This window comes from Aquarana catesbeiana, linkage group LG12 (genome assembly GCF_042186555.1).
Source record: "Aquarana catesbeiana isolate 2022-GZ linkage group LG12, ASM4218655v1, whole genome shotgun sequence".
In the NCBI taxonomy this organism is placed as follows: domain Eukaryota; kingdom Metazoa; phylum Chordata; class Amphibia; order Anura; family Ranidae; genus Aquarana; species Aquarana catesbeiana.
In genome coordinates this window covers 82,869,845-83,158,202 of record NC_133335.1, presented here as the reverse complement: position 1 = coordinate 83,158,202, position 288,358 = coordinate 82,869,845, and the positions used below count along the sequence as shown (strand labels likewise).

The following is a 288,358-nucleotide window of genomic DNA, read 5'->3' as shown; positions in this document are numbered from 1 at the left end:
AGCCATAGTCCTGATAGTTTTCACAATATGACCATTTGTTTGCAACTCACACCGTCCATTGACGTTCATTGAAACTACACTCTAGCCCCTTCAAATTTGAAGGGCAATTTCTAAACTGCGACCGTGCCTTCAATTTTAATATTTCAGAGACATACTATATATCAAAATCTAGGTCTGGGTCTTGTGATTCTCACAATATAAAGATCTTCGCTGTAGGATTTATAGTTTTTAAAATACGGCCATTTGAATTACTGCATTGTTACTACATCTATCATGTTCCTGTGTTCTGTGTATTGAGCAGTATTTGTGAAGCATAAACAGGGCATGAGCATTGCTAGGAAACAGTGGTTGTAAACACAAGATGCTGAGACACCCCAAATGCATGTGACTTCATCTGCTAGACTTGATAATGCTTGTAGACTCCTCCCACAGTTTTTACACTACAGAGACAAGTAATATACCGAAACGTGCGGATTGTTCCCGATTGGTGTGCTATTACTTTGTGGAACGTTTCGCCGAATGGTCCACGAAATATCGTTGTTTTTGCGGCGAAATTGGTCCCATAGGAATGAATGGTGAAATGTTCAAAACTAGAGTGGGAGGTGACAAAAGCTGACAACCCCATGATCAGCCAAAACATTATGACCACCCCATAAAAAAAAATATTTTTGAAAAAAAAATCATTTTTGAAAAAAAATAATTCATTTTTGAAAAAAAAAAAAAATACATTTTTTAAAAGAAAAAATCATTTTTGAAAAAAATATCATTTTTGAAAAAAAAATTGTTTTGAAAAAAAAAAATTCATTTTTGAAAAAAAAAATTTCATTTAAAAAAAAAAAAAAAAATCATTTTTGAAAAAAATAATTCATTTTTGAAAAAAAAAAACTTTTGAAAAAAATGTTCAGCTCTTTCAGCTAATGATGGGACTTCAACTTTTTTACTACTATTTATACTTTTTAAAATATTAAGCTTTTTAACACTTTTCACAGTTACTCAAGCCACTCCATCCAGTTATTCCGCCCACTCCAGTTGTAGAGGCAAGAACACTTTTCACAATTTCCCCAGAAATTGTAGCTTTTCTAGTTCTTCTTCTTATTATTATTATTATTATAGCCAAATTTACCACCCTAACTCCTCCCACAGTTTTTACACTACATAGACAAGTAATATACCGAAACGTGCGGATTGTTCCCGAATGGTGTGCTATTATTTTGTGGAACGTTTCGCCGAATGGTTCACGAAATATTGTCATTTTTGCGGCGAAATTGGTCCCATAGGAATGAATGGCGAAACTAGAGTGGGAGGTGACAAAAGCTGAAAAATCAGAACATGATTTCTAAACTGCCACCACTCCCTCATTTTCAAGCTCACCTACACAAATCTTATATCAAAACGTTCAGCTATCCCTGCTGCCACTAAACATGTCCACGTCTAAGCCATAGTCCTGATAGTTTTCACAATATGACCATTTGTTTGCAACTCACACCGTCCATTGACGTTCATTGAAACTACACTCTAGCCCCTTCAAATTTGAAGGGCAATTTCTAAACTGCGACCGTGCCTTCAATTTTAATATTTCAGAGACATACTATATATCAAAATCTAGGTCTGGGTCTTGTGATTCTCACAATATAAAGATCTTCGCTGTAGGATTTATAGTTTTTAAAATACGGCCATTTGAATTACTGCATTGTTACTACATCTATCATGTTCCTGTGTTCTGTGTATTGAGCAGTATTTGTGAAGCATAAACAGGGCATGAGCATTGCTAGGAAACAGTGGTTGTAAACACAAGATGCTGAGACACCCCAAATGCATGTGACTTCATCTGCTAGACTTGATAATGCTTGTAGACTCCTCCCACAGTTTTTACACTACAGAGACAAGTAATATACCGAAACGTGCGGATTGTTCCCGATTGGTGTGCTATTACTTTGTGGAACGTTTCGCCGAATGGTCCACGAAATATCGTTGTTTTTGCGGCGAAATTGGTCCCATAGGAATGAATGGTGAAATGTTCAAAACTAGAGTGGGAGGTGACAAAAGCTGACAACCCCATGATCAGCCAAAACATTATGACCGCCCCATAAAAAAAAATATTTTTGAAAAAAAAATCATTTTTGAAAAAAAATAATTCATTTTTGAAAAAAAAAAAAAATACATTTTTTAAAAGAAAAAATCATTTTTGAAAAAAATATCATTTTTGAAAAAAAAATTGTTTTGAAAAAAAAAAATTCATTTTTGAAAAAAAAAATTTCATTTAAAAAAAAAAAAAAAAATCATTTTTGAAAAAAATAATTCATTTTTGAAAAAAAAAAACTTTTGAAAAAAATGTTCAGCTCTTTCAGCTAATGATGGGACTTCAACTTTTTTACTACTATTTATACTTTTTAAAATATTAAGCTTTTTAACACTTTTCACAGTTACTCAAGCCACTCCATCCAGTTATTCCGCCCACTCCAGTTGTAGAGGCAAGAACACTTTTCACAATTTCCCCAGAAATTGTAGCTTTTCTAGTTCTTCTTCTTCTTATTATTATTATAGCCAAATTTACCACCCTAACTCCTCCCACAGTTTTTACACTACATAGACAAGTAATATACCGAAACGTGCGGATTGTTCCCGAATGGTGTGCTATTATTTTGTGGAACGTTTCGCCGAATGGTTCACGAAATATTGTCATTTTTGCGGCGAAATTGGTCCCATAGGAATGAATGGCGAAACTAGAGTGGGAGGTGACAAAAGCTGAAAAATCAGAACATGATTTCTAAACTGCCGCCACTGCCTCATTTTCAAGCCCACCTACACAAATCTTATATCAAAACGTTCAGCTATCCCTGCTGCCACTAAACATGTCCACGGCTAAGCCATAGTCCTGATAGTTTTCACAATATGACCATTTGTTTGCAACTCACACCGTCCATTGACATTCATTGAAACTACACTCTAGCCCCTTCAAATTTGAAGGGCAATTTCTAAACTGCGACCGTGCCTTCAATTTTAATATTTCAGAGACATACATACCATGTATCAAAATCTAGGTCTGGGTCTTGTGATTCTCACAATATAAAGATCTTCGCTGTAGGATTTATAGTTTTTAAAATACGGCCATTTGAATTACTGCATAGTTACTACATCTATCATGGTCCTGTCTATTGTGTATTGAGCAGTATTTGTGAAGCATAAACAGGGCATGAGCGTTGCTAGGAAACAGTGGTTGTAAACACAAGATGCTGAAACACCCCAAATGCATGTGACTTCATCTGCTAGACTTGATAATGCTTGTAGACTCCTCCCACAGTTTTTACACTACAGAGACAAGTAATATACGGAAATGTGCCGATTGTTCCCGATTGGTGTGCTATTACTTTGTGGAACGTTTCACCGAATGGTCCACAAAATATCGTCGTTATTGCAGCGAAATTGGTCCCATAGGAATGAATGGCGAAATGTTCAATGTCATTTAATTGGTGTGCTATTACCTTGTGGAACGTTTCGCCGAATGGTTCACGAAATTCGTCGATTTTGCGGTGAAATTGGTCCCGTAGGAATGAATGGCGAAATTTTCAAAACTAGAGTGGGAGGTGACAAAAGCTGACAACCCCATGATCAGCCAAAACATTATGACCGCCACATGAAAAAAAAATTATTTTGTGGAACGTTTCACAGAATGGTTCACAAAATATCATCGTTTTTGCGGCAAAATTGGTCCCATAGGAATGAATGGTGAAATGTTAAAAACTAGAGTGGGAGGTGACAAAAGCTGACAACCCCATGATCAGCCAAAACATTTTGACCGCCCCATGAAAAAAAAAATATTTTTGAAAAAAAAAATCATTTTTGAAAAAAAAAATTAATTTTTGAAAAAAAAATCATTTTTGAAAAAAAAATTTATTTTTGAAAAAAAAAATTATTTTTGAAAAAAAAATTAATTTTTGAAAAAAAATAATTCATTTTTGAAAAAAAAAAATCATTTTTGAAAAAAAAATTCATTTTTGAAAAAAAAATTTCATTTAAAAAAAAAATCATTTTTGAAAAAAATATTTCATTGAAAAAAAAAATCATTTTTGAAAAAAAAAATCATTTTTGAAAAAAAAAAATTCATTTTTGAAAAAAAAAAATCATTTTTGAAAAAAAAAATCATTTTTGAAAAAAAAATTTCATTTAAAAAAAAAAATCATTTTTGAAAAAAAAATTTCATTGAAAAAAAAAAATCATTTAGAAAAAAAAAATAATTTTGAAAAAAAAAATTCATTTTTGAAAAAAAAATTCATTTTTGAAGAAAAATAATTCATTTTTGAAAAAAAATAATTCATTTTTGAAAAAAAAAACTTTTGAAAAAAATGTTCAGCTCTTTCAGCTAATGATGGGACTTCAACTTTTTTTCTACTATTTATACTTTTTAAAATATTAAGCTTTTTAACACTTTTCACAGTTACTCCGCCCACTCCAGTTGTAGAGGCAAGAACACTTTTCACAATTTCCCCAGAAATTGTACCTTTTCTAGTTCTTATTAAGTGTTCTTGCATAGCAAGACCACTTACTGTTATCTCACATATATATTATTATTAAGTGTTCTTGCATAGCAAGACCACTTACTGTTATCTCACATATATATTATTAGTGGGAATGCTTTAGCAGTCCCACTATTGTTATTCAATTTTATTTATTTTTAATTTTAATCCGTACGTTTTTTGGTTCTGCGTAACTTCTGCATACTTTCAGCTATTAAAACCATTCAACTATTAAAATGTTCGTCTCTTTTAGCTGAGGTGTGCTCTTTTTCAACTTTTTTTCTACCATTTATACTTTTTAAAATATTAAGCTTTTTAACACTTTTTTTTAACATTGAAGTCAATGGGAGCATGCTTGAAATCCTTAAATTCTTCTTCCGCTCCCAAAAGTTTCAGCTCCTTCATACTTTCACCTAGGGACACCAAACAAACTTTAAAATGTTCACAAAATATTCAGCTATCTGGCTATATCTTTTCAGTTTGATATCTTTTACAGTTTTTGAGAAAAAGCTTTTTGTTTAGAGGTCATTTCAGGAAATTTTAGCCATTAATCAGAGTGTACTGTGTTTGTTTTGTTGCCATGGTTACCAAAACTTCTGTTATACACAGGGGGGGAGGTGGCTGGAGCATCTCAGCTCTGATTACAGAGCCCGGGGGAGGGGACAGACACACCATGTACTGATTTATAATAGAGGAATATGATGGGGCAGTTTTGATGGGGTAACTCTGATGGGGCAGTTTTGATGGTGGCAATATGATGGGGCAGTTTTGATGGGGACAATTTTTATGGAGCAGTTTTAAAGGTGGCAATATGATGGGGCAGTTTTGATGGGGGCAGTTTTGATGGTGGCAATATGATGGGGCAGTTTTAATGGGGACAATTTTGATGGGGCAGTTTTGATGGCAGTATGATGGGGCAGTTTTGATGGCGGTCGTTTTAGCAATTTAGCTATTCAGCAATTATTTTTGAAAAAAAATATATTTTTGAAAAAAAAAAAAATCATTTTTGAAAAAAAAAAAAATATTTTTGAAAAAAAAAAAAAATTTTTGAAAAAAAAAATTATTTTTGAAAAAAAAAATTATTTTTGAAAAAAAAAAATTTTTTGAAAAAAAAATATTTTTGAAAAAAAAAATTATTTTTGAAAAAAAAAATTATTTTTGAAAAAAAAATTACTTTTGAAAAAAAAAATTACTTTTGAAAAAAAAAATTACTTTTAGTTTTGATGGGGCAATTCTGATGGGGCAGTTTTGATGGGGACAATTTTGATGGGGCAATTCTAATGGGGCAGTTTTGATGGCAATATGATGGGGGCAGTTTTGATGGTGGCAATATGATGGGGCAGTTTTGATGATGGTAATATGATGGGGCAATTCTGATGGGGCAGTTTTGATGGTGGCAATATGATGGGGCAGTTTTGATGGGGCAATTCTGATGGTGGCAATATGATGGGACAATTTTGATGGAGCAATTCTGATGGGGCAGTTTTGATGGTGGCAATATGATGGGGCAGTTTTAATGGGGACAATTTTGATGGGGCAGTTTTGATGGGGCAGTTTTGATGGTGGCAATATGATAGGGCAGTTTTAATGGGGACAATTTTGATGGGGCAATTCTGATGGGGCAGTTTTGATGGCAGTATGATGGGGCAGTTTTGATGGCAGTATGATGGGGCAGTTTTGATGGCGGCCATTTTAGCAATTTAGCTATTCAGTATTCCCACGCATTTTCCCCAGGAAATGCATTTTCTAGTTAAGTGTTCTTGCATAGCAAGACCACTTACTGTTATCTCACATATAAATTATTCTTATTATTATAGCCAAATTTACCACCCTAACTCCTCCCACAGTTTTTACACTACATAGACAAGTAATATACCGAAACGTGTGGATTGTTCCCGAATGGTGTGCTATTATTTTGTGGAACGTTTCGCCGAATGGTTCACGAAATATCGTTGTTTTTGCGGCAAAATTGGTCCCATAGGAATGAATGGGGAAACTAGAGTGGGAGGTGACAAAAGCTGAAAAATCAGAACATGATTTCTAAACTGCCGCCACTCCCTCATTTTCAAGCCCACCTACACAAATCTTATATCAAAACGTTCAGCTATCCCTGCTGCCACTAAACATGTCCACGGCTAAGCCATAGTCCTGATAGTTTTCACAATATGACCATTTGTTTGCAACTCACACCGTCTATTGACATTCATTGAAACTACACTCTAGCCCCTTCAAATTTGAAGGTCAATTTCTAAACTGCGACCGTGCCCTCAATTTTAATATTTCAGAGACATACTATGTATCAAAATCTAGGTCTGGGTCTTGTGATTCTCACAATATAAAGATCTTCGCTGTAGGATTTATAGTTTTTAAAATACGGCCATTTGAATTACTGCATAGTAGGGATGAGCCGAACACCCCCCGGTTCGGTTCGCACCAGAACCTGCGCACGGACCGAAAGTTCGCAAGAACGTTAGAACCCCATTGACGTCTATGGGACTCGAACGTTCGAAATCAAAAGTGCTCATTTTAAAGGCTAATTTGCATGGCATTGTCCTAAAAAGGGTTTGGGGACCCGGGTCCTACCCCAGGGGACATGTATCAATGCAAAAAAAACTTTTAAAAACGGCCGTTTTTTCGGGAGCAGTGATTTTAATGATGCTTAAAGTAAAAAAAAAAGTGAAATATTCCTTTAAATATCCTACCTGAGGGGTGTCTATAGTATGCCTGTAAAGTGACACGTGTTTCCCGTGTTTAGAACAGTCCCTGCACCAAATGTCATTTTTAAAGGAAAAAATCTCATTTAAAACTGCTTGCGGGTTTAATGTAATATCGGGTCCTGGCAATATGGATGAAAATCAGTGAGACAAACGGCATGGGTACCCCCCAGTCCATTACCAGGCCCTTTGGGTCTTGTATGGATATTAAGGGGAACCCCGCGCCCAAATTAAAATAAGGAAAGGTGTGGGGCCACCAGGCCCTATATACTCTGAACAGCAGTATACAGGCTGTAGGTTTGTTGTTAAGTAGAATCTCTTTGTAATTTTGAACTGGTACATTTTTAACGTGTTTAGCTCCAGCCAAAAAATCTTTTTTAAGCTTTTTGGAAAACATAGGGAAGGGTTATCACCCCTGTGACATTTGTTTTGCTGTCTTTCCTCCTCTTCAGAAGATTTCACCTCACTTTTTGTCCCAATGGATTGGAAAGCATCAGTGGAAAGGAGAAATGTTTTTCCCATATTAACTCTTACAGGAGAGAATTTCCCTTCCTAGGGGTAGATTTCACTTCCTGTTGTCTCCTTCCATTTGCAAGTAGGAGTCGTTTGTAAGTTAGTTGTTTGAAAGCAGGGTCCTGCCCTATATACTCAGCAGAAATTTGGGCCTTAGGTGTTGCTGTGGCCACAACACTGTAAGCCCTCACAGGGCTCTGCTGTGAAATATTAGATCAAGAATTGTAATTACATGCCCCTGTTGAACAGGAGCTGAAAAATTAGGCCTTAGGCACTGGTGCTGGTGCCACAACACTGCAACCCCTCACAGACACTCTAGTTGGAATGCAGGAACGAGCCCTGCTGCAAAGTATTGCATCAAAAATTGTAATTACACGCCCCTGTTAAACAAGGGCTGAAAAATTGGGCCTTAGGCACTGGTGCTGGTGCCACAACACTGCAACCCCTCACAGACACTCTAGTTGGAATGCAGGAACGAGCCCTGCTGCAAAGTATTACATCAAAAATCGTAATTACACGCCCCTGTTAAACAGGGGCTGAAAAATTGTGCCTTAGGCACTGGTGGTGGCACCCAGAACCAAAAATGTTCTTACAAGCTATCAGCGTGATGATTGAGGAGGAAGAGGATAATTACTCATTGATAGTCACTCAGCATCAGCATAGGCAGTCTTTGAAGGGATCTGAGATTTCAAAAAAAATTATTCGGTTACATCAGCATCAGGTGCTTGGTAGCTGGTGGTGATCCAAGACTCATTCATTTTTATGAAGGTCAGTCGATCGACCGAGTCAGTGGACAGACGCACCCTGTGATCGGTTACCACGCCTCCAGCAGCACTGAATGTGCGTTCCGAAAGAACGCTGGATGCAGGACAGGCCAGTAGCTCAATTGGATACTGTGCAAGATCTGGCCAGTGATCCATCCTCAAGACCCAGTAACCCAGAGGATTTTCGGTGGGAAAGGTGTCCAAGTCTGATCTTGCCCCTAGGTATTCCTGCACCATGTAAAACAGACGCTGGCGATGGTTGCTGGAACCGATCATACCTTGGGGCTGCGGACCAAAAAATTGTCTGAACGCATCGGTCAGACGGCCACCTTCTCCACCGCTCCTTCTTTGACTGACCGAAGCCTCAGCAACACGTTGTCCAGAAACAGGAGTTTGTAACCTCCCAGTCTCTGGGAACGCATTGCACAGACCTTTCTGCAAGGCCTCCCGAAGATGTTTCATCCTCTGCTCCCTCTGCGATGGCAAGATAAGGTCCGCAACCTTACCCTTGTAACGTGGATCAAGGAGGGTTGCCAGCCAGTATTGGTCCTTCTCCTTGATACCACGAATACGAGGATCCTTACGCAGGCTTTGCAGGATCAGGGAGGCCATGCAGCGTAGGTTTGCTGAGGCATTCGGTCCGGAGTCCTCTGGGTCACTAAGGACGACATGGTCCGCAGCCACCTCCTCCCAGCCACGTACAAGTCCATGTGTTTCTTGGGACTGATCCCTTAAAGACCGCTGCTGATGCTGAGTGCCAGGCTCCACCTCCATACTGACACAATCTTCCTCCTCCTCCTCCTCCTCTTCCTCCTCGTCCTCTTCCTGTGTGATCGGCGGGCATGCAGGAACACTGTCTGGATAAAGGGGGCCTTGAGAGCTAAGGAAGTCCTCCTCTTCCTGCCTCTGTTCTGCCTCAAGTGCCCTGTCCATTATTCCACGCAGCGTGTGCTCCAACAGGTGGACAAGGGGGACAGTGTCACTGATGCATGCACTGTCACTGCTCACCATCCTCGTGGCCTCCTCAAATGGTGACAGGACAGTGCATGCATCCCTGATCATGGCCCACTGGCGTGGGGAAAAAAAACCAAGCTCCCCTGACCCTGTCCTGGTGCCATAGTTGCACAGGTACTCATTGATGGCCCTCTGCTGCGTGTGCAGCCGCTGCAGCATGGCCAACGTTGAGTTCCACCTGGTGGGCATGTCACAGATTAGGCGGTTCTTGAGCAGGTTAAACTCCTTTTGGAGGTCCGTCAGCCGAGCACTGGCATTATATGACCGGCGGAAATGCACACAGACTTTCCTGGCCTGCCTCAGGACATCCTGTAAGCCCGGGTACCTGCCCAAGAACCGCTGCACCACCAAGTTAAGGACGTGAGCCAAACAGGGCACATGGGTCATTTGTCCCTGTCGGAGGGCAGAGAGGAGGTTGGTGCCATTGTCGCAAACCACCATTCCTGCCTTAAGTTGGCGTGGCGTCAACCACCTCTGAACCTGCCCCTGCAGAGCTGACAGAACCTCTGCCCCAGTGTGGCTCCTGTCCCCCAAGCACACCAGCTCAAGCACCGCATGGCATCTTTTGGCCTGCGTACTTGCGTAGCCCCTTGAATGACTACGGAGCACCGCTGGTTCCGAGGAAGAGGCCATGGAGGAAGAAGAAGAGGAGGGGGTGGAGGAGAGAGGTGTGTCACAATCATTAGCATTTTGGAGGCGTGGTGGCGGAACAACCTCCAACACTACTGCACCTTGTCCTGCATCCTTCCCAGCTGCCAGCAGAGTCACCCAATGCGCCGTGAAACTTAGGTAACGTCCCTGTCCATGCCTGCTGGACCATGAGTCAGCGGTAATATGCACCTTACCGCTGACCGCCCTGTCCAGCGAGGCATGGACATTGCCTTCCACATGCTGGTAGAGAGCCGGAATTGCCTTCCGTGAGAAAAAGTGGCGTTTGGGTACCTGCCACTGAGGAACCGCACATTCCACAAACTCACGGAAGGGGGCAGAGTCTACCAACTGAAAAGGCAGCAATTGAAGTGCTAGCAATTTTGCCAAGCTAGCATTCAACCGTTGGGCATGTGGATGGCTGGGAGCAAACTTCTTTCGGCGGTGCAGCAGCTGGGGCAGGGAAATTTGCCTGGTACAATCTGACGTCGGTGTACCAAAATCAGATTGCCCACAAGTACGTGGCTGTGACACACCTAATTCTACACCTTCATTCCTCTCAGTACAGGTCTCAGAGAGGACTGAAGGTCTAGTGGGGTTGGAAATCTCAGCTGATGAGGAGCAAGCAGAGGTCCTCTTTGTTCTTTGGTGTGGGTCTTTTAGATACGCTTGCCAACGAACTGCATGGCAGGTCAACATATGTCTGGTCAAGCATGTGGTACCCAAGCGGGAGATGTTTTGGCCACGCGAGATACGCTTGAGACATATGTTGCAAATAGCAGCGGTGCGATCTGATGCACTCGTCTCAAAAAAGGCCCACACCAAAGAACTTTTTGAATAACGCGCAGAGACTGCAGCGCCCTGCACATGTGGAGCTTTGGGGTGTGATGCAGTCAATGTGCTGCCCTTAGGCTGGCCCCTGGAGGGCATCCTGCCTCGTTGGTGATGTGCCGCCTCCTCCTCCTCTCTCCTATCAGGCACCCACGTTGAGTCAGTGACCTCATCATCCCCTCCCTCCTCATCACTGGAGCAAACCTGGCAGTATGCTGCAGCAGGGGGAGCATGACTGCCAGATTGCTGTCCTTCTTGGGCACCCCCTCTGTCCGTGCTCGTGTTACTGCCTTCATCGAGCTCAGTATCATCATCAGAGCCTTCCAAATGCTGGGCATCCTCCTGGAGCATGTACCCAACACTGTGGTCAAACAGTTCGAGGGACTCCTCAGGAGGACATGGTGGGGCTAGGGAAGGAGTCACTGATGACATTGAGCCAAGGGAAGAGGCCGCTGCTTTGCCAGACAAAGTACCCTGGGCATGGGTGAGAGAGGATGAGGAGGATGAGGACGGCTTGGTCATCCACTCGACCAAGTCTTCCGCATGTTGCGGCTCAACATGGCCAGCTGCCGAAAAAAAAAGGCCAAGCGTGTCCCATGGCCACGTGCTGATGAGGATGCACCGTCTCCACGACCAGCACTAGACACAGAGCCTGCTTGCCCTCTCTTATTGGCTTGTGACTGTCTGCCTCTCCTTCTTGGCCTTCCAGACATACTAATGGCCTGTAGCTGCACTAAGCTGGGATATATATATATATATATATATATGTACTGATACTGCAGCTAGAAAAATCAACTGCCTGCCTGTAGTATGAGAACACCACCAACCTTCTACAGGTAGCTTTAGCAGAACACTGTGAGGTGGACGCACCCCACTAACTTGTAGGTTTAGCTGAACACTGTGAGCACGGCGCACCCCACTAACTTGTAGGTTTAGCAGAACACTGTGAGCAGGACGCACTGCACTAACTGTAAATAGTCTAGCTGCCTGACTGTGGTACTAATAGGATCAAAAGAACACCAGCAATTTTCTTTAAAATACTGTAACAAGACAAGCCTGCCTGTCAGTAAGAAGATAACAGGAACGGATCTAGCTGAACACTGTGAGCAGGACGCACCCCACTAGCTTGTAGGTTTAGCTGAACACTGTGAGGTGGACGCACCCCACTAACTTGTAGGTTTAGCTGAACACTGTGAGCAGGACGCACCCCACTAACTTGTAGGTTTAGCAGAACACTGTGAGCAGGACGCACTGCACTAACTGTAAATAGTCTAGCTGCCTGACTGTGGTACTAATAGGATCAAAAGAACACCAGCAATTTTCTTCAGGTAGCTGTATTTACTGTAACAAGACAAGCCTGCCTGTCAATAAGAAGATAACAGGAACGGATCTAGCTGAACACTGTGAGCAGGACGCACCCCACTAGCTTGTAGGTTTAGCTGAACACTGTGAGGTGGACGCACCCCACTAACTTGTAGGTTTAGCTGAACACTGTGAGCAGGACGCACCCCACTAACTTGTAGGTTTAGCAGAACACTGTGAGCAGGACGCACTGCACTAACTGTAAATAGTCTAGCTGCCTGACTGTGGTACTAATAGGATCAAAAGAACACCAGCAATTTTCTTCAGGTAGCTGTATTTACTGTAACAAGACAAGCCTGCCTGTCAATAAGAAGATAACAGGAACGGATCTAGCTGAACACTGTGAGCAGGACGCACCCCACTAGCTTGTAGGTTTAGCTGAACACTGTGAGGTGGACGCACCCCACTAACTTGTAGGTTTAGCTGAACACTGTGAGCAGGACGCACCCCACTAACTTGTAGGTTTAGCAGAACACTGTGAGCAGGACGCACTGCACTAACTGTAAATAGTCTAGCTGCCTGACTGTGGTACTAATAGGATCAAAAGAACACCAGCAATTTTCTTCAGGTAGCTGTATTTACTGTAACAAGACAAGCCTGCCTGTCAGTAAGAAGATAACAGGAACGGATCTAGCTGAACACTGTGAGCAGGACGCACCCCACTAGCTTGTAGGTTTAGCTGAACACTGTGAGGTGGACGCACCCCACTAACTTGTAGGTTTAGCTGAACACTGTGAGCAGGATGCACCCCACTAACTTGTAGGTTTAGCAGAACACTGTGAGCAGGACGCACTGCACTAACTGTAAATAGTCTAGCTGCCTGACTGTGGTACTAATAGGATCAAAAGAACACCAGCAATTTTCTTCAGGTAGCTGTATTTACTGTAACAAGACAAGCCTGCCTGTCAGTAAGAAGATAACAGAAACGGATCTAGCTGAACACTGTGAGCAGGACGTACCCCACTAGCTTGTAGGTTTAGCTGAACACTGTGAGGTGGACGCACCCCACTAACTTGTAGGTTTAGCTGAACACTGTGAGCAGGATGCACCCCACTAACTTGTAGGTTTAGCAGAACACTGTGAGCAGGACGCACTGCACTAACTGTAAATAGTCTAGCTGCCTGACTGTGGTACTAATAGGATCAAAAGAACACCAGCAATTTTCTTCAGGTAGCTGTATTTACTGTAACAAGACAAGCCTGCCTGTCAGTAAGAAGATAACAGAAACGGATCTAGCTGAACACTGTGAGCAGGACGCACCCCACTAGCTTGTAGGTTTAGCTGAACACTGTGAGGTGGACGCACTCCACTAACTTGTAGGTTTAGCTGAACACTGTGAGCAGGACGCACCCCACTAACTTGTAGGTTTAGCAGAACACTGTGAGCAGGACGCACTGCACTAACTGTAAATAGTCTAGCTGCCTGACTGTGGTACTAATAGGATCAAAAGAACACCAGCAATTTTCTTCAGGTAGCTGTATTTACTGTAACAAGACAAGCCTGCCTGTCAGTAAGAAGATAACAGAAACGGATCTAGCTGAACACTGTGAGCAGGACGTACCCCACTAGCTTGTAGGTTTAGCTGAACACTGTGAGGTGGACGCACCCCACTAACTTGTAGGTTTAGGTGAACACTGTGAGCAGGACGCACCCCACTTACTTGTAGGTTTAGCAGAACACTGTGGGCAGGACGCACTGCACTAACTGTAAATAGTCTAGCTGCCTGACTGTGGTACTAATAGGATCAAAAGAACACCAGTAATTTTCTTTAAAATACTGTAACAAGACAAGCCTGCCTGTCAGTAAGAAGATAACAGGAACGGATCTAGCTGAACACTGTGAGCAGGACGCACTGCACTAAATGTAAATAGTCTAGCTGCCTGACTGTGGTACTAATAGGATCAAAAGAACACCAGTAATTTTCTTCAAAATACTGTAACAAGACAAGCCTGCCTGTCAGTAGGAATATAACAGGAACGGATCTAGCTGAACACTGTGAGCAGGACGCACTGCACTAAATGTAAATAGTCTAGAAGATAACAGGAACGGATCTAGCTAAACTGAATACAGTGTATATATATATATATATATATGCAACACCTGGGATGCATATATATACACAATACACTTTAAGTGCAGCTAACTGACTGACTGTCCTGCCTAATCTAGCTAACTCAAATGAAATGACACTGTCTCTCTCTCTCTCTAAGCACACCGGAACACACTGCACAGGGCCGCCGTGCAGGCGGCCTTATATAGTGTGGGGCGTGTACTAAATCCCCTGAGCCATAATTGGCCAAAGCCTCCTTGGCTTTGGCCAATTATGGCTCTCTGTTAAGGCGGCGCTGTGATTGGCCAAGCATGCGGGTCATAGTGCATGCTTGGCCAATCATCAGCAAGCAATGCACTGCAATGCCGCAGTGAATTATGGGCCGTGACGCGCCACACGAATTTGGCGCGAACGGCCCATATCGTTCGCAATTCGGTGAACGATCGAACAGCCGATGTTCGAGTCGAACATGGGTTCGACTCGAACACGAAGCTCATCCCTACTGCATAGTTACTACATCTATCATGGTCCTATGTATTGTGTATTGAGCAGTATTTGTGAAGCATAAACAGGGCATGAGCGTTGCTAGGAAACAGTGGTTGTAAACACAAGATGCTGAGACACCCTAAATGCATGTGACTTCATCTGCTAGACTTTATAATGCTTGTAGACTCCTCCCACAGTTTTTACACTAGAGAGACAAGTAATATACCGAAACGAGCGGATTGTTCCCGATTGGTGTGCTATTACTTTGTGGAACATTTCACCGAATGGTCCACGAAATATCGTCATTTTTGCGGCGAAATTGGTCCCATAGGAATGAATGGCGAAATGTTCAATGTCATTTAATTGGTGTGCTATTACTTTGTGGAACTTTTTTCGCCGAATGGTTCACGAAATATCCACGTTTTTGTGACGAAATTGGTCCCATAGGAATGAATGGCGAAATGTTCAAAACTAGAGTGGGAGGTGACAAAAGCTGATGACCCCAAGATCAGCCAAAACATTATGACCGCCCCATAAAAAAAATATTTTTGAAAAAAAAAAATCATTTTTGAAAAAAAAAACTTTTGAAAAAAAAAATATATTATTAAGAAAAAAAATTATTTTTGAAAAAAAAAATATTTTTGAAAAAATAATAAAAATCATTTTTGAAAAAAAAATCATTTTTGAAAAAAAAATCATTTTAAAAAAAAATTTAAAAAAAAATCATTTAAAAAAATCATTTTTGAAAAAAAATTCATTTTTGAAAAAAAAAAAACATTTTTGAAAAAAAAAATAATTTTTGAAAAAAATGTTCAGCTCTTTCAGCTAATGATGGGACTTCAACTTTTTTACTACTATTTATACTTTTTAAAATATTAAGCTTTTTAACACTTTTCACAGTTACTCAAGCCACTCCACTCCACCCAGTTACTCCGCCCACTCCAGTTGTAGAGGCAAGAACACTTTTCACAATTTCCCCAGAAATTGTAGCTTTTCTAGTTCTTATTATTATTATAGCCAAATTTACCACCCTAACTCCTCCCACAGTTTTTACACTACATAGACAAGTAATATACCGAAACGTGCGGATTGTTCCCGAATGGCGTGCTATTATTTTGTGGAACGTTTCGCCAAATGGTTCACGAAATATCGCTGTTTTTGCGGTGAAATTGGTCCCATAGGAATGAATGGGGAAACTAGAGTGGGAGGTGACAAAAGCTGAAAAATCAGAACATGATTTCTAAACTGCTGCCACTCCCTCATTTTCAAGCCCACCTACACAAATCTTATATCAAAACGTTCAGCTATCCCTGCTGCCACTAAACATGTCCACGTCTAAGCCATAGTCCTGATAGTTTTCACAATATGACCATTTGTTTGCAACTCACACCGTCCATTGACATTCATTGAAACTACACTCTAGCCCCTTCAAATTTGAAAGGCAATATCTAAACTGCGACTGTGCCTTCAATTTTAATATTTCAGAGACATACTATGTATCAAAATCTAGGTCTGGGTCTTGTGATTCTCACAATATAAAGATCTTTGCTGTAGGATTTATAGTTTTTAAAATACGGCCATTTGAATTACTGCATAGTTACTACAGCTATCATGGTCCTGTGTATTGTGTATTGAGCAGTATTTGTGAAGCATAAACAGGACATGAGCGTTGCTAGGAAACAGTGGTTGTAAACACAAGATGCTGAGACCCCCAAATGCATGTGGTCATACCTTCATCTGCTAGACTTGATAATGCTTGTAGACTCCTCCCACAGTTTTTACACTACAGAGGACAAGTAATATACCAAAACATGCGGATTGTTCCCGATTGGTGTGCTATTACTTTGTGGAATGTTTCACCGAATGGTTCACGAAATATCGTAGTTTTTGCGGCGAAATTGGTCCCATAGGAATGAATGGCGAAATGTTCAATGTCATTTAATTGGTGTGCTATTACTTTGTGGAACTTTTTTTGCCGAATGGTTCATGAAATATCGTCGTTTTTGTGGCAATATTGGTCCCATAGGAATGAAAGGCGAAATGTTCAATGTCATTTAATTGGTGTGCTATTACCTTGTGGAACTTTGTGAAAAGCTGAAATATACCAGTGTGAATCCGGAATCAATGTCATTTAATTGGTGTGCTATTACTTTCTGGAACGTTTCGCCGAATGGTTCACGAAATATCGTCGTTTTTGCGACGAAATTGGTCCCATAGGAATGAATGGCAAAATGTTCAAAACTAGAGTGGGAGGTGACAAAAGCTGACAACCCCATGATCAGCCCAAACATTATGACCACCCCATGATCAGAAAAAACATTATGACCGCCCCACAAAAAAAAATATTTTTAATAAAAAAAAATCATTTTTGAAAAAATTAAATAATTTTTGAAAAAAAAAATCATTTTTGAAAAAAAAAATTAATTTTTGAAAAAAAAAATCATTTTTGAAAAAATTAAATAATTTTTGAAAGAAAAAATATTTAAAAAAAAATCATTTTTGAAAAAACTAAATAATTTTTGAAAAAAAAAATTCATTTTTGAAAAAAAAAATTCATTTTTGAAAAAAAAAATTCATTTTTGAAAAAATAAAATAAAATCATTTGTAAAAAAAAATCATTTGTGAAAAAAAAATTATTTTTGAAAAAAAATCATTTGTGAAAAAAAAATCATTTTTGAAAAAAAAATCATTTTTGAAAAAAATAAAATTCATTTTTGAAAAATAAAATCATTTTTGAAAAAAAAAAAAATATTTTTGGAAAAATAAAATAAAATCATTTGTAAAAAAAAATCATTTGTGAAAAAAAATCATTTTTGAAAAAAAATTCATTTTTGAAGAAAAAAAAATATTTTTGAAAAAAAAAATTATTTTTGAAAAAAAATCATTTGTGAAAAAAAAATCATTTTTGAAAAAAATAAAATTCATTTTTGAAAAAAAAAAATTATTTTTGCAAAAAAAAAATCATTTTTGAAAAAAAAAATGTTTATATTTGAAAAAAATAAACAAATTACTTTTGAAAAAAAATATATTTTTGAAAAAAAAATTTCATTTAAAAATAAAATCATTTTTGAAAAAAACAAAATCATTTTTGAAAAAAAATTCATTTTTGAAAAAAAAAAAAACTTTTGAAAAAAATGTTCAGCTCTTTCAGCTAATGATGGCTCTTGAACTTTTTTTACTACTATTTATACTTTTTAAAATATTAAGCTTTTTAACACTTTTCACAGTTACTCAAGCCACTCCACCCAGTTACTCCGCCCACTCCAGTTGTAGAGGGAAGAACACTTTTCACAATTTCCACAGAAATTGTAGCTTTTCTAGTTATTATTAAGTGTTCTTGCATAGCAAGACCACTTACTGTTATCTCACATATATATTATTAAGTGTTCTTGCATAGCAAGACCACTTACTGTTATCTCACATATATATTATTCTTATTATTATAGCCAAATTTACCACCCTAACTCCTCCCACAGTTTTTACACTACATAGACAAGTAATATACCGAAACGTGCGGATTGTTCCCGAATGGTGTGCTATTACTTTGTGGAACGTTTCGCCGAATGGTTCACGAAATATCGTCGTTTTTGCGGTGAAATTGGTCCCATAGGAATGAATGGGGAAACTAGAGTGGGAGATGACAAAACCTGGAAAATCAGAACATGATTTCTAAACTGCCGCCACTCCCTCATTTTCAAGCCCACCTACACAAATCTTATATCAAAACGTTCAGCTATCCCTGCTGCCACTAAACATGTCCACGGCTAAGCCATAGTCCTGATAGTTTTCCCAATATGACCATTTGTTTGCAACTCACGCCGTCCATTGACATTCATTGAAACTACACTCTAGCCCCCTCCAAATTTGAAGGGCAATTTCTAAACTGCGACTGTGCCTTCATTTTTAATATTTCAGAGACATACTATACATCAAAATCTAGGTCTGGGTCTTGTGATTCTCACAATATAAAGATCTTCGCTGTAGGATGTATAGTTTTTAAAATACGGCCATTTGTTTAGAGGTCATTTCAGGAAATTTTAGCCATTAATCAGAGTGTACTGTTAGTGTTTGTTTTGTTGCCATGGTTACCAAAGCTTCTGTTATACACAGGGGGAGGTGGCTGGAGCATCTCAGCTGATTACAGAGCCCGGGGGAGGGGACAGACACACCATGTACTGATTTATAATAGAGGAATATGATGGGGCAGTTTTGATGGGGTAATTCTGATGGGGCAGTTTTGATGAAGCAGTATTTGGGAAGCATAAACAGGGCATGAGCGTTGCTAGGAAACAGTGGTTGTAAACACAAGATGCTGAGACACTCCAAATGCATGTGACTTCATCTGCTAGACTTGATAATGCTTGTAGACTCCTCCCACAGTTTTCACACTACAGAGACAAATAATATACCGAAACGAGCGGATTGTTCCTGATTGGTGTGTTATTACTTTGTGGAATGTTTTGCCGAATGGTCCACGAAATGACGTTTTTGCGGCGAAATTGGTCCCATAGGAATGAATGGCGAAATGTTCAAAACTAGAGTGGGAAGTGACAAAAGCTGACAACCCCATGATCAGCCAAAACATTATGACCACCCCATGATCAGCCAAAACATTATGACCGCCCCATGTAAAAAAAAAAAAATATTTTTGAAAAAAAAAAAAAATTTTTGAAAAAAGTAAAAAAATAATTTTTGAAAAAAAAAAATCATTTTTGAAAAAAAAAAAAAATATTTTTGAAAAAAAAAATATTTTTGAAAAAAAAAAAATTATTTTTGAAAAAAAAAATATTTTTGAAAAAAAAATTTCTTTTAAAAAAAAATTATTTTTGAAAAAAAAATATATTTGAAAAAAAAAATATTTTTGAAAAAAAAAATTATTTTTGAAAAAAAAATTACTTTAAAAAAAATAATAATTTCGAAAAAAAAATTATTTTTGAAATAAAAAAATTCATTTTTGAAAAAAAAAATTACCTTTGAAAAAAAAAATTACTTTTGAAAAAAAAAATCATTTTTGAAGAAAAAAAAAATCATTTTTGATTAAAAAAAATTCATTTTTGAAAAAAAAAATTACTTTTGAAAAAAATGTTCAGCTCTTTCAGCGAATGATGGAACTTTTTTACTACTATTTATACTTTTTAAAATATTAAGATTTTTAACACTTTTCACAGTTACTCAAGCCACTCCACCCCACCCAGTTACTCCGCCCACTCCAGTTGTAGAGGCAAGAACACTTTCACAATTTCCCCAGAAATTGTACCTTTTCTAGTTATTCTTATTATTATTATAGCCAAATTTACCACCCTAACTCCTCCCACAATTTTTACACTACATAGACAAGTAATATACTGAAACGTGCGGATTGTTCCCGAATGGTGTGCTATTACTTTGTGGAACGTTTCGCCGAATGGTTCACGAAATATCGTCGTTTTTGCGGCGACATTGGTCCCATAGGAATGAATGGGGAAACTAGAGTGGGAAGTGACAAAAGCTGAAAAATCAGAACATAATTTCTAAACTGCCGCCACTCCCTCATTTTCAAGCCCACCTACACAAATCTTATATCAAAACGTTCAGCTATCCCTGCTGCCACTAAACATGTCCACGGCTAAGCCATAGTCCTGATAGTTTTCACAATATGACCATTTGTTTGCAACTCACACCGTCCATTGACATTCATTGAAACTACACTCTAGCCCCTTCAAATTTGAAGGGCAATTTCTAAACTGCGATTATGCCTTCAATTTTAATATTTCAGAGACATACTATGTATCAAAATCTAGGTCTGGGTCTTGTGATTCTCACAATATAAAGATCTTCGCTGTAGGATTTATAGTTTTTAAAATACGGCCATTTGAATTACTGCATAGTTACTACATCTATCATGGTCCTGTCTATTGTGTGTTGAGCAGTATTTGTGAAGCATAAACAGGGCATGAGCATTGCTAGGAAACAGTCGTTGTAAACACAAGATGCTGAGACACCCCAAATGCATGTGACTTCATCTGCTAGACTTGATAATGCTTGTAGACTCCTCCCACAGTTTTTACACTACAGAGACAAGTAATATACCGAAACGTGCGGATTGTTCCCGATTGCTGTGCTATTACTTTGTGGAACGTTTCGCCGAATGGTCCACGAAATATCGTCGTTATTGCAGCGAAATTGGTCCCATAGGGATGAATGGTGAAATGTTCAATGTCATTTAATTGGTGTGCTATTACCTTGTGGAACTTTGTGAAAAGCTGAAATATACCAGTGTGAATCCGGCCTCAATGTAATTTAATTGGTGTGCTATTACTTTGTGGAACGTTTTGCCGAATGGTTCACGAAATTCGTCGTTTTTGCGGTGAAATTGGTCCCATAGGAATGAATGGCGAAATGTCCAAAACTAGAGTGGGAGGTGACAAAAGCTGACAACTCCATGATCAGCCAAAACATTATGACCGCCCCATGAAAAAAAAAATATTTTGTGGAACGTTTCACAGAATGGTTCACAAAATATCGTTGTTTTTGCGGCGAAATTGGTCCCATAGGAATGAATGGGGAAATGTTAAAAACTAGAGTGGGAGGTGACAAAAGCTGACAATCCCATGATCAGCCAAAACATTATGACCGCCCCATGAAAAAAAAAATATTTTTGAAAAAAAAAAATCATTTTTGAAAAAAAAATCATTGTTGAAAAAAAAATAATTTTTGAAAAAAAAAATTATTTTTGAAAAAAATAATTCATTTTTGAAAAAAAAAATTCATTTTTGAAAAAAAAAAATCATTTTTGAAAAAAAATTTCATTTAAAAAAAAAATCATTTTTGAAAAAAAAATTTCATTGAAAAAAAAAATCATTTTTGAAAAAAAAAAATTAATTTTTGAAAAAAAAAAATTAATTTTTGAAAAAAAAAATTTATTTTTGAAAAAAAAAATCATTTTTGAAAAAAAAAATGTCATTGAAAAAAAAATCATTTTTGAAAAAAAAATCATTTTTGAAAAAAAAAATCATTTTTGAAAAGAAAAAATTCATTTTTGAAAAAAAAAATTAATTAATTTTTGAAAAAAATAATTAATTTTTGAAGAAAAATAATTCATTTTTGAAAAAAAAAACTTTTGAAAAAAATGTTCAGCTCTTTCAGCTAATGATGGGACTTCAACTTTTTTTCTACTATTTATACTTTTTAAAATATTAAGCTTTTTAACACTTTTTACAGTTACTCCGCCCACTCCAGTTGTAGAGGCAAGAACACTTTTCACAATTTCCCCAGAAATTGTACCTTTTCTAGTTCTTATTAAGTGTTCTTGCATAGTAAGACCACTTACTGTTTTCTCACATATATATTATTATTAAGTGTTCTTGCATAGCAAGACCACTTATTGTTATCTCACATATATATTATTCTTATTATTATAGCCAAATTTACCACCCTAACTGCTCCCACAGTTTTTACACTACATAGACAAGTAATATACCGAAACGTGCGGATTGTTCCCGAATGGTGTGCTATTACTTTGTGGAACGTTTCGCCAAATGGTTCACGAAATATCGTCGTTTTTGCTGCGAAATTGGTCCCATAGGAATGAATGGGGAAACTAGAGTGGGAGATGACAAAAGCTGGAAAATCAGAACATGATTTCTAAACTGCCGCCACTCCCTCATTTTCAAGCCCACCTACACAAATCTTATATCAAAACGTTCAGCTATCCCTGCTGCCACTAAACATGTCCACGGCTAAGCCATAGTCCTGATAGTTTTCACAATATGACCATTTGTTTGCAACTCACGCCGTCCATTGACATTCATTGAAACTACACTCTAGCCCCCTCCAAATTTGAAGGGCAATATCTAAACTGCGACCGTGCCTTCAATTTTAATATTTCAGAGACATACTATGTATCAAAATCTAGGTCTGGGTCTTGTGATTCTCACAATATAAAGATCTTCGCTGTAGGATGTATAGTTTTTAAAATACGGCCATTTGTTTAGAGGTCATTTCAGGAAATTTTAGCCATTAATCAGAGTGTACTGTTAGTGTTTATTTTGTTGCCATGGTTACCAAAGCTTCTGTTATACACAGGGGGGAAGGTGGTTGGAGCATCTCAGCTCTGATTACAGAGCCCGGGGGAGGGGACAGACACACCATGTACTGATTTATAATAGAGGAATATGATGGGGCAGTTTTGATGGGGCAATTCTGATGGGGCAGTTTTGATGAAGCAGTATTTGGGAAGCATAAACAGGGCATGAGCGTTGATAGGAAACAGTGGTTGTAAACACAAGATGCTGAGACACTCCAAATGCATGTGACTTCATCTGCTAGACTTGATAATGCTTGTAGACTCCTCCCACAGTTTTCACACTACAGAGACAAATAATATACCGAAACGAGCGGATTGTTCCCGATTGGTGTGTTATTACTTTGTGGAATGTTTTGCCGAATGGTCCACGAAATGACGTTTTTGCGGCGAAATTGGTCCCATAGGAATGAATGGCGAAATGTTCAAAACTAGAGTGGGAAGTGACAAAAGCTGACAACCCCATGATCAGCCAAAACATTATGACCACCCCATGATCAGCCAAAACATTATGACCGCCCCATGTAAAAAAAAATATATTTTTGAAAAAAAAAAAATTTTTTTGAAAAAAGTAAAAAAATAATTTTTGAAAAAAAAAAAATCATTTTTGAAAAAAAAAAAAATATTTTTGAAAAAAAAAATATTTTTTTAAAAAAAAAAATTATTTTTGAAAAAAAAAAAATTATTTTTTAAAAAAAAAAATTATTGTTGAAAAAAAAAATTCTTTTGAAAAAAAAAATTTCTTTTAAAAAAAAAATAATTTTTGAAAAAAAAATATATTTGAAAAAAAAAATTATTTTTGAAATAAAAAAATTCATTTTTGAAAAAAAAAATTACCTTTGAAAAAAAAAATTACTTTTGAAAAAAAAAATCATTTTTGAAGAAAAAAAAATCATTTTTGATTAAAAAAAATTCATTTTTGAAAAAAAAAATTACTTTTGAAAAAAATGTTCAGCTCTTTCAGCGAATGATGGAACTTTTTTACTACTATTTATACTTTTTAAAATATTAAGCTTTTTAACACTTTTCACAGTTACTCAAGCCACTCCACCCCACCCAGTTACTCCGCCCACTCCAGTTGTAGAGGCAAGAACACTTTCACAATTTCCCCAGAAATTGTACCTTTTCTAGTTCTTATTCTTATTCTTATTATAGCCAAATTTACCACCCTAACTCCTCCCACAGTTTTTACACTACATAGACAAGTAATATACCGAAACGTGTGGATTGTTCCCGAATGGTGTGCTATTATTTTGTGGAACGTTTCACCAAATGGTTCACGAAATATCGTCATTTTTGCGGCGAAATTGGTCCCATAGGAATGAATGGGGAAACGAGAATAGGAGGTGACAAAAGCTGAAAAATCAGAACATGATTTCTAAACTGCCACCACTCCCTCATTTTCAAGCCCACCTACACAAATCTTATATCAAAACGTTCAGCTATCCCTGCTGCCACTAAACATGTCCACGGCTAAGCCATAGTCCTGATAGTTTTCACAATATGACCATTTGTTTGCAACTCACGCCGTCCATTGACATTCATTGAAACTACACTCTAGCCCCTTCAAATTTGAAGGGCAATTTCTAAACTGCGACCGTGCCTCCATTTTTAATATTTCAGAGACATACTATACATCAAAATCTAGGTCTGGGTCTTGTGATTCTCACAATATAAAGATCTTCGCTGTAGGATTCATAGTTTTTAAAATACGGCCATTTGAATTACTGCATAGTTACTACATCTATCATGGTCCTGTGTACTGTGTATGGAGCAGTATTTGTGAAGCATAAACAGGGCATGAGCGTTGCTAGGAAACAGTAGTTGTAAACACAAGATGCTGAGACACCCCAAATGCATGTGACTTTATCGGCTAGACTTGATAATGCTTGTAGACTCCTCCCACAGTTTTTACACTACAGAGACAAGTAATATACCGAAACGTGCAGATTGTTCCTGATTGGTGTGCTATTACTTTGTGGAACTTTTTTCGCTGAATGGTTCACGAAATATCGTCGTTTTTGCGGCAATATTGGTCCCAGAGGAATGAATGGTGAAATGTTCAATGTCATTTAATTGATGTGCTATTACCCTGTGGAACTTTGTGAAAAGCTGAAATATACCAGTATGAATCCGGAATCAATGTCATTTAATTGGTGTGCTATTACTTTCTGGAACGTTTCGCCGAATGGTTCACGAAATATCGTCGTTTTTGCGACAAAATTGGTCCCATAGGAATGAATGGCGAAATGTTCAAAACTAGAGTGGGAGGTGACAAAAGCTGACAACCCCATGATCAGCCAAAACATTATGACCGCCCCATAAAAAAAAAATATTTTTCAAAAAAAAAATCATTTTTGAAAAAAAATAATTCATTTTTGAAAAAAAAAATACATTTTTTAAAAGAAAAAATTATTTTTGAAAAAAAAAAATCATTTTTGAAAAAAAAAATCATTTTTGAAGAAAAAAATTCATTTTTGAAAAAAAAATTCATTTAAAAAAAAAAATCATTTTTGAAAAAAAATAATTCATTTTTGAAGAAAAAAACTTTTGAAAAAAATGTTCAGCTCTTTCAGCTAATGATGGGACTTCAACTTTTTTACTACTATTTATACTTTTTAAAATATTAAGCTTTTTAACACTTTTCACAGTTACTCAAGCCACTCCATCCAGTTATTCCGCCCACTCCAGTTGTAGAGGCAAGAACACTTTTCACAATTTCCCCAGAAATTGTAGCTTTTCTAGTTCTTATTCTTATTATTAAGTGTTCTTGCATAGCAAGACCACTTACTGTTATCTCACATATATATTATTATTAAGTGTTCTTGCATAGCAAGACCACTTACTGTTATCTCACATATATATTATTATTCTTATTAAGTGTTCTTGCATAGCAAGACCACTTACTGTTATCTCACATATATATTATTCTTATTAAGTGTTCTCGCATAGCAAGACCACTTACTGTTATCTCACATATATATTATTAAGTGTTCTTGCATAGCAAGACCACTTATTGTTATCTCACATATATATTATTCTTATTATTATAGCCAAATTTACCACCCTAACTGCTCCCACAGTTTTTACACTACATAGACAAGTAATATACCGAAACGTGCGGATTGTTCCCGAATGGTGTGCTATTACTTTGTGGAACGTTTCGCCAAATGGTTCACGAAATATCGTCGTTTTTGCTGCGAAATTGGTCCCATAGGAATGAATGGGGAAACTAGAGTGGGAGATGACAAAAGCTGGAAAATCAGAACATGATTTCTAAACTGCCGCCACTCCCTCATTTTCAAGCCCACCTACACAAATCTTATATCAAAACGTTCAGCTATCCCTGCTGCCACTAAACATGTCCACGGCTAAGCCATAGTCCTGATAGTTTTCACAATATGACCATTTGTTTGCAACTCACGCCGTCCATTGACATTCATTGAAACTACACTCTAGCCCCCTCCAAATTTGAAGGGCAATTTCTAAACTGCGACTGTGCCTTCATTTTTAATATTTCAGAGACATACTATACATCAAAATCTAGGTCTGGGTCTTGTGATTCTCACAATATAAAGATCTTCGCTGTAGGATGTATAGTTTTTAAAATACGGCCATTTGTTTAGAGGTCATTTCAGGAAATTTTAGCCATTAATCAGAGTGTACTGTTAGTGTTTGTTTTGTTGCCATGGTTACCAAAGCTTCTGTTATACACAGGGGGGGAGGTGGCTGGAGCATCTCAGCTGATTACAGAGCCCGGGGGAGGGGACAGACACACCATGTACTGATTTATAATAGAGGAATATGATGGGGCAGTTTTGATGGGGTAATTCTGATGGGGCAGTTTTGATGAAGCAGTATTTGGGAAGCATAAACAGGGCATGAGCGTTGCTAGGAAACAGTGGTTGTAAACACAAGATGCTGAGACACCCCAAATGCATGTGACTTCATCTGCTAGACTTGATAATGCTTGTAGACTCCTCCCACAGTTTTTACACTACAGAGACAAATAATATACCGAAACGAGCGGATTGTTCCCGATTGGTGTGTTATTACTTTGTGGAATGTTTTGCCGAATGGTCCACGAAATGACGTTTTTGCGGCGAAATTGGTCCCATAGGAATGAATGGCGAAATGTTCAAAACTAGAGTGGGAGGTGACAAAAGCTGACAACCCCATGATCAGCCAAAACATTATGACCACCCCATGATCAGCCAAAACATTATGACTGCCCCATGTAAAAAAAAAAATATTTTTGAAAAAAGTAAAAAAATAATATTTTTGAAAAAAAAAAATCATTTTTGAAAAAAAAAAAAATAATATTTTTGAAAAAAAAAATATTTTTGAAAAAAAAAAATTATTTTTGAAAAAAAAAAATATTTTTGAAAAAAAAATTTCTTTTAAAAAAAAAAATTATTTTTGAAATAAAAAAATTCATTTTTGAAAAAAAAAATTACCTTTGAAAAAAAAATTACTTTTGAAAAAAAAAATCATTTTTGAAGAAAAAAAAATCATTTTTGATTAAAAAAAAATCATTTTTGAAAAAAAAAATTACTTTTGAAAAAAATGTTCAGCTCTTTCAGCGAATGATGGAACTTTTTTACTACTATTTATACTTTTTAAAATATTAAGCTTTTTAACACTTTTCACAGTTACTCAAGCCACTCCACCCCACCCAGTTACTCCGCCCACTCCAGTTGTAGAGGCAAGAACACTTTTACAATTTCCCCAGAAATTGTACCTTTTCTAGTTCTTCTTCTTATTATTATTATAGCCAAATTTACCACCCTAACTCCTCCCACAGTTTTTACACTACATAGACAAGTAATATACCGAAACGTGCGGATTGTTCCCGAATGGTGTGCTATTATTTTGTGGAACGTTTCGCCAAATGGTTCACGAAATATCGTCGTTTTTGCGGCAAAATTGGTCCCATAGGAATGAATGGGGAAACTAGAGTGGGAGGTGACAAAAGCTGAAAAATCAGTACATGATTTCTAAACTGCTGCCACTCCCTCATTTTCAAGCCCACCTACACAAATCTTATAACAAAACGTTCAGCTATCCCTGCTGCCACTAAACATGTCCACGGCTAAGCCATAGTCCTGATAGTTTTCACAATATGACCATTTGTTTGCAACTCACGCCGTCCATTGACATTCATTGAAACTACACTCTAGCCCCATCAAATTTGAAGGGCAATGTCTAAACTGCGACTGTGCCTCCATTTTTAATATTTCAGAGACATACTATACATCAAAATCTAGGTCTGGGTCTTGTGATTCTCACAATATAAAGATCTTCGCTGTAGGATTTATAGTTTTTGGGAAAAAGCTTTTTGTTTAGAGGTCATTTCAGGAAATTTTCGCCATTAATCAGAGTGTACTGTGTTTGTTTTGTTGCCATGGTTACCAAAGCTTCTGTTATACACAGGGGGGGACGTGGCTGGAGCATCTCAGCTCTGATTACAGAGCCTGGGGGAGGGGACAGACACACCATGTACTGATTTATAATAGAGGAATATGATGGGGCAGTTTTGATGGGGTAATTCTGATGGGGCAGTTTTGATGAAGTAGTATTTGGGAAGCATAAACAGGGCATGAGCGTTGCTAGGAAACAGTGGTTGTAAACACAAGATGCTGAGACACCCCAAATGCTGACTTCATCTGCTAGACTTGATAATGCTTGTAGACTCCTCCCACAGTTTTTACACTACAGAGACAAGTAATATACCGAAACGTGCGGATTGTTCCCGATTGGTGTGCTATTACTTTGTGGAACATTTCACCGAATGGTTCACGAAATATCGTAGTTTTTGCGGCGAAATTGGTCCCATAGGAATGAATGGCGAAATGTTCAATGTCATTTAATTGGTGTGCTATTACCTTGTGGAACTTTGTGAAAAGCTGAAATATACCAGTGTGAATCCGGCCTTAATGTCATTTAATTGGTGTGCTATTACTTTGTTGAACGTTTCGCCGAATGGTTCACGAAATATCGTCGTTTTTGCGGTGAAATTGGTCCCTTAGGAATGAATGGCGAAATGTTCAAAACTAGAGTGGGAGGTGACGAAAACTGACAACCCCATGATCAGCCAAAACATTATGACCGCCCCATGAAAAAAAATATTTTTGAAAAAAAAAAATAATTTTTGAAAAAAAAAAATAATTTTTGAAAAAAAAAATAATTTTTGAAAAAAAAAATAATTTTTGAAAAAAAAAAATTTCATTTTTGAAAAAAAATCATTTTTGAAAAAAAAATATTTTTGAAAAAAAAAATATTTTTGAAAAAAAAAATATTTTTGAAAAAAAAAATAATTTTTGAAAAAAAAAAATTTCATTTTTGAAAAAAAATCATTTTTGAAAAAAAAATATTTTTGAAAAAAAAAATATTTTTGAAAAAAAAAATATTTTTGAAAAAAAATAATTCATTTTTGAAAAAAAATAATTCATTTTTGAAAAAAAACGTTTTTGAAAAAAAAATATTTTTTTGAAAAAAAAAATTTTCAAAAAAAAAAAATCATTTTTGAAAAAAAAATTCATTTTTGAAAAAAAAAATATTTTAAAAAAAAATGTCATTTAAAAAAAAATCATTTTTGAAAAAAAATAATTCATTTTTGAAAAAAAAAAACTTTTGAAAAAAATGTTCAGCTCTTTCAGCTAATGATGGGACTTCAACTTTTTTACTACTATTTATACTTTTAAAATATTAAGCTTTTTAACACTTTTCACAGTTACTCAAGCCACTCCATCCAGTTACTCCGCCCACTCCAGTTGTAGAGGCAAGAACACTTTTCACAATTTCCCCAGAAATTGTAGCTTTTCTAGTTCTTATTAAGTGTTCTTGCATAGCAAGACCACTTACTGTTATCTCACATATATATTATTATTATAGCCAAATTTACCACCCTAACTCCTCCCACAGTTTTTACACTACATAGACAAGTAATATACCGAAACGTGCGGATTGTTCCCGAATGGTGTGCTATTACTTTGTGGAATGTTTCGCCGAATGGTTCACGAAATATCGTCATTTTTGTGGCGAAATTGGTCCCATAGGAATGAATGGGGAAACTAGAGTGGGAGATGACAAAAGCTGGAAAATCAGAACATGATTTCTAAACTGCCGCCACTCCCTCATTTTCAAGCCCACCTACACAAATCTTATATCAAAACGTTCAGCTATCCCTGCTGCCACTAAACATGTCCACAGCTAAGCCATAGTCCTGATAGTTTTCACAATATGACCATTTGTTTGCAACTCACACCGTCCATTGACATTCATTGAAACTACACTCTAGCCCCTTCAAATTTGAAGGGCAATTTCTAAACTGCGACTGTGCCTCCATTTTTAATATTTCAGAGACATACTATACATCAAAATCTAGGTCTGGGTCTTGTGATTCTCACAATATAAAGATCTTCACTGTAGGATGTATAGTTTTTAAAATACGGCCATTTGTTTAGAGGTCATTTCAGGAAATTTTAGCCATTAATCAGAGTGTACTGTTAGTGTTTGTTTTGTTGCCATGGTTACCAAAGCTTCTGTTATACACAGGGGGGAGGTGGCTGGAGCATCTCAGCTCTGATTACAGAGCCCGGGGGAGGGGACAGACACACCATGTACTGATTTATAATAGAGGAATATGATGGGGCAGTTTTGATGAAGTAGTATTTGGGAAGCATAAACAGGGCATGAGCGTTGCTAGGAAACAGTGGTTGTAAACACAAGATGCTGAGACACCCCAAATGCATGTGACTTCATCTGCTAGACTTGATAATGCTTGTAGACTCCTCCCACTGTTTTTACACTACAGAGAAAAGTAATATACTGAAACGAGCGGATTGTTCCCGATTGGTGTGTTATTACTTTGTGGAATATTTCGCCGAATGGTCCACGAAATATCGTAGTTTTTTGCGGCAATATTGGTCCCATAGAAATGAATTGCGAAATGTTCATGTCATTTAATTGGTGTCCTATTACCTTGTGGAACTTTGTGAAAAGCTGAAAAATACCAGTGTGAATCCGGCCTCAATGTCATTTAATTGGTGTGCTATTACTTTGTGGAACGTTTCGCCGAATGGTTCACGAAATATCGTCGTTTTTGCGGTGAAATTGGTCCCATAGGAATGAATGGTGAAATGTTCAAAACTAGAGCGGGAGGTGACAAAAGCTGACACCCCCATGATCAGCTGAAACATTATGACCGCCCCATGAAAAAAAAATATATATATATATTTTTGAAAAAAAATATATATTTTTGAAAAAAAAAATTATTTTTGAAAAAAAAAAATAATTTTTGAAAAAAAAAATATATTTTTGAAAAAAAAAATTATTTTTGAAAAAAAAAAAAAATATTTTTTTGAGAAAAAAAATTACTTTAAAAAAAAATCATTTTTGAAAAAAAAAAAAATTTTTGAAGAAAAAAAAATCATTTTTGAATAAAAAAAATTCATTTTTGAAAAAAATAATTCTTTTTTGAAAAAAAAAATTACTTTTGAAAAAAATGTTCAGCTCTTTTTAGCTAATGATGGAACTTTTTTACTACTATTTATACTTTTTAAAATATTAAGCTTTTTAACACTTTTCACAGTTACTCAAGCCACTCCACCCCACCCAGTTACTCCGCCCACTCCAGTTGTAGAGGCAAGAACACTTTTCACAATTTCCCCAGAAATTGTAGCTTTTCTGGTTATTATTATTATTATAGCCAAATTTACCACCCTAACTCGTCCCACAGTTTTTACACTACATAGACAAGTAATATACCGAAACGTGCGGATTGTTCCCGAATGGTGTGCTATTATTTTGTGGAACGTTTCGCTGAATGGTTCACGAAATATCATTGTTTTTGCGGCGAAATTGGTCCCATAGGAATGAATGGGGAAACTAGAGTGGGAGGTGACAAAAGCTGAAAAATCAGAACATGATTTCTAAACTGCCACCACTCCCTCATTTTCAAGCCCACCTACACAAATCTTATATCAAAACGTTCAGCTATCCCTGCTGCCACTAAACATGTCCACGGCTAAGCCATAGTCCTGATAGTTTTCACAATATGACCATTTGTTTGCAACTCACACCGTCCATTGACATTCATTGAAACTACACTCTAGCCCCTTCAAATTTGAAGGGCAATTTCTAAACTGCGACCGTGCCTTCAATTTTAATATTTCAGAGACATACTATGTATCAAAATCTAGGTCTGGGTCTTGTGATTCTCACAATATAAAGATCTTCACTGTAGGATGTATAGTTTTTAAAATACGGCCATTTGTTTAGAGGTCATTTCAGGAAATTTTAGCCATTAATCAGAGTGTACGGTGCTTGTTTTGTTGCCATGGTTACCAAATCTTCTGTTATACACAGGGGGGGAGGTGGCTGGAGCATCTCAGCTCTGATTACAGAGCCCGGGGGAGGGGACAGACACACCATGTACTGATTTATAATAGAGGAATATGATGGGGCAGTTTTGATGGGGTAATTCTGATGGGGCAGTTTTGATGAAGTAGTATTTGGGAAGCATAAACAGGGCATGAGCGTTGCTAGGAAACAGTGGTTGTAAACACAAGATGCTGAGACACCCCAAATGCATGTGACTTCATCTGCTAGACTTGATAATGCTTGTAGACTCCTCCCACAGTTTTTACACTACAGAGACAAGTAATATACCGAAACGAGCGGATTGTTCCCGATTGGTGTGTTATTACTTTGTGGAACGTTTCGCCGAATGGTCCACGAAATGTCATTTTTGGGGCGAAATTGGTCCCATAGGAATGAATGGCGAAATGTTCAAAACTAGAGTGGGAGGTGAGAAAAGCTGACAACCCCATGATCAGCCAAAACATTATGACCACCCCATGATCAGCCAAAACATTATGACCGCCCCATGTAAAAAAAAAAATATTTTTGAAAAAAAAAAATCATTTTTGAAAAAAAAAAATCATTTTTGAAAAAAAATATATATTTTTGAAAAAAAAAAAATATTTTTGAAAAAAAAAAAAATATTTTTGAAAAAAGAAAAATTATTTTTGAAAAAAAAAATCTTTTTTGAAAAAAAATTCCTAATTTTTGAAAAAAAAATCATAATTTTTGAAACAAAAAATCATAATTTTTGAAAAAAATTTTCAGCTCTTTCAGCTAATGATGAGACTTCAACTTTTTTACTACTATTTATACTTTTTAAAATATTAAGCTTTTTAACACTTTTCACAGTTACTCCAGCCACTCCAGTCACACAACAGTTACTCAAGCCACTCCACCCAGTTACTCCGCCCACTCCAGTTATAGAGGCAAGAACACTTTTCACAATTTCCCCAGAAATTGTAGCTTTTCTAGTTATTATTATTATTATAGCCAAATTTACCACCCTAACTCCTCCCACAGTTTTTACACTACATTGACAAGTAATATACCAAAACGTGCGGATTGTTCCCGAATGGTGTGCTATTATTTTGTGGAACTTTTCGCCGAATGGTTCACGAATAGGGATGAGCTTCGAGTTCGAGTCGAACTCATGTTCGACTCGAACATTGGCTGTTCGCAAGTCCGCTGAACAGCGAACAATTTGGGGTGTTCGCGGCAAATTCGAATGCCGCGGAACACCCTTTAAAAGTCTATGGGAGAAATCAAAAGTGCTAATTTTAAAGGCTAATATGCAAGTTATTGTCATAAAAAGTGTTTGGGGACCTGGGTCCTGCCCCAGGGGACATGGATCAATGCAAAAAAAAGTTTTAAAAACGGACGTTTTTTCAGGAGCAGTGATTTTAATAATGCTTAAAGTCAAACAATAAAAGTGTAATATCCCTTTAAATTTTGTACCTGGGTGGTGTCTATAGTATGCCTGTAAAGGGGCGCATGTTTCCTGTGTTTAGAATAGTCTGACAGCAAAATGACATTTTGAAGGAAAAAACTCATTTAAAACTACCCGCGGCTATTGCATTGCCGACAATACACATAGAAGTTCATTGATAAAAACGGCATGGGAATTCCCCAAAGGGGAAACCCGAACCAAAATTAAAAAAAAAAAATGACGTGGGAGTCCCCCTAAATTCCATACCAGGCCCTTCAGGTCTGATATGGATATTAAGGGGAACCCCGGCCAAAATTAAAAAAAAAAAAATGACGTGGGGTTCCCCCTAAATTCCATACCAGACCCTTCAGGTCTGGTATGGATTTTAAGGGGAACCCCGCACCAAAAAAAAAAAAAAAACGGCGTGGGGTCCCCCCAAAAATCCATACCAGACCCTTATCCGAGCACGCAACCTGGCAGGCCGCAGGAAAAGAGGGGGGGACGAGAGTGCGGCCCCCCCTCCCTCCTGAACCGTACCAGGCCACATGCCCTCAACATTGGGAGGGTGCTTTGGGGTAGCCCCCCAAAACACCTTGTCACCATGTTGATGAGGACAAGGGCCTCATCCCCACAACCCTGGCCGGTGGTTGTGGGGGTCTGCGGGCGGGGGGCTTATCGGAATCTGGAAGCCCCCTTTAACAAGGGGACCCCCAGATCCCGGCCCCCCCTGTGTGAAATGGTAAGGGGGTTCTTACCCCTACCATTTCACTAAAAAACTGTCAAAAATGTTAAAAATGACAAGAGACAGTTTTTGACAATTCCTTTATTTAAATGCTTCTTCTTTCTTCTATCTTCCTTCATCTTCTGGTTCTTCTGGCTCTTCTGGTTCTTCCTCCGGCGTTCTCGTCCAGCATCTCCTCCGCAGCGTCTTCTATCTTCTTCTCCTCGGGCCGCTCCGCACCCATGGCATTGGGGGGAGGCTCCCACTCTTCTCTTCTTCTTTTCTTCTCTTCTTCTCTTCTTCTCTTCTTCTCTTCTTCATTTTCTTCTCCGGGCCGCTCCGCTATCCATGCTGGCATGGAGGGAGGCTCCCGCTGTGTGACGGCGCTCCTCATCTGACAGTTCTTAAATGACGGGAGGCGGGGCCACCCGGTGACCCCGCCCCCCTCTGACGCACGGTGACTTGACGGGACTTCCCTGTGACGTCACGGGGAATGCCACAGGGAAGTCCCGTCATGTCCCGTGCGTCAGAGGGGGGTGGGGTCACCAGGTGGCCCCGCCCCCTTTATTTAAGAACTGTCAGACGAGGAGCGCCGTCACACAGCGGGAGCCTCCCTCCATGCCAGCATGGATTGCGGAGCGGCCCGGAGAAGAAAATGAAGAAGAGAAGAAGAGAAGAAAAGAAGAAGAGAAGAGCGGGAGCCTCCCCCCCATGCCATGGGTGCGGAGCGGCCCGAGGAGAAGAAGATAGAAGATGCCGCGGAGGAGATGCTGGACGAGAACGCCGGAGGAAGAACCAGAAGAGCCAGAAGAACCAGAAGATGAAGGAAGATAGAAGAAAGAAGAAGCATTTAAATAAAGGAATTGTCAAAAACTGTCTCTTGTCATTTTTAACATTTTTGACAGTTTTTTAGTGAAATGGTAGGGGTAAGTACCCCCTTACCATTTCACACAGGGGGGGGCCAGGATCTGGGGGTCACCTTGTTAAAGGGGGCTTCCAGATTCCGATAAGCCCCCCGCCCGCAGACCCCCACAACCACCGGCCAGGGTTGTGGGGATGAGGCCCTTGTCCTCATCAACATGGGGACAAGGTGTTTTGGGGGCTACCCCAAAGCACCCTCCCAATGTTGAGGGCATGTGGCCTGGTACGGTTCAGGAGGGAGGGGGGGCCGCACTCTCGTCCCTCCCTCTTTTCCTGCGGCCTGCCAGGTTGCGTGCTCGGATAAGGGTCTGGTATGGATTTTTGGGGGGACCCCACGCCGTTTTTTTTTTTTTTTTTGGTGCGGGGTTCCCCTTAAAATCCATACCAGACCTGAAGGGTCTGATATGGAATTTAGGGGGAACCCCACGTCATTTTTTTTTTTTAATTTTGGCCGGGGTTCCCCTTAATATCCATACCAGACCTGAAGGGCCTGGTATGGAATTTAGGGGGACTCCCACGTCATTTTTTTTTTTTAATTTAGGTTCGGGGTTCCCCTTTGGGGAATTCCCATGCCGTTTTTATCAATGAACTTCTATGTGTATTGTCGGCAATGCAATAGCCGCGGGTAGTTTTAAATGAGTTTTTTCCTTCAAAATGTCATTTTGCTGTCAGACTGTTCTAAACACAGAAAACATGCGCCCCTTTACAGGCATACTATAGACACCCCCCAGGTACGAAATTTAAAGGGATATTACACTTTTATTGTTTGACTTTAAGCATTATTAAAATCACTGCTCCTGAAAAAACGGCCGTTTTTAAAACTTTTTTTTGCATTGATCCATGTCCCCTGGGGCAGGACCCGGGTCCCCAAACACTTTTTATGACAAAAACTTGCATATTAGCCTTTAAAATTAGCACTTTTGATTATTCATGTTCGTGTCCCATAGACTTTAACGGTGTTCGCGTGTTCGAACGAACTTTTTTCCTGTTCGCATGTTCTGGTGCGAACCGAACAGGGGGGTGTTCGGCTCATCCCTATTCACGAAATATCGTCGTTATTGCGGCCAAATAAGTCCCATAGGAATGAATGGGGAAGCTAGAGTGGGAGGTGACAAAAGCTGAAAAATCAGAACATGATTTCTAAACTGCCACCACTCCCTCATTTTCAAGCCCACCTACACAAATCTTATATCAAAATGTTCAGCTATCCCTGCTGCCACTAAACATGTCCACGGCTAAGCCATAGTCCTGATAGTTTTCACAATATGACCATTTGTTTGTAACTCACACCCTCTATTGACATTCATTGAAACTACATTCTAGCCCCTTCAAATTTGAAGGGCAATTTCTAAACTGCGACCGTGCCTCCATTTTTAATATTTCAGAGACATACTATACATCAAAATCTAGGTCTGGGTCTTGTGATTCTCACAATATAAAGATCTTCGCTGTAGGATTTATAGTTTTTAAAATACGGCCATTTGAATTACTGCATAGTTACTACATCTATCATGGTCTTATGTATTGTGTATTAAGCAGTATTTGTGAAGCATAAACAGGGCATGAGCATTGCTAGGAAACAGTGGTTGTAAACACAAGATGCTGAGACCCCCCAAATGCATGTAACTTCATCTGCTAGACTTGATAATGCTTGTAGACTCCTCCCACAGTTTTTACACTACAGAGACAAGTAATATACCGAAACGTGCGGATTGTTCCCGATTGGTGTGCTATTACTTTGAGGAACTTTTTTCGCCGAATGGTTCACAAAATATCGTCGTTTTTGCGGCAATATTGGTCCCATAGGAATGAATGGTGAAATGTTCAATGTCATTTAATTGTTGTGCTATTACCTTGTGGAACTTTGTGAAAAGCTGAAATATACCAGTGTGAATCCGGAATCAATGTCATTTAATTGGTGTGCTGTTACTTTCTGGAACGTTTCGCCGAATGGTTCACGAAATATCGTCGTTTTTGCGACAAACTTGGTCCCATAGGAATGAATGGCGAAATGTTCAAAACTAGAGTGGGAGGTGACAAAAGCTGACAACCCCATGATCAGCCAAAACATTATGACCACCCCATGATCAGAAAAAACATTATGACCTCCCCATAAAAAAAAATCATTTTTGAAAAAAAAAATTTCATTTTTGAAAAAATAAAATAAAATCATTTTTGAAAAAAAAAATCATTTTTGAAAAAAAAAAAAAAAAATTTTTAAAAGAAAAAATTATTTTTGAAAAAAAAAATCATTTTTGAAAAAAAAACTTTTGAAAAAAATGTTCAGCTCTTTCAGCTAATGATGGGACTTCAACTTTTTTACTACTATTTATACTTTTTAAAATATTAAGCTTTTTAACACTTTTCACAGTTACTCAAGCCACTCCATTCAGTTACTCCGCCCACTCCAGTTGTAGAGGCAAGAACACTTTCACAATTTCCCCAGAAATTGTACCTTTTCTAGCTCTTATTAAGTGTTCTTGCATAGCAAGACCACTTATTGTTATCTCACATATATATTATTCTTATTATTATTATAGCCAAATTTACCACCCTAACTCCTCCCACAGTTTTTACACTACATAGACAAGTAATATACCGAAACGTGCGGATTGTTCCCGAATGGTGTGCTATTACTTTGTGGAACGTTTCGCCAAATGGTTCACGAAATATCGTCATTTTTGCGGCGAAATTGGTCCCATAGGAATGAATTGGGAAACTAGAGTGGGAGATGACAAAAGCTGGAAAAATCAGAACATGATTTCTAAACTGCCGCCACTCACTCATTTTCAAGCCCACCTACACAAATCTTATATCAAAACGTTCAGCTATCCCTGCTGCCACTAAACATGTCCACGGCTAAGCCATAGTCCTGATAGTTTTCACAATATGACCATTTGTTTGCAACTCACGCCGTCCATTGACATTCATTGAAACTACACTCTAGCCCCTTCAAATTTGAAGGGCAATTTCTAAACTGCGACCGTGCCTTCAATTTTAATATTTCAGAGACATACTATGTATCAAAATCTAGGTCTGGGTCTTGTGATTCTCACAATATAAAGATCTTCGCTGTAGGATGTATAGTTTTTAAAATACGGCCATTTGTTTAGAGGTCATTTCAGGAAATTTTAGCCATTAATCAGCGTGTACTGTGTGTTTTGTTGCCATGGTTACCAAAGCTTCTGTTATACACAGGGGGGGAGGTGGCTGGAGCATCTCAGCTCTGATTACAGAGCCCGGGGGAGGGGACAGACACACCATGTACTGATTTATAATAGAGGAATATGATGGGGCAGTTTTGATGGGGTAATTCTGATGAGGCAGTTTTGATGAAGTAGTATTTGGGAAGCATAAACAGGGTATGAGCGTTGCTAGGAAACAGTGGTTGTAAACACAAGATGCTGAGACACCCCAAATGCATGTGACTTCATCTGCTAGACTTGATAATGCTTGTAGACTCCTCCCACAGTTTTTACACTACAGAGACAAGTAATATACCGAAACGAGCGGATTGTTCCCGATTGGTGTGTTATTACTTTGTGGAATGTTTCGCCGAATGGTCCACGAAATGACGTTTTTGCTGCGAAATTGGTCCCATAGGAATGAATGGCGAAATGTTCAAAACTAGAGTTGGAGGTGACAAAAGCTGACAACCCCATGATCAGCCAAAACATTATGACCACCCCATGATCAGCCAAAACATTATGAACGCCCCATGTAAAAAAAAAATATTTTTGAAAAAAAAAAAAAATTTTGAAAAAAAAAAAAATCATTTTTGAAAAAAAAAAATATTTTTGAAAAAAAAATTACTTTTAAAAAAAAAATTATTTTTGAAAAAAAAATTATTTTTGAAAAAAAAAAAAATATTTTTGAAAAAAAAAATTATTTTTGAAAAAAAAAATTATTTTTGAAAAAAAAAATATTTTTGAAAAAAAAAAAATATTTTTGAAAAAAAAAAAATATTTTTGAAAAAAAAAATTACTTTAAAAAAAAAATAATTTCGAAAAAAAAATATTTTTGAAAAAAAAAAAATATTTTTGAAAAAAAAATTACTTAAAAAAAATAATAATTTCGAAAAAAAAATTATTTTTGAGAAAAAAAATTACTTTTAAAAAAAAATCATTTTTGAAAAAAAAAATCATTTTTGAAGAAAAAAAATTCATTTTTGAATAAAAAAAATTCATTTTTGAAAAAAAAAATTCATTTTTGAAAAAAAAAAATTACTTTTGAAAAAAATGTTCAGCTCTTTTTAGCTAATGATGGAACTTTTTTACTACTATTTATACTTTTTAAAATATTAAGCTTTTTAATACTTTTCACAGTTACTCAAGCCACTCCACCCCACCCAGTTACTCCGCCCACTCCAGTTGTAGAGGCAAGAACACTTTTCACAATTTCCCCAGAAATTGTAATTTTTCTAGTTAAGTGTTCTTGCATAGCAAGACCACTTACTGTTATCTCACATATATATTATTCTTATTATTATAGCCAAATTTACCACCCTAACTCCTCCCACAGTTTTTACACTACATAGACAAGTAATATACCGAAACGTGCGGATTGTTCCCGAATGGTGTGCTATTACTTTGTGGAACGTTTCGCCGAATGGTTCACGAAAGATCGTCGTTTTTGCGGCGAAATTGGTCCCATAGGAATGAATGGGGAAACTAGAGTGTGAGATGACAAAAGCTGGAAAATCAGAACATGATTTCTAAACTGCCGCCACTCCCTCATTTTTAAGCCCACCTACACAAATCTTATATCAAAACGTTCAGCTACCCCTGCTGCCACTAAACATGTCCACGGCTAAGCCATAGTCCTGATAGTTTTCACAATATGACCATTTGTTTGCAACTCACGCCGTCCATTGACATTCATTGAAACTACACTCTAGCCCCCTCCAAATTTGAAGGGCAATTTCTAAACTGCGACTGTGCCTTCATTTTTAATATTTCAGAGACATACTATACATCAAAATCTAGGTCTGGGTCTTGTGATTCTCACAATATAAAGATCTCCGCTGTAGGATGTATAGTTTTTAAAATACGGCCATTTGTTTAGAGGTCATTTCAGGAAATTTTAGCCATTAATCAGAGCGTACTGTTAGTGTTTGTTTTGTTGCCATGGTTACCAAAGCTTCTGTTATACACAGGGGGAAGGTGGCTGGAGCATCTCAGCTGATTACAGAGCCCGGGGGAGGGGACAGACACACCATGTACTGATTTATAATAGAGGAATATGATGGGGCAGTTTTGATGGGGTAATTCTGATGGGGCAGTTTTGATGAAGCAGTATTTGGGAAGCATAAACAGGGCATGAGCGTTGCTAGGAAACAGTGGTTGTAAACACAAGATGCTGAGACACTCCAAATGCATGTGACTTCATCTGCTAGACTTGATAATGCTTGTAGACTCCTCCCACAGTTTTCACACTACAGAGACAAATAATATACCGAAACGAGCGGATTGTTCCCGATTGGTGTGTTATTACTTTGTGGAATGTTTTGCCGAATGGTCCACGAAATGACGTTTTTGCGGCGAAATTGGTCCCATAGGAATGAATGGCGAAATGTTCAAAACTAGAGTGGGAAGTGACAAAAGCTGACAACCCCATGATCAGCCAAAACATTATGACCACCCCATGATCAGCCAAAACATTATGACCGCCCCATGTAAAAAAAAAAATATTTTTGAAAAAAAAAAAAAATTTTTGAAAAAAGTAAAAAAATAATTTTTGAAAAAAAAAAAATCATTTTTGAAAAAAAAAAATATATTTTTGAAAAAAAAAATATTTTTGAAAAAAAAAAATTATTTTTGAAAAAAAAAATATTTTTGAAAAAAAAATTTCTTTTAAAAAAAAAATTATTTTTGAAAAAAAAATATATTTGAAAAAAAAAATATTTTTGAAAAAAAAAAATTATTTTTGAAATAAAAAAATTACCTTTGAAAAAAAAAATTACTTTTGAAAAAAAAATCATTTTTGAAGAAAAAAAAATCATTTTTGATTAAAAAAATACTTTTGAAAAAAATGTTCAGCTCTTTCAGCGAATGATGGAACTTTTTTACTACTATTTATACTTTTTAAAATATTAAGCTTTTTAACACTTTTCACAGTTACTCAAGCCACTCCACCCCACCCAGTTACTCCGCCCACTCCAGTTGTAGAGGCAAGAACACTTTCACAATTTCCCCAGAAATTGTAGCTTTTCTAGTTCTTATTATTCTTATTATTATTATAGCCAAATTTACCACCCTAACTCCTCCCACAGTTTTTACACTACATAGACAAGTAATATACCGAAACGTGCGGATTGTTCCCGAATGGTGTGCTATTACTTTGTGGAACGTTTCGCCGAATGGTTCACGAAATATCGTCATTTTTGCGGCGAAATTGGTCCCATAGGAATGAATGGGGAAACTAGAGTGGGAGATGGCAAAAGCTGGAAAATCAGAACATGATTTCTAAACTGCCGCTACTCCCTCATTTTCAAGCCCACCTACACAAATCTTATATCAAAACGTTCAGCTATCCCTGCTGCCACTAAACATGTCCACGGCTAAGCCATAGTCCTGATAGTTTTCACAATATGACCATTTGTTTGTAACTCACGCCGTCTATTGACATTCATTGAAACTACACTCTAGCCCCTTCAAATTTGAAGGGCAATTTCTAAACTGCGACCGTGCCTTCATTTTTAATATTTCAGAGACATACTATGTATCAAAATCTAGGTCTGGGTCTTGTGATTCTCACAATATAAAGATCTTCGCTGTAGGATGTATAGTTTTTAAAATACGGCCATTTGAATTACTGCATAGTTACTACATCTATCATTATCCTGTGTTCTGTGTATTGAGCAGTATTTGTGAAGCATAAACAGGGCATGAGCGTTGCTAGGAAACAGTGGTTGTAAACACAAGATGCTGAGACACCCCAAATGCATGTGACTTCATCTGCTAGACTTGATAATGCTTGTAGACTCCTCCCACTGTTTTTACACCACAGAGACAAGTAATATACCGAAACGTGCGGATTGTTCCCGATTGGTGTGCTATTACTTTGTGGAACGTTTCACCGAATGGTTCACGAAATATCGTAGTTTTTGCGGCGAAATTGGTCCCATAGGAATGAATGGCGAAATGTTCAATGTCATTTAATTGGTGTGCTATTACTTTGTGGAACTTTTTTCGCCGAATGGTTCACGAAATATCGTCGTTTTTGCGGCAATATTGGTCCCATAGGAATGAATGGTGAAATGTTCAATGTCATTTAATTGGTGTGCTATTACCTTGTGGAACTTTGTGAAAAGCTGAAAAATACCAGTGTGAATCCGGAATCAATGTCATTTAATTGGTGTGCTATTACTTTCTGAAACGTTTCGCCGAATGATTCACGAAATAGCGTCGTTTTTGCGACGAAATTGGTCCCATAGGAAAGAATGGCGAAATGTTCAAAACTAGAGTGGGAGGTGACAAAAGCTGACAACCCCATGATCAGCCAAAACATTATGACCGCCCCATAAAAAAAAATATATTTTTGAAAAAAAATTCATTTTTGAAAAAAAAAAAAACAATTTTGAAAAAAAAAATCATTTTTGAAAAAAAAAATTCATTTTTGAAAAATAATAATTCTTTAAAAAAAAAAAAAAATCATTTTTGAAAAACTTTTGAAAAAAATGTTCAGCTCTTTCAGCTAATGATGGGACTTCAACTTTTTTACTACTATTTATACTTTTAAAAATATTAAGCTTTTTAACACTTTTCACAGTTACTCAAGCCACTCCACCCAGTTACTCCGCCTACTCCAGTTGTAGAGGCAAGAACACTTTTCACAATTTCCCCAGAAATTGTACCTTTTCTAGTTATTATTATTATTATTATAGCCAAATTTACCACCCTAACTCGTCCCACAGTTTTTACACTACATAGACAAGTAATATACCGAAACGTGCGGATTGTTCCCGAATGGTGTGCTATTATTTTGTGGAACGTTTCACCTAATGGTTCATGAAATATCGTTGTTTTTGCGGCGAAATTAGTCCCATAGGAATGAATGGGGAAACTAGAGTGGGAGGTGACAAAAGCTGAAAAATCAGAACATGATTTCTAAACTGCCACCACTCCCTCATTTTCAAGCCCACCTACACAAATCTTATATCAAAACGTTCAGCTATCCCTGCTGCTACTAAACATGTCCACGGCTAAGCCATAGTGCTGATAGTTTTCACAATATGACCATTTGTTTGCAACTCACACCGTCCATTGACATTCATTGAAACTACACTCTAGCCCCTTCAAATTTGAAGGGCAATTTCTAAACTGCGACCATGCCTTCAATTTTAATATTTCAGAGACATACTATGTATCAAAATCTAGGTCTGGGTCTTGTGATTCTCACAATATAAAGATCTTCACTGTAGGATGTATAGTTTTTAAAATACGGCCATTTGTTTAGAGGTCATTTCAGGAAATTTTAGCCATTAATCAGAGTGTACGGTGCTTGTTTTGTTGCCATGGTTACCAAAGCTTCTGTTATACACAGGGGGGGAGGTGGCTGGAGCATCTCAGCTCTGATTACAGAGCCCGGGGGAGGGGACAGACACACCATGTACTGATTTATAATAGAGGAATATGATGGGGCAGTTTTGATGGGGTAATTCTGATGGGGCAGTTTTGATGAAGTAGTATTTGGGAAGCATAAACAGGGCATGAGCGTTGCTAGGAAACAGTGGTTGTAAACACAAGATGCTGAGACACCCCAAATGCATGTGACTTCATCTGCTAGACTTGATAATGCTTGTAGACTCCTCCCACAGTTTTTACACTACAGAGACAAGTAATATACCGAAACGAGCGGATTGTTCCCGATTGGTGTGTTATTACTTTGTGGAACGTTTCGCCGAATGGTCCACGAAATGTCATTTTTTGCGGCGAAATTGGTCCCATAGGAATGAATGGCGAAATGTTCAAAACTAGAGTGGGAGGTGAGAAAAGCTGACAACCCCATGATCAGCCAAAACATTATGACCACCCCATGATCAGCCAAAACATTATGACCGCCCCATGTAAAAAAAAAATATTTTTGAAAAAAAAAAATCATTTTTGAAAAAAAAAAATAATTTTTGAAAAAAAAAATATATTTTTGAAAAAAAAAAATATTTTTGAAAAAAAAAAAATATTTTTGAAAAAAAAAAATATATTTTTGAAAAAAAAAAAAATATTTTTGAAAAAAAAAATCTTTTTTGAAAAAGAAATTCCTAATTTTTGAAAAAAAAAATCATAATTTTTGAAAAAAAAATCATAATTTTTGAAAAAAATGTTCAGCTCTTTCAGCTAATGATGAGACTTCAACATTTTTAATACTATTTATACTTTTTAAAATATTAAGCTTTTTAACACTTTTCACAGTTACTCCAGCCACTCCAACCACACAACAGTTACTCAAGCCACTCCACCCAGTTACTCCGCCCACTCCAGTTGTAGAGGCAAGAACACTTTTCACAATTTCCCCAGAAATTGTAGCTTTTCTAGTTAAGTGTTCTTGCATAGCAAGACCACTTACTGTTATCTCACATATATATTATTCTTATTATTATTATTAAGTGTTCTTGCATAGCAAGACCACTTATTGTTATCTCACATATATATTATTAAGTGTTCTTGCATAGCAAGACCACTTACTGTTATCTCACATATATATTATTCTTATTATTATAGCCAAATTTACCACCCTAACTCCTCCCACAGTTTTTACACTACATAGACAAGTAATATACCGAAACGTGCGGATTGTTCCCGAATGGTGTGCTATTACTTTGTGGAACGTTTCGCCGAATGGTTCACGAAATATCGTCGTTTTTGCGGCGAAATTGGTCCCATAGGAATGAATCGGGAAACTAGAGTGGGAGATGACAAAAGCTGGAAAATCAGAACATGATTTCTAAACTGCCGCCACTCCCTCATTTTCAAGCCCACCTACACAAATCTTATATCAAAACGTTCAGCTATCCCTGCTGCCACTAAACATGTCCACGGCTAAGCCATAGTCCTGATAGTTTTCACAATATGACCATTTGTTTGCAACTCACGCCGTCCATTGACATTCATTGAAACTACACTCTAGCCCCCTCCAAATTTGAAGGGCAATTTCTAAACTGCGACTGTGCCTTCATTTTTAATATTTCAGAGACATACTATACATCAAAATCTAGGTCTGGGTCTTGTGATTCTCACAATATAAAGATCTTCGCTGTAGGATGTATAGTTTTTAAAATACGGCCATTTGTTTAGAGGTCATTTCAGGAAATTTTAGCCATTAATCAGAGTGTACTGTTAGTGTTTGTTTTGTTGCCATGGTTACCAAAGCTTCTGTTATACACAGGGGGAAGGTGGCTGGAGCATCTCAGCTGATTACAGAGCCTGGGGAGGGGACAGACACACCATGTACTGATTTATAATAGAGGAATATGATGGGGCAGTTTTGATGGGGTAATTCTGATGGGGCAGTTTTGATGAAGCAGTATTTGGGAAGCATAAACAGGGCATGAGCGTTTCTAGGAAACAGTGGTTGTAAACACAAGATGCTGAGACACTCCAAATGCACGTGACTTCATCTGCTAGACTTGATAATGCTTGTAGACTCCTCCCACAGTTTTCACACTACAGAGACAAATAATATACCGAAACGAGCGGATTGTTCCCGATTGGTGTGCTATTACTTTGTGAAATGTTTTGCTGAATGGTCCACGAAATGACGTTTTTGCGGCGAAATTGGTCCCATAGGAATGAATGGCGAAATGTTCAAAACTAGAGTGGGAGGTGACAAAAGCTGACAACCCCATGATCAGCCAAAACATTATGACCACCCCATGATCAGCCAAAACATTATGACCGCCCCATGTAAAAAAAAAAATATTTTTGAAAAAAAAAAAAAAATTTTTGAAAAAAGTAAAAAAATAATTTTTGAAAAAAAAAATATATATTTTTGAAAAAAAAAATATTTTTGAAAAAAAAAATTATTTTTGAAAAAAAAAATATTTTTGAAAAAAAAATTTCTTTTAAAAAAAAAATTATTTTTGAAAAAAAAATATATTTGAAAAAAAAAATATTTTTGAAAAAAAAAAATTATTTTTGAAAAAAAAATTACTTTAAAAAAAATAATAATTTCGAAAAAAAAATTATTTTTGAAATAAAAAAATTCATTTTTGAAAAAAAAAATTACCTTTGAAAAAAAAAATTACTTTTGAAAAAAAAAATCATTTTTGAAGAAAAAAAAATCATTTTTGATTAAAAAAAATTCATTTTTGAAAAAAAAAATTACTTTTGAAAAAAAATGTTCAGCTCTTTCAGCGAATGATGGAACTTTTTTACTACTATTTATACTTTTTACAATATTAAGCTTTTTAACACTTTTCACAGTTACTCAAGCCACTCCACCCCACCCAGTTACTCCGCCCACTCCAGTTGTAGAGGCAAGAACACTTTCACAATTTCCCCAGAAATTGTACCTTTTCTAGTTCTTATTATTATTATAGCCAAATTTACCACCCTAACTCCTCCCACAGTTTTTACACTACATAGACAAGTAATATACCGAAACGTGCGGATTGTTCCCGAATGGTGTGCTATTACTTTGTGGAACATTTCGCCGAATGGTTCACGAAATATCGTAGTTTTTGCGGCAAAATTGGTCCCATAGGAATGAATGGGGAAACTAGAGTGGGAGGTGACAAAAGCTGAAAAATCAGAACATGATTTCTAAACTGCCGCCACTCCCTCATTTTCAAGCCCACCTACACAAATCTTATATCAAAACGTTCAGCTATCCCTGCTGCCACTAAACATGTCCACGGCTAAGCCATAGTCCTGATAGTTTTCACAATATGACCATTTGTTTGCAACTCACACCCTCCATTGACATTCATTGAAACTACATTCTAGCCCCTTCAAATTTGAAGGTCAATTTCTAAACTGCGACCGTGCCTCCATTTTTAATATTTCAGAGACATACTATACATCAAAATCTAGGTCTGGGTCTTGTGATTCTCACAATATAAAGATCTTCGCTGTAGGATTTATAGTTTTTAAAATACGGCCATTTGAATTACTGCATAGTTACTACATCTATCATGGTCTTATGTATTGTGTATTAAGCAGTATTTGTGAAGCATAAACAGGGCATGAGCGTTGCTAGGAAACAGTGGTTGTAAACACAAGATGCTGAGACCCCCCAAATGCATGTAACTTCATCTGCTAGACTTGATAATGCTTGTAGACTCCTCCCACAGTTTTTACACTACAGAGACAAGTAATATACCGAAACGTGCGGATTGTTCCCGATTGGTGTGCTATTACTTTGAGGAACTTTTTTCGCCGAATGGTTCATGAAATATCGTCGTTTTTGCTGCAATATTGGTCCCATAGGAATGAATGGTGAAATGTTCAATGTCATTTAATTGTTGTGCTATTACCTTGTGGAACTTTGTGAAAAGCTGAAATATACCAGTGTGAATCCGGAATCAATGTCATTTAATTGGTGTGCTGTTACTTTCTGGAACGTTTCGCCGAATGGTTCACGAAATATCGTCGTTTTTGCGACGAACTTGGTCCCATAGGAATGAATGGCGAAATGTTCAAAACTAGAGTGGGAGGTGACAAAAGCTGACAACCCCATGATCAGCCAAAACATTATGACCACCCCATGATCAGAAAAAACATTATGACCTCCCCATAAAAAAAAAAAATCATTTTTGAAAAAAAAAAATCATTTTTGAAAAAAAAAAAATTCATTTTTGAAAAAATAAAATAAAATCATTTTTGAAAAAAAAAATCATTTTTGAAAAAAAAAAAAAAATTTTTTTAAAAGAAAAAAATATTTTTGAAAAAAAAAATCATTTTTGAAAAAAAAATCTTTTTTGAAAAAAAAAACATTTTTGAAAAAAAATAATTCATTTTTGAAAAAAAAACTTTTGAAAAAAATGTTCAGCTCTTTCAGCTAAAGATGGGACTTCAACTTTTTTACTACTATTTATACTTTTTAAAATATTAAGCTTTTTAACACTTTTCACAGTTACTCAAGCCACTCCATCCAGTTACTCCGCCCACTCCAGTTGTAGAGGCAAGAACACTTTCACAATTTCCCCAGAAATTGTACCTTTTCTAGCTCTTATTAAGTGTTCTTGCATAGCAAGACCACTTATTGTTATCTCACATATATATTATTCTTATTATTATTATAGCCAAATTTACCACCCTAACTCCTCCCACAGTTTTTACACTACATAGACAAGTAATATACCAAAACGTGCGGATTGTTCCCGAATGGTGTGCTATTACATTGTGGAACGTTTCGCCGAATGGTTCACGAAATATCGTCATTTTTGCGGTGAAATTGGTCCCATAGGAATGAATGGGGAAACTAGAGTGGGAGATGACAAAAGCTGGAAAATCAGAACATGATTTCTAAACTGCCGCCACTCACTCATTTTCAAGCCCACCTACACAAATCTTATATCAAAACGTTCAGCTATCCCTGCTGCCACTAAACATGTCCACGGCTAAGCCATAGTCCTGATAGTTTTCACAATATGACCATTTGTTTGCAACTCACGCCGTCCTTTGACATTCATTGAAACTACACTCTAGCCCCTTCAAATTTGAAGGGCAATTTCTAAACTGCGACCGTGCCTTCAATTTTAATATTTCAGAGACATACTATGTATCAAAATCTAGGTCTGGGTCTTGTGATTCTCACAATATAAAGATCTTCGCTGTAGGATGTATAGTTTTTAAAATACGGCCATTTGTTTAGAGGTCATTTCAGGAAATTTTAGCCATTAATCAGCGTGTACTGTGTGTGTTTTGTTGCCATGGTTACCAAAGCTTCTGTTATACACAGGGGGGAGGTGGCTGGAGCATCTCAGCTCTGATTACAGAGCCCGGGGGAGGGGACAGACACACCATGTACTGATTTATAATAGAGGAATATGATGGGGCAGTTTTGATGGGGTAATTCTGATGGGGCAGTTTTGATGAAGCAGTATTTGGGAAGCATAAACAGGGCATGAGCGTTGCTAGGAAACAGTGGTTGTAAACACAAGATGCTGAGACACTCCAAATGCATGTGACTTCATCTGCTAGACTTGATAATGCTTGTAGACTCCTCCCACAGTTTTTACACTACAGAGACAAGTAATATACCGAAACGTGCAGATTGTTCCCGATTGGTGTGTTATTACTTTGTGGAATGTTTTGCCGAATGGTCCACGAAATGACGTTTTTGCGGCGAAATTGGTCCCATAGGAATGAATGGCGAAATGTTCAAAACTAGAGTGGGAAGTGACAAAAGCTGACAACCCCATGATCAGCCAAAACATTATGACCACCCCATGATCAGCCAAAACATTATGACCGCCCCATGTAAAAAAAAAATATTTTTGAAAAAAAAAAAAAATTTTTGAAAAAAGTAAAAAAATAATTTTTGAAAAAAAAAATCATTTTTGAAAAAAAAAAAAAATATTTTTGAAAAAAAAATTTCTTTTAAAAAAAAAATTATTTTTGAAAAAAAAATATATTTGAAAAAAAAATATTTTTGAAAAAAAAAAATTATTTTTGAAAAAAAAATTACTTTAAAAAAAATAATAATTTCGAAAAAAAAATTATTTTTGAAATAAAAAAATTCATTTTTGAAAAAAAAAATTACCTTTGAAAAAAAAAATTACTTTTGAAAAAAAAAATCATTTTTGAAGAAAAAAAAATCATTTTTGATTAAAAAAAATTCATTTTTGAAAAAAAAAATTACTTTTGAAAAAAATGTTCAGCTCTTTCAGCGAATGATTTAACTTTTTTACTACTATTTATACTTTTTAAAATATTAAGCTTTTTAACACTTTTCACAGTTACTCAAGCCACTCCACCCCACCCAGTTACTCCGCCCACTCCAGTTGTAGAGGCAAGAACACTTTCACAATTTCCCCAGAAATTGTACCTTTTCTAGTTCTTATTATTATTATAGCCAAATTTACCACCCTAACTCCTCCCACAGTTTTTACACTACATAGACAAGTAATATACCGAAACGTGCGGATTGTTCCCGAATGGTGTGCTATTACTTTGTGGAACGTTTCGCTGAATGGTTCACGAAATATCGTCATTTTTGCGGCGAAATTGGTCCCATAGGAATGAATGGGGAAACTAGAGTGGGAGATGACAAAAGCTGGAAAATCAGAACATGATTTCTAAACTGCCGCCACTCACTCATTTTCAAGCCCACCTACACAAATCTTATATCAAAACGTTCAGCTATCCCTGCTGCCACTAAACATGTCCACGGCTAAGCCATAGTCCTGATAGTTTTCACAATATGACCATTTGTTTGCAACTCATGCCGTCCATTGACATTCATTGAAACTACACTCTAGCCCCTTCAAATTTGAAGGGCAATTTCTAAACTGCGACCGTGCCTTCAATTTTAATATTTCAGAGACATACTATGTATCAAAATCTAGGTCTGGGTCTTGTGATTCTCACAATATAAAGATCTTCGCTGTAGGATGTATAGTTTTTAAAATACGGCTATTTGTTTAGAGGTCATTTCAGGAAATTTTAGCCATTAATCAGCGTGTACTGTGTGTGTTTTGTTGCCATGGTTACCAAAGCTTCTGTTATACACAGGGGGGGAGGTGGCTGGAGCATCTCAGCTCTGATTACAGAGCCCGGGGGAGGGGACAGACACACCATGTACTGATTTATAATAGAGGAATATGATGGGGCAGTTTTGATGGGGTAATTCTGATGGGGCAGTTTTGATGAAGTAGTATTTGGGAAGCATAAACAGGGCATGAGCGTTGCTAGGAAACAGTGGTTGTAAACACAAGATGCTGAGACACCCCAAATGCATGTGACTTCATCTGCTAGACTTGATAATGCTTGTAGACTCCTCCCACAGTTTTTACACTACAGAGACAAGTAATATACCGAAACGAGCGGATTGTTCCCGATTGGTGTGTTATTACTTTGTGGAATGTTTCGCCGAATGGTCCACGAAATGACGTTTTTGCTGCGAAATTGGTCCCATAGGAATGAATGGCGAAATGTTCAAAACTAGAGTGGGAGGTGACAAAAGCTGACAACCCCATGATCAGCCAAAACATTATGACCACCCCATGATCAGCCAAAACATTATGACCGCCCCATGTAAAAAAAAATATATTTTTGAAAAAAAAAATAATTTTTGAAAAAAAAAATAATAATTTTTGAAAAAAAAAAATATTTTTGAAAAAAAAATATATTTTTGAAAAAAAAAAAATATTTTTAAAAAAAAAAATTACTTTAAAAAAAAATAATTTCGAAAAAAAAATTATTTTTGAAAAAAAAAATTATTTTTGAAAAAAAAAAATATATTTTTGAAAAAAAAATTACTTAAAAAACATAATTATTTCGAAAAAAAAAATTATTTTTGAGAAAAAAAATTACTTTTAAAAAAAATAATTTTTGAAAAAAAAAATCATTTTTGAAGAAAAAAAAATCATTTTTGAATAAAAAAAATTACTTTTGAAAAAAATGTTCAGCTCTTTTTAGCTAATGATGGAACTTTTTTACTACTATTTATACTTTTTAAAATATTAAGCTTTTTAACACTTTTCACAGTTACTCAAGCCACTCCACCCCACCCAGTTACTCCGCCCACTCCAGTTGTAGAGGCAAGAACACTTTTCACAATTTCCCCAGAAATTGTAGCTTTTCTAGTTAAGTGTTCTTGCATAGCAAGACCACTTACTGTTATCTCACATATATATTATTCTTATTATTATAGCCAAATTTACCACCCTAACTCCTCCCACAGTTTTTACACTACATAGACAAGTAATATACCGAAACGTGCGGATTGTTCCCGAATGGTGTGCTATTACTTTGTGGAACGTTTCGCCGAATGGTTCACGAAATATGGTCGTTTTTGCGGCGAAATTGGTCCCATAGGAATGAATGGGGAAACTAGAGTGGGAGATGACAAAAGCTGGAAAATCAGAACATGATTTCTAAACTGCCGCCACTCCCTCATTTTCAAGCCCACCTACACAAATCTTATATCAAAACGTTCAGCTATCCCTGCTGCCACTAAACATGTCCACGGCTAAGCCATAGTCCTGATAGTTTTCACAATATGACCATTTGTTTGCAACTCACACCGTCCATTGACATTCATTGAAACTACACTCTAGCCCCCTCCAAATTTGAAGGGCAATTTCTAAACTGCGACTGTGCCTTCATTTTTAATATTTCAGAGACATACTATACATCAAAATCTAGGTCTGGGTCTTGTGATTCTCACAATATAAAGATCTTCGCTGTAGGATGTATAGTTTTTAAAATACGGCCATTTGTTTAGAGGTCATTTTAGGAAATTTTAGCCATTAATCAGAGTGTACTGTTAGTGTTTGTTTTGTTGCCATGGTTACCAAAGCTTCTGTTATACACAGGGGGGGAAGGTGGCTGGAGCATCTCAGCTGATTACAGAGCCCGGGGGAGGGGACAGACACACCATGTACTGATTTATAATAGAGGAATATGATGGGGCAGTTTTGATGGGGTAATTCTGATGGGGCAGTTTTGATGAAGCAGTATTTGAGAAGCATAAACAGGGCATGAGCGTTGCTAGGAAACAGTGGTTGTAAACACAAGATGCTGAGACACCCCAAATGCATGTGACTTCATCTGCTAGACTTGATAATGCTTGTAGACTCCTCCCACAGTTTTTACACTACAGAGACAAATAATATACCGAAACGAGCGGATTGTTCCCGATTGGTGTGTTATTACTTTGTGGAATATTTCGCCGAATGGTCCACGAAATATCGTAGTTTTTTGCGGCAATATTGGTCCCATAGGAATGAATTGCGAAATGTTCAATGTCATTTAATTGGTGTCCTATTACCTTGTGGAACTTTGTGAAAAGCTGAAAAATACCAGTGTGAATCCGGCCTCAATGTCATTTAATTGGTGTGCTATTACTTTGTGGAACGTTTCGCCGAATGGTTCACGAAATATCGTCGTTTTTGCGGTGAAATTGGTCCCATAGGAATGAATGGTGAAAACTAGAGCGGGAGGTGACAAAAGCTGACAACCCCATGATCAGCTGAAACATTATGACCGCCCCATGAAAAAAAAAAATATTTTTGAAAAAATATATATATATATTTTTGAAAAAAAAAAAAATATTTTTGAAAAAAAAAAAATTATTTTTGAAAAAAAAAAATTATTTTTGAAAAAAAATAATTACTTTAAAAAAAAAATAATTTCGAAAAAAAAATTATTTTTGAAAAAAAAAAATTATTTTTGAAAAAAAAATTACTTAAAAAAAAAAATAATTTCGGAAAAAAAAATTATTTTTGAGAAAAAAAATTACTTTTAAAAAAAAATCATTTTTGAAAAAAAAAATCATTTTTGAAGAAAAAAAAATCATTTTTGAAGAAAAAAATCATTTTTGAATAAAAAAAATTAATTTTTGAAAAAAAAAAATTACTTTTGAAAAAAATGTTCAGCTCTTTCAGCTAATGATGGAACTTTTTTACTACTATTTATACTTTTTAAAATATTAAGCTTTTTAACACTTTTCACAGTTACTCAAGCCACTCCACCCCACCCAGTTACTCCGCCCACTCCAGTTGTAGAGGCAAGAACACTTTCACAATTTCCCCAGAAATTGTACCTTTTCTAGTTCTTATTATTATTATAGCCAAATTTACCACCCTAACTCCTCCCACAGTTTTTACACTACATAGACAAGTAATATACCGAAACGTGCGGATTGTTCCCGAATGGTGTGCTATTACTTTGTGGAACGTTTCACCGAATGGTTCACGAAATATCGTCATTTTTGCGGCGAAATTGGTCCCATAGGAATGAATGGGGAAACTAGAGTGGGAGATGACAAAAGCTGGAAAATCAGAACATGATTTCTAAACTGCCGCCACTCACTCATTTTCAAGCCCACCTACACAAATCTTATATCAAAACGTTCAGCTATCCCTGCTGCCACTAAACATGTCCACAGCTAAGCCATAGTCCTGATAGTTTTCACAATATGACCATTTGTTTGCAACTCACGCCGTCCATTGACATTCATTGAAACTACACTCTAGCCCCTTCAAATTTGAAGGGCAATTTCTAAACTGCGACCGTGCCTTCAATTTTAATATTTCAGAGACATACTATGTATCAAAATCTAGGTCTGGGTCTTGTGATTCTCACAATATAAAGATCTTCGCTGTAGGATGTATAGTTTTTAAAATACGGCCATTTGTTTAGAGGTCATTTCAGGAAATTTTAGCCATTAATCAGAGTGTACTGTTAGTGTTTGTTTTGTTGCCATGGTTACCAAAGCTTCTGTTATACACAGGGGGGAGGTGGCTGGAGCATCTCAGCTCTGATTACAGAGCCCGGGGGAGGGGACAGACACACCATGTACTGATTTATAATAGAGGAATATGATGGGGCAGTTTTGATGGGGTAATTCTGATGGGGCAGTTTTGATGAAGTAGTATTTGGGAAGCATAAACAGGGCATGAGCGTTGCTAGGAAACAGTGGTTGTAAACACAAGATGCTGAGACACCCCAAATGCATGTGACTTCATCTGCTAGACTTGATAATGCTAGTAGACTACTCCCACAGTTTTTACACTACAGAGACAAGTAATATACCGAAACGAGCGGATTGTTCCCGATTGGTGTGTTATTACTTTGTGGAACGTTTCGCCGAATGGTCCACGAAATGTCGTTTTTGCGGCAAAATTGGTCCCATAGGAATGAATGGCGAAATGTTCAAAACTAGAGTGGGAGGTGACAAAAGCTGACAACCCCATGATCAGCCAAAACATTATGACCACCCCATGATCAGCCAAAACATTATGACCGCCCCATGTAAAAAAAATATATATTTTTGAAAAAAAAAATAATTAAAAAAAAAAAAAAAAATTTTTGAAAAAAGAAAAATAATTTTTGAAAAAAAAAAATAATAATTTTTGAAAAAAATAAAAATAAAATCATTTTTGGAAAAAAAATATAATATTTTTGAAAAAAAAAATCATTTTTGAAAAAAAAAATCATAATTTTTGAAAAAAAAAATCATAATTTTTGAAAAAAAAATCATAATTTTTGAAAAAAATGTTCAGCTCTTTCAGCTAATGATGAGACTTCAACTTTTTTACTACTATTTATACTTTTTAAACTATTAAGCTTTTTAACACTTTTCACAGTTACTCCAGCCACTCCAACCACACAACAGTTACTCAAGCCACTCCACCCAGTTACTCCGCCCACTCCAGTTGTAGAGGCAAGAACACTTTTCACAATTTCCCCAGAAATTTTACCTTTTCTAGTTAAGTGTTCTTGCATAGCAAGACCACTTACTGTTATCTCACATATATATTATTCTTATTATTATAGCCAAATTTACCACCCTAACTCCTCCCACAGTTTTTACACTACATAGACAAGTAATATACCGAAACGTGCGGATTGTTCCCGAATGGTGTGCTATTACTTTGTGGAACGTTTCGCCAAATGGTTCACGAAATATCGTCGTTTTTGCGGCGAAATTGGTCCCATAGGAATGAATGGGGAAACTAGAGTGGGAGATGACAAAAGCTGGAAAATCAGAACATGATTTCTAAACTGCCGCCACTCCCTCATTTTCAAGCCCACCTACACAAATCTTATATCAAAACGTTCAGCTATCCCTGCTGCCACTAAACATGTCCACGACTAAGCCATAGTCCTGATAGTTTTCACAATATGACCATTTGTTTGCAACTCACGCCGTCCATTGACATTCATTGAAACTACACTCTAGCCCCCTCCAAATTTGAAGGGCAATTTCTAAACTGCGACTGTGCCTTCATTTTTAATATTTCAGAGACATACTATACATCAAAATCTAGGTCTGGGTCTTGTGATTCTCACAATATAAAGATCTTCGCTGTAGGATGTATAGTTTTTAAAATACGGCCATTTGTTTAGAGGTCATTTCAGGAAATTTTAGCCATTAATCAGAGTGTACTGTTAGTGTTTGTTTTGTTGCCATGGTTACCAAAGCTTCTGTTATACACAGGGGGGAAGGTGGCTGGAGCATCTCAGCTGATTACAGAGACTGGGGGAGGGGACAGACACACCATGTACTGATTTATAATAGAGGAATATGATGGGGCAGTTTTGATGGGGTAATTCTGATGGGGCAGTTTTGATGAAGCAGTATTTGGGAAGCATAAACAGGGCATGAGCGTTGCTAGGAAACAGTGGTTGTAAACACAAGATGCTGAGACACCCCAAATGCATGTGACTTCATCTGCTAGACTTGATAATGCTTGTAGACTCCTCCCACAGTTTTCACACTACAGAGACAAATAATATACCGAAACGAGCGGATTGTTCCCGATTGGTGTGTTATTACTTTGTGGAATGTTTTGCCGAATGGTCCACGAAATGATGTTTTTGCGGCGAAATTGGTCCCATAGGAATGAATGGCCAAATGTTCAAAACTAGAGTGGGAAGTGACAAAAGCTGACAACCCCATGATCAGCCAAAACATTATGACCACCCCATGATCAGCCAAAACATTATGACCGCCCCATGTAAAAAAAAAAATATTTTTGAAAAAAAAAAAATATAATTTTTGAAAAAAGTAAAAAAATAATTTTTGAAAAAAAAAAAATTATTTTTGAAAAAAAAAAATATTTTTGAAAAAAAAATTTCTTTTAAAAAAAAAATATATTTGAAAAAAAAAAATATTTTTGAAAAAAAAAAATTATTTTTGAAAAAAAAATTACTTTAAAAAAAATAATAATTTCGAAAAAAAAATTATTTTTGAAATAAAAAAAATTCATTTTGGAAAAAAAAAATTACCTTTGAAAAAAAAATTACTTTTGAAAAAAAAAATCATTTTTGAAGAAAAAAAAATTATTTTTGATTAAAAAAAATCATTTTTGAAAAAAAAAATTACTTTTGAAAAAAATGTTCAGCTCTTTCAGCGAATGATGGAACTTTTTTACTACTATTTATACTTTTTAAAATATTAAGCTTTTTAACACTTTTCACAGTTACTCAAGCCACTCCACCCCACCCAGTTACTCCGCCCACTCCAGTTGTAGAGGCAAGAACACTTTTCACAATTTCCCCAGAAATTGTACCTTTTCTAGTTAAGTGTTCTTGCATAGCAAGACCACTTACTGTTATCTCACATATATATTATTCTTATTATTATAGCCAAATTTACCACCCTAACTCCTCCCACAGTTTTTACACTACATAGACAAGTAATATACCGAAACGTGCGGATTGTTCCCGAATGGTTTGCTATTACTTTGTGGAACGTTTCGCCGAATGGTTCACGAAATATCGTCGTTTTTGCGGCGAAATTGGTCCCATAGGAATGAATGGGGAAACTAGAGTGGGAGATGACAAAAGCTGGAAAATCAGAACATGATTTCTAAACTGCCGCCACTCCCTCATTTTCAAGCCCACCTACACAAATCTTATATCAAAACGTTCAGCTATCCCTGCTGCCACTAAACATGTCCACGGCTAAGCCATAGTCCTGATAGTTTTCACAATATGACCATTTGTTTGCAACTCACACCGTCCATTGAAATTCATTGAAACTACACTCTAGCCCCTTCAAATTTGAAGGGCAATTTCTAAACTGCGACCGTGCCTTCAATTTTAATATTTCAGAGATAGGGATGAGCCGAACACCCCCCTGTTCGGTTCGCACCAGAACATGCGAACAGGAAAAAAATTCGTTCGAACACGCGAACACCGTTAAAGTCTATGGGACACGAACATGAATAATCAAAAGTGCTAATTTTAAAGGCTAATATGCAAGTTATTGTCAATAAAAGTGTTTGGGGACCTGGGTCCTGCCCCAGGGGACATGAATCAATGCAAAAAAAAGTTTTAAAAACGGCCGTTTTTTCAGGAGCAGTGATTTTAATAATGCTTAAAGTCAAACAATAAAAGTGTAATATCCCTTTAAATTTCATACCTGGGGGGTGTCTATAGTATGCCTGTAAAGGGGCGCATGTTTCCCGTGTTTAGAACAGTCTGACAGCAAAATGACATTTTGAAGGAAAAAACACATTTAAAACTACCGCGGCTATTGCATTGCCGACAATACACATAGAAGTTCATTGATAAAAACGGCATGGGAATTCCCCACAGGGAAACCCCGAACCAAAATTAAAAAAAAAAAATGATGTGGGAGTCCCCCTAAATTCCATACAAGGCCCTTCAGGTCTGGTATGGATATTAAGGGGAACCCCAGCCAAAATTTAAAAAAAAAATTGACGTGGGGTTCCCTCTAAATTCCATACCAGACCCTTCAGGTCTGGTATGGATTTTAAGGGGAACCCCGCGCCAAAAAAAAAAAAAAAAAAACGGCGTGGGGTCCCCCTAAAAATCCATACCAGACCCTTATCCGAGCACGCAACCTGGCAGGCCGCAAGAAAAGAGGGGGGGACGAGAGTGCGGCCCCCCCCCTCCTGAACCGTACCAGGCCACATGCCCTCAACATTGGGAGGGTGCTTTGGGGTAGCCCCCCAAAACACCTTGTCCCCATGTTGATGAGGACAAGGGCCTCATCCTCACAACCGTGGCCGGTGGTTGTGGGGGTCTGCGGGCGGGGGGCTTATCGGAATCTGGAAGCCCCCTTTAACAAGGGGACCCCCAGATCCCGGCCCCCCCCCTGTGTGAAATGGTAAGGGGGTACTTACCCCTACCATTTCACTAAAAAACTGTCAAAAATGTTAAAAATGACAAGAGACAGTTTTTGACAATTCCTTTATTTAAATGCTTCTTCTTTCTTCCTTCATCTTCTTCTTCTTCTGGTTCTTCTGGCTCTTCTGGTTCTTCCTCCGGCGTTCTCGTCCAGCATCTTCTCCGCGGCGTCTTCTATCTTCTTCTCCTCGGGCCGCTCCGCACCCATGGCATGAGGGGAGGCTCCCGCTCTTCTCTTCATCTTCTTCTCTTCTTCATCTTCTTCTTCATCTTCTTCTTCATCTTCTTCTTCTCTTCTTCATGTCTTCTCCGGGCCGCTCCGCAGCCATGCTGTGGCATGGAGGGAGGCTCCCGCTGTGTGACGGCGTCTCTTCGTCTGACGGTTCTTAAATAACGGGGGGCGGGGCCATCCGGTGACCCCGCCCCCCTCTGACGCACGGTGACTTGACGGGACTTCCCTGTGACGTCACGGGGAATGCCACAGGGAAGTCCCGTCATGTCACCGTGCGTCAGAGGGGGGCGGGGTCACCGGGTGGCCCCGCCCCCCGTTATTTAAGAACCGTCAGACGAAGAGACGCCGTCACACAGCGGGAGCCTCCCTCCATGCCACAGCATGGCTGCGGAGCGGCCCGGAGAAGACATGAAGAAGAGAAGAAGAAGAAGAAGATGAAGAAGAAGATGAAGAAGAAGATGAAGAAGAGAAGAAGATGAAGAGAAGAGCGGGAGCCTCCCCTCATGCCATGGGTGCGGAGCGGCCCGAGGAGAAGAAGATAGAAGACGCCGCGGAGAAGATGCTGGACGAGAACGCCGGAGGAAGAACCAGAAGAGCCAGAAGAACCAGAAGAAGAAGAAGATGAAGGAAGAAAGAAGAAGCATTTAAATAAAGGAATTGTCAAAAACTGTCTCTTGTCATTTTTAACATTTTTGACAGTTTTTTAGTGAAATGGTAGGGGTAAGTACCCCCTTACCATTTCACACAGGGGGGGGGCCGGGATCTGGGGGTCCCCTTGTTAAAGGGGGCTTCCAGATTCCGATAAGCCCCCCGCCCGCAGACCCCCACAACCACCGGCCACGGTTGTGAGGATGAGGCCCTTGTCCTCATCAACATGGGGACAAGGTGTTTTGGGGGCTACCCCAAAGCACCCTCCCAATGTTGAGGGCATGTGGCCTGGTACGGTTCAGGAGGGGGGGGCCGCACTCTCGTCCCCCCCTCTTTTCCTGCGGCCTGCCAGGTTGCGTGCTCGGATAAGGGTCTGGTATGGATTTTTAGGGGGACCCCACGCCGTTTTTTTTTTTTTTTTTTGGCGCGGGGTTCCCCTTAAAATCCATACCAGACCTGAAGGGTCTGGTATGGAATTTAGGGGGAACCCCACGTCAATTTTTTTTTTAAATTTTGGCTGGGGTTCCCCTTAATATCCATACCAGACCTGAAGGGCCTTGTATGGAATTTAGGGGGACCCCCACATCATTTTTTTTTTTTTTATTTTGGTTCGGGGTTCCCCTGTGGGGAATTCCCATGCCGTTTTTATCAATGAACTTCTATGTGTATTGTCGGCAATGCAATAGCCGCGGGTAGTTTTAAATGAGTTTTTTCCTTCCAAATGTCATTTTGCTGTCAGACTGTTCTAAACACAGGAAACATGCGCCCCTTTACAGGCATACTATAGACACCCCCAGGTACGAAATTTAAAGGGATATTACACTTTTATTGTTTGACTTTAAGCATTAATAAAATCACTGCTCCTGAAAAAACGTCCGTTTTTAAAACTTTTTTTTGCATTGATCCATGTCCCCTGGGGCAGGACCCGGGTCCCCAAACACTTTTATGACAATAACTTGCATATAAGCCTTTAAAATTAGCACTTTTGATTTCTCCCATAGACTTTTAAAGGGTGTTCCGCGGCATTCGAATTTGCCGCGAACACCCCAAATTGTTCGCTGTTCGGTGAACTTGCGAACAGCCAATGTTCGAGTAGAACATGAGTTCGACTCGAACTCGAAGCTCATCCCTATTCAGAGACATACTATGTATCAAAATCTAGGTCTGGGTCTTGTTATTCTCACAATATAAAGATCTTCGCTGTAGGATGTATAGTTTTTAAAATACGGCCATTTGTTTAGAGGTCATTTCAGGAAATTTTAGCCATTAATCAGAGTGTACTGTGTTTGTTTTGTTGCCATGGTTACCAAAGCTTCTGTTATACACAGGGGGGGTGGCTGGAGCATCTCAGCTCTGATTACAGAGCCCGGGGGAGGGGACAGACACACCATGTACTGATTTATAATAGAGGAATATGATGGGGCAGTTTTGATGGGGTAATTCTGATGGGGCAGTTTTGATGAAGTAGTATTTGGGAAGCATAAACAGGGCATGAGCGTTGCTAGGAAACAGTGGTTGTAAACACAAGATGCTGAGACACCCCAAATGCATGTGACTTCATCTGCTAGACTTGATAATGCTTGTAGACTCCTCCCACAGTTTTTACACTACAGAGACAAGTAATATACCAAAACGAGCGGATTGTTCCCGATTGGTGTGTTATTACTTTGTGGAACGTTTCGCCGAATGGTCCACGAAATGTCATTTTTGCGGCAAAATTGGTCCCATAGGAATGAATGGCAAAATGTTCAAAACTAGAGTGGGAGGTGACAAAAGCTGACAACCCCATGATCAGCCAAAACATTATGACCACCCCATGATCAGCCAAAACATTATGACCGCCCCATGTAAAAAAAAAATATTTTTGAAAAAAAAAAATCATTTTTGAAAAAAAAAAATAATTTTTGAAAAAAAAAATATATTTTTGAAAAAAAAAAATATTTTTGAAAAAAAAAAAAATATTTTTGAAAAAAAAAAATATATTTTTGAAAAAAAAAAAAATATTTTTGAAAAAAAAAATCTTTTTTGAAAAAAAAATTCCTAATTTTTGAAAAAAAAAATCATAATTTTTGAAAAAAAAAATCATAATTTTTGAAAAAAATGTTCAGCTCTTTCAGCTAATGATGAGACTTCAACATTTTTAATACTATTTATACTTTTTAAAATATTAAGCTTTTTAACACTTTTCACAGTTACTCCAGCCACTCCAACCACACAACAGTTACTCAAGCCACTCCACCCAGTTACTCCGCCCACTCCAGTTGTAGAGGCAAGAACACTTTTCACAATTTCCCCAGAAATTGTAGCTTTTCTAGTTAAGTGTTCTTGCATAGCAAGACCACTTACTGTTATCTCACATATATATTATTCTTATTATTATTATTAAGTGTTCTTGCATAGCAAGACCACTTATTGTTATCTCACATATATATTATTAAGTGTTCTTGCATAGCAAGACCACTTACTGTTATCTCACATATATATTATTCTTATTATTATAGCCAAATTTACCACCCTAACTCCTCCCACAGTTTTTACACTACATAGACAAGTAATATACCGAAACGTGCGGATTGTTCCCGAATGGTGTGCTATTACTTTGTGGAACGTTTCGCCGAATGGTTCACGAAATATCGTCGTTTTTGCGGCGAAATTGGTCCCATAGGAATGAATCGGGAAACTAGAGTGGGAGATGACAAAAGCTGGAAAATCAGAACATGATTTCTAAACTGCCACCACTCCCTCATTTTCAAGCCCACCTACACAAATCTTATATCAAAACGTTCAGCTATCCCTGCTGCCACTAAACATGTCCACGGCTAAGCCATAGTCCTGATAGTTTTCACAATATGACCATTTGTTTGCAACTCACGCCGTCCATTGACATTCATTGAAACTACACTCTAGCCCCCTCCAAATTTGAAGGGCAATTTCTAAACTGCGACTGTGCCTTCATTTTTAATATTTCAGAGACATACTATACATCAAAATCTAGGTCTGGGTCTTGTGATTCTCACAATATAAAGATCTTCGCTGTAGGATGTATAGTTTTTAAAATACGGCCATTTGTTTAGAGGTCATTTCAGGAAATTTTAGCCATTAATCAGAGTGTACTGTTAGTGTTTGTTTTGTTGCCATGGTTACCAAAGCTTCTGTTATACACAGGGGGAAGGTGGCTGGAGCATCTCAGCTGATTACAGAGCCTGGGGAGGGGACAGACACACCATGTACTGATTTATAATAGAGGAATATGATGGGGCAGTTTTGATGGGGTAATTCTGATGGGGCAGTTTTGATGAAGCAGTATTTGGGAAGCATAAACAGGGCATGAGCGTTGCTAGGAAACAGTGGTTGTAAACACAAGATGCTGAGACACTCCAAATGCACGTGACTTCATCTGCTAGACTTGATAATGCTTGTAGACTCCTCCCACAGTTTTCACACTACAGAGACAAATAATATACCGAAACGAGCGGATTGTTCCCGATTGGTGTGCTATTACTTTGTGAAATGTTTTGCTGAATGGTCCACGAAATGACGTTTTTGCGGCGAAATTGGTCCCATAGGAATGAATGGCGAAATGTTCAAAACTAGAGTGGGAGGTGACAAAAGCTGACAACCCCATGATCAGCCAAAACATTATGACCACCCCATGATCAGCCAAAACATTATGACCGCCCCATGTAAAAAAAAAAAATATTTTTGAAAAAAAAAAAAAATTTTTTGAAAAAAGTAAAAAAATAATTTTTGAAAAAAAAAATATATATTTTTGAAAAAAAAAATATTTTTGAAAAAAAAAATTATTTTTGAAAAAAAAAATATTTTTGAAAAAAAAATTTCTTTTAAAAAAAAAATTATTTTTGAAAAAAAAATATATTTGAAAAAAAAAATATTTTTGAAAAAAAAAAATTATTTTTGAAAAAAAAATTACTTTAAAAAAAATAATAATTTCGAAAAAAAAATTATTTTTGAAATAAAAAAATTCATTTTTGAAAAAAAAAATTACCTTTGAAAAAAAAAATTACTTTTGAAAAAAAAAATCATTTTTGAAGAAAAAAAAATCATTTTTGATTAAAAAAAATTCATTTTTGAAAAAAAAAATTACTTTTGAAAAAAAATGTTCAGCTCTTTCAGCGAATGATGGAACTTTTTTACTACTATTTATACTTTTTACAATATTAAGCTTTTTAACACTTTTCACAGTTACTCAAGCCACTCCACCCCACCCAGTTACTCCGCCCACTCCAGTTGTAGAGGCAAGAACACTTTCACAATTTCCCCAGAAATTGTACCTTTTCTAGTTCTTATTATTATTATAGCCAAATTTACCACCCTAACTCCTCCCACAGTTTTTACACTACATAGACAAGTAATATACCGAAACGTGCGGATTGTTCCCGAATGGTGTGCTATTACTTTGTGGAACATTTCGCCGAATGGTTCACGAAATATCGTAGTTTTTGCGGCAAAATTGGTCCCATAGGAATGAATGGGGAAACTAGAGTGGGAGGTGACAAAAGCTGAAAAATCAGAACATGATTTCTAAACTGCCGCCACTCCCTCATTTTCAAGCCCACCTACACAAATCTTATATCAAAACGTTCAGCTATCCCTGCTGCCACTAAACATGTCCACGGCTAAGCCATAGTCCTGATAGTTTTCACAATATGACCATTTGTTTGCAACTCACACCCTCCATTGACATTCATTGAAACTACATTCTAGCCCCTTCAAATTTGAAGGTCAATTTCTAAACTGCGACCGTGCCTCCATTTTTAATATTTCAGAGACATACTATACATCAAAATCTAGGTCTGGGTCTTGTGATTCTCACAATATAAAGATCTTCGCTGTAGGATTTATAGTTTTTAAAATACGGCCATTTGAATTACTGCATAGTTACTACATCTATCATGGTCTTATGTATTGTGTATTAAGCAGTATTTGTGAAGCATAAACAGGGCATGAGCGTTGCTAGGAAACAGTGGTTGTAAACACAAGATGCTGAGACCCCCCAAATGCATGTAACTTCATCTGCTAGACTTGATAATGCTTGTAGACTCCTCCCACAGTTTTTACACTACAGAGACAAGTAATATACCGAAACGTGCGGATTGTTCCCGATTGGTGTGCTATTACTTTGAGGAACTTTTTTCGCCGAATGGTTCATGAAATATCGTCGTTTTTGCTGCAATATTGGTCCCATAGGAATGAATGGTGAAATGTTCAATGTCATTTAATTGTTGTGCTATTACCTTGTGGAACTTTGTGAAAAGCTGAAATATACCAGTGTGAATCCGGAATCAATGTCATTTAATTGGTGTGCTGTTACTTTCTGGAACGTTTCGCCGAATGGTTCACGAAATATCGTCGTTTTTGCGACGAACTTGGTCCCATAGGAATGAATGGCGAAATGTTCAAAACTAGAGTGGGAGGTGACAAAAGCTGACAACCCCATGATCAGCCAAAACATTATGACCACCCCATGATCAGAAAAAACATTATGACCTCCCCATAAAAAAAAAAAATCATTTTTGAAAAAAAAAAATCATTTTTGAAAAAAAAAAAATTCATTTTTGAAAAAATAAAATAAAATCATTTTTGAAAAAAAAAATCATTTTTGAATAAAAAAAAAAAATTTTTTTAAAAGAAAAAAATATTTTTGAAAAAAAAAATCATTTTTGAAAAAAAAATCTTTTTTGAAAAAAAAAACATTTTTGAAAAAAAATAATTCATTTTTGAAAAAAAAACTTTTGAAAAAAATGTTCAGCTCTTTCAGCTAAAGATGGGACTTCAACTTTTTTACTACTATTTATACTTTTTAAAATATTAAGCTTTTTAACACTTTTCACAGTTACTCAAGCCACTCCATCCAGTTACTCCGCCCACTCCAGTTGTAGAGGCAAGAACACTTTCACAATTTCCCCAGAAATTGTACCTTTTCTAGCTCTTATTAAGTGTTCTTGCATAGCAAGACCACTTATTGTTATCTCACATATATATTATTCTTATTATTATTATAGCCAAATTTACCACCCTAACTCCTCCCACAGTTTTTACACTACATAGACAAGTAATATACCAAAACGTGCGGATTGTTCCCGAATGGTGTGCTATTACATTGTGGAACGTTTCGCCGAATGGTTCACGAAATATCGTCATTTTTGCGGTGAAATTGGTCCCATAGGAATGAATGGGGAAACTAGAGTGGGAGATGACAAAAGCTGGAAAATCAGAACATGATTTCTAAACTGCCGCCACTCACTCATTTTCAAGCCCACCTACACAAATCTTATATCAAAACGTTCAGCTATCCCTGCTGCCACTAAACATGTCCACGGCTAAGCCATAGTCCTGATAGTTTTCACAATATGACCATTTGTTTGCAACTCACGCCGTCCTTTGACATTCATTGAAACTACACTCTAGCCCCTTCAAATTTGAAGGGCAATTTCTAAACTGCGACCGTGCCTTCAATTTTAATATTTCAGAGACATACTATGTATCAAAATCTAGGTCTGGGTCTTGTGATTCTCACAATATAAAGATCTTCGCTGTAGGATGTATAGTTTTTAAAATACGGCCATTTGTTTAGAGGTAATTTCAGGAAATTTTAGCCATTAATCAGCGTGTACTGTGTGTGTTTTGTTGCCATGGTTACCAAAGCTTCTGTTATACACAGGGGGGAGGTGGCTGGAGCATCTCAGCTCTGATTACAGAGCCCGGGGGAGGGGACAGACACACCATGTACTGATTTATAATAGAGGAATATGATGGGGCAGTTTTGATGGGGTAATTCTGATGGGGCAGTTTTGATGAAGCAGTATTTGGGAAGCATAAACAGGGCATGAGCGTTGCTAGGAAACAGTGGTTGTAAACACAAGATGCTGAGACACTCCAAATGCATGTGACTTCATCTGCTAGACTTGATAATGCTTGTAGACTCCTCCCACAGTTTTTACACTACAGAGACAAGTAATATACCGAAACGTGCAGATTGTTCCCGATTGGTGTGTTATTACTTTGTGGAATGTTTTGCCGAATGGTCCACGAAATGACGTTTTTGCGGCGAAATCGGTCCCATAGGAATGAATGGCGAAATGTTCAAAACTAGAGTGGGAAGTGACAAAAGCTGACAACCCCATGATCAGCCAAAACATTATGACCACCCCATGATCAGCCAAAACATTATGACCGCCCCATGTAAAAAAAAAAATATTTTTGAAAAAAAAAAAAAATTTTTGAAAAAAGTAAAAAAATAATTTTTGAAAAAAAAAATCATTTTTGAAAAAAAAAAAAAATATTTTTGAAAAAAAAAAAATTATTTTTGAAAAAAAAAAATATTTTTGAAAAAAAAATTTCTTTTAAAAAAAAAATTATTTTTGAAAAAAAAATATATTTGAAAAAAAAAATATTTTTGAAAAAAAAAAATTATTTTTGAAAAAAAAATTACTTTAAAAAAAATAATAATTTCGAAAAAAAAATTATTTTTGAAATAAAAAAATTCATTTTTGAAAAAAAAAATTACCTTTGAAAAAAAAAATTACTTTTGAAAAAAAAAATCATTTTTGAAGAAAAAAAAATCATTTTTGATTAAAAAAATTCATTTTTGAAAAAAAAAATTACTTTTGAAAAAAATGTTCAGCTCTTTCAGCGAATGATTTACCTTTTTTACTACTATTTATACTTTTTAAAATATTAAGCTTTTTAACACTTTTCACAGTTACTCAAGCCACTCCACCCCACCCAGTTACTCCGCCCACTCCAGTTGTAGAGGCAAGAACACTTTCACAATTTCCCCAGAAATTGTACCTTTTCTAGTTCTTATTATTATTATAGCCAAATTTACCACCCTAACTCCTCCCACAGTTTTTACACTACATAGACAAGTAATATACCGAAACGTGCGGATTGTTCCCGAATGGTGTGCTATTACTTTGTGGAACGTTTCGCCGAATGGTTCACGAAATATCGTCGTTTTTGCGGCGAAATTGGTCCCATAGGAATGAATCGGGAAACTAGAGTGGGAGATGACAAAAGCTGGAAAATCAGAACATGATTTCTAAACTGCCGCCACTCCCTCATTTTCAAGCCCACCTACACAAATCTTATATCAAAACGTTCAGCTATCCCTGCTGCCACTAAACATGTCCACGGCTAAGCCATAGTCCTGATAGTTTTCACAATATGACCATTTGTTTGTAACTCATGCCGTCCATTGACATTCATTGAAACTACACTCTAGCCCCCTCCAAATTTGAAGGGCAATTTCTAAACTGCGACTGTGCCTTCATTTTTAATATTTCAGAGACATACTATACATCAAAATCTAGGTCTGGGTCTTGTGATTCTCACAATATAAAGATCTTCGCTGTAGGATGTATAGTTTTTAAAATACGGCCATTTGTTTAGAGGTCATTTCAGGAAATTTTAGCCATTAATCAGAGTGTACTGTTAGTGTTTGTTTTGTTGCCATGGTTACCAAAGCTTCTGTTATACACAGGGGGGAAGGTGGCTGGAGCATCTCAGCTGATTACAGAGCCTGGGGGAGGGGACAGACACACCATGTACTGATTTATAATAGAGGAATATGATGGGGCAGTTTTGATGGGGTAATTCTGATGGGGCAGTTTTGATGAAGCAGTATTTGGGAAGCATAAACAGGGCATGAGCGTTGCTAGGAAACAGTGGTTGTAAACACAAGATGCTGAGACACTCCAAATGCACGTGACTTCATCTGCTAGACTTGATAATGCTTGTAGACTCCTCCCACAGTTTTCACACTACAGAGACAAATAATATACCGAAACGAGCGGATTGTTCCCGATTGGTGTGCTATTACTTTGTGAAATGTTTTGCTGAATGGTCCACGAAATGACGTTTTTGCGGCGAAATTGGTCCCATAGGAATGAATGGCGAAATGTTCAAAACTAGAGTGGGAGGTGACAAAAGCTGACAACCCCATGATCAGCCAAAACATTATGACCACCCCATGATCAGCCAAAACATTATGACCGCCCCATGTAAAAAAAAATATATTTTTGAAAAAAAAAAAAAATTTTTTGAAAAAAGTAAAAAAATAATTTTTGAAAAAAAATATATATATTTTTGAAAAAAAAAATATTTTTGAAAAAAAAAATTATTTTTGAAAAAAAAAATATTTTTGAAAAAAAAATTTCTTTTAAAAAAAAATTATTTTTGAAAAAAAAATATATTTGAAAAAAAAAATATTTTTGAAAAAAAAAAATTATTTTTGAAAAAAAAATTACTTTAAAAAAAATAATAATTTCGAAAAAAAAATTATTTTTGAAATAAAAAAATTCATTTTTGAAAAAAAAATTACCTTTGAAAAAAAAAATTACTTTTGAAAAAAAAAATCATTTTTGAAGAAAAAAAAATCATTTTTGATTAAAAAAAATTCATTTTTGAAAAAAAAAATTACTTTTGAAAAAAAATGTTCAGCTCTTTCAGCGAATGATGGAACTTTTTTACTACTATTTATACTTTTTAAAATATTAAGCTTTTTAACACTTTTCACAGTTACTCAAGCCACTCCACCCCACCCAGTTACTCCGCCCACTCCAGTTGTAGAGGCAAGAACACTTTCACAATTTCCCCAGAAATTGTACCTTTTCTAGTTCTTATTATTATTATAGCCAAATTTACCACCCTAACTCCTCCCACAGTTTTTACACTACATAGACAAGTAATATACCGAAACGTGCGGATTGTTCCCGAATGGTGTGCTATTACTTTGTGGAACGTTTCGCCGAATGGTTCACGAAATATCGTAGTTTTTGCGGCAAAATTGGTCCCATAGGAATGAATGGGGAAACTAGAGTGGGAGGTGACAAAAGCTGAAAAATCAGAACATGATTTCTAAACTGCCTCCACTCCCTCATTTTCAAGCCCACCTACACAAATCTTATATCAAAATGTTCAGCTATCCCTGCTGCCACTAAACATGTCCACGGCTAAGCCATAGTCCTGATAGTTTTCACAATATGACCATTTGTTTGCAACTCACACCCTCCATTGACATTCATTGAAACTACATTCTAGCCCCTTCAAATTTGAAGGTCAATTTCTAAACTGGGACCGTGCCTCCATTTTTAATATTTCAGAGACATACTATACATCAAAATCTAGGTCTGGGTCTTGTGATTCTCACAATATAAAGATCTTCGCTGTAGGATTTATAGTTTTTAAAATACGGCCATTTGAATTACTGCATAGTTACTACATCTATCATGGTCTTATGTATTGTGTATTAAGCAGTATTTGTGAAGCATAAACAGGGCATGAGCGTTGCTAGGAAACAGTGGTTGTAAACACAAGATGCTGAGACCCCCCAAATGCATGTAACTTCATCTGCTAGACTTGATAATGCTTGTAGACTCCTCCCACAGTTTTTACACTACAGAGACAAGTAATATACCGAAACGTGCGGATTGTTCCCGATTGGTGTGCTATTACTTTGAGGAACTTTTTTCGCCGAATGGTTCATGAAATATCGTCGTTTTTGCGGCAATATTGGTCCCATAGGAATGAATGGTGAAATGTTCAATGTCATTTAATTGTTGTGCTATTACCTTGTGGAACTTTGTGAAAAGCTGAAATATACCAGTGTGAATCCGGAATCAATGTCATTTAATTGGTGTGCTGTTACTTTCTGGAACGTTTCGCCGAATGGTTCACGAAATATCGTCGTTTTTGCGACGAACTTGGTCCCATAGGAATGAATGGCGAAATGTTCAAAACTAGAGTGGGAGGTGACAAAAGCTGACAACCCCATGATCAGCCAAAACATTATGACCACCCCATGATCAGAAAAAACATTATGACCTCCCCATAAAAAAAAAATCATTTTTGAAAAAAAAAAATCATTTTTGAAAAAAAAAAAATTCATTTTTGAAAAAATAAAATAAAATCATTTTTGAAAAAAAAAATCATTTTTGAAAAAAAAAAAAAAAAATTTTTTTAAAGAAAAAAATATTTTTGAAAAAAAAAATCATTTTTGAAAAAAAAATCTTTTTTGAAAAAAAAAAACATTTTTGAAAAAAAATAATTCATTTTTGAAAAAAAAACTTTTGAAAAAAATGTTCAGCTCTTTCAGCTAAAGATGGGACTTCAACTTTTTTACTACTATTTATACTTTTTAAAATATTAAGCTTTTTAACACTTTTCACAGTTACTCAAGCCACTCCATCCAGTTACTCCGCCCACTCCAGTTGTAGAGGCAAGAACACTTTCACAATTTCCCCAGAAATTGTACCTTTTCTAGCTCTTATTAAGTGTTCTTGCATAGCAAGACCACTTATTGTTATCTCACCTATATATTATTCTTATTATTATTATAGCCAAATTTACCACCCTAACTCCTCCCACAGTTTTTACACTACATAGACAAGTAATATACCAAAACGTGCGGATTGTTCCCGAATGGTGTGCTATTACATTGTGGAACGTTTCGCCGAATGGTTCACGAAATATCGCCATTTTTGCGGTGAAATTGGTCCCATAGGAATGAATGGGGAAACTAGAGTGGGAGATGACAAAAGCTGGAAAATCAGAACATGATTTCTAAACTGCCGCCACTCACTCATTTTCAAGCCCACCTACACAAATCTTATATCAAAACGTTCAGCTATCCCTGCTGCCACTAAACATGTCCACGGCTAAGCCATAGTCCTGATAGTTTTCACAATATGACCATTTGTTTGCAACTCACGCCGTCCTTTGACATTCATTGAAACTACACTCTAGCCCCTTCAAATTTGAAGGGCAATTTCTAAACTGCGACCGTGCCTTCAATTTTAATATTTCAGAGACATACTATGTATCAAAATCTAGGTCTGGGTCTTGTGATTCTCACAATATAAAGATCTTCGCTGTAGGATGTATAGTTTTTAAAATACGGCCATTTGTTTAGAGGTCATTTCAGGAAATTTTAGCCATTAATCAGCGTGTACTGTGTGTGTTTTGTTGCCATGGTTACCAAAGCTTCTGTTATACACAGGGGGGAGGTGGCTGGAGCATCTCAGCTCTGATTACAGAGCCCGGGGGAGGGGACAGACACACCATGTACTGATTTATAATAGAGGAATATGATGGGGCAGTTTTGATGGGGTAATTCTGATGGGGCAGTTTTGATGAAGCAGTATTTGGGAAGCATAAACAGGGCATGAGCGTTGCTAGGAAACAGTGGTTGTAAACACAAGATGCTGAGACACTCCAAATGCATGTGACTTCATCTGCTAGACTTGATAATGCTTGTAGACTCCTCCCACAGTTTTTACACTACAGAGACAAGTAATATACCGAAACGTGCAGATTGTTCCCGATTGGTGTGTTATTACTTTGTGGAATGTTTTGCCGAATGGTCCACGAAATGACGTTTTTGCGGCGAAATTGGTCCCATAGGAATGAATGGCGAAATGTTCAAAACTAGAGTGGGAAGTGACAAAAGCTGACAACCCCATGATCAGCCAAAACATTATGACCACCCCATGATCAGCCAAAACATTATGACCGCCCCATGTAAAAAAAAAAATATTTTTGAAAAAAAAAAAAAATTTTTGAAAAAAGTAAAAAAATAATTTTTGAAAAAAAAAATCATTTTTGAAAAAAAAAAAAAATATTTTTGAAAAAAAAATTTCTTTTAAAAAAAAAATTATTTTTGAAAAAAAAATATATTTGAAAAAAAAATATTTTTGAAAAAAAAAAATTATTTTTGAAAAAAAAATTACTTTAAAAAAAATAATAATTTCGAAAAAAAAATTATTTTTGAAATAAAAAAATTCATTTTTGAAAAAAAAAATTACCTTTGAAAAAAAAAATTACTTTTGAAAAAAAAAATCATTTTTGAAGAAAAAAAAATCATTTTTGATTAAAAAAAATTCATTTTTGAAAAAAAAAATTACTTTTGAAAAAAATGTTCAGCTCTTTCAGCGAATGATTTAACTTTTTTACTACTATTTATACTTTTTAAAATATTAAGCTTTTTAACACTTTTCACAGTTACTCAAGCCACTCCACCCCACCCAGTTACTCCGCCCACTCCAGTTGTAGAGGCAAGAACACTTTCACAATTTCCCCAGAAATTGTACCTTTTCTAGTTCTTATTATTATTATAGCCAAATTTACCACCCTAACTCCTCCCACAGTTTTTACACTACATAGACAAGTAATATACCGAAACGTGCGGATTGTTCCCGAATGGTGTGCTATTACTTTGTGGAACGTTTCGCTGAATGGTTCACGAAATATCGTCATTTTTGCGGCGAAATTGGTCCCATAGGAATGAATGGGGAAACTAGAGTGGGAGATGACAAAAGCTGGAAAATCAGAACATGATTTCTAAACTGCCGCCACTCACTCATTTTCAAGCCCACCTACACAAATCTTATATCAAAACGTTCAGCTATCCCTGCTGCCACTAAACATGTCCACGGCTAAGCCATAGTCCTGATAGTTTTCACAATATGACCATTTGTTTGCAACTCATGCCGTCCATTGACATTCATTGAAACTACACTCTAGCCCCTTCAAATTTGAAGGGCAATTTCTAAACTGCGACCGTGCCTTCAATTTTAATATTTCAGAGACATACTATGTATCAAAATCTAGGTCTGGGTCTTGTGATTCTCACAATATAAAGATCTTCGCTGTAGGATGTATAGTTTTTAAAATACGGCCATTTGTTTAGAGGTCATTTCAGGAAATTTTAGCCATTAATCAGCGTGTACTGTGTGTGTTTTGTTGCCATGGTTACCAAAGCTTCTGTTATACACAGGGGGGGAGGTGGCTGGAGCATCTCAGCTCTGATTACAGAGCCCGGGGGAGGGGACAGACACACCATGTACTGATTTATAATAGAGGAATATGATGGGGCAGTTTTGATGGGGTAATTCTGATGGGGCAGTTTTGATGAAGTAGTATTTGGGAAGCATAAACAGGGCATGAGCGTTGCTAGGAAACAGTGGTTGTAAACACAAGATGCTGAGACACCCCAAATGCATGTGACTTCATCTGCTAGACTTGATAATGCTTGTAGACTCCTCCCACAGTTTTTACACTACAGAGACAAGTAATATACCGAAACGAGCGGATTGTTCCCGATTGGTGTGTTATTACTTTGTGGAATGTTTCGCCGAATGGTCCACGAAATGACGTTTTTGCTGCGAAATTGGTCCCATAGGAATGAATGGCGAAATGTTCAAAACTAGAGTGGGAGGTGACAAAAGCTGACAACCCCATGATCAGCCAAAACATTATGACCACCCCATGATCAGCCAAAACATTATGACCGCCCCATGTAAAAAAAAATATATTTTTGAAAAAAAAAATAATTTTTGAAAAAAAAAATAATAATTTTTGAAAAAAAAAAATATTTTTGAAAAAAAAATATATTTTTGAAAAAAAAAAAAATATTTTTAAAAAAAAAAATTACTTAAAAAAAAAATAATTTCGAAAAAAAAATTATTTTTGAAAAAAAAAATTATTTTTGAAAAAAAAAAATATATTTTTGAAAAAAAAATTACTTAAAAAAAATAATTATTTCGAAAAAAAAAATTATTTTTGAGAAAAAAAATTACTTTTAAAAAAAAATAATTTTTGAAAAAAAAAATCATTTTTGAAGAAAAAAAAATCATTTTTGAATAAAAAAAATTACTTTTGAAAAAAATGTTCAGCTCTTTTTAGCTAATGATGGAACTTTTTTACTACTATTTATACTTTTTAAAATATTAAGCTTTTTAACACTTTTCACAGTTACTCAAGCCACTCCACCCCACCCAGTTACTCCACCCACTCCAGTTGTAGAGGCAAGAACACTTTTCACAATTTCCCCAGAAATTGTAGCTTTTCTAGTTAAGTGTTCTTGCATAGCAAGACCACTTACTGTTATCTCACATATATATTATTCTTATTATTATAGCCAAATTTACCACCCTAACTCCTCCCACAGTTTTTACACTACATAGACAAGTAATATACCGAAACGTGCGGATTGTTCCCGAATGGTGTGCTATTACTTTGTGGAACGTTTCGCCGAATGGTTCACGAAATATGGTCGTTTTTGCGGCGAAATTGGTCCCATAGGAATGAATGGGGAAACTAGAGTGGGAGATGACAAAAGCTGGAAAATCAGAACATGATTTCTAAACTGCCGCCACTCCCTCATTTTCAAGCCCACCTACACAAATCTTATATCAAAACGTTCAGCTATCCCTGCTGCCACTAAACATGTCCACGGCTAAGCCATAGTCCTGATAGTTTTCACAATATGACCATTTGTTTGCAACTCACACCGTCCATTGACATTCATTGAAACTACACTCTAGCCCCCTCCAAATTTGAAGGGCAATTTCTAAACTGCGACTGTGCCTTCATTTTTAATATTTCAGAGACATACTATACATCAAAATCTAGGTCTGGGTCTTGTGATTCTCACAATATAAAGATCTTCGCTGTAGGATGTATAGTTTTTAAAATACGGCCATTTGTTTAGAGGTCATTTTAGGAAATTTTAGCCATTAATCAGAGTGTACTGTTAGTGTTTGTTTTGTTGCCATGGTTACCAAAGCTTCTGTTATACACAGGGGGGGAAGGTGGCTGGAGCATCTCAGCTGATTACAGAGCCCGGGGGAGGGGACAGACACACCATGTACTGATTTATAATAGAGGAATATGATGGGGCAGTTTTGATGGGGTAATTCTGATGGGGCAGTTTTGATGAAGCAGTATTTGAGAAGCATAAACAGGGCATGAGCGTTGCTAGGAAACAGTGGTTGTAAACACAAGATGCTGAGACACCCCAAATGCATGTGACTTCATCTGCTAGACTTGATAATGCTTGTAGACTCCTCCCACAGTTTTTACACTACAGAGACAAATAATATACCGAAACGAGCGGATTGTTCCCGATTGGTGTGTTATTACTTTGTGGAATATTTCGCCGAATGGTCCACGAAATATCGTAGTTTTTTGCGGCAATATTGGTCCCATAGGAATGAATTGCGAAATGTTCAATGTCATTTAATTTGTGTCCTATTACCTTGTGGAACTTTGTGAAAAGCTGAAAAATACCAGTGTGAATCCGGCCTCAATGTCATTTAATTGGTGTGCTATTACTTTGTGGAACGTTTCGCCGAATGGTTCACGAAATATCGTCGTTTTTGCGGTGAAATTGGTCCCATAGGAATGAATGGTGAAAACTAGAGCGGGAGGTGACAAAAGCTGACAACCCCATGATCAGCTGAAACATTATGACCGCCCCATGAAAAAAAAAAATATTTTTGAAAAAATATATATATATATTTTTGAAAAAAAAAAAATATTTTTGAAAAAAAAAAAATTATTTTTGAAAAAAAAAAATTATTTTTGAAAAAAAATAATTACTTTAAAAAAAAAATAATTTCGAAAAAAAAATTATTTTTGAAAAAAAAAAATTATTTTTGAAAAAAAAAATTATTTTTGAAAAAAAAAAAAATAATTTTTGGAAAAAAAAAATATATTTTTGAAAAAAAAATTACTTAAAAAAAATAATAATTTCGGAAAAAAAAATTATTTTTGAGAAAAAAAATTACTTTTAAAAAAAAATCATTTTTGAAAAAAAAAATCATTTTTGAAGAAAAAAAAATCATTTTTGAAGAAAAAAATCATTTTTGAATAAAAAAAATTAATTTTTGAAAAAAAAAAATTACTTTTGAAAAAAATGTTCAGCTCTTTCAGCTAATGATGGAACTTTTTTACTACTATTTATACTTTTTAAAATATTAAGCTTTTTAACACTTTTCACAGTTACTCAAGCCACTCCACCCCACCCAGTTACTCCGCCCACTCCAGTTGTAGAGGCAAGAACACTTTCACAATTTCCCCAGAAATTGTACCTTTTCTAGTTCTTATTATTATTATAGCCAAATTTACCACCCTAACTCCTCCCACAGTTTTTACACTACATAGACAAGTAATATACCGAAACGTGCGGATTGTTCCCGAATGGTGTGCTATTACTTTGTGGAACGTTTCACCGAATGGTTCACGAAATATCGTCATTTTTGCGGCGAAATTGGTCCCATAGGAATGAATGGGGAAACTAGAGTGGGAGATGACAAAAGCTGGAAAATCAGAACATGATTTCTAAACTGCCGCCACTCACTCATTTTCAAGCCCACCTACACAAATCTTATATCAAAACGTTCAGCTATCCCTGCTGCCACTAAACATGTCCACGGCTAAGCCATAGTCCTGATAGTTTTCACAATATGACCATTTGTTTGCAACTCACGCCGTCCATTGACATTCATTGAAACTACACTCTAGCCCCTTCAAATTTGAAGGGCAATTTCTAAACTGCGACCGTGCCTTCAATTTTAATATTTCAGAGACATACTATGTATCAAAATCTAGGTCTGGGTCTTGTGATTCTCACAATATAAAGATCTTCGCTGTAGGATGTATAGTTTTTAAAATACGGCCATTTGTTTAGAGGTCATTTCAGGAAATTTTAGCCATTAATCAGAGTGTACTGTTAGTGTTTGTTTTGTTGCCATGGTTACCAAAGCTTCTGTTATACACAGGGGGGAGGTGGCTGGAGCATCTCAGCTCTGATTACAGAGCCCGGGGGAGGGGACAGACACACCATGTACTGATTTATAATAGAGGAATATGATGGGGCAGTTTTGATGGGGTAATTCTGATGGGGCAGTTTTGATGAAGTAGTATTTGGGAAGCATAAACAGGGCATGAGCGTTGCTAGGAAACAGTGGTTGTAAACACAAGATGCTGAGACACCCCAAATGCATGTGACTTCATCTGCTAGACTTGATAATGCTAGTAGACTACTCCCACAGTTTTTACACTACAGAGACAAGTAATATACCGAAACGAGCGGATTGTTCCCGATTGGTGTGTTATTACTTTGTGGAACGTTTCGCCGAATGGTCCACGAAATGTCGTTTTTGCGGCAAAATTGGTCCCATAGGAATGAATGGCGAAATGTTCAAAACTAGAGTGGGAGGTGACAAAAGCTGACAACCCCATGATCAGCCAAAACATTATGACCACCCCATGATCAGCCAAAACATTATGACCGCCCCATGTAAAAAAAATATATATTTTTGAAAAAAAAAATAATTAAAAAAAAAAAAAAAAAATTTTTGAAAAAAGAAAAATAATTTTTGAAAAAAAAAAATAATAATTTTTGAAAAAAATAAAAATAAAATCATTTTTGGAAAAAAAATATAATATTTTTGAAAAAAAAAATCATTTTTGAAAAAAAAAATCATAATTTTTGAAAAAAAAAATCATAATTTTTGAAAAAAAAATCATAATTTTTGAAAAAAATGTTCAGCTCTTTCAGCTAATGATGAGACTTCAACTTTTTTACTACTATTTATACTTTTTAAACTATTAAGCTTTTTAACACTTTTCACAGTTACTCCAGCCACTCCAACCACACAACAGTTACTCAAGCCACTCCACCCAGTTACTCCGCCCACTCCAGTTGTAGAGGCAAGAACACTTTTCACAATTTCCCCAGAAATTTTACCTTTTCTAGTTAAGTGTTCTTGCATAGCAAGACCACTTACTGTTATCTCACATATATATTATTCTTATTATTATAGCCAAATTTACCACCCTAACTCCTCCCACAGTTTTTACACTACATAGACAAGTAATATACCGAAACGTGCGGATTGTTCCCGAATGGTGTGCTATTACTTTGTGGAACGTTTCGCCAAATGGTTCACGAAATATCGTCGTTTTTGCGGCGAAATTGGTCCCATAGGAATGAATGGGGAAACTAGAGTGGGAGATGACAAAAGCTGGAAAATCAGAACATGATTTCTAAACTGCCGCCACTCCCTCATTTTCAAGCCCACCTACACAAATCTTATATCAAAACGTTCAGCTATCCCTGCTGCCACTAAACATGTCCACGACTAAGCCATAGTCCTGATAGTTTTCACAATATGACCATTTGTTTGCAACTCACGCCGTCCATTGACATTCATTGAAACTACACTCTAGCCCCCTCCAAATTTGAAGGGCAATTTCTAAACTGCGACTGTGCCTTCATTTTTAATATTTCAGAGACATACTATACATCAAAATCTAGGTCTGGGTCTTGTGATTCTCACAATATAAAGATCTTCGCTGTAGGATGTATAGTTTTTAAAATACGGCCATTTGTTTAGAGGTCATTTCAGGAAATTTTAGCCATTAATCAGAGTGTACTGTTAGTGTTTGTTTTGTTGCCATGGTTACCAAAGCTTCTGTTATACACAGGGGGGAAGGTGGCTGGAGCATCTCAGCTGATTACAGAGACTGGGGGAGGGGACAGACACACCATGTACTGATTTATAATAGAGGAATATGATGGGGCAGTTTTGATGGGGTAATTCTGATGGGGCAGTTTTGATGAAGCAGTATTTGGGAAGCATAAACAGGGCATGAGCGTTGCTAGGAAACAGTGGTTGTAAACACAAGATGCTGAGACACCCCAAATGCATGTGACTTCATCTGCTAGACTTGATAATGCTTGTAGACTCCTCCCACAGTTTTCACACTACAGAGACAAATAATATACCGAAACGAGCGGATTGTTCCCGATTGGTGTGTTATTACTTTGTGGAATGTTTTGCCGAATGGTCCACGAAATGATGTTTTTGCGGCGAAATTGGTCCCATAGGAATGAATGGCCAAATGTTCAAAACTAGAGTGGGAAGTGACAAAAGCTGACAACCCCATGATCAGCCAAAACATTATGACCACCCCATGATCAGCCAAAACATTATGACCGCCCCATGTAAAAAAAAAAATATTTTTGAAAAAAAAAAAATATAATTTTTGAAAAAAGTAAAAAAATAATTTTTGAAAAAAAAAAAATTATTTTTGAAAAAAAAAAATATTTTTGAAAAAAAAATTTCTTTTAAAAAAAAAATATATTTGAAAAAAAAAAATATTTTTGAAAAAAAAAAATTATTTTTGAAAAAAAAATTACTTTAAAAAAAATAATAATTTCGAAAAAAAAATTATTTTTGAAATAAAAAAAATTCATTTTGGAAAAAAAAAATTACCTTTGAAAAAAAAATTACTTTTGAAAAAAAAAATCATTTTTGAAGAAAAAAAAATTATTTTTGATTAAAAAAAATCATTTTTGAAAAAATAAATTACTTTTGAAAAAAATGTTCAGCTCTTTCAGCGAATGATGGAACTTTTTTACTACTATTTATACTTTTTAAAATATTAAGCTTTTTAACACTTTTCACAGTTACTCAAGCCACTCCACCCCACCCAGTTACTCCGCCCACTCCAGTTGTAGAGGCAAGAACACTTTTCACAATTTCCCCAGAAATTGTACCTTTTCTAGTTAAGTGTTCTTGCATAGCAAGACCACTTACTGTTATCTCACATATATATTATTCTTATTATTATAGCCAAATTTACCACCCTAACTCCTCCCACAGTTTTTACACTACATAGACAAGTAATATACCGAAACGTGCGGATTGTTCCCGAATGGTTTGCTATTACTTTGTGGAACGTTTCGCCGAATGGTTCACGAAATATCGTCGTTTTTGCGGCGAAATTGGTCCCATAGGAATGAATGGGGAAACTAGAGTGGGAGATGACAAAAGCTGGAAAATCAGAACATGATTTCTAAACTGCCGCCACTCCCTCATTTTCAAGCCCACCTACACAAATCTTATATCAAAACGTTCAGCTATCCCTGCTGCCACTAAACATGTCCACGGCTAAGCCATAGTCCTGATAGTTTTCACAATATGACCATTTGTTTGCAACTCACACCGTCCATTGAAATTCATTGAAACTACACTCTAGCCCCTTCAAATTTGAAGGGCAATTTCTAAACTGCGACCGTGCCTTCAATTTTAATATTTCAGAGATAGGGATGAGCCGAACACCCCCCTGTTCGGTTCGCACCAGAACATGCGAACAGGAAAAAAATTCGTTCGAACACGCGAACACCGTTAAAGTCTATGGGACACGAACATGAATAATCAAAAGTGCTAATTTTAAAGGCTAATATGCAAGTTATTGTCAATAAAAGTGTTTGGGGACCTGGGTCCTGCCCCAGGGGACATGAATCAATGCAAAAAAAAGTTTTAAAAACGGCCGTTTTTTCAGGAGCAGTGATTTTAATAATGCTTAAAGTCAAACAATAAAAGTGTAATATCCCTTTAAATTTCATACCTGGGGGGTGTCTATAGTATGCCTGTAAAGGGGCGCATGTTTCCCGTGTTTAGAACAGTCTGACAGCAAAATGACATTTGGAAGGAAAAAACACATTTAAAACTACCGCGGCTATTGCATTGCCGACAATACACATAGAAGTTCATTGATAAAAACGGCATGGGAATTCCCCACAGGGAAACCCCGAACCAAAATTAAAAAAAAAAAATGATGTGGGAGTCCCCCTAAATTCCATACAAGGCCCTTCAGGTCTGGTATGGATATTAAGGGGAACCCCAGCCAAAATTTAAAAAAAAAATTGACGTGGGGTTCCCCCTAAATTCCATACCAGACCCTTCAGGTCTGGTATGGATTTTAAGGGGAACCCCGCGCCAAAAAAAAAAAAAAAAAAAACGGCGTGGGGTCCCCCTAAAAATCCATACCAGACCCTTATCCGAGCACGCAACCTGGCAGGCCGCAAGAAAAGAGGGGGGGACGAGAGTGCGGCCCCCCCCCTCCTGAACCGTACCAGGCCACATGCCCTCAACATTGGGAGGGTGCTTTGGGGTAGCCCCCCAAAACACCTTGTCCCCATGTTGATGAGGACAAGGGCCTCATCCTCACAACCGTGGCCGGTGGTTGTGGGGGTCTGCGGGCGGGGGGCTTATCGGAATCTGGAAGCCCCCTTTAACAAGGGGACCCCCAGATCCCGGCCCCCCCCCTGTGTGAAATGGTAAGGGGGTACTTACCCCTACCATTTCACTAAAAAACTGTCAAAAATGTTAAAAATGACAAGAGACAGTTTTTGACAATTCCTTTATTTAAATGCTTCTTCTTTCTTCCTTCATCTTCTTCTTCTTCTGGTTCTTCTGGCTCTTCTGGTTCTTCCTCCGGCGTTCTCGTCCAGCATCTTCTCCGCGGCGTCTTCTATCTTCTTCTCCTCGGGCCGCTCCGCACCCATGGCATGAGGGGAGGCTCCCGCTCTTCTCTTCATCTTCTTCTCTTCTTCATCTTCTTCTTCATCTTCTTCTTCATCTTCTTCTTCTCTTCTTCATGTCTTCTCCGGGCCGCTCCGCAGCCATGCTGTGGCATGGAGGGAGGCTCCCGCTGTGTGACGGCGTCTCTTCGTCTGACGGTTCTTAAATAACGGGGGGCGGGGCCATCCGGTGACCCCGCCCCCCTCTGACGCACGGTGACTTGACGGGACTTCCCTGTGACGTCACGGGGAATGCCACAGGGAAGTCCCGTCATGTCACCGTGCGTCAGAGGGGGGCGGGGTCACCGGGTGGCCCCGCCCCCCGTTATTTAAGAACCGTCAGACGAAGAGACGCCGTCACACAGCGGGAGCCTCCCTCCATGCCACAGCATGGCTGCGGAGCGGCCCGGAGAAGACATGAAGAAGAGAAGAAGAAGAAGAAGAAGATGAAGAAGAAGATGAAGAAGAAGATGAAGAAGAGAAGAAGATGAAGAGAAGAGCGGGAGCCTCCCCTCATGCCATGGGTGCGGAGCGGCCCGAGGAGAAGAAGATAGAAGACGCCGCGGAGAAGATGCTGGACGAGAACGCCGGAGGAAGAACCAGAAGAGCCAGAAGAACCAGAAGAAGAAGAAGATGAAGGAAGAAAGAAGAAGCATTTAAATAAAGGAATTGTCAAAAACTGTCTCTTGTCATTTTTAACATTTTTGACAGTTTTTTAGTGAAATGGTAGGGGTAAGTACCCCCTTACCATTTCACACAGGGGGGGGGCCGGGATCTGGGGGTCCCCTTGTTAAAGGGGGCTTCCAGATTCCGATAAGCCCCCCGCCCGCAGACCCCCACAACCACCGGCCACGGTTGTGAGGATGAGGCCCTTGTCCTCATCAACATGGGGACAAGGTGTTTTGGGGGCTACCCCAAAGCACCCTCCCAATGTTGAGGGCATGTGGCCTGGTACGGTTCAGGAGGGGGGGGCCGCACTCTCGTCCCCCCCTCTTTTCCTGCGGCCTGCCAGGTTGCGTGCTCGGATAAGGGTCTGGTATGGATTTTTAGGGGGACCCCACGCCGTTTTTTTTTTTTTTTTTTGGCGCGGGGTTCCCCTTAAAATCCATACCAGACCTGAAGGGTCTGGTATGGAATTTAGGGGGAACCCCACGTCAATTTTTTTTTTAAATTTTGGCTGGGGTTCCCCTTAATATCCATACCAGACCTGAAGGGCCTTGTATGGAATTTAGGGGGACCCCCACATCATTTTTTTTTTTTTTTATTTTGGTTCGGGGTTCCCCTGTGGGGAATTCCCATGCCGTTTTTATCAATGAACTTCTATGTGTATTGTCGGCAATGCAATAGCCGCGGGTAGTTTTAAATGAGTTTTTTCCTTCCAAATGTCATTTTGCTGTCAGACTGTTCTAAACACAGGAAACATGCGCCCCTTTACAGGCATACTATAGACACCCCCAGGTACGAAATTTAAAGGGATATTACACTTTTATTGTTTGACTTTAAGCATTAATAAAATCACTGCTCCTGAAAAAACGTCCGTTTTTAAAACTTTTTTTTGCATTGATCCATGTCCCCTGGGGCAGGACCCGGGTCCCCAAACACTTTTATGACAATAACTTGCATATAAGCCTTTAAAATTAGCACTTTTGATTTCTCCCATAGACTTTTAAAGGGTGTTCCGCGGCATTCGAATTTGCCGCGAACACCCCAAATTGTTCGCTGTTCGGTGAACTTGCGAACAGCCAATGTTCGAGTAGAACATGAGTTCGACTCGAACTCGAAGCTCATCCCTATTCAGAGACATACTATGTATCAAAATCTAGGTCTGGGTCTTGTTATTCTCACAATATAAAGATCTTCGCTGTAGGATGTATAGTTTTTAAAATACGGCCATTTGTTTAGAGGTCATTTCAGGAAATTTTAGCCATTAATCAGAGTGTACTGTGTTTGTTTTGTTGCCATGGTTACCAAAGCTTCTGTTATACACAGGGGGGGTGGCTGGAGCATCTCAGCTCTGATTACAGAGCCCGGGGGAGGGGACAGACACACCATGTACTGATTTATAATAGAGGAATATGATGGGGCAGTTTTGATGGGGTAATTCTGATGGGGCAGTTTTGATGAAGTAGTATTTGGGAAGCATAAACAGGGCATGAGCGTTGCTAGGAAACAGTGGTTGTAAACACAAGATGCTGAGACACCCCAAATGCATGTGACTTCATCTGCTAGACTTGATAATGCTTGTAGACTCCTCCCACAGTTTTTACACTACAGAGACAAGTAATATACCAAAACGAGCGGATTGTTCCCGATTGGTGTGTTATTACTTTGTGGAACGTTTCGCCGAATGGTCCACGAAATGTCATTTTTGCGGCAAAATTGGTCCCATAGGAATGAATGGCAAAATGTTCAAAACTAGAGTGGGAGGTGACAAAAGCTGACAACCCCATGATCAGCCAAAACATTATGACCACCCCATGATCAGCCAAAACATTATGACCGCCCCATGTAAAAAAAATATATATTTTTGAAAAAAAAAAATCATTTTTGAAAAAAAAATTATTTTTGAAAAAAAAAAATCTTTTTTGAAAAAAAAATTCAAAATTTTTGGAAAAAAAAATCATAATTTTTGAAAAAAATGTTCAGCTCTTTCAGCTAATGATGAGACTTCAACTTTTTTACTACTATTTATACTTTTTAAAATATTAAGCTTTTTAACACTTTTCACAGTTACTCCAGCCACTCCAACCACACAACAGTTACTCAAGCCACTCCACCCAGTTACTCCGCCCACTCCAGTTGTAGAGGCAAGAACACTTTTCACAATTTCCCCAGAAATTGTAGCTTTTCTAGTTATTATTATAGCCAAATTTACCACCCTAACTCCTCCCACAGTTTTTACACTACATTGACAAGTAATATACCAAAACGTGCGGATTGTTCCCGAATGGTGTGCTATTATTTTGTGGAACTTTTCGCCGAATGGTTCACGAAATATCGTCGTTTTTGCGGCCAAATTAGTCCCATAGGAATGAATGGGGAAGCTAGAGTGGGAGGTGACAAAAGCTGAAAAATCAGAACATGATTTCTAAACTGCCACCACTCCCTCATTTTCAAGCCCACCTACACAAATCTTATATCAAAACGTTCAGCTATCCCTGCTGCCACTAAACATGTCCACGGCTAAGCCATAGTCCTGATAGTTTTCACAATATGACCATTTGTTTGCAACTCACACCCTCCATTGACATTCATTGAAACTACATTCTAGCCCCTTCAAATTTGAAGGGCAATTTCTAAACTGCGACCGTGCCTCCATTTTTAATATTTCAGAGACATACTATACATCAAAATCTAGGTCTGGGTCTTGTGATTCTCACAATATAAAGATCTTCGCTGTAGGATTTATAGTTTTTAAAATACGGCCATTTGAATTACTGCATAGTTACTACATCTATCATGGTCTTATGTATTGTGTATTAAGCAGTATTTGTGAAGCATAAACAGGGCATGAGCGTTGCTAGGAAGCAGTGGTTGTAAACACAAGATGCTGAGACCCCCCAAATGCATGTAACTTCATCTGCTAGACTTGATAATGCTTGTAGACTCCTCCCACAGTTTTTACACTACAGAGACAAGTAATATACCGAAACGTGCGGATTGTTCCCGATTGGTGTGCTATTACTTTGAGGAACTTTTTTCGCCGAATGGTTCACGAAATATCGTCGTTTTTGCGGCAATATTGGTCCCATAGGAATGAATGGTGAAATGTTCAATGTCATTTAATTGTTGTGCTATTACCTTGTGGAACTTTGTGAAAAGCTGAAATATACCAGTGTGAATCCGGAATCAATGTCATTTAATTGGTGTGCTGTTACTTTCTGGAACGTTTCGCCGAATGGTTCACGAAATATCGTCGTTTTTGCGACGAACTTGGTCCCATAGGAATGAATGGCGAAATGTTCAAAACTAGAGTGGGAGGTGACAAAAGCTGACAACCCCATGATCAGCCAAAACATTATGACCACCCCATGATCAGAAAAAACATTATGACCTCCCCATAAAAAAAAATCATTTTTGAAAAAAAAAAATCATTTTTGAAAAAAAAAAAATTCATTTTTGAAAAAATAAAATAAAATCATTTTTGAAAAAAAAAATCATTTTTGAAAAAAAAATAAATAAATTTTTTAAAAGAAAAAATTATTTTTGAAAAAAAAAATCATTTTTGAAAAAAAAATCATTTTTGAAAAAAAAAAACATTTTTGAAAAAAAATAATTCATTTTTGAAAAAAAAACTTTTGAAAAAAATGTTCAGCTCTTTCAGCTAATGATGGGACTTCAACTTTTTTACTACTATTTATACTTTTTAAAATATTAAGCTTTTTAACACTTTTCACAGTTACTCAAGCCACTCCATCCAGTTACTCCGCCCACTCCAGTTGTAGAGGCAAGAACACTTTCACAATTTCCCCAGAAATTTTACCTTTTCTAGCTCTTATTAAGTGTTCTTGCATAGCAAGACCACTTATTGTTATCTCACATATATATTATTAAGTGTTCTTGCATAGCAAGACCACTTACTGTTATCTCACATATATATTATTCTTATTATTATAGCCAAATTTACCACCCTAACTCCTCCCACAGTTTTTACACTACATAGACAAGTAATATACCGAAACGTGCGGATTGTTCCCGAATGGTGTGCTATTACTTTGTGGAACGTTTCGCCGAATGGTTCACGAAATATCGTCGTTTTTGCGGCGAAATTGGTCCCATAGGAATGAATGGGGAAACTAGAGTGGGAGATGACAAAAGCTGGAAAATCAGAACATGATTTCTAAACTGCCGCCACTCCCTCATTTTCAAGCCCACCTACACAAATCTTATATCAAAACGTTCAGCTATCCCTGCTGCCACTAAACATGTCCACGGCTAAGCCATAGTCCTGATAGTTTTCACAATATGACCATTTGTTTGCAACTCACGCCGTCCATTGACATTCATTGAAACTACACTCTAGCCCCCTCCAAATTTGAAGGGCAATATCTAAACTGCGACCGTGCCTTCAATTTTAATATTTCAGAGACATACTATGTATCAAAATCTAGGTCTGGGTCTTGTGATTCTCACAATATAAAGATCTTCGCTGTAGGATGTATAGTTTTTAAAATACGGCCATTTGTTTAGAGGTCATTTCAGGAAATTTTAGCCATTAATCAGAGTGTACTGTTAGTGTTTGTTTTGTTGCCATGGTTACCAAAGCTTCTGTTATACACAGGGGGGAAGGTGGCTGGAGCATCTCAGCTGATTACAGAGCCCGGGGGAGGGGACAGACACACCATGTACTGATTTATAATAGAGGAATATGATGGGGCAGTTTTGATGGGGTAATTCTGATGGGGCAGTTTTGATGAAGCAGTATTTGGGAAGCATAAACAGGGCATGAGCGTTGCTAGGAAACAGTGGTTGTAAACACAAGATGCTGAGACACCCCAAATGCATGTGACTTCATCTGCTAGACTTGATAATGCTTGTAGACTCCTCCCACAGTTTTCACACTACAGAGACAAATAATATACCGAAACGAGCGGATTGTTCCCGATTGGTGTGTTATTACTTTGTGGAATGTTTTGCCGAATGGTCCACGAAATGACGTTTTTGCGGCGAAATTGGTCCCATAGGAATGAATGGCGAAATGTTCAAAACTAGAGTGGGAAGTGACAAAAGCTGACAACCCCATGATCAGCCAAAGCATTATGACCACCCCATGATCAGCCAAAACATTATGACCGCCCCATGTAAAAAAAAAAATATTTTTGAAAAAAAAAAGTAATTTTTGAAAAAAGTAAAAAAATAATTTTTGAAAAAAAAAAAAATCATTTTTGAAAAAAAAAAATATATATTTTTGAAAAAAAAATATTTTTGAAAAAAAAAATTATTTTTGAAAAAAAAAATATTTTTGAAAAAAAAATTACTTTTAAAAAAAAAATTATTTTTGAAAAAAAAATATATTTGAAAAAAAAAATATTTTTGAAAAAAAAATTATTTTTGAAAAAAAAATTATTTTTGAAAAAAAAATTACTTTAAAAAAAATAATTTCGAAAAAAAAATTATTTTTGAAATAAAAAAATTCATTTTTGAAGAAAAAAATTACCTTTGAAAAAAAAAATTACTTTTGAAAAAAAAAATCATTTTTGAAGAAAAAAAAATCATTTTTGATTAAAAAAAATTCATTTTTGAAAAAAAAAATTACTTTTGAAAAAAATGTTCAGCTCTTTCAGCGAATGATGGAACTTTTTTACTACTATTTATACTTTTTAAAATATTAAGCTTTTTAACACTTTTCACAGTTACTCAAGCCACTCCACCCCACCCAGTTACTCCGCCCACTCCAGTTGTAGAGGCAAGAACACTTTCACAATTTCCCCAGAAATTGTACCTTTTCTAGTTCTTATTATTATTATAGTCAAATTTACCACCCTAACTCCTCCCACAGTTTTTACACTACATAGACAAGTAATATACCGAAACGTGCGGATTGTTCCCGAATGGTGTGCTATTACTTTGTGGAACGTTTCGCCGAATGGTTCACGAAATATCGTCATTTTTGCGGCGAAATTGGTCCCATAGGAATGAATGGGGAAACTAGAGTGGGAGATGACAAAAGCTGGAAAATCAGAACATGATTTCTAAACTGCCGCCACTCACTCATTTTCAAGCCCACCTACACAAATCTTATATCAAAACGTTCAGCTATCCATGCTGCCACTAAACATGTCCACGGCTAAGCCATAGTCCTGATAGTTTTCACAATATGACCATTTGTTTGCAACTCACGCTGTCCATTGACATTCATTGAAACTACACTCCAGCCCAGTGGTTCTCAACCTTTCTAGTGCCGTGACCCCTTGATAAAATTTCCCAAGTTGTGGGGACCCCTAACAGTAAAATTATTTTCGTTGGTCGCGTTTGCTGGCACAGTGGCGGCGTTTGCTGGCACAGTGCTGACAATTGATGGGCACAGTGGCTGCACAGTGGGACGTTTGCTGGCACAGTGGCGACAATTGATGGGCACAGTGGCTGCGTTTGACACAGTGGCAACAATTAAAGGGCACAGTGGCTGCGTTTGCTGGCACAGGTGGCGACGTTTGCTGGCACAGTGGCGACAATTTATGGGCACAGTGGTTGCGTTTGGCACAGTGGCAACAATTAAAGGGCACAGTGGCTGCATTTGATGGCACAGTGGCTGCGTTTGATGGCACAGTGGCTGCGTTTGATGGCACAGTGGTGACAATTGACGAGCACAGTGGCTGCATTTGATGGCACAGTGGCGGCGTTTGCTGGCACAGTGGTGACAATTGATGGGCACAATGGCTGCATTTGATGGCACAGTGGCGGTGTTGCTGGCAGTGGTGACAATTGATGGGCACAATGGCTGCATTTGATGGCACAGTGGCGGTGTTGCTGGCAGTGGTGACAATTGATGGGCACAGTGGCTGTGTTTGATGGCACAGTGGCGACAATTGATGGGCACAGTGGCTGCACAGCGGCAACGTTTGCTGGCACAGTGGCGACAATTGATGGGCACAGTGGCTGCGTTTGGCACAGTGGCAACAATTAAAGGGCACAGTTCCTGCGTTTAATGGCACAGTGGCGACAATTGATGAGCACAGTGGCTGCATTTGATGGCACAGTGGCGGCGTTTGCTGGCAGAGTGGCGACAATTGATGGGCCCAGTGGCGACAATTGATGGGCACAGTGGCTGCACAGTGGCGACGTTTGCTGGCACAGTAGCGACAATTGATGGGCACAGTGGCTGCATTTGATGGCACAGTGGCGGCGTTTGCTGGCACAGTGGCGACAATTGATGGGCACAGTGGCGACAATTGATGGGCACAGTGGCTGCGTTTGCTGGCACAGTGGCGACAATTGATGAGTACAGTGGCTGCATTTGATGGCACAGTGGCGGCGTTTGCTGGCACAGTGGCGACAATTGATGGGCACAGTGGCGACAATTGATGGGCACAGTGGCTGCACAGTGGCGATGTTTGCTGGCACAGTGGCGACAATTGATGGCACAGTGGCGACAATGGGCACAGTGGCTGCACAGTGGCGACGTTTTCTGGCACAGTGGCGACAATTGATGGGCACAGTGGCTGTGTTTGGCACAGTGGCAACAATTAAAGGGCACAGTGGCTGCGTTTGATGGCACAGTGGCGACAATTGATGGGCACAGTGGCTGCATTTAAAGGCACAGTTGCAGCGTTTTAATGGGGGTTTTTATTTTCAGATTCTTTCAGTTTGTTTGCGCCCCCACCACTTATTTATATATAAACGTCCCGGTTGGTTCCTCAAAAGTGGTTATTCCGTGCCAGTGCTAGATACACAAAGTGTATAGCACCCACACATGTATCTAGCACTGGCACGGAATAAACACTTTTGAGGAACCAACTGGGACATTATATATATATATATATATATATATATATATATATATATATATATATATATATATATATATATATATTATATATATATATATACATATATACGTTTATATATATATAAATGTTAAGTAACATAATGAAAAAAATGTTATCTTGTCAGCTTCTCCTGTGTGTCTGACTTACCAGATGTCACAGTGATACAGGTGTTCTTCTTCAGGTGTGTCGTTGCCTCCCTCTTGGTACACTCATCCACAGCAAGCGGACTTCGGTGGGTGTAACAAGATGTCCGCTTGCCGACTTCTAAGTCTAAGCATTACTGTGGACGAGAGTACCAAGATGGCGGCGACAGAACGTCACTTCCGTGCAGTCTCTCCTGTGCAGGAAGTGACATCTCGCTGGCCGAGACGGACGGACTCCGGCAGTAACTTCGGGTCCGTCTCGGCCAGCATCTCAGGCAGCATCTCGGCCAGCATCCGCGACCCCCTGGAGAATCGGCAATCGACCCCCCAGGGGGTCGCGACCCCCAGGTTGAGAACCGATGCTCTAGCCCCTTCAAATTTGAAGGGCAATTTCTAAACTGCGACCGTGCCTTCAATTTTAATATTTCAGAGACATACTATGTATCAAAATCTAGGTCTGGGTATTGTGATTCTCACAATATAAAGATCTTCGCTGTAGGATGTATAGTTTTTAAAATACGGCCATTTGTTTAGAGGTCATTTCAGGAAATTTTAGCCATTAATCAGCGTGTACTGTGTGTGTTTTGTTGCCATGGTTACCAAAGCTTCTGTTATACACAGGGGGGGAGGTGGCTGGAGCATCTCAGCTCTGATTACAGAGCCCGGGGGAGGGGACAGACACACCATGTACTGATTTATAATAGAGGAATATGATGGGGCAGTTTTGATGGGGTAATTCTGATGGGGCAGTTTTGATGAAGTAGTATTTGGGAAGCATAAACAGGGCATGAGCGTTGCTAGGAAACAGTGGTTGTAAACACAAGATGCTGAGACACCCCAAATGCATGTGACTTCATCTGCTAGACTTGATAATGCTTGTAGACTCCTCCCACAGTTTTTACACTACAGAGACAAGTAATATACCGAAACGAGCGGATTGTTCCCGATTGGTGTGTTATTACTTTGTGGAATGTTTCGCCGAATGGTCCACGAAATGACGTTTTTGCTGCGAAATTGGTCCCATAGGAATGAATGGCGAAATGTTCAAAACTAGAGTGGGAGGTGACAAAAGCTGACAACCCCATGATCAGCCAAAACATTATGACCACCCCATGATCAGCCAAAACATTATGACCGCCCCATGTAAAAAAAAAAAAATATTTTTGAAAAAAAAAATAATTTTTGAAAAAAAAAAAATCATTTTTGAAAAAAAAAATTATTTTTGAAAAAAAAAAATTATTTTTGAAAAAAAAAATTATTTTTGAAAAAAAAAAATATTTTTGAAAAAAAAAATTACTTTTAAAAAAAAAATTATTTTTGAAAAAAAAAATATATTTGAAAAAAAAAATATTTTTGAAAAAAAAAATTATTTTTGAAAAAAAAATTACTTTAAAAAAAAAATAATTTCGAAAAAAAAATTATTTTTGAAATAAAAAAATTCATTTTTGAAAAAAAATTTACCTTTGAAAAAAAAAATTACTTTTGAAAAAAAAAATCATTTTTGAAGAAAAAAAATTCATTTTTGAAGAAAAAAAAATCATTTTTGAATAAAAAAAATTAATTTTTGAAAAAAAAATTACTTTTGAAAAAAATGTTCAGCTCTTTCAGCGAATGATGGAACTTTTTTACTACTATTTATACTTTTTAAAATATTAAGCTTTTTAACACTTTTCACAGTTACTCAAGCCACTCCACCCCACCCAGTTACTCCGCCCACTCCAGTTGTAGAGGCAAGAACACTTTCACAATTTCCCCAGAAATTGTACCTTTTCTAGTTATTCTTATTATTATAGCCAAATTTACCACCCTAACTCCTCCCACAGTTTTTGCACTACATAGACAAGTAATATACCGAAACGTGCGGATTGTTCCCGAATGGTGTGCTATTATTTTGTGGAACGTTTCGCCGAATGGTTCACGAAATATCGTCGTTTTTGCGGCGAAATTAGTCCCATAGGAATGAATGGGGAAACTAGAGTGGGAGGTGACAAAAGCTGAAAAATCAGAACATGATTTCTAAACTGCCGCCACTCCCTCATTTTCAAGCCCACCTACACAAATCTTATATCAAAACGTTCAGCTATCCCTGCTGCCACTAAACATGTCCACGGCTAAGCCATAGTCCTGACAGTTTTCACAATATGACCATTTGTTTGCAACTCACGCCGTCCATTGACATTAATTGAAACTACACTCTAGCCCCTTCAAATTTGAAGGGCAATTTCTAAACTGCGACCGTGCCTCCATTTTTAATATTTCAGAGACATACTATACATCAAAATCTAGGTCTGGGTCTTGTGATTCTCACAATATAAAGATCTTCGCTGTAGGATTTATAGTTTTTAAAATACGGCCATTTGAATTACTGCATAGTTACTACATCTATCATGGTCCTGTGTACTGTGTATGGAGCAGTATTTGTGAAGCATAAACAGGGCATGAGCGTTGCTAGGAAACAGTGGTTGTAAACACAAGATGCTGAGACACCCTAAATGCATGTGACTTCATCTGCTAGACTTGATAATGCTTGTAGACTCCTCCCACAGTTTTTACACTACAGAGACAAGTAATATACCGAAACGTGCAGATTGTTCCCGATTGGTGTGCTATTACTTTGTGGAACGTTTCACCGAATGGTTCACGAAATATCGTATTTTTTGCGGCAAAATTGGTCCCATAGGAATGAATGGCGAAATGTTCAATGTCATTTAATTGGTGTGCTATTACTTTGTGGAACTTTTTTTGCCGAATGGTTCACGAAATATCGTCGTTTTTGCGGCAATATTGGTCCCATAGGAATGAATGGTGAAATGTTCAATGTCATTTAATTGGTGTGCTATTACCTTGTGGAACTTTGTGAAAAGCTGAAATATACCAGTGTGAATCTGGAATCAATGTCATTTAATTGGTGTGCTATTACTTTCTGGAACGTTTCGCCGAATGGTTCACGAAATATCGTCGTTTTTGCGACGAAATTGGTCCCATAGGAATGAATGGCGAAATGTTCAAAACTAGAGTGGGAGGTTACAAAAGCTGACAACCCCATGATCAGCCAAAACATTATGACCACCCCATAAAAAAAAAATATTTTTGAAAAAAAAAAATCATTTTTGAAAAAAAATAATTCATTTTTGAAAAAAAAAATTCATTTTTGAAAAAAAAAATACATTTTTTAAAAGAAAAAATTATTTTTGAAAAAAAAAATAATTTTTGAAAAAAAAAATCATTTTTGAAAAAAAAAAAATCATTTTTGAAAAAAAAAATTCATTTTTGAAAAAAAAAAAATTCATTAAAAAAAAAAAATCATTTTTGAAAAAAAATAATTCATTTTTGAAAAAAAAAACTTTTGAAAAAAATGTTCAGCTCTTTCAGCTAATGATGGGACTTCAACTTTTTTACTACTATTTATACTTTTTAAAATATTAAGCTTTTTAACACTTTTCACAGTTACTCAAGCCACTCCATCCAGTTATTCCGCCCACTCCAGTTGTAGAGGCAAGAACACTTTTCACAATTTCCCTAGAAATTGTACCTTTTCTAGTTCTTATTATTATTATAGGCAAATTTACCACCCTAACTCCTCCCACAATTTTTACACTACATAGACAAGTAATATACCAAAACGTGCGGATTGTTCCCAAATGGTGTGCTCTTATTTTGTGGAACGTTTCGCCGAATGGTTCACGAAATATCGTCGTTTTTGTGGCGAAATTGGTCCCATAGGAATGAATGGGGAAGCTAGAGTGGGAGGTGACAAAAGCTGAAAAATCAGAACATGATTTCTAAACTGCCGCCACTCCCTCATTTTCAAGCCCACCTACACAAATCTTATATCAAAACGTTCAGCTATCCCTGCTGCCACTAAACATGTCCACGGCTAAGCCATAGTCCTGATAGTTTTCACAATATGACCATTTGTTTGCAACTCACGCCATCCATTGACATTCATTGAAACTACACTCTAGCCCCTTCAAATTTGAAGGGCAATTTCTAAACTGCGACCGTGCCTTCAATTTTAATATTTCAGAGGCATACTATACATCAAAATCTAGGTCTGGGTCTTGTGATTCTCACAATATAAAGATCTTCGCTGTAGGATTTATAGTTTTTAAAATACGGCCATTTGAATTACTGCATAGTTACTACATCTATCATTATCCTGTGTACTGTGTATGGAGCAGTATTTGTGAAGCATAAACAGGACATGAGCGTTGCTAGGAAACAGTGGTTGTAAACACAAGATGCTGAGACACCCCAAATGCATGTGACTTCATCTGCTAGACTTGATAATGCTTGTAGACTCCTCCCACAGTTTTTACACTACAGAGACAAGTAATATACCGAAACGTGCGGATTGTTCCCGATTGGTGTGCTATTACTTTGTGGAACGTTTCGCCGAATGGTCCACGAAATATGGTCGTTATTGCGGCGAAATTCATCCCATAGGAATGAATGGCGAAATGTTCAATGTCATTTAATTGGTGTGCTATTACCTTGTGGAACTTTGTGAAAAGCTGAAAATATACCAGTGTGAATCCGGCCTCAATGTCATTTAATTGGTGTGCTATTACTTTGTGGAACGTTTCGCCGAATGGTTCACGAAATATCGTCGTTTTTGCAGTGAAATTGGTCCCATAGGAATGAATGGTGAAATGTTAAAAACTAGAGTGGGAGGTGACAAAAGCTGACAACCCCATGATCAGCCAAAACATTATGACCGCCCCATGAAAAAAAAAATATTTCTGAAAAAAAAAAATAATTTTTGAAAAAAAAAAAAATTTTTGAAAAAAAATTCATTTTTGAAAAAAAAAAACTTTTGAAAAAAATTTTCAGCTCTTTCAGCTAATGATGGGACTTCAACTTTTTTAATATTATTTATACTTTTTAAAATATTAAGCTTTTTAACATTTTCACAGTTACTCAAGCCACTCCATCCAGTTACTCCGCCCACTCCAGTTGTAGAGGCAAGAACACTTTTCACAATTTCCCCAGAAATTGTAGCTTTTCTAGTTAGTGGGAATGCTTTAGCAGTCCCACTATTGTTATTCGATTTTATTTATTCTTCTTTTTCTTCTTATTCCGTACGTTTTTGGTTCTGCGTAACTTCTGCATACTTTCAGCTATTAAAACCATTCAACTATCAAAATGTTCGTCTCTTTTAGCTGATGTGTGCTCTTTTTCAACTTTTTTTCTACCATTTATACTTTTTAAAATATTAAGCTTTTTATCACTTTTTTTTAACATTGTAGTCTATGGGAGCATGCTTGAAATCCTTAAATTCTTCTTCCGCTCCCAAAAGTTTCAGCTCCTTCATACTTTCACCTATAGACACCAAACAAACTTTAAAATGTTCACAAAATATTCAGCTATCTGGCTATAGCTTTTCAGTTTGATATCTTTTACAGTTTTTGAGAAAAAGCTTTTTGTTTAGAGGTAATTTCAGGAAATTTTAGCCATTAATCAGAGTGTACTGTGTTTGTTTTGTTGCCATGGTTACCAAAGCTTCTGTTATACACAGGGGGGGAAGGTGGCTGGAGCATCTCAGCTCTGATTACAGAGCCCGGGGGAGGGGACAGACACACCATGTACTGATTTATAATAGAGGAATATGATGGGGCAGTTTTGATGGGGTAATTCTGATGGGGCAGTTTTGATGGTGGCAATATGATGGGGCAGTTTTTATGGGGACAATTTTTATGGAGCAGTTTTAAAGGTGGCAATGTGATGGGGCAGTTTTGATGGGGGCAGTTTTGATGGTGGCAATATGATAGGGGCAGTTTTGATGGGGCAATTCTGATGGGGCAGTTTTGATGGTGGCAATATGACGGGGCAGTTTTGATGGGGCAATTCTGATGGGGCAGTTTTGATGGGGCAATTCTGATGGGGCAGTTTTGATGGTGGCAATATGATGGGGCAGTTTTGATTTGGCATTTCTGATGGGGCAGTTTTGATGGGGCAATTCTGATGGGGCAGTTTTGATGGGGGCAATATGATGGGGCATGTATATAATAGTGTTCCGCGCTTAGGACGGGCTTATAACCGAACTGCAGCCCCCCTAAAAGAGAAAGCACCAATGGTGCAATCCAATAATTGTGTAGTCTAAAGAAATAGGGGATTGGCGCTGTTCACTAATAGAGAATGATAATGAATAAATCAATAAACTATATAAACTGCTAACAAAAGGAAAACATAACCCCTCAATGTTGGGTGGATAAAAAGTGTAACAGAATACAAATAATTATTGAAAATTGTGCTAAGAATGGTCAAAGGATGTGCAGAATACCTAAGTTGCAAAAATTGTTATCACAAAATAAAATTGGTAAAATAAAACACCAAGCATTAATAAAGGTGAATGATCAATCAGGTGTATATAAAAAAAAAAAAAAAAATTTGTATGTGTGCAATGAAAGATATGGGTGGGTATACCTAAAAAAGAGGGCAAAACACCGTGTTGCCCACTAAAAATAAATATGTATACTGGTAAAGCTGAATCGTGTTGGAAAATTTATATGTGAAAAAATGTGAAAAAATGTAAGAATATATATAAAAATGTGAAAATATGTATAAAAAGAAAAAACAATCGGCATGTGATGTGCAGACAATCTGAGTGCACAAAAAACAAAAAAGTGAAAAAACCAAAAAGAAAATAAGAGTCCCAGCAACCAGATCAATTATTAAAAAATATATATAGAAAGTCTTTATATCCGTGAATAAAAAACAGTTCTTATGCAGCCAGCTGATATATCTTCAAAGGTTGCGGATAGGTCTATCCCAATAAATATATGTTGTCCCGTGTGGAGTCCCCTCTAGTGCCCCCACTCACCAGAGTGCCCAACCCCTGCAGGGGTAATGAGCATGTAGATGATCAGATGATCCAAGCGGTTGGTGTCCCCTTCACCACCTAATTTCCACCTGTGTCACCCGATCACTTTCAGAAGGCATCCATCCGGAACAATTACCATGTGCAGGGAGAAGAGAAGAGCCTCATAGTGTGATTCCGAATATATATTTATTAAACAGGAGGCCACGCCTTACGCGTTTCGTCATCAAGACGTCATCTGAGGCGCCTCAGATGACGTCTTGATGATGAAACGCGTAAGGCGTGGCCTCCTGTTTAATAAATATATATTCGGAATCACACTATGAGGCTCTTCTCTTCTCCCTGCACATGGTAATTGTTCCGGATGGATGCCTTCTGAAAGTGATCGGGTGACACAGGTGGAAATTAGGTGGTGAAGGGGACACCAACCGCTTGGATCATCTGATCATCTACATGCTCATTACCCCTGCAGGGGTTGGGCACTCTGGTGAGTGGGGGCACTAGAGGGGACTCCACACGGGACAACATATATTTATTGGGATAGACCTATCCGCAACCTTTGAAGATATATCAGCTGGCTGCATAAGAACTGTTTTTTATTCACGGATATAAAGACTTTCTATATATATTTTTTAATAATTGATCTGGTTGCTGGGACTCTTATTTTCTTTTTGGTTTTTTCACTTTTTTGTTTTTTGTGCACTCAGATTGTCTGCACATCACATGCCGATTGTTTTTTCTTTTTATACATATTTTCACATTTTTATATATATTCTTACATTTTTTCACATTTTTTCACATATAAATTTTCCAACACGATTCAGCTTTACCAGTATACATATTTATTTTTAGTGGGCAACACGGTGTTTTGCCCTCTTTTTTAGGTATACCCACCCATATCTTTCATTGCACACATACAAATTTTTTTTTTTTTTTTTTTTTTTTTTTTTTATATACACCTGATTGATCATTCACCTTTATTAATGCTTGGTGTTTTATTTTACCAATTTTATTTTGTGATAACAATTTTTGCAACTTAGGTATTCTGCACATCCTTTGACCATTCTTAGCACAATTTTCAATAATTATTTGTATTCTGTTACACTTTTTATCCACCCAACATTGAGGGGTTATGTTTTCCTTTTGTTAGCAGTTTATATAGTTTATTGATTTATTCATTATCATTCTCTATTAGTGAACAGCGCCAATCCCCTATTTCTTTAGACTACACAATATGATGGGGCAGTTTTGATGGGGAAATTCTGATGGGGCAGTTTTGATGGTGGCAATATGATGGGGCAGTTTTGATGGGGAAAATTTTGATGGGGCAATTCTAATGGGGCAGTTTTGATGGCAATATGATGGGGGCAGTTTTGATGGTGGCAATATGATGGGGCAGTTTTGATGGTGGTAATATGTTGGGGCAATTCTGATGGGGCAATTCTGATGGTGGCAATATGATGGGACAATTTTGATGGAGTAATTCTGATGGGGCAGTTTTGATGGTGGCAATATGATGGGGCAGTTTTAATGGGGACAATTTTGATGGGGCAGTTCTGATGGCAGTATGATGGGGCAGTTTTGATGGCGGCCATTTTAGCAATTTAGCTATTCAGCATTCCCACGCATTTTCCCCAGGAAATGCATTTTCTAGTTATTATTATTATTATAGCCAAATTTACCACCCTAACTCCTCCCACAGTTTTTACACTACATAGACAAGTAATATACCGAAACGTGCGGATTGTTCCCGAATGGTGTGCTATTATTTTGTGGAAAGTTTCGCCAAATGGTTCACGAAATATCGTCATTTTTGCGGCGAAATTGGTCCCATAGGAATGAATGGGGAAACTAGAGTGGGAGGTGACAAAAGCTGAAAAATCAGAACATGATTTCTGCCACCACTCCCTCATTTTCAAGCCTACACAAATCTTATATCAAAACGTTCAACTATCCCTGCTGCCACTAAATATGTCCACGGCTAAGCCATAGTCCTGATAGTTTTCACAATATGACCATTTGTTTGCAACTCACGCCGTCCATTGACATTCATTGAAACTACACTCTAGCCCCTTCAAATTTGAAGGGCAATTTCTAAACTGCGACCGTGCCTTCAATTTTAATATTTCAGAGGCATACTATACATCAAAATCTAGGTCTGGGTCTTGTGATTCTCACAATATAAAGATCTTCGCTGTAGGATTTATAGTTTTTAAAATACGGCCATTTGAATTACTGCATAGTTACTACATCTATCATTATCCTGTGTACTGTGTATGGAGCAGTATTTGTGAAGCATAAACAGGACATGAGCGTTGCTAGGAAACAGTGGTTGTAAACACAAGATGCTGAGACCCCCCAAATGCATGTAACTTCATCTGCTAGACTTGATAATGCTTGTAGACTCCTCCCACAGTTTTTACACTACAGAGACAAGTAATATACCGAAACGTGCGGATTGTTCCCGATTCGTGTGCTATTACTTTGTGGAACGTTTCACCGAATGGTTCACGAAATATCGTATTTTTTGCGGCAAAATTGGTCCCATAGGAATGAATGGCGAAATGTTCAATGTCATTTAATTGGTGTGCTATTACTTTGTGGAACTTTTTTCGCCGAATGGTTCACGAAAGATCGTCGTTTTTGCGGCAATATTGGTCCCATAGGAATGAATGGTGAAATGTTCAATGTCATTTAATTGGTGTGCTATTACCTTGTGGAACTCTGTGAAAAGCTGAAATATACCAGTGTGAATCCGGAATCAATGTCATTTAATTGGTGTGCTATTACTTTGTGGAACGTTTCGCCGAATGGTTCACGAAATTCGTCGTTTTTGCGACGAAATTGGTCCCATAGGAATGAATGGCGAAATGTTCAAAACTAGAGTGGGAGGTGACAAAAGCTGACAACCCCATGATCAGCCAAAACATTATATTTTATTTGAAAAAAAAAAATCATTTTTGAAAAAAAAAAATTCATTTTTGAAAAAAAAAAATATATTTTTTAAAAGAAAAAGTTATTTTTGAAAAAAAAAAGTTATTTTTGAAAAAAAAAAAATCATTTTTGAAAAAAAAAATCATTTTTGAAAAAAAAAAAATCATTTTTGAAAAAAAAAAAATCATTTTTGAAAAAAAAAAATTCATTTAAAAAAAAAATCATTTTTGAAAAAAAAAAATTCATTTTTGAAAAAAAATAATTCATTTTTGAAAAAAAATAATTCATTTTTGAAAAAAAAAACTTTTGAAAAAAATGTTCAGCTCTTTCAGCTAATGATGGGACTTCAACTTTTTTTACTACTATTTATACTTTTTAAAATATTAAGCTTTTTAACACTTTTCAGTTACTCAAGCCACTCCACCCAGTTATTCCGCCCACTCCAGTTGTAGAGGCAAGAACACTTTTCACAATTTCCCCAGAAATTGTAGCTTTTCTAGTTATTAAGTGTTCTTGCATAGCAAGACCACTTACTGTTATCTCACATATATATTATTCTTATTATTATAGCCAAATTTACCACCCTAACTCCTCCCACAGTTTTTACACTACATAGACAAGTAATATACCGAAACGTGCGGATTGTTCCCGAATGGTGTGCTATTACTTTGTGGAACGTTTTGCCGAATGGTTCACGAAATATCGTCGTTTTTGCGGCGAAATTGGTCCCATAGGAATGAATGGGGAAACTAGAGTGGGAGATGACAAAAGCTGGAAAATCAGAACATGATTTCTAAACTGCCGCCACTCCCTCATTTTCAAGCCCACCTACACAAATCTTATATCAAAACGTTCAGCTATCCCTGCTGCCACTAAACATGTCCACGGCTAAGCCATAGTCCTGATAGTTTTCACAATATGACCATTTGTTTGTAACTCACGCCGTCCATTGACATTCATTGAAACTACACTCTAGCCCCCTCCAAATTTGAAGGGCAATTTCTAAACTGCGACCGTGCCTTCATTTTTAATATTTCAGAGACATACTATACATCAAAATCTAGGTCTGGGTCTTGTGATTCTCACAATATAAAGATCTTCGCTGTAGGATGTATAGTTTTTAAAATACGGCCATTTGTTTAGAGGTCATTTCAGGAAATTTTAGCCATTAATCAGAGTGTACTGTTAGTGTTTGTTTTGTTGCCATGGTTACCAAAGCTTCTGTTATACACAGGGGGGGAGGTGGCTGGAGCATCTCAGCTGATTACAGAGCCCGGGGGAGGGGACAGACACACCATGTACTGATTTATAATAGAGGAATATGATGGGGCAGTTTTGATGGGGTAATTCTGATGGGGCAGTTTTGATGGTGGCAATATGATGGGGCAGTTTTGGTGGGGCAATTATGATGGGGCAGTTTTGATGGTGGCAATATGATGGGGCAGTTTTGATAGGAATTGTATTGTGTAGAAATTACATTGTGTTGTGTATTGAGCAGTGCGTGTGAAGCATAAACAGTACATGAGCGTTGCTAGGAAACAGTGGTTGTAAACACAAGATGCTGAAAACCCCCAAATGCATGTGGCCATACCTTCATCTGCGAGGCTTGATAATGCTGATAATTTACCACCCTAACTCCTCCCACAGTTTTTACACATTCACCGAATGGTTCACGGAATATCGTCGTTTTTGCGGCGAAATTGGTCCCATAGGCATGAATGGCGAAATGTTCAATGTCATTTAATTGGTGTCCTATTACCTTGTGGAACTTTGTGAAAATCTGAAAAATACCAGTGTGAATCCGGCCTCAATGTCATTTAATTGGTGTGCTATTACTTTGTGGAACGTTTCGCCGAATGGTTCACGAAATATCGTCGTTTTTGCGGTGAAATTGGTCCCATAAGGAATGAATGGTGAAATGTTCAAAACTAGAGTGGGAGGTGACAAAAGCTGACAACCCCATGATCAGCCGAAACATTATGACCGCCCCATGAAAAAAAAAAATTATTTTTGAAAAAAAAAAAAATTATTTTTGAAAAAAAAAAAATTATTTTTGAAAAAAAAAAATTATTTTTGAAAAAAAAAATATTTTTGAAAAAAAAAATTACTTTTAAAAAAAAAAATATTTTTGAAAAAAAAATTATTTTTGAAAAAAAAAAATTATTTTTGAATAAAAAAAAATCATTTTTGAAAAAAAAAAATTCATTTTTGAAAAAAATGTTCAGCTCTTTCAGCTAATGATGGAACTTTTTTACTACTATTTATACTTTTTAAAATATTAAGCTTTTTAACACTTTTCACAGTTACTCAAGCCACTCCACCCCACCCAGTTACTCCGCCCACTCCAGTTGTAGAGGCAAGAACACTTTCACAATTTCCCCAGAAATTGTAGCTTTTCTAGTTATTATTATTATAGCCAAATTTACCACCCTAACTCCTCCCACAGTTTTTACACTACATAGACAAGTAATATACCGAAACGTGCGGATTGTTCCCGAATGGTGTGCTATTACTTTGTGGAACGTTTCGCCGAATTATTGACGAAATATCGTTGTTTTTGCGGCAAAATTAGTCCCATAGGAATGAATGGCGAAATGCTCAATGTCATTTAATTGGTGTGCTATTACCTTGTGGAACTTTGTGAAAAGCTGAAAAATACCAGTGTGAATCCAGAATCAGTCATTTAATTGGTGTGCTATTACTTTGTGGAATGTTTCACCGAATGGTTCACGAAATATCGTTGTTTTTGCGGCGAAATTGGTCCCATAGGAATCAATGGCGAAATGTTCAAAACTAGAGTGGGAGGTGACAAAAGCTGACAAGCCCATGATCAGCCAAAACATTATGACAACCCCATGATCAGCCAAAACAGAGGCACAGAAATTGTAGCTTTTCTAGTTCTTCTTCTTATTATTATTATAGCCAAATTTACCACCCTAACTCCTCCCACAGTTTTTACACTACATAGACAAGTAATATACTGAAACGTGCGGATTGTTCCCAAATGGTGTGCTATTACTTTGTGGAACGTTTCGCCGAATGGTTCACGAAATATCATTGTTTTTGCGGCAAAATTAGTCCCATAGGAATGAATGGCGAAATGTTCAATGTCATTTAATTGGTGTGCTATTACTTTGTGGAACGTTTCATCGAATGGTTCACGAAATATCGTTGTTTTTGCGGCGAAATTGGTCCCATAGGAATGAATGGCGAAATGTTCAATGTCATTTAATTGGTGTGCTATTACCTTGTGGAACTTTGTGAAAAGCTGAAATATACCAGTGTGAATCCGGCCTCAATGTCATTTAATTGGTGTGCTATTACTTTGTGGAATGTTTCGCCGAATGGTTCATGAAATATCGTCGTTTTTGCGGCGAAATTGGTCCCTTAGGAATGAATAGCAAAATGTTCAATACTAGAGTGGGAGGTGACAAAAGCTGACAACCCCATGATCAGCCAAAACATTATGACCACCACATGATCAGCCAAAACATTATGACCGCGCTAAAAAATATTGAAAACAGTAATGAGATTGTAAAGTCCAATACAAAAAAAGTCCAATGGTGAGAAGTGACGTGAAAACTCCTCAATGTGATAATGTTGAAAAGATGATAATTCAATTAAGACATATCTATGTGGTGAAATGCTTACCAGAACGTAAGCCAAAAACAGACCAGTGGCTTAAACCCAGCCTGGGCCTTTAGAGAGCGATTCCAATGAGACAGGATCAGTCGCACTCGTGTAACATATTCAGGTCCGCATGGGGTTATCCAAAAAATATATGGCTAAAAACATAGCGTAATGCTGATACAATAACAAACACAAAAAGACAAAAAAGGGGTGCAACACTCAACTAACCCAAATCATATGTAATCATAAAAGTATCCTGTGTCCACAGCACACACAGGAGTGTAAAGTGAGTGTCATGCAAACATGCAATAAGGTAGTGCTCTTTGGGTATATAAGTGAACCTCCAAAAGAATCTGCTTACCAGATATCAAGGACAAGTGAGCATACAACTGTCACCCAAAAGGAGGGGCATGGGAAAAATTCCACCAAGTGTAACAGGTCACATAAAGCTGCTTACCAGATGGCAAACTAGTGTGCGCAAACTCCACACAGTTAGGGACTTGACATCATAAGACGTGACAGAGGATCTATCTATATAGTGAACCTCTTAAAATTCCTGCTTACCAGATGGCCAATAAGGTAAAGCACAAGCCTAAATCCTGACGAAAATAGCGTAAACATGTCCTGGCAATCTCATCACGGGCTCAGTGGTGCATATAGTATGAAAAGAACAGCCAATAGTGTGATACCGTATAAACTAAAATTTATTAAACAAATTGCACTTACAATAAAAACGAAGGAATACCTGTTCTTAAAAGAAGGAGCCCCTTTAAAAATAATTTTGGGTTTAGATGGTAAGGCTTCCTTCAGAACCCGGTCGTTGGTAACAATATGCCAGTGTTTGGAAAATAGTTGTTTTATTTCCTTATATTGAAGGGAATAAGTACCGTAGTAATAAAGGGTACTCCTAGATTATTGTCAAAACTTCTTGTCTGAGATTTGTCTCTCAGCAAGAGTTCCCTATCCATCTCTTGTACATCCTTTAGAACAGGTAACAAATTCTCCCTGGTGTACCCTTTTTCAAGGAACCTCTCAGTGAGAACATTGCTCTGTGCTAGGAATTTCTCAGGATTCGAACAATTCCTGTGTACTCTCATGTACTGGCTTTTAGGAATTCCATTAAGCTAGGGTCTGTAATGACAGTTCTCTAATGGGATGTAGGAATTCCTATCACTCTCCTTAAAAAAGGTAGATGTAGACAGAATTACCCCCTCTATAGTCAAGGTAAGATCTAAAAAGTGGATCTGGGTCTGACTCATCTCAAAATTCAGATGGATTCCACGATTGTTTATGTTAAGGGAGGACATAAACTGCTGAAGCTCTGGGCCTTCTCCATCCCATAGGAGGAGGATGTCATCTATGTACCTAGCCCACAGGACAAGATGAGGATTCCGGTTGGCATAGATGACATCCTCCTCCCACTTGGCCATAAAAAGATTGGCCAAGCTGGGGTCATATTTCGCCCCCATAGCAACGCCACGACTTTGGATATAAAATTGATTTGAAAACCAAAAATAATTGTGGGAGGCTGCAAAGACCAACAGCTCCATAATAAAAGAAATTTGACCTGCGGGAAGGCCTGAGTCTCTCACCAAAGCTCCCTCTACTGCTTGCAGACCCATATCATGGGGAATTATGGTATATAGGGAGGTGACATCGGCACTTAACATCCACATACCAGGTCTGATAGCAGTACTAGAAAGGAGATTCAACACATGACGGGTGTCTTTGATGTACGAAGGCATGTTTGGAACCAAGGGCTGGAGGAAAAAATCAATATATCTGCCCACCCGGGATGTGATTGAATCAATGCCACTCACAATAGGGCGTCCCGGGGGGCAGATAGGGTTCTTGTGAATTTTAGGTAAATAATAAATAATTGGGGTTCTGGGGGCCCTGGGAACTAAGAATAAACTCTCTCTCTTGATATCTGGTAAGCAGATTCTTTTGGAGGTTCACTTATATACCCAAAGAGCACTACCTTATTGCATGTTTGCATGACAATCACTTTACACTCCTGTGTGTGCTGTGGACACAGGATACTTTTATGATTACATATGATTTGGGTTAGTTGAGTGTTGCACCCCTTTTTTGTCTTTTTGTGTTTGTTATTGTATCAGTATTACGCTATGTTTTTTGCCATATATTTTTTGGATAACCCCATGCGGACCTGAATATGCTACACGAGTGCGACTGATCCTGTCTCATTGGAATCGCTCTCTAAAGGCCCAGGCTGGGTTTAAGCCACTGGTCTGTTTTTGGCTTACGTTCTGGTAAGCATTTCACCACATAGATATGTCTTAATTGAATTATCATCTTTTCAACATTATCACATTGAGGAGTTTTCACGTCACTTATCACCACTGGACTTTTTTTGTATTGGACTTTACAATCTCATTATTGTTTTCAATATTTTTTAACGTGGTTTTTTTGTTTTTATATTTGTATTGGTGTGCCTCACTTATAACTGCAGCTCTTTGTTTTTAATTTTTATTAATTTTTATTTTTATTTTAGTCTCATTCTCACCATTGTATTCAATTTTTTCTAAGCGCAGTTTTTTATTTTTAAAAACATTATGACCGCCCCATGAAAAAAAAAATATTTTTGAAAAAAAAAAATAATTTTTGAAAAAAAAATTCATTTTTGAAAAAGAAAAAAAAATATTTTTGAAAAAAAAATTCATTTTTGAAAAAAAAAAAAATATTTTTGAAAAAAAAAATAATTTTTGAAAAAAAAATCATTTAAAAAAATCATTTAAAAAAAAAATCATTAAAAAAATGTAAATATTTGAAAAAAAAAATTCATTTTTGAGAAAAAAATAATTTTTGAAAAAAAAAAAAAATTTTTGAAAAAAAAAAAATAATTTTTGAAAAAAAATAATTTTTGAAAAAAATGTTCAGCTCTTTCAGCTAATGATGGGACTTTGTCAACTTTTTTTTACTACTATTTATACTTTTTAAAATATTAAGCTTTTTAACACTTTTCACAGTTACTCCAGCCACTCCAACCACACAACAGTTACTCAAGCCACTCCACCCAGTTACTCCGCCCACTCCAGTTGTAGAGGCAAGAACACTTTTCACAATTTCCCCAGAAATTGTAGCTTTTCTAGTTATTAGTTATCCTGTTCACTATTAGTTCACTCTACGTTGTTAGTAGTGAATGTGTGTGCTAGTGCCATTATTCACTCTTACAGTCAGTGGGGGGTTAGCGCCACTATCCATTCTTACAATTATTGGAGGGTTGGATTCAGACCACATATTTTGCATTAAGGGGCAGCTTGAGTTGTGTCATTTTTTACCATTTAGAGCGCAGTGGTGGTATTACGGGCTTTGGCGGTTTCACCTGTTTACCAACAATTTTTATAAGCACCGTAGTTTGCTGGCATTCCACGGGCAGACACAGTTTTAACGTGATCTATTTACTTGGCGTACCATCATCTTTCACATGATACAAAAAAAAATTGGGCCAACTTTAATGTTTTGTTTTTTTTTAATTCATGAAAGTGTTTTTATTTTTTATCAAAAAATTGCGTTTGGAAAACCGCTGTGCAAATACCGTGTGACATAAAAAAGTGCAACACCCACGATTTTATTTTCTCCTAATTTTCTAGCAAAAAAAAAAAAAAAGTTGATTTTTACATGTAGGAGCGAAGTGTCAGAAATGGCCCTGGTACGAAGGGGGTTAACATTGGAGAGGGAAGGGGGGTGTCAGGCTGTATGGATATGGCAGCCCCCATGATGTAGCTTTCAGTCAGACATCTGTGTACATTGTTTTCTTCCCTCACAGGTGACGCTGTACCTGTGGGTGGCCAGTAGGTGTCGCTGTGTCCGCACACAGGTTGCGGCCTGCTCCATGTCCAGCCGCGGCCTAGCTTGAGCTGAGGAGCCCACGTAGAGCGGCCCGGGGAAATGTGAGAGGTGAGAGCACACGGGGGTCCGGGGAGGCCGCACTGCATGAGGGAAGGGGCGGTGTACACGGTGCGGGGTGTTCGGTTAGGTCATGAAGAGGGAGTAGTCGGTGTGCTCGGAGACTGAGGAGAGGAGTGGGAGGGGGGTTCTTGTTCTGTAGAGTATGGAGGCTGTGCTCCGTCAGTGTACACACACGGCCCTCACTAGAACTCTATGACCTCCTCATACAAGACTCTCCTCATACACGGCTCTCCCATCATCTCAGCCTTAAGAAACTGCCATTCAGGAAAAGGGTTTTCAGAGAAGGCCTCCATCTCCTGTGCCTTCCTCCCCCCCATAATCCTAAATACACCGATCAGCCATAACATTATGACCAGTCACAGGTAAAGTGCAGAACATTGATAGAGTGTAAGCTCCGAGGATCAGGGCCCTCTGATTTCTACTGTATTAAAGTGGATTGGAGTTATGCTGGCTCCCCTCAAGTTGTAAAGCGCTGCATAAACTGTTGGCGCTATATAAATCCTGTAGTATAATAATAATTATAATAATCTCCTTACAATGGCATCTGAAAGTGGGTGAGATACCCTCTCTGGCCACTTTATTAGGTACACCTTGCTAGTACCGGGTTGGACCCCCTTTTTCCTTCAGATCTGCCTTCATTCTTTGTGGCATGATGATAACATCACGCAGCTGCTGCAGATTTGTCGGCTGCACATCCATCATGCGAATCTCCTGTTCCATCACATCCCAAAGGTGCTCTATTGAGATCTGGGGACTGTTGAGGCCATCCGAGTACAGTGATCTCATTGTCATGTTCAAGAAACCAGTGGTGAGATGATTTGAGCTTTGTGACATGGTGCATTATCCTGCTGGAAGGAGCCAACAGAAGATGAGTACACTGTAGTCATAAAGGGATGGACATGGTCATCAACAATACTCATATAGGCCGTGGTGCAGATATACTGCGGCAGAATGTCTCTCCTGGGCTAAATCCCGTATGGGTACGTCATTCACCTTTTTTGGCCACCAGAGGGCGCACTTGCTGCACGGCAGGGGACCGGATGCGCGTGGCCGGCGATCGCCACCGGCCACATGCGATCATGTGCACGAGCGTCAGCACGGAGATTTGTGTGTGTGTAAACGCACAAATCCCTGTGCGGTCAGAGGAGAAGAGCCATGTCGTTTGTTTCTACTAAGTAGGAAAAACGATATGTCTCCTGGTCTCCCCCCCCCCCCCACAGTTAGAACACACATTTAACCCCTTGATCGCCCCCTAGTATTAATCCCTTCCCAGCCAGTGATATTAACACAGTAATCAATGCATTTTTCTAGCACTGATCACTATAAATGTCAGTGGTCCCAAAAATGTGTGAAAAGTGTCTCATCTGTCCGTCGCAATACCGCTAAAAATCGCATTTCACCACCATTACTAGTAAAAAAAGAAAATAATAAAAATGCCAGAAATCTTTCCCATAGTTTGTAGACACTTTCACGCAAACCAATCAATATACGCTTATTGCAATTATTTTATTTATCTATTTCTTTACCAAAAATATGTAGAAGAATATATATAGGCCTAAACTGATGAAGACATTTGTTTTTCAAAAAACATTTTGGGGATATTTATTCTAGCAAAAAGTAAAAAAAAAAAAAATGTTTTTTTTTTCAAAATTGTCGCTCTTTTTTTGTTTATAGCGCAAAAAATAAAAACCCCAGAGGTGATCAAATACCACCAAAAGAAAGCTCTATTTGTGGAAAAAAAAAAGGACGCAAATTTTGTTTGGGTGCAACGTCGCACAACCGCGCAATTGTCAGTTAAACCAACGCAGTGGCAAATTGTAAAAAGTGCTCTGGTCAGGAAGAGGGTAAAATCTTCCGGGGCTGAAGTGGTTAAAGGATGCTCAATTGATACTAAGGGGGCCCAAGGTGTGCCAAGAAAATATCCCCCACACCATTACACCACCACCAGCCTGAACCATTGATACAAGGCAGGATGGATCCATGCTTTCATGTTGTCTACACCAAATTCTGACCCTGCCATCTGAATGTCGCAGCTGAAATTGAGACTCATCAGACCAGGAACGTTCTTCCAATCTTCTATTGTCCAATTCTGGTGAGTCTGTGCAAACTGTAGCCTCAGTTTCCTGTTCTTAGCTGACAGAAGTGGCACCCGGTGTGGTCTTCTGCTGCTGTAGCCCATCTGCTTCAAGGTTCAATGTGTTGTGTGTTCAGAGATGATATTCTGCATACCTTGGGTGTAACAAGTTGTTATTTGAGTTACTGTTGCCTTTCTATCACCTCAAACCAGTCTGCCCATTCTCCTCTGACATCAACAAGGCATTTTCATTCACACAACTGCCGCTCACTGGATATTTTCTCTTTTTTTGACCATTCTCTGTAAACCCTAGAGATGGCTGTGTGTGAAAATCCCAGTAGATCAGTAGTTTTTGAAGTACTCAGATCAGCCCATCTGGCACCAACAACCATGCCACGTTCAAAGTCACTTAAATCCCCTTTCTTCCCCATTCTGATGCTCGGTTTGAACGTCAGCAAGTCGTCTTCACCACGTCTAAATGCATTGAGTTGCTGCCATGTGATTGGCTGATTAGCAATTTGTGTTACCAAGCAATTGAACAGGTGTACCTAATAAAGTGGCTGGTGAGTGTATATTAGGCAGCAAGTAAACATATTGTAAGTAAACATATTGCCCCTGAAGTTAATAGCAGAAAAAATGGGCATGTTTGAGAATCTGAGAGAGTCTGACAAGGACCAAATTGTAATGGCTAGATGAGTGGATCAGAACAACTTGAAACTGCAGCTCTTGTGGGATGTTCCAGGCCTGCGGTGGTCAGGACCTACCAAAAGTGGGCCAAGGAAGGCAAACCAGCCACAAGCTCATTGATAGGGGTGGGGATGGAAAGCTGGCCCTTGTAGTCCAATCCAATAGAACGTTTGTAACTCAAACTGCTGACAAAGTTCATGCTGGTTCTGATAGAAAGATGTCAGAACTAGTGATAACCCTATTTTCAGCAGCCAAAATTTTGATGTATTGACGGTTTGCCAATAGAAAAAAAGTGGCGATAATGGCTGACAATAAATTCATATTCATTTAAATTCATGATATTCAAAAGTCGAATATTATACAATTATATATATTTTTCAAAAACTGTCATTTTCGGTTTTGGCCAAGTGCATCCTGAATTTTTCTTTTTGGCACCAAAATTTTCATTTGGGAGCACAACTAGTCAGAACAGTCTGGTGTATATGGATAACGTTGCATAGTCGCAGCCCGGTCAGGATATCCACGCTGACCCGTGTCCACCGCCTAAAGCTCCTACAATGGATATGTGAGCATCAGAACTGGAGCATGGAGCAATGGAAGAAGGTGGCCTGGTCTGATAAATCATGAATGGTTTGAGGAACACGACAATGAGTTCAAGGTGTTGACTTGGCCTCTAAATTTTCCAGATCTCAATTCAGCATCTGTGGGAAGTGCTGGAAACACAAGTCCAATCCAGGGAGGCTCCACCGTGCAACTTACAGCACCTAATGGATTTGCTATGGACCGCTTGGTGCCAGATACCACAGCATACTTTCAGAGGTCTAGTGGGAGTCTATACCTTGACAGGTTTTAGTGGGTAGTCCTAATGTTATGGCTTGTTCTTACTGCGTTTCTGTACTTCTCTATGCAATTCCAGCAGATTATGGCTGGTGGGAGGGGCCAGGAGGTACATAGCTTTCTGAGCACATCACAGCACCCTGCTTCATTACTCTTCTCAAAAACCCCCAACCTAAGCAGTGGGCTGGCTCTTGGGAGGAGTTATGCAAATATCACAATGCCTTGATGGTTGTCTGTTAAGACTGCCATAAACCATACAATGATTATCAGTGGAGAGTATAGGATGAGAGTGTCTGCTGGCACTGAATTATACCAGGGGGGAGAACTGCAACACTAATGCCCCGTACACACGATCCGAAAATCGTACGAAAAATGCCGCATTCGAAACGATCGTACGATAATCGGATCGTTAGTACAGAGCTTTCGAGAGCCGATCAGGACAGTTCATCCGATATTATTCTATCGGACATGCACGGAAATTTTTTCCGTACGATGCCCGATCGTACGATTTTCGTTTAATCGGTACAGCTATCGTTCGAAAATGCAATACAAATGCATTACAACACATGACATCGTTTCCGAATTTTTATTCTGTCGTACGGGAATTTTCGGGACTTTAGTAAACTCATCAGATTCGATGTGAGATTAGCAGGCAAACAAAAACGGACGATCATTCGTCCGATATTCGGATCGTGTGTATGGGGCTTTAGTGTGGAAGAGTGGGCATTCCTAGGCAGGCTGCATTTCCATGTAAACAGCCACAGGTGATGCTGAGCCTCCATAACTGAAGGAACTGAACTTAATAAATGAGAGGAGTGGGCCAGGGACAGTAAGAGCCCTTTCACACTGGGGCGGTTTGCAGGCGCTATTGCACTAATATTAGCGCCTACAAACCGACCCGAAAGTGCCTCTACTTTCATTCCAGTGTGAAAGCCCCGAGGGCTTTCACACTGGAGCGATGCGCTGGCAGGATGGTAAAAAAAAGTCCTGCCAGCAGCATCTTCATCTTCTTTACTGCTCCTGCCCATTGAAATGAATGGGACGGCGCGGCTATACCGCCGGCAAAGCGCCTCTGCAGAGGCGCTTTGCGGTGGTATTTAACCCTTTCTCAGCCGCTAGCGGGGGGGTAAAACCGCCCCGCTAGCGGCCGCATACCGACGGTGAAACACCGCTAATAATAGCGGCGTTTTAGCGCCGACGCCGCCCGCGCCCCAGTGTGAAAGGGCTCTAAGGCTGGAGTGGAAAGAGCTAAATGATGCTGGATCCTCCAGCTAGGAAATGAAAAGAGCCGTATCTGACTTTCTACAGCTTCTAAGGCACACTGTGAGAAGCTGACTTCGTGCAGTGAAATGTTAGTGCAGGAGAGGCTGAACACCTGTGAAAGGCTGAAGGGGAGGCTGGCGTTCAGTAGAGCTAAGCTCAGGCATCCTCCAAACTCATCTCTAACCCAAAGTCTGAACTCCTCTATTTTTTTATTTTTTTTGTACTCCAGTGAGCCACAGGCCAGGTCATTCCTGGCCCTCCCACCAGCCATGATCTTCCTGCATTACATAGGGAAACACAGAGAGATCATAATAGGAGATATAACATAAGACGTGTAATGAATACAGAAATTATTTTAATGGCCAACCTGCCCCTTTCAATTACTTAATGTGCACCCGTTCCCAGACAGTATTCTCCACAAGCAGAGCTTGTCATTTTACCCATTTAGTTTGTGTGAAAATCCCCCTAATACATCTCCATCAATCAGCCAGTCCTCCCCTAACTCTCCTTCCCCTGTGGGAACACGGCCACATGTGCCCCATACCTGGAGAGACTGGCAGTCAGAGGCAGTAGTGCCTGGGATCTCACATCTACAGCTATGAGGAACAGGCACACTCACATCCCAGGAAGGGGGAGGAGATTTTCTGGAGGAATTCCAGACACGGCTTCATTTTCCCATGTACCGCTCAGGCATAATGGACGCTTCTAAATGTTCCCTATAAGGCCCCTTTCACACAGACTGATCGGGTCCACTTCAAGCAGACCTAATCAGACCATCCATTGCCTTCTATGGAGTGGCGGATGTCCGTGGACATGTGTCCGTTGACACCTGCCGACATCCGAGCCCGCTAAAAACAGACTAATGGGGTCTGTCTGGTTAATCGGATTGGATGACAGTCGGATGGAAACAGACAAGTGTTCCATTTCCATCTGACCGCCCCATAGAGAACAGCGGGCTGTGTCCATTCTGCATAGCGATGTGGACACGGACCTGTCATCCACCTGCTCAGCGGGGATCAGTGGACAGATTCCCTGCTGATCAGGTGGATCTGCTTGCGAACTCTGCCAGTGTGAAAGGGGCCTAACACAGCAAAGCTTTACTTTTTGAGTTCAGGTCCAGTTTAGGACTGTTGTATGATAAAACTTTGGTGATTCGTTGTATGTAGGCGTGGATCTCAGAATGAAAATACACTATATTACCAAAAGTATTGGTCCAAATCATTTGGTGGAGGCGGGATTATGGTGTGGGGTTGTTTTTCAGGGGTTGGGCTTGGCCCCTTAAAAAATCTCCCAACAAAGACCTAAACAGCTATAAGATGGCAGTCCAGCGCAGGGCAGTTCAGGGGACAATAACAACCTTTAAGCAATAGAGTAGGTAGCCTTGTCACATATAAGACACCACTAATAACTAACTCTAGAAGAAACAACATGAAACTGAGGGACTACGGGGCAGCAGGAGCTTTTAAACTCCTTTTTGCTTGTATGTCCTATTAATCACTTCAGCCCCGGAAGGATATACCCCCTTCCTGACCAGGCCATTTTTTGCAATACGGCACTGCGTTACTTTAACAGTTGTGCGACGCTGCACACAAATAAAATGTCCTTTTTTTCCCACACAAATAGAGCTTTCTTTTGGTGGTATTTGATCACCTCTGCATTTTTTTTTTTGCTATAAACAAAAAAAGAATGACAATTTAAAAAAAAAAAAAAAAAAAAAATTCTTACTTTCTGCTATAAAACATACCCAATAAAAAAATTTTTAAAAAATCTAATTTCTTCATCGATTTAGGCCAATTTGTATTCTTCTACATATTTTTGGTAAAAAAAACTAACTGTATGGGGGATGAGCTGCCTGGGACAACACACAGATCCGTTTTCCTGCATAGCACCTCTGTGTCATCCCCTGACAGAACGGAGATCTGCCTTGTTTACTTTGGCAGATCCCCGTTCTGTGTCTGTGGGGAATGATCTGGGCAGCCGGTGGGAATCGAGTCCTCAGGACCCCGCTGATTGGGGGTATAACTTGCGGCAGCTGGTCGGCAAGCGGTTAAAGGAGGTTTAGTGCTGATTTAGTAAAATGTTATGAAAAGTGAACATATCCTTTAAATTATGGCTGATATACAATACCAGTGTAGCAAGACCTCTAATATGATATTGTATTTCTGTTTTTTAGGGACTGTATTTTAATACTGTGGTGACTGGCATCAGGAATATGGGGGAAGAGTACAAAATCCAGGCCTTTGATGCAGACACACAGAATCTCCTCAAGACGGCCTTGAAAGGTAGGGAGGCAAGGATTCCCTGCTATTTAGTAATGTTATCACTAATATCCTCCTACCATGCAATGCTATACTTGTACCTATTGGGATTAATTATTATGACTTTTCAACAGATCCAGCAAGTGTAGATCTGGAGAAGGTGGCCAATGTAATTGTGGAGCAGTCACTGCGAGATGCTACGTTTAGCAAAGAAGCGGGAAAAATGTGTTACACTATTATTCAGGTAATCAGATTTGAAGTCTATTTATTATTAGTATATATATGATAGGAAAATCTGGTTATTACTGTACGGTTTGTATTTGTTTAACCGCTTGCCACCTACCCACAGTAGTTGTACTGTGAGCAGGCGGCAGCTCTAGGCTGGGCGACATACCTGCACATCACGGCCTTTCTTTGGGGTTTGGGGTGCATGCATGTGCACGCCCGAGTTTGGCAATTGAATTCAGCCAAGATTTTGGCTGAAGTCAGCTGATCTGCTGTGGCCAATCACACACAGTGCTCTGTGTTTACAAAAACATAGAACGCTGTACTTTGAACAGTGATCTGGCTGTTTCTTCTCCCTGCAAAGCGGGAAGAAAAAAAAAAACAGACAGATAGTAAAGTAAAAGCAGCACACATTGTTATGCACATAGTTAACTCTTTGATTGCTCCTAGATGTTAATCCATTCCCAGCCAGTATCATTAGTACAATGACATTGTACAGTATAAGCACTGTATTAGTGTCACTACTGATGTCAGTTAGTATACCTCCCAGCCAGCGCCCGCTAACGCCACCTTATCACCGTCCCACCATAAGTCACTGATCACTGCTGTTACCAGTATAGTGTCACAGCTGCGTAAATGCCAGTATATAGACCATAGTTTGCAGACGCCACAATCTTTGCACAAATGAGTGAAACAAATGAAGCTGAAAGACCATCAGATTCACTCCAATGGAAAATGTGCAAACAATCAATCAAAATTGTGCATAATAAAGTTGTGATCACACATATAATATCATCAACCAAGTGAAAATAATAAATCATTAATGTTCAAATGGTAAAAGCCAATATAATTCAAGTCCAAAAAAGGTTCATCCAGTGTGTTCGGATAAGGGAGTGATTATGCCAATAATTGGCTTTTACCATTTGGACATTAATGGTTTATTATTTTCACTTGGTTGATGATATTATGTGTTTGATCACAACTTTATTATGCACAATTTTGATTGATTGTTTGCACATTTTCCATTGGAGTGAATCCGATGGTCTTTCAGCTTCATTTGTATTGTTTGCACTTTATAATAAGGTATTTATTTTAGCAAGCGCGGTTCATCACACACACATTTTCACTCTTGGTTTTTATAACTTTTGGAACGAGCAGCTGAATTTACAATTAACAATTATAATTGTTCCCCCATTACACAATCTTTGCACAAACCAGTAAAAATACACTTATTGGGATATTTTTTTATTTTTTTTTACCGAAGACATGTCGCAGAATAGATTTTGGTCTAAATTTATGAAGAAATTGTATTTTTTTTTTTTATTATTGAATATGTTTTATAACAGAAGTAGAAAATATTGTTTTTGTTTTTTTCTTTTTTCAAAATTTTCAATCTTTTTTTCGTTTATATGTAAAAATAACCCAGAGATGATCAAATACTTCCAAAAGAAAGCTCTATTTGTGTGAAAAAGTGATTTAAATTTAATTTGCGTACAGTGTTGCATGACTGTGCAATTGTCCATTAAAGTAGCGCAGTGCTGAATAGCAAAAAATTCCCTGGTCATAAATTATTTATTGTCAAAGAGGGGCTAATTTATTAGCAATTAATATGTAAATGAAAAGAAACAAATAAGAAAGGGGTCTAAAGGTTGATTACCATTTGCTTTGTGTATACAGGCCTTTTCCCCATTAGGGGGACATAGTAATGTAAAAATGAAAATGTCTAGGGCGAAATATTTTACAAATAATTTTGTCTCTATTTATCTCAAGATAAAAAGTAACAGCGTCCCAGCAAATGATCCACACAACGCATTCCAGATAAAAATTAATCACAAATACATGACCCATGACATCACTCAGCCGGCTAGAAGAAAGATGTTGGAAAAAAGTTTTGGATAGAAAAAAAAGTCAGTGGAGGCAGTGGAATGTCACAAATATGGAGCTAGAGGTTCAATGTAAAGCCCATTGCTATTCTTTCAAAGTCTTTCTGGGCTCTATTAAAAGTAAAATAAATCGCCTTTAATCTGGAGCTGACCTTCTCAGTGCCTCTTCATCTCTACATCTTTTTGTGTTGATTGACAATCGCCAGTAATCATGCAGAGTCAGTGCTCTTCTTTGCTTCTTTTAAGATCGCCCAGACCAAAGAGGAAAAGAACCCGGGTAATAAGTAAGCTTAAAGTGTTACTAAACCCACAACAGTAAAATTAGTCTGTATAATGTATGCAGTAAAGCATTCTTTTTATACTCACTGTGGAACCTAAGTGGTTAATCCTGCACATTGTGTAAAAAGGCTGTTTGATCCTGTCTTCTCTGATCCCCTCCTTCTTCCACTGTCCCCAGTCTATCTCCTGATAGAACAGAACCTTGGGGGCACAGAGGGTCAGGAGTCATGCAACCTTATAGGACAGTCAGAGGAGAATGAAAATCCTCCTACAAGTTTTAACCAGTGCTTGGCCGGACACTGATAGACTTCACAAGACTGCTCTATACTGCTGATGAGAAAAGGTATTTGGCAGTTTATATTTACTAAAATAATTGCATTTCCATGTTCTGTGTACTGTGGGAGACCAGATATAGTGAATGCAGGGTCCTGGGTTTAGTAACACTTGAAATGGCTGCTTCTAGAAAGCCATGTTGCCTGGCTGCTTTTAATCCAAAACAAGTATGCAGCCAGTGAAGTGAGATCTCATCAACATACCAGTTTGGGTGAGAAGCAGAAATTACTGTAACCATTGGATCAGGATTAGAGTCAGGCAGATTTTTAGAAGCAGATGTTGGTTAAGGAATTCCTATATTTCTTTTATATAATTCTCTTATATGATTTAGATTTTGTTGCAGCTGTCACTATCTAAAAAAAAAAAAAAAAACAACTAAATTAAAGCATTAGGGTGTTTTTAATTTGCACATCTTGATTTTTCCTGGTGAAGCTGAAAATTAGGAGACAGAGGGCGGGGCCGACACCTGATTTTCACTAGAATCAGAATCTGCATATTAGAGCGCCATTAGTTTCATGTTTGCATTTTACTTATGCATCTAAAATAGTAGCTTTTAGTTAATAATGTCTTGTTTTAAAGCGGTAGTAAAAAAAAAGGTTGGGGGGGGGGGGGGATTTCCCCCTGCAAGGCAATATTATAATATACAAGTATGCCACACATTATGAAAGACTTACCTTGAAACAAAGCTCTCTTGCGGTGCACTGTCGCCACTTCAGAGGCTTTCATCTTCACCCGGTTTTCCTTCAGGGTCCCCGGGCTGCAGCTGCGTAATATAAAAGTCCAAACTGCGATGGCGTCACTCCCAAGCATGCACGCAAGAGTCAGGCCAGCGACACTGAGCTCTGAAGGAACAGCACAGGGATGCCATTCCTTCAGAGCTCATGCACTGATGACTTACTGGAATATCTCCTAAACGGTGCACGAAGTTTAGACTGACTGGAACTTTGTGTATATCTAAATTGTCATATTAAATTTTTCATGCGTCACAAAACCTTAACCCAATGTTTGTTTTTAAAAAAAAAAAATATTAATCTTAGTATATTTAGTGCATTTGTGTAAGGGCAAAAAGGTTATTCCCAGGCTGACAGATAACACAAAGTCATTAAGATAGAGGTCAGAGGATACCTGCAGCAGGAAACTAGTGTGTACTGCCTGCTAACAGTTGAGGGAGAGCCAGAGCCCTCCAGTGATGATCTCCACCTGCCATGTAGGATATGAGGCATGCACTTAGGTGCATGAACATCTCCTTTATGTCAAGAAGCTAGCAGATTAGCAGAACTGGTTCCTAAGTAATTGCGTTTTAAGAGAGGCTGAAGCTCATGTTCTAGTCCAGGGCAGGAACCAGTCTACCTCCCCCTAATATAGGACTCGCACCACTATGTTGTGAAGGCACGGCAGCACCTAGATGGTGTCCCTAGGATGGGATCCCCCAATGAAAAGAAACCACCTGTTTTGAAAGGTCAGACAATAGCTCAGAGGATAATGGTTCTTCAGTTAGTAAGGAATTAAGTTGATCAACCTAGTCCTCAAAAGACAGACATTTTCCAGTGCTGAAAACTGATGAAATTAAATCCAACCAGATCATGCAGGTGTTAGGCCGTTTGTAAAGATGCTGACTACAGGAATCCACGAAGTTGACTCTCTTCGTTGGAGCTCACCTGAGCATGCCACAATGGGGAAAGCAGTAAAAGTCACTAGGCTGATCTCAGGAGGCAGCGTTCTGAGAAGTTAAAATGTGGCTTAGGTGTCCATTGGTGACCGTGTATAGCTAATGGTAGTAGGAGTCCATTGGTATAGCTAATGGTAGTAGGAGTCCATTGGTATAGCTAATGGTAGTAGGAGTTTTGAAAAGGTGCCCATCGGAGCATTTATTAAGGTAGCGTCCAATCGGCCTACTCAACAGAGTGAGTCTTCAGAGACCAGGCAAGCGCTGACAAGGCGATACCTTGCACATCTAACCAGCAAGGGAGCAACATGTGGAAACGGGTAAGTATTTTTTTATCTGTGTGTGTAGTGATCCTGTTACTGCAAATGACCACCAAGGACAGGATTGATAGTGTGCCATGTCTCTAAAATGTGTATACTTCCGTTACAATTACTTTCTCCTTGTTCTTGATTATACTGATAATATAATGGATAGTAATAAAAATGATATATGATTATTTTAAACCTGTAAATGTAGCTTTGTGCCTTTCCTTCCCTCAGGCAGAGAGCAAACAAACAGGCCGAAGTGTCTTCCGCAGTGCACTCTTAAACAGACTGCAGAGTGAATATCGGAATCGAGAGGAGATGAGAGCCAGGTCCGTGCAAGAGTGGGTGTGCTATGTCAGTTTTATCTGCAATGTCTTTGACTATCTGAGGGTAAGTTTGAAGAGTGTATCTACTGTATAGTTTAGTGGATTTGAATGTTGACCAATTTGGGTTAGAATTGTGTAATTGGACACATATTGCTTACATTTTGATCCAGGGATCTGCATCTTGCATGTTCTAGTACATGTGAACCCCTGCATGTTCCTCTGCACCCTCCTGTATGTTGGTGAAATTCCCATAGGCAGCTATGAGGCGAGTAACTAATTCTAGGCCCATAGACAGGTGGCAGGTGCTGGAGCTTTAAAAAATTGAATCTTCAGATATAGGACATGAAGTTTAATTCATTACATCTTTCTACTCCTGGTTTAGCATCTGTCCTTTTTCACTATATTATTCATTTAATGTCTCTACCTTCTTATTTATTTTTTTTAAATCCCCTTTAACAGGTTCTGCAAACAGTCATCCAAAAAAAAATCTCGCTGTGCCCTGCCTGAGCGTTTTTACCTTCATTTGCACCCAAGGATCAGTATATCCTGGCTCCTCCTTTCTGGAAAATAATGCTGCTCCAGTCTCACTTTAGTGCTGATTACATGACCATATGCTAAGGCATTTTGGTCACACTTCTGCTGAAGGGGAAGAACTCTGCCCCTCCTTCCAGTATTCAATAGGAATACCATGACTTGGAAAAGTAAGGCTGGCCATACATTATGCAGTTTTCTTTTATTCAACCACAGGTTGAAGGAAAGAAAATGCCTGTATTCCTCCATCAATACAGTCAGTGTTAAAGAGGAAATCTCTCCCGCTGTCCTGTTGTATTCTGACAGCAGGAAGTCTTCCCACATATAGAACACAATTATCACTGTTGCCGGCTATAGCCAGTGGTAGTGATCGTACGAAAAAAAAAAAACAACCAACAGGCTGGTTGTACTGAAGTGGCTTCAGTACAACCAGCCTGCCCATAGAGGGATCAAAATCCAGCCAGTTCCTGCTGAACCAGTTGAATTTTGATCTTTCTATGGGCCGGCTTAAAGTCAGTCATGGAATTTGAGCAAAGCACATATATCTGTAGTGTTTACTCATCTCTCTCCAAAGAATGTTAATCTACTGAGCTGGCCAGAACCACCTCTGGAGGGAGTCTATTCCACATTTTCACAGCTCTTACTGTGAAGAAACCTTTCCATATTTGGAGATGAAATCTCTTTTCCTCTAGGCGTAAAGAGTGCCCCCTTGTCCTCTGTGTTGACCGTAAAGTGAATAACTCAACCACAAGTTCACTATATGGACCCCTTATATATTTGTACATGTTGCTCATATCCCCCTTAATCTCCTCTTCTCAGGAGAGAATAAATTCAGTTCCTCTAATCTTTCCTCATAGCTGAGCTCCTCCATGCCTCTTATTAGTTTGGTTGCCCTTCTCTCCACTTTCTCCAGTTCCCCGATATCCTTTTTGAGAACTGGTGCTGAACTGAACTGCATATTCCAGTCTTACTAATGATTTGTAGAGGAGCAAAATGATATCTCTCTGGAATCCATACCGCTCTTAATACAAGAAAGGACTTTGCTCACTTTGGAAACCGCAGCTTTGCATTACATGTTATTATTGAGCTTATGATCCACCAAAACTCCCAGATCCTTCTCCACTACCACTGTTGCTATCCTCAACTCAGCTCTCACACCCTGTGACTGCAGTCTCTCCACCAATCTTCGGTGTTCCTGAAAGATACATTTTTATTTTTTTTATCAGGATCTGTCCTTTTGAAGGGCTGTAGGGAAGAGAAGACTGCAGATAAACAAGTAAAACCTATGTAGGAGTATTTGTTTTGTCTCTGTGTATCATATGAGGGTGTTCACTTCACTGGGTATATGTGAGGGTTTACATCCACTTTAACTATTTCAGCTTATCAGATACTCTTTATTTATCTATCTCAGCTAACAACTTTATGTTGACATTTGATTATTGGTCAGCCTTAACCCTTTCATGCCCAAGTGTCATTGAAGCCTTAGATATCCAGACCAAATTTAGCAACGTAAGTATGCGTTGTTGAACTTGACTATAAATCTCTGATTAATTTGCATACCTAAATCATTTTTACATTTATTTAAGGACATATAAGGATCACACTTGTTAAACTATTTTAAGAGAAATCCTGCTGTTCTTCTATTGCAAATGTATGATTTTTTTTTAATGTATTAGTTTTTTTAAACTGTAGTTGTACCTGACAATTACAGTGTTAAACAGACACACTGTGATCAGAGGCTGCAGTGGCCTCTGCAAACGGAAACCATTTTCTGAAGGGAACATTCAGCTTGCGTGGGGAAGGCTTAAACTATTACTAGGTTTTTACTGCTATCTGTGGCCCTACTGGGAAGATTCTCGCCTCTACTGTTCCTTGCAACCATTGTCATCTAGACAGAAAGTAATTAGATATCCAAAATTTTAGGGTTGTCACCGGTGCAGGTACAGGTGAGGGTTAAATCCTCCAGTGGGGACACCTGTTCCTGAAACAACTCCCTCAGATGGGAATTCCATTAATTTTGGGGAGATTTCCTCTTATTTCCTGATGACACTGGGGCTAAAGGAAGGGGAGACGCAAAAATAGGAATAGAGGGGAAAGTCTTCAAATGGGGAAAATGGTTCCTGTGGCAGCTGTCTGAAGAGAATTTACCTCACTTTGGAGCCATTTCCTCTCACTTCCTCTATAGGACAAGAAATGAAGTGAAATCTTCCCAATCGGACACAAATGGCACAATTAAACTAATAGGGGTTTTAAAGGGGTTGTAAAGATAAAAATTTTTTCACCTTAATGCATTCTATGCATTAAGGTGAAAAAACTTTTGACAGTACCGCCGCCCCCAGCCCCCCCGTTTTACTTACCTGACGCCTCGAATCTTCGCTGCTCGTCCTCATTGCAGCTCAGCCTGCTCGCTGATTGGCTGCAGTGGATGGATTGAAAGCAGCGCAGCCATTGGCTCGCGCTGCTGTCAATCACATCCGATGACGCGGCGCGCCGGGGGGCGGGGCCGAGTGATACAGCGAGCGGCTATAGCCGCCGGCTGTATCACGGGAGCGCGCCCGCAAGCACTCACCACCATGCGAGGGAGCTCGCATTAAGGTGGTAAATGCTTGCGGGGAGGAGCTGAAACAGCCGCCGAGGGACCCCAGAAGACCAGGTTCGGGGCCACTCTGTGCAGAACGAGCTGCACAGTGAAGGTAAGTATGATATGTTTGTTATTTTAAATTAAAAAAAAAATTACCTTTACAACCCCTTTAACAATTCCCTACTCTATACAAAATGGAGAAAAACTAAGTTTTGGCTATAGATATTTTTTCTAAGTTTACAGTAAGCTTGTTTTTTGAATTGGTATTTTGTGTACCACCTGAACGATCAGATGTTAGTTCAGTATTCTAATGTAAAAATGACAAGGACAGGTGCCATGTAGTATTCTGGGTATAGAGGTCTCCTCCATGTTACTGCAGGAGGAATCTTTGTTCAAATTTAATTGAAACCCTAATATCACCTTAGGGAGGAAACTGGTCAATAAGGAAAGCACGTATCAGGCACTTAAATAAAATGCACACTGCTTTAGTTATACCATCTTTATTCCAATGTTTTCTTATTACTAAAAAAAAGTGTGGTATAAAAAAATATTAAAGTTCAAATTACTCATCTGTCTCCCTTTAGGTGAATAATATGCCGATGTTGGCCTTGGTTAATCCTGTGTATGACTGCCTTTTCGAGCTGGCACAGCCTGAGAGTCTGCAGAGAGAGGAAGAGGTACAGAAATAGATTATTTTCCTTCTGCCTGCGGGCTTAAAGGGGGGTTGTAAACCCTCACGGTTTTTCACCCTAATGCATTCTATGCATTAAGGTGAAAAACCTTCTGTAGTGCAGCTGCCCCCCTTTTACTTACCTGAACCTGATCTTTCCAGCGACGAGCCCAGCAGCTCCAGCCGTTGTCTCGGGTCCTCATTGGACAGATTGATAGCAGGAGCCATTGCCTCATAGTGCTGTTAATCAAAGCCAGTGACACGGGGGCGGGGCCGAATCCTGCTGTCTGTGTCAATAGACGCAGCAGCAAGGCTCGGGAGTGCGCCCACACGAGTGCCCCCTTGGAAAGTGGGTCTCCGAGGGGGCACCCTATGCAGGGAGGAGCCAGGAGCGCTGCGGGGGGACCCCAGAAGAGGAGGATCGGGGCCACTCTGTGCAAAACCCTTGCACAGAAGAGGTAAGTATAACATGTTTGTTATTTTTAAAAAAACACAAAGCTTTACAACCCCTTTCACAAAAAAAAAAAATAAAAATCTAAAAGATTCTGCTATCCGTGCAATACAGTGCAGATGGATGAATCTCCCACTGGAGCTATTGTATTTTTACAGTGGGCCCCGCTGGATGTCAGAAATACTCAGCCGATGTAGCCATTCGGCTGATATTTTATCACGGCCACGTGATAGTTTGTTTTTGGGGTAGTATTCAATATGTGCAAAGAGAGATCACACAAACACTTGTAGATATAACATTTAGGCCCCTTTCACACGGGGCGGAATCCATGCAGATACTGTTTCTGCCATGGATCGCTCTATTAAATGGCATGGCGCAGAGGATCAGAATCAGACGCATGCCTGATGGCAGCTCTGAGGTGAGACAGTTATTGTAAGTTTTTGCTGTAGTAGTGTGTATATATAGGACTCAAATGTAGAGAAATGGTCAACCCACCCCTATTGGAGGATGACACATTCCTGAAAGGGGATTAGTGGGCTGGCTTGTCCATATAGTCAGTTTACAATGACATTTCTATAGCATGAAGTCCTCTAGGGCAATGGTCATCAACCCTGTCCTCAGGGCCCACTAACAGGCCAGGTTTGCAAGATAAAGAAAATAAATATACCGTGCTAAGTGCCAAAAATGTTAAATATCACATTTGAAACCGATGCGACTTCGCTAAAAAGTCCCATGCAGATAATTTGTTGCAAACATCAATAACCTTTGAAGCAATAAAAGTTCCAAATCCCAAGTAAAGTGCTCGTACGGATCCGCTCGAAGCGGATATGGATCCGTGCTTGATATGTGTTAACAATATGGTGCCCCCACATAGATGTGAACTCACCCCTCCAAATCGACCAACTATTTCTAGTTTGGTCAAACACGCATGTGGGGGCAGTCCCCGTGGATTTTCTGTGGGCTGATGTGGTTTAAGATAGTTGTTTCCTCATATGAATGGACATAATAAGGAGTGCCTCATTCCTCTATTTGCTAGCGTTGTTTGGGGCAGATGTTCCTCATAAAAATGACAGAAAAAGCCTCAGCAATGTTTAAAACATTTATTCCAGATAAAAAAAAAAGGGATTAGACTCACATGTAAGGGTGCCTAAAAGCCTGGCACCCGGTGTAAACAGCAGGTAAGTTCACAGGAAATCTCCTGGGAATTTCATTCATATGAGGAAACAACTAATCTTAAACCACATCAGCCCACAGAAAATCCACGGGGACTGCCCCACATGTGTGTTTGACCAAACTAGAAATAGTTGGTCCATTTGGAGGGGTGAATTCACATCTATGTGGGGGTACCGTCTTGTGAGCACACATCAAGCACGGATTTGTATCCGCTTTGTAGAGCATGAGCACTTTACTTGGGATTTGGAACTTTTATTGCTTCAAGGTTATTGATGTTTGCAACAAATTACCTGCATGGGACTTTTTAGCGATTTTTTTTTTTTTTTTTTTTTTTTCTCAGTCGCATCGGTTTCAAATGTGATATTTAACATTTTTGGCACTTAGCGCGGTATATTTATTTTCTTTACTAGTATCATTTTGCACTTGCAAAGTTTTATTCACTGCAGCTGTCAATTTTCATGTTACCACTTACTAATATCAATATTTAGATTTCTTTGGCGCTTTGGTTTTTTTCTTCTTACTTCAGGTTTGCAAGATAGCTGAAATAAATCACAGGTGATATAATTTGCTGCTCAGTGATTGCAGTATTCTAGTCTGCATCTCCCCCAAAGTAATACATAAAATCTGGCCTGTTAGTGGGCCCTGAGGCAGGGTAGATGACCACTGATCTAAGGTAACTAGACTTTGGAGGCTTGCTTTCTTAGATATTGTGAGACAATGTGAAATTTCCCCATCAGCTGACCATTTTCCACCTGGCTCTTTCAGTCTTTTCATTTGAAAGATGTCGGACGGGAGGGGCTAACAGGGCCACCCGCAAAGCGGATTTCAGCCAGTTCATCAGGAGATGTCTGAAATTTACACAGCATATGGCCAGCTAACCTAATCTAAGATTGGACCCCTGCCACCATGATGCATACCTACTCATCCTTACGCATAGTGTCAATTCTCTCAACACCCATCCAAAAGGAATGAGCTTCCTTAATACAACGTAGCTCAATGTGTATGCAATATTGAACTGCAGGTGACCACAGAGGTCTGGTGAGGCCTTTAGGCTGGATTTACACCTCCTGTTTCTGTTTGTTGTATCAAATTGAATGGGCTGCCAATGTACAGGAATGCACCAAAAATGGATATGCAGCATTTTTTTCTAATGTAGTGCAACACAACACAACATAAGGTAGTGGTGTGCTGAAATGCATGTACGTTGGAGCTGCATTGCCTCAGTGCTTTGGGGTGTCATTCAGAATGAAAAACTCTGAAATGTGCTACTATACTGTACATAATGTGCTTAGTATAATGCATGCTTTAGTGCAACACATGCTATTGCAAATGTGTGTTTCAGTCCTTAAAGGGGTTGTAAAGGTTTACGTTTTTTTCACCTTAATGCATACTATGTCGGGATCCACCCATCTTTCTAATTGACAAACAGCCCACCTCTCAGCAAGTGGCTGAGAGCTGGAGCCAGCTGTACCCACCCCCTTCCCTGCCCGATGGTCCAGTAGGCGTTAGAGAAGCAGAGCGGTGACTGACAGTCAATGGTCTACATTCTGAGCAGATCAAGAGCTGAGCGATCTGTGATCATGTGACCTCTCAGTTCTCGGTCTTAGAGCCAATGTGGGACAGGTGCAGCATCGTACCGATGCTGCAGCATAGAGGTGAGTATATATGTTTTTTTGTTTTTTTTTTTACAACCCCAAACTTCTCCTTCAAGCTAAGAGGGTAACGTCATGTAATTCCTTATTCATTAAAGCTATCATTTTTTTTTTGTGCCATATAGAAACATTTAACTGTATCTTTTGTGAATTCTCTATTGACAGAACAGTTTCCAGCCTACCTCCGCTGGTAGCCGTTGTTTATTTCTTAAAAAAGATGCTGGGCTGGTTTGTAATAAGCCAGGTAATATTCTACAGTGTTCTGAACATCTAACCTTTGCTTTGATCACAGGTGGACTGTCTAGTTCTGCAGTTGCACCGTGTTGGGGAACAGTTGGATAAGATGAATGCACAGAGAATGGATGAGCTTTTTTCCATCTTAAGGGATAGTTTCCTACTTCAGAACGGACTGGGATCATTGGCTCAGCTTCTCTTGCTTGAGATGATTGAGTATCGGGCAGCCGGCTGGAAAATGACAGATGCTGCACACAAGTATTACTACAGTGAGATGGCCGATTGACGTGGACTTGAAGTTGATTTTAAGAAAAGGACCATTATTTAGGTTAACGTGTTTCCTGCCAGGGGAGCCAGTACACTCTGCAATAATTTTATTCTAGATTAAGCACAAACACTTTCCTGATAGGTGCTCGATCCCTTGCAGTAATGTTTGACTTTAAGGGCTTTATTTACTGGAGAGTGCAAAATCGGGCTCACTTCTGCATCAGCTTCTAACCTCAGCTTGTTCAAATAAGCTTTGGCAATAACACCTGGAAGCTGATTTCTATGCAAAAGTGAGCCTGATTTTGCACTCTCCAGCTTCAGTAAATAAACCCCTAAGGGTCTCTTCACACCTGCTGCTGTGTTACAACGCAGTCACTGGTGTGCCGTGGGATGACTGCAGTGTTGATTGTGGCACACTGCACTGCTCGCTTTTTTTTTTTGGGTAAACTAACTTTATTGAAATGTCACACATGACATTTCATTAAGTTGTATTGGCTGCCGTGAGGTGATCTGAACCAGCCAGGTAGGGGATGAAGCATTTTGCTATAGGACTGTGGTGGGACTGCACTGGAATATCCGCCCAACACAGTCCTACTGCACCTGGTGTCAATCTACTTTAAGGGTTCGTTTACATTAGCAACCACCCTCTGAAAAGTAATTTTACCCTTGACAAGGGGTATCACTTTTGCCATGAAGCAAAGCATCACAGGCGTGGCATGTGTACAGCCCCACCCCTCTGTTGCATTGTGTTAAGGGGGGCAGTAAAACCAGGTATCAACCACCTATTTTCATTTACTCCTCCCCCTCATATGGTCTTAGCTGCTGACTGTGGTGGATTGCTTTGTCTGCAGTGGTTAGCAGGTGATTGGTAGGGGATATGCTGACTGTTTTCCACACTTGTGTGGTGGCAGGTGGTATTGCCTGTCCAACGCAACATACCTTTTTTTTTTTTTACTGCAAAGCAGAGATTCATACTAATATGTATGGTGCTGTCCAGCAAACATTGCTTGGTTTTTAGAGTCATAGTATAATCTACAATGAATAGGTAGGTATGTATGAGTCCAGTTGCATGGCTGCTAATGACCTCTATGGTGTCCACCCCTAATCTATAGTGGAAGTTGGGAGGCAGTCTCTGTGTCTTGCGTCGGGAACCTACATGACACATGAGACCAGATCCCAGTCTCCCAGCTGACACAGAACAGGTCTTCAGTAGCGGTGCAGTTTAAACAGTTCAGCCCAACCTATGCTGGCCAGCCTATTCTAAAAGAAAGACCAGGGTTATAACAGAATTGTTCATTTCTGTACAAGTCATTTTATGAAAATGCAAACAAAACATTTTTGGTGTAAACAAAATGAAATTGTATTTGTGTGGGATAAATCCACATGAAATCTGCCATAAAGCAAAATGCCAGCACAGGAAGCTTCAGCTAGAGGCTGCTATGCTAGGCCCTATAACTTTGGTAGATTGAAGATGATACTATTTAGCTGCATTATGTCCTGTCCTTGGCCCTAGTATGCAGCCCAGAAGTTGGATAATGGTGGCTTTGGTCTGAGGCTTTTCACACAAGTACTTTATTTTGTGGTATGTACTTTTATGTAACTGACTTCTCTGGCAGTAAGGTTGTTTAGTTGTGCATGTTAGCTTGGATTCTTGGATGTACCAAGAAAGAAAACCTATGCTTTGTAAAGGTTTCCTTAAAGTGGTTGTAAACCTCTGAAATGAACAGAGCATATCCCTCTGTAGTGTGCACCAGCCCCAATTCAAAGCACCTAGTGTAATTTCTGTCTGCTCTCTCTTCTCTGTCTGCATAAATCATTTCTGACAGGTTATCTGGACATAGCCTCCCCCAGCACACAGCAGGTGGTTGACAGCCTCAGGTGTGCATGTTTCTCTATGAGAGTGTGTAGAGGGGGGGGGTGTTTCTTTTCCTGATTCTCAGATTATATTCTCCTCTCTATGCAGTGCAGTGTGTGACATCAGATCCCTGCTTGCAGGAGCTAAGAAATGGCCTTTGATCTGTGTGTTTTAGGAGGCTATAGAGGAGAGAGGGCTGCAGCTAAACAGGTACAAATTATGTAGGGTGATTTGTTACATTTCTGTGTATCACCTGAGGCCAGTCACTTTGCTGGGTTAGGCTCCATGCACACTAGTGGATTTTTCTTTAAGCCCCTAGAAGCTGTTCTTAACATTTTTTTTTTCTCTACTCCTTGAAGCTAAATAATGTTATCCTATGTGTTCATGCACAGTTGCACACTACTTTAGGCTATTAGCGTTTTTTGAGCTTCAGTGTTTAGGAGCAGAAAAAGTAGTTTCTTTGAGCATTTTTATAAATGCTTTTTTTTTTTCTTCCTTTTTACTGCAAAAAAGCTAACGCTCTTAAGCGGCTACTAAAAAAAGCTATTACCAGCGTTTTTTCCAGCTTTTTTTTTCTAAGCTAAATATTTGTGTGCATGGAGCCTAAAGCCTCGTACACACAATAGGATTGTTGGCCAACCGAGCGTCTGATTTTTGTCCAAAGGGCGTGTGCCAGGATCTTGTCTTGCATACTAACGGTACACAATTGTCGTGCAATAAACACGAACGTAGTGACGTACTACGAGGAATTTCAGCTCTTGAGCGCCACCCTTTGGGCCCCTTCTGCTAATTTTATGTGGTAGAGCATTGATTCCGATCATGCGTGTTTGTACTTTCGACTTTTGTGTGACGGATTTGTGTACTGATCATACGAAAATCTGATGTCAAACCGCTGTCCACCGAAAATTTACTAGCCTGCCATCCAACATTTGTTGGCTGAAAGTTGGACAACAATTGTCAAAAGGAGCGTACTAACGGTAAGATTTTAGGACAATCCCCTGCCAACAATCGTACCGTGTGTACGAGGCTTAAGGCCCCATACACACTTTTAGATTTTCTGCAGATTTTTGTTTTCAGATTTAACAAAACCATGTAGTGCAAGGGCCTGCCTGATTGCATAGAAATTGAATCTCCTAAGGTTTGACCTAATATTATATGGTTTTGGTAAATGTAAAGACAAAAATCTGCAGAAAATTGTATAGTGTCTATGGGGTCTGAGGTTTTACAACCATTTTAACTGTGTCAAGCTGTGTGTAGCAGGCATATTAAAAGAAGCTTGTGACCTGTCTAAAAATACTAGTTGCCTCGCTGCTTTACTGACCTAATTACTAAAGTAATTAGAGTCACTTACCCAGAACCATTATCGACATTGAGCGTTCTGATTTTGCATGCTGAATAGCAAGAAAGTATGGAAGCCAGAAATGACAACTAGTATTTTCAGCAATTTTGGTGTCTGTGTTTTTGGTAAAGGTTTCCTTTAAGGTGCCTGGGCTTCCTCACTGCTGGTTCTGCAGCAAAACAGCTAGTTCTTCAGGTGCCTCCTATAATGCAAAGCTTGGAGACCGCTGTCACATGTGGGGATGACAGGTGAATATTTTACCTTTCAGGCAAACCAGTGGTGAGGGATTGTTGGCAATGTAAGTAAAGGGAACTTAGAGCCTAGATTGCTGGCTAATGAGATTGACAGGTGGTTTAAAACACCTTGAGGCTGGGTTCACACTAGTGCGTATTGGATGAGGGTTCTCCGCATGACAGGAGATTGTGACCGGCTCTCACAGGCGGATTGCACAGGGGTCCTTTGGCTCTGTTTCAGATTCGAATTCAGGCCTGATTCATTCCTGAAACGCAGAACAGGGACGCACCGGACCCCTGCTGCGAGCCGCATCCAGCATAAGTGTAAACCCAGCTTTATTTACTTTGTATGGTGTGAATTTGCAGCAATAAAGAGATTCTCCAGATGAGCCAGCCCTTCCCCTGAACGTAATGCATTGCTGTGCCGTGAGACAAACTACCTAAGCAATAACAACTTTCTTTTTAGGTGGGTGTATTCAAAGCATTCCAGCAATATTCAATAGAAGTTCATTTTTAAACTGGGTTTTTGAAAACTGCACAAAAATATGTTATCCTTTAAAGAACTTTTTTTTTTTTTAAAGGATAAGTTCACCCTTTAACAAAAACAAAACAAATGCACTTTTTTTTTTTTTTTAAGGTAACAAAAAATTTGCAATTTTGTTATTTTTGTTTCTGGGGCCTCTAAAGCATTGCATGCAGGTCTCCTGCAGATTTGTCTGTCTGTACATCTCATACGGGAAAGCAGATACAATCTGATAGGAAGCGAGAATGAACTACCACAGCTTCCTTGGTAGTTTGTTGAGAACTACAAGCCAACAGCTGCAAAGGCTGCCAGACCTTGTCGTTTTCCATTCACAGAACACTGTAAATGAGTGATGCGGGCGCTTTTTTTTTTTTTTTTTTTTAAATTGTGACAGCTAGCGGGGGGAAGAAGATCCCCCACTAGCTGTCAGATCGCAGAATTAGGGGGGTGGTCCATTCGTAACATGTTACAACCTGACTATGGGTGTAACATGTTACGAAAGGTGAACTTATCCTTTAAGCTAAAGTTTTAATGACCCCCCTCTGTAATTAAAAGTATAAACAAATCAGACCTTAGATCAGGGGTGTCCCAAACTTTCGACCTTCCTGGGTCACATTGGAAGATGAGGAATTGTCTTGGGCTGCACATAAAATACACTAACAATAAGGATACCCGATGAGAGGTTCCTTCTGTGGCTCTCAGCGGGTAGGTGCGGCTGCTGTCCCCGTTTATTATACTGATAGTTCGCCGACAGCCGCCCCTATTCGGTAATCACTGGCTGCCAGTGGCCGCACCTATTCGTGGCTTGCTGCACAAACTGTCATTATAGTGAATGGGGCTGGCAGCCGCACCTACCCACTGAGAGAAGCAGGAGGAACTGCTGCTAAAATTCACATCAACTCTAATCGCCGGGTAGAATGCAGCCCATGTATGTGCTGGGTGGGGAGGGTGCACAGCACCCCCTTAAATACTGCATGGCCAGATTTAGCTTACCTGGCGCACCTGCATTCTCTGCTGTTGGTGCTATTGCAAAAATGGCAACCCTCCAGACTTGGCTTGTCAATGCAGGCTACCTTAGCTTCTAGGTCTCCATAGCATTGCCAGTGTCCCTACAGGCATACATGGGCCAGGCTTGTCTGCATTGGCTGTCATGTCTGCTGTGCTTGCACAGCATCCCTGGGCCGCATGCAGCCTACAGGTTGGAGACCCCTGCCTTAGATGCTGAATAATAGACTGTCACTTGGCCTGCCCACACCCATGCAACTTCTTACATGTATATCTTGGTTGCCTGTGAAGACTTGCCTTGCCATAGAGAATAACAGTTGAGTTTAGAGATTGCTCTTGTAATATGCACTGTTCCCTGTGGGGTGTGCAGGTTGCTTGTATGCACTGATGACTGGGACATGAAATACTGCATGGGAGCAGGCACATGGCTATTTTCAGGCGTAGTTATTACAGACTACACAGGCAGCCAGCACTGTATGTACCAGCTGAATTGTTGCTAGAGTATTCTTACAACCCTGACAAGTAGTAACTATCAGGAAGGGGCATTTGTTCTCTGTCTAGGTCCTGGCTCCTAGGGTTTGAGTGATTTTTTTTATTTTTTATTTTTTTCCCTTTATGGAGGCTAATGAATAAAGTTAAATTTATTGTGAATCATTTAGGCTGGGTTCACATCTATGTGAATTTCCCCCGCATCCAATTTGCATAGCAGGAGAATGTGACCGGCTCTGTATGCAGCTGATTCACATATCTCCAGGGCGGCTGCGGAGCGCACTGCAGAGAAATGCTGTGTGTCTTTAGCTCCGTTTCAGGACCAAATTCAGGCAAAGATTCGGCCCTAAACTGGAGAATGGAGACGTACAGCATTCCTGTGCGATCCGCAGCCGATTCCAGTGTGAACCCAGCCTTAGAGAGGCGTTTGCTCTTGATTGCCATCTGAAGTAGATATACAGGGCTGTTATTTAAGAAAGCAAACATAAGTGACCAATCAAAAAGAATTTTAATTGCACTAAATTAGATAAAATCAGATTGGTTGTACTATTAAATAATCCCCTGGATATCTGGATTTAATACATGATGCATATTTGACATTCATATGGTTTTATAAGCATTTCTTTTCATATTTTACCTTTTTGGAAGTTGTAAACTTTTCTGCAGTACCTTTGTAATTCCAACTGTACAGACAAAGGAGGATGCTTTTATGAATTTTAAATACAGATTTTATGTACACTGTTTTGTTTTCTTGACTTATGTATTAAAAGTTAAACATGACAGCTCAGTAGCCTGAGTGTGAGAACTTCAACTGAAAGGAGGGACCTGGCGGATTACAATGGTGGCCGGAGCCTTTATTTAATGTGTGTTTGTGTGATATATATACACACACACACACACACACTTGTATAAAAAGTTAGCACTGCTCCTACAACTATACATACAATGCATCTGGAAAGTATTCACAGCGCTTCACTTTTTCCACATTTTGTTATGATACAGCCTTATTCCAAAATGGATTAAATTCATTATATTCCTCAAAATTCTAAAAAAGATACCCCCTAATGACAACGTAAAAGAAGAATGAAATATTTGCAAATTTCTAAAAAAAATAAATAAAAATCACATGTATATAAGTATTCACAGCCTTTGCTCAATACTTTGTTGAAGCACCTTTGGCACCACTTACAGCCTCAAGTCTTTTGGAGTATGATGCTACAAGCTTGGCACACCTATTTTTGGGCAGTTTCTTCCATTCTTCTTTGTAGGACCTCTCAAGCTCCATCAGGTTGGATGGGGAGTGTCGATGCACAGCCATTTTCAGATCTCTCCAGAGGTGTTCAATTCTGGGCTCTGGCTGGGCCACTCGAGGACATTCACAGAGTTGTCCTGTAGCCACTCCTTTTGTTATCTTGGCTATGTGCTTAGGGTCATTGTCCTGTTGGGAGATGAACCTTTGCCCCATTTTGAGGTCCAGTGTGCTCTGGAGCAGGTTTTCATCAAGGATGTCTCTGTACATTGCTGTATTCATCTTTCCCTCAATCCTGACTAGTCTCCCAGATCCTGCCACCACCATGCTTCACTGTAGGGATGGTATTGGCCAGGGCCTGGTTTTCTCAAGACATAATGCTTGCCATTCAGGCCAAAGAGTTCAATCTGTTCCATCAGACCAGAGAATTTTGTTTCTCGTGGTCCGAGAGCCTGTCATGTGCCTTTTACTAAGGAGTGGCTTCTGTCTGGCCACTCTACCATACAGGCCTGATTGGTGGAGTGCTGCAGAGATGGTTGTTCTTCTAGAAGGTTCTCCTCTCTTCACAGGTAAACGCTGGAGCTTTGTCAGAGTGACCATCAGGTTCTTGGTCACCTCCCTAAGGCCCTTCTCCCCCAATTGTTCAGTTTGGCCAGGCGGCCTGCTCTAGGAAGAGTCCTGGTGGTTCCAAACTTCCATTTACAGCTAATGGAGGCCACTTTGCTCATTGGGACCTTCAATGCTGCAGACATTTTTCTGTACCCTTCCCCAGATTTGTGCCTTGATACAATCCTGTCTCTGAGGTCTACAGACAATTCCTTTGACCTTATGGCTTGGTTTGTGCTCTGACATGCACTGTTAACAGTGGGACCTTATATAGACAGGTGTGTGCCTTACCAAATCATGTCCAATCAACTGAATTTACCACAGGTGGACTCCAATAAAGTTGTAGAAACATCTCAAGGATGATCAGTGGAAACAGGATGCACCTGACCTCAGTTTTGAGTATCATGGCAAAGTCTGTGAAGACTTACATACACGTGATTTTTTTTTTTTTTAATAAATTTGCAAAAATTTCAAATAAATTTTTCACTTTGTCATTATGGGGTATATTTTGTGGAATTTTCTAGTAGAATAATGAATTTAATCCATTTTGGAATAAGGCTGTAACATAACAAAATGTGGGAAAAGTGAAGCGCTGTGAATACTTTCCAGAGCTGTAAAGCAAGGTGCTAAAATAATTGTTAGCCAACTTACTAGCTCTAGGGGGCCCCAGCCCCTGACATCTTTGAGGGCTGCCCATAATCAGTATATGTAATGTTGACACAAAACCTGGCGTTAGACTAAACTTTTTTAACCTGGGTGCCTTCTGCGAAGGTATCATGTACGCTGAATGAGGGAGAAGAAAAATACTGAAATATCAGTGTGCAAAGATTTTTCTTTTTTTTTTTTATATTTTAGATTAGGGTGCCCTGAGATTGTGCAGCATTTTAAAGGGTGCCTTGACTGGAAAAAGGTTAAGAAACACTGCTTTAGACTAAGCTGGCCCAAATAAACTCTCACTATTTGGTGCACCTGCTGTCAATGCTGCATCAGCTACATACACTATAGCAGGGATATGCAATTAGCGGACCTCCAGCTGTTGCAAAACTACAAGTCCCATCATGCTTGTGGCTGTCAGAGTCTTGCTATGCATCGTGGGACTTGTAGTTCTGCAACAGCTGGAGGTCCGCTAATCGCATATCCCTGCACTATGGGGACTTTCCATCCCCAGAGCAAAACAGAGTTAGTCTGAGTGCTGCTAAGCCATTCACAAAAAGCCTTGTATTTTTCAAATACAAAGCTTCCTCTGAATGAGTTGGACATATGACATCACTTTCTCCACCTCAGCCAAGCAGAGGAAGCCTTGTATTATATTTTTATGCCAAAAGGCTTGCTGTGAATGGCTGAGCAGCACTTAGCCTTAACTATTTTGTTCCAGGAATGGGACAGAAAGTCTCACATCGCTGCCATAAACCAGCTGATGCTACATACAGTTTATACAGCTTGTCCCAAACAAGGAGAGAAGAAATCCATCCAAAACAATGTCAGCCCATGCATAGTTTAACCCAAGGAAAAAAAAAAAAAAAAGATGCCCGGGTACACTGGGCATTAAAGTGACAATAGGGGAAGTTTAATGAAATTGGTGCACTCAGAATCTGGTGCATATAGCCAATCAGCTTCTAACTTTGGCTTGTTCAGTTAAGCTTTGACGATAAAACCTGGAAGCCGATTGGTTTCTGTACAGAGCTGCACCAGATTTTGCATGCTTTGGTTTAGTAATCCAACCTTTCCCAACCCATTCAGTAGAAAGTGTAAAGGGGCCCTCTGGCCAACTAGTACTTTGCCACTCTTCATCATCACAGCTGGAACTTAAATCTTGAGTTTTTGCTAGTGCTGGACAATAGAGCAGTTACTACACTCCCCCCTGTCCACTGACAGTAGCCAGGCCTAGCATTCGACTGTTAAGACATGGGCACTGTTACATGCTCCCCCATACCTGGAAGCACAGGATAATTTTTCTTTTTTTTACATTGGACACAGCATGGATCTTGAATCATTTGGTAATAGCACCACCTTCGGGAGTTGAACACTAGGGGATTTGGCCACTATCAGGGGTCACCCTATAGGCTATGCTTTGTTTTTCTGCCTAGTGTCCTACTTCTGAAGGTGGGGCTACAACCCAACGATTAGCGATCAAGATCTCTGCTGTGTCCTTCGATGGATGCAGAGAAAATGATTTTACGGCAAGTACAAAAAAAAAATCCTATTTTTGTGGCTAAGGCAGCTGAAGTAATCTGCTGGCAAGGCGAGTATCAGAGTTCATAGACAGGCTTTTGCACAGACACTGTCACTTTGCCCTGAATGGAAAAGGTTAAAGTGTCTCTTTCGTAGTACTCCTATATACATCAATCAGCCATTACTTTATGACCACTGACAAGTAAAGTAAATAACATTATCTTGTTTTAATGGCATATCAAAGGGATCAGGTAAACCAAAAAGATGGCGGTGCATTTCTAGGGCTAGGAGAGCCCTAGAAAGACGCCCACCACTGCCTAGGAGCAGCACCTCATACACAGTATGGGCTCTCCCCATGCACAGAAGAGGGAAAAGGAGCCCATCGCCCAGCCACCTCAGGTGTGAAATAGGATGACCGGACCTGTCTGGAGAAAAAAAAAAAAAAAAAGGTAATGGTGGTGCAGAAGTCTGGTCTCTCAGGGTAGCACCTAAGAGCCCCTGGCAATCACAAATACTGACAAGATGTGGGGAGAAGCCTCCTTTTAAAACATTGGTGGCTGTTTCCTGGTGGGGGGGAGCCACTCTTTCAGATGCTGTTCTGAAAGAAGTTTAGGGAAAAATGGGCATCACAGTTTGTTGTGTATGGGGCTGCGGAGCCTCAGACCAGTCAGGGTGCCCATACTGACCCCATGTCCCTCAGAACTGGACTAAGGCACAAAGGAAGAAGGTGGTCTAGTCCGATAAATCACATTTTCTTTTACATCATGTGTGTGTCACTAACCTGCATAAGAGATGGCACAAGCATGAAGTATAAGAAGAAGAGAAGCCAGCAGAGGCAGTATGATGATTTTGACAATATTTGGTTAGGAAACCTTGGGTGCTGCCATTCATGGGGATGTTGCTTGACACAAATCGCCTACCTAAACATTGTTGCTAACAAAGTACACCCCTTCATAGAAACAATATTCCCTGATGGCAGTGGCCTCTTTCAGCAGGATAATGTGCCCTGCCACACTGCAAAAATGGTTCAAGAATGGTTTGAGAACACAACAATGAGTTCAAGGTGTTAACTTGGCCTCCAAATCTCAGTCAAGCATCTGTGGGATGTGCTGGAAAAGCAAATCCAATCCATTGGAGGCCCCACCTTGCAACTTTCAGGACTAAACAATCTCCTACTGGCATCTTAGTGCCAGATACCACAAAATAACTTCAGAAGTATAGTGGCATCCATACTTCAATGGTCAGGGCTGTTTTGACAGCAAAAAGGGGCCGTGGTGAAAAAAGGGGAACAACTTAATATTAGGTGGATGGTCATATTATGGCTGATCTGTGTATTTAGTCATCCAGGACCCTTTTAAATAGCATCTCATTGTAAAAAAATCAATAGTTACACAGAATGCCTAAACAGAATATTTATTCTGCAGAAACAAATACTAGAAAACATATTTACAGTAAGCATCTGCAGGCTGCAAATAACCAGACTCAAGTTTTTTTTGCACCTAGTAAGGTTTTTACCTTGGCTGAAAGGACAGGAAAAACAAAATGGCTAAATTAGAGGAAAAGGCATTGATAAAGTAACTTGCAATTAAAATGGAGCTCAACTCCTACAAAAACGAGGCATCAAAGTGCTGGAGGAGAGCGCTGTGGTGGGTAAGTCTGAAGGTGCAAATATGCTGTACATAGGGGCACGCTGCCAGCATGTAAAAGATGCAATCCTCTGGCCTGATACTGATTCCCTAATTTAGGCACGTTTTTTCCCGCTTCTCGTTCTTGAACAGTCACTGTATATTTGTGTACTGGTAGGGGAGTGCAGCCACTTCTACCACCAGCGGAAGTGAGCATATGCCCTGTTGGACTCGGCCATTTTATGTAGCTCATGTTTTTTCTTGACAATACTTCCTTCCCCACTCGAACTTTGCAGGATTAGATCAGCAAGTTTATCATACATCCGCGTCCGCTTAACCTTCTTCTCCCGGCATGCTGCAATTATCCACTTCATGGCCAAGAAGCGACGTCTATGGTCAGTCAGCGGTGTGGGTACCTGTATCAGAAAGCTCACGTTAAAGTGATACTAAAAACACACTGTTTAATTTACATTGTCCCTTCCATTTCTGTATGTGGATGATGGCACTGTAATTATTTTATTAAAAAAATACCCCATCTAAGTACATTTTTTCCTAATGGATATACAGCTGTCACATGACCCATATCTTTCCCAGCCTGCCTGCAGAGAAACATAAGCAGGAGGAGCTTCTAGTCCTCTGCTACTGATCACATGTTCAAAAGAAACCCCAATAAAACAGCCTTTGGAGAGTAAAAACAAATAATATCAATAAACTTTTAAATAATACAGTATATTTGAAATGAAATCTTTATTATTTTGTGGAAATAACATGGTGTGGGCAGATTTCTGCCAGTCACAGGCTGTCACACCCCTCAAGCCTGTGTCTTAGAATAAGGAGGTAGTAAAGAGGTGGTGGCATAGAGGAGAAGGAGTGGGCTGTCATTTACCACTGTGTATACACCCACACATGTGACTCTAAAGTCACATGGGCTTCTAAGATGTGATAAGGAGCATAGAAACTCACTAAAAACTGAGCATGTGCAGAGCTGCCATCTCAGCTGCAAAATCCCTAAGGCTCCATTCATAACATGGCATTCTGGATCGTGGGCCAATTGCCGGGATTCCAAATCGCCACAAATTAAGGGACGCCCTTGTGATGCCCATTACTTTCAATGGCACCCAAACCGTGGAGTGATTGTCGCCAGATGAATCGCAGGATTCCCACCACCTAAAAAAAGTTCCGAAACTTCTTTTGGGCGACAGGCATCCCGTGATTCTGTTTACGCGATTTGTCAGACGACAATCGCAGCGCGATTTGGGTGCAATTGAAAGTAACAGGGATCACAAGAGTGTCCCGCAATTTGCGGCGATTCTGCCCGCAATACAGAATGCTGTGGTGTGAATGGAGCCCAACTGAATTGGGCACATGAACAGAAGGGGCAGATTAGACAGTAGCAGGATCATCCAGTTTTTTTTAATGACATTTAGTAACACTTATTTGGGGCAAATAAAATGTGTGCGTCATAAGACAGGTGCCAATACCTGATAGGATTTCCCGCCTCTTAAGATGCTTGTGAGGCCAATGATTGGCTGGCAGTTGTCCATCGCTTGATGAAAGATGGTGTAAGGATTGCATTCTATACTTTCCCTCTCATCAGGGGAGGCTTTGTGATATTTCTCCAACTGCGTTCGCTTGATTTTCTCTAAGGTCTAAAAAAAAAAATTAAAAAAATATTCATATACACAACAATGAAGGATTATGTAGCACAAATAAATCTGTTCTACTATTCACTAGGTTGAAGGAGATTGATGCCTAACACTTGAAAGGATGTTTTTGTTTGTTCTAAAATGTTCATTGTGCATTACATGTTTTTAAAAAGGTATGGAGGGACATGTATCAAACAAATGTAGATCAGGCTGTCTGTCAGAGTCTACGCAACAGTTTTTGAGTGGATTTGCAACCCTGCTCCTGTAATGCTGGGCAGTCAAGAAAAAAAACAAACAAAAAAAAAAAAAAACACCACCTCATGGCAGCTCCCCTGTCCTGTTTCCAGGATGCTACAGCTGTTGGACATTTCAGTATCACCCTTCAGCATCACTGGAGCAAGCACTGTTCCCATCCAAAGACAGTGTATTCAGCTCAGTGTCCCCCTGGACAGGGGGAATCAGCTAGGAGTGAGTTTTTTTTTTGTTTTTGTTTTTTTTTTTTTTTTTTTTTTTTTAAAAACAGGCTTCAGGGATTACCAACATGACCTAGAAGTATGCAAGAGAGATTTACAAAATGTCAACTCTTAAGAACATTAGAGGAGGCATTTGTTAATGAAGCTGCCAGATTACCTTTACTTTCACAGCAAGGTAATGCTAAAGTGCCAGTGACTGCTCAGCATGCGCTTGTACTGAGCACCCAAGTGCTTCTGTGTGCGAGGATAACCTCAAGGAATAACGTTTTCTCTCTTTTTTTTCCTCATTGGGGCCGGCGCCTCATTTACTTGCTCAGCAAATGTGCTTCTCCCGAGTGTTAAGAGAGCCCGACAGTCCCCTTTCCTGACAAGCACCCAATTGATGCTCGTCTTACTGCAAGGTCTCTCCCCTCCCTGCTACTCCCCAGGTGTGGTGCTGTAGACTGGCAGGGAGGTGAGTAGGAGATAAATAGCGCAATGTTAAAACATTAAAAGTTTAAGTTGCCATAAAGCCCCTTTCGTTTTTAAATGTCCCAGACATTCCTAGAAAGTACCTCAGATTTAAATACGGTTTTGGTTAAAATAATTTTTTGGGACCCCAATTTAGTTTCTTGGACAAGTAGTTTTTTTAAACAAAATTCCACACCCCAATGTGTTCTGTAAACCATTCACCTCAGGTAAGTAAATTTTTGCCTGGAGTTTTTCTTTACGCATTTCGACTTCATAAAAAGGTAAAACTGCAAACATTTCTTTGGAAATCGAGCAGATATCTGTAAAGTATTTTTCCATTTGTGTAAATCTACAATTGACAAAGTAAACTTACCTTGTTCATAATGGTTCTTGACAGTATCTTGTTGCCACCCTTCATCATCATGCTTGTGAATTTGCTGGAATTATATAGTAGTTAATGAATGGAGTTCCTGGCTTACAATAATAACCACCTTTTATGCAATGTGAATATATATAAAGTCACAAAACAGAATTTGGTAAGGCTGACTGACCCAATGAAAGCAATTATTTTTGTTCCGCAGAGAAAAGGGTTATATCCTCACAGCAGGTTTAATTGATGTTGGTGTCCTGGTGTCACTGGGACAAGATGCAAGAGGGAAATCTATCCAATTGGGGGACACCCACTGCAATAAAAACATGTTTTGTTGCACCCGTGGCCTGGCTACGGGGACATTAGAGTGATTACTGTATATACTCGAGTATAAGTCGATCCGAGCATAAGTCGAGGCCCTAATCTACCACAAAAAAATGGGAAAAACGTATTGACCCGAGAATAAGATGAGGGTGAGAAATGCACAGCTACTGTAAGTGGAAAAGAGGGTCTACAATGCCCATTTGCAGCCTCACTGTTCCCATTTGCATGCCATAGGTTCCCCGAACTTCAAACTCAGTAGTTAAGGGTTCCTAGATGCACCCTAGCTGCAGCCAAAATTTGGGGTCTCTGAACCCAAAGGGTCCCGAAATGACATTGCTGCAGATGGACACAGTTGACCGACTTTGGGGCCCCGTATCTCGGGGCCACTTAGGCTAGGAACCCCAAATTTGGAGTGCAAACCCAGTGGAACTTGCACCATAAAATATCCAAAGCTGGGGTTTCTAGCACTAAGTGGCCCCAAGATACAGGGCCCCAAAAATAGGTTCAGAAAATGTCAAGCACTTTTCTGCAGCAGAGAATGACATTTGAAAAGTGCTTGACATTTTCTGAACCGACTTTGGGGCCCCGTATCTCAGGGCCACTTGGTGCTAGGAACCCCAGCTTTTGGATATGTTGTGGTACCAGTTCCACTGGGTTTACAAAACAAATTTGGGGTTCCTAGCACCAAGTGGCCCTGAGATACGGGGCCCCAAAGTCGGTTCGGAAAATGATTTTTTTTGCTGCAGAAAAGTGCTTGGTTCGAGTATAAGTCGAGGGGGGCACTTTCAGCACAAAAAAATGTGCTGAAAAACTCGAGTATATATGGTACATATTCTTAATAAGCAGTAAAATAGCTTTTGAATTCATGACCAATCTTTGTAGCTGCAGGTACTGTGCAGTATTCATCCTAAAGATCAGAGACTCCAAAATCACTTTTAATCCATTACAACAGCTTACAGCACCTGAAGGCTTCCTCCTATTGACCAAGGTGGAGACACGGGTAGATGATGTCACAAAATCCACCTCAGCCTCTCAGAAGAAGCCTTGTATTTATTGAAGCTGCCCATACTGCTGCCAGAACACAGAGCTGCTTAGTATATATAGCTAAAGCTAAAAAAATGCATACAGGGGCTGCATTACTAAAGAAAGTAGTTTGTTTGGGCCAGGTTCACCCAAAAACACACTTAAGGACCACCCGCCACAGATACACTGCGGCAGGGCTGCTCTATTGCACGAAACGACATACCTGTATGTCGTTTCGTGTAATAGATACTGTGGGGCGGGAGCCGATGCGCAGGTGCGGCGGCGCTCCACAGAGAGGCAGAACGAGGATCTGCCTATATAAACAAGGCAGATCCCCGTTCTGGCAGGGGAGTACATAAAGATTGTTCCTAGTAATCAGGAACAGCGATCTGTGTGTACTCCCTGTCAGTCCACCCCACCCCCCCCACAGTTAGAAAGCACCTCCCTAGGACACACTTAACCCTTTGATTGCCCCTGGTGTTAACCCCTTCCCTGCCAAAAAGGGTCACTTAGGGTCAGATTTGTCTGCCGCAATTAATAAAAAAAAAAAAAGGAAGAAGGGGAAGAGCTGATCGCTGCCATTACCAGTAAAAACAATAGAAAAAATTAAAAGTCCCTAAATCTATCCCCTATTTTGTAGATGCTATAACGTTTGTGCAAGCCAATCAATATACGCTTATTAGGATTTTTTAACCAAAAATACGTAGAATACATATTGGCCTAAACTGATGAAGAAATTGTTTTTTTACATTTTTTTTGGATATTATAGCAAAAAAAAAATTTTTTTTTTTCAAAATTGTCTGTCATTTTTTTCTTTATAGCGCAAAAAATAAAAACTGCAGAGTTGATAAAATGCCACCAAAAGAAAGCTCTATTTGTGGGGGAAAAAAAGGAAATCAATTTTATTTGGGTACAACATCGCACGACCGCGCAATTGTCAGTTAAAGTAAAGCAGTGCTGTATCGCAATATGACCTGGTCATTAAGGGGGTAAAACCTTCCGGTTCTTAAGTGGTTAAGGACAAATATCTGTACAGTGTCTGGAGCTACAGAGATCAGTGACAGTTTGTTTAAGGGCTGGTTCACACCACAAAAACACTCCAGATCCGTTCTGGATGCATTTTCGGCATGTTCCGGTGTGTTTTTGATGCGTTTTTCCACTGTACTGGGGTCTTGTGCATTTTTGATGCGTTCCAGTGCATTCTGAATGTGTTTTTCCGTGTTCCAGTGCAGGAAAAATGCAGCATGTTCTACTTTTTTTTCTGGAACTGGAACGCCCTGAAACTGACTGCACTGGTGTGAACTATGCCATTGGAAACCATATAACCTACTTTGCATGCATTTTTGATGCAGAACAAAAACGCACTGGATTGCATGTGGTATTAACTGGTCCAATCCTTTTACTGCTTTGATCTGCATAATCCAGGTACAGGTTAACTTTACATTTTGTAGTGTTTGGAACATGCTCCCTGTTGTGGTTTAATTTCTGTTAAAATCTAATTCCATGTTTAATGTCTCTTTACTGCACTGCAACAGGTGAGCTTGCTGGGCGAACTATATTACCTACGTATGTGTAGCTATATATGGATTTTGAGGGGGGGACCTCATGCCAATTTTTAGTTTTTTGCTGTGGGGGGGTCATCCTCAAATGTTGGCTCTTTTTTTTTTTTTACATTCTACTGTCAGCTGGGACTTCCACTGACAGCAGATGAGTCACTGGTTAAGGAATACAGCGGGTGCTGGCTGCGTAATAACCCGCTGAAATTTCATACATTCCCTAACTACTTCCGGCCCGTAGGACATCCTTGGGTTGAGCTGGTTACATTGGGATGATGCCTGCACCTACCAGGCATCATCCCGGTATGGAATTTTTCAGCCGGCGGATTCCATTTTGCATAAATAGCCACGCAATCACTTTGTAGAAAATAATAATAAAAAATTTTTTAAAGCACCCCTGTGCTTACGCGCAAACGCATAAGTTACTCCTGCGCACATATGTAAACTGTGATCGCGCAACACTTTTGAGGTATTGTCGTGAACATCAGAGTGAGAGCAATAATTCTAAAAGCAGACCTCCTCTGTAACTCTAAACAGGTAACCTGTAAAAGGCGTTTGAAGCGCGATATGTTAGGCATCTATTTACTCGGTGTAGCATCACCTTTAGGCCCATTTCACATATGCTGTCCGATCAGGTCTGCCTGTCCATTTTTCAGGCAGACCTGATCGGATGCTCCATTCACCTCTATGGAGTGACGGATGCCAGCTGTGACATGTCCACCGACATCTGCCGCTAGTCAATCCGGTCCGCCAAATCCAGACGGATGGAGACCCTATTTTCCATCCGTCTGGTGGATTGGATCGGATGAAAAAAAACGGACAGGCTGATCCATTTTCATTAGATCTCCCATAGGACAGCGGGGCTCTGACAGGTCCATCTCTGCACAGTAAGCAGAGACGCACCTGTCATCCGCCTGCTCAGCGGAGATCAACAGATTGATCCATGCTGAGCAAGCGGAGTCTGTCAAACCAGATGTTCCCTGTGTGAAAGGGGCCTTAACATTATATAAAAATATGTGGGCAAATACTGGGTTTTTTTTTTAATTCATTAAAGTGTATTTTTTTTTTTTTATGCCTTTGAAAAAAAAAAAAAGAATATATATATATATATATATATATATATATATATATATATATATATATATATATATATATATATATATATATATATATATATATATTAAAAAAAAGCCCTGAAACATGCTTGTTTATATACAATTAATACGTTTTTTCCATTGGGTGGCTTTTTTGATCATTTTGAATAGATAAATACCTTACGGTTTCATCATAGAAGAGAGAGCTGGTCAGATTGGGTGGACATGCTTTAATTGGACTGACAGTTTTCAAATTCCATTCTTCCTTTTCTTCTTTACTTAATTCTTCGAAAGGGCGTTGGTACTTCTCCTTATCTGTGACAGGATCTAGGTACGCAGGGCTATATCTACTCCACCGCACAGGAATCAGCCTGTAGAAAGACAGCAGATCACTTTCAGCAATCAAATGCCTCATTCTTTCCAGATACATTATATTTTTTTTAATCTTAAGGCTAGGTTTCCACTAGTGCGTCCCCAAAGTCGTGCGATTTTGCCGCGATTTTTTACCGCGATTTTACCGCGACTTTTTACCGCGATTTGAAGCAATGCCTGTATCTATAGACCTCAAGTCGCATCAAAGTGGGACCAAAGTAGTGCAGGGACTACTTTGAAGTCGCACAGATATGAACGGTACTCATTGGAAATCATGGGAAACAATTTGTCATGCGACTTTTCAGTCCCAAGTCGCATGAAAAGTTGCACTAGTGGAAACAGAGCCTAAAGCTGTATTAAACCCAAAAGCAAGCAATATATTGCACGTTACCAAATCTTAGATATGTTGGCTGCATTCATTTCCTTGTTTGGGCTTTCTTTTATTTTCATCTGTGATCTGCCCAATAAGTCTGAGACAAATCATTGAACACTGACAGGGGTGTTTACAATGATCAGCTTTTATGTAAAACAGTTCTACTTAAAAGAGATAAAAAAACTGTTGATGTAACTGCTTATAAAAGTGTGAGCTGGAGTTTGGCTTCAATTTGTTAGTGTATCTAAATCTGTTACATCTAACACTCCCCTCCCCCCAGACTGACAATGATACTGTCTGCTGTGCCTCCTATGCTCATTTCTCCAGAGTTTGGGCATTCCAATACAGGTGGTGTGTTACAGGCCAGATCACCAGGTGAAAACAGGAGGGGGGGGGGGGGGGGACCTTAAAAAAAAAAAAATGAAGCCACCACATCTAAATGATTGGTAAATTGCAATATATTACATTTCTGTAATAAACACACATACTGTATATGCAGTACATCCCTGAAATACATGCACACTTTCTCATGACCCTCTAAACACCCTGCCAGTACAGAAAAACACCGGTTTATCTGTCAGAAATTCATTCAGCACCTAATGCCGTGTACACACGACCGGACTTTCCGGCAGAAAAGGTCCGACGGTACGAATCCGTCAGACGTTCTGATCGTATGTGGGCTTCATCGGACCTTTTCTGTCGAAAAATCTGATGGACCTTAGAAATAGAGCATGTTTCAAATCTTACCGACGGACTCGATTACTAATCGAAAAAAAAAGTTCGTCTATATGCTAGTCCGACGGACCGAAAACGACGCAAGGGCAGCTATTGAACTTCCTTTTCTAGTCCCATCGTACGTCATCGCATTCGAAACGATCGGACTTTGGTGGGATCGTATGTAGGCAAGTCCGTTTCGTTGGAACTCCGTCGAAAAGTCCTTCGGAGTTCAGTCCGACGAGAAGTCCGCTCGTGTGTACGCGGCATAAGTCCTGTTGAGGGCTGATAATTTACAGCATTTTTGTGGATCCAGTTTTCTTTTGCCAAACTACTAAAAAAGCTCTCCCACTATTAGAGAGACTTATTGGGGGAGATTTACTAAATCTGGTGCAGCTGTGCATAGCATTCAATTAGCTTCGAACTTCAGCTTGTTCAATTAAGCTTTGACAATAAGCCCACACTGATGCCGTGCGAATTGAAAGCGGTACACGGTGTGAATTTGCATTGAGATTTTTTTTTTTTTTTTTTTAACAACACAATGCGAATTCTGCTTAGCATGTGCAGTTTCCATGCGAATGTGTGTGAATTTGTGAAGGGAATAGTTACATCTGATTTTATTTCCTATAAAAATCTAGGCAAAAAAATAAATACAACATTTGCAGTGATGTCAACACTGGACTGCGAATTCAATCTGGTCACAGTAAAAGTCTATGGAGCTGAAATTCACATCGCACAGGACCCTTTTTTGAACCGGATCAAATTTGCACCGCATATATGTGAACAGCCTTCATTGGAAATAATGCTTTTTTGTTTTTAGAGGACATGTAAATCTATGCTTTTTGGATTGCATCTGATCTGCATAGAATTCGCATAAAAGTGTGAACTGGAAGCTGATTGGTTGTTATACACAGTTGCACCAGATTCTACGTGCACCAGTTTTAGTAAGTCTCCCCCATTATTTTGCAGTCCATGACAAGAACCAGGAAGGCCAGTAATGCCGCGTACACACGGTCGGACTTTTCGTCTACAAAAGTCCGACAGCCTGTCCGACATACTTCCGACGTACCTTCGGCGGACTTGCGGCAGACTTTCTTACGAACGGACTTGCCTACACACGACCACACAAAAGTCCGACGGATTCGTATGTGATGACGTACACCGGACTAAAATAAGGAAGTTCATAGCCAGTAGCCAATAGCTGCCCTAGCATGGGTTTTTGTCCGTCGGACTAGCACACAGACGAGCGGATTTCGGGGTCCGTCGTACTTACGACGTAAAGATTTGAAGCATGTTTCAAATCTAAAGTCCGTCGGATTTGAGGCTAAAAAAGTCAGTTGAAAGTCCGGAGAAGCCCACACACGATCGGATTACCAGCCAGCTTTAGTCCGTCAGCGTCCGTTGGACTTTTGTAGACGAAAAGTCCGACCGTGTGTACGCGGCATTAGACTCCTTGAGATAACATAGGAAGTGTGCACAGGGACAGCTCTACATTTCTAACATGATCAGTATTTCTTTCACAGCTAAACAAGTGTGTGTGTGTGTGTGTGTGTGTGTGTGTGTGTGTGTGTGTGTTGTTTAGCCATCAGGCTAGCCAATGTTAGTACTTTATGAACTACTGACGCAGAACAAGCAAGGACAGTAAAAGAACAACTTATTGGCATACTTGTCCTGGACAAGTGCAGTTCTGAAGGATGAAGACAAGTGTGCCAGCCATCAGCTATGCAAGCCGATGTATTTTGTTCATAACAGGTTTGCTTTAACCACTTATGGACCGAGCCTTTTTTTTTTTAGATGTGTTGTTTACAAGTTAATTACAGTTTTTTTTTTATAGAAAATTACTCAGAACCCCCAAACATTACACTTTTTTTTCCCTAACACCCTAGAGAATAAAATGGCGGTCGTTGCAATTCATTCTGTCACACCGTATTTGCGCAGCGGTCTTACAAGTGCACTTTAAAAAAAAAAAAAAAATACATTTTTTTTAATATAAAAAAAAAAGACAAGTTAAAATTGATACCCAACATATCACGCTTCAAAATTGTGCCCACTCGTGGAATGGCGACAAACTTTTACCCTTAAAAACCTCTATAGGCGATGTTTAAAAAAATTCTACAGGTTGCATGTTTTAAGTTACAGAGGAGGTCTAGGGCTAGAATTATTGCTCTCGCTCTACCGATCATGGCGATACCTCACGTGTGGTTTGAACACTGTTTTCATATGCGGGCACTATTCACGTACACGTTCGCTTCTGCACGTGAGCTCAGCAGGACGGGGCGCGTTTAAAAAAAAAAAATGTATTTTTTAATTATTTTACCTTTTATTTTTACACGGTATAAAAAAAAAAAATGTGTCACTTTTATTTCTATTACAAGGAATGTAAACATCCCTTATAATAGAAAAAAAGCATGACAGAACCTCTTACTTATGACATCTGGGGTCAAAAAGACCTCAGATCTCATATTTACACTTGAATGCAATAAAAAAAAAAAATTAAAAAAAAAAATTGTCCTTTATAAAAAAATATTTTAAAAATTGCCCTTTAAGGTCTGTGGGCGGAAGTGATGTTTTGACGACGCTTCCGCCCTGCACTGTTATGGAGACGGGTGGGGGTCATCTTCCCCTCACTTATCTCCAAGCCCAGCCAGGGTGAAGATCCGATTGCCGACGCCGCTGCCGAATGACAGCTACTCAGCATTGGATCCGGAAGACTATGTCTGATTGCCTCCGCCACTGCCAGCGAATCTGCCGCAGAGACCACTCTTTTCGGAAACCAGACCGCCGGCCGAACACGAGAATACCAGGGTTAAGGCAGCTAGCTGCTGCCATAACAACGATATCCCCCTGTCAAAGTAAGGACGTACATTGAAGAGAAGTGGTTGAAGAGACTGTCACTCCTTACCAAAGAAGGCTATACAGCGGGTAAAATAAGTATTGAACACGTCACCACTTTTCTAGATAAATATAATTCTACGTGCCATTGACATGAAATTTTCACCACGTCGGTAACAACCCATGCAATCCATACATACAAAGACACCAAAACAAAAAAGTTCAGAAATAAGTTATTATATGTAATAAAATGGAATGACACAAGGAAAAAGTATTGCACATGCTAACTGAAATGTATTTAATACTTCGTACAAAATCCTTTGTTGGTAATGACAGCTTCAAGACACCTCCTGTATGGAGAAACTAGTCACATGCGTTGCTCAGGAGTGATTTTGGCCCATTCTTCCACATAGTCTTCAAATCTTGAAGGTTCTGTGGGCCTCTTCTATGAACTGATCTTTAGTTCTTTCCATAGATTTGCTATTGGATTCAAGTCAGGTGATTGGCTGGGCCATTCTAGCAGCTTTATTTTCCTTTCTTTCAAACCAATTTAGGGTTTCCTTGGCTTTGTGTTTGGGATAATTGTCTTGCTGAAATGTCCACCCTCGTTTCATCTTCATCATCCTGGTAGATAGCAGCAGATTTTTATCAAGAATGTCTTGGTACATTTTTCCATTCATCATTCCTTCAGGAATATGAAGTTTGCCAGTACTGTATGCTGAAAAACAACCCCACACCATGATGTTCCCACCTTCTAACTTCACTGTTGGTATGGGAGTGTTTTTGGGGTGATGTGCAGTGCCATTTGACCTCCAAACATGGTGTGTATTATTGCAAAGAGTTGAATTTCTCATCTGACCAGACTATATTCCCCAGTATTTCACAGACGTGTCTAAATGTTGTGCAGCAAACTTTAAACGAGCTTCAACATGCTTTTTCTTCAGCAATGGAGCCTTGCATGGTGAGCGTGCATACAGGACATGACAGTTGACTGCATTACTTTTTGTTTTCTTTGAAACAATTGTACCTGCTAAATTCCAGGTCTTTCTGAAGCTCTCCACAAGTGATCCTTGGCTCTTGGATAACTCTTCTGATAATTATTTTCACTCCTCTGTTAGAAATCTTGCAAGGAGCACTTGGTCGTAGTCGGTTTATGATGAAATTATGTTCGTTCACCTTCCCGATTATGGCGCCAACAGTGCTCACTGGAACATTCAGAAGTTTAGAAATCCTTCTGTAACCAATGCCATCAGTATGTTTTGCAACAGTAAGGTTGCAATGGTCTCTAGAGAGCTCTTTACTTTTACCCATCATGAGAGGTTTCTTGTGCGACACCTTGGTAATAAGACACCTTTTTATAGGCCATCAGATGAGACTGAACCAGCTGATATTAAATATTTGCACTAACAAGGGGCAGGATTGCTTTCTAATTACTGATAGATTTCAGATGATGTCTTGGCTTTCCATGCCTTTTTGCACCTCCCTTTCTTCATGTGTCATTACTTTTTCCCCGTGTCATTCCATTTTATTACACATAACTTAATTCTGAACTTATTTGTCTTGGTTTCTTAGTATGTAAAGATTGCATGGGTTGTTACGGACATGTGGTGAACATTTCATGTCAAAAGCACATATAAATAAATTTGCCTCGAAAAAATGGTGACGTGTTCAATACTTGTTTTACCTGCTATATATACACTTACCTGTCCCACTACTTTTCCCCAAATCTTTACTCTCTTGCAGTGTAAACCCGCTGACAGAATCTCCAGCATCTGACACTTGCATTATGTTGGGTGTCCTTGTCCCTCGATGTGCACTTGGTTTATTAGGATGGGCACTGCATCATTCCTGTGTCCCTGGGGCATACTAGCAACTCAATGGATGGAACAACAGAGCTGCAGCAGGTGATACAACAAAAGAATACACTTACAAGCATCAGATGTGGAGGATTCTGTTTGTGCTTTTACTTGAAAAATGACTGCAACACAGACAATAAAACGACTATTTACGAGTTGATCAGGAAAAGCCTAAAACCAGTCAGATTTGTAGTGCTCTCTGGGGTTGATTTACTAAAGGAAAATCCTCTCTGCACTACAAGTGTACTTGCTGATCTGAAATGAGGGGAAGCTCTGCCGATTTTATCATCTAATCATGTACAAGCTAAAATGCTGTTTTTTATTTTCCTTGCATGTCCCCCTCAGATCTACAGCGACTGCAATTTCAGAGCACTAGTAGTGCATAGTGGATTTGCCTTTAGTAAATAACCCCCATTGTGTTATTGTTGCAAGTTTTGCCCCACTTCCTGTCTGTTGAAACCGTGGTCGCTGTGGCAGTAAGAGAAAGGAAAACCTTCCTAACAGAACCCTGGATGTCAGTAAACCAGATGCCCAGAGATTGCCAAGCAAACAGCATATTTCAAAGCTTTTTGCTACCTCCAGCACTGGTCCACTGTGGTGAATACAGGCCTGCCAATGGGCGCACAGACAACATTCCTTGTAATCAATGAGCTGTAGGACAAGTACGTTTTAGCCTTTTCGCTGCCACCGTGTCACATGTTGGCATCACAAACCAGGAGTGTTATATATTAACCACACACAGTATCGAGGAGTGTGTACTTGTTAAGCTGACTGTTCCGTTTTGGTGGAAAGCCCAATCGTCTCCACAGACACTGGAATGTACCACCCCCTCTGCCATATATCTTGGGATCCAATGTCCCACCTGCAGGCCTAGGATGGGCTTGGCGGGTGTTGCTGTGTAAAGTGGAGGGAAATCAGTGAACATCAGAGAATGAACCCAAAAAAGATGCAAAGTCTATCACTTCATTCCATAATTTCCCGGTTGCTGTGGATGGGGATGAAACATGATCTGTGATTGATCAGCTTCACTTGTATCCATAGGAGACCAAGGGGGTCGCTCACTTGGTACTGCTGCCATTCACAGGCATTCTCTCTGATTGGACAGGGTGGAGATTGTGACATCACTGGCCTGCCTCTCCATCTCATTCAGAGAACCCCTTGTATTCACTGAAAAAAAATACAAGGCTTTCCTGTGAATGGCAGCAGTACTGCTCAAGTGACCCTCTGTGGTCAGTATGCAGAAGGACAGCATTGGATCCGGAAGACTGCGGACATCACTTTAGTGGCAGCTTCCTCAGATGGTTCAGGTGTGAGATATGTATACTTATATTGGTCCAAGCTGGGACTATGCAATAAAATTCATACCAGCAATTCAAATTTAAAGTAGAACTAAATGTTCATTTTGGAAAGTGAGGGTTATAAACGCGTCAGCTTTTCTTTTTTCTTTGCCATCTGTGTCCCATTGGGGAGATTTCCCCTTCACTTCCTGTCCCATAGCCAAACAGGAAGTGAGAAGAAGTCACTGCAAAGTGAGGGAACCCCTGGTTGTCACCAGAGCTTGTGTCCCCATTGAAAGATTTCCCCTCTATTTCTGTTCTGCTGACACTAACAACCCAAAATCTTGGCTTTTCTTTCACTTGTAGTAATAACAATAAACAAGACTAATAGAGACTATTCTGCCTCACTTTCATTAGGGGAGTTGTAAAAGCATAAGTTTTTTTTTTTTTTTAATCCTAATGTATTCTATGCATTAGGATAAAAAACCTGTGTGCGGCAGCCACCCTTATACTTACCTGAGCCTAGGGCTGGGAGATTTTCCAAAAAAAAAAAAAAAAAACTGAGATCTTCTTAAAAAAAACTCGATTCACGATTCGAATTTTTTTTCTTTTTTGGACTCCGCGCCGGTCCTGAGGAGCTGCAGGCAGGAGTTTTTAGGCAAGGCCGCGGCTTCGGCCTAGTCCGTGGCGTCCGGCCTCACGGACTAGGCCGAAGCCGCGGCCTCGCCTAAAAACTCCTGCCTGCAGCTCCTCGGGACCGGCGCGGAGTCCAAAAAAAAAGAAAACAATCGATTTGCTTAACCGCTTCAGCTCCGGAAGATTTTACCCCCTTCCTGACCAGAGCACTTTTTGCGATTCAGCACTGCGTCGCTTTAACTGACAATTGCGCAGTCGTGCGACGTGGCTCTCAAACAAAATTGACGTCCTTTTTTTCCCACAAATAGAGATTTCTTTTGGTGGTATTTGATCACCTCTGCGATTTTTATTTTTTGCGCTATAAACAAAATAAAAGCGACAATTTTGAAAAAAACGCATTATTTTTTACATTTTGCTATAATAAATATCCCCCAAAAATATATAAAAAAACTTTTTTTCCTCAGTTTAGGCCGATCGTATTCTTCTACATATTTTTGGTAAAAAAAAAAAAAAAAAAAAATCCCAATAAGCGTTTATTGATTGGTTTGCACAAAAGTTATAGCAATATAACAAAATAGGGGATAGTTTATGGCATTTTTATTAATAATTTTTTTTTTCCTAGTAATGGCGGCAATCAGTGATTTTTATTGTGACTTACGTCGGACATTTTTGACACATTTTTGGGACCATTGTCATTTATACAGCGATCAGTGCGATTAAAAATGCACTGATTACAGTGTAAATGACACTGGCAGTGAAGGGGTTAACCACTAGGGCGCAGGGAGGGGTTAAGTATGTCCTAGGGGAGTGATTCTAACTGTAGGGGGATGGGCTGTGTGTGTCACTACGCTGATCACTGCTCCCGATGACAGGGAGCTGTTATCAGTGACACTTGTCACTAGGCAGAACGGGGAGATGCTGTTTATATTAGCATCTCCCCGTTCGTCCTCTCCGTGAGGTGATCGCGGGTATCCCCGCGGCGATCGAGTCCGCGGGACCCGCGACCCGACTCACGGAGCTCCCGACCGGCGCGCACGCAATGGCACGGCGGGGAATTCAAATGGACGTACCTGTAAGTCCATTTGCCCAGCCGTGCCATTCTGCCGACGTACATCAGCGTGCGCCGGTCGGGAAGTGGTTACATTTTAAAATCGATTTGACCTCTCAACTTGATTCAAGATTTCAATTGATTTTTTCCCCAGCCCTACCTGAGCCCGAACTAGATCCAGAGATTTTGCACGAGTCTCTCTGTCTGGGACTCTCCCTCCTCATTGGCTCCCACTGCTGTCAATCAAAGTCAGTAATCCAATGAGGATAGAGAGGGGCCAAGCCGCGATTCCATGTCTAATCGGACACACACAGCAGCGGCTCAGTTCGGGTGTCCTCATAGCAAGCTGCTTGCTGTAGGGGCACTTGGCAGGAGCCAGGAGTGCTGGCGGGGGACCCGAGAAGAGGAGGAAAATAATAAACACGAGACTTTAGTATCACTATAAAGTGATTGTAAAGGTTTTTTTTTTTTTTTTAAATAACAAACATGCCATGCTTACCTGCTCTGTGCAAGGGTTTTGCACAGAGCGGCCCTGATCCCTTTTTTGTGCTCCTCTTCTCGAGTGCCCCCGTGGAGAGCCACTTTCCATGGGGGAACACTTGCGGGCGCGCTCCTGAGTCCTGCTGCTGCGTCCATTGACACAGACAGCAGGACTTGGCCCCGCCCCCCCAGGTCACTGGATTTGATTGACAGCTGCGGGAGCCGATGGCTTCCGCTGCTACCAATCTATCCAATGAGGGCCCGAGACAGCTGTTGGGCTCAACCCCATCGCTGGAATGATCGGGCTCAGGTAAGAAAGGGGGGGGGGTGTCTGCAGCACAGAAGGTTTTTCACCTTAATGCATAGAATGCAGGATAGTTTACAACTCCTTTAAAGCTCTGTGATTGGTCCCAAAGTCTTCTAGAACCTGTGGAGGGAGGGGGAAGGAGAACTTCCACTTCCGATTGCCTAAGGTGACTGGAACAAAAAAGTGGCAGAATCGGGTACCCGCTCCCCCCCTCCTTCCCAAAAGCTCAGTTTCATCATCAGGAGCCGGGGAGGAGGCCTTAGAGCGTAAGTTCCACTTTTGGGTGGAATTCCACTCTTAAGTTTCCCTGCGTTGTATTGAACTGCATTGGGCAGTTTTTTTTTTTTCATAGTATGCTGACATCTAGTGGCAATTTGGGGGCATTACATCTTGTTTATTAGGCGATTTTGAGATCTTCCTGTCCTCCCCTCCTGTTTAGGTCTAGTTAGTTTAGTCCTAGGCTAGACCCTCCCCACTTCTTCCATGTTCCAATGGTCAGTGTTAGTTATTCAGAGACAGGGCTCAGTCTTCTTACTCTTCAAAAGACTGAAAAACGTTATACTGCAACTCACTGATGTTAAATTAAGTTGGATTCATTTGTTGACTTTTGTGTTTAATTGAGGAGTTAAAGCGTTTGTTACCCCAACACTTCATATTCCTGATATGTGTCTGCTGTACCACGTGCTTGTGTGAAAAAGTATCCTGTTCTCTTTGTATTGCTTCCTTTGTGTGAAACCCCTGGTGTTCCTGCCAGTCCCTCTGCTTTACTATTAAAAACTGACCACACTAAGCAGGGAAGCACAACGTGGTCAGTTTTCTAGCTGTGCTGGGAATTCAGTGTGCTCTCCTACAATGATCAGACTTGTCCTGATACGACCCCCCCCCCGCACAGCCATTCACTGGGAAGCTCAGTGTCCTGCAGCTGCTTCTCCTTCCCCAGCTCTTATGCAGCTGAGAACAGAGGGCATGTGAAATATATATATATTATATATAATAATAAAAAAAAGGATACAATGTTTTTTAATATCTATACACATGTTTTACATTTCATTTCTATTTTAACCACTTCCTGACCAGCCGCCGCTGTTCGTAGGTGTACACCGGCTCTTTAAGTGCGCCCGCAGCGTGTTCCCGGAGCCGATGCACGTGCCCGGCAAGTGCGATGACCGCCAGGCACCCACGATCGCTCGTGACAGAACGAGAACCGGGATATGTGTTCTGTCAGGAGAGAGGAGACAGATCGTTTGTTCTACTAAGTAGGAACAACTGATCTGTGTCCTCCTCTAGTCAGCCACATTCTCCCCCCCCAGTTAGAACACACACTGAGGGAACATGATTAACCCCATTCTCTGCCAGTGACATTTCTACAGCAATCAGTGACTATTTTTAGCACTGATCGCTGTATAAAATGTCACTGGTCCCAAAAAAAAAAAAAGTGTCAAAAGTGTCCGATCTGACCGCCGCAATGTCGCAGCCCCAATAAAAAAAAAAAAAAAAAAAAAAAAAAAAACACAACACACGCAGACCATCATAAAAAAAAATTAAAATTAGCATAAATCTATCCCCTATGTTGTAGACTCTATATAATTTTTGCGCAAACCGATCAATATATACTTATTGTGAATTTTTTTTAACAAAAATATGTAGAAGAATACATATCAGCCTAAACAAAGGAAAAAAATTGTTTTTATTTATTATAGAAAAAAAAAGTACAAAATAGAGGGGGGGGGGGGGGGGGGTTCAAAATTGTCTTTTTTGTTTATAGCGCAAAAAAAGAAAGCTTTATTTGTGGGAAAAATAAGGACGTCAATTTTATTTTGGTACAGCATCACACGACCGCGCAATTGTCAGTTAAAGTAACACGGTGCCGAATCGCAATAAATGGCCTGGTCACTGAGGGGGGCAAATCCGGGGCTGAAGTGGTTAAACTGAATGGTTGTTTTACAAAGTAATCATTTCCAACGATTTTAAGCTGCCTATGGATGGTGTCAAGTCAGCAGGTGAGAATATTGTGTGAGGAGACACGTGATAGAGAATAGAGGGAGAATCTCCCCAATGGGAACACAGAGAGCAATACAACCCTGACAGGGCTTCTCTCTCCTCCATCCAATACTACACACAAGTGTCCCCTCAGCTCCCCCCGTGTCCTCAGGCTGACATTGGGCCATGTCCCCCGTTCTGTAGTACTCAGTCACCCCGGACAGGGCACTTCATATTCTCATTTTCCTCCTCCCGCCATATTACCACACACCCGGGCAGTCCGCTCCTCAGTCTCTGTACGAACAGCCTGCCCCTGGACGCCGCCATCACTCTCCGCTCACTGACCTCTTCACCTCTCGCGAGATCCTCGGAGACCTCTTCCTGATTGGCACTGGCCGTGGGCGGGGCCTCCGCTGGCAACATGGCGGAGAGTGAAGGGGAGAGCCTGGAGTCCTGGCTGAGTGAGTGGGAGTGACACCCGGCGGGTCACCATTGGTCATATGACATCACTGACACCCACCCTTCACCCGCCATTACCTATCATGACACCCGGCACTGTGTACTGTCTGTGTTCATTCATTACATCCACCGGACCCCAGGGGAGGGGTCACTTCACCGTGTCCGCTATATTCACCCACACTGCACCTGGGTTCACATCACCCCACACTCATATTCACACCCCAGAGTGATATTCACCCCCCACATTCACACCAGAGTGATATTCACCCCAGAGTGATATTCACCCCCCACATTCACACCCAGAGTGATATTCACCCCCCACATTCACACCCAGAGTGATATTCACCCCCACATTCACACCCAGAGTGATATTCACCCCCACATTCACCCCAGAGTGATATTCACCCCCCACGTTCACCCCAGAGTGATATTCACCCCCCACATTCACACCCAGAGTGATATTCACCCCCTACATTCACACCCCAGAGTGATGTTCACCTCACATTCACACCCCAAAGTAATATTCACTCCAAAAAGATATTTACCCCCCACATTCACCTCAGAGTGATATTCACCCCCCACATTCACCTCAGAGTGATATTCACCCCCCACAGTCACCCCAGAGTGAAATTCACCCCCCCACATTCACACCTCAGAGTGATATTCACCCCCCACATTCACCCCAAAGTGATAGTCAGCCCAGAGTAATATTCATCCCCTACATTCACCCCAGAGTGATATTCACCCCCCACAGTCACCCCTGAGTAATATTCATCCCCACATTCACCCCAGAGTGATATTAACCTGACATTCACCCCCCACAGTCACTCCAGAGTGATATTCACCCGACATTCACCCCAGAGTGATATTCACTTGACATTCACCCCAAAGTGATATTCACCTGACATACGAGGTGTGATCATTTAAATCCCAGAATGGAGTGTAAAAAAACAAATGTGTGTAGAGGAGGGTTGTGGTGGGGAATGCAGAGTTTTCCTATAACCTCCTGAGAATCTCCAGTGACAATGTTGGTGGTGGTTGTCCCGTCTTCTATGAACCCCAGCATGAGTATACCAGGGATCCCTCTGTCCACATTTGTATCTGTACTTTGTGTTATTATCTTCCCATCCCTCCTTAGATAACACTGGATTTCTTCATGGAAGGTTCCCCATAAACCTGCTATAACAGAGCTAACCTTTCACTCACACTTTTACCAATTTTCACACAAAATGTGATGTTAATCCGCTGCTCCAGGTCCCTGTCACACACATCTTATTTCTTCTACTACTCCATATAGACTGAGCCAACTGGTCTGTGACCCAGGAGGGTGCAGGTTAGAACATGTCAGAACACACTCCAGTGTGATATACACCTGACATACACCCCAGTGTGCTATTCACTCCAGCATGATATTTACCCAACATTCACCCTAGTGTGATATTTACCCAACATTCACCCCTGCGTGATATTTACCCATCATTCACCCCAGCTTGATTTGTACCCAACATTCACCCCAGCGTGATATTTACCCAACATTCACCCCAGCATGATATAGAGCTGCACAATTAATCATCAAGAATCGTTATCGCGATCTTGACTAAAGTGTTTCACAATTCTTTCTATGCAAGGAATTCTCTCTGCTCTTCTGAAGCCACAGCCATCAAAAGAAAGGAAGAGAAAAACTGGGCAGTCTGCCAAGAATCAAAACATTCTTTATCAGTTGAACTTAAGTGTAAACATTGTAACAATTTGTCAATGGAATAGACTGTGTGTGAGTGAAAAAAGTTTAACCACTTAAACGTTAAACCTTTTTCTGACATTTGTTGGTTTCAAGTTAAAATAATTTGTTTTTGCTAGAAAATTACTTAGAGCCCCCAAACATTATATATATTTTTTTAGTAGACACCCTAGAGAATAAAATGGTGGTTGTTGCAATATTTTATGTCACACCATATTTGCGCAGCGGTCTTTCAAATGCAAAAATTACTTTAATGAATTAAAAAAAAAAAACTAACCAGTAAACTTAGCCCATTTTTTTGTATAATGTGAACGATTTTACGTCGCGAGAATCGCAACCTTTTTATGCTAAGCAAAGAAATCTTGATTCTCATTTTGGCCAGAATCGTGCAGCTCTAGCATAATATTTACCCAACATTCACCCCAGCATGATATTTACCCAACATTCATCCCAGTGTGATTTGTACCCAATATTCACCCCAGTGTGATATTTACCCAATATTCACCCCAGCATGATATTTACCCAACATTCACCCCAGCGTGATTTGTACCCAATATTCACTCCAATGTGATATTTACCCAACATTCCCCCTAGTGTGATATTTACCCAACATTCACCCTAGTGTGATATTTACCCAACATTCCCCCTAGTGTGATATTTACCCAACATTCACCCTAGTGTGATATTTACCCAACATTAACCCCAGTGTGATATTTACCCAATATTCACCCCAGTGTGAAATTCCCCTGACATACACCCAATAGTGATAGTCACCCAACATTCACACCTGTGTGATATTCCCTTCATATGGGGCCCCCAGTGTCTCCCTGACATGTATTGCAGTTCCTGATTCCCTCCATACTGCAGTGTCCTCCTCCCCTCATTCAGCCCATTGTCTCATATTGTCTGGCTGTAGACCCCAGTCCTCCGGATACAGACCTGAGTGTTATATCCCCCAGACATAAATCACACTGTCATCTTCCCTTCACATGTACTTCAGTATCAGTTTTCCCCTTCATAACTGCCAATGCCCTGTACTCCTGACATAGAGCCAGTGTCCTGTACTCCTTACATAGAGCCAGTGTCCTGTACTCCTTACATAGAGCCAGTGTCCTGTACTCCTGACATACAGCCAGTGTCCTGTACTCCTGACATAGAGCCAATGTCCTGTACTCCTGACATAGAGCCAATGTCCTGTACTCCTGACATAGAGCCAATGTCCTGTACTCCTGACATAGAGCCAATGTCTTGTACTCCTTACATAGAGCCAGTGTCCTGTACTCCTTACATAGAGCCAGTGTCCTGTACTCCTGACATACAGCCAGTGTCCTGTACTCCTGACATAGAGCCAGTGTCCTGTACTCCTGACATAGAGCCAATGTCCTGTACTCCTGACATAGAGCCAATGTCCTGTACTCCTGACATAGAGCCAGTGTCTTGTACTCCTGACATAGAGCCAGTGTCCTGTACTCCTGACATAGAGCCAGTGTCCTGTACTCCTGACATAGAGCCAATGTCCCATGCTCCTGACATAGAGCCAGTGTCCTGTACTCCTTACCTAGAGCCAGTGTCCTGTACTCCTTACCTAGAGCCAGTGTCCTGTACTCCTTACATAGAGCCAATGTCCTGTACTCCTGACATAGAGCCAGTGTCCTGTACTCCTGACATAGAGCCAGTGTCTTGTACTCCTGACATAGAGCCAGTGTCCTGTACTCCTGACATAGAGCCAGTGTCTTGTACTCCTGACATAGAGCCAGTGTCCTGTACTCCTGACATAGAGCCAGTGTCCTGTACTCCTGACATAGAGCCAGTGTCCTGTACTCCTGACATAGAGCCAGTGTCCCGTGCTCCTGACATAGAGCCAGTGTCCTGTACTCCTGACATAGAGCCAATGTCCCATGCTCCTGACATAGAGCCAGTGTCCTGTACTCCTTACCTAGAGCCAGTGTCCTGTACTCCTGACATAGAAGCCAATGTCCTGTACTCCTGACATAGAGCCAGTGTCCTGTACTCCTGACATAGAGCCAGTGCTCTGTACTCCTGACATAGAGCCAGTGCTCTGTACTCCTGACATAGAGCCAGTGTCCTGTACTCCTGACATACAGCCAGTGTCCCGTGCTCCTGACATACAGCCAGTGTCCCGTGCTCCTGACATACAGCCAGTGTCCCGTGCTCCTGACATACAGCCAGTGTCCCGTGCTCCTGACATACAGCCAGTGTCCTGTACTCCTTACATAGAGCCAGTGTCCTGTACTCCTGACATAGAGCCAGTGTCTTGTACTCCTGACATAGAGCCAGTGTCCTGTACTCCTGACATAGAGCCAGTGTCCTGTACTCCTGACATACAGCCAATGTCCTGTAATCCTGACATACAGCCAGTGCCCTGTACTCCTGACATAGAGCCAGTGCTCTGTACTCTTGACATAGAGCCAGTGCTCTGTACTCCTGACATAGAGCCAGTGCTCTGTACTCCTGACATAGAGCCAGTGCTCTGTACTCCTGACATAGAGCCAATGTCCCATGCTCCTGACATAGAGCCAGTGCCCTGTACTCCTGACATAGAGCCAGTGTCCCGTACTCCTGACATACAGCCAGTGTCCCGTGCTCCTGACATACAGCCAGTGTCCCGTGCTCCTGACATACAGCCAGTGTCCCGTGCTCCTGACATACATTCAGTGTCCCGTGCTCCTGACATACAGCCAGTGTCCCGTGCTCCTGACATAGAGCCAGTGTCCTGTACTCCTTACATAGAGCCAGTGTCCTGTACTCCTGACATAGAGCCAGTGTCTTGTACTCCTGACATAGAGCCAGTGTCCTGTACTCCTGACATAGAGCCAGTGTCCTGTACTCCTGACATAAAGCCAATGTCCTGTACTCCTGACATACAGCCAGTGCCCTGTACTCCTGACATAGAGCCAGTGCTCTGTACTCCTGACATAGAGCCAGTGCTCTGTACTCCTGACATAAAGCCAGTGCTCTGTACTCCTGACATAGAGCCAGTGCTCTGTACTCCTGACATAGAGCCAGTGCTCTGTACTCCTGACATAGAGCCAGTGCTCTGTACTCCTGACATAGAGCCAGTGCTCTGTACTCCTTACATAGAGCCAGTGCTCTGTACTCCTGACATAGAGCCAGTGTCCTGTACTCCTAACATAGAGCCAGTGCTCTGTACTCCTGACATACAGCCAGTGTCCCGTGCTCCTGACATACAGCCAGTGTCCCGTGCTCCTGACATACAGCCAGTGTCCCGTGCTCCTGACATAGAGCCAGTGTCCTGTACTCCTTACATAGAGCCAGTGTCCTGTACTCCTGACATAGAGCCAGTGTCCTGTACTCCTGACATAGAGCCAGTGTCTTGTACTCCTGACATAGAGCCAGTGTCCTGTACTCCTGACATAGAGCCAGTGTCCTGTACTCCTGACATACAGCCAATGTCCTGTACTCCTGACATAGAGCCAGTGCCCTGTACTCCTGACATAGAGCCGGTGTCCTGTACTCCTGACATAGAGCCAATGTCCCGTGCTCCTTACATAGAGCCAGTGTCCTGTACTCCTGACATAGAGTCAGTGTCCTATGCTCCTGACATAGAACCAATATCCCGTGTTCCTGACATAGAGCCAATGTCCTGTACTCCTGACATAGAGCCAATGTCCTGTACTCCTGACATAGAGCCAGTGTCCTGTAATCCTGACGTAGAGCCAATGTCTTGTACTCCTGACATAGAGCCAATGTCCTGTACTCATGACATAGAGCCAGTGTCCTGTACACCTGACATAGAGCCAGTGTCCTGTACTCCTGACATAAAGCCTGTGCTCCTGACACAGAGCCAGTGTCCTGTACTCCTGACATAGAGCCAGTGTCCTGTACTCCTGACATAGAGCCAATGTCCTGTGCTCCTGACATAGAGCCAGTGTTCTGTGCTCCTGACATAGAGCCAGTGTTCTGTGCTCCTGACATAGAGCCAGTGCCCTGTACTCCTGACATAGAGCCAGTGCCCTGTACTCCTGACATAGAGCCAGTGCCCTGTACTCCTGACATACAGCCAGTGACCTGTACTCCTGACATATAGCCAGTGTCCTGTACTCCTGACATAGAGCCAGTGTCCTGTACTTCTGACATACAGCCAGTGTCCTGTACTCCTGGCATACAGCCAATGTCCTGTACTCCTGACAAAGAACCAGTGTCCTGTGCTCCTGACATAGAGCGAATGTCCTGTGCTCCTGACATAGAGCCAGTGTCCTGTGCTCCTGACATAGAACTAGTGTCCTGTGCTCCTGACATAAAGCCAGTGTCCTGTACTCCTGATATAGAGCCAGTGTCTTGTACTCCTGACATAGAGCCAGTGTCTTGTGCTCCTGACATAGAGCCAGTGTCCTGTGCTCTTGACATAGAGCGAATGTCCTGTGCTCTTGACATAAAGCCAGTGTCCTGTACTCCTGACATAGAGCCAATGTCCTGTGCTCCTGACATAGAGCCAGTGTCCCGTGCTCCTGACATAGTACCAATGTCCTGTACTCCTGACATAGAGCCAGTGTCCTGTGCTCCTGATATAGAGCCAGTGTCTTGTGCTCCTGACATAGAGCCAGTGTCCTGTGCTCTTGACATAGAGCGAATGTCCTGTGCTCTTGACATAAAGCCAGTGTCCTTTACTCCTGACATAGAGCCAATGTCCTGTACTCCTGACATAGAACCAGTGTCCTGTAATCCTGACATAGAGCCAGTGTCCTGTAATCCTGACATAGAGCCAGTGTCCTGTACTGATATACAGCCAGTGTCCTGTACACCTGTCATAGAACCAGTGTCCTGTAATCCTGACGTAGAGCCAATGTCCTGTACTCCTGACATAGAGCCAATGTCCTGTACTCCTGACATACAGCCAGTGTCCTGTACTCCTGACATAGAGCCAGTGTCCTGTACTCCTGACATAGAGCCAGTGTCCTATACTTCTGACATAGAGCCAATGTCCTGTACTCTTGACATAGAGCCTGTACTCCTGACATAGAGCCAGTGCCCTGTACTCCTGACATAGAGCCAGTGTCCTGTACTCCTGACATAGAGCCAATGTCCCGTGCTCCTTACATAGAGCCAGTGTCCTGTACTCCTGACATAGAGTCAGTGTCCTATGCTCCTGACATAGAGCCAATATCCCGTGCTCCTGACATAGAACCAATATCCCGTGTTCCTGACATAGAGCCAAAGTCCTGTACTCCTGACATAGAGCCAATGTCCTGTACTCCTGACATAGAGCCAGTGTCCTGTAATCCTGACGTAGAGCCAATGTCTTGTACTCCTGACATAGAGCCAATGTCCTGTACTCATGACATAGAGCCAGTGTCCTGTACACCTGACATAGAGCCAGTGTCCTGTACTCCTGACATAAAGCCTGTGCTCCTGACACAGAGCCAGTGTCCTGTACTCCTGACATAGAGCCAGTGTCCTGTACTCCTGACATAGAGCCAATGTCCTGTGCTCCTGACATAGAGCCAGTGTTCTGTGCTCCTGACATAGAGCCAGTGTTCTGTGCTCCTGACATAGAGCCAGTGTTCTGTGCTCCTGACATAGAGCCAGTGCCCTGTACTACTGACATAGAGCCAGTGCCCTGTACTCCTGACATAGAGCCAGTGCCCTGTACTCCTGACATACAGCCAGTGTCCTGTACTCCTGACATACAGCCAATGTCCTGTACTCCTGACAAAGAACCAGTGTCCTGTGCTCCTGACATAGAGCGAATGTCCTGTGCTCCTGACATAGAGCCAGTGTCCCGTGCTCCTGACATAGAGCGCATGTCCTGTGCTCTTGACATAAAGCCAGTGTCCTGTACTCCTGACATAGAGCCAATGTCCTGTGCTCCTGACATAGAGCCAGTGTCCCGTGCTCCTGACATAGTACCAATGTCCTGTACTCCTGACATAGAGCCAGTGTCCTGTGCTCCTGATATAGAGCCAGTGTCTTGTGCTCCTGACATAGAGCCAGTGTCCTGTGCTCTTGACATAGAGCGAATGTCCTGTGCTCTTGACATAAAGCCAGTGTCCTTTACTCCTGACATAGAGCCATTGTCCTGTACTCCTGACATAGAACCAGTGTCCTGTAATCCTGACATAGAGCCAGTGTCCTGTAATCCTGAGATAGAGCCAGTGTCCTGTACTGATATACAGCCAGTGTCCTGTAATCCTGACGTAGAGCCAATGTCCTGTACTCCTGACATAGAGCCAATGTCCTGTACTCCTGACATACAGCCAGTGTCCTGTACTCCTGACATAGAGCCAGTGTCCTGTACTCCTGACATAGAGCCAGTGTCCTATACTTCTGACATAGAGCCAATGTCCTGTACTCTTGACATAGAGCCTGTACTCCTGACATAGAGCCAATGTCCTGTACTCCTGACATAGAGCCAGTGTCCTGTACACCTGACATAGAGCCAGTGTCCTGTACTCCTGACATAAAGCCTGTGCTCCTGACATAGAGCCAATGTCCTGTGCTTTTGACATAGAACCAATGTCCTGTACTCCTGACATAGAACCAATGTCCTGTGCTCCTGACATAGAACCAATGTCCTGTGCTCCTGACATAGAGCCAGTGTTCTGTGCTCCTGACATAGAGCCAGTGTCCTGTACTCTTGACCTAGAACTGGTGTCCTATACTCCTGACATAGAACTGGTGTACTGTACTCCTGACATAGAACTGGTGTCCTGTACTCCTGACATAGAACCAATGTCCTGTACTCCTGACATAGAGCCAGTGTCCTGTACTCTTGACCTAGAACTGGTGTCCTGTACTCCTGACATAGAGCCTGTGCCCTGTACTCCTGACATAGAACTGGTGTCCTGTACTCCTGACATAGAACTGGTGTACTGTACTCCTGACATAGAACTGGTGTCCTGTACTCCTGACATAGAACCAATGTCCTGTACTCCTGACATAGAGCCAGTGTCCTGTACTCTTGACCTAGAACTGGTGTCCTGTACTCCTGACATAGAGCCAGTGCCCTGTACTCCTGACATAGAACTGGTGTCCTGTACTCCTGACATAGAACTGGTGTCCTGTACTCCTGACATAGAGCCAGTGTCATGTGCTCCTTACATTTATATCAGGGCTGCTGAGCCCTGACACTGTGGTCATAGTACGTGCCACCATCATCTGCAGCCCTGCTCTCTTGTGTCTGTGGCCCCTCTGTCCTCCTCCCCCCTCCCCTCCCTGCCTGTCTGCTCGTACCAGTGCCCTCCCCCCCCCCCCCCCCCCCCCTCATGCTGCTCTCATATCTGCTACTAAATTCTGTGATCCTGTAATAAATACCGTAGCTGCTGACTTTTAATATAAGGACACTTACCTGTCCAGGAATCCCATGATGTCGGCACCCCAAGCCGATTCATCCATCGGCTTCGGGTGCAGGCACTGGCATTGCAAGTAAGGGAAAATGGCGTGAAGCCTGAAGGCTTTACGGACGGTTTCCAACTACGCATGCGCAAGTCGTGCTGCACTTTCTGAATGGTCTCATCGTCTTCTGGGACACACGCAGGTCCCAGAAGGCAGCAGGGGGAAGGAGGAGGGACCTGGAAATGATGCAGATCTCTGTGCGGCAATTTTACCAGAAAGTGGGAGCGGGTATCTGTCAAAACCAGTTACCCGCTCCCCCCCCCCCCAAAAAAAAGTGCCAAATGTGGCAGTGGAGGGGGGGGGATCAAACAAGCGGAGCTTCCCCCAAAACTAGCCCCAGATCGGGTTTAGGTAAAAAAAAAAGGGGGGCCGGTGTCCTGTTGAGAAATGTTCCCCATCGGATAGTGTCCGCCCTGTACTGCGCAGGCGCACAAAGGAGACGCCGAAAGTCTCCGAAGATGAACGCCTGTTCATGAGCTATACACAGCACCTGCACACTTAATACTATATTCTGTCACACACTCACGCACTCTCCTGATGCTCGTACAACTCTGAAAGGAGCGGTGTGCCTACACAATGGCCAGAGCTGGGGCGGTGATAACAGCAGCTAGTTCAAAGTTACAATATATCTTAACCAGCTGATTAAATAGGTCCACCAAACCCACCCATCAACATAGCTAAACTCACCCTTGAGTTGTGTAAACACGTCCCGCAAAGATACGCCCATTTGAGAAATCCACCACCACAAGCATCGGGAACGTGTGACAAAATGTAGTATTAAGTGCGCAGGCGCCGTGTATAGCTCATGAACAGCCCTTCATCTTCAGAGACTTTCGACGTCTCCTTTGTCCTCCATACTGCGGAAGCGCTGCGCCTGCGCAGTACAGGGCGGACACTATCCGATGGGGGGACCTTTCTCGTCAGAACACCGGCATAGAAAGCATTAAGGTGAAAAAGCTTGAGGCTTTAAAATCACTTTAACAACTTGACTTCTGGGCACTTTTACCTCCTACCTGCCCAGGCCAATTTTCACCTTTCAGCGCTGTCGCATTTTGAATGACAATTGCGCATACAACACTGTACCCAAACAATATTTTTATAATATTCAATATAATATAATATATAACACTTGGGTGTCCATTTATGAAATTGTGAACAGCGGTGATCCCGAGGATCGCCACTGATCACAGTCCATAAACGGTTTATGAAACAGAGATAATCGGGGAGAACAAGTTTGAACATGTTCTCCCGCAGATGATCTCCGCACACTGAGAATCCTCATTGACTGACACAGAAACGGCCAGTTTATGAAGGTGCGATCTCAGAATTTTCCCTCCCCGATTCACCAGCTCAGAGGTGGAGAATCGGGGAGAGAAGAGAGAATCCCAGGGGATTTGAGGGGGAAAGAAGAAAATTATTAACTTCCTTCTACCTCGATCAGACCGCCCAAGACAGTAACCATGCTCCCCTGTCATATTTATGTGTATACATATATAATGTGTGTGTATATATGTATAGATAAGGTGTGTGTGTGTGTATATATAATATATATATATATATATATATATATATATATATATATTATGTAGGGGACTCTTTATTTTGTTAGCATTAACCACGCCGTCTGTCCGTGTACTGAGCAGTGATAACTTATCACTGCTTAAGCGCTTGCCGACCAGCCGCCGTCATTATACTGCGGCAGATCGGCATGATCCTGCGAGCCGTCGTAGCTATATGTCGGCTCCTTCAAGCGGGATAGCAGGCGCACGCACACGCGCTACACTGCAGGGGTGCCAATGCTCATGGCCGACGGTCGCGATGACCGCCAGCCACGAGCGATCGCGGGCACGAGAGGCAGAACAGGGATGTGTGTGTGTGTAAACACACACATCTTTGTTCTGTGTGGAGAGACAGATCATGTGTTCCTATTAGCTAGAAACCACATCTGTCATCCCCTCCCCCTACAGTTAGAATACAGTCAGGGAACACCGTTAACCCTTTGATTGCCCCCTAGTGTTAACCCCTTCCCTGCCAGTGACATTTATACAGTAATCAGTGCATTTTTATAGCACTGATCGCTGTATAATTGTCAGTCGTCTCAAAAATGTGTCAAATGTGTCCGCCATAATGTCGCAGTCACGATAAAAAATCGCAGATCGCGGCCATTACTATTAAAAAAAATAAATAAATAAGAATGCCAAAAATCTATCCCCTATTTTGTAGACGCTATAACTTTTGTGCAAACCAATCAATGTACGCTTATTGCGATTTTTATTACCAAAAATATGTAGAAGAATACATATCAGCCTAAACTGAGAAAAAATAGCTTTTTTAAAAAAAATTGGGGATATTTTTTATAGCAAAAAGTACAAAATATTGTGTTTTTTTCAAAATTGTCGCATTTTTTTTGTTTATAGCGCAAAAAATAAAATCCTCAGAGATGATCAAATACCACCAAAAGAAAGTTCTATTTGTGGGGAAAAAAGGACATCAATTTTGTTTGGGTACAGCGTCGCACGACCGCGCAATTGTCAGTTTATGCGACGCAGTCCCGTATCGCAAAAAATGCTCTGGTCATTGAGCAGCCAAATCTTCCGGGGCTGAAGTGGTTAATAAACTGGTACTGTAATCTCGTAAAGTCTTGCGATATTCTAGTATCGGGGCCGTTCTCCACTGTTTGAAGGGTTTGTAGATTGCTTCACTCCTCCAAAGGAGAAGCAATCTACAAAGCTTCATAAACTGGCATCCAGAGGAGAACGATCTCCTCTGTGAATGCAGAATAGAGCAGTGAAATTTTTTCACTGCTTCATAAATGGACACCTTGGTCCCTTTCAATTCTATTGCCCCGTACACACGGTCGGACTTTGTTCGGACATTCCGACAACAAAATCCTAGGTTTTTTCCGACGAATGTTGGCTCAAACTTGTCTTGCATACACACGGTCACACAAAGTTGTCGGAAAATCCGATCGTTCTAAACGCGGTGACGTAAAACACGTACGTCGGGACTATAAACAGGGCAGTGGCCAATAGCTTTCATCTCTTTATTTATTCTGAGCATGCGTGGTACTTTGCCCGTCGGATTTGCGTACACACGATCGGAATTTCCGACAACGGATTTTGTTGTCGGAAAATTTTATATCCTGCTCTCCAACTTTGTGTGTCGGAAAATCCGATGGAAAATGTGTGATGGAGCCTACACACGGTCGGAATTTCCGACAACAAGGTCCTATCACACATTTTCCGTCGGAAAATCCGACCGTGTGTATGGGGCATTAGTCTTAGTTTTTACGCAACAGGATTGGACAGGCTCTTCCCTATCTGTCAACACAACTAGAAAGGAGGTAGATTTGTTATTTACAGGTCTGGTCTCTGACTGCAGGCACCCCTCTGGAGACCAATGCTGTCATTCATGAAAAAAAAAAATCACATAGCCTACAGCTCTTTTTTGTGTTTATCAGCAGCTGCTTTTACACTCTTATGCCCTGTACACACGATAGGATTTTCAGATGGAAAATGTGTGCTAGGACCTTGTTGTCGGAAATTCCGACCGTGTGTAGGCTCCATCACACATTTTCCATAGGAATTTCCGACACACAAAGTTTGAGAGCTTGCTATAAAATTTTCCGACAACAAAATCCGTTGTCAGAATTTCCGATCGTGTGTACACAAATCTGACACACAAAGTGCCACGCATGCTCAGAATAAATTAAGAAACTAAAGCTATTGGCTACTGCCCCGTTTATAGTCCCGTTGTACGTTTTTTACGTCACCACGTTCAGAACGATCGGATTTTCCGACAACTTTGTGTGACCGTGTGTATGCAAGACAAGATCGAGCCAACATCCGTCGGAAAAAATCCATGAATTTTGTTGTCGGAATGTCCAATCAATGTCCGACCGTATGTACAGGGCATTACACCAATGCATCATACAGTAGTGCAGCGCAGTGTGAGCTGTCAGTTTTATGAATGAGCGATCAGCACTGTCAGGCTATGTCATACACTGCACCAGCCTAACATTGACAATCATTCATTAATAATGAAAGCTCACACAGAGCTGCAACACTGTGTGATTCATTGGTTGCGCTGTGTATGTGTAAAAGCAGCTGCGGATAGATACACAGAACCGCAGTTCTGGGTGATCTGTCATTATTGTGAATGAATGGTTAGCACTGCTTGTTCATTCATTAAAGTAAAAGATTCATTAGAGCTGTGGTTTTGTTCCAATGATTATTATGTAATTCAAAGGAAGTATAAGGAATTCAAACATCATTACATATGATAAAGAGCTGCAATTCTGTGTAATGTATCACCTTTACATGCATCAGCAGATACTTTACACAGAGCTTCCCCCCCTAGGAACACCCATAATTTGGACTTAATAGTGGGGTGGAGCTACAGCCAGCATAAAGAAGTGCATTTTGGGGGCAACAGGACACCAATCATAATAGGACCAATTGCTATATCACTTGGTTTCCTAGAGAGTTAAATACAATTTTAAAAACTTTAAGGATAGTTTTTCTAGAACACTAAATACACCATAAAGTAACATATACCGGAATTGTTTTACATGCCACAAAATGTATTTGTAATATACACATCGAGGGGCTGGGATCTGAAGTCTCATCTTGCAGCACTTAGTGAGGAGAGCTCTGAGCCCTGATTGGAGGAAAGCAACAACCCCCCCCCCCCCTTTCACACAGTGCACAGAGAACACATAGAGCTGAGGAGATCAGAGGAAGGTTGTGTACTGGAGCTCTCTTCTCCTCTTCTGTCACCTTTTTACCTCTTGGTGTCAGGAAAACCTGTCAGAAGCGACTCATACAGATAGCAGAGGAGTGGGGCAGCAGAGAGAAATCACACTCAGTGCCCTGGATAGACAAGTACACAGTATAGAAGGATATGCTTTGTTCATATTTCATGTCTGAGGTACTTCTTCTGTGACCCAAGCTATGATATCACATATGATATGCTGTTTTTTAGCATCCAAGAATGGTTCAATAAAATGAAAACTGTATAACACATATACACCATTGCCTTTTTTCTTTTTTTTTTATTGGATAGATTTTACATATGCACATATCAGCCTATCACCAGGCATATACAAATCCACAATCATACAGATGTACAGGTTTTAAACTTTAAAATACCAATACATTAACTACAAAAGATACATGGGGTGAGGGTCAGACAGGAAACACTCAGTAGGGGTATGTTAAGATGGAATGAAATGCCATAAATAAAAGAGAAAGAGTGGAATGGGGGTACCAGGAGGAATGATACGGGTGGTATGGGGTGTGCACCCACATTCTAGTGTACAACAGCCTTATAATACGAGTGTCATACAAATTTATTTGATATGTTTATGGTAGTTGAGATTAGTTAAAATAAATATGTCACAAACCTTGACGTAGAGGATGAAGAAATGCATATGCAAGGTTACCTTCAGTGAAAACCACATCCCAAAGCAAAAGGTAGATCCAGAAATATAGCCACCTAAAACTTTATGCAAATCTCAACTCTGCCTGTAAGGCTAAGGCCACACTGGCTTTAAAGCTCAATTCCAGGGATTTTTTTTTTCTTTGCATAGATACATTGTTCTAGCTTGGATCAATATACAGTTGTGCTCAAAAGTTTGCACACCCTGACAGAAATTGTGAAGATTCTGGCATTGACATTGAAAATATGACTGATCATGCCAAAAAAGGGCTTTTATTTAACGATAGTGATCATATAAAGCCATTTATTATCACATAGTTGTTTGGCTTCCTTTTAAATCATAATGATAACAGAAATCACCCAAATGGCTCTGATCAAAAGTTTACACGCCCTGGAATGTTTGCCCTTGGTACAGACACATAAGGTGACACACACAGGTTAACCACTTGCCGACTGCCCGCTGCCGATTGACGGCGGCAGAATGGCACTCCTGCGCAAATCGCCTTAGCTGTACGGCGGGCGCTTTAAGGAGCATAGGGCATGCGCGTGCCCGCCGTGTGATGTAGGAGCCAGTGCGCGATGGCCGTCGGCTACCTGCGATCACTCCTGAGAAGGAGAGAACGGAGATCTGTCAATGTAAACAGACAGATCTCTGTTCTGTCGGGTGAGGAGAGCGATCTGTTGTTCCTAATGCTTAGGAACAACAATCGGTCTCCTCACCCAGGCAATCCCATCCCCCCCACAATTAGAATCACTCCCTAGGACACACATTTAACCCCTTGATCACCCTCTAGTTTTAACCCCTTCCCTGCCAGTGACGTTTATACAGTAATCCATGGCTATTTATAGCTCTGATCGCTGTATAAATGTCAATGGTCCCAAAATAGTGTGAAAAGTGTCCGATCTGTCCACCTCAATGTCGCAGTCCCAATAAAAATCGCAGATCGCCGCCATTACTAGTAAAAAAAAATAATAAAAATGCCATAAATATGTCCCCTATTTTGTAGATGCTATATCTTTGCGCAAACCAATCAATATATGCTTATTGCGATTTTTTTTTTTTTTTACCAAAAATATGTAGAAGAATACATATTGGCCTCAACTGAGGAAAAAATGTGTTTTTTTTATATATTTTTTGGAGATATTTATTATAGCAAAAAGTAAAAAATATTGCTTTTTTTTCAAAATAGTCTATCTTTTTTGTTTATAGCATAAAAATCACAGAGGTGATCAAATACCACCAAAAGAAAGTTTTATTTGTGGGAAAAAAGGACGTCAATTTTGTTTGGGTATAGCGTCGCACGACCTCGCAATTGTCAGTTAAATCAACATAGTGCCGTATCGCAAAAAATGGCCCGGTCAGGAAGGGGGTAAATTCTTCCGGGGCTGAAGTGGTTAAAATGGCATATAAAGGTTAATTTCCCACATATGTGGCTTTTTAAATTACATTTAGTGTCTGTGTAAAAATAGTCAATAAGTTTGTTAGCTCTCATGTAGATACACTGAGCAGGCTAGATACTAAGCCATGGGGAACAGAAAAGAACTATCAAAAGACCTGCATAACAAGGTAATAGAACTTTATAAAGATGGAAAAGGATATTAAAAGATATCCAAAGCCTTAAATATACCAATTAGTACTGTTCAATCACTTATTAAGAAGTGAAAAATTCAGGGACCTCTTGATACCAAGCCATGGTCAGATAGACCATGAAAGATTGCAGCCACAACTGCCACAGGAATTGTTTGGGATACAAAGAAAAACCCACAGGTAACCTCAGAAGAAATACAGGCTGCTCTGGAAAAAGACGGTGTGGTTGTTTTTAAGGAGCACAATATAACGATGCTTGAACAAAAATGAGCTACATGGCCAATTTGCTAGAAAGAAGTCTTTACTGCGCCAATGCCACAAAAAAGCTTGATGAGGCCTGTCAAGGTGTTGTCAGACATATTTGTCCCTGCTGGTTTCCAATATCACTCTTTCTTTTATTCTTAAACATACTTTAAATAAAAAACAATATAATTAGCCTATCATATCATTTTTCGTTCCACTCTGAAACAACAGATGCTATAGAAAACACTCCAATAGTCCCAGGCTTGTTGCTTAAGAGTAAACCTAGTTTCTGCTCTGTACCTGTTGACTTAAAGTGGTTATAAGTAAACAACAGGCAGGAAATATGAACAAAGCATATCCCTCTATAGTGTGTACTTGTCTCTATGCAGAGCACCAAGTGTCATTTCTGTCTGCTGCTTCATTCCTCTGCTTTTAGCATGAGTCACTTCTGACAAGTTTTTCTGACACCAAGAGAAAAAAGGTGACAGGGTTGGGACCTTCAGTTGATTGACAGCCTCACCTCTGTTCCTGTGTGCTGTGCTGAACCACGGAATTTCGATCCATGTATGGGGGGCTTTATTCCCTTCCACCCCTAATCCCTCTAGGCTGTAAATTTGTACGGGCAGGACTATGCTAGCTATATATTTTTTCCTGATCATCCCTTGAACTACTAAGACAGGTTTGAATTTTATAGGTATCGCTTCCAAGAATGTTTTAGAGACTTGACGTTATTATGTTATCACTGATAATTGCCTCCACTGCAGAATATACCAAAGCCACCTATATCTGTCAGTCACAAGCCATGTTATTTATAGATTTCTGTACAATAGAGAAGAGGTGACATGTAGCTATAGATGGGTTCAGTGATTGATCCAAGGCTGAAGATGACAATACAAATGGGTCTGTAGTAATTTTCTTCTCTTCTTTTTCAGATAAAGCCACAAACCCTTGTAACCGTCAGGAGGATTGGGAATACATTATCAGTTTCTGTGACCAGATAAATAAAGAGCTTGAGGGGTATGTGTGTGAAAATGAGAATGCAGGTTGTGGTGATGATTTTATAATGAAGATACACATCCTGTGTTCTGTATTGGAAGTGATATTAATGTGATAATCTACATAAGAGCAGTGTTGCGGATATTTTTCTTCACAGAACAATCACAGTACTGTTTGTTAATTTGTAATGTCTAGGCATGTAAAATACTTTAGAAATCGTGGGACAGCCTAATGCTGTGTACACACTGTCGGACTTTCCGACGGAAAATGTGCGATCGGAGCTTGTTGTCGGAAATTCCGACCGTGTGTAGGCTCCATTGGACTTTTTCCATCGGAATTTCCGACACAAAAAGTTTTGAGAGCTGGATCTAAACTTTTCCAACAACAAAATGCATTTGCGTAAATTCTGATCGTGTGTAGACATTTCCGACGCACAAAATTCCATGCATGCTTGGAGCCGCACTAATGAACTTCATTTTTCTCGGCTCATCGTACGTGTTGTACGTCACCACGTTCTTGACGATCGGAATTTCCGACAGCATTAGTGTGACCGTGTGTATGCAAGACAAGTTTGAGCCAACATCCGTCGGAAAAAAAACATGGCTTTTGTTGTCGGAATGTCCAATCGTGTGTACGCGGCATAACATTTCAGCAGTGGGGAGTAGATAGTTATCCTTGTTGCAATGTGCAAGGGAAGGTAAATTGTATCTTCATTACATACATGCTTACATGAAAGGAATCTATGACAATACTTTCTAATGTTCCCTTGCTTGTTGTATCATAAGGTTCAAGAAAGGAAGGGTGACCCCTGGAAGTTGCACATCTATGGTGTCCTGCTGCTGAATGGAGTGGCAACCTCAGCCTGGACTCCGACCAGGCCACGCCACTAATGCGTTTCACTCCGCCCCTGGAGCTTAGTCACGGGGACTAATGACTAAGCTCCAGGGGCTGAGTGAAACGCGTTGGCTGCGTGGCCTGGTCGGAGTCCAGGCTGAGGTTGCCACTCCATTCATTGCAGCAGGACACCATAGACGTGCGACTTCCAGGGGTCACCCTTTCTTTCTTGAACGTTTGCAGGAGCCAGTACAGGCTCCATCCCCTGTCAGCACTCTAGTAGCAGCTGCGAATGTCTACATACCCCCTCCCTATCAAACCTGAGCGGCCCACACACTTTTCTCAGGTCATTTGTATCATAATTTGTATTTATTATGCAGGATACGCTACTCTACTCATCCTCTGCACATAAAAGAGTGTCATTAGCATTCCCCACTTGGGCCTTGAATCTCAGACAGTTCCTGCTGAACCAGCCGAGATTCAAATCATTAATGGGCAGGCAGAATGTACCAAGTTGATCGATCGGAGCAGCTTCAGAAAAGGTATGTATAGCGATTTCTTCTTTACAGGGCTAGATAGGTTAGTGTTAGAATGGGGACATGTTGATGGGGACACGAGCCTCTTCCCCTCAATCCTGGCTGGTGGTTGTGGGGGTCTGCAGGTGGGGGGCTTATCACAATCTGGAAGCCCCCTTTAACAAGGGTGTGTGCTTTTGGGCCCCCAAAGCACCCCCCTATGTTAAGAGCATGTGGCCTGGTGAGGTTTGAGGGGGGGAGGGTGCTCCCTTGTCCCCTCCTTTCCTGACCTGCCAGGCTGCATGCTCGGATAAGGGTCTGGTAGGGATTTTATTGTTAAGGGGGGCTTCCAGATTCCGATAAGCCCCCAGCCCACAGACCCCCACAACCACCGCCCAGGGATGAGGCCCTTGTCCAACATGGGGACAAGGTGCTTTAAGTGGGGGGCGCCTAAAAGCACCCACCCCCCATGTTTAGGGCATGTGGCCTGGTATGGCCACATACCAGGCCATCTACTAGTAGCTGTTAGTGGAAAATGAAAAAGGAAAAGACCTCCATTCTGCTAAGGATAGTAAGTGATACTGAGCAGGTGGGATGGCTTATCGCCTCTAGGGGGCAGCCTTCAGTTTTCTAAGTGCCGCATGTTCTTTTCTCCTGTAGATGGAGCTCAAACTCTGGGTTCATCTCAAGCTGTGTGCCTCAATGGACATTAGAAAAACACGGTTTTAAAAACATTGGTAACTCCTATTGTAATCCTTAGTAATCAATCAGAGTTTAGTTCATTGTAATCAAATAATGATGAAAATGATAAAATCTAATTGTTTGCAAGAGGCTACTGTAATTTACACTGCCTTCCTTAATCATGATACTGTTATAATATATTGATGGTTTTTGCTGGATTTGTGACTGGTAGAGTTTTGCTTTTGCATTGACCAGTGTTTCCTATTGCTAGGCCACAGATTGCTGTCAGACTGTTGGCTCACAAAATCCAATCGCCACAAGAATGGGAAGCTATGCAGGCACTCACAGTAAGTCCTGCATTTTGTTGTGTCAGTCAAAAACTGTTAGTGTCCACTGCATGAGGAAATAAAGTTTCACAATTTGTGTTGATAATTGATGGGGGTTTAACATACGGGTGTAAGTACATTGCAAGGATTTAGCTATAGAGAAATCATTTATTTTATTAGGATTAAAGTAAAACTGGCATGTATGAAGGGTTATCTGCTGACCTTCTTGGTAGAAAATGCTAGTTGCTTGCAGTGTTAATTTTGTCGTTGGAAATATTTTTGTCTACTAAATTAACACTATTTTAGTCGACTAAAATACGGCTCAAACAATTTGGATGACTAAATTACGACTAAAACTAAAATGGCACAGTCATTGCGGATTTTGGAGTTGCGGGCTATTTCTTTTGTTGACTACTATATGTCTAAAGCTAAATTGAAATCAGTACATTTTAGTTGACTAAAATCTAATGGGTTTTGTTTAGGGATGCACCGAATGGGTTTTTTGGTACAGGAGATGGTCAGAGACTGCAGACATGGTACAAGAGATGGTCAGAGACTGCAGACATAGTACAGGAGATGGTCAGAGACTGCAGACATGGTACAGGAGATGGTCAGAGACTGCAGACATAGTACAGGAGATGGTCAGAGACTGCAGACATGGTACAGGAGCTGGTCAGAGACTGCAGACATGGTACAGGAGATGATCAGAAACTGCAGACATAGTACAGGAGATGATCAGAGACTGCAGACATAGTACAGGAGATGATGGGAGACTGGGGACATGGTACAGGAGATGGTCAGACTGCAGACATGGTACAGGAGATGGTCAGAGACTGAGAAGATGGTACAGGAGATGGTCAGAGACTGGGGACATGGTACAGGAGATGGTTAGAGACTGGGGACATGGTCAGAGAGTCAGAGACTGCGGATATGATACAAGAGATCAATCCAACCTCACCAGTGCCTGTCAGATGCAGCCATCCAGTGTCCCCGGTAGTGCAGTCTGTGTCCCCAGTAGTGCAGCCTGTGTCCCCAGTAGTGCAGTCTGTGTCCCCAGTAGTGCAGCCTGTGTCCCCAGTAGTGCAGCCAGTGTCCCCAGTAGTGCAGTCAGTGTCCCCATTGCAGCTAGTGTCCCCATTGCAGCCAGTGTCCCCAGTAGTGCAGCCTGTGTCCCCAGTAGTGCAGCCTGTGTCCCCAGTAGTGCAGCCAGTGTCCCCAGTAGTGCAGCCTGTGTCCCCAGTAGTGCAGCCTGTGTCCCCAGTAGTGCAGCCTGTGTCCCCAGTAGTGCAGCCAGTGTCCCCATTGCAGCCAGTGTCCCCAGTAGTGCAGCCAGTGTCCCCATTGCAGCCAGTGTCCCCATTGCAGCCTGTGTCCCCATTGCAGCCAGTGAAGGGAGAGGAGAGTCGCCGCCTGTTTGATTACAGGGCCGGGAACATCACAGCTTTCATTTCAATAGCTGTGTGTTCCCCGCTGCGCGCCGTCACATACAGCCCCTCCCCTTTGTCTGGGTACTTTGATAGACAGATCACCCCTCCCATTGGAACAGGTGATCTGTCTATCAAAGTGCCCAGACAAGGGGGAGGGGCTGTATGTGACAACGCGCAGCGGGGAACACACAGCTATTGAAATGAAAGCTGTGATGTTCCTGGCGCTGTAATCAAACAGGCGGCGGCTCTCCTCTGTTCTATGATAGGAAGCCCCCCTGATAGGCGGCACCAGGGGCGGGGGCGGAGCCCCACCCCATTCGGTATCGGCAAAAATTCTCTTTCGGCTTTTTGCTGAAATTTCGGTGCATCCCTAGTTTTGTTAAATTGTAATGCATTATTTTAAAGAGTATGTAATGAGTTTAGGAATTCTAGAGAAATGCTTAAATAAGGCATTACAATTTAACCTGTTCCCGTCCGACCTACATTGCCAGGAGGCCGCAATAGACGTCCTCCACTTTGCCTGTGCCCTGTGATCACCGAGTCAATGAGACTCGGGTGATCACAGATCGGAGTAAGGATCTCGGCCCCTTACCACGTGATAAGCTGTCAGCCAATGATAGCTGATCATGTGATGTAAACAGAAGATCGGTAAACCGTTTTTTTTTCATCTCACGCTGACAGCCAATCACCAGTTTCTGTGTAAGGGACATTGGTCCCAAAGAGGAAGAGGCACAGCCGCCTCATCTGTGCCCACCAGTGCCGCCTGCCAGTGCCCACACTGTGCATATCAGTGCCCACCAGTGTATATCAGTGCCAACTATCAATGCCCACGAGTGCCACCTATCAATGCCCACCAGTGGTGCCAATCAGTGCCTCATCAATGCTGCCTATCAGTGTCACCTACCAGTGCCCATCACTTGTCCATCACTGCCACCTATCAGTGCCGCCTATTAGTGCCCTTCAGTGATACCTATTAATGCCCTTCAGTGCCGCCCATCAGTGCCACCTCTTAGTGCCCACCAGTGCAGCCTATCAGTGCCCATCAGTGCAGCCTCATCAGCATACATCAATGAAGGAGAAAAATAAACTGTTTGCAAAATTTTATAACAAATATAAAACTGTTTTATATTTTTTTTCAAAATTTTCGGTCTTTTCATTTTTTTAACAAAAAAGAGAAAACCCAGAGGTGATCAAATACCACCAAAAGAAAGCTCTATTTGTGGGAAAAAAATGATAAAAATTTCATTTGGGTACAGTGTAGCATGACCGCGCAATTGTCATTCAAAGTGCGACAGCGCTGAAAGCTGAAAATTGGTCTGGGCAGGAGGGGGGTTTAAGTGCCCAGTAAGCAAGTGGTTAACTAAACCCATTAGAGTTTAGTTGACTAAAATGAACTGGAGATTTTAGTCGACTAAAATACGACTAAAACAATTCAGATGACTTAATGACGACTAAAACTGCATTTTAGTCAAAAGACTAAAACGAAATCGAAATTTGACGTCAAAATTAACACTGGTTGCTTGGCTATTATGCTGTTAGATTTTTTTACTTGCATACTTGTTCCAGGTCACTGACTCTAAGTATTAATGTTAAAGAGGCTTGTCAAAAAGAATTAAAAGTCAGCAGGTACAAAAACTGTAGCTTCTGACTTTATATTAGGACACTTACCTGTCCACGAATCCAGCGGTGTCTTCACCCAAGCCAATTTTTCAATCGGCTTGGGTGCTGCCCACTGCCATTTCAGGTAAGGGAAATCGTCAGTGAAGCCTTGCGGCTTCACAGACGGTTCCCTACTGCTTTGTTAATGGCCCGGCGGTGGGGAAAGCAGGAGGAGGCCGAACTTCTAGATGACTTTACTGCGGCGAAGTCACCCAGAAGTGGAAGCCGGTACCTGTCAAAACCAGGTACCCACTCCCCCCCGAAAGGTGCCAAATATGGTAGCGGGGGGGTTGGCAAATAAGCGGAGCTGCCCCTTTTGGATGGAGTTCCACTTTAATGCAGTTATTATGGCTCCCAGGCAACTATAATTTTCAAAAGAAAATATTAGTAATGGCAGCCTCTGTTTTTTTTTTTTCCCCATGACAAGTTTCCTTTATACCGAAATTCATATTACTTTCTTATATGTTACTAATTCATGAAATTCATGAGTTGTCTGATTGCACATACACTGATCAGCCATAACATTATGACCAGTGACAGGTAAAGTGAATAACATGAATTATCTTCTTACAATCGCATCTGAAAGTGGGTGAGATATATTAAGCAGGAAGTAAACATGCTGTCCCTGAAGTTGATGTGTTGATAGCAGAAAAAATGGGCAAGTGTAATGCCCCATACACACGGTCGGATTTTTCGACGGAAAATGTGTGATAGGACCTTGTTGTCAGAAATTCCGACCGTGTGTGGGCTCCATCACACATTTTCCATCGGATTTTCCGACACACAAAGTTTGAGAGCAGGATATAAAATTTTCCGACAACAAAATCCGTTGTCGGAAATTCCGATCGTGTGTACACAAATCCGACGGACAAAGTGCCACGCATGCTCAGAATAAATAAAGAGATGAAAGCTATTGGCCACTGCCCCGTTTATAGTCCCGACGTACGTGTTTTACGTCACCGCGTTTAGAACGATCGGATTTTCCGACAACTTTGTATGACCATGTGTATGCAAGACAAGTTTGAGCCAACATCCGTCGGAAAAAATCCTAGGATTTTGTTGTCGGAATGTCCGAACAAAGTCCGACCGTGTGTACGGGGCATTAGGATTTGAGCGACTTTGACAAGGGTCAAATTTTAGTGGCTAGATGACTGGGTCAGAGCATCTCCAAAACTGAAGCTCTGGTGGAATGTTCCCGGTCTACAGTGGTCAGGACCTACCAAAACTGGAAGGAAGGAAAATCAGCGACAGGGTTATTGGCAGTTAAAATATAATTAAAGGCAACATTTTTTTTTTGTGTTGGATAGAGTGAAAAGGGATTAGAATGCTTGTGAGTTTGCATTGCTGTCTGTGCCCCCCGTTAAGGGGATTCACCCTCTATATTTGTCCTGTTTACCATTATTATTGAAAGTGAACATAAGGCCCCTTTTACAGGAGCTTTCCGATCAGGTCCTGTCATTTTTCAGGCGGTCCTGATCGGATCCTCCATTCACCCCTATGGAGCGGCGGATGTCATTGGTGACATGTCCGCTGACATCAGCCGCTATCTGATCCTGTCTGCCAAATCCAGGCGAATGGTGGTCCTATTTTCCATCCGTCTGGCAGATCGGATCGGATATGATTGGGCAAAAGCGGACATGCGGTCCATTTTCACTCAATTTCCCCATAGAGGAGAGCGGGACTCTGTCCATCTCCGCTCTGCACAGTGAGCGGAGAAGGACCTGTCATCCGCCTGCTCAGCGTGGATCAGCAGGGCAATCCCCGGCTGAGTAAGCGGAGTCCGTCCACTGGAGGTGCCCATGTGAAAGGGCAACAAAAATCCTAAATTTTGGGTTGTCCCCAGGAAAGTAATAAAGGGCAAATGTTCCAATGGGGGACACTAGTTCTGATGACCTGGGGTCCCCAAAGAATTCCCTTAATTTGCAGGGATCTTTTTCTCACTTCCCGTTTGGCTATGGAACAGGAAGTGAAGGGAAATCTCAGCAATGGGAGACAGATGGGGAAAACAAATCTGATAGGGGTTATAACCCTCCCTGACTTTATCCAAAATAGTTATACTTTAAAGGTAATTTATGCATGTGGGGAGCAAAGGCTGTCCTGTGTAGCCAGATCCAATAGAAGAGTTGCTATAGCTCCTATTGTTGAAAAAGTTAATGCTGTTTAGAAAATATAGACAGGTGTCAGAACACAGTGCATTGCAGTGTGTTGTGTATGGGGTTGCATAGCCGCAGACCTGTCAAGGTGCTCATGCTAAGCCGTGTCCATAGCCAAAAGCTCCTACAATAGGCCTGTGAGCATCAGGATTGGACCATGGAGCAATGGAAGAAGGTGGCCTGATCTGATGAATTTAAGAATGATTTGAAGAACACAACAAGTTTGAGGTGTTTAAAAAGCGCAACAAGTTTAACTACTTCCAGCCCAAGGACGTCATATGAGTGGAGATATCTGAATGATGCCTACAGCTACAGGCATGATTCAGATATCATCTTTTACAGCTGGCGATTCCCTTTACCATAAGAACAATCATAGCGGCATTTCAGCCAATTGAGCGTTCTTACAGGCAGCTGGAGGGGACATCCCCTCCTGCCGCCCTCCGGTGCTTCTCCGGGCTCGCCCGTGCGATTAGCGAACCAAAGAAAGAATCCGCTGCTGCCGGACATTGATCATAGAGATTTCTGGTGACCAGTCATCTCTATGACCTTCAGAGGCCTGGGCGCGACGTTATGACGTCACATCTGGCTGGCGGAAGTAAGCAAAGCCGATAACTCGGCTGGAAAGAAAGAGATTGTCCTTTTTTTTTTTTATCTCAATCCTTTCTTATAGACCCCACATCTCTCCATAAAGAAGACCTGTCACGCACCATTCCTATTACAAGGGATATTTACATTCCTTGAACTAGGAATAAAAGTGATCAAAAACATGTAAAGAGAAAGTGTAAAAAAAAAAAAAATAATTTTAAGTAAAATAAACAATAAAAAAAATATTTAAAGCGCCCCGTGTGCTTGTGCGCAGAAGCAACCGCACATGTAAGTCGCACCCGCATATGCCGCACCTGGAATATGCTGTCTAGTTCTGGGCACCTGTCCTCAGGAAGGATGTGCTGGAAATGGAGTGAGTACAAAGAAGGGCAACAAAGCTAATAAAGGGTCTGGAGGATCTTAGTTATGAGGAAAGGTTGCGAGCACTGAACTTATTCTCGCTGGAGAAGAGACGCTTGAGAGGGGATATGATTTCAATATACAAATACCGTACTGGTGACCCTACAATAGAAATAAAACTTTTTCGCAGAAGAGAGTTTAACAAGACTCGTGGCCACCCATTAAAATTAGAAGAAAAGAGGTTTAACCTTAAACTACGTAGAGGGTTCTTTACTGTAAGAGCGGCAAGGATGTGGAATTCCCTTCCACAGGCAGTGGTCTCAGCGGGGAGCATCGATAGTTTCAAGAATCTATTAGATAAGCACCTAAATGAACGCAACATACAGGGATATACAATGTAATACTGACACATAATCACACATAGGTTGCACTTGATGGACTTGTGTCTTTTTTCAACCTCACCTACTATGCAACTATGTAAACGGCGTTCAAATTACACATGTGAGGTATCGCCGCGATCTTAGAGCGAGAGCAATAATCTTAGCCTAAGACCTCCTCTGTAACTCTAAATAGGTAACCTGTAAAAAATGTTAAAGCGTCGCCTATGGAGATTTTTAAAGCGGGAGTCCCGCGAAAATTTTTTTTTTAGATGTCAGCAGCTGCAAATACTGCAGCTGCTGACTTTTAAAATAAGGTCACTCACCTGTCCCGGGGTCCAGCGATGTCGACACCCGAGACCGAACCGTCCCTCGATCCTCGGGTGCTGCCGCCGCCATTCTCAGTGAGGGAATCAGGAAGTGAAGCGTTGCGGCTTCACTTCCCGATTCCCTACTGCGCATGCGCGAGTCGCGCTGCGCTTTCTCAATGGTCCCCGCTATCTCCTGGGACCTGTGTCTTTCCCAGGAGACAGCCGGGGAGTGCGGGAGGAGCCGTGACTCCCATGGGAGTCTATTCCCGGAAGTGGGTGCAGATACCTGTCTTAGACAGGTATCTGTACCCCCTCCCCCCTGAAAGGTGCCAACTGTGACACCGGAGGGGTTGAGGAATCCAATGAGCGGAAGTTCCACTTTTGGGTGGAACTCCGCTTTAAGTACCAAAGTTTGGCACCATTCCACAAATGTGCGCAATTTTAAAGCATGACATGTTAGGTATCTATTTACTCTGCGAAACATCATCTTTCACATTATACAAGAAAATTGGGCTAACTTTACTGTCTAAGCAGTTTATTGATAAACACAGTTCAGATGTAACCTCTTTAACCCCCTTCATGACTGCGAGTAAAACAAATCTTAAAGTGGTAAAAACCCAGTGGTGATTGAATACCACCAAAAGAAAGCTCTGTCTGTCTAAAAAATGATAAAAGTTTCATATGGGTACAGTGTAGCAAGACCGCGCAATTGTCATTTAAAGTGTGACAGCGCTGAAAGCTGAAAATTGTCCTGGGCAAGAAGGGGGTGAAAGTGCCCTGTATTGAAATGGTTATAGAGCATATCTTATGTATGGTGCCTGTTTGTAATTATTTCTATTCATAATAATTTCAATTAGGCGGAAGAGTTTTGTTTAAGCTAGATATCGTAACAGGCTGTACTTCATCATCTCTGCCACTTGATGGCATACTATGAAACTAAATTGCATTTGTTACATGCATCCCTTTTTAATACTGCATTTTATTTCTACATTTTTAAATCTATTTTTTATGTATTACAATACACATTTTAATGCAAATTTTGGAATAACAACTTATGTTTTAAAGATGTTTTTAATAATTTTTTAATCATATATTTTTGTATTGCATAATGGAATTGAATATGTTTCAGTAATGCAGGGGTCAATGATCATGTGGGATTAGTTCATGTTTCTATATAATGGTGTATGAGTAGAAGCTTTGTCCTAACTGAAAGAATATTTTTTGCATTTTGGTGTGCAGTATTCCTCTTGCATGTACAAGTGTAAGGCTGGCCATACACTGAGGAATTTCGATCAGTGGGGGGTCCTGTCTGACATTCTTCATTTGAAAAATTGAATGGGTAAACAATTGTCAAACAGCGCCTGCACCTGACTGTTTAGATATTCTGACAGCTGGTGGTGCAGGCTGTCAGAATACAGTAGCTACAATGGGAGATTACTCTATATGCACTGTTTAGTGTGGATGGAGATATCTGTTTGATTTCTTTTGGTGAGCCCACAGGCTGAATGAAAGAAATCTATGGGTGCATGGCCAACTTAAGTTTTAGCTGTTTGTCAGACATCTATCTGGAAATAGGTGTACGACCATATGACAGTTTAAAGGATAGAGGGAGCCAGATCAGGAGTAGATAGGAAGATCTGGGAATTATTATCTGCATGATTGCGGTAATGGAGGCCAGACAGAGAGATGGAGGCCAAAGACTGAGCTTTAAGGATCTTCAACAGAGAGAGAGGTGTGACAGACTGGGTCAGTAAGTCAAAGTATTGAAGACAAAGTATGACCTCCTACCAGGACATCTGCTCAGGCCTAAGCTGCCATTTGGCAAGCCTTAACACTGTAATGTGAGTAGGCAGAAGTCAACCCTGTGTAAGCTCTAACACCACCTGACATGGAACTTACACAGGGTTTGGACTTATGGCTCTGATTGGGATAGCTGGGAGCACAGGGATGCTATGTATCAGTAGGTGAGGGGTTGCTCTTACAAGAGAATATGTCACTTTGCCCTGAATGAGTCTGGGCAAAGTATGCTACATAGATAGCATTAACAAATAGCTCCATGCGGACAGTGCCACAGATGTTATGAAGCATGTGCAAATTTTCTACATTTTCTCATTGTGTTAGTCCATGTACAGCTTATGACAGTACACAGATATGTTTACCAGAATGTTTATCTTAAGGTGCTGGAGGCATGTATGAAGAACTGTGGGAGAAGATTCCATGGTGAGGTTGGGAAATTTCGCTTCTTGAATGAGTTAATTAAAGTTGTGTCTCCAAAGGTGAGTTCAATAAAATAGATTCTGCCATGGTTATGATTTATACACTCACCGACCACTTTATTAGGTACACCTTCATTCTTCGTGGCATAGAATCAACAAGGTGTTGGAAACATTGCTCAGAGATTTTGGTCCATATTGATATGATAGCATCACACAGTTGCTGCAGATTTGTCGGCTGCACTTCCAAGATGCCAATTTCCTGTTCCACCGCATCCCAAAGGTGCTCTTTTGGATTGAGTTCTGGTGACTGTGGAGACCATTTGAGTACAGTGACCTCATTGTCCAGTGGTGAGATCATTTGAGCTTTGTGACATGGCGCATTATCCTGCTGGAAGTAGCCACCAGAAGATGGGTACACTGTAGTCATAAAGGGATGGACATGGTCAGCAACAATACTCAAGTAGGCCATGGCGTTTAAACGATGCTCAGTTGTTACTAAGGGGCCCAAAGTGTGCCAAGAAAATATCCACCACATCATTGCACCACCACCACCACCAGCCTGAACCGTTGATACAAGGCAGGATGCATCCATGCTTTCATGTTGTTTACACCAAATTCTGACCCTACCATCTGAATGTCGTAGCTGAAATTGAGACTCATCAGACCAGGCAACATTTTTCCAATCTTCTATTGACTAATTTTGGTGAGCCTGTGTGAATTTTAGCCTCAGTTTCCTGTTCTTAGCTGACAGGAGTGGCACCCAGTGTGGTCTTCTGCTGCTGTAGCCCATCTACTTCATTCATTTTACTAAAAACTGCTTATTAATAGTCAGCCACTACAAAAACTGTGACTTTTAATTTTCACTTAAGAGACTGGAGCTCCTCTTTTAAACTTAAATGTAATCACTATGTCAAAGCTGACAAATCATAGTGGAGACTGAGGCTGTCAGTGACAGCAAGTTAATATACAAATTACAGGTGTCAAGGGGTTAGAGCCTCTTCACTGTAGGAAATAAAATCCATTGCTGTGTGTGTTTTAAAGGCAGGCCCGATTTGACCACCCAATGTTTTCTATGGTGTGGCAGATGTCAGAGGATCTGTTCCACTAAAAACAGACGGATGGGGATTTGTTCCTCATCCATCCGGCAGATCGGATCAGATGAAAATTGGATGGAATTGGACAGGCAGTCCGTTTCCATCCGACTGCCCCATAGAAAACAGTGGGCTGTGTCCACTTTACATAGTGGACAAAAAAAATCAGGAGAATAAATTCTCCTGCTCCTGACGATCGCAGCAATACCACATATGTGTATGTTGTTTGTACCCGTAGTACAGCCCAGAAACAATGGTGAGCATTTTGCTTTTTGTTTTTTTTTGTCCTACCTAAAACACACTGACATTGACACTGATACTAATTAAAAAAATAAATAAATCCTACCCAAAATATACTGACACTGGCCCTTACTTGATTCAACCACTAACCCTGGCACTGACCTAGATTAAACCTTGATCTAGGTATTTTGTATTTATTTTTTATTTATTATTTTACACACACTTTTCTCTTTGCAAGGAAAGAGTGAGATACAATGTATCTTTCTCTCCTCTGTTCACAGAGAGAGAAACACAGCGGCAGGCTTCACAGTGACTGATCACCATGGTAGCCAATCAGAGGCTACACAGTGATCAGGTGACCTAAAATCGGTGTTCCAGATTTTGGTACGGGCCCCGGGGTTCTCGTGAAATCCCGGTCTTTGTGCTGGAAGCACGCTGCGCAGCACGCTCCCAGCACAATAGGAGATACGCATATATTCAGCCCCACGGAAACAAGCCCACTTAATATAAATGTGCAATAATAATGATACAGATTGTAAGCATATATTCCACGCATTTAAATCAAGAAACGTGCATAAGGAAAACGTTCATAAAGTTCTTTATTTAGATCTTTGTATGATACAGTTAATCTGCTGTGTATGTTTAAATATTTTGGTACAGTATGGTCATGTGATGTGCTTGGTCCCCTTCAGTCTTCTTACGACAGGATCAGTCCTCCATAATGATGGTGTGAGGTTGTCAGCGCCACTCTTTGCTTTAAAGCCAGGTTCACATCTCTGTGGTATGTTTTTCTGCATCATGTTTTTTTGCACGTTCTAGATGCGTTTTTAGGTGCACTGTCAATAAACTCTATTAGAACTCACGTTTTCAGTGCAGTGCATTCTAATAGAGTTTAATGGCAGTGCACCTGAAAACGTGGCTAAAGCATGCGCATAAACATGACCTGGAAAAAACGCACCGCACAGATGTGCCTTGCCTAATACACTTGAATGAAGGGATCTGTGATGCCGATGAGACCCAACATTCACAATAGAGTTCTCAGTCTTTCAGGTTGACTGACACTGGGCATCAAACTACCTGGAAGACTGAGGACATCTTGTGGCCAAGAAGAGGTACTGGGGAACAGTTCCAAAATAAAGATGAGTATTGCAACCAAAGATTCTTTTTCGTTAACACTGCCTGTGGGACTATTTAATAAAATAATAAATTAGCTTGGAATTGGGCTTTAGACACAGCCCTGCAGTTGTAAAGGGCTGGACAGTTCTTTCATTATGATAAAATGTCAGTGTTTGGCCATTGATCTATAGTTTACTGGTTTCTCTGTGTTCATTATACACAGCCACAGATATGAAAAAAGTATCTGAGATTAGTCTTCCTAACCTGGTTTCTTATTTCAGTACTTGGGAGACAGAGTGTCGGAGAAAGTGAAGAGCAAAGTGGTGGGCCTTTTGTATAGTTGGACAGTGGCTCTTCCTGAAGAGAACAAAATAAAGGATGCCTATCAGATGCTGAAAAGGCAAGGTATAGTTTTCAGCTTGCTATGTAACATGGTGTAGAAAACAGCAAGTTGCAGTAATCTACAGCAGCCAATCACAGACCAGCTTTCATTCATCTGACAAATCTAGACCACCTAAACTTGATTTTTAATTTGTTGTTCTAATTTACTTGATGCCTGTTCTTTGTTGGATCTCTAGATAATAAATTATATAACTGATGCTGACAATAGTGGCTATTCTGAGGACATTGAAATAAAGAAAATATAATATTCTTACCGCCCATATACAAATATTAGAAGCCTGTGATGACCCACCTATATAATTAAGGTCTAAAATCTGTGTCTGCAGCTTAGATTGCAGTAAGCATAGTTTTAACAGTTTCTCTGTGATAGATACTAAAGGAGCTTAGGCACACATAAGGTCTAGTACACATGGGCCTTTGTGTTCAGTTAAAGTGATTGTAAAGGCTATGTTTTTTATTATTTTATGTTTAGTAAAATTAAAAAAAGATATAGTTACCTGCTCAATGCATCTCCTTACCTCCTCTTCTGGATTCCCCTGCCAGTGCTGTCCGCTTCTCCCTCCTTGGGGGTGCCCCCAACATGTGGGTGCGCTCCCAACAGGGCTGTATATGTCCATAAACACACACAGTGGGATTCGGCCATACCGGCCAGGATTTGACTAACAGCTGCAGGAGCCAATGGCTCCCGCTGCTCTCAATCTGTGCTGTGATAATAGGAACACAGACCAGTGCTGCTGCAGACAGACACAGGGCTGGATTAAGAGAGGACTCAGGTAAGTGTATAGGGTGGGGGGGAACAGGTATTGGAAGATTTTTTTACGTTAATGCAGAAAATACTTTAAGGTAAAAACCTTCTGAGTTTATAACCACGTTAAATCCCTAATAATGCAAAGTAACAGGTTTGCTTACCATTCTCTCATTGTATCACTAGCCAGCATTGCAAAATGAAATGAAGTAACTATTTTACTAATATATTTAGCTTAAAGTAGAACTATAACCAAAGGTTTTTTTTTACATTTTGGATTGAGCAAGGAAGAGTTATAACCCCTTTTAGGTTTTTGCAACATCTGTGTCCCATTGCGGAGAATTCCCTTCACCTCCTGTCCCATAGCCAACAGGAAGTGAGAGGAAATCTCTGAAAATTAAGGGAATTTTTGGGGGACCACCAGATCACCAGAACTAGTGTCCCAATTGGAAGATTTCCCCTTTATTTCTTTTCTGGGGACAACCCAAAGTGTGGGGTTTTCTTTTACTGTCACCTTCAATGATAATAGTATACTGGACAAATAAAGGGTGAATCTCCCTAACGGGAAAAACTGACAAGCGTTCGAATCCCTCTGCATTCTAACCAAAGACAAAAAAAAGTTTTTATACTTTAATTATTTTCTTTAATTTTCCAACCTTGGTGAGATAATTGAGATGCTATAATTAGAGATTATTTTCTAGAATTGCTATAACGATGTATAGATTGTTAGTACAATCATGTAATACTCTCTGCATGAGTAAGCTATGTACATTTACTGATGGAAACCTTGGCAGATGTGAACTGTCATTACAAGATATTTAGTAGGGTGAAACATTATGTCTGATTTTCCTTGGAATGCTATTGATACCAGTTGGGTCTGTGTTGTGCTGGTTTACAGACATTAATATGGAGCTTGTTTTCCATGCACTAAACAATGGAAGTGCATTACACTTACCAAAGGGTCATCTAAGTGCCCAATCATTTGTTGTTTCTAGTCATTTAGATACCCCCTTGTTGTGTATGGCATCTTTCTTGTGTATTAACTAGATCCTGAGTTTGGGTGTAGGAGATATGTCTTAAAAACTTCAACAAAATTCCTGGGGTGTATCTCTAATCCCTTCTTGCCTGGCTTCAGCTCACAGTACTCTATTGGTAGCAAATTACAGCTGTAAAAATATCAGCTAAGACTCGGGCCCCTTTCACATGGGCGTTCCTTATGTCTGTTTCTTTATCGTACATCATGGGACACAGAGCCATAGTTATTAACTTAATGGGTATATAGGCACCTTCAGGTGATGGATACTGGTATACCCAATACAGGAAGTTCACTCCCTATATAACCCCCTCCTCCTTCCAGGAGTACCTCAGTTTTTTCACCAGTGTCTAATAGGGGTGCAACGGATCAAAAAACTCACGGTTCGGATCGTTCCTTGGATCAGGAGTCACGGTCATTTTCGGATCAACAAAAAAAATCTCCCCCACTGTAATATCCACGTCATCTCCTCCACTGTAATATCCACGTCATCTCCCCCACTGTAATATCCGCAATCTCCACCACTGTAATAATATATTATCAGAGTATTGGCAGAGTATTGCAGAGTATTGGCAGAGTATTGGCTGAGTATTGCAGGGTATTGGCAGAATATTGGCAGAGTATGGCAGGGTATTGGCAGGTATTGGCAAAGTATTGCAGAGTATTAGCAGGGTATTGCAGAGTATTGCAGAGTATTGGCAGGGTATTGGCAGGGTATTGCAGAGTATTGGCAGGGTATTGCAGAGTATTGGCAGAGTATTGGCAGGGTATTGGCAGGGTATTGGCAGAGTATTGGCAGAGTATTGGCAGAGTATTGGCAGAGTATTGGCAGAGTATTAGCAGAGTATTGCAGAGTATTGGCAGGGTATTGCAGAGTATTGGCAGGGTATTGCAGAGTATTGGCAGGGTATTGCAGAGTATTGGCAGGGTATTGCAGAGTATTGGTAGGGCATTGCAGAGTATTGGCACGGTATGGCAGAGTATTGGCACTGCTGCCATCTGATTTCTCTCCTATCCACTGTACAGATCAATACACAGAGGGGAGAGAGGAACCAGGGTCATGACATGACGCCGGTTTGTTTACAAGTGATCGCTCCGTCATTTGACGGAGCGATCATGTGGTAAACGTCCGCCGGGTGTACCAAGATGGTTGCCGCTCCGGAGCTAGGCCGAAGCCGCGGCCTTTCCTAAGTCCAAGGCGGCAGCGCGCTCCGCGGAGAGCATGTGTGCCGATCCGAACAGGCTGAACCGTTCGGATCACGGATCGGTGACGATCCGTTGCACCCCTAGTGTCTAAGGTGTTGGTCACGAGTGAAGATGTGCTCTGAAGAGCTCCAAAGCTGGAGGGATCCCTGCTGGATTTAAACAGCTTCCATAGACCGGAACAATCCAAAGTGCCACTGAGGCCAAGGTGGATGGTACCCGGGCCTCGCATAAGAAGAACGAGGTTTGCCTCTCTTTGTAGGCCCAGGACCCAGGACTTTTTTGGTCATGTTACATTACCTAAAGTTTTTTTTCTGAAGGGTGCTATACAGGTCCAAGGGAGTGGAACCCCTATAATAGGTACCCGGTCCTTGAAGGTTTGCTAACGCAGCCCGCCGTGATGGGTGAAGTTTGGATCTGTCTGTTACAGCAGTATCCTGCAGCGAGGAAAAGGTAAGGGAAGAAGTCCCAGTTAAACAGCACATGTGTGGTCTCAGCAAGCCAGGGGGGATCCTCATCCAGAACATTTCCCCCTGGTGGATGGGAGGTACAACTGTATCTTGTACTCCCCCCACCCTCGGGAGGTGCAGCGGCGGCAACGGCTTTCATATATTGGATTTTTTCCTTTTTCCTCACAGAACTTTTTTAAACTAAGCTCAAGGAGCGTATCAAATGCCCGCCTGCGTGTGCGTGGACTAGGGCTAGTTATACAGAGGGGAGGACGTGTGTGATTGACGGAGGGGGCGTGGCTTAAGGGTGTGGCTAAGGCGCGGCGCCGTGTGCAGCCGCTGAGGACAAGAGACAGACGCTCACAGCTAACAGTAAGGGATGCAGGCATTTCCAGTACAGGAAATAACATTTATAACAACACTAAAGCTGAACTTTATTAGCATTGTCTTTTGCTAGACTATTTTGCTCAGCGAGTTGTGCATTTACTTAGTGCCTCTGCTTTTTGTGCTCAGCACTATGGCTCCCAAAAAAGACACCACAAAGGTACCAAAAATTCCACCCCCAGGCGCTGGGAACTCCAGTCATACCTCCACACTGTCATCCTCGCCTGAGATACCAGATATGGCAAGCCAGGGATAAGTCATTGGGACCAATTGGTGGTGCAACTGCTTCTCGCATTTCAGCCCCTGTATACGTGACTGAAGATGCATTTTCCTCCACCCTGCAGGGCCTAGAAGGAACATTAGCGACTTTAATCGCATCCTCTATCCAAAAGGATAGAAAGTGTGTTAGATCCCCCTCCCCCACCTCAGACCCCTTACCAAGGGAACAGTGGATAGAGAATGAGGTGTTACCCTCAGTGATCAGGAAGAAAGACAAACCGATTACTCATCTGCGGAGGAAACAACGGTAGATGACTCTAGCAGAGTCAGCTGATAGTTCTGTTTCTTCTTTAGGTTCCTTAAAACCTTCACAACCTTTTCATGCGTTTCCTATACATGCATTATTAGAAAAGCTTATTTATGCCGAATGGGATCACCCAGATAAGCATTTTCTCCCTCCAAAGAGATTCACAGCACTCTATCCCATGGAGGAGCAATTCACCAAAAGATGGAAGGTACAAGCAGTTAAAGGGGTTGTAAAGTTATTTTTTTTTTTTTTTTTTAAATAACAAACATGTTATACTTACCTTCACTGTGCAGCTCGTTCTGCACAGAGTGGCCCCGAACCTGGTCTTCTGGGGTCCCTCGGCGGCTGTTTCAGCTCCTCCCCGCAAGCATTTACCACCTTCATGCGAGCTCCCTCGCACGGTGGTGAGTGCTTGCGGGCTCGCTCCCGTGATACAGCCGGCGGCTATACCGCTCGCTGTATCACTCGGCCCCGCCCCCCGGCGCGCCGCGTCATCGGATGTGATTGACAGCAGCGCGAGCCAATGGCTGCGCTGCTTTCAATCCATCCACTGCAGCCAATCAGCGACCAGGCTGAGCTGCAATGAAGCTGACGAGGACGAGGAGCGAAGATTCGAGGCGTCAGGTAAGTAAAACGGGGGGCCTGGGGGCGGCGGTACTGTCAAAAGTTTTTTCACCTTAATGCATAGAATGCATTAAGGTGAAAAAATTTTTACCTTTACAACCCCTTTAACGCTGCAATTTCCAGTGTGAATAATAGTCTAACTGGTCCAGTAGACAATGCACAAGTGCTTAAATATCCAACTGATAAAAGATTGGAATTTCTGTTAAAATCCTCTTTTTCTTTGGCAGGTGCGGTTACACAGCCTGCAGTTGCGGCAATAGGCATCTGTCAATCACTAAAGGACCAGTTTAGACAGGCCCTTAAAGAGGTCCCTGCACAACAGGCCCGCGATTTGGCCGAACTACCAAGGGCGCTATGTTTTGCCATAGACACCAGGCGTCCTGCCTTGCGCTTGTGCTAGTACACATGTATAGGACCCTGTGGTTAAAAAATTGGTCAGCCGAAGCACCTTGCAAATGGCTTATGACTAGTTTCCTTTTTCATGGGGATCGACTATTTGGGGAGAATTTGGACAAATACATCCAAACGATTTCTAGTGGGAGGAGTACTCTTTTGGCCCAGGCACAGAAGAAGACCTGGGGCTGGAAATCTACAAAGCAGAATACTAAAGCATCATTATGAAGAGGCGCCCCCCCCCCCCTCCCCCTCGCCAGAGTGGGGGGGAAGACTTCTGCAATACCCAGAAGTCTGGCAAGAGGAAATTCAGGACAGATGGGTCATCTCCACAGTGTCTCTAGGATACAAACTAGAATTTCGAGAGTTTACACGGTCTCGTTTTCTGAGATCAAACATTCCCAAAGATCCAGAGAAAAGGCAATCTCTGTTTCGGGCATTAGAACGATTACTGGCTCAAGGGGTGATTATACAGATCCCCACAGAAGAGCAAGGTTTGAGATTTTATTGAAACCTCTTTATGGTACCAAAACCAAATGGAGATGTCAGATCCATTCTAGATCTAAAGAATCTAAATCAGTTCATGAAGATCTGCTCCTTTCACATGGAGTCGATCAGGTCAGTAGTTTCTATCCTACAAGGAGGAGAACTTCTGACGTCTATCGACATCAGGGATGCATATCTACATGTCCCTATATTTCCCGCTCACCAAAAGTTTCGTGGTTCGAAGTAGTACAGCAGCATTTTCAGTTTGTAGCCTTACCCTTCGGGCTAGCTACAGCACCCCGGGTGTTCACAAAAGTGCTGGCCCCACCTCTAGCCAGGTTAAGGGCACAGAGCATAACAGTTTTGGTGTACCTAGACGATCTGTTGCTAATAGACCAGTCGGTGGCTCAGTTAGAGCAAAGCTTATGCATTACAACCAGCTACCTGGAAAATCTGGGTTGGATTCTCAACCTAGAGAAATCTTCCTTAAAACCACTAAAAAGGCTGGAGTACTTGGGTCTGATCATAGACACAGCCCTGAAAAAGGTGTTCCTGTCTCAGGAAAAAATCATCTCCATAAGGGAGCTAGTGCGGATTGTCAGGTCGAAAGGAGATCCCTCCATTCGCCTTTGCATGAGGTTGTTAGGAAAGATGGTGGCTTCATTTGAAGCTGTCCCCTATGCCCAGTTCCCAGAATGTTGCAAAACAGTATCCTGTCTGCTTGGATTCAAGCTTTAGACTTGCCAGTGCGACTGTCCCCAAGGGTGTCACAAAGCTTCAGTTGGTGGTTACTAACCCAGAATCTGCTGAAGGGAAAATCTTTCAGACCAGTTATCTGGAAAGTGGTAATGACAGATGCCAGCCTTTTAGGCTGGGGAGCAGCATTAGAGAAGACAACTGTCAAAGGACAGTGGTCAAGAACCGAAAGAGCCTTGTCCATCAATATCCAAGAGATTCGGGCAATGCGTCTGGCTCTGAAGGCCTGGACTTTCAGGTTACGGGATTGTCCTGTCAGGATCCAATCCGGCAATGCCACAGCTGTGGCCTATATCAATCACCAAGAGGGCACCAAGAGTCTTACAGCGCAGACAAAGGTGAACCATATTCTAACTTGGGCAGAAAGAAATGTTCCGTGCCTATTGGCAGCCTTCATTCCGGGAATAGAGAATTGGCAGGCAGACTACTTAAGTCGCCAGAAGTTATTCCCAGGGGAATGGTCTCTTCACCCCGACATTTTTCGGGCTGTTTGTCAAAGATGGGGGAATCTGGACATAGATCTTCTAGCATCAAGATTCAACATGAAGTTAGTCAACTTTGTGTCCAGGACAAGGGATCCATTCGCATGCGGAACAGATGTGTTGGTGACTCCGTGGGATCAGTTTTTACTGATCTATGCATTTCCCTCTATTCAGTTGCTGCCTCAACTTCTTTGCAGGATCAAGCTGGAAAGAAAGCCGGTATTTCTGGTAGCACCAGCATGGCCCAGAAGGTCGTGGTATGCAGAAATCGTAAAGATGGCAGTGAAGGAATCATGGTCCCTTCCACTACGGCCAGACTAGCTTTCACAGGGGCCAATATTCCATCCTACCTTATGAATGCTAAATTTAAAGGCTTGGCTATTGAAACCTACTTTCTGAAGAAACGTGGGCTTCCGGGTCAGTTATCTCTACTTTGATTAATGCAAGGAAGCCAGCTACTATATATTATAGCGTCTGGAGGGCTTATGTTTCCTGGTGCGAATCCAAGGGTTGGCACCCTTGGAGATATATCATAGGCAGAATTCTTGCTTTTCTACAATTAGGGGTGGAGATGAAGTTGGCCTTGAGTACTATTAAGGGCCAAGTCTCAGCTTTATCAGTCTTATTTCAAAGACCGCTTGTGTCACATTCTTTAGTCCAGGGTGATGCGGATTAATCCACCAGTTAAATCACCTTTGAACCCTTGGGACTTGAACTTAGTTTTGTCAGTGTTACAAAAACAGCCATTTGAACCGATACGGCATATTCCCTTAGTCCTTCTGACAAAGAAGCTGGTGTTCTTGGTTGCTATATCCTCAGCAAGGAGGGTTTCGGAATTGGCTGCTCCTTCTTGTAAAGAGCCATACTTGATTATTCGTGAGGACAGAGTGATGTTGCTCCCTTGTCCAGATTTTTTGCCAAAAGTGGTCTCAGGTTTTCACCTGAACCAAGATATTGTCGTTTTTTCCAAAACCATGTTCCAGGGAAGAAAAGTCACTACATTGTCTTTATGTGGTGAGAGTAGTGAAAGTCTATTTAAAGACAACTGCTCAGATTTGGAAGACTGATGTCTTATTTGTACTGCCAGAGGGTCCAAGAAAGGACAGGCAGCGTCGAAATCCACTGTGGCTAAGTGGATTCGGCAAGTTATAATTCAGACTTATGATTTAAGGGGTAAGATTCCACCTTTACCAGGTTGGTTAGTGCTTCTTGGGCATTGCGTCACCAGGCCTTCATGGCTTATATCTGTAAGGCCGCAATTTGGTCTTCAGTACATACATTCACCAAATTTTATCAGGTAGATGTAAGAAGGTATGAGGATATCGCCTTTGGGCGCAGTGTGCTGCAGACAGCAGTATAGGTCCTCAAGTCTGGGGGTACCCTACAGGTTGTCTCTCCCTCCCCTCAAATAGCATTGCTATGCGACGTCCCATTAAGTTAATAACTATGGCTCTGTGTCCCATGATGTACGATAAATAAAAAAAGATTTTTTATAACAGCTTACCTGTAAAATCTTTTTCTTGGAGTACATCATGGGACACAGATGGGGTTTAGATATATTGCTTTGCTACAAAAACTGAGGTACTCCTGGTAGGAGGAGGGGTTATATAGGGAGTGAACTTCCTGTATTGGGTATACCAGTGTCCATCACCTGAAGGTGCCTATATACCCATTAAGTTAATAACTATGGCTCTGTGTCCCATGATGTACTCCAAGAAAAGGGTTTTACAGGTAAGCTGTTATAAAAATCCTATTTTTTCATCCGTCGGTTGACAGATGAAAAATGGACAGCAGTGCATTCCTATAGGCAAACAGATGTAAACAGATGATCATCCCTTTACAGCCGTATCCATCCACAGCCATTTTTTTAAACAGATCAAAGCCCTATTTTTGTTCCATTGAAAAAACGGAGCATTGAAAAAGGTTTAAAAAAACAATTAATAACAGCATGGGAAGTGTGTGAACAGTTTAAAATATCATCGTCCCTGTTAGGGGAAACATAGGATGTATAAAATGAAGGGTGACAGGGGAGGGGGGGGGGGAGGAGACGGAGGGGTGGGATAATTTTTTCTTTTTTCTTTCGTGGTTGTTGGAATATATGGTGTTTGTATGGGGTAAATATGGAGAGGGGTGTTATGAATGGATGAGAGAATGTAGATTATTGGCCATGGATTTAACACAATGATAAAGTTAGTCAATAGATGGCCAGGATCAAACTTATGAATATAGGTATAAGTGAATTGTATGTTAATATACTGTTAGATAAGAACAGTTGTGTAAATGTTGGATAATAATAAATGTAAAAATGTTTTTTATAAATAAAGATATTTTAAAAAAAGAAAAAACAGAGCAGAGGATAAACGGACAAACGGTCAGTTTTTGCATCCATTTTTGCATTGGTTGTTAGGAGCCGGCACCCACCTCATCTCTGCTGTCAGGGGGGATTCCTGCTAACAACAGAAAGTGAACAGTGTGCGGTGTGTACTGCATACAAGGAGAGAGGCAGGAGAGGAGAAGAGTAGTGTATACAGTGAGGGGGCAGTGTGCACAGACAGGCCCTCTCACTTGCCGATGCTGACTGTCATTGCCGGCTTTAAATATAATTGCTGGCTCTTTTTTTTTCTTTCCTTTATAGCGCTGGAGAAGGAGCTGTCATTTGGCATCGCCACTGAAGTAAACAAAAGAGGTGGGGTCATGGGTGATGTCACCTGGTGACTTTGCCCCTTTGTTTACTTTAGTGGCGTGCAAATAATAGCTCCTTCTCCTGTAGGGGCTTTTAAAACATTGCCTATGGAAAATATAGGGTATTTACGTTTTTTCGCTGTTTCACGGGTGCACGCAATTTTAATGCTTGACAGGTTGGTTATCTATTTACTCAGTGCAGCATCTTTTATATTTTACCCCCCCAAAAAATTGGTAAATTATTGTGTTTGTGTGCCCCAAAATTAACTAGTGTATTTTTTACTGAAATTTAGCATTTTATAAACCGTTGTGCTAATATCATGTGACATAAAAAATTGGGACTACCACAAATGTATTCTCTAGGGTGTCCGCTTTCAGGAAATTTATAACGTTTAGGGATTTTAAGTAACCTTCAGGCCTAAAATTTTTTTTTAATCATGTAAGCCAAAAAATTTTAAACATTGAAAAAATGGCTCCAAGACTCAAGTGGTTAAAGACTCCAGCTAGTGGATGTAAGTAAAAACTGATGAAATACTGATGAAAAACGGATGTATACTGTTGAAAATCTGATGTAAACTGATCAGTTTTTTTCTTTGAAAAAACGTGATTGAAGTGATAAAGCAGACGGAACGCCACTGTGAAAGGGGCCTTGCTCTGTATCACAGGAGTGGTTGCAGCAGCTCCTGTGTGAGGCTCCATTCACACCTGAACGTACTGGAATCGCAGCAAAACACGGGACGCGTTTGTGATGCCATTGTTTCTTCGCTTAGGTGTGAATGGAGCCTTAAATGATACTCCTAGAAATCAGAGACGTCTGTGTCTAGAATTGTCATAAAAAAATGCAATCTAACCAGATTACTGCTAGACGAGCTGCGCTTTAGCGCTAAGGCATGGGCGGCCCTAGTGTGAAAGGGGTCTTAAACTTTTAAGCCCTTGCTGATTTATTTTTTGCTATTTTTTATTTATTTTTTTTTTTGCCTTTTCATTTTCATAGTTACATAGTTACATAGGTTGAAAAAAGACACAATTTCATTTAGTTCAACCAAAAAATAACAATCCCATATACACAATTTGCATTATGTAAAAAAAAGCAGCAACTTGTTAGGAAAGCCTTTCTTTTTTAAAACTCTTTAATTTTGTTTTTCAGTGAAAAATGTGTAGAAAGCATACAAATGATATGACATATTGTCATCAAAAGGCATGCAGACCAAGGATGTAAAAAGCTAACTGACAGTCTACTGACTGGACTGGTACCAGCTGATTGGAGAAAAGCCAATGTAGCACCAATATTTAAAAAAGGGCCAAAATACATCCCTGGGAATTACAGACCAGTTAGCCTAACATCAATAGTATGCAAGCTCTTGGAGGGGATGATAAGGGACTATAAACAGGATTTTAGCAATGAAAACAGTATCATTAACAGTAATCAGCATGGATTCATGAAGAATCGTTCTTGCCAAACCAGTCTAATTAACCTTCTATGAGGAGGTGAGTTGCCATCTAGATAATGGAAGGCCCATAGACTTGGTGTATCTGGATTTTGCAAAAGCATTTGACACAGTTCCCCTTAAACGTTTACTGTACAAAATAAGGTCTGTTGGCATGGACCATAAGGTGAGTACATGGATTGAAAACTGGCTACAAGGGCGAGTTCAGAGGGTGGTGATAAATGGGAAAAACTCTAAATGGTCAGGGGTGGGAAGTGGGGTCCCCCAGGGTTCTGTGCTGGGACCAATCCTATTTAATCTGTTCATAAACAACATGGAGGATGGGGTAAACAGCTCAATCTCTGTATTTGCAGACAATACTAAGCTAAGCAGGGCAATAACTTCTTCGCAGGATGTGGAAACCTTGCAAGAAGATCTGAACAAATTAATGGGGTGGGCAACTACATGGCAAATGAGGTTTAATGTAGAAAAATGTAAAATAATGCATTTGGGTGGCAAAAAATATGAATGTAATCTATACACTGGGGGGAGAACCTCTGGGGGAATCTAGGATGGAAAAGGACCTGGGGGTCCTAGTAGATGACAGGCTCAGAAATGGCATGCAATGCCAAGCTGCTGCTAACAAAGCACATAGAATATTGGCATGCATTAAGAAGGGGATTAACTCCAGAGAAAAAATGATAATTCTCCCGCTCTACAAGACTCTGGTCCGGCCACACCTGGAGCATGCTGTCCAGTTCTGGGCACCAGTCCTCAGGAAGGATGTACTGGAAATGGATTGAGTACAGAGAAGGGCAACAAAGCTAATAAAGGGTCTGGAGGATGTTCGTTATGAGGAAAGGTTGCGAGCACTGAACTTATTCTCTCTGGAGAAGAGACGCTTGAGAGGGGATATGATTTCAATTTACAAATACCGTACTGGTGACCCCACAATAGGCATAAAAGTTTTTCGCGGAAGGGAGTTCAATAAAAAAAGTGGCCACTCATTAAAATTAGAAGAAAAGAGGTTTAAACTTAAACTGCATAGAGGGTTCTTTACTGTAAGAGCGGCAAGGATGTGGAATTTCCTTCCACAGGCGGTGGTCTCAGCGGGGGGGGCATTGATGGTTTTAAAAAACTATTAGATAAGCACCTGAACGACCGCAACATACAGGGATATACAATGTAATACTGACATAATCACACACGTAGATTGGACTTGATGGACTTGTGTCTTTTTTCAACCTCACCTACTATGTAACTAACAGAGATTGCTTAGATTGCTTAACAGTAAATATCTTCACAGTAAGCCATCTCTTTATAAGAGAAAAATTACAAATAACCAATCAAAATGGGGGGGTACTTGTTGGGGAAAAGGGGGTAGGATGAGAAGATGAAAAGGGTGGGGAAATGGAAGCTATTTTGTATAATATTTTCACAGTGCTTTGTACCTCAAACATAATTTTTTATTAATAATATTAGGACAGATTATAGAATAAAATGTGCACTTTTTCTTTTTACAGTAACACTATTTTTATTTTTTTTTTTAATTTTTAGTTTTTTTATCTATACATTGCATAGAAAATAAAATCTTTTTCACAAGACAGTACTGGCAAAAGAAAGCCTGTCTTTAAAAATATGTTGTATGTATGGATTGTTGAAACCATAGGCTCGAAATGTGAATAAATATAATTTGTTAAATCTGGCCACCAGTATAGGTTATGCCCCAAATTCACATACACTAATCTGCACATTAGTAAAAAAAAGAAAAAAAACACTTTGAATTTTACCTAGCTTTAAACTGATGTTTCAGCTGTATTCCACTTTGGTTCCCTATGCCAGGTATTGTTCTGTCAGACCCAGTAATCCCAGTGGACCACACTTTGATCCCATCACCTCCAGTCCGCCCTAAAAATCCAATTTTTGATGATGATGAGAGATCTAAGGTAATAAAAAGTTTTTGTGTGTATTTTTTCCCCTTTTTTCTTTTTCTGATTTTCTTAACACAGTATGTTTATATTGCTATTTCAGTTGTTGGCCAGATTGCTGAAAAGTAAGAATCCAGATGACCTGCAGGAAGCCAACAAGTTGATTAAATCTATGGTAAAAGAGGTGAGTGAACACCTACTGGTCCATCAGTAAGACATTGCCCACACAATTATATAGCATGTATGAAAGTAGCAAAAATTATGTGTTACATTGAAGTCTAGCAGTGAATCTCAATCTCAGTCCTCAAGTACCCCCAACAGGCCATGTTTTGGGAATTTCTCTTAGATAAAATAGCTGTCCAAAATACCAAACCATTGATTCTGATTTAACCACTTCAGCCCCAGAAGGATTTACCCCTTCCTGACCAAAGAACTTTTTGCGATACGGCACTGCGTCACTTTAACTGACAATTGCGCGGTCGTGCGACGTTGCACCCAAAGAAAATTGACGTCCTTTTTTTCTCACAAATAGAGCTTTCTTTTGGTGGTATTTGTTCACCTCTGCAGTTTTTATTTTTTGCGCTATAAACAAAAAAAGGGACAATTTTGAAAAAAAAGCAATTTTTTTTTTACTTTTTGCTATAATAAATATCCCCCAAAAATATATAAAAAAACAAATTTCTTCCTCAGTTTAGGCCCATGTATTCTTCTACATAATTTTGGTAAAAAAAAAAAATGCAATAAGCGTATATTGATTGGTTTACGCAAAATTTATAGCGTCTACAAAATAGGGGATAGATTTATGGCATTTTTATTATTAATTTTTTTTTTTATTAGTAACGACGGCGATCTGCTATTTTTATCGTGACTGCGACATGTGCGGCGGACACATTGGACTCTTTTGACACTATTTTGGGACCATTGACATTTATACAGCGATCAGTGCTATAAAAATGCACTGATTAACTGTGTAAATGACACTAGCAGGGAAGGGGTTTAACACTAGGGGGCGATCAAGGGGTTAACTGTGTTCCTCTCACTGTGTTTTAAATGTAGGGGTGATGGGCTCACTAGAACATGACAGAGATCACTGCTCCCGATGACAGGGAGCAGTAGATCCCTGTCATGTTGTTAGGCAGAACAGGGAAATGCCTTGTTTACATAGGCATATCCCCGTTCTGCCTCTCCGTGTCACGATCACATGCTCACGCGGCGGGCGCGTGCCCCGCCGGCAGCACATGCGCACCTACTAGCCCGCGATTTTAAGGGGACGTACAGGTATGCCCATTTGCGTAGCCGTGCCATTGTGCCGACGTATATCGTTGTGCTCTGGTCGGCAAGCGGTTAAAGCACCTGTGCAAGATAGAAGGAAAACCTGCCAACATGGCCTGTTGGGGGTACTTGAGGACTGAGATTAAGAACCACTGGCATAGAGCATTTATTACCACAATTATATCGTCTGTGGACCTTTCTTCAAATATTTCATTTTATGTTGCGCTTTTCAAAATTGTTGAGAGTATAATTTGTAGTTTTTAAAAACTGGAAGCACCCCTGTTGTTTGTAACTCTGTGGGGTTTTTTTGTCAAAGTGTTCACACAAGATTCACACACATTTCACCCAGGATTCACAGGTTTTCCTAGTTGAATTCCATAGGAAGGAGGGGGGAATCCCGGGGGGAAAATTGTGTGAAAAAGTATAATTAGTCCCTTATGACTTGCTCCCTTCTTGCAGTGGGCCGGACATTACCGTGTTATTAGAAGGTAATACGGTTTGTGTTGGAAGTATTCTTTAACCACTTTCTGCCCAGTGACATGCCTGGATATCACTGGATGGGAAAGGTGATACCACTGTCATTACTGCAGCGATGACCAAGATATAATTTTTTTAAGCCGGTGATTCTGAAGCTGGTAAAAGTAATCCGAGGCAGAGCGGCTAAAGAGCTTCTGGATTACTTTTGCAGCCCCCTCCCTGCCACCTTTACTGGGCTCTCCCAAACGATTAGGCTGCCCGTCAAGGATGCGACCAGTGGCATCTGGTTCCTTAGACACAGTGAGAGGAACAGATGTTGTTCCTCTCACTGTGTGACGTTAGAAACCACAAGCAAAGAGGATTTAGTCACTTCCGGTTTCGGTCATTTTTTTCAGAAAATCCTTAGGGCTGTTGGATGGTCCGTCTCCATGGCCTTTCCATACTTCATGCCTGATTCTTTGCTATTATGACTTTTCTTGCTGCTGCTTTAATAATCTCAAAGGGTCTTCTAAATCAGAAAACCCTCTTATTTGAGTATTGCTTTATGTTGGCCTTCTGCAGCTTCACAGCTTTCCCATGTATGGTAAATGCTGATGTTACAATGATACAAGCAATTATTTGGCAGCCGTACATCTGGTAGACCCGTCCCCTCAGCAGTATGCTGTGCTGGAAACATTGAACAGTTTGAAGGCTATAACTGAAGATGGAATTAATATAATTATTTAATGCCTCTAAACTCTATTTATAACCTACTGTTATAAAATAATGAGCCTACTGAGGATGTCATGCAGGTAGAGCTTGATCTGTTATTGGCATGCTCAGATATCTTCCATAACTTTTATTTCTAACTTGGCTGGGCTTTGATAATGGTGCCTGTATATTGAAAGGTTTGTTTCCTTACAGCCATGTACGGACACCTATTAATACACCTACCTTATGTGTAATAGGTTTGTGTGAAGCCGTTTTGTCAAGCCGATAAATACATTTACATGCACACAGTATTAGGCCGGCCATAAACGAGCAAATTTTTTTCGATTTCCCCATCAGCACAGTCCGTGTTGATGGGGGAATCCCTCCCCGCTGACCCATTGTGTTCTCAAGCAGGGAGAACACAATGATTTATGCTAGCTGCTATAACAGCTGCTAGCGATAATTACATGTAAAATCTGGCAGTCTGGTCGTTCCCAAGTTGATCGATCAATCAATTTGGGTCAATTCAGCCTGCCCATACATGGTTTGAATCTTGGCCTGTTCAGCAGTTCAAACCATCTATGGCCTGGCTTATTTTGGTTTTACTGGTGTTTCTTTAATGCCAGTTAGCTATAGAAGTAGCTGTAGTTGGATCAGGATGTGCACTGAATGTCTCCATTTCTCAACTTTCTCCATTAACTGCAATCTCGTATATTCTATATATTGTGTAACGCCAATGTGTATGTGTGCATTGTGCAGGATGAGGTGAGAATGCAGAAGGCTAGTAAGCGTGTTCACACCCTGGAGGAAGTGAATAATAATGTGAAGCTGCTGCAAGAGATGCTGACACATTACAGTAAAGAAGAGTCCTCGGAGGGGGACAAGGAACTTATTAGGGTAAGATATTGATCAGAAGGTGATCATTATAGTTAAATTGTTACTAAACCCACAACAGTAAAATCAGTCTGTATATGCAGTAAAGCATGTTTGTTATACTCACGGGGAACCTAAAGGGTTAATCCTCTGCATTGTGTAAAAGTGCTGTTTGATCCTGTCTTCTGTGATCCTCCCCTTCTTCCATGGTCCCCAATCTATCTGCTGATAGAGTAGGGATCGACCGATCGTTTTTTCGGTGCCGATATGATACCTATACCGATATTTCGGCCACCTCTCAGGCCGATAGCCGATATTATGTGCCGATATTCTGTACATTTAAAATTTTTATTTTTACACTTTTTTTATCACTGTTATTGCTGTCACAAAGAATGTAAACATCCCTTGTGACAGTAATAGTAAGTGACAGGTACTCTTTATGGAAGGATTGGGGGTCTATAAGACACCAAACCCCTCCTCTGCACTTGAAAGTATTCAAAATGTCAAGATTGGCATTTTTGAATACCTTCTTTTTTTGAATAATGGTGCCTTTAAGGTGCCAGTAACCCGGGAAGTGATGTTATGACATCACTTCCGGGTTACTAGATCAGGGACCCGAACGAAGCATCGGCTTTGTCACCGTTTACGCTATCCAACGAGTCAGCGTGTGTCTCCTTGCAGACACCACCATCGCTTCCTGGTATGGAGCTGGCCATCCGTGGAGCGCAAAACGTCACTTCCGGGGATGTCGTGTGGGTCATGCTCTTACGCGTTTCGTCATTTCTAACTTCAATAGAGGGAGTGACCACATGACATCAAGATGAGCTTATATCTCCCCACCCTCCAGTGCATCTGCCAATCCAGCGTCCGCAGCCATAAATGACAGGTGCTTGTCACCGTGGCAAAAATAGACCCGCCGGCCTGAGAGAGACGGGAGGATACAAATGAATGCAATAGTATAGCCTAATAAAATCCTAGTTTAAACATTTTAAAAACAACGGTGAATCAAATGCACTCTAAATTATCAAAATGATAGCGCCTTAAGCTGGCATACATAATAGGTGACAGATTAATAAAATAAAGCATTACGAATGGATATAACAATGTAAACTACCATTCCCTGGGATAAAATATATATTCCAATATCACATAACTAGATAGTTAATGTTTAAACTAGGATTTTATTAGGCTATACTATTGCATTAATTTGTATCCTCCCGTCTCTCTCTATGTATCAGGCCGGCAGCGTCTATTTTTGCAATGGTGACAAGCACCTGTCATTTATGGCTGCGGATGCTGGATTGGCAGATGCACTAGAAGGCGGGGAGATATAAGCTCATCTTGAGGTCATGTGGTCACCCCCTCTGTCGAAGTCGAAAATGACGAAACACGTAAGGGCGTGACCCACACGTCATCCCCGGAAGTGACGTTTTGTGCTCCACCAACGGCCGGCTCCATACCAGGAAGCGATCGTGGTGTCTGCAAGGAGACACACGCTGACTCGTAGGACGGCAGAACCGGTGACAGAGCTCGTTCTTGATCACTTGCTTTGCTTGATTGATGATTTTAGTGTGTACATAGTTTAATATAAGGAGGTCTCATAACAGATTATGTGCAGCACAGTGATGATGTCACCACTAGGTTTCATAGGTATTGGGTGCCCACAATCGCACCTGAATCGCACCACATGCATTTTGCAACCTGTTTCGGGGTGTTGTTAATCTAACATTGACAACCACAGCAGATTGCATGTGCAGTGCGATGCAGTGTGGGGAAACGCAGAGAAACTTGTGCGCTCCCTGTATTGCATCAGTGTGAACCAGGGCACAGGGAGAACATCAGTTACGTGCATGCCAGCACAGGTCAAAATCACAGTCCAAATCTCAGTGAATATATCTCACATTTCAGTAAATCTCTATCATGAGCACCATATTTGCAAGAAGAAAACACCCTTAAGCAGGCCATACATGGGTCAAATTTCTTTTGGATTTCGCACCATTAGTGGGCTGCAGCAATGGACAATTTTCGTGCGGCCATCGAATTTGACTTATCAGGCATGTTGGAAATTTTTTGAAGAACAAACACATTTCTAATCAATGGGAGAATCATATGAGAAATATAATCAGAACAGAAATGTGCATAAGCGCTAGGAAAGAAAATTCCCAGAAAGAAAAGACGATTCCTGGCCACGAAAATTCATTTCTGCAGTAACGTGAGGTGAAATTGAAGGCTTGGTCGGTCGAATTTCAAAATCAATGATGGCATAATCGGATCACAAAACGCACTAAATCTCTGATTTTCAAAAGAAAATTTGTTTGGATTTCGACCCATGTATGGGCCGGCTTTAGACCTTATTCTTCACGCCCCACTGTACTTGCATGACTAGAATTACTTCAAGCTGGGCTATGATAATTGAACAAAATGTCTATGGATGTTTTGTCTACACATTCTTCACCTCTTTGCTTTTGTTTTAGGAACTGTTTGAGAGATGTGAAGCGAAGAGACTCACTTTGTTTAAAATGGCTAGTGAAACTGAAGACAATGATAGTAGCTTGGGTGAGAAATGATCTTTATAATCATAATTTTTCCTGGTATAAATGTTCAAAACATGTTCATTTAGGTATCCAGAGATCTGTGTTTTCTTCGCTGTCAATCAAATTTATTACCTTTTTAGAATATAATATATTACTGATATGTAATATTGAAGATAAGTAAATTTATGAATGTCCTGATCTCTCACAGGGGATATTCTCCAAGCTAGTGACAATTTATCACGCGCTATCAGTCTGTTCAAGAAGATTGTTGAAGGGCAAGACATCAATGGGGAACTGGAGCTCCCAGAGACCGCGCACAGTAAAGGTAACTGACACCAATTCTGGCTTTTTAAATACAGGCGGTCCCCTAGTTACAAACATTCAACTTACAAACAACTCCTACTTACAAATGGAGGGAGACAACAGGAAGTGAGAGGAAATCTACCCCTAGGAAGGGAAATTCCCTCCTGTAAGAGTTATCATGGGAAAAAGGGGTCTCCACTGATGTTTTATCACCAAGGATTGTTTCTACAACAATCCAATATTATCAAAATCCAATTGTCATTGGGACAGAAAGTGAGGTGAAATCTTCTGGACAGGGGCACAGACAGCAAAACAAACGTTACAGGGGTGTCAACCCTACCCTATGTTATCCAAAAAGCTTACAAATAGTTTTTTTGGCTGGAGCTACACTTAAAAAATGTACCTGTTCCGACTTACAAACAGATTCAACTTAAGAACAAAACTACAGACCTTCTTGTTTGTAACCCAGGGACCGCCTGTATGCACAAGTCAACGAATACATAATAAAGCACACCTTCTCGGAATCAATGCTAATAATTTCATTCTTTTATCTAGCAGAGGCAGAGTCCAGCACAGACTTCTCAACACTCATTGATTTAGGAGGGTACGAGTCTTCCTCTCCGGTTGTGGATTCAGAGCCACTTCCTGTAGCAGAAAAGTCTCCGTCAGCACTGATTCCCATCCTTCCTCCTCCTCCAATCATACCTACACACTCCCACATGCGATCCACTCCAATAGATCAGACTTTAATTCAAATGAGCAGTGCATCCAACTCTGTGTGTTTGCTTGATGAGGAGCTGCTACACCTAGGTAACAATCTTCTCTACCTTAATATTACTGTTAGAATAATCAGGTAGAATAAATCTTGACTGAGCAACAGAAAAATAGCTCATCCATCTAATGCAGATTTGGCCAGCTGTATCCTAGAAACGCATGTTCAATGTTCTCAATTCACAGTAGTTACTTTCCCAAACAAAGTGATTAGTACATCTCAGCAATTATGGTACTTTAAGGCTCGGTTCACACTGGTACAATGCGGAAACCCTGGGAATCCAGTGCGGGTTCCCGCATCGCACCTGAATCACCGGTGGTTCACACTGCCCTATGCGAACCACTGGGAGTGTCAATACAAAGTTAGGACCGGTTCACACTAGTGCGATGCCAGACATCTCATGTGATTCGCACCACATTGCTGTGCACATCACATGCGATTTCTGTGCGATGCGAATTTCAGCTATACAAGCTGAATGGCTTATTTTGCATCTCATTCGGACCAAACTCATGCAGGACCCTTTTTTTTTTTTGGTGCGCACCAGAATCGGATTGCATGGCAAATCGCGCTGCGTTTTGCAAACTGAACACTCTGCAATCAGTTCGCATGAACAGGTTTGCAATTTAGATGTGGTGCGAATTTGTAGCGAATTGGGCGCAAGTTTGCAGCAAATTCATGCCACATCTAGTGTGAACTGAGCCTTAATGACACCCCCAGATTGGTTCACAGATCGCAGTGCGAACTGTGAATTCAGACAGGAATTGGATCGCATGGGTGTGAACACCCATGTGATTTGATTCTGGTGCAGACAAAAAAAAAGGTCCTGCACGAGTTTGGTCCGAATGTGATGCAAATTCAGCCATACAATTTGCATTTCTTTTTACAAGTCCATTTTAAGTCCATTAAAGTGAACACAGCAGAGCTTCCACAGGGGTCACGAGTGTTGACGCTGTTTGTTGAAATACATTACCTCTGGGAAAACTCTATTCTGTTCATTTTTAAGGAATTCAATTACCGTATTTATCGGCGTATAACACGCACCGGCGTATAACACGCACCCCAAGTTTAGGAATTTTAAGGAAAAAAACTTTTAGGAGGGAAGTTGAAGGGAAAAAAACTTACATTTAAGGCTAGGTTCACACTGCTGCGAATTCTATTGCGAATTTGAGCCGTTGCGATCGCTCAAATTCGCAAGTCATTTAAATTACATAGATTAACATTAGTGCCGTTCACATCGACGCGTTGCGAATATAACCTGCGTGAAAAAAAGGTCCTGTGCGAGTTTACTGCGTTGCGTTGCGAATTTAGTCTCCATAGACATCAATGTAAATCGTTCTTGAATCGCATTGATTGGTTCACATATGTGCGAATTCCACCACACTACTCTCCACAAAAACCAGGAAGTACACAGGAAGTTAAGACCCTTTTTTTTTTTACATTATGATTCCATTGGCTAGACTATCAATCGCAGCTATATCCAACTCCTGAAATTCGCGGTAAAATCGCGGTAAAATCGCAGTAAATTCGCGGTAAAATCGCGGTAAATTCGCACTGCAGCAGTGTGAACCCAGCCTAAATGCCCATCATTGCAGCCTTCTCAGTTCAGCCTTGCCCCAGTGCAGCCTTCTCAGTGCAGCATTGCCCCAGTGCAGCCATGTCAGTGCAGCCTTGTCAGTGCAGCCTTCCCCAGTGCAGCCTTGTTAGTGCAGCCTTGTCAGTGCAGCTTTCCCCAGTGCAGCCTTCCCCAGTGCAGCCTTGTCAGTGTAGCCTGCCCCAGTGCAGCCTTGCCCCAGTTCAGGCTTGTTAGTGCAGCCTTCCCCAGTGCAGCCTTGTCAGTGCAGCCTTGCCCTAGTGCAGCCTTCGATACCCTGCCATACTGGGCTTCAAAATCGCAGACCGCGATTTGAAAATGGCGCCGCCGGCACCGAAATACACAGAGCCGGTCCTCGGCTCTTCTCGGCGGCTCTCGTTCACTTTCGGCTCCACTCGTAGTCCCGCCCGGGATGGGCGTGACTGTGAGCGGAGCTATCCGAACCTAGCCGAGTACACTCGGCTAGGTTCGAGCGGCGCTCGAGTGAAGCCCGAAAGTGGCCGAGAAGAGCCGAGGACCGGCTCTGTGTATTTCGGCGCCATTTTCAAATCGCGGTCGGCGATTTTTTAGATCTGGCAGCTCAGGATCGCAGGGGATCGGCGTATAACACGCACCCGCGATTTTCCCCTGATTTTAAGGGGGAAAAAGTGCGTGTTATACGCCGATAAATACGGTAATTTGTAGTTTTAAGGTATTTGCTGGGATGTGTTGATCTCCATATTTGGTAGAATAAATCTTGGGATCTGTTTTGCAATATACACCTTTCAGCAAAAACATTATAACCACTGATTGGTAATGTGAATAACATTAATTATCTTGTTACAATGGCATCTGAAAGTGGGTGGGATATATTAGGCAAGATATGAACATGTTTCCCCTGAAGTTGATGTGTTAAAAGCAGAAAAAAAATCGACAAGTGTAAGGGTTTGAGTGACTTTGACAAGGTTCAAAGTGTAATGGCTAGATGACTGGGTCAGGGCAACTACAAAAATGAAGCTCTTGTGGTCTGCAGTGAAGGAATACTGGCGACAAGGTCATGGGCAGCCAAGGCTCATTGATGTTCGTGGGGAACGAAGGCTGGCCTGTGTAGTTCAATCCAAAAGAAGAGCTATTGTAGCTCAAATTGCTGAATAAGTTAATGCTGGTTCCAATAGAAAGGTGTCAGAATACAAAAATGCTTTGCAGTTTGCTTCGTATGGTGTCGTGTAGCTGCAGACTGGTCAAGGTGCACATGCTGACCCGTGTCCACAGCCAAAAGCTTCTACAGTGGGCACATGAGCATCAGAACTGGACTACGGAGCAATGGCAGAAGGTGGCTTGGTCTGATGAATCACGTTTTCTTTTACACCATGTGGCTGGCCGGGTGCACATGTGTCACTTACCTGGGGAAGAGATGGCACCTGGATGCAGTATGAAAAGAGGGCAAGTCAGCAGAGGCATTGTGAAGCTTTGGTCAATGTTCTGCTAGGAAACCCTGGGGCCTCTAAATTCTCCAGAATCAAACCTCGCTCCAATCAAGCATCTTTAGGATGTGCTGGAAAAATAAGTCCCATCCACGGAGCCCCCACCTCACAATTTACATTCTACTGACAACTTGGCGCCAGATACCACAATACACCTTCAGAGGTCTAGTGGAGTCCATGCCTTGACGGGTAATGGTGGGTGGTCATAGTATAAATATATATTGTATATACATGTACAATAAACCGATCAGAAATAACTTTATGACCACTGACAGGTTAGGATATATTAGGCAGCAAGTAAACAGGTTGTTCCTGAGTTTGATGTATTGAAAGGCCAAAAAAATGGGCATCTAAGTTTTTGTGTATGGGGCTGCATAGCCGCAGACCGGTCAGGGTGCCCATGCTGACCCGTGTCCACAGCCAAAACCACCTACAATGGGCATGTGAGCATCAGAACTGGACCACGGAGCAATGGAAGAAGGTTGCCTGGTCTGATGAATCATGTTTTCTTTTACATCATGTGGATGGCTGGATGCATATGTGACACTTAGCTGGGGAAAATATGGCACCAGGATGCAGTATGGTAAGAAAGCAAGTCGGCGGGAGCAGTTTGATGCTTTGGGCATTGTTCTGCTGGGAAACCTTGGGTCCTGCCATTCATGGGGATGTTATTTCACACATACCACCTACTTAAACATTGTTACTGACCAAGTACACCCCTTGATGGAAGCAATATTCTTGATGGCAGTGACCTCTTTCAGGATAATGTGCCCTGCCACACTGCAAAAATGGTTGGAGAATGGTTTGAGGAGCAAAACAACGCATTTGAGGTGTTGGCCTCCAGACTCCCCAGATTTCAGTCCAATCAAGCATCTGTGGGATGTGCTGGAAAAGCAAGTCCAATCCAAGTTCCCAACTCACAGGACTTGGATCTGCCACTGTTGGCTTGTGCCAGATACAACAGCATACCTTCAGAGTTCTAGTGTTGTCCATGCCTCAACAGGTCAGGACTGTTTTGGCGGCAAAAGGGGCTGTTTTTGTGGCAAAAAGAGGAGCCTAATCAATATTAGTTAAATAAAAAGAAAAATTTGGGACTTTAACCACTTCAATACCGGCGTATAGTCATATGACATCCACATATGACGTCCTGGGATTCCCGGCCGCCTAGGGGGCGCGCGCGCGCCGCCGGGAGCGCGTGCACCCGCCGCGTTCCACGGGACCCGGTGCGTGTGCCCGGCGGCCGTGATGTCCGCCGGGCACCCGCGATTGCCGGTTAACCGGGGTAAACCGTGGATCTGTGTGTGTAAACACACAGATCCACAGCCTGTCAGCTCTGAGGAGAGCGATCTGTGTTCCCAGAACGGAGGAACACTGATCGGTCTCCTCCCCTTGTACGTCCCCTCCCCCTACAGTTAGAAGCATTCCCTAGGAAACATATTAACCCCTCCCCGCCCCCTAGTGGTTAACCCCTTCACTGCCTGTCAAATTTACACAGTAATCAATGCAATTTTATAGCATTGATCGCTGTATAAATGTGAATGGTCCCAAAAATGTGCCAAAAGTGTCCGATGTGTCCGCCATAATGTCGCAGTCATGAAAAAAAATCGCGATCACCGCTAAAAAAATAAATAAATATATTTTTTTTAAAAACGCCATAAATCTATCCCGTATTTTGTAGATGCTATAACTTTTGCGCAAACCAATCAATATACGCTTATTGCGATTTTTTTTACCAAAAATATGTAGAAGAATACGAATCGGCCAAAACTGAGGAAAAAATTCGTTTTTAAAAAAAAAAATTGGGATATATATATTATAGCAAAAAGTAAAAAATATTGTGTTTTTTTCAAAATTGTCGCTCTTCTTTTGTTTATAGCGCAAAAAATAAAGACCGCAGAGGCGATCAAATACCACCAAAAGAAAGCTCTATTTGTGGGGAAAAAAGGACGTCAATTTTTTTTGGGTACAACGTTGCACAACCGCGCAATTGACGTTTAAAGTGCGACATCGCTGAAAACTAAAAATTGGCCTGGGAAGGAAGGGGGTGAAATTGCCCTGTATTGAACCGGTTAAAAGAGGTGCGTGGCAGCTAGATGGCAGATAATTCACTCATGATAATGTAGTGTATCCAAATACACAGGTGGACTCATAACATGATATAATGTAAAAAGTAAATGTTGTTAGGAACAATTTTATTTTATTCAATATTATTTATTTTAATTTATCAGCAACTAGGTAGAAAACACATGATTGCAACAATACATACATATGATAAAAAGCTTGGGTCAATGATTCAATTGGATCACAGCATATTTGAAACATGATTATATGGACCAAGAGCTGGTTGTACAGCAATGTACAGTTGGTACAATGGACAAAAATTTATAAAATCAAATACATGATACATGATGTAATAATGAAATGCATCCTAAAATTTTGACGCCTTTCGTCAAGTATGCTCCACTTCCTCAGGAGAAGATGCATTAGGGATAGCTGTAAAGAGATCTGATGGTTGGGCAAGGTTAATAAAGAAAAAGGAAGAGGGGGAAATTGAATCCATCCCAATAAGGAAATACCCCTTTCTAATATACTCACAACTCAGCTCTAGGTGTAGCACGTAATGTTGTGGATAACGGGTTGCTAGGGGGCGTTTGTACCGGGAACTGTGGGAATATGATTCGTGACCACCCGGGGTACAGGGGAGGACCTCAAGAGAAATGCAGATTTCCAGTGCTTGGTGACTGTTAACAAAAGTAGCAATCTTATGGGGTTCTATAAAAAAGCATATAGGGATACATAATGAAAATAAAAGAAATACAAAATATGAATAATAATGTAAACTCATTCTTCCTTGTCAAAAGAAGTTTATTGAGTATACAATATTATAAAGATACATAAAGTAAGTTTACAAGGATCTATAAAGTAAGCTCATTGTTTTACAGTAGGGTTTATATAGGTAAATATCATGAAATTTCAAATATTAAACATTGGGTTCACGTAAACCTAAATTAAAGATATATATCATTTCCTTAGTTACTTTTGTAGGTATTTAAATGATTTATACCTACTATACATATTGTTTACAAGTAGAGTGTATATAGGTCAAATAAGTTCTGATAATGAGCTTTAATCGTAAGGTGGAGAAAAGGAAAGAGAAAGAAGAAAAAGGGTTGAAAGGTAGAGGTATGGTCCACAAGGTTGTCCCGCTCGTCAGTTTATTATTCTTTTTAGTTCTCTTTGAAGCCTTAGAATGGGTGTTTCTGTAAGTCATTTAATCTGTTACCATGGCAACATGACAGAGTCATTGAAGTTTGACAGGAACTGTTGTTTTATCCAAGGATGCCAAAGTTTTTCAAATTTTGGAATTTGATTTTGATCGATGGCTACCATCTTAGCATGGGACATTGTATTATTCATTCTGTGAATTGTTTCTGCTAGTACCAATGTAGGAGATTTCCATGCCTTGGCCACTGTTTGTTTTGCAGCCGTTATTAGTTGGATCATAAGTTTGAATTGAGAGAGTGTTAACCATTCCGGTTTTAGATTAAGTAAAGTTAAATATGGATCTGGTTGTATTATTTTTTTAAATATTTTAGATGCAATCACGAAGACTTCCTTCCAGAAGGTTTGGATTACTGGGCACGTCCACCATATGTGTAAATATGTGCCTATTTCTGGGCATCCTCGAAAACAAAGAGCTGAGGTATTAGGTGAATATTTTGCCACTCTAGCGGGTACAAGGTACCAGCGAGTTAGGACTTTATAATTTGTCTCCAGTGCTAAGATGTTGGGTGAAGATGACTTAGATGTGAGCCATATGTTAGACCAGTCCGTGTCTTCTAAAGTTCGTCCCAGGTCCTCCTCCCACTTCTGAACGTAAGAGGGTCTATTAAGATTTGCTACTCCATCTAATTGATTATAAAGTGATGAAATTGTACCTTTAGCAAATGGATCTTTTGTACAGATTGATTCAAAAATGGATAATTGGGATAATGGTGTATCCCCCTTTAGGAATGGTGTATAGAAATTTTTAATTTGGAGATATCTAAATATCTCAGAGTTTGGTAGATCATATTTTTCTCTAAGCGATGGGAATGAAAGGAATGATTTAGATGCTATGAAGTCATTTAGTGTCTGAATGCCTGATGTTGTCCAAGCTTTAAAAGAATTTGGGTACGGCTAGCGAAGGAGATGGCCGCTTGAAAACACTGCTCTGCATACAGCCAGCTCGCCGGAGCTTTTAACGGTCATCCAGCGCCATAAAAAGAGGCATAAATATCTTCCAGCAGGTCGGGCATCCTTCCGCTACATGCCCCGTAAGCAGAAAGACCGGAATCCCTCTAGAAGAATGACGGACTTCTACTCACAGCCCCGTCGCTCCTCCAGCCAAGATGGCGCCGGCGGCTCCCAGCCGCACAAACGTGGCTTCACTAAAGACACAGAGAGACGTCTGCAGCACTTCTCCCCTGACTTCTCTAACCCACATCAGGCGCCAGGCAGAACCTCCCAGTCCTCCTCCTGCTCTTCCAGCCCAGTGAAGGCTAAGCTCAAATACCAGGACACACCGATCTCAACACTGGAGGTGAGTGACATGACAAGCCCCCTAGACGACACCAGGGAACTGCAGGACTCCATTACTGAATTCCCCACAGTAAATCAACCAGTGATGGATACTACATTGAAAGATATGCTGGTATCCTTACGTAGCACACTCCATGCAGACATTTTGTCACTTGCTCAGCAGTTTAAAGCAGAAGTCAGAGAGATTGGGGAAAGAGTCACACATGTGGAACATAAAATGGGAGACTTTGCCTCCACTTTTAATGAGCTAATAGATGCCCACAATACCCATGAAGATGAAATCACATGGATGAAAACCAAAATCGCAGATCTGGAAAATCGCTCCAGGCGCAATAATATTAAAATTAGAGGAATCCCCGAAGAAATCAAAAACACAGATTTAATGTCTTTCTTTACCGAGGTGATGAAGGACGCCCTACCAGACCTCCCGCTAGAAGATTTATTAATCGACCGCATACATAGGTTACCAAAACCTAAGCACATCCCTGCGCATCCACCCAGAGATACGATAGCACGTATCCACTTCTTCACGACGAAGGAGAAATTAATGGCGGCCTTCAGACATGCAGATCGACTCCCGAATCATTTGCAGTCACTGTCGCTGTTTGTAGATCTATCTGCTCATACCACGCATCAAAGAAGACAACTTGCCACCATAACGAAGCCCTTGCGAAACCACCACATTTCTTACCAGTGGAGGTACCCGGCAAAACTCCTTGTCACAAAAGATGATCGTCTCTACACAATCAATTCCTTAAAAGAGGGCATTCGCATTCTCCGTGATTGGCAAATCCTGGATCCAGACACTGAAACTACAGACAAGGCGATATCACTGCACGCCTCTCCTCATGACAAGTCTCCTTCCACTAATCTAGGGCCTGGATAAAAATCTTCATAATCAAGTTGATTTGGCTCCGGCGAGCTAGTACAATGCATAAGCTATCCAATCTTATCACAGTTGCAGTTGTTCCCCTGAATGTTGCGGACAACTACCCGCTCAGGTTCTACATAGAACCATACCTTTTTTTTTCCTTCCATTTTTGGATACCTGTCCCCATAAGAACAGTTGGTTCTTTTACCCTTTTCCTTACCTATCCTCCCTTCATTATCTGACTGTGACATACCCAATTGCCAACTCCCAGCACTAGTTGCACCATATTGACTAATTTGGACTTACTCGCAATAAGGACCCCTGCGATACCCTTAAAACACAGATTACCAACTAAACATCCCACTTTCTTAATCCTCTGCCAGTTGTAATAACAAGTTAAAGATGGCATTTAAAATCTCCTCACTGAATGTTAAAGGCCTGAACAGTCCATTTAAACGACAAACAGCATGGAAAGAAGCAGCACGTCTCAACTGTGACATTTTTTGTTTACAAGAAACACACTTTGCCTCGAAAAACCCTCCGACATTCAACCATAAAAAATTTCCCCATATATTCCAAGCTAATGCTCCAACAAAAAAAAGAGGAGTCCTTATTGCGATAAAAGACTCAGTAGCATTAACTCTGACTTCCTTGACAGTGGATCCTCTGGGAAGATACCTGGTGCTAGTAGGACAGATTAACAATATTCTCTACACTATCGTCAACGTATACTTGCCCAATATCAGACCGATCTCAGCTTTGAACAAAATTTGGAAAAAGGTCCATCCTACTTGCCAGGGTCACATTATCTTGTGTGGAGACTTTAACGCCATAACAGACCGCAAAATGGACTTGTCCAACTCCTCACCAAGTCGTTCTCACAGAACAACCCTAGCGAACTTCCTGGACTCAGCTTCCCTATTTGATGTGTGGAGATGTCAACACGCCACAGAAAAGGACTTTACCTTTTTTTCTCATGCCCATAAATCCTACACCCGCATTGACTTTTTTTTTACAGATAAATTTCTTTTGCAGGAGATCCAACAATCAGAGATTGGAAATATTACGTGGTCAGACCACGCGCCTGTGTCCATTTCACTGGGGAGGGGGAAGCTAGGGACGAGAGCGAACAGATGGAGAAATGATGCTGTGCTCATGGCTAGGCCTGAGAACAAGCTACAAATACAAAAAGCACTACAGGAATTCTTTGACATAAACGCTCCGTCCACGGCGGACCCCTTCACACTGTGGAATTCGCACAAGGCATTTATTAGAGGAATATTAATAAAGCAGAGTGCCACCGCTAGGAAGCTTAGGTCACAGCGGCTTAATACTATACTTGCATCTATAAAATTATTAGAACAAACCCACAAATTGAATCCTCTTCCACATATATTGACGAAACTCAATCAGGCGAGACTTGATCTGAGAGAAATCCTAACAAACCAACACCTTAAGCAACTAAGAGCTTCAAAAGCAAACTTTTATCTCCATGGCAACAAAGCAAGTAAATTACTTGCAAGCCAACTTAAAAACAGAACAGCCAAACAAAAATTATCCCACATATTCCACCCCAATTCAGGACAAAAATTACTGAACCCCCAAGACGATATATTACAGTACACTATATAATCTCAAACAACAGGAAGGCATCCCTCAACCCACACCAGATACCATAGACAAATTCTTGAACTCAATTAATTTACCCCTCCTATCTCCAGAAGACAGACTGATTCTCAACCAGCCCTTTACACAAGCAGAAATCCTTAAAATAATTCAATCACTCCCACATGATAAAGCACCCGGTCCTGATGGATTTTCGTCGGAATATTACCAATTCTTTCAAAATACCCTTTCCAAATATATGGAGGGGGTATACAATGCCGCTGTGTCCAGAGCTTCCTTCCCGGAAGAAATGTTAACTGCAAACATTATTACCATACCAAAACCGGGGAAGGACTCCGCATATGTACAAAATTTTAGGCCTATTTCGCTTTTAAATGTTGACCTGAAGATATACGCGAAACTTATCTCCAATAGGCTACAACCCTTTCTACCTGATCTGGTGAAACCAGATCAAATGGGCTTTGTTCCGGGCCGCCAGGCCCCTGATGCTACCAGACGGGTCATAAATCTAATCCACCAGGCGGAGGCCTCTCGAAGGCCTTCTCTGCTGTTGACTTTGGACGCGGAGAAGGCCTTCGACAGGGTCCACTGGGGTTACCTGGCTAAAGTACTGGAAAAATTTGGTATAATAGGTGAAATTTTCTCTGCCATCACGGCCTTATATACGGTCCCGTCTGCCTATGTTTTTTCAGAAGGTCTATTCTCTAAAAACTTTATGATTTCAAATGGCACAAGACAGGGATGCCCCCTATCCCCGCTCATTTTTGCATTAGTAATGGAACCCCTAGCGGAGAAAATTAGGTCCCATAATGTCATTAAAGGGATAAAGGTGGGTGAAGATCATTACCCAATAACTCTCTTTGCAGATGACATTATTTTAACACTGGAAGACCCAGCCGAATCCTTGCCAGAAATACATCAGATCTTAACCGAATTTAACCAAGTTTCCCTGTATAAAGTCAATGAAACTAAATCTAACATATTAGGCATTAACATTAGCAATTCTTTACAAACCTCCCTGCAATCCAAATTCACATACCCATGGTCTTCAGGTGCTCTATCCTATCTAGGTATTACCTTAACATCACCCCTATCCAATCTTTATAAAGAGAACTTCGTACCACTTTTATTAACAATACAAAAAGACACGACCAAAATAAGTAAGTTTTTCCTATCCTGGGCAGGTAGACTGGCAGCTTTTAAAATGTCCGTCCTACCAAAAATTTTGTACTTTTTTAGAACACTGCCAATCCAGATCCCAGCAGCCTTCTTCAAAAACTCTCAGAAAATTCTCTCTACATTCTTATGGAACAAAGGCAAATCTAGATGCAATCATCATATTCTTCGGAAACATAAGAAAGCAGGGGGCATGGGGGTACCTGACTTAAAGGACTATTACTCAGCCACACTATTAGACCAATTAAGGTTCTGGATTACACAACCAAATTGTAAATCATGGAGTAGTATAGAACAATCAGCAATCTCACCGAATACCCTGCAATCACTTCTACTAGCTAACGCTATTTCCCCCTCATTAAATACAGGCTTAAACCATCCTACCATATCAGCTTCCATTCTAGCTTGGAAACAATTCCTACAACATGGCAATAATACAAACAAACAAATAGATACCCCACTCAACATAGGAGTACTTAGACTCATTAATCCAAATATAACAACTCTCAAATGGGAATTAAAAGGAATCAAAGAAATTGCGTCCTTATTTAGGGATGGTGAAATCATGAGGAGTTAACATCTAAATATGAGTTGCCAAAGGGTGAGTTTCTCACATATGCGCAAATAAAATCCACGTTAACTCCCTATTTGAATTTGAATGTAACGATCTCACAAGATGCCTGGAACTTCTGGACATCCCCAATACCCAAAAAGAAAGGTATATCATACTTCTATAACTGTCTTCATGACAAGCTCACCTTTTGTGTAACCAAACCCCTGAACAAATGGGCCATAGAACTGAACGATGATATCTCAACCAATCAGTGGCAAAAAGCAATATCAAACAATGTGTCATTTTCTAAGTGTGCTACGTATTGGGAAATGGCACAAAAACTCCATCTTAGGTGGTATTACACACCATACACAATAGCTAAATTTACCCCTGAACAAAATAATCAATGCTGGCGAGGCTGCGGCCTGATAGGAACTCTATCACACATGCTATGGTTTTGTCCCAACATACGTAGTTTCTGGAACTCAGTGTTCAAACTCATAACTAAACTAACCGGGCTCATAACTAAACCTAACTTTAAATTAGCTATTTTGAGCATCGACATAGGAAACTTTCCAAAGAGTCTCAGGCATGTGGCTTTACATACCCTGTTTGCAGCAAGATTGATTATCATGAGGCATTGGAAGTCAACCAAGGCCCCGAATGTTAAAGAGGTGACGGGCCTACTGTCTGAGACGTATTCTTTGGAACAATTAATGGCATATAAATCAGGTGGACTAATCAAATTCTATGAAAAATGGGCCCCATGGAGAGAATTCCACAATCATACTTAGTCCAATTCCCGAAAAATTAACAGGTCATGTCAGGACAGAACATTACAAGCAATTGGGTATCCCTCCTATCATACCTTTACCTACCCCCCTTCCCCTATCCTTCCCAGCTTTTCTTCCTTGTTATGGTTCACCCTCATCTTCTTAGCTAAACAGAGTTCGAAATAGAATGGTTATTCTTTAATTAGACTTCCACAGATTGTTAATACCTTTGACATATAATTTGTCTTTACATAACAACTATGCTAAGATATATGATTCTTATGTTGAAATTCATCTATGTACATGTATAACTTTTCGAGCTACCATTACTATAACCTACTGTGTTGTAATTTTTTCTTAAATCTAATAAAAAAATATTTGAAATAAAAGAATTTGGGTAGATCCATGCCGGATAAAAGGCCGGATTTCTGATAAAAGAAAGGAGAGGATTGTGTGGAGATTGTAACTGATATTTGGTTTTTAGTTTATCCCAGAGAGATAAGAAGTGTTTAGTTATGGGATTATGAATTTTAAAGCGGTCTTTAGGATCAAGCCATAATAAATTTGATATTAATAGAGGGTCATTTTCTGAAGCCGCTATAAATACCCATAATGGGATTTCCTGTTTTGCATGGTATTTGGACAGACTGGCCAAATGTGCTGTTCTGTAGTAGTTAGTAAAATTAGGGTATCCCAGGCCTCCTTTATTTTTGGGAAGATGTAGTGTGTGTATAGGTATACGTGGTTTAGAAGAGCCCCATATAAACGAAGTTGCTCTTTTTTGTACTATTCTCAAAAAATAGGAAGGAATTGGAATAGGGAGGACTCTGAATAGATAAAGCAATTTGGGTAGAATAGTCATTTTGATTGCATTAATCTTCCCTATCCAGGATAAAGGAAGTTGCGACCATTGTTTTATTAGATTTGTGATCTGTCTTAATACAGGAGGATAATTGGTTGAGAATAAGTCAGAATGAGATGCTGTTAAATGAATTCCAAGATATGGGATTGATTTTTCTGCCCATGTGAATGGGAGTGCAGCCCTAGCCGGGATCAATTCCATGTTTGTGAGTGAAATATTAAGCACTAGGCATTTCTTAGGATTAATCATAAGGCCGGATAGGGCTGCAAATCCATCAAGAGCTGGTATTAAGTTAGGACCAGAGACCTGTGGTGATGATAGAAAAAGTAATATATCGTCTGCAAATATACATAATTTGTGTGTAATACCTCCTACTTCAATGCCAGTTATAGTTTGGTTTGTTCTGATGTATTGGGCCATGGGTTCGAGTATAAGGGCAAATAATAAGGGAGATAATGGGCAACCCTGTCGGGTACCTCTTTCGATATTAAAGGCTTCAGATTTGTATCCAGCATATTTTATATAAGCTTTGGGTTTATTATATAATGCTTTGATCCATGTTAAAAAGTGGGGTCCAAAACCCCATTTTTGTAATGAATATTGCATATATTGCCAGGATACTGTGTCAAATGCCCTCTTAATATCGAGAGATAGAAAACATAAAGGGATTTTCCGTTTTTTAGCAATATGTGCCAATAACACTGCCCTGCGTATATTATCGCCTGCCTGTCTATTTGGCATGAAGCCTACTTGATCTCTATGTATTAATTTTCCTATAATGCTATTGAGGCATTTTGCTATTATTTTTGCTAATAATTTAATATCGAGGTTTAACAGAGAGATAGGCCTATAATTCACACAGGAAGTATCATCAGAAAGGGGTTTTGGGATCATACAAACAATTGCCATTAATGTTATGTAAACTCATTCTTGAATGGTATGGGTAATATGATTGCTACTGAAACCCAGAATTGGGAAGGGGAAGAAAAACAGTGAATATGAGTTTAGTAAAATTTATAAAGATATAAAGTGAAAAGAAGTGCATGAATAGAAATATTTAGTAGAAGATTGTGCCACAAGTATGCAATAAGGAAAAGTATAAAGGAGTATGTATGAATATAGCGTCAATATAGAAACCAGAAATCAATATTAGATGGGTAGTCATAAAGTTATAGCTGATCCGTGTATATGCAGTATATTTTCTCTTGGATGTCACAAAAATGTGTAAATGCAGTTATGTCATTTGTTTTTGATACAGTTGGTAAGGGTTAGATCCTTTGCTGACATTTTACTGCTTTTGTATCCCACTTATGGATATTTGAGGACTCAACCCTCTAAGGCCCCATTCACACCTGAGCATAGCATTTTCAGGCAGAAAGTTGCGATTTTAATGCGAATTTTGATGCGTTTTTGCCACGATTTTGTACAGGTCAAAAGGTCAAGCAGAAAAACACCCAAATCTGCCTAAAAAAAAGTTCCAGAACTTGTTTGAGCTTCAGGCGTTTTGGAGCTTCTGGCTTCAGGCGTTTTGGAGTGGAGATGTGAACCATCTCCATAGAGAATAAGTGATTTTTTTTCCCCTCGGCTTCAAGCTACAAAACGCTCAGGTGTGAATGGGGCCTAATAGCTTCTAATACATGCCCATTCTTGGAAACAAACATTTTGGCCTGTAAATATAGAATAAAAATATAACGTACAATTCAGTATGTGTTGCTATATTTGGTTTTGTTTCATTTTGATGTCTTTCTTTAACCCCCACACTTAGGTCTGGATGATCCTCCTTCAAATGGAGCCCCAGAATTAGCTTTGAACGCTAAGTGTGATATATTCCAGGTAGTAATGTGTGCCTGCCTTTTTATATTAATTGACATCCTACCTTATTTTAGTGCAAGGGTTGTCAAAAGTTAATTTTCTCAACTGTCATGTAACTCTTTTGTACAGGTGGACAGTCAAGAAATAGATTTTTTCACAGGATCTGCACTGGAGCCTGTGATCAACAAAGCCATCCCTTTGCTAGCACAGCCAGCAAAACCAATTGTTGCCCCAACTATTACATCCCATTCCACTCCCACTACTTATCCTCCATTGTTTAATGCTACACCAGCATTATGTACAGCAGTGGTGGCGCCTGCTTCTCCTGCTGGGGGCATTGTGATGCATGAATTAGAAGTGCTTGGGCAGCAGCTTCTACAGGAGGCAAAAGGGTAAGTTTGTCAGAAAAAGACATGGGAGCTTTACATATTTTGGCAGGGAAAATATTATATAGTCATTGTTGGATAATGTGGCATCAACAAAAATGTATCAGTTCAATTTCTTTTTAACTTTTTAGGGCATCGGCAAAGACCACAGGCTCTTCTGTTGCTTTGAATGCTATGTCCACCTTAGCAGTGGTGAAACCGCAAAATCATGTCGCAGCTGCAACTCCTTCTTCTGCGTATTGTTCTGTGCCAGTGGCCCCTGGTAGCTTTGTTTTTCCACTACATCAACATCAACAGGAAAGCCCACAGAAAGGCTCCCTTATATCCTTGGCTAATGTGACAGTGGCACTGGAAACAATAAAAACAAGTGAGTTGTACGAATATAAGTTATCCTTAATTAAAGTGTATGCATAACAAAACATTTTTTTTCTAAATTTGGGTTAAAATCTCTTTCAGTTAAAAGAGAAGTGCAGGATAATAAAAAAACAAACAATCATACTCAGATGGCTGCAGCACCAATCCCAGATGCAGCTGTCCGTCGCTAGCTCAACACCAAGAACTGAGCAGTTAAAGACCACTGATCGCTTAGTTTTCGGGTCTGCTCTGAGCAGAGAGTTGTGACTGTCAGTCACTTGCTCTATACTCTGCCTCTTCAGCGCACACTGGAGGGCTGGGCTGTGGAGGGGGCTTGCTGAGAGCTGAGCCAGCTTCTGATTAGGCATCTGTGCATATTTTGTCATTATTGTCGAGATCCCCACAGAGCCTAGGCCGGCTCTGTGACGTCATGCTAAATGTGAGACACAGGAATCTGCAAAACTAACTGCACTCCAATGACCCATAGTAGACGTATGGCCAAAGAGCTTTGGCCATACTTCTTTATTTTTTTGCTGTTTATGTCCAATTGGAGAGATTTCCTTTCACTTCCTGTCCCAGAGATTCAACAGGAAGTGAGAGAAAATGTTTTCCCTTCTCAAACAGTTGTTACCAAGTCAGTTGTGCTCAATTGCAGAAAAGGAGTACCATCATCCAAATTGACATAAATAATTGGGGAGAGTGAAGATGTGAGGGTAGTTGCCAAAGCTGACCCATGCACATAGACACCCAAGGAAATTAAATGGACTTTCTCGGTACTGATATAACCACAAAATTGATTTGATAAAATACAAATTTTATTCTGTAACAATATACAAACAATATATTAAAAGCAAGGGAATGTATACAAAAGAAAACTATAAAATATGATATACACCACACAAAACTAACTAATAACAGGTTTCCCCGGTACAGCTTCTGTTAAGGTGGGGTATAAATATTCCTCTACCGGTTTTGCGGTGTAACCGCTTCTTCAGGAGGATGGGAGGTCTATGGCACAACAGTATATTAAAGGAAGAAATAATACAAGGAAAAATAAACAAATGCAAGGCATAACAATAATAATATAAGTACAGAAATAGCTGCTCACCCAAATGGACCAAGACACGGATAACAACAGGATCCCAAAAATTCCCCCCACGGCGGACAAGGGGGAGTGCAAGGAACCATCTCTAATTAAAGTAAATAAATATATCAGGTATAAATTATAAATATTATTAAACATGAAAGTGCTAGTGGATGGAAAAGTGTGGTGATTGGAAACCGATAAAGTGTGCGTGTGTGGTCTAGGAGAAGAGAACAGCAAAAAAGAAGAAGAAAAGGAGGGGGGGGCAGAAAAGAAGGGGGGGGAGAGGGAGGGGGTGGGGGAAAGGGGAAGAGAGATGAAGGGGAGGGAAAGGGTGTATATCATATTTTATAGTTTGTTTTTGTATACATTCCCTTGCTTTTAACATATTGTTTGTATATTGTTACAGAATAAAATTTGTATTTTATCAAATCATTTTTGTGGTTAAATCAGTACTGAGAAAGTCCATTCAATTTCCTTGGGTGTCTATGTGCATGGGTCAGCTTTGGCAACTACCCTCACATCTTCACCCTCCCCAATTACATATCACTTTCTGTATAGGTGACAGTGGTCAACATAAAATCTGCCACAGGGGCAAAGACAAAAATAAAAGGCTGTGACAGCCTTCCGTAATCTACTGTTTTGTATTGCTGCTGGAGAGTTACTCTCAGCTCCTGTCTGGCAAACCTCACAGTGGTCCTAATCAAAAATTCTTATCTGAATGGCCAGTTTGGTAGGCATGATGGTGCCATGAGATACAGACAAAAGGTTTATGGAAGGGACTTTTTGAAAGGCACCACTATGGCAGATATATAAAAAAATACAAATAAAGTTGTTATTAAATACAACTCAAGACAATAAAAAAATACATGCAACAGTGAATGCAAATTTTGCACAGAATAATAGGACTTTCTTCATAACAAGAAATGCCTCTAGATCCCCCAAAAAATCGTGGGTAACCCTACGCGTTTCGACTCAAGGGTCTTCGTCTGGGGGTTCTAAAGAGCAAAAGATTGGACAACTGTCATAAAATATAAACAGTAATAAGTGTCATAAACACATAAATGCACATAACATGTATATAGGAAAACATATCAAGCAAGGCAACTTACTACATATGGCACAGAACGCATGCATGCAAGAGCACCAGGACCCCTCCAAAGCCTCCACAAGTAGAAAACAATTCAAAGGACATAAACCTGATGAATAATAAGGGCTCAATCAACAAATAGAGTTGTATAGACTGGGGGTACTATGCATCCAATGCATATGAGCACAAACATAGCAAAAGAAGCTGAAGGTACTTACTTAAATTTCAAATTAGGTAATCTAAGTTCATCCGGAGCCTTCTTGAACTTGGCCTCATAGCAGCAAGAAGGCTGCATATAAACTTAAATTACATTTGCTGGAGAGAGGCTACTCCAAATCTTGTCTTCGAAGGGCATATAATCATGCAATTATGCGACCACGGTCGCAACTGTTATTTGGGCCTCGTCCTCCTTGAAAGGAGGAAGCTACTTTACGTATTATAACTCCTTATTGTGGGCAACATTCTCTTGTTCGCAAATACACCCATAAGTATTTGCACTTGCTGACTTCTGATCCAAAATAGCCAAGATTGTTTCTCCGCATCCTCAAATTACCTTTAAGTGGACCTCATCGATTCGCGACAGGTTGATCTCTAGCAGCTTTATAGCTGGGACAAAACTGCCTGCCACGCATTCCATGGCAGGCAATGCAACTATTGCAAATACATTTGTTCAAACCCAACTCCTCCCCTCCCGAATGGACATATTTCTTTCTCGAACATCACGGGACACAGAGCCACAGTAATTACTGATGGGTTATATAGGTATCACTGGTGATTGGACACTGGCACACCCTATCAGGAAGTTCAACCCCCTATATAATCCCTCCCCCTTGCAGGGATACCTCAGTTTTTACGCCAGTGTCTTAGGTGATGGACGTGTAAAGATGTCCTGTGCTGAGCTCCAAAGGGAATATCTTAAGATCCTATACTGGGGCAAGCCAGGCGAACCGGATCCATTCAAAGTGTCTTTTCATCGCCGAATTGAATGGTACCCGGGCCTCGTGTCCGAAGAAACGAGGTTTTACCCGTAATGCTTCTCTTTTTAGAAAGCTGGACCCCGCAGATCAGAAAATGGCTTTAAACTTCCTAATTTCTGGCGAGGTGCTTTACGGTCCCAGAACTGTTGGATCCCCCTACTGATGGGGGCCCCAGTCTCTGACGGTTTTTTCAAACGGAGCCCACCGTGAGAGGTGAAGATTGGGTCTGTGTAAACAGCACCCTGCGGCTGGATAAGGTAAGAGGAGATTCCACAGAATTTTTGAGTTCTAGTGGCTTTTCTCCTTTAAGGTAAATGCATGCTATGCCTATTGTGACCACCGGGGGCTGCCAAGAGCACAGAGTGTTTAGACTCCCACTCAGGCCAGCTGCAGGCTATTAAAGGCACTCTGTACAGGTGCACTCAGCCTTCTGAGAGACACAGAGCTGACGGTCGCATGTAAGGTGGGACACAGGCATTCTCCTAGGCAGCATTTACTGAAGTAACACCAGACTGAGCATTGGGTAGCAAGGCTTTTAGCCAGACTACATCGCTCAGCGGGCAGTGTTCATTTGTATACCTCACACCTTGTTGCTTTGCACTATGGGTAGAAGAGGTTCAAGCACCCCAGGAACCAGAGACACTAGGGGATCTCGTTCAGGTTCTGAGGGCCCCCTGTCGGCAGCATCCTCCCCCCCTAAAGATGGGTCAGGGACGGCTAGCCAGGGAGAGCCATCGGGGTCAGGGGCTACACCTGCTTCTGGCACTTCAGCCCCTGTATATATTACACAAGAGGTTTTTTCCTCAACCATTAATGGTCTAGAGGAAAGATTAATGGCCGTGATTACGTCTTCACTCAGTGGAAGAAAACGCACTAGGCTTTCCTCTGTTCCCCAAGACCCTCAGACAGAGGAGTTCTGGGATAAAGGAGATGAATCCCTTTCAGAGGATCGGGATGGGATGGATGATTCCTTCTTCGGAGGATTCAGGTGGAGAGGGACCTTCTGCGACTTCCCAAGAGGAGAAAGTCTTAGTGCAGATCCTCACTGGATTGGTCCGCTCCACATTTAAGTTGCCCATACCTGAAACTGCTAAAGAATCCTCTTCTGCTTTGGGGGTCACTGAAACCTTTCCAAGCAGCACATGCTTTTCCTGTTCATACTTTACTTGAAAAGCTTATTTATTCTGAGTGGGATCACCCAGACAAACGTTTTTTTCCGCCGAGAAAGTTTTCAACACTTTATCCGATGGAAGAAAAGTTTATTAAAATGTGGGGAATACCGGCTATTGATGCCGCCATTTCCTCCGTAAATAATAGCCTGACTTGTCCTGTAGACAATGCTCAGATGCTCAGGGATCCTGTAGATAAAAGGATGGAATCCCTATTGAAGGATGTTTTCTCATTAGCAGGATCAGTGGCCCAACCTGCAGTAGCAGCGATTGGAGTCTGTCAATACTTAAGAGACCATGTTAAGCAGGTCATCAAAGTATTACCTGAACAGCTGGCCCAGGGGTTTGCTAACCTTCCAGCGGCCTTATGCTTTGTGGTTGACGCCATTAGAGATTCTATCGTGCAAACCTCCCGTCTTTCACTGGGGTTGGTGCATATACGTAGAATCCTATGGTTGAAAAATTGGTCAGCCGAAGCACCATGTAAGAAGCTACTGGCTGGGTTTCCATTTCGTGGTGCAAGGTTGTTTGGAGAGGACTTGGATAACTATATCAAGAGAATCTCTTGTGGGAAAAGCACTCTCTTACCTGTCAAGAAGAAGAGTAAGCGTCCCTCTCTCAAACGGACTCTTTCTCCAGCGCCGGGGGCTTCAGCCTCCAGGCAGTCTCAACGGCCGCCTCCATCGGGGTCCAGAGACAAGAGTCAACCCCAGGGACAAAAGAAGTCCTGGGGAAAGAAGCCTACTAGGCAAAACACTAAGACCTCTGCATGAGGGGGCGCCCCCGCTCACTCGAGTGGGGGGAAGACTGCGACAGTTCTCAGAGCTCTGGCACGAGGACTTCCAGGACAGATGGGTAGTTTCCACGGTAACCTTAGGGTACAAGCTGGAGTTTCAGGAATTCCCTTCTCCTCGGTTCCTCAGATCAAATGTTCCCAGAGACCCAAAGAAGAAGCAGTCGCTCCTTCTAGCGTTAGAGCGACTTTTGTCGCAGGAGGTCATTATGATAGTTCCCGCAAAGGACCAGGGATTGGGCTTCTATTCCAACCTTTTTACGGTCCAGAAAGCCAAATGGGGATGTCAGGCCCATTTTGGACTTAAGGGATCTGAACCGATTCCTAAGGATTCAATCCTTCCGCATGGAATCAATTCGAACAGTAGTTCCCACCCTGCTGGGAGGAGAATTTCTGGCATCAATAGACATCAGAGATGCATATCTGCATGTGCCCATTTTTCCTGCTCATCAGAAGTTTCTGCGCTTCGAGGTAGGAGGGCGCCATTTCCAGTTTGTGGCTCTGCCTTTCGGGATAGCCACTGCACCTCGAGTGTTCACAAAGATCTTGGCTCCTCCTCTGGCCAGATTAAGGGCTCAGGGTATAGCTGTCATAGCATACCTGGACGACCTGCTCTTGATAGACCGGTCGGTAGCCTCTTTGAATGGAAACTTGAGGACCACGGTCAGGTATCTAGAACACCTGGGTTGGATCCTCAACTTAGAAAAGTCTTTCCTAAAACCAGTAAGAAGACTGGAGTATTTAGGTCTGATTATAGATACAAGCCAGGAGAAAATATTTCTACCCCAGGCAAAGATCACTGCTTTGAGAGAGCTGATTCTGACAGTAAGGACCAAGAAGGGTCCCTCAGTCCGCCTTTGTATGAGGCTACTAGGGAAGATGGTGTCTTCATTCGAAGCAGTTCCCTATGCTCAGTTTCACTCAAGAATGCTGCAACACAGTATTCTGTCGACCTGGAACAAGAAGGTTCAGGCATTAGACTTTCCGATGCACCTCTCGCATGCGGTGCGTCAGAGCCTCAATTGGTGGCTCATACCGAAAACCTGCAGAAGGGGAAATCCTTTCTACCGGTTACCTGGACGGTGGTAACAACAGATGCCAGTCTTTCAGGTTGGGGAGCAGTTCTGGAACAGGCTGCGGTCCAAGGGGTATGGTCCAAGACAGAGAGGACCTTACCCATCAACATTCTGGAGATCCGGGCGATACATCTAGCTCTAAAAGCCTGGACTATCAGGCTACAGGGTTGTCCGGTCAGGATCCAGTCCGACAATGCCACAGCAGTGGCTTATGTCAATCATCAGGGAGGCACCCGGAGCCGAGCTGCTCAAAAAGAGGTGAACCAGATCTTAGTCTGGGCAGAGATGCATGTGCCATGCATATCGGCAGTTTTCATCCCGGGAATAGAGAATTGGCAGGCGGACTATCTAAGTCGCCAGCAGTTACTTCCAGGGGAATGGTCTCTGCATCCCGACGTCTTTTGGGCCATATGCCAAAGATGGGGGGTTCCAGATGTAGATCTCTTTGCATCCCGATTCAACAAAAAGATAGACAGATTTGTGGCAAGGACAAAAGATCCTCTTGCATGCGGGATGGATGCGTTGGTGATTCCGTGGCATCGGTTCTCACTGATTTACGCATTCCCGCCTATTCTGCTACTAACACGACTCCTTCGCAGGATCAGGCAGGAAAGGAAGTCGGTACTTCTGGTGGCCCCCCGCTTGGCCCAGAAGGACTTGGTATGCAGAAATAGTAAGGATGACGGTGGGTTCCCCGTGGACCCTACCGGTACGCCCAGACCTGTTATCTCAAGGTCCAGTGTTCCATCCTGCCTTACAAACGCTAAATTTGACGGTTTGGCTATTGAGACCCACGTTCTGAAGAGTCGTGGGCTCTCAGGTCCTGTCATATCTACCTTGATTAATGCAAGGAAGCCAGCTTCCAGGATGATTTATCATAGAGTCTGGAAGGCTTATATAACCTGGTGTGAATCCAGAGGTTGGCATCCCAGGAAATATGTCATAGGTAGAATCCTTGATTTTCTACAGATGGGATTAGAGATGAAGCTGGCCTTGAGTACCATCAAGGGCCAGGTCTCTGCTTTATCAGTATTATTTCAGCGGCCACTTGCTTCGCATTCTTTGGTCCGAAACTTTATGCAGGGGGTGATGCGTCTTAATCCTCCGGTTAAGGCGCCCCTAAACCCCTGGGACTTGAATTTGGTCCTGGCTGTGTTACAGAAACAGCCTTTTGAACCAATAAGTCAGATTCCTTTGGTCTTGTTGACAAGGAAATTAATTTTTCTGGTGGCCATCTCTTCTGCTAGAAGAGTATCAGAATTAGCAGCTCTTTCCTGTAAGGAGCCTTATTTGATTATACACAAGGATAGAGTGATACTACGCCCTCATCCTAGTTTTTTACCGAAGGTGGTTTCTGATTTTCATTTAAACCAAGACATTGTTCTACCTTCCTTTTTTTTCCAGATCCCTGTTCTCCGGAAGAGAGATCTCTACATTCGTTGGATGTAGTAAGAGCAGTTAAGGCCTATCTAGGGGCAACTACTCAGATCCGCAAGACGGACGTTTTGTTTGTGCTGCCAGAGGGTCCCAATAGAGGACAGGCAGTGTCAAAAGCTACCATTTCTAAATGGATTCGACAGTTGATCATTCAAGCTTTGAAACAGAAGATTCCTCCGTTTCAGATCAGGGCACATTCCACAAGGGCTATTGGTGCTTCTTGGGCAGTGCATCACCGGGCCTCTATGGCTCAAATCTGCAAGGCCGCAACCTGGTCTTCAGTTCATACATTCACCAGATTCTATCAGGTGGATGTGAGAAGGCATGAGGATATCGCCTTTGGGCGTAGTGTGCTGCAGGCAGCGGTACAGGGTCCTCAGGTCTGATTGCACCCTACTTGGTCGTGGTTCCCCCCCCTCAGGTAGCATTGCTCTGGGACATCCCATCAGTAATTACTGTGGCTCTGTGTCCCGTGATGTTCGAGAAAGAAAATAGGATTTTTTAAAACAGCTTACCTGTAAAATCCTTTTCTTTCGAAGGACATCACGGGACACAGAGGTCCCGCCCCTCTTCTAATACACTATATTGCTTGGCTACAAAACTGAGGTATCCCTGCAAGGGGGAGGGATTATATAGGGGGTTGAACTTCCTGATAGGGTGTGCCAGTGTCCAATCACCAGTGATACCTATATAACCCATCAGTAATTACTGTGGCTCTGTGTCCCGTGATGTCCTTCGAAAGAAAAGGATTTTACAGGTAAGCTGTTTTAAAAAATCCTATTATTTCACCCTAAAAGATATGTGGATTGCCAAACCACTGGTGTCATATACATCATGACCTGCCCTTGTGGAGCATTTTATATTGGCAAGACCATTTGTGAGTTTTGGAGGAGAATATATGATCATACCCGTGCTGCGGAAATTGGGATTCAATACTCAGTGGTTGTAAGTGTGGCCCACCTAGTAAGATACAGTGGGGGGAATTATTATTTGATCCCCTGCAGATTTTGTACGTTTGCCCACTTACAAAGAAATGAAGGGTCTATAATTTTTTTCATAGGTGTATATTAAATGATAGACAGAATATCAACCAAAAATCCAAAAAAAAACATGATACAAATGTTATAAATTGAGTTGCAGTTCAGTGAGTAAAAAAAGTATTTGATCCCCAAGCAAAACATGACTTAGTACCTGGTGGAGAAACCCTTGTTGGCAAAGACAGAGGTAAGACGTTTCTTGTAGTTGGTTAACAGGTTTGCACACATCTCAGGAGGGATTTTGGTCCACTCTTCTCTACAGATCTTCTCTAAATCCTTAAGGTTTCTTGGCTGTCTCTAGGCAACTCGAAGTTTCAGCTCCCTCCATACATTTTCTATAGGATTAAAGTCTGGAGACTGACTAGGCCTCTTCATGACCTTAATGTGCTTCTTCTTGAGCCAGTCCTTTGTTGCCTTGGCGGTATGTTTTGGGTCATTGTCATGCCTGAAGACCCATCCACGACCCATCTTCAGTGTTCTGGCTGAGTGAAGAAGGTTCTCATCCAAGATTTTACAATACATGACTCCATCCATTGGTCCCTCAATGCGGAAAAGTCGGTCTATACCTTTAACAGAGCAACAGCCTCAAAGCATAATGTTTCCACCTTCATGCTTGAATTTAGGTATGGTGTTCTTAGAGTCATAGTCAGCATTTTTCTTCCTCTCTGCTTGCCAAGGGTTTCCCCACCAAGTACTAAGTCACGTTTTGCTTGGAGATCAAATAATTATTTTACTCAATGAACTGCAACTTAATTTATAGTATTTGTTGTATGTGTTTTTCTTCTGGATTTTTGGTTGATATTCTGTCGCTATTATTTAAAATACACCTATGATAAAAATTATAGACCATTCATTTCTTTGTAAGTGGGCAAACCTACAAAATCTGCAGGGGATCAAATAATAATTTTCCCTACTGTAGAACTGCTACTGTGCAAAAAATTACAAAAAAGAGAATGTCTAGTTTATAGTCATTGAGCCGCAGTCATTGGCCTTTCTTTCTGCGGCTTCCATACTGAGCGCAAACACTGTAAATGATACATTTTTGGACTTTCAGGTTCCCTCCTGCCAGTGACTGCTTATGATAAGAACGGTTTCCGCATTCTGCTGCATTTTGCCAAGGACTGCCCACCTGACCGTCCAGATGTTTTGGTTGTAGTGATCTCTATGCTGAACACAGCTCCTCTGCCAATACAAAATATTCTTTTCCAGGCAGCAGTTCCCAAGGTATTTATGGATCTCATGACTTTGCGTGCTGTTTTTGCTGTGACAGCTATCCATTTAAAATGTCAATTTCTTGGTGTTATAGACAATGAAGGTGAAGTTACAGCCTCCTTCTGGGACAGAGATGGCAGCATTCAACCCTATCCTACCCCCTGCATCAGTCACACAAGTCATGTTGCTGGCAAACCCACTTAAGGTAATGTATAGACATTGGGATGATCTCCCAGATGTGCTATATTTAAGTAGTTCTGCAAATGTTGCCTTTTCTTAATGGTATAGTACAGGACAAATGATCATTACTCTTTTAACATGTTTATGTGCAGCTACCTTCAGGTGATTGGACACTGGCAAAAAAAAAAAAAAAGCTGCTGAGACTTCCCCTGTACCTCTTCTCTCTATTCAGAAAGGTTACCTCTTTCCTATGGAGGTCTTTTCTTTAAAGTTTTACCAAACCCTCGTTTTTTTTATTTGTTTTTTTAGCATTTAAAATAACAAACATGTTATACTTACCTGCTCTGTGCAATGGTTTTGCACAGAGCAGCCTGGATCCTCCTCTTCTCATTCCCACGCCAGCGCTCCTGGCCCCTCCCTCCTGCCGGGTGGCCCCACAGCAAGCAGGCGCGCTCATGAGCTGTGGCTCCGTGTTTCCATTTACACATGGAGCCGTGGTTAGGCCCTTTCCCCTCCGTCTCCTGATTGCCTCACTGGCTGTGATTGACAGCAGTGGGAGCCAATGGCTCCCGCTGCTGCCAAAAGCCAATCAGGAGTGCGAGTCAAGAGCCAAGGTTCTCATGGACATCGCTGGATCAAGAGGGGGCTCAGGTAAGTAGTTAGGGGGGCTGTTGCACAAAGAAGGTTTTTGACCTTCATGCATAGAATGTGTGATGGTCAAAAACCTTATGTCTTTACAACCACTTTAAGATGATTCTCCTATCAATATTCCTGGCTACACCATAGCCAGTGTCGTCTTCTGCAGTTTCCGGATCAGTTTACTCCTCAGCTAAGTCTTGGGGGGGGAACCATACCTAGACTCTGCTTGGAAGAAGATGCAGCGCCAGTCTGTAATGTTGCTTTGGGCACTGGATCCTTGAGCTGTAGAACCAGGGATCAAAGATTGATTCTTATTCCTTGTATTTAATCCAGAGTGTGTATAGACAGTGGTAAGTGCAGGACTCCCTTTAAAGAGGAAGTAAACCCTGATGGGTTTACTTCCTCTTTGTTTCCCTGCAAAGGTAAAGCATAATGGGCTACTATGTTGTTTATTGTCCGAACTAGGGCTTTTGAGGAATTTTTGAATAGTGCTTGAGTTCAGGCTGTCTCTAGATTTATTGGAATCCGCCGTTCTTTGGGGGCGCCCTTTCATGTTCAGCCCCGCACCCCTTCAGCAGACTTAGTCTTAAAGGCCCTAGTTAGTCCCACCACCAGTTCACTGGCTAAATCTAGGCTCGGCTTCTGCCCGTGCGGAGACTCTGACACCAGGAGGATACCCCACCTACGCCCCTCACTTAAGGGAGGGCCCGCTGTAGCACCTTATGTATTTGTATGAGTTAACTTTAACTGGTACAGCCCGACTTTTGTCACAGTTCTGTCCTGGGGGGGGGAGCCAAAAATGTCAGCCAGCCGCGGTCTCAACTTGGACCCAGCTTGAGACTGCCTTAAAGGGGCGTACGCTCAAGTTAGGTCCTTAAGGGGGTGCTTATATATTAACGTCGCTCGGATAGACCGAGCACCTTTTGCTGTTTCAAATAGGTAGCGATTCCCCCTGTTTAAATGTCCACTCTAGACACAGCAGTAATGTAGGCTGGCTCCTCTTTCTGTGCCCAGCTCAGAGTTATTTTGCAGAGTAAACATGCCTTTCCTTCCGCCACTGTGATTACCATAGCAGTTGCCCTAGCAAGTACCAGTTCAAGAGGCACTAATATCAGCCAGGCTGATCCTACCTGACTCCAGGCGTGCTCCAGGGGGACTCCTTCAGGAACTGTGTCCACGTGTCGATGGAGGGGAGGGGAGGCGGGGGGGTCAGTCCACACTCGGCTCGACTCTCCTCTCCAGCCGATTTAGTCAGGCAGCCCTGTTCGCACTGCTGTAGTCCCACCACCTGTCTCAGCGCAGGAGGTGCAGAAGAGGGAGCGGAGTCCGGAGAGTTCTATGGCGACCGCCTCACGGGGGGGGCGACCGAAAGTGCCAAAGGCCAATGCGGGAGCTCCTCCTTCCAACTGCTGAGTCAGAGATCCAGGTGCGGCTCCGGTCCCCGGTGTTCGTCGGGCGGCTCTCTCACCCGCTCGAGTCAGCAGGGCGGCAAGCCCTGCCTGCGGAGGGGGGGAGGGAGGAGGGAGAAGCGTTTAGGCAGCCACGGTCTCTCACTCCCGGCTGTTGGGATACGGACGTGCAGCACACGCCGTCGCACACACCGCTCTCATCCCTCTGACACCGAGACCCTCCCCCAGCTCCCGGCACGTTACGTCATGCCTCCTCCCACCGGGGGCTGATAATGGGCTACTATGCATCGCACAGGAGCCTGCGATGTCACCGCTGTCCCCTCTGCTACGGAGTGTCCATCTTCTTTGCTGTTATTGGCTGGAGCCGCAATGACGTCACTCCCGCGCATGCGCATGGGAGCCGCCACTAACGGCATATCGCTGTTAGCAGTCGGCATGTTCAGTGCGCCTGTCTTTTTGCAAATATCTCCTAAACCGTGTAGGTTTAGGAGATATTTCTTGGACCTACAGGTAAGCCTTAATCTAGGCTTACCTGTAGGTCAAAGTGGTCTGTAAGGGTTTACAACCACTTGCCGACCGGGCCATAGCCGAAAGACGGCTACAGCGTGGTCGGCTTTTTCTGGGTGCGCGTCCGTGGGACGTCATTCCAGAATGTTGCTCCCGCGTGCCCCCTGGGGCGCGCACCTGGTAACATCCGTGACTGGACCCGGCGCATCATGGATCATGGTAAATAGCCGCTGATCGCAGCCATTTACCACGGAGCGATCACTTGTAAACAAACCGGCGTCGTGTCATGACGCCGGTTCCTCCCTCCCCTCTCTATACCGATGGTCACAGTGCGAGGGGAGAGGGGGAGAGATTGCAGCAGCGCTGTGGGCTGGATGTTTAGTGCAATACTCTGCAACACTGTGCAACATTGTGCAATACTCTGGAATACTCTGCCAATACTCTGCAACACTGCAATACTCTGCAACACTGCAATACTCTGCAAAACTCTGCCAATACTCGCCAATACTCTGCCAATACTCGCCAATACTCTGCTAATACTCGCCAATACTCTACCAATACTCGCCAATACTTGCCACTACTCTGCAATAAATTTTAACAGAAACAAAGAATTTTTTTTTCTTTTTTTTTTATCGAATTTTCAGACTTTTTTGATTGATAGCACAAAAGAAAAACCCCAACTGTGATTAAATAGCACAAAAAGAAAGCTCTATTTGTGTGAAAAAAAGGACAAAAATTTCATATGGGTACAGTGTTGCATGACTGAGTAATTGTCATTCAAAGTGTGAGAGCACCGAAAGCTGAAAATTGGTCTGGCTAGGAAGGGGGTTTAAGTGCCCAATGGTCAAGTGGTTAAATCTGCTTCAGGGCACTTGTGGCACTTGTGCTCTTCGGTCACCTAGAGTGCATGCTGCAATACTTTAAACACTGTGTCACAACCATGGATGGGAGCCACTGGACATTTTAAATCTGGCACCATTTTTTTTCCTCAATCTGCTGCATTTGGTACTACTATGTCTGCGCGGCCTCATTCTCAGCCGCTTCACTAAGCATATGTGCATAATTTTCCTTCTCTGACTGCACTTTCTCCCAGCTGGCACCAGCAATCTAAGGCTTCCTTCATAGCCCTGAGATCCCTGGTTGCCTGCCTGGGTGCAGCAGCCTATAAAGCCTGGCAAAGAAAAACCTTCCCTCTCCACAGCATCAGAGGTCCTCTGGACACATGGCAGATCACAAGTTCAGGGATGGCCTTTCAAGCTTACACTGATCACATTGCTCTGGGGGGGAAGGGGTGGATGATGGACCCGCTGTTCCAATAGCTGCCGCCCCTGTATGATTCTCTGCCTTTCTCTGGACACTCCGCTAGTGTTTTAGCTGCTTGTTCTTCCTTCAACTTATCTAGGGAGGTACAGTGGGCAAAAAAGTATTTAGTCAGCCACCAATTGTGCAAGTTCTCCCACTTAAAAAGATGAGAGAGGCCTGTAATTGTCATCATAGGTATACCTCAACTATAAGAGACAAAATGTGGAAACAAATCCAGACAATCACATTGTCTGATTTTTTTAAAGAATTTATTTGCAAATTATGGTGGAAAATAAGTATTTGGTCACCTACAAACAAGCAAGATTTCTGGCTCTCACAGACCTGTATCTTCTTCTTTGAGAGGCTCCTCTGTCCTCCACTCATTACCTGTATTAATGGCACCTGTTTGAACTTTTTATCAGTATAAAAGACACCTGTTCACAATCTCAAACAGTCACACTCCAAACTCCACTATGGTGAAGACCAAAGAGCTGTCGAAGGACACCAGAAACAAAATTGTAGACCTACAAAATTGTGAATCTGCAATAGGCAAGCAGCTTGGTGTGAAGAAATCAACAGTGGGAGCAATAATTAGAAATTGGAAGACATACAAGACCACTGATAATCTCCCCCGATATGGGGCTCAACGCCAGATCTCACCCTGTGTGGTAAAATGATCACAAGAACAGTGAGCAAAAATCCCAGAACCACACGGGGGGACCTAGTGAATGACCTGCAGAGAGCTGGGACCAACGTAACAAAGGCTACCATCAGTAACACACTACGCCGCCAGGGACTCAGATCCTGCAGTGCCAGACGTGTCCCCCTGCTTAAGCCAGTACATGCCTGGGCCCCTCTGAGGTTTGCTAGAGAGCATTTGGATGATCCAGAAGAGGATTGGGAGAATGTCATATGGTCAGATGAAACCAAAGTAGAACTGTTTGGTAGAAACACAACTCGTCGTGTTTGGAGGAGAGAGAATGCTGAGTTGCAACCAAAGAACACCATACCTACTGTGAAGCATGGGGTGGCAACATCCTGCTTTGGGGCTGTTTCTCTGCAAAGGGAACAGGACGACTGATCCGTGTACACGAAAGAATGAATGGCCATGTATCGTGAGATTTTGAGTGCAAACCTCCTCCCATCAGCAAGGGCATTGAAGCTGAAACGTGGCTGGATCTTTCAGCGTGACAATGATCCCAAACACACCGCCCGGGCAACGAAGAAGTGGCTTCGTAAGAAGCATTTCAAGGTTCTGGAGTGGCCTAGCCAGTTTCCAGATCTCAACCCCATAGAAAACCTTTGGAGGGAGTTGAAAGTCTGTGTTGCCCAGCGACAGCCCCAAAACATCACTGCTCTAGAGGAGATCTGCACGGAGGAATGGGCCAACATACCAGCAACCGTGTATGACAACCTTGTGAAGACTTACAGAAAACGTTTGACCTCTGTCATTGCCAACAAAGGATATATAACAAAGTATTGAGATGAACTTTTGATATTGACCAAATACTTATTTTCCACCAGAATTTGCAAATAAATTCTCTCCAAATCAGACAATGTGATTGTCTGGATTTGTTTCCATATTTTGTCTCTCATAGTTGAGGAATACCTATGATGACAATTACAGGCCTCTCTCATCTTTTTAAGTGGGAGAACTTGCACAATTGGCTGACTAAATACTTTTTTGCCCCACTGTATATTTTGTCACAATGTCTAATTTTAAGGATCAAATTTTAATTCTTTTTAGAGGTCATAGAAAACAGGGGTCCCATGCAAGCCCCTTCAGTCTCCCTTTGTGGGTCAATCTCTGACTTTTCCTTGGCTATGTACACACTACAGGAGGAATAGACAAGAAAGATCCCCACTTCTGAGAAATTTGAGAAGAATGAGTAGCTTTCAGCTGAAATTTCATCCACGCTCAGGGATACTTTTGCTACCCCTTTTGATACTGTACACTTTTTTTTAGCATTAGAGTAGTCTGAGTCTGTTCACGCCTGGACTCACAAGCCATTTGCTCCTTTTTGGATTTCCTCCCTCCTTGGATAAGTATAACAAGGAGATAACAAGGAGTTATGCCGCATACACACGGCCGGACTTCCCGACAGAAAAAGTCTGATGGGAGCTTTCGGTCAGACTTTCCGACCATGTGTATGCCCCATCGGACTTTTTCTGTCGGCATTTCTGATGGACTCAGATATTGAACATGTTCTAAATCTTTCCGTCAGAATTGCCAACGGAGTTTAGTCCGTTGGCAAGTCCGGCCGTGTGTACGCGGCGTTAGAGAACTCTTCTCCGCAGAAAAGGGCCTGTGCTTCACAGGTAGACCTTATACTTCTGAAGCTAAAAAAAAAGTTATTCCTTTCATCCCTCTAAGGCCTCCAGCTCCAAGGCGAAGTCTGGAGTTAACTTTTGTCAGAATATGTGGTCCTCCAAACCAGCAAAATCTGGCTTCAACCCTTTTTCCCACTGAAGGGACAGCCCCTATTTGTCAAGAGTAGAGGGACATCTGTCGCCCTTCTGTTCCCAGGAAAGCTTAGATGTCTAGAGACGGAGTGTTTCTTTCCAAGCGCTACAAACTGGAGTTTTGGACTCTGCCTCCTTTCTGTTTCATGCTTTCCAGCTTTCCTCTCTCTCTGCAAAGACAGTTTTTAGCAGTTCCTTTCACAGAGGGTTATTGTCCCAGTCCTGAGCAAGTAATATTTTCAAGGTTTCTACTTAAAGGGACACTAAAGGTTCCCTTTTTTCTTTTAAAATAACAAACATGTTATACTTACCTCCTCTGTGCAGTAGAGCTGCACAATTAATCATTAAAAAATCGTAATCCCCTCTGACAATCTCTATTGCAGAGTTTGCCAATTCTTTAATATAACAAGTGGAGAGACTTATCTGCTCACTCAGCTTTCAAAAGAAAACACCCAGGCAGTCTGCCAAGTTTTTAAAATGAAACATTGTAACTAACTTACTTCTTTGATCAAAGGGAAACTTCTGGGTGTAAAGAAAAAAATCCAGGCAGTCTGCCAAGTTTTTAAACAATGTGTAAATGCAGGAAGTTTAACTACTTAAAGTCTAAATCTTTTTCTGACACTTGTTTCTTAAGGTAAAATCAATATTTTTTGCTAAAAAATTACTTGGAACCCCCAAACATTATATATATTTTAGCAGAGGCCCTAGGGAATAAAATGTCAATTGCTGCAATATTTTATGTCACACTGTATTTGCCCAGCAGTCTTTCAAATGCAATTTTTGGGAAAAAATACACTTCAATGAATAAAAAAAAAAGAAACAGTAAATTTAGCCCAATTTTTTTTTTGTTTTGATGTGAAAGATGATTTTGCGCTGCGAGAATTGAGAGAATCGTGATCTATCTTCTAAGCAAAAAAATTGTGATTCTCATTTTAGCCAGAATCGTGCAGCTCTACTGTGCAGTTGGTTTTGCACAGAGTGGTCCCGATCCTCCTCTTCTGGTGTCCCCTCTACAGCGCTCCTGGCTTATCCCCGTATCGAGTGACCCGTCGGAGAAGCTCTCTCCTTTGGGGCAACAGTGTCCTGCTGATGCGTCCCTAGACACAGACAGCAGTACTCGGCACTGCCCCCTCGGCGCCCCCATCATTGGATTCGATTGACAGCAGCAGGAGCCAATGGCTGTGCTGCTATCAATCTATCCAATCAAGAGCCAAAACATCGGCCAGAGAGGTTGTGCGCGTCTCCGGTGTGGGAACAAACGGGCTCAGGTGAGTAAAACAGGGGGGCTGGTGTACTACATAGGATACATTGAGGTGATAAACCGGGAGGGGTTCACAACCCCTTTAAATCTGTTCTGCATGGATTTAGCCAGGTCTCTTATTGTCCCCCTCCCTCCGTGGATTGTATTGTTTCAGTAGACATCTAGGATGCTTACCTGTACATTCCAATCTTTCCTCATCATCACTATCTGCATTTTGCAGTTGTCAGTCAGCATTACCAATTTGTCAGTCTTTTCTTTAGAATATCTAAGTTCCCCTAGATTTTCACCAAGGTGCTTCTCCTGGTCTAAGCTCTGTTAAATTCCAAGGGTATACATATTGTGTGTTACCAAGGCTATCTCATGATAAAGCATCATTACTTCATCACCCTGTTAGCCAGCGTCCAGCGGATAGTGCAGATTTTGCAAAGCTACGATTGGATCCTCAAACTTTGGAAGCTGTCATCGATGCCTAGTCATTGATTGGAATACCTGGGCCTGACATTGAATATCGGACAAACTTCTGTCCCTCTGCTCTCGTGCCCAAGCTCTTCTGACCCAAGGTCGACCCTTGATGCGGTGCTACATGAGGATCATGAGCCTGATGGTAGCTTCCCTCCTGTTGCAACTCAACATTCTGGCAGCGTAGGACAAACAGGCTTGGTCTGTGTTGTCTGACCTACAAGGCCATACTAACCAGAAGGGGGTTTCCAACTCAAAGCAGAAATCAGTCAAACCCTTTCCCCCAAAGTTGTCACCATATATGCAAATCTGTTAGGCTGGGGAGGAGTTCTCGTTGCCCCTTTGGTGCATGGGAGTTGGTTGTCAGAGGAAATCTAGCTTCCCATCAATATCCTGAAACTCAGGGCGATCCCTTGATAGCTGAGCCCCTTAGTTGCAATGTCATTCAACGTGACTTCAGTCGGATAATGTAATAGCCGTAGGCTACATCAACCATCAAGGAGGCCCCAGAAGTCATGCTGCTCAAAAGGACGCAAACCTGATCCTGTCTTGAGCAAAAACGTTAAATTCTGGCCCTGTGCATTATCCATTTGCCAGATGTGGAAAATTGCCATATGAACTTTTTTAGTTGTCAGCGCCTGAATCCAGGTGAATGGGCTCTTCATCTTGAGTTATTTTAAACCTTTTGCTGCAGGTAAGGAATGCTGCACATAGATCTTCTGGCATCCAGATTCAACATTAAACTGGACAGGTGTGTCGCTAGGTCCAGGGACCCTCAAGCCTTCGGATGCTCTGGTGACACCGTAGGTCAGATCCACCCAAACTGTACCCACCAATGGAGGGCATTCCAGGGATTCTCCTCACACTGATCTGAAACATGAGATTGTGGTACTCAGACATACTCTGACTCCTGGCATACTCTCCGTGCACCCTTCAGATCATCTGGACCTTCTGTCTGTAGGGCACGTCCACCATCTTGTTTCTAAGTTGCTGGTTTTATTTACATGGCTGTTGAAGCCCAGGTCTAAGGGACAGGGACTTAACAGATGCGGTGCCCCCTACCATCTTCAAAGTTCTATCCTAGGAAGTACTGCATGGGATGCATCCTGTCCTTTCTGTCGTCTGGTCTAGATCAGCATCTGGCTTTGAGTACCATCAAGGAACAAATCTGTTTCCCAGACCGTTTCCTTATCATTCCTTAGTTAAGGCATTTGTGTGGGGTGTCTTACACATCTCTCTCCCTATGCATACTCTGGTACTTTAACTTGGTTTATTCAGAGCTACAGAGGCCACCCTTCAAACCTACTTGGGATATTCCCTTATTTGACTTAATTTGCAAGTTAGAATATGTGTAACTGGATTTGAATCAAAAAAGTTACACATTACTGCTCCTGGGCATTGAGTCGTTTTTTTTCATCAAACAGTGAAAGTAGAACTAAAAGTAAAACTTTTTTTGTCCTTTTGGATAGAGTAAGGGAGGGTCCATTTTTTCTGTGTCCAATTTGGGGAGGTTTCCTTAGCTTCCTATCCGACAGCCAAAACAGGAGGTGAGAGAAAATTGCTCCATATAAGGAAACACTAGATCTAGTGTCCCCAGTAGAAGATTTCCCCTCTATTCCTGTTCTGGTGAAAAACCAAAAATCATGATTTTGTTTTAACTTTTACTCTTGGTAATAATGATACATAGTACATATAGAGCTGGTGAATCACCCTAATGGGAGCACAGACGGAATTAAAAACCTGACGTTCTTATCCCTCTCCACTCTATCCAAAACAAAATAAAATCTGCTTTTAGTTATACCTTAATTGTGGTAATTCTGCTATTTTGAGTCCTCCCGGGTTTATACTGTACCAAGCCTGTGAAGAAGGGGGAATACCTTTATACTCTTAAAACGCTTTGGCTACTTTGTATAGCTTTGCTGAACAAACCCCAACATTAAAAGATTTAACTCATTGGTCTGGTGCTTTTTTATGACTCTGTAGTCACAAGAGAGCAGCCAACACAATAATCAGACTAATTGTATTGTGAAATATAAAATAAAAGTGTAGCGCTGATGATGTATATATAATACACAAAGACCTAACCAGAATGGAAATCTGGAGGTAGATTGTGCTACACTCTAAGTAACACTCTAAGTTTAGGGTGTATAAAAAATTTAAACCAATTAGATCTGTAAAAAAAAGTGTGAATCTTCAGACACGCGACTATATACGCAATCTAAAATCGCATATAGTCACCTAAACTTGTAAATAGTATAAAATTCAAAACTGGAATGAAATAGGATTGAAATTGTATATTGCAGAGAAAGCGGTACCAAAATTGAGTATGTATATCAAAGAACAACTATTATAGTAGTATTGTGAAATCGCATATACTCAAATGAACCTATACGTGAGTCAGGGAATATAATCTAATGTGTCATAAGAAAATGTAAACACTGTGAAAGTGCATGTAATTAAAGTAAAAGTATGAGCGATTAAATGTCACATAAAATCGCATAAACCCAAAGTGTAACAAAAAGTGTGAAAAGTATATTCAAACACTGAGTCAACAGATCTATATATTTTTCAGTATAAAAAAGGGGAGGGGGGGGGCTACTCTATGGCATACAAAAGGTTCAAATATAATGTCACAACAGTGGAAATGTATTCCCAATTGTTATATGCAATATAAAATATTTTGAAAAATGCCTGAAATCCCAGGTAAACTATCGAGAGGTGGAATCGCACAATCAAGGTACAGCACACACAAATAATAATAAGAGCAGATAAGAGTCCGTATTGGTGTGACAGAAAAAAAGTTCATACAGATAAATGCAGGATAGTTAATGTACTATCTAGATTTCTGTATTGCATTTCGGTGCACTCTATGATTAAAACGACACCCTGTATTGTGCTGTCACCTTCTAATGCCGCGTACACACGGTCGGACTTTTCGACCGGACTGGTCTGACGGACCAAAGCCGGCGGACAATCCAATCGTGTGTGGGCTTCACCGGACCTTCAGCGGACTTTTCCAGTCGCAAATCTGACGGACTTTAGATTTGGAACTTGCTTCAAATCTTTAAGTCGTAACTCCGCCGGACCCAGAAATCCGCTCGTCTGTATGCTAGTCCGACGGACAAAAAACGACGCTAGGGCAGCTATTGGCTACTGGCTATCAACTTCCTTATTTTAGTCCGGTGTACGTAATCACGTACGAATCCGTCGGACTTTGGTGTGATCGTGTGTAGGCAAGTCCGTTTGTTAGAAAGTCCATCAAAAGTCAGTCGAAAGTATGCTGGAAAGTCTGTCGGACCAGTCCGGTCGAAAAGTCCGACCGTGTGTACGCGGCATAAGAGTAAGGAAGGGGATGGGGTACTCTTACCTGAACTGGTGGACTCACAAGCCAATGGCGGTGAGTCAAACAAGCCTGTACCGGAATACGGTGAGTGTGGATCAGGTCCGGAAGGATGAGATGTTTTAAATTTATCCTTGATTGATCAGTGGGTGACACAGACCTTAACTCACCACAGAAGTACACCAGACCTGGATGGAATTCAGAAACTGGAATGCTCGGTTCTCTCATTCACCCGTCGATTAAAGTTGTTACATGCACCAATCCTCATCTCCAATCCTCTCAATAATGATGGTAATTTTCAAGATATGGAAAGAAGAGAATGCCTCCACATAGTGTAAATCCAAATAAGGATAAAAAATGTATTCAAAAATAAATTTCCAACACCCAAACAAAAAAGGTGTTATGATAAAACAGGTTCAATTGAACAGGTAAAATGCACAGTAAAAAATGGCTCAGCAAGCATTTGATATGTTTGCTGAGCCACATGTGCCTCATAATATGAAATAAAGTGGATCAATTATAATATGCATAAAGAAGGGATAAGGCAAAAACATAAGTCTATGTGCAAAGTCCAATCCAATCAAGACTTGTATATAAGAGAAACCAACGCCAGTGTCCACAAACTGTATCACTGTAAATTGAAACTGTGTCAGGAAAACAAACACCTCTACTTGTGAATGCCTGGGGAAGTATCTGTCCTCCTGCTATACCACCCCCACTTTGCACAAAGACTTCCGTTTCTGGCACAGACCATTGGGTCTTATTACTCATTGATGCACATTATAATTATACACTTTATTTCATATTTTGAGGCATATTCGGTATTTTTTGCTGAGTATACAGTATATTGACATAGATTTTGTTCTCTGTGCATTTTTCTTCTCTTTTTTCCCCCATAGGAAATTTTAATTGCCTGTAAATTCCTTATTTTGGTACAGTACAGTAGAAGACAGTACAGGAAACAGGCCCCTCCCCTCCCCTCTGTGTCCTGATTGAGCTTATTGATTGCTAAAAAAAAACCTGGAGTCTCACTGAGTGGACGGGTTATATGGGTTTGCTCTAGTGGCAGAATTTACAGGCAAGTCAAAATTTCTGTTTCATTTTTTCAGTATAGGTAAACTTTTATTTTCAAATGTTTTATTGGCTACCATAGTAAAAAAGACAAACGCTTTTTCAAGCTGCAGAAATAGATATTTGGTTGCTTAGGTTCTCAATGCTCATCAACAGTGCATCGTTTGTGGATTTCCTTTCAGGAAGCATAATATCAACTGACAGAACTGAACTAAGTTTCTTGAGTTTCATTCCTTTTTGTGAGGAAATCCATCAAATAAGATTGTCTGGTAAAGCCGGCCTTAGTTCGTTCACATCTTGGCAGGTTCAGCAGAGCCCAGCCGAGATTCAAACCATCAGTGGGCAAGCTGATTGACTTGGATACAACCAGCATGTTGGATTATTCATGCGATTATTGCCAGTGGCTATAGCTGCCAGCAATAATCACTGTGTATTCTCTCGGCGGAGACGGCTTCCCCCGCCCCCTCGCCGGGAGAACACAATAGCTCCGTGGGAGGGATTCCCCCATCAACACTGACTGTGGTTGCAGGAAAGAAAATCACATCATCTATTGCCTGCTTAAGACTTGCGAAATTAAGTGTAAACCAGCATTGTAATGCCCGCATACACAGACACTGATTATGTTTTCTTTCCCTGCAGGAAAAAGTGCGGCTCAGGTATAAGCTATCATTTACACTGGGAGAAGAATTCGGCACAGAGGTGGGAGAAGTGGACCAGTTTCCCAGCCCAGATCTCTGGGGAAAACTATGACCCTGATTTTTGTTGTCAGCTTCAGACTGTGATAGAGAAGTGATTTTGCTTCAATATGCAGGTTGTTTACACGTCTTCAACATCTAGGCAGTGAAAAACTGGATGTAGTGGGAGTGATTGAGACCCTCACAGCACTTTATTTGTACTCTTCCGAGTGGACTCATTGATTTCCCTTCTGTGTCCAGAGCTTCTAAAGCATTGATACTACTGTTGTGTAATAATATGCAAGCCTTTCTTTTGTCTAAACCATTGCGGCTAGAAAGCCAATGGATTGGTATAGGGCACAGAGGCTTTGACATACGTTTATACATTTTTGTAGGCAGTATTATTCTCGTTTTGTTTTGTTAATGTAGAATCCAATCTACAACTAATCTGTTATTCTCACTAGTGAAAAAAAGGGCAAATACGGTCACAAATGTTCTGCCTTTTGATAAGGTAAGTAGTAGGATGGCTGGAAGCTGATGGAACCAAAGCTTCCGTCCAGCACAGGAGGCTTCCACTGCCCAGCTCCCAGGTCGCAGTGCTATTTCTACAGGAGATTACATCTTGATAGTATCAGGCACAATGCAGTGCCTGCCCTCCTTTTTTACACCTCTTCCAAGCACCAGGCAGTGGCAGCCTCTCACACTGGATGGGTACCTCAGCCCTGACATTAAAACAACCACCCTGACAAATTATGTTTAAGAGTAAAACATATGTGACCCTCCATGAACACATTTATCAAATGAATACTTATACTGGATAATCCAATACTGAATACACCGGCACGGGCAGACTATACAGCCCCTCTGGAGCCAGTGATTTAAGAGCTACTGTGCATGGTGGGCCTTATAGACTAAATAACTTCTCATTTCCCTGCTAGGTGGCAGGGGGACAGGTTGCCCATGCATGTACACTCAGATCGCTGGGTCCAGTGAGGCTATGGATGCTGTGCAGCCAGCCGATGCAGGCTGCAGGAGTGTGAAGTGAAGAATACTCAGCTGGAGGTAAGCACCATTGTTGAGAGAGCTTTATTATTACTACAGGTAGCCTTTACTTTATCTCAGAAGCAAAAAGGCAGACCACCTACACTAACACATATGTAAAAAATCAAATTGGATAATTATGCTGGTTATCCTAGAGGTCTTGGCAGTGTGAATTTACTCTCAAGCGACCAAAGATTTGTTTTTGTTTTTTTTTTTCATTTTAGTTTGACATGTTCCTTTTCTGTAAAAGCCAATAATGTTTGCCTTCAATATCTGTTAAGATAAGTATGAAAGGTTCTGTAAGTGTATGCATTTGTTTATATGAGATTGGGTTTAGAACAAAAAAAACATAACTGTTGGAGATATTTTGTGCAGTCTAGTAATATACAAGTTTCGGAAATAGAGATTATGGTCATGAAAGAAAGTATAAATGTTTAATACTTTACAGATACCTCTATTAATTAAAAGATCAGTGTTCTGTACATCAGCTTGTCTTTGCCCTAATAGAGGCCAAAATAAGGATGACAAAAGTTTGTCATATTATCATCTTGTTTAAAGATATAGATATAGGTCAGTGAACTATAGGGACCAAATCACAGCATATCCTTTCTTCTGTGACTATTTGTAATTGCTCTGAAAGACAGGATTGTCTTATAAGCACAGTGGGATAATTTATGGAAACTGGAGAAAAGTTGAGCTATTACCCCAGGCAACTAATTAGGCTTCTCATTTTAGAGCAAAGCAGATTGGTTGCTATAGGCAGCAGCCCTGCTTTTTTTGTCATTATTAAGCCCTTCAGCATTCTTTTCAGTAAAACTGTACTGTATTATTAGCCTGAAAATCAGACAGACATGAGATCCTGTTTAACAATACAGAAGACTTCTGTAATATGTGTTCAGTGCAAATATATGGTAACAGGCTACAAATCCGCCGTGTGAGTGTTGTGTAGAAGCCGAAGTTTGCATGTTTAATAAAGTTTTTGTCTTGTTTGCTTTTTTCGTAAGATTATTGACCTCCATTTTTACCTTAAAGGAGAAATGGGGAACAAAAAAACAGTCATACATACATTCATCACTCCATTCTCGGGCTGCACTGAGAAGACCACAGTGACTGTCAGTCACCGGTTCTCTGCCCTGCCTCTCTAGTGCTCACTGGAATGCTGGGCTGCGGAGGGGGAGGGAGTGGCTGGCTTGGGCTCTCAGTGACATGCTGAGAGGTTGAGCTGCCAGTCAGGGATATGCGTGAATTCCTACATTATTGTCAGGATACATCCAGAGACTGGGGCAGCCCACTGTCAGCTGATTTTGGGTCACAGGAGAGCACAAATAAGTGCACTCCTGTGACCCACAAGAGAAGAATGACCAAACAAGTTTTGCCCATGTGACTAACTGTCTGGCACCCAGCCTGGGTACTTCCGCCAAGATACAGCTTCCTTCACTCTGGAACCAGGTATTATGGCTGAGAATTGCACCCAAGAACTAGACGACACTAGCTTAAGTGCAAACTGGAACTCATTATTGAAAGCTCACCCAAAATTTATACAACACAATCAGATAAGAGCTTGATCACATTATCCTAAACAATGCAAACTTTACACAGTAATATCAACAGTACAGCTAATGAACAGTTAACATAAACACATAAACATCCCACAATGGTTCGGTAATGAGGTAAAGTACACACAATACTAATCTCCAAGAGGATTAGCGGTCAGACAGAAACAATAGTTGACTCATTTAACAATGGGAATGCACATCTAGGAGGCACACAATGGGGAATTATACAATGAGAAAAAGACACCTTTATAAACAGATTTACACAAAGCAGCAGGAGACACCAGCACCATGTTGTTTGAACTGATTATAATCTGCTGTGAGTCTCTCAGTGTAGGAGGGGGTTTGAAGCTGTCAAGACTGGGTTTGGCTGCTGATTCTATACCCCAACAAAACACAGGGTCACTAAATCTGTATCTAGGTTCCCAGAGTCTGTGTGTTTTGGGGAGACAAGGACCCAAATCCGAAGCAAAACCACTTCTAAGGTCCCCCAGGCACACACCTCCCAAAGAATAGAGCCCCCTCCAGAGCCAGGGCCTATAGTCAGTAGGCAAGAGGCTACCCTGCATTCCTCTCCAAAAGCCCCTATTTTAGTTAGGTCTGTCAAATTTCACCCCCATCAGAAGTAGACTAACAAGGTCCCAGACCTCCACTTGATCTGGACCTGCGTTAGTCGGGCAGAGTGAACCCACATAGTTGGCCCACATGATTTGTATTCTTGGCTGAAGAGAATGGTTGTCGGTAAGTGTGGGACAGCTTGTGGATCGCCTGCCAGCACTTCAGGGGGCTCAGTCTGCTGCTGAGGAGAGAGGCTGACTGCCCAGACTTCCTGGAGCAATGGAGGCACTGTAGGTGCTATGTAGGACCTCTGTTTTGTTGCCAGCTATTCAGCTGGGAGTAGAGGCTTCACTACAGTAGCCTGTTGCTGGGGAGAGGGACCACCTGGCCTGATTCTCTAGCTCCAGAGTTGTTGCCAGTGTTGGGCAGAGGTTGGTGACAGCGCTTCTGCTGTGGGCCCCACATCATCTGCTCCGGCTGGCTGTTGTGGTGGGAGGACGACTTCTTTCTCTCTTGAGACAACTGCCGTTGGAGAGGGAGAACAGCTTACCACCTTTCCCTAGTCCTTGACCTGCTGCTGGGTAGTAAAGACAGTTTCCTCCCCTTCCTGCATCTCTGACTGCTGCTTGGGAGTGAGGACAGTTTCCTCCCCTCCCTGCACATCGGACTGCTGCTGGGGATGGAGAATTACCACCTCCTCTTCTGGACTTTGGATCTGCTGCTGGAAGGAAGAATGATCATCTCCTCTCCCGGGTCCTTGAACTGCCACTGGGGAGATGAGCCGGTTGCTCCATCTCCTGGACTCCCTCTGTAGAGCGATGACGACTTTCTTTCCTCTTGAGTCCCTACATTGCCATTGGGCAGGGAGGACAATCACCTCCTCTCCCAGACTGTGAAACTACCCTACTGCTGGGGAGGGAGGAGGACCACCTGCTCTCCCAGACTGTGGATCGGCCTCTGAGGAGGGAGGATGACCACCTTCTCTCCAAGACTGTGGAACTGTTGCTGGGAAGAGGAGTCTACTTCCTCCCCTCCCTGAACTTCTGACTGCCACTGAGGACGGTTTCCTCCCCTCCCTGCACATCGGATTGTCACTGGGGAGGGAGGACAGCTTACTCTTCTCCCTGCTGCTCCGGAATTGCTGAAAATCCGGGGAACGGGCTGGCAGCACTTGGGCCCAGTGCCAGTGTCTCTGCTGGCAAAGTTTGTTGTAACTTCACAGATACTGGCGTGAAATCCCATGTCTCTGTTGGTGGTGTGGGAGAAAGGCCAGCTGCCTCTTCTCTCAGGAAGGCTGAAGCTGCTGTTGGTGCTGGGCAGAGATTAGCGATGTTCTGCTTTGATGCCAGCTCTTCTGTGGGATTCTCACTGGGTTGTTCCTCCTGAGCAGAAAAGTCTAGTAAATCCCCAGTCTCTGGAGCTGGTGGCTGGGGATAGAGGTTCACTATCTTCACTTCCTGGAGCTTGGGAAACTCTGTATTGCAGGTCACTGGGGCATGCTGTTGAGCAGTGTCAAACAGTCCTTTGTATGGCTGTTCCAGCTCCCACTCCTACAGTATTAAAAAATCAAAATCTACTTGCAATCCGAGATGGTTGGGAATATCCATTTCCCTAAAATCCTGGATGTCATATCTCCGCCACTCGGCTGTACTTCCAAAGTCTGGATCTTCTTGTATTCTCTCAATAGTCCTGGACCATCAGAATCATAGCCCTTCATGGACGTATCATCCTTCAGCCACGGACACACTTGGGTAATGTACCAATAAAGCACTTGGTATACTTCATTCAACATCATCTCAATGCAGACCAGACCTTCCAGTCAGGTCACCCACTCCTGCTGGGGCTGCTCCCCAGGAAGGGCATCCCTAAGTCCCGGTGGAGCCAGTATCGTCCCTCCAGGGTAGCAAGATCCTTTCCGCAATGCTCTTGCTCCAACTGTAGGGCTTCTCTCCATAGCACCCGGCGAATGACATCCCTCCACACCAGTGCATCCCTTACTGAACCAGGTCTGCCAAACTGGGTGAGCTTCTGCTGCCAATACTCTGCTTCCATCGCTGTGGGTAATAGCACCACTCTGGAGTGGTCTCCTGAAGATGTGTTCCGATGGTAGTTTGAAACTGCTCCATAGGGAGGAAGCAGATCCCACCAAACGTGACGGACCGCCTGGCACCCAGCCTGGGTGCCTCCGCCAAAATATAGCTTCCTCCACTCTAGAACCGGGTATTATAGGTTAGAATTGCACCCAAGAACTAGCCGACACTAGCTTAGGTGCAAGCTGGAAATCCTTATTGAAAACTCACCCAGAATTAATACCACACGAAATCAGGTAGCAGCTTGATCACATTATCCTAAACCATGCAAACTTTACACAGTAATATCATGAGTACATCTAATGAACAGCTAACATAAACATGCCACAGTTGTTCGGTATTAGGATTAGCAGATTAGACAGAAACAATAGCTGACTCAATTAACAATGGGAATGCACACCTAGGAGGCACACAATGGGGGAAGAGAAAGACACCTTAATAAACAGATTTACACAAAGCAGCAGGAGACACCAGCATCAGGTTGTTTGAACTGATTATAATTGGCTGTGAGTCTTATCAGTCTATGAGGGGGTTGAAGCCATCAAGACTGGCTTGGGCTCCTGATTCCATAACCCAAAAAAATACAGGGACCCCAAATCTGTATCTAGTTTCCAAGTCTGTGTGTTTTGGGGAGACAAGGACCCAAATTCGAAGCAGAACCACTCCACAGGTCCCCCAGGCACACCACCTAAAGAATAGAGCCCCCTCCAAAGCCAGGGCCCATAGTCAGTAGGCAAGAGGCTACCCTGCAGTCCCCCCAAAAGCCCCTGTGTCGGTTAGGTCTGTCACAGACTATACTTATCTTTTAACACAGAGGTTACAGGTAAGTCCCTAACCAACAATGAAAATACAGTGTTTGCAAGAACATGATCTTTTAATAGGCATACACCACCCTCTCATTAGGGCCGATACTGCTGCTGTTTGCTCTATGAAGAATAAAGAGATTGTGATTGTAAATAACACCTCACTGATTACACCCCATCCAGTGCTGAATATGTCTGTGAAGGTTCGCATTCCAGGTTATGGTACAGCTAGTATTAGTTTGTCACATTCAAGTGGACGTTTTTGCAATGCTGAAGACATTTGTCACTCATCCAGATGACTTCATCAGTTTTAATGAGTGAAGGGAGCATATTCTGACATTATATATCATATGGGCAACTCAATCCTATTAATATAATAACTTTGGTGTGTTGATTGTCCAAGAACATGTCTGGAGGTGTGAAAGGTTGTGAAACCAGGGGTGGGGCCTTCAACATCATCTGTCACCCACATATAATGGAGTTTTAACATATTTAACCTGACAACATTTTACATGTTCAGCCGTATAGGTGAAACATTTTACACCTGTACCAGGTTTCTTGGCACCATGGTGTGATTACAACACTCATTTGAGCTACAAAAGCCACTTGGATGAGTGCTGAATCACCTTCAAAATTTCAAACCAAGTCCAGTTGAATACAGAAAACTACTATTACCTATTTAGTACCTAAGATTATTTAAATGGTGTTTGGAGATAGTCTAGAAGTGGGACTGTAGTACCTTCCTGATGCTGGAAATAATTTAGAATTTGACTTTGAGCTGTATGCCCATAAAATCACAAATACAGAAACATGTTTTTTTTTGTCACAAAACTATTAATTTGTAACATCGGTAAATAAAATTCCAGACACTATAGACATATTGTGCCATAGCACAGATTGGTGACGGAACCATATTGGATAAGTAAGTGATGTAAACAAGATCTACAGATCAGACAAGAGCCCTTAAAAGCAAATAATAACTCTTGAGTAAATACCACCAGGTTATTGTTGTGGGTAAAGGCAAAAGGGAGTTTTTATATGAAAACAAGAATTCGGACATGTGCTTGTGAACCTCCTTTATTATAATTAACTGGTATTGGTACAAAAAACATTTATTGGAACCTGCAAAAACTTATACATCTCCTTTTAGACTGAGAACATGTCTTTATTTACAAGGGAATGTGCTAGGTTTTGTGCAAAATCTTACTGCTGCATTTTAAGCTTCGTTAATTTTATCCTGCATAAAAAATTGAAAATTCAAAGCCAAATCTGTAATTAAAAATTACTAATATTCAACATTTCTTTCTATGTACACTAGGAATGTATACACCATATGAAGTTTATCAAGACTGGGGTTGCACCGAGACCGATACTAGTATTGGTATCGGTACCAATACTATTATTGATATCGGTGCCAATACCGAGGATTTGCACAAGTACTTTTTTAAAATATTTTTTCTTTTCTTTTTTTTTTTTTTTTTTTTTTTACATACTGTGTACCATAGTAATACAGGGTCACCATGGTAACACTGTACCACTCTGGGCATTTGATCAGGATTTTTTTTTTTTTTTTACATACTATGATTGCTTATAGTAGTGAATTTCACTGCACATATTTTTACTGAATGACAGTGTGTAGACACTGTTTTGTTACATGGTACAAATGGGCTGTGACTGGCCCGGTCTGTACCATGTGATCATTCACTGTAACCGATCACAGCTAGCAACACAATTGTATACAATGAATGGCATGAAAGGAAGCCATTTATTGTTTACAACTGTCATGTGGTCTGCTGTGATTGGTCACAGCGATCACGTTACAGGCAGTGAGCCGGTACACTGATTAGTCATCCTCTGTGTCCTGTGTCACGCCGAAACATGGCCCATTCTTGGGAGGACGTCATATGAACCAGGTAATGGGCTAACCTATTTTTCTAGCACCTTTTCTTTATTTTTCTTCATTGAGAGAGTATTTAAAGGGCCACCAAGACTAAATTTGGGGCAACGCATTCGAAATATACTATAAGAAAATATAGTATGTGAGGATAGAGGACTTTACAACACAGACAAAATGTTTAATTTGTACAAAAATGTTTTTATTACAAAATAATGAATTACATTTTTTTATGCATATACAGATATCATGCCTAGAAAAGACTCCCACCCAGTTACATTGTCCCCGTGCAGTATACACACACAAATGTCAAAAATAGCTCTTGCCATTTACTATGTAAAGGTTTCTTGACAAGACAAAGTATGCACATATGGGAGACAATTCCACATTAAGTGTTTTTAAGGGGCACAAACAGTCGGCGTGGGCATATGGCATTCCCTTGACAACGTGCGTGTCACAAAACGCATTGAGTCAGGCCCATTTGCTGATGCTTCCATGTGTTTGGAGTGACGGCTGCTGATGTAAGTGCACTTATTCTATGTTTTACTGTGTTATTAAGCTTTTATAAGTCAAATAAAAAAACTAATACATCAAAACAAACACTCTGGTGCATAAATGTGTAAGCCCGACAGTTCAAAGTTCAGGATGGACGGTAGCTTTCAGCCTTGCTGCCCTCAAGGATAGGGATATCCTAGCAATCAAACAAAAAACAAAAGAGAGAGGGCACACCGGCCTTGTGCATTATCCTTAAAAAAGTTTATCAAAAAAGAACACATAAAAACTACTACTCACAAAGGTAAATGAAAATCACGCTTAAATGATCTTTAGGCTAGTGGTGATCAATCAGAGCCTCTGAAGAAGAAGGTGCTACCTTCGAAACGCATCAGCCAGCAGCGGTCTGCACGTCTTCTCCTTAGGGTCTGGAGACTGCCATCAGTGGATTGATCACCACTAGCCTAAAAATAAATAAACTACACTATGTAAGCTTTTCTGGGCTACTGGCTGGTGAGCTTTTTTATTTATTTGGTGATCTCGATGTGGGATGGTATGCCCAATCCAAGGTTATCACCAGGGACACCAAACTCCTCACCGCAGTGGCTATGGAAGAAATAAAGGCTGATCTACAGCGGCTAAAGACTATAAGTCAAAAGGCACACAAAAACACCTAATTAATATATTCAAAATAAGTCCCATAAATGGCATAAACAGATACTCTAAGCTAGGCATAAGAAAAATAATTAGTGCACCTACCACTAAAGCTGTATCATCAAAGCCTATTGACAGACCAAGAACAGCAGGGACAAATTTTCACCCAGTGCTTGGAAGCTAATACCATAGCACCATAGCAGAGAGGTCTGTCAGATGGGACATCCATTGTACATTCACAGACAAATTTATGTATTGCAGTTTGGCAAGCTATTAGGGAAAAAAAGGGGGGAAAAGACAAGGGGAGGAAAAGAAAAAGGGGGAGGAGAAAGGAACATGTGCTATATTGGTACCGCTTTATTGACAATTTGTTGATAATTTGGACAGGTCCCAAGGAATTGCTGTTGTCCCTTTTGATTGGTCTTAATGAGAATGACTTCAACTTTAAATTTACTTACACCTATGGTAGGAGTAAGATCTTGTTTCTGGATTTAGAAAACTGGATACAGGAGAATGGTTACATAACAACAGATCTATGTTGTAACCCAAGTGCTGGAAATACTTTATTACATGCCTTTAGTTCCCACCCTCAACCACTGACCCAAAGCATTCCGTATGCGCAATATCTGCAATTGAGCAGAAACTATGCGGGATCAGGACTTTAAAAGACATGCAGATTTACTTAAAGTGATTCTAAATTCTCATTTTTTTTCCTATAAAAATAACAAACATGTTATACTATGATGCATTGCAGTTGCACAGAGCAGCCCATATCCTCCTCTTCTCGGGTCCCTTTTCTGTAATCCTGGCCCCTCTTTCCTGTTGAGTGCCCCCACAGCAAACTGCTTGCTATGGGGGCAACCGAGCCGAGTCACATTTTGTCCATTCAGACACGGAGGCCCACCCGGCTAGCTGACTTTGATTAACAGTAGCGAGAGCCAATGGCACCACTGCTGTGTCTCAGCCAATCAGGAGAGAATCTCAGACGGCTGAGACACTCATGGACATTGCTGGACAGAGAGGGACCTCAGGTAAGTGTTGGGGGGGGGGGGGGGGCTGAGGGGCACTGCTGCACATAGAAGGCTTTTTATCTTAATGCAAATAATAAAATAGATAATAGAATGCATTAAGATAAAAAACCTTCTAACTTTACAACCCTTTTAAGGAACATCTATTGAACAGGGGATACTCTCGCACCTCTCTCAAAAAAGCTTACAACAGGGCTGATATCCAACCACAAACTGCTTTGCTTTATGATAAAATACCCAGGTCGGATCAGGATGCAGTACAGATCATTAATAGATTTTCTACACATCATTCCACATTAAGATCGAGTGTTTCGAGGCATTGGCATTTGCCTATGGAAGATTATGCTCTTTCTAAATACATTCACCCAGATCCAGAGTTTGTCTTCTGATTGATGTCCTTACGTGACCGCCTTGCAGTTATTACTCCGATAATGCGACAACTATACCTGATCCTTGGGGCACATTTAGATGGGGGGAATGCCCACTCTGCCCTTGGGTCCTGGAGGGGCAATGGTTTTACTCACAGATGTTTGCAAATTGTACTACACGAGGAGTTATCTACCTAATGAAGTGTCAATGGCATGCATTTCATATTGGGAAAACAATACGTCAATTCCAACAATGGATTGGCGACCATGTATGTTACTCTGGCAATGGTAAAATCCTCACACCTGTGAATCACTACACTGGCTTACACCACAAATATAATTACACCAGTGGTGTGCTTTTTTTTGAACTGGAGGTAATTGTCCCTGACCCATGAGGTGGTGTTTGGGACAAAAAATTCTCCAAAGGGAGATGTTGTCAATTGGGCATTTAAATGCCACCACTTCTCTGGGCCTCAATGTGGTTAAAGCGTTTGTTACCCCAACATTTCCTATTCCTGATATGTTGCTACTGTTCCATGTACTTGTATGAGAAAGTATCCTGTTCTCTTTGTATTGCTACCTTTATGTGAAATCCCTGGTGATCTTGCCAGCCCCTCTGCTTTACTATTAAAAACTGACCACACTAAGCAGGAGAGAACACCATGGTCAGTTCTCTAGCTATTCTGGGAACTCAGTGTACTCTCCTCCAATGATCAGACTTGTTCTGATATGCCCCCGCTGCACAGCCATTCACTGGGAAGGTCAGTGTACTGCTGCTTCTCCTCCTCCCCCAGCTCTTAGGCAGCTGAGAGAATGGGATCACTTATAAAAAAGTTAAAAAAGGTATTTATAATTTTTTTTTTATATGTATACAAAAATGTTTTGTCTTTCATTTCTTTTTTAAATGGAATGGGTTGTTTTACAAGGTTTACAATCACTTTAACTCATATACACCTTTTTTAAAGGCTCCAATTGGAGGCAGCTACAGGCTGAGGTTTTTTGATGTCCTTTATTGCCCACTGAGCCCCATTATGCATGGCACCCATGCAAATTACCTCTTTTGCCGGATCTTTTGTCTTCTTAAGAGGGTTTTTTACACAATGCGTGGTGTATTCCTTCCTTTTCTTGGTGTGATTGACTCTATACTTTAAAACACCAATTTGCATTTACTATGCCTGGGTGATTGACATATTGCCTGAAAGGTTTGAGATCCCTAGTAGGTCCTCCTCTTTTATACATTTATATTGTTTCTATAAATTGGTATCCTGGTCGCAGCCACATTTTGAATAATTTGTTTACCACGTATACTATTTCATTAATACTTTACCGTAATGAAGGTCTTTGTAAGTATAGCATCTGCGCTTTGTGTTATTGGGCAGCCAATATTTATTTCTCCCATACCCGCTGCGGTGAGGCGTTTGGTGTCCCTGCTGATGACCTTTGATTGGGCAGACCATCCCCGATTCTTTGGTGAGTTTTGCCATTCTGGCCCAGTGATGATGTGCATACGTCAAATCCTCAAATATCATGATTCCTTTGTATGTTTTTTGTTATACTTAATGTTTTGTTTTATTTTCAGATACTGTGACTTCCACGTCCCCCGAAGAGGCAGCCTAGAGCAGGGATCTTCAAACTACGGCCCTCCAGCTGTTGCAGAACTACGCGTCCCATGAGGCATTGTAAAACTCTGACATTCACAGACTAGGCATGATGGAAATTGTAGTTCCTGAACAACTGGAGGGCCGTAGTTTGAAGACCCCTGGCCTAGAGCCTTGCAACATGTAGAGAAAAGCTTAAAGCAGTAGTAAAGCTTGCTTTGTTATTTTTACACTGCACTCAGCCTGGCTTTTGGAATGCTGTGCCCAGACCTCACTGGATTGTACGTTGTGCTTTCCACAACCCGTTCTAGTAACAAGCTAGCCTCAGAGCACTTTCTACATCCAGAGCCAGTCTGTATGATTGCAACTATCTGGGGAAAGTCTTTACTGGGGGAGATTTTTACTTGGTGGGGAAAGACAGTACAGCATACAGAGTTCAGTGGTCAAAAGTAAGTAATGGAGCAATTAGGATTTTGTAGCAGGGAAATTTAGTGGGGGAGCATTTTACTTAGGGAGGGGGGTTAAAGGAAGGTCATTTTTGGTTGTAAACGGGCCCATGAGATATGCACTCTGTGCATTATACACTCTGAACCCTGCATCCTGTGTGTACTGCACTCCTGAATCCTGCACTCTGCATAAAGCACTCCAGAACCCTGCACTCTGTGTGTTAAGCACTCCTGAACCTTGCGCTCTCTGCTTTATGCCCTCCTGAACCCTGCACTCTTTGTGTTATGCAATCCTGATTTTATTTAACAAATCCTCTTTCAGATCCTCTTACTGTGCAATTTGGCCACGCTTACCTTATGACACATATTAATTTTCTCTATGGGTATCATAAATATTTTAATTATGGACTGATATAGATAAAAATACACTTCTTTATAGTTCAGAAAAAAGATGCCAGACTCTCAAAGGCGTTTTATGTTTGCAGGCCAACTAACAGAGGTAATACTTTGTAAAAGACGATTCATTTATCATTTAAAAAAATTAGGTATTATAAGGATGAGATGTTATAGAAGATTATAGAATTATAGAACGTCCGTTGCCCCTGGAAAACTCTGAATATATATTTCTGGCCCTAGGGTGCCATCTCTTGACCAAGTGAGTTAATATGTAGGTAACTACAGGGTTGATGCCTATACTGCCCAACCAATTAGAGAGAAGGTTATACATTCTGGGCCAGGTTTTCAACAGTTTTATGAATGTTGCAAATACAGTGGATATAAAAAGTCTACACATCCCTGTTAAAATGTCAGGTTTCTGTGATGTAAAAAAATAAGACAAAGATAAATTATTTCAGAACTTTTTCAACCTTTAATGTGACCTATAAACTGTACAACTCAGTTGAACAACAAACTGAAATCTTTTAGGTGGAGGGAAGTAGAAATAAAAAAATAAAATAATATGGTTGCATAAGTGTGCACATCCTTAAACTAATACTTTGTTGAAGCACCTTTTGATTTTATCACAGCACTGTTTTTGGGTATGAGTCTATCAGCATGGCACATCTTGACTTGGCAATATTTGCTCACTCTTCTTTGTAAAAACACTTCAAATCTGTCAGATTGTGAGTGCATCTTCTGTGCACAGCCCTCTTTAGATCACCCCACAGATTTTCAATCGGATTCATTCCAAAACTTTAATCTTCTTCTGGTGAAGCCATTCCTTTGTTGATTTGGATGTATGCTTTGGGTCGTTGTCATAATGAAAGATGAAGTTCCTCTTCATGTTCAGCTTTCTAGCAGAAGCCTGAAGGTTTTCTGCCGATATTGATTGATATTTGGAACTGTTCATAATTCCCTCTACCTTGATTAAGGCCCCTGTTCCAGCTGAAGAAAAACAGCCTCAAAGCATGATGCTGCCACCACTATGCTTCACTGTGGGTATGGTGTTCTTTTGGTGATGTGAAGTGTTTTTTTTTGCGCCAAACATATCTTTTGGAATTATGGCCAAAAAGTTCAACCTTGGTTTCATCAGACATTTTCTCACATGCTTTTGGGAGACTTCATATGTGTTTTTTCAAAATTTAGCCGGACTTGGATGTTTTTCTTCATCACAAAAGGCTGTGTTGCCACTTTACCCCATAGCCCAGACATATGAAAAATATGGGAGATTGTTGTCACATGTACCGCACAGCCAGTACTTGCCAGATATTCCTGTAGCTCCTTTAATATTTTTGGGGGAACGTACATTTCTTGGTAATGTCACTGTTGTGGCATATTTTCTCCACTTGATGATGACTGTTTTTACTGTGTTCCATGGTATATCTAATGCCTTGGAATTTCATTTGTACCCTTCTCCTGACTGATACCCTTTAACAATGAGATCCCACTGATGCTTTGGAAGCTGTCTGCAAACCATGGCTTTTGCTGTAGAATGGAACTATTAAAATGTCAGGAAAGACCTACTAGAACAGCTAAACTTTATTTGGGGTTAATCAGAGGCACTTTAAATGATGGCAGGGGTGTACTGACTTCTATTTAACATGAGTTTGAATGTGATTGCTTAATTCTGAACACAGCTACACCCCCAGTTATAAGAGGGTGTGCACACTTATGCAACCATATTATTTAAGTTTTTTACTCCCCCCCTCCAAAAGATTTCAGTTTGTTTTTAATTGAGTTGTACAGTTTATAGGTCACATTAAAGGTGGAAAAAGTTTTGAAATGATTTATCTTTGTCACATTTTTTTACATCACAGAAACCTGACATTTTAACAGGGGTGTGTAGACTTTTGTATATCCATTGTAGAAAAAATAGCAAGTCAGGTGACAGAAAGGGATTGGATCATCTGAAGGACACTCATCATCATACATCATCAGCCTTCACCATCAATATCAGACCACTTCATCTAGATCACACTCCTCACTGAAGCCGGGGCACACAGTTTCAACTGAGCTAGAAGCCATCTTGGTAAAGACAAACTCCATCCATTAGTCGGCAGCCATCATAATAGCCAATAGCCATTTTAAAGGGCAACTATAGTTTCCATATCATTCATTTTTATGTGTGTGAGTATTTTATCCTAGCTGATTTACTACCACATTAGCTATCCTAACACCCCCAAATTTGGTCATCTTAATTGGCCATATTGGCACAACAATGTCACCAGAACCAGTCAGGCACTGAAGTATCCTTGATCACCACCACCTCAGTCAGTGTCCCTAATCACTGCAACGCCAATCACAGTGTACCTGAGCACCGCCACACAACTCATCGTGTTGCTTATCACTACCACAACAGTCACAGTGCCTCTGATGACCGCAATAACCAGTCACAGTGTTCCTGATCACCTCTGCACTAATCACATTGTCCATTATTACTGCCACCCCAGTCCCAATGTCTCTGATCACTGCCACATCAGCCATATGGTCAACATAAGGACTCATTCACATGTGCAATGCCCTCTGAAGCATGATCTGTGTTCAGGTTGTGGTGAGGAGGCATTGTATCCTCCTCACCACTTGCTCTAACCCATTGGACCATGCACAAACACCCCATACACCCTAGTGTAGCTAAAATCAGTGCTCCTGATTGCTACCACACCAGACCACATCTAGAATCCCCATTCTTGGGAGGAGTAACAGAATGAGTTTTGTTTGGTGTAATTCTAATGCCGCGTACACACGGACGGACTTTTCGACTGGACTGGTCTGACAGACTTTCCAGCGGACTGTTGACGGACTTTTGACAGACTTCCGACGGACTTTTTAACGAACGGACTTGCCTGCTCACGATCACACCAAAGTCCGACGGATTCGTACGTGATGACGTACACCGGACTAAAATAAGGAAGTTGATAGCCAATAGCTGCCCTAGGGTCAGTTTTTGTCCGTCGGACTAGCATACAGACGAGCAGATTTCTGGGTCCGGCGGAGTTATGACGTAAAGATTTGAGGCCTGTTCCAAATCTAAAGTCCGTCAGATTTGCGACTGGAAAAGTCCGCTGAAGGTCCGGTGAAGCCCACACACGATCACGACACGGATTTGTTCTGTCGCCGTCCGTCAGACCAGTCCGGCTGAAAAGTTCGACCGTGTGTACGCCCCATTAGTGTCTTTATTTTTTTCAATAAATTATATTATTACATTTTATATATGTTTGATTATTGGTACGGTGCCCTTAAAGTCCCACACTTTTCTGTTTTTTCTTCTTCCAATGACATATAGGAATGAGGCAAAGGATATCACTGTATGTCCACGGTAGCCACTCTGGGTTGACATAGATAATTCAATTGCTGTAATTCTAAGTATGTCCATGCTTTGTGTTAGAAATATCTTCATAATTGACAACTTTGTGAAAAAGACAAATATTTATTTATTTTTGTCATTTTACAAAAAATTATAAAAAAGCACAATGGCTCTTACTATATAGCTTGGATTGTCTACTTTCCAAAAAGGGGTAATTTTGGGGGTGTTTAAGGCCTCAACTAATGAGATAGGCCATCAGTACATCAGGACTGATCAATTTTCAAATATATAAGGTATATCCCATAGTTTGTAGACTCTATAACATTTACACAGACTAAATAATATACACTGATTTGGATTATGTTTAGCAAAGAAATGTAATAGATTACATGTTGGCCAAATTTTATGAAGAAAGGTTATTTATTTGCAAAATTTTATAACAAAAACTAAGAAAAACTTTTTTTTCAAAATGTTTTTTTTCGCCCTTTATATAGCAAAAAAATCTCTGTCTTAAAAAAATGTATAAAATTATTTTGGGTGTAGTGTTGCATGTAATTTAAAGTGTGACAGCGCTGAAAACTGAAAAATGGTCCGAGCAGGAAGGGATAAACAGTGTGGTCTTAAAGTGGTTAAATCTTCTATGCACATAATTGGTTATTCTTTGCAAAGTGAATGTTTGCCACATTCATTGAACTACAAAAAAAATGAATGTATAATATTTTTTTATTTTCTTGTTTGCAGTATTTATTTTTCAACAGTCACTCAGTGCCTGCGATTTGCCAACAATTAGTCAGTGCTAAGTCTCCTGCCAGTGAGACTTTAAGCTGCTGCTTCTATTTTGCAATAAGGCTTTAATAGCCTGTAGCAATCTATCTTTGATTCAACACAAGGTAAATGTATGTCTGACCTCTGGATGCTCTAATCCTGGGCTATTATCTCTTTATTTTTCATTTAATTCCCAGCAAGGATATATTTATACTTAGCCCCTCTGTGACCAACAATGTGGGAGGCCCAGGCAGAAGAGACCTATCTAATTTTGTGAATGCTATTCATCGCGTTCATTAATCTACAACAATTGTCTTATCCTTGATGTATTATTTGGCTTGGTAAGATTGTCCTTCATTATGATTATTTATTGATGAGCTTTTTCTTTTTGCTATGATGAATTTACTTTTTTTTTTTTTTTTTTTTACATTCTCTATTGATTAATTGGTGATGATATCAATATTTTCATGAAACTTTCTGACTGAATTTTGCTCTCTATGTATACAGTCAACTACTCTATCCGTGTGATTTTATCTATAATCATTTCATTTTTCATAATATGTGATATTTATTTTGTGTTTCTCATTCTCAGTATACCACATATTTACCAGAACTCCTGATGAAGCTCATAAAGAGTGAAACATGTCGAGTGGTACATACTAAGTGTTTTTTTTCTTCATTGTCTTTGTAAAGCCAGATATGGATAATGAGAGACCTGTTTTTAATCTTTGAAAATATGTATTAAATGTAATAAATGAAACAATTTTTTTGTACGGATAGACTTTGTATACATACTACTTTTTTACCCCATTTACTATAGTATTTAAGCACCTTTAAAGTCCCTGGGGTATTTCACCCCATCCCCCTTTCTTTTGTGTATTTCTGTATGGGATGTGGTGCCAATGGTTGATTGTTCCTGCCCTCTCTATATAAAGATTACAAAAAAATGAACTGGCAAAGTAAACACCCTATTTGCCAGTAAATTAACACCACTGTCAGTATAGGTCAGGGGTAGGCAACCTGGGGCCCTCCAGCTGTTGCAGAACTTCAAGTCCCATCATGCCACTGGGAGTTATTGTAACTGCCAGCCTTGCAATCCCTCATGGGAAATGTAGTTCCACAACAGCTGGAGGGCCCCTGGTTGCTTACCCCTAGTATAGGTGCTTTACTAATGGATCCTCTGCTCTTTCTGAAAATAGAACGTGAATTTATTATAGTGATATTTATTCTGTTCCCAGATAATTTTGTCTTCTAGGCAACTGCCTACATATTTGTATAATAATCTACTGCAGCTTCTAGAAAGAATTTTTATAGGAAAAAATAAACAATTTTTCCTAGGAGACATTTCAAAGTAAACAGCTTTTCCGAATTATGGACACAGGTCAAATAAATATACTACCGTGTCTTGCTAATATCTACAAATGAAGATTTATTTTAGATGTATTCCCCATTTATGGGGGAGACAATCTTCCTAAAAACTTTGTGAAATGATGTTCTGAAATCCTGGTTCCTCAGACTGTAAATCAGAGGATTGAGGAGAGGAAGAATCACGGCATAAAAGACAGATGCCACTTTGTCATGAGCAAAATGTTGGTTAGGGTTTGGCCGAAAATAATTAAATATAGAAGAGCAATAAAATATGAAGACCACTGTCAGGTGAGAGGTACAGGTAGAGAAAACTTTACTCATTTTACCTTTAACTTTCATTTTCAGGATAGTTCTGAATATAGAGACATAGGACAGGATGATCAGTGTTAGAGGGCAAACTGCAAGGATGCCACCCATGACAAAGATGAGTAGAATGTTAATGTAGACATCACTGCAGGAGATCTGAAGCAACTGGGGAAGGTCACAGAAGAAACTTTCTATAATATCTGATCCACAAAATGTTAAATTTAACCCACAAAGTGTGTGAATTAAAGCATTAGTACACGCAAGCCACCATGCAATGGAGGCCAACTGAACACACACTTTCCAGTTCATGATCTGTGCGTAGTGTAATGGTTGACAAATGGCGGTATATCGATCATAGGACATGACAGCCAACAGTAAAAATTCAGCAGTGGCAAAGAGAAAAAAAAAGAAGACTTGGGTTATACAAGCTGTTAAAGTAATCTTTCTGCTGTTGGTGTGAAGGTCAAATAACATTCGTGGGACAGTTAATGTAGAATAACAGAGGTCCAAACTGGCCAGGTTCCCAAGGAAGAAATACATAGGAACATGGAGGCGAGAGTCAGTGACTATGAGGACAATGACCAGCAAATTCCAGAAAAATGTCAGAAGGTAGATGAAAAGGAAGAAGAGAAAGAGAGGGAGCTGAAGAGCTGGAAGGTCAGACAGTCCGGAGAGAAAGAATTCCTTCAAAATTGTCTGATTTCTCATTGCAGAATTTTTCCTTTTATATGATAAGAAAAGAAAATAGAAATTAACAAAACATAAGTAAATAACACATTTCAGCAATTCATTAACATGATTGACTTATCTAAGAGGATTTTTCCAACAAAATTCAAAAATGTTGACTAAAATTGTATGCAGAAAACATGATCCCGTTTCTTATTACTATGAATGGCATAATTTCACCAAAAATCTTAGATATTCACTTTAAAATGCAGGGTGCATGGAGCAGCGTGTAGTTTAGTTTGTTTATTGTCAAAGAGACTGACAAAAGACAGTTCTTCCCTAAGAGCCCTTTCACACGAGCGGACCGATCAGGTCCGCCTGTCATTTTTTTAAGCGGACCCAATCGGACCCTCTAGAAAAAAACATAAAACTGGCACTCAGAATTGCTGATAAGGAGACAACAAACAGGCAAATTTGAGTGTACAAAAATCTAGGATTATGTAAAGGAAAAATAAAGTCCATAAATATAAGTCCAATAAGTGCTGGTGATGAATGATTTGCTAGTTGGGAAAGTCAATGTAACACTGTCAATGAAGGGCAGCTCTTCTTGGGAGTGAAGCCGGCTTGGAATCATCAAGAGGAAAACAAAAAGAAGAGAGGAGCGCCTCTAAGTAAAGGTGCTTTATTCCATATAGTAAAAGAAAATGTAGCCACTTACATATCAGTAAAAAACGAGGCTCTCCACAAGTGAATCACAGATGATATAGCTGGACGTTGCGCATGCTCTGAAACGCGTTGTGTTCGCCTCACCAGCTGACGTCACACGCTAGCTCCACGAGCCGTCCCTTCCTCTCCTCTGGATGATCGGCTGTTCCCGTCCCGGTTCTCCGCCATCATTGCAGCCACGGACCATAGACACTCCTCACGCTTGTGTTTGGATTCGCAGCTATATCATCTGTGATTCACTTGTGGAGGGCCTCGTTTACTGGCTACATTTTCTTTTACTAGATGGAATAAAGCACTTTTACTTAGAGGTGCTCCTCTCTTCTTTTTGTTTTCCAATCGGACCCTCTAATCTCCTCCATGGAGCGACAGGTGTCAACGGACATGTGTCCGTTGACACCCACTGACATCTGATCCTATCCGCTAAAAACAGATAGACGGGGATCCATTCCCCATCTAGATCGGATGGCAGTTGGGTGTAAATGGACAGGTGGTCCATTTACTTCCAACTGCCCATAGAGGACAGCAGGCTGTGTCTGTGTCCACTATGCACAAGTGGAGGGGACACAGACCAGCTATCCGCCTGCACAACGGGGATCAGCGTACAGATTCTCTGCTGAGCAGCTGGACTCCAACAGAACCCGCCCTGTGTGTAAGGGACCTTAGAATTAGGGAATTTATGCTGTTGATCCCAGTCTGTATGATCAGGACCCCAAATTAGGCTTCAAAATATGTGATTAAAATATCCTAAATGCATATATGACATTGATCACTTGCGTCAATTGGCTTCTGTTTGCATCAGAACTGCTTCTCTTTAAATAGAAATTCAAAAGCAGTTTAGAGCAAGCTGAGTCAAATGTAAGAAGAATGCATCTGAAAGCACATTATACTGTATATGCTCATTGACACAGGCCCCAGTTCATTCTGGGGGTTAGTATGTTTTTCGCCTTTCACATCACAGAGCTGAATAGATCTTACTCTTATGCCCCGTACACACGGATTTTCCGATGGAAAATGTCCGATCGGAGCGTGTTGTCGGAAATTCCGACCGTGTGTGGGCTCCATCGGACATTTTCCATCGGATTTTCCGACACACAAAGTTGGAGAGCAGGAGATAAAATTTTCCGACAACAAAATCCGATCGCGTCAATTCCGACCGTGTGTGGCCTGTTCCGACGCACAAAGTGCCACGCATGCTCAGATGAAATTCCGACACGGAACAGCTCGTTCTGGTAAACTTAGCGTTTGCAATGGATACAGCACTTTCGTCACGCTGCAATGTAAAAAATGGTTTAATACAGCGCACTCTCTTCTTCTTTATAATGTGAGAAGAATTAAGTAGTTTTGCTGCTCATATTCACACACACTTCTCACAAACTTATTTTTTGTTTTTTTTATTGGGATTCCCTGAATATATTGTTATTTGTCACATCTGACAGAATGTTTTTTTTTTTTTTTTTTTGGATTTTAAGCCATTTTTGTTTTAGATTTTATGTTTGTATTTTTTCCAAGGCTGATCTTTGTTTAATGTTGTTTTTAGTTTTACTCCAGACTATTTTTGTGTGTGTTTTGTGTGTCAAGTTACCACAACACAATTGATATCTTTTATTATTTAATCTCAAGGAGATTGTTTGTTGTTGGTGTCCCTTGTTAATTTCACAAACCAACTGTCCTTTTTGAAGTTAAACACACATAGGCAAGTATAATTCAAACCAAAATTCCTTTATTAAGGGCTCAGAACCAAAAAAAGAGGGAGGCAACACTGGATAAACATGAGAAATTAGCGAAGCCTGGGACCCCCAGGGCAGACATCAATTCTTGAACATCAAAATTGGTGGCCTGAGGAGTCCATATGTAAGGGAGGGCAGTCTGGTCCAGAAGTCGCAGAGATCCGGAAAGCAGCAGATGACATCTGTGTCCCCAGGCTGTGGTACCACAAGAGGCTGCATCTTTTGGCCGACCAGACTGGATCCAGGGTCCTCACTTTCTGGTCTTCCTTCCACGCTTCCTTCCGGGCTGTGGCTGTGCTGTTGGAGATGTGGCAGGAGGAGGAGTAGGACCTGGAGGAGGAGGAGGACTGGGAGGACCTGGAGGAGGAGGAGGACCTGCAGGAGGAGGAGAGGACCATCTGTGAGTTCGCAAAGGTGTGTCTGAGATGTAATTTGACCCCTCATACCTTTATTAAGAGCCTCCAATATGAGCGACTCACACATGAGTTGTTGTCCCTCCTCCATCCTCTGCATTTTAGAGGCAATGATGGCAGCAATGTCCTCCTCTACGGTGTGTGGTGCTCCCAGGACCTCTGTAGCCCTCCAAAAGAGGCCTATGGCAGCCTCCTCTAGAGCACTCCTCCTCCTGCCACTTTCTCTTTCCAGGTGTTGGGGAGGGACCGGCATATCAGGCAGGCGGCTCGGCCCGGCCACCTCCTGGCTGAGACTTCCCTGTGTATGAAAAAGGGACATGGTTTTAGTTTTTGATTCATCAATCACAATCAGAAATTAGTACTCCAAACTAACATCTAGTTAACATCATTGATTGGACAACCTGAACTATTTAGAGGAATGCTATACCTGGCTCAAGCTGGGCTCCTCCACATGTTGTTGCCTGGAAGGCCCAGGTTGGGCGTCAGAAGCATCAGCCGGGGGGAAGGAAGCGTGGAAGGAAGACTGGAGAGGGATGGCCTGGGTTCAGTCTGACCTGCCAGAAAATGCAGCCTGTCATAGTACCACATCCTGGGGACATAGATGTCATCTGCTGCTCCGGATCTCTGCGAATCCTGGACTTTCTGGCGCTCCCTTATATATGTGCTCCTCAGGCCACCAATTAAGATCTTCAAATAGGTGATGTCTGCTGTGGGGATCACCTGCTTCAAAATTTCCAACAATTTATCCAGTGGTGCCTTGCTCTTTGTTTGGTTCTTGTAATGTGGGTTGTTGATCTTCCACAGACATGGCAGCTCCCTTAACATATCAATGAATAGTGACATGAAGTCATTATCTTTTAATAAGATATCCATGTTCACTGCAAGACACAACACAAGACAAAGCCTAATGTCAGACAAAACTCTCCTAATCTTGTTACAATATAGGCCTCAATCTAGAAGCAGTATAGGCACAAGTTTGTCTCTTACCTTCGTTCTTACGATCGGCGCGTCCAATGCTCCTTCATCCGCTCACAGATTGTACGTACTACGCACGCGTGTTACGCTTTATACACACTGCGCATGCGTGTAACTCCGCCCGCCCCTGACGTTCTTTCTAGTCTATTCCCCGCCCCTTTTTGTTTGGCGCAGTGGGTGAAGAGCACATGGCGGAGTCAGAGCAGGTGCGTGCTAATTATAGCAACGAGGAGGAGGAAAGCCCGGATCCGGACACGTCCCGATCCAGAAGGAGACGATTTAAGGCCACAAATATGTCCTTTGGGGAGATGTTGGAGATGGTGGACATCCTGAAGAGGGCCGACTATGACGGGAAGTATGGGCCTTACCCCAACCCCAATGTCAGAAAGGCCAAGATCATGGCGAAAGTGGTCAAAAGTCTGCACAGGAATTTCGGGGTACGACGATCGAAAGATCAGCTCAGGAAGCGGTGGTCGGACCTAAAATTAAGAGAGCCCGAGCAGTACCGAAAGATCCGGAGAGTGCTGCAAAAAAGTAAGTAGTTGTGCTGTGTTCCTATTCTTTTTGTCTTTATTACGTTCGTGCTGCTCCATATGCTTTTCTTAATTGTACAGTTTAAAATGTCAATTTTAATGTTCATGGGCCCATTATTCATTCGTATCAAACATTTTTTTTTCGCCCTCTAAAACACCATTGTTTAGGCCATATGCATTTTCCTACATTTTTTAGGGCCTACTTGGATGCAAAATATTTGTTTGTGTAGATGGGTTTGTTACTAGAATGAAATGCAAACTAGATTCTGTGTAAGGAGAGGACACTGAGCAGCTGTTTTCACATCTGGACACTGGAGCACTAGTGTGGGACACAAGAACACCCTTTTTATTAAGGAGGGCACACAGGTGCTCCAGTGTATACTATAGGGGGGTCTCCATCTGTGAAGCTTGTACTAAACAGTAAAGTATTGCAGGTTGACAAAGGACAATAAAAAAGCGACATCTTGGAACTCTGCTAAAATTGACAATTGTACCCCACTTCCAAGCAATGTTTCCTATTTATAGTTCTGCCATCAAATCACTGTGTGCTAATTATACCATTTTTGTTTTACATAGGGGAGAAAAGACTCGGAGGACACCCCTCATCCGAGGAGACCAGAGACCCCCCACCTGTGGAAGAAGGTGAAATACCCCCAACCCAAGTGGAGCAGGAGGAGGAAGAAGATGTGGTTGAAATTGGCACCACAACAGGTGAGTGTCTGCGACCACAGGCTCAGGTAAGAGATGGATGCTGGCAGATTTTTGATACCTGTTTTTGTTTTGTTTCTCTCTTTTTAGGTGATCGTGTTGTTAGGGATCGAGATCCTTTCACATCAGAAAGTGCCCAGATCCTGATCGGGGAGATCATGGGGTGTAATTTAGAATTGGAGAACATCAAGACAAAAATCAATGATGTGATTCAAAAAAATAATAACATCATTGATATTTTGGGGCGAATTTAATACCCCACAAAATCACTTTGGTTTTTGTGTGGTACAATGTTTAAAATATTTTTGCAATGTTTTGAAAAGCCAAATTTGGAGGATGCCCACAGTGTGCCAACATGTGCTATCTGCCATCACGGGAGATCAATGGACGCGTTTTGGGGGTGCAACCCCTTCCTCAATAATAAAGTAGCAGTGAGGAAGGGCTTGCTCCCCCAAAACATGTCCCTTGATCCCCCGTGATGGCAGCTAGCACATGTTGACATTCGTAAATTGGTGTGCATCTTCCAAATTTGGCTTTTCAAGGGGTGATTTGACCCCATCTGAACGCAATATCAAACACATTTCCTAAATACTCATGTCTGATATTGCCTTCAGGTTTTACCATATGTGAACTTTGTAAGTTCAAGTTTTTTGTCTTTCTTGTTGGTTTTACACAGGCCTGCTTTATCGTAAATGAACATTTCTATTTTTGATAATGCCACCCCAAAAATTGTTATACAACAAACATGTTGGTTTGTTCTAAAAACCGTTTCTAAATGCACATGTGATTGTGCAGGTATTAAAAAGTTTGTTAATCAAGAATGTGTGGATTATTGTCTCAACGCTACAACACTTTTGTGGTGATGTAATTGCTGTTTTCGTAAAAAATGGTGGTTATTTCCTAAGGGCAAATCCTCTTTGCACTACAAGAGCATTTTCATTGCAGTTTCAAGAGCACTTGTAGTATAAAAAGTGTATACGCTTTTAGTAAATAACAGCCAACAGTGCTTTGCATAAGGTTACACAATCACGCCATTTTCAGGACTCCACACATTGCTGTCAGGGTCAGCTAAAACAAACACAAGCAGTAAATCTCCACAAAGAATTTCTTTTTTTTTTTTTATTGGAAAAAGGCTTCACAAATTTGAAGGCATATTGATGGCCCCCCTACCCGCAAAGAACTCCAGGTATCGTAACCGGACATCACGGGCACTCAGGGAGGGCAAGCCAGGATGGCCGCTTTCAAGCGCCGTCAGTGTTTCAGGTATCCCTCCGGCCTCAGGCCCAACTGAGCCAGCATAGTTGGCCGGATGTTTCCTTAAAAAGTTATGGAGAATACAGCACGCCAGTATAATATGATTCAGTTTATACTCCGCCATATGGATAAGTGTCAGAAATAGGCGGAACCGGCTGGCCAGGATTCCAAATGTGTTCTCCACCACTCTTCGGGCTCTGGCCAGCCGGAAATTAAAAACCCTCTGTTCCGGGGTGAGGGTCCTCATCGGGAATGGCCGCATCAGGTGGTCCCCCAGCGCAAACGCTTCATCAGCAACGAACACGAATGGGAGTCTTTCCACATTGTCCTCTGGAGCTGGCAAGTCCAAGCTGCCATTCTGGAGATGCCTGTAGAACTCCGTCTGGGCGATGACTCCACCATCGGACATCCGGCCATTCTTCCCCACGTCTACATACAAGAAGTCGTAATTAGCCGACACCACTGCCAACATCACAATACTATTGAACCCCTTATAGTTGAAATAGTACGACCCCGAGTTGGGTGGTGGGATGATCTGGACATGTTTCCCATCAATTGCCCCTCCGCAGTTAGGAAAGTCCCACCGCTGGGTAAAGTGGGAGGCCACAGTCTGCCATTCCTGTGGCGTGGAAGGAAACTGTTGAGGAAAAAAAAAAATTAATATTTTTGCTCAGAAACATGGCAAGCAGATTAGGCACAAACATTCTGGGACAACCTCCAGATAGCATTTATTAAAGGGAATTTAACAACACCAAAGTATAAGGTACACCTATCATATCCCCCCCCCCCTCATGGGCCATTTTGAACATTATGGGGGGTGTGGAAATCTTGGACAGGTAACCCTCTTCACTTCATTGAGAGATGAATGCCTAAATACAGGGTATTACTTGGAACAGCCCCTCCTTAGTTACACTATTGGCAGCCCACTGGACAGGTAAGAAGTGTCCGAATACAAAGATATAAATACACATTGTACACATTTGAGCACATTTGAACATTCTGCTATTACCTATAATAATAGGATCTTAAAAATTCAAACAGTACCATTTGAAAGTATACAGGCAGGCCCTTGCACTACATGCTTTGGGGAATTCATCCATAAATCAGAGCACAAAAGAGATGGGTATAGTGTGTATGGGTTTGGCAAAGTCAGCAGATAGATGATTGAGGATAGATAGAGAATTGGGATCAGCTGACTTAGCAGTTAGGGGAGGGAGGGTTACTAAAAATGATTTGGGGACACCACAAAAAATAAGCCTCTGCCACTCTGCCTGAATTTAAAGCTAAAATAACATTTCAAATCATTTTAGGGGGTGTTTGGGGTACAGCACTACTATGGAGCTGATAAAATACATTGTTTTAAGTGACTACATGCGGTGAATATAGGGCCCGTAGAGCATGCTGGGGAGGTTAGTGAAGGACAATCTGTATGAAGGACCTAAAAAATTAATTACCTAAAAATCCAGCATGCATGAGGACAAAGGGGACATTCACAGCATATTCCAAACATGGTAATTAGGGAATGAGGAAAAAAATACAATATATTAGCACACATTAAATACAATGAAATGTGATATTAAAGGATAAAAATCTTACCTTCATATACTCCTTCTGCAGGACCTGGATGATGGCAGAACAGGTCTCTGGGATAATGATCCCCAGAGCCTGGGGGGAGATGCCTGTCGAGAACTTCATTTCCTGCAGACTTCTCCCTGTCGCCAAATACCGCAGGGTAGCGACGAGCCTCTGCTCCGGTGTGATGGCTTGCCTCATGCAGGTATCCTGCCTGCTAATATAAGGGGTCAGCGAAGCCAGCCGACGGTGAAACACGGGGTCCGTCATCCTGAGAAAGTTCCTGAAATCATCAGGATTATTCTCACGGATCTCACGGAGCAAAGGCATATGAGAGAACTGGTCACGTTGAAGCAACCAATTCTTGGTCCATGAACTCCTCCCCACCCTGTTCATGGACTGGACTTGTGTCAAGGTCAGGACCACAACACCAAGCCCCCGCACAGCACGAACTCTACAAGGAGTACGCATACGCAACATGGCTAGAAAACGGTCGGCTGCTCAGAACGAAATAACAGAACGCACTGAAGAACAGCAAGGCCTGTGAAGAGCGACCTGAAAAACAGTAACGAACGAACAAGAATACAATGACTATAAGTCACGCGGAACTTGCTTGCACGCACTGAAGAGCAGATACAAACCCACAAGCACAAACTGAATGGCAGAAAACGATCTGAAAACCACGAGTCTGAAAAAGCGCGAATCGTCTCTCACCAAACTTTTACTAACACGAGATTAGCAAAAGGAGCCCAAAGGGTGCCGTGCTTGGTTCTGAACTGACCTTTTCTAGTCTTGTCGTACGTGCTTGACGTCACCGCGTTCTTGGCGATCAGAAATTCCGACAACTTTGTGCGACCGTGTGTACGCAAAACAAGTTTGAGCCAACATCCGTCTGAAAAAATCCTAGGATTTTGTTGTCGGAATGTCCGAACAAAGTCTGACCGTGTGTACGGGGCATTAGGAGAAAAGCTAGGAATCATCAATCTGCAATAGCATTTAATGGACCTTATATTACAATAAAGACATGCCTATATACTTATCTCTATATGGGACATTAAGATACTAAATGTATATGTGTTCTTACATAGGATCTGAGGATTTTACCACTAAACAATTATGTCTTTTTCATATTACAGTACAGAGTTTGTTTTGGTCCATGTGGCCCCTTCCCTATTTTATTGTATGATGAGGCCCCTCCTCTGTGGTTAACATGCTGGATAATGGGATGCATTCTTCACTGAGGGGCATCATCTTGTTTTTAACTTGTAAGAAATACAAAATTGAATGCTATTTCATGATATTGTATGTTATTACAAATAAGCTGTCTTTTGAATTGCAGATTACTGTCCCTCTATTGTTCCTGAAGCAGCAGGCACTTATCCAAGAAATGTGTTGAAATTCGGATATCCCAATACTTACTTGAATCGAATAGAGAAATTGGTCACAATGGAATTAAATAAGAAGATAGACCAAACATCCCACAACCTAACAAAAAGTCAGGCATTGTCTAATCTCAAACAGAACTCAGAAATCACAATTAAGAACTCAAAGAGAAGGCAGAGCAGTTGTGATTCAGAAGAGTAAAGATTATCTTGGGGAGGCACTGAGAATCCTAGAAGACACAACCTACTACAAGACACTAGACACAGATCCAACAGAACCCTTCAAAGGGGAACTTTTCATGCTCGTAGAAGAAGACTTTGCCAATGGGCTCCTCACCAAAGATGAAAAAGAATTATTAAAAGTTTTCAACCCCGAAGTGCCTCATTTTTACCACTTATCAAACATTTATAAAGCTCTAACCGATCCTCGAGACAGACCAATTATCTCTGGGATTCACTCACTTACTTCAAACCCCTCCCAATATAGCGATCACCATTCACAGAAATGTGTCCAAAATCTTCCATCCTTAACTAAAGACACAACAGACCTTCTCATTCATTTGAAAAGATATCCTTTTAGAAAAGGGGTACAGCTGTCTCACACTAGATATTTCATCACCATATTCAAACATTCCTCATGACAATGGGATATGAGCAGTGAGTAGACACCTTCTGTCTGATCCAATTATGCCAAGGTTACAGGCTGATTTCATAGTCCAAGGGATTGATTATATGCTTTCACACAACTATTTTTCTTTTTTAGACAAGTTCTATATTCAGACAATGTCTGACATATATTAAGATGATGTCAGAGTGACGAAACGCGTAGGGCGGAGTCAGCATATGTCCTTGCATCATTTCCTGTCACAGAGGCTTGTGTCAGCAATATATGCTTTTATTATCCCTATTTCATGTGAGTACCTTTCTATGCGTTTGCACAATAAACTTTTTTATGCAGTATTACATTATTGGGGCTCCCTCTCTCTCTTTCATAATGGAATCACAGGTCAATTAGTTTCAGTATAAATCACACAAATAGGAAACATGAAGGGAACACAAAGACACTGAATTTCAAAAGAGCCAACTTCCCTAAACTACAAACCTTGCTAAAAGGCATAAATTGGGATAAAATATTAGGAACAAAGAATATGGAGGAGAGATGGGTTTGCTTTAAGAGCATATTAAATAAGGGCATTAGCCAATGTATCCCATTGGGTAATAAATTTAAAAGAGCGAACAAAAATCCTGGATGGCTTAACTCCAATGTAAAAATGCATATAAAAGCAAAGGAGAAGGCCTTCAAAAAATACAAGGTTGAGGGATCATCCTCAGCATTCAGACTTTATAAAGAATGCAATAAGAAATGTAAGGGTGCAATTAGGACGGCTAAGATAGAACATGAAAGACACATAGCGGAGGAGAGCAAAAAAAATCCCAAGAAATTCTTTAAGTATGTAAACAGTAAAAAAAGGAGGACAGACCATATTGGCCCCATAAAGAATGAGGAAGGACATCTGGTTACAAAGGATGGGGAGATGGCAAAGGTATTGAATTTATTCTTCTCCTCAGTCTTCACGAGTGAATCGGGGGGGGGCTTCAGTAACCAAAACTGCAGTGTTTATCCTCATGACACAACACAGGAAGCACCTCCATGGTTAACAGAGGACGGAATTAAAATTAGACCTGAGAAACTTAACATTAATAAATCACTGGGACCAGATGGCTTGCATCCGAGGGTACTTAGGGAACTCAGTCAGGTGATTGCCAGACCGTTGTTCCTAATTTTTACAGACAGTCTATTGACTGGAATGGTACCAGCTGATTGGAGAAAAGCCAATGTAGCACCAATATTTAAAAAGGGCCCAAAAAACATCCCTGGGAATTACAGACCAGTTAGCCTAACATCAATAGTATGTAAACTCTTGGAGGGTGTGATAAGGGACTATATACAAGATTTTAGTAATAAGAACAATATCATTAGCAGTAATCAGCATGGATTCATGAAGAATTGTTCTTGCCAAACCAATCTATTAACCTTCTATGAGGAGGTGAGTTGCCATCTAGATAAAGGAAGGCCCGTAGACGTGGTGTATCTGGATTTTGCAAAAGCATTTGACACAGTTCCCCATAAACGTTTACTGTACAAAATAAGGTCCGTTGGCATGGACCATAGGGTGAGTACATGGATTGAAAACTGGCTACAAGGGCGTGTTCATAGGGTGGTGATAAATGGGGAGTACTCAGAATGGTCATGGGTGGGTAGTGGGGTTCCCCAGGGTTCTGTGCTGGGACCAATCCTATTTAATTTGTTTATAAACGACCCGGAGGATGGGATAAACAGTTCAATCTCTGTGTTTGCAGACGATACTAAGCTAAGCAGGGCAATAACTTCTCCGCAGGATGTGGAAACCTTGCAAAAAGACCTGAACAAATTAATGGGGTGGGCGACTACATGGCAAATGAGGTTCAATGTAGAAAAATGTAAAATAATGCATTTGGGTGGCAAAAATATGAATGCAATCTATACACTGGGGGGAGAACCTCTGGGGGAATCTAGGATGGAAAAGGACCTGGGGGTCCTAGTAGATGATAGGCTCAGCAATGGCATGCAATGCCAAGCTGCTGCTAATAAAGCAAACAGAATATTGGCATGCATTAAAAGGGGGATCAACTCCAGAGATAAAACGATAATTCTCCCGCTCTACAAGACTCTGGTCCGGCTGCACCTGGAGTATGCTGTCCAGTTCTGGGCACCAGTCCTCAGGAAGGATGTACTGGAAATGGAGCGAGTACAAAGAAGGGCAACAAAGCTAATAAAGGGTCTGGAGGATCTTAGTTATGAGGAAAGGTTGCGAGCGCTGAACTTATTCTCTCTGGAGAAGAGACACTTGAAAGGGGATATGATTTCAATTTACAAATACTGTACTGGTGACCCCACAATAGGGATAAAACTTTTTCGCAGAAGAGAGTTTAATAAGACTCGTGGCCACTCATTACAATTAGAAGAAAAGAGGTTTAACCTTAAACTACGTAGAGGGTTCTTTACTGTAAGAGCGGCAAGGATGTGGAATTCCCTTCCACAGGCGGTGGTCTCAGTGGGGAGCATTGATAGCTTCAAGAAACTATTAGATAATCACCTAAATGACCGCAACATACATGGATATGTAATGTAATACTGACACATAATCACACACATAGGTTGGACTTGATGGACGTGTGTCTTTTTTCAACCTCACCTACTATGTAACTATGTAACTATGAATCTCCTATTGCTCACCGAAAAGCTCACCAGAGTATCGAAAGGATTCCTTCACTGGAACAAGAGCACTTTAGAATTTAATTTTATTATATAGTAGTTGCTTATACACACCGGGACTTTATACGAATATTATATTTTCGTCTCATACTATGGTTATTAATTTGGTATTTATTGCACGTTAGAGGTATCATTATTATTTATTGTTTGCACATCATAGTAATTTAAATTTTGTTGTTGGTTATGACACGTTGCATTTAATATTGGGTAGGTTCACGGACCACCAGATTACCCATATTCAAATCCAAGGGTTTATGCACATCGATTGCACTTATCAGCGAACACATACTCAGTTTTTTACTAAACATTTTAACCAACTGTGCACATATATTTGAGAAAGATTCATCTAATTATTACTCACCAGGAACACCTAATATCACACACTATCCCCTTTCCTACCTCAATTTCTTCCCCTATCAAAAGGAGCAGCGTACACATTTGAATTCCAAACCAGTTATAACAACCGAACAGTGCCATATCTACTTTGTTTTCTTTTTAATTCACTTACTCCATCTAGTGGTAGTAATCGGTAGAGGCAGCAGTTCCATTAACTATTTCCTACCTCAAGTAGTACTTATTCTTTTGCGCGGAGACTTCTTTTCCTTTTCTCCTTAAGGGTAGGGACTGATGTGAATGTACAATGTATATGTAAAGCGATGCGTAAATTGATGGCGCTATATAAGTACCTGAAATAAATAACAAAAGGTGCAAAGTAGTATAGGTGCTGGTAGCAAATAATGGTATTTGAGCTGTAGCCAGCAATAGTGGAGACACATGAGAGAGGACCATGGTCGGCGGTCGGACGGATGCCATCCAAAAGACGGACCTTGGAAGTGTGGCAGCTGTGAGGAAGTTCAGTCAGAGGCAGGTGCAGGGACCCATCAGGATCAGAGATAAGGTCAAGAGGCAAGCCAGGGCCAGCACAGATGGATAGCATGGACAAGGTTAGTAGCGAGGCCAGAGTCAGCACGGAGGAGCTAAAGTAAGCATGGTCAAGAAGTAAGATGTCAGTACCAGGGAAACATCAGAGTGTGGTCAGAGACAAGCCAAGGTCAGAATCTGGAAACCCACAGAGCAAGGTCAAGACTAAGCCAGATCAACAGTGTGAGTTCAGATAACAATATCACAAAAACACATGTCACAGGGAAGCTGAAGAACATCCAGTGATTACCAGACATCCGCACCTCCTTTAAATACGCAGATGGCACCATTCCCGAGATGGGACATGCATGGGTGTGCACCAATCCATGCAGATGTGTTCATTGACACATGCGTCTACATGCAGATGCACCAATGTGTAAGTGCACACTGGTTACTAGCCACAGTCCCATCTGTGTGCTTGTGCATGTGCACAACTATTGTCTTCTGGACAGTGCCCCCCCCCCTCCCATGGGCAGCCTCCAGATAGCCATTCTGGCCATCTTTTCTGGGAACCTGTTGGCAAAGTCTTGGAGTAACTCAGGAGTATAAATATTTTCTTTTGGCTCCTTGAATTCTCTTGGGGGGTAATACTTTTAAGCTTGATGATATACTGTATCTGGTTTCCTTGCCTCCTGCTGTTCAGGATGGATTCCACTTTGTACTCCAATTTTTGCCTACAGTTATAGTTAGAGATGGTGGAACACTTATTCCCAGAAATGGATCAGGCATGGCTGGATTAAGTAGCAAAACATGAAATATCAGGTGAATTTAGTAAGAACTGGGTAATACCAGTTCATAAGGTACTCTTTAATTAGTTTAACATATCTAGGATCCATCTTCTGTGAAGGACATGCAAGTTTCAGATTAGATGTGGATAGCCAGACTTTGTCTCCCACCTTTAGAACCTGCTCTCCTCTCATCCTTCTATCATAAAACTTCTTGCTGTAATCTTGAGCTTTTCTCAAACATCAGAGGTATTGCTCCAGGGTTTCCTCCATCTGATCATTACTCTGATGGTGGGATGCAGAGGACAGGCATGTCTCAATCTTCAGAGCAATGTCCAGAATCTGAACTCCCCTATCAGACATAATGTTCCTTAGTAGGGAAGAGCCGAACACCCCCTGGTTCGGTTTGCACCAGAACATCCGAACATGTAAAAAAGTTTGTGCAAACACCGCTAAAGTCTATGGGACACGAACGTGAAAAATCAAAAGTGCTAATTTTAAAGGCTTGTATGCAAGTTTTTGCCCTAAAAAGTGTTTGGGGACCTGGGTCCTGCCCCAGGGGACATGTATCAATGCAAAAAAAAGTTTTAAAAAAGGATGTTTTTTCGGGAGCAGTGATTTTAAGAATGCTTAAAAGGAAACAATAAAAATGAAATATTCCTTTAACCACTTGCTTACTGGGCACTTAAACCCCCCTCCTATCCAGACCAATTTTCAGCTTTCAGTGCTCTCACACTTTGAATAACAATTACTCAGTCATGCAACACTGTACTCAAATGATTTTTTTGTTCTTTTTTTTCATACAAATAGAGCTTTCTTTTGGTGGTATTTGATCGCCTCTGGGTTTTTTATTTTTTGCGCTATAAATGAAAAAAGACCGAAAATTTTGAAAAAAAAACAAATTTTTCTTAATTTCTGTGATAAACTTTTGCAAATTAGTAATTTTTTTCTTTGGTAAAAATAACAAAAAATTTGTGGAAATTATTTGGTCTGCGTGAAAGTTTTAGAGTCTACAAGCTATGGTGCAAATCATAAAAAAATTATCACATCTGATGTACTGGTGGCCTATCTAATTTCTTGAGACCCTAACAAGCCAGGAAAGTACAAATGCCCCCCAAATAACCCCTTTTTGGAAAGTAGACATTTCAAGGTATTTAGTTAGAGGCATTGTGAGTTATTTGAAGTTTTCAAATGCAAGTTTTGACATTTTTTCCCTCAATTCTTTGCAAAACTGAGATTTTTTTTTTCCCCACAAAATTGTCATTGTAATAGCTTATTTCTCTCACATGGCATGTGTATACCACAAATTACACCCCAAAATACATTCTGCTACTCCTCCTGTTTATAGTGATACCACATGTGTGGGACTTTTTCACTGCCTGGCCACATACAGAGGCCCAACATGCAGGGAGCACCACCAGGTGTTCTAGGAGCATAAATTACACATCACATTTCTCAATCACCTATTACACTTTTGAAGGACCTGGAGCACCAGGACAATGGAAACACCCACAAAATGACCCCATTTTGGAAAGCTAACACCCCAATGTATAATCTATGAGGCATAATGAGTCTTTTGAACTGTTCATTTTTTTCCAGAAGTTTTTGGAAAATGTGGAAAAAAAATGTAAAACGCATTTTTTTTACACAAAGTTGTCCGTTTATAAGATATTTCCAACACATAGCATTTAGATAGCTAAAATGACACCCCAAAATACATTCTGCTACTCCTCCTGAGTATTACGATACCACATATGTGTGACTTTCTCACTGCCTGGCCACATACAGAGGCCCAACATGCAGGAAGCACCATCAGGTGTTCCAGGGACACATAGCATGCACATACCAAGAATTACACCTCAAAATACATTATGCTGAGCAAAGCGTAAACAAAAGATTACCTGTGGTTGTAGTAGCGCAGTTGTACACAGGGGGATAGCACTGGTCCAGGCAGCAGGCAGGGACTTGGTCAGCAACGGCGAACACAATTGTCCAGACAGCAGGCAGGGTTACTGTCCATATAAAGTCCAGGGTCAGTGCAGGCAGAGATATTGTATAGATATTGTCAGCAATGCCAAAAATATTGGTCCTGGTAGTAGGCAGGTCCATGTGGTGTGGTCAGTGTGACAGGCAGAGGCATGACGGCAGTAAGTCCCACAGGCAGAAGTAGGGCCTTGTTCAGGACAGAATGGGGACAGGGGTAGAGGCTTCTCCCACCCAAATCTCTTTGAAGCCTCCGAGTCTCTAGACCCTAATCTAGGATTGAGAAAACAAAAGCCCTGAGTCTCTTGTCCCGGCCCAGAATGCAGGGGACAGGGGAGGACTGAGCCGTGGTAGCGCTGGCTCTGACTCCAGCTCCGCCCCACCTGACTCTACTCTTGCGGCTAGCAACCAGTGATGTCACTGCCCACTGTGCCCACACTGCCCAGCATTCAAAGCGGAGGAGGATTGCACTTCCTCCTCCTCCGCGCTATTGCTCGTGGGGTCTGGCCTGCGAGTTCTGGATTGGAGTGTCCCGCCGCTGGTCCGGTGGCGGCGTGGAGTGCAGAGCAGCAGGGAGGGGGATACCTCGGCTGCCGGGAAGAGCCCAGGAGAGAGAGAAGACACCGCCACCCTGAGCAGCATCCCCAGCGCCTGCACTCCTCCAACCTCAGTCCTCCTCTCCCAACTCGCTGTGAGTGGAACAGGAAGAAGGCGGGAATTACAAAGGGGCCTGCCGTGCCACATCGATCGGTGCTTGGGCGGGCGGCTCTCCTCCTCTCCTCTAGCTGCCTCGCACACCAGCACCACAGCTGAGCTGCTGCTGCAGGACCTGGACACATGAAGTCTGTCTCCTCCTGGTCAGGTAGGTCAGTCAGTGTGTGTATGTCAGGTACCAGGTCAGTGTATGTCTGTCAGTGTATGTCATTGTAGGTCAGTGTGTGTCAGCGTGTGTCAGGTAGGTCAGTATATGTAGGTCAGTGTATGTAGGTCAGTGTGTCAGGTAGGTCAGTGTATGTAGGTCAGTGTATGTCGGGTAGGTCAGTGTATGTAGGTCAGGTAGGTCAGTGTATGTAGGTCAGTGTGTGTCAGGTAGGTCAGTGTGTGTCAGGTAGGTCAGTGTATGTAGGTCAGATAGGTCAGTGTAGGTCAGGTAGGTCAGTGTATGTAGGTCAGGTAGGTCAGTGTATGTAGGTATGTAGGTCAGGTAGGTCAGTGTATGTAGGTCAGGTAGGTCAGTGTATGTAGGTCAGTGTAGGTCAGGTAGGTCAGTGTAGGTCAGTGTATGTAGGTCAGTTAGGTCAGTGTATGTAGGTCAGTTTAGGTCAGGTAGGTCAGTGTATGTAGGTCAGTGTGTCAGGTAGGTCAGTGTATGTAGGTCAGGTAGGTCAGTGTATGTAGGTCAGTGTATGTCAGGTAGGTCAGTGTATGTAGGTCAGTGTATGTTAGGTAGGTCAGTGTATGTGGGGTAGGTCAGTGTATGTAGGTCAGGTAAGTCAGTGTATGTAGGTCAGTGTAGGTCAGGTAGGTCAGTGTATGTAGGTCAGGTATGTCAGTGTAGGTCAGTGTATGTAGGTCAGGTAGGTCAGTGTATGTAGGTCAGTGTAGGTCAGATAGGTCAGTGTATGTCAGGTAGGTCAGTGTATGTAGGTCAGTGTATGTCAGGTAGGTCAGTGTGTGTAGGTCAGGTAGGTCAGTGTTTGTAGGTCAGTGTATGTCAGGTAGGTCAGTGTATGTATGTCGGGTAGGTCAGTGTATGTAGGTCAGTGTATGTCGGGTAGGTCAGTGTATGTCAGGTAGATCAGTGTGTGTCAGGTAGGTCAGTGTATGTATGTCAGGTAGGTCAGTGTGTGTCAGGTAGGTCAGTGTGTCAGGTAGGTCAGTGTGTGTAGGTCAGTGTATGTCAGGTAGGTCAGTGTATGTAGGTCAGTGTATGTCAGGCAGGTCAGTGTATGTAGGTCAGTGTATGCAGGTCTGTGTATGTCAGAAAGGTCAGTGTATGTCAGTGTAGGTCATGTAGGTCAGTGTATGTCAGGCAAAAAACCCAGCGCCACTAGAGCGTGTATGTCAGGTAGATCAGTGTGTGTCAGGTAGGTCAGTGTATGTCAGGTAGGTCAGTGTGTGTCAGGTAGGTCAGTGTGTCAGGTAGGTCAGTGTATGTAGGTCAGTGTAGGTCAGATAGGTCAGTGTAGGTCAGTGTATGTAGGTCAGTGTAGGTCAGGTAGGTCAGTGTATGTAGGTCAGTGTATGTCAGGTAGGTCAGTGTATGTAGGTCTGTGTATGTCAGGTAGGTCAGTGTATGTAGGTCAGTGTATGTCAGGTAGGTCAGTGTAGGTCAGTGTATGTAGGTCAGTGTATGTCAGGCAAAAAACCCAGCGCCACTAGAGCCCCCCCCCCGTGCTGGCCTTGGACTTTGGGCTGAAGGGGGTCTTTTTGCCACCTAGTGTGTCAGGTATAGGTCAGTATATGTAGGTCAGGTAGGTCAGTGTATGTAGGTCAGTGTGTCAGGTAGGTCAGTGTATGTAGGTCAGTGTATGTCGGGTAGGTCACTGTATGGAGGTCAGGTAGGTCAGTGTATGTAGGTCAGTATATGTAGGTCAGTGTGTGTCAGGTAGGTCAGTGTGTGTCAGGTAGGTTAGTGTATGTATGTCAGGTAGGTCATTGTATGTCAGGTAGGTCAGTGTGTGTCAGGTATGTCAGTGTGTCAGGTAGATCAGTGTATGTAGGTCAGTGTAGGTCAGATAGGTCAGTGTAGGTCAGTGTATGTAGGTCAGTGTATGTCAGGTAGGTCAGTGTATGTAGGTCAGTGTATGTCAGTGTATGTAGGTCAGTGTATGTCAGGTAGGTCAGTGTATGTAGGTCTGTGTATGTCAGGTAGGTCAGTGTATGTAGGTCAGTGTATGTCAGGTAGGTCAGTGTAGGTCATGTAGGTCAGTGTATGTAGGTCAGTGTATGTCAGGCAAAAAACCCAGCGCCACTAGAGCCCCCCGGTGCCGGCCTTGGACTTTGGGCTGAAGGGGTCTTTTTGCCACCTAGTGTGTGAGGTAGGTCAGTATATGTAGGTCAGGTAGGTCAGTGTAGGTCAGTGTATGTAGGTCAGTGTGTCAGGTAGGTCAGTGTATGTAGGTCAGTGTATGTCAGGTAGGTCACTGTATGTAGGTCAGGTAGGTCAGTGTATGTAGGTCAGTGTGTGTCAGGTAGGTCAGTGTGTGTCAGGTAGGTCAGTGTATGTAGGTCAGTGTAGGTAAGGTAGGTCAGTGTATGTAGGTCAGGTAGTTCAGTGTAGGTCAGTGTGTGTAGGTCAGTGTATGTCCGGTAGGTCAGTGTATGTAGGTCAGGTAGGTCAGTGTATGTAGGTCAGGTAGGTCAGTGTATGTAGGTCAGTTTAGGTCAGGTAGGTCAGTGTAGGTCAGTGTATGTAGGTCAGTGTGTCAGGTAGGTCAGTGTATGTAGGTCAGTGTAGGTCAGGTAGGTCAGTGTATGTAGGTCAGTTTAGGTCAGGTAGGTCAGTGTATGTAGGTCAGTGTGTCAGGTAGGTCAGTGTATGTAGGTCAGTATATGTAGGTCAGTGTATGTCAGGTAGGTCAGTGCA

The 288,358-nt window shown here is 40.9% G+C and overlaps 4 protein-coding genes across 6 annotated transcripts; 2 read left to right on the top strand and 2 right to left on the bottom strand.

The window, feature by feature from the left end:
* Positions 1 to 107,999: 107,999 nt before the first annotated feature.
* Positions 108,000 to 134,043, top strand: MIF4GD (MIF4G domain containing). 2 transcript variants are annotated; one of them, XM_073608149.1, is made up of 7 exons: positions 108,030 to 108,151; positions 109,838 to 110,255; positions 115,198 to 115,306; positions 115,417 to 115,526; positions 120,208 to 120,363; positions 123,996 to 124,088; positions 127,650 to 134,043. In XM_073608149.1, exons 3-7 carry the CDS (start codon positions 115,237 to 115,239, stop codon positions 127,875 to 127,877), a joined length of 657 nt encoding a protein of 218 aa, XP_073464250.1. In that variant the 5' UTR covers positions 108,030 to 108,151; positions 109,838 to 110,255; positions 115,198 to 115,236; the 3' UTR covers positions 127,878 to 134,043. The 2 variants fall into 2 exon arrangements, with proteins under 2 accessions (XP_073464249.1, XP_073464250.1); XM_073608148.1 differs by lacking the exon at positions 109,838 to 110,255 and having other exon boundaries at positions 108,000 to 108,151.
* Positions 134,044 to 138,726: 4,683 nt separating this feature from the next.
* Positions 138,727 to 158,183, bottom strand: MRPS7 (mitochondrial ribosomal protein S7). Its single transcript, XM_073608147.1, has 5 exons — positions 158,037 to 158,183; positions 146,070 to 146,261; positions 141,897 to 141,960; positions 140,436 to 140,603; positions 138,727 to 139,370 (listed from the first exon to the last, which is right to left on the bottom strand). The coding sequence occupies exons 1-5, from the start codon at positions 158,090 to 158,092 to the stop codon at positions 139,149 to 139,151; spliced, it is 702 nt and encodes a 233-aa protein (XP_073464248.1). The 5' UTR covers positions 158,093 to 158,183; the 3' UTR covers positions 138,727 to 139,148.
* GGA3 (golgi associated, gamma adaptin ear containing, ARF binding protein 3) lies at positions 158,105 to 251,194 on the top strand. 2 transcript variants are annotated; one of them, XM_073608145.1, is made up of 17 exons: positions 158,105 to 158,226; positions 175,539 to 175,623; positions 177,904 to 177,979; positions 187,008 to 187,106; positions 189,775 to 189,898; positions 202,928 to 203,031; positions 203,117 to 203,197; positions 206,212 to 206,349; positions 208,800 to 208,881; positions 209,068 to 209,184; positions 209,721 to 209,972; positions 225,196 to 225,263; positions 225,372 to 225,634; positions 225,760 to 225,995; positions 235,700 to 235,869; positions 235,952 to 236,062; positions 249,128 to 251,194. In XM_073608145.1, exons 1-17 carry the CDS (start codon positions 158,187 to 158,189, stop codon positions 249,236 to 249,238), a joined length of 2,157 nt encoding a protein of 718 aa, XP_073464246.1. In that variant the 5' UTR covers positions 158,105 to 158,186; the 3' UTR covers positions 249,239 to 251,194. The 2 variants fall into 2 exon arrangements, with proteins under 2 accessions (XP_073464246.1, XP_073464245.1); XM_073608144.1 differs by having other exon boundaries at positions 209,718 to 209,972.
* A 16,434-nt stretch (positions 251,195 to 267,628) lies between these two features.
* LOC141113878 (olfactory receptor 5B12-like) lies at positions 267,629 to 268,576 on the bottom strand. Its single transcript, XM_073607208.1, has one exon. The coding sequence runs from the start codon at positions 268,574 to 268,576 to the stop codon at positions 267,629 to 267,631; it is 948 nt and encodes a 315-aa protein (XP_073463309.1).
* Between the last annotated feature and the right edge of the window lie 19,782 nt (positions 268,577 to 288,358).

Bases quoted from the DNA above. Each gene is read 5' to 3' on its own strand.
- LOC141113878 (XM_073607208.1), bottom strand. From the start codon at position 268,576: ATGAGAAATCAGACAATTTTGAAGGAATTCTTTCTCTCCGGACTGTCT.
- MIF4GD (XM_073608148.1), top strand. From the start codon at position 115,237: ATGGGGGAAGAGTACAAAATCCAGGCCTTTGATGCAGACACACAGAAT. The intron at 115,307-115,416 runs GTAGGGAGGCAA...ACTTTTCAACAG, and splicing joins CCTCAAGACGGCCTTGAAAG to ATCCAGCAAGTGTAGATCTG. The intron at 124,089-127,649 runs GTACAGAAATAG...CTTTGATCACAG, and splicing joins GTCTGCAGAGAGAGGAAGAG to GTGGACTGTCTAGTTCTGCA.
- GGA3 (XM_073608144.1), top strand. From the start codon at position 158,187: ATGGCGGAGAGTGAAGGGGAGAGCCTGGAGTCCTGGCTGA. The intron at 209,185-209,717 runs GTAACTGACACC...TCTTTTATCTAG, and splicing joins AGAGACCGCGCACAGTAAAG to CAGAGGCAGAGTCCAGCACA. The intron at 225,996-235,699 runs GTGAGTTGTACG...TTGGACTTTCAG, and splicing joins ACTGGAAACAATAAAAACAA to GTTCCCTCCTGCCAGTGACT.
- MRPS7 (XM_073608147.1), bottom strand. From the start codon at position 158,092: ATGGCGGCGTCCAGGGGCAGGCTGTTCGTACAGAGACTGAGGAGCGGA. The intron at 140,604-141,896 runs GTAAGTTTACTT...TTTTTTTTTTAG, and splicing joins CAAGAACCATTATGAACAAG to ACCTTAGAGAAAATCAAGCG. The intron at 139,371-140,435 runs GTATTGGCACCT...TTTCTGATACAG, and splicing joins GAGGCGGGAAATCCTATCAG to GTACCCACACCGCTGACTGA.